This window comes from Ursus americanus, chromosome 19 (genome assembly GCF_024610735.1).
Source record: "Ursus americanus isolate L20-20 chromosome 19, mUrsAme1.1.p, whole genome shotgun sequence".
Lineage (NCBI taxonomy): Eukaryota > Metazoa > Chordata > Mammalia > Carnivora > Ursidae > Ursus > Ursus americanus.
In genome coordinates, this window is record NC_142145.1 from 23,056,288 (window position 1) to 23,278,504 (window position 222,217).

General features: G+C 47.7%; 1 protein-coding gene across 2 annotated transcripts; it reads right to left on the bottom strand.

Moving 5' to 3' along the window:
- Positions 1–3,015: 3,015 nt before the first annotated feature.
- On the bottom strand, positions 3,016–144,913 carry MAPK4 (mitogen-activated protein kinase 4). 2 transcript variants are annotated; one of them, XM_045790115.2, is made up of 6 exons: positions 144,748–144,913; positions 52,833–54,258; positions 15,116–15,260; positions 13,475–13,636; positions 8,336–8,537; positions 3,016–5,672 (listed from the first exon to the last, which is right to left on the bottom strand). In XM_045790115.2, exons 2-6 carry the CDS (start codon positions 53,376–53,378, stop codon positions 4,976–4,978), a joined length of 1,752 nt encoding a protein of 583 aa, XP_045646071.2. In that variant the 5' UTR covers positions 53,379–54,258; positions 144,748–144,913; the 3' UTR covers positions 3,016–4,975. The 2 variants fall into 2 exon arrangements, with proteins under 2 accessions (XP_045646071.2, XP_045646069.2); XM_045790113.2 differs by lacking the exon at positions 144,748–144,913 and adding an exon at positions 66,362–66,579.
- Positions 144,914–222,217: the final 77,304 nt, after the last annotated feature.

The following is a 222,217-nucleotide window of genomic DNA, read 5'->3' on the forward strand; positions in this document are numbered from 1 at the left end:
CTCCTGAGGCCAAGGCCATAGTGTCTGGGTTTGACCTGGGGTGGGGTGCTGGACATGCCGTAACTCACATGAGTCACATGGTGCTACCCAACTGACCTGATCCTTAATAAAATTCCTGGCTGCCAAGGCTGGGGTGAGACCCGCTGGTGGTCACACGTCGTTGCTGGGAGAATTAGCATGTCCCCGTGCAACGTCCTTGGGAGGGGCCTCCTGAGATCTTGCACCTGGTTTCTCCTGGAGTTTGGCTGCCCCCCTTTTCCCTTTGCTGATTTGATCTGTATCCTTTCACTGTAATAAACCATAACTGTTGAGTGCGACAGCTTTTCTGAGCCCTGTGAGCCCTCCTAGTGAATTATTGGAGCTGGAGATGGTCTTGGGGAACCCCCCCCAAACACAGTTACTTGGCTGAGGACTCTGGGGTGGGGAGCAGTGGTGGAGAAGTGACTTCGGGGAATGTTAATGGTGGGAAATTAATAATGAAAGGCCTGGAACTGGGCCATGGAGGGCTCACTAGGGGGACAACTTTGGCAGTCTCTCATTTCCACCTCAGACGTTTTATGTATTTGCCCCATTATCCACCCAAACCATAAAAATCTGCTGGAGCAGGTCTTTCTTCTGCCACTTTACCCCCGTAGTGCCTAGCGCACTGTCTTGCAATGCAGACGGTATCCTGCCCAGGGCCCCTTCAGCAGGTGAGGGGAGTGTACCCATTGCCCAGCTGCTGTGGGTTTTGGGGGCTAAGTGGCTCACAGCCCCTCCTAGGAGAACTGGCTTTGGCTGAATGGGCTCTGTCCCTCCACCCCACCCCAATGGCTGCTATGGGGGCACAAAGGCTGTCCTCTTTTCCTCAAGGAGGGATCAGCTCCCTGATGCAATTCATGCTCCCAGGCTCTCTGTGGCATCAGGCTGACACTGAACCCGGACTACGTGCTTCCCCAACCTTGATCTGCTTCCTGCCCTCCCCTTCTTCTTAGGGTATTCCCTCCATCCACCACTTGCTGAGGAACCCCCATCTCAGGGACTGATTTGAGGGAACCAAGTCGAGACAGTGATGACCCAACCATCATGGCTGTTGGAACCCCACAACCATGTTTGATACCATGCCAACAGCACAAACCAACTCAGCATGGTTCCCAGTGTCCTTGTTTCTGCAAAGGCATTTCTCAGTCATTTAAAACTCTTAGTATTGAGCCCATGAATTCAAGGGGAGAAGATGTAAACCATTTATGGTCCACTTGTTAGCAGCTCTGAGAGGCCGAAGGTGAACCAATTGTTGAAGAGGAGGTTTGCTCTTAGCCACAAGCTTGTCATTCACATGCTTCCTCCTTCCCACAGTGGTGACTTGCACCTTGACCGGCTTCCTTCCCTTCCCCCTCATCTCCCCATCGCTCTAGTGGTGTCTTCTGAACTCATTCTCCCGCCCCCGAATTACTCACACTTGATTTTTTGTCTCAGGATTTGCCTCTGAAGGAAACGAAGCCAGTGCCCCATCCTACTTTTCTTACTGTGCAGATCACGCCCCAAGCTGGGCAAAGGCTACCTGGGAGGGCAGAGCACCATGTCCAACGTCTGTGTGCGGAGAACTGGAGAACCGTCTGGCATGCAAAACTCACAGTTAGTGTCGGAAGTGGTGTGAGTAGAAACATGCCATCGCAGGAGAGAGGATCAGACAGTATGTGACTGAATGGACGTACAGTGGACCCTTGAACACGGGGCTTGGAGGTGCCTACCCCCCCACTGCAGAAAATCTGTATATAACTATTGACTCCCCAAAACTTAATAGCCGACTGTTGGCCAGAAGCCTCACCCATGACATAAAGCTGATTAACACGTATTTCCTATGTTATGTGTATCATATACCACAGTCTTTTTTTTTTTTTAAAGATTTTATTTATTTATTTGATAGAGAGAGAGCCAGCGAGAGAGGGAACACAAGCAGGGGGAGTGGGAGAGGAAGAAGCAGGCTCCCAGCGGAGGAGTCTGATGCGGGGCTCGATCCCAGAATGCTGGGATCACACCCTGAGCCGAAGGCAGACGCTTAACGACTGTGCCACCCAGGCGCCCCCATATACTGCAGTCTTTTAAAGTCAGCTGGAGAAATAATGTTATGAAGAAAATCATAAGAGAAACTGCATTGACAGTATCGCGCTGTCAAAAATCCGTGTCCGAGCAGGCCTGCACAGCTCACACCGGGCTGCTCCATGCGGCTTTTTCTTCTTAGTTTTTCTTTCCTTTCGTGCTGTTTGCTGTTGGGGCTTCTCAAACCCCCCCTCTTCCCACTACCTACCAGCACCTCAAATTGGGCCTCAAAGCCAATAGATTTCCACCAGGACACTGGCCCGGCCCTGGGCACTCTCTTCACTCACCTTTGACCTGCAGAGAGACGAGTGCTCTCCGCTGACATGTTGGGGAGAATCCCACTGCTCCCTTAACGGGGTTGCTCCTCTTGGCTCAAATGCAGCTCACCAGTAGAAAGTTCTTTTAATGCAAGGGCCTCCCCCGGAAGTCCCAATCAACAGAAACAAATCTTAACAACCCTCTCTATTAATAGTCTATTTTATCGTTGTTGAGTAACAGATAAGGTCAGGGCTAATGCCTGACGGGTCTTACAAAGGGGGTGAACTTCGGTGGAGGGGACTCTCAGGCTCCTGTGAAATGTGGCTCAGGCACATTATTTGTGGGTGTTGGTTCCCCAAATCTCATGATGTGGGCACCTCTGTGACTGGGCGAAAGGCTCAGCCTTGCTCAGAAGGAGTGGAGTGAACTCGAGATCTGGTTTGAAATCTATCGTACAGACACTGGGTCTGCCCCAGGTGGTTCTGGAATCACTTCCTGGCTACCAATCTGTAGAGATTCTCCGCTCCCCTCCCCTCCAACAGCAACCCCTCAAAACTGTGGCCTCAGGGATGTAGGGAGAAGCCAGCCAGGCTCCCATCCATCAACCTCCGCAGCTGGCCCAAGACAGGATCAGATAATATGTAAATGAATGAGAGCATATGTAAATGAATACAGGCATCTGTGTTCCAATAAAACTTTATTTGGCCCGTCCTGATCAGGTTTAATAAATCTTTTTAAACATGAGTAGTTATAACAATTCCTCTATAATAACAATTATATATGAACTCCTGGTCAAGGTCAGCAGCTTGTTCCTTTACCAAAAAAGTAAAGCCGCCCTCTGAGGACAAATGGCACATGAGGAGCTACGTGTAGACTTCCTTTCCTTAAAAAAAGAAAAAGGAAAAAAAAAAAAAAAAAAAGAAACCCAAACACTTAATATTTACACATTTTCCATTAAAAATTATGGTCAGTGTGATTAATTGTTTTTAAATATAGGTTTCTAACGTGTTGCAGGTTTCAATGTACAACTCTTTAGTTAGCTGACAGGTTTGAGGTGCTGTCAAGGTCAGGGTGAACCCAGCCCAAGGCCAATGCTGGGGAGTCCTCTGCTTACAGACCGGCTAGACCTCCCATGGGTATCTTTGGGGGTGCTGGGGGGAGTGGAATACCAGTGGCAGGAATGGTAGAGCATTCCAGGGGGTGGACTACGCTTCCGCAGAGGGCTCCCATCACCCCAGGCTCTGTGCTGGGACACCTCCGGTACGCATGCTCCAAACTCACCCTGAAGTTATGAGGGGCATGGCTGCTTGGAAGCCCTTCTTGTGTCCTGGGGTCTCTACGCTGGTGCCTGACCCCTGAGGACTTTTGCTGTTGGCACCCTGCCTTTCCCATCTTCCTACCTTGCTGGATTCCTTGCCCCCAAGGCCACTTGCTTTCCGTGCATTTCTTTAGGGACCGCTCTTTGCCAGGGCTCAATGGGTGATCAAAAAATCAAGGTTAGTATTCATGAAGCATGACAGGTGAAATCTTCTCTCCTAACACATCTGCTCTATGGCGGGCACCTCGCGGCCTGGTTTACTCCAAATGAGCAATGCGTGCCAAGAACATTAGTTCCCGAGGTAGGCTAGGAGAGGAGTTCTGTATGTGTCTGTGGGTGGGCTCCGTGTATGTGGCTGGGTGTTGGGCTGGCGGCGTTACTGGAACTGCTGTCTTCAAACTCACCTGCGTACGACATCCCCTGGGGAACTGGGGCTGTGACCTTACATCCGCTCATGTGTCAGGAAAGTGCATAGGGAGTTCTGGAGGAGGCCTGGAAGGAGTTCTGGAGGAGGCCTGGAAGATGGGTTCTTGTACCCACAGACCCCAGACTGGTCTGATCTGAACCGAGGTTGACAGACCACACAGGGGTGCGGCACATACAGGGGCGTGGAAGGTGGAACTACTGACGAATTTGAGGGACCAGAGAATATCTGGTCGGTCAGTAGGGTAAAACTGGCTCAGTTTCCCATTTTGGAATATAAGAAACATTGCTCTGAATAAAAAGAGTAGGTCACATGGTGATGGGCAGGGAAGAAACATCTTGGACCGAGTTTTCTGATTGGAAAGCCACAGTGACCCCAGTGGAGGAAGACAGTTTAGCGTGGACAGACACTGGCCTAGGAGACTGGGCTTCCTGAGGGTAAGCACATCACTTGGCTTCTCCCGGCCTCACTGTCCCTCCTCTGTCAGCGAGGCTAGTTCCGCCAGATGATTTCAACACTATGCCAGCAAGATTCCTCCGCAGCCAGCCTGGTGGTAGGGCTTGCAGACTGCTGTCTAAGACACTTCACTCCCCCCCCACACCGCCACCTATAAAGCGCAAGGGACCCTTTTCGCTGGGAAAATGATCAACACTCAAACTAGGCTCCTGTTCAAACCTGCTCCCAGAGGTTAAAGGCTAGTTATTAAGGCAGTTTAAGAAATGGACATTCCTCTCCCTCCTCGGATCCTTCCTGTGTTTTGCTAACCCCAAGGCAGCAGAGAGGGGTGGCAGGGGCGGTAGAGGTGCCGGGGAGGCCAGCCCCTTCCTGCCGGGCCCGGCTTTTCCGGGTGGCCTCTGCTGGGTTGGGGGGGGGGTGGCTGGAGCTCCCCCTCTCCCTCACCACCTTTCTTTGGAGAAGGCCTCGGTCTGCACGAGATCGCCGGGGTGCTCGGGGATGCACGCGCCATTGAGGTCCCCCAGTTTATTGTCCGGCAGGTCCTCGGGCTTGGTGCAGAGCTTCAGGGCGCGGGAGATGAACATGTCCAGGTCGAACTGGGGGCTGGCGCCCCCGTCGATGGGGGCCGGGCGGCCGGGCGGAGAGGCAGACAGGCGGCGCTCCGGGCTGTCGGGGGGTGGGCTGGCGCGCTCGGGGCCGCCCTGCGTGCTCTTGACCCACTGTGCGATCTCCAGGAAGAGGCTGGCCGGCTCGTCCTCGCGCGGCCCGGCGTCCGCGGCCACGGCGGTGCTCGGGGGCGCCCCGGCCGCCTGCTTCCAGTGCGACAGGTCCAGGATGAGCTTGGGCTCCGAGTAGTGGTGCGGCTTGCTGTCGCGCCACAGCAGCTTGTCCAGGTAGGAAGGCGAGCCCACCTTGTAGTCGCAGGAGCGCCCGTAGTCGGCCTCGAAGGCGCGCTCCATGGACGAGTGAGAGCGCTCCAGGAAGCGCTCCGAGCTGCTCTGCGAGTCCTTGCGCGGGTCCACCTGCACGTCCTCCGCCAGCGGCGTCGAGCCGGCGCGCGGGTCGCGTTGCACCTCGCTCGTGTCCTGACACCGGTCCGACCTCCACTCCAGGTCCGACGATAGGCTCACGGGGTACCTGCAAGGGTGCACACACACGGAACGGTGGTTGGACCCCCGGATGAGTTGCCTTCCCCGAGGGGGCCAAGCCCCCTCATCCCTGTCTGCCACCCACAGACTGCCTTTCCACTCCTTCCCTGTCCCTCTGGTCCTGTGACCCCCCAGGATGCCGGTGGAGGGACTGATTTTTTTTGGCTTCACCCTCGTATTCTTCTGTACTCATTCAATACCCTACAGACATTCCTTGAGCACCTTACTATGTGCCAGGCACAGCAGTGAACAAAACGACAAACTCCCTGTCCTCACGGAGCCTCCTTTCAAATAGACCCACCAACGCAGTGCTCCCCAAACTCTGACGTGCACACAAACCGCCTGCCGCCCTTGTTACGTTGCAGCTCTGGATCCAGTAGCTCCGAGGTGGGTCTGAGATGCTGTGGTTCTAACAAGCTCCCAGGTGATGCTGCCGCTGCGGGTCCAGGGACCACACTCGGAGCAGCAGAGCCCTAATGAGTGCTCCTCAGCCCTGGCTCGGATTAGAATCCCCCCCGCCCGGATTCCGGAGGTCTGGGCTGGGGCTCTGCGGCACATGGCTGTAACACATCCCCAGGTGATGCGAAGGTACCGCCAGCGCGAAGAACTCTTGCCCTAGTGGCTCTGGTTAAGCTGCCCCGCCCCAGCCCTCTGCATCAACGCAGGGCAGGTGGGGTCTATGGAAAGATTCTAGACACCCTCAGGAGAGGCCAAGGATCCTTGGACTTCTGCTTTCTGTCAACTGCCCTGCAGCCACGGACAGCAAAGTCGGATAGCCAAGAGCAAATGCAGGGCAGGTGTGCAGGCCATCAGCTCAAGCTGGGCCCTCTCCTCCCTGTGCCAGGTGCTCTCCGCAGAACTGTGTGGCGGGAGGCAGCAGCCAACGGCCAGCTGCTCATGGTATAGGATGCCCAGTGCTCACATAGGAACAGCTGACGCTCCAAGGACAGGCAGGTTTGGCTGTGAAAGGGCAGACACACAGTAGCAGTCCACACGATGCGGTCTGCGAGGCACAGGGAGGCCCCTGGACTCCCCGCCACTCTCTCCCAGGGACCCCACGAGGGCAGGAGTCACTCCCAGAGGCGAACACTGCCTCCTCGCACAAGGATCCTTGACATCGCAGAAATTCTAGGAGGAAGAACTTGCGAAGACCCTAATCCCTGGCTGCTACACACCAAAGGCCATACGTTGGTTCTCGGAAGCCTTCACAGAGACCCTGTGGGGTCAGTATGATCACGCTGCCTTACAGATGAGGGCGCTGGTGCTCATCCAAGGTTAAGCCATTTGCCCGAAGCAGGACGGCCTGTGGGAAGGAGTCCGCCATGGACTGCCCATCTCCATCACGCGGGTGTGATGGGAAAGTCAGGAGCAGAATGGAGTCAGGCTTAGAAATGGTCAGAGTGGGTGGGCAGTGGCCAAAGAAACCCTGCGACAGTTTTCCTGGTCCCAGCCCTGCACCACAGCCATGATAAGTACGGGAAGGGCCTCTCCGGGCCTGCGCTCTGTGCCCTCAAGCGCGGTGGAGCGGAGGGGAGGGGCTGCAGGGACCACAGTCAAGGGCGGGAAAGCATGGGGGCGGCAGAAGGAAGAGTCTTCATTAATCTCCATTTGCTGGCAACTCTTGATAACAACAACCGACCACAACAAACCCACAAACCTGTCCAAAAATAGCAACGTTGCCCTGGCCCTCCCTCCGTGCCTCCTTACTCTGAAACCTATCATCTGTCAAATGACTGAAAAGGAGAACTTGCTCATCTGTCACTTATGTAACTAGCTGTCACATTCCCACAACAGCGGGGCTCCCACTTAGGCCCCCTCGGAGTCCTAGCCGCTAAGCCCTTGACTTCTACTTCTAAACTGAGCAGCTCTCGGCTCTCCCTCCCTGGATTAGCAGATGGTGATGCCCAAATGTTTAGTTGCCTGATTTCAACGTCAGAATAGGAAGGGACCCGAGACATCATAACACGCCTATACAGAGATTGTTAAAAAACGTATGTTCTACCCAACACTGAATCAATGGTAGTGACTTCCGGGCACACTGGGTTGGGAAGGATTCAGAGGCCGAGCTGAGTCTGGCAGGCAAACTGTGATTGCTCAGCAGTGTCTGACATAGTGCAGATCCAGGAGGTCCCACATGAGGCAGGCATTAGCTGTGTGGCCAGATGCTAGACTTTACCATCTCTGAGCCGTGGCTTTATCATGTGTCACTGGGCAGTAATAAAATGCCCCCCCCTTAATGGCACTCTTGGGAGGTGCCAACGATGAGGACCATGCAAAAGTGTTATGCAGAAATAAATGTCACATTGTCTCCTTGCTGGGCACTGGCGCAGTCCACTTTTCTAGGATAGATTCCCAGTCTGCTAGGAGTCGCTGAACATTGTATTGAGCCCTGGCTCTAATATGTTCAGGGTGGGGAGGAGAGCGGTGGTGGCTGTGTTGCACAAAGGAAGGCCCCCGACCCACACATGCTCATCTACTGAGAGTGCCTGGGGACAGGAGAGAAAGGCAGGAAGCTAAGTGGGGGAGAGCACCCCGTGGGCTATAGCACTTGGGAGAGAGGGGAAAGGTCATGGAGGATTAGAGGCAAAACAGAAACGGGAGGATGAGAACATGGATTCTAGGCTCCAGGGCTGGAGGCCCCTGGCACCGCACCTGTCCCAGATGGAGAGCTGGCTCTGGTTGGCGGCCATCAGCAGGATGTCATCGATCTCATCTTCAATGCGGAAGGGGTGCTGTGAGGTGGGCTCATCCTCGGGGCACGAGTATGGGCTCATGTAGGGGTGCTGCAGCCCCATCTCTGCTGTTAGGCGATCCATGGGGTTAAAGGTCAGGATCTTCTCTAGAAAGTCGATGGCTACAGGGAGTGAAAGAGGACATGAAGGTCATTCACTGCCCTGCCTAGCAGAGACATTTTTTTGTACTCTCCCATTTGTCAGAAGGTTTTTAGCCGTTCTCCTTTCTCGTGTTCCTCACCACAATCCAGTGACAAAGTCAGAGCAGATACTGCTTTTTTGACTTCACAAATGAACACGCAGAGGCCCAGAGGGGTAAAGTGACTTGCTTGAGCTGCTGTTAGTTCAGAGCAGGTGCGGGGCTAGAAGTCTGCCTCGGGCTGTAGGTGGTCTGTGTGGTGGCCGGCCCTGGAAGCGCCGGCAGGGGAGTGGGGAAGAAGCCCGTACGGGATGTGTGCACGAGCCGGTTCCTCCTGTGGACACCTGGAGCTCGGCCCCACTGGGGCGGGGTCCTCCTCTAGGAAACAGCATGGGACACACATCAGAGGTGGCTCCACTTGTGGGGTCGGCGGGAGCTGAGGTGTCTCTGCACGCACTCCTGTTTGCTGCGGATCGCACACTGCTGGGGCGGACGGAGGAGCGTGTGGCTCCCAGGTGCCGGCGGTAACAAGCCTCTGTGAGACAGTCACCGAGGTGAGGCAGGTGGGACAGGGCCTGACAGCCCAGGACCCCCGCATCCAGCCTTCCTACCACAGGTTGCCCTGGAGGTTTGCCAAACAAGGGCAGAAGGGCTTGATATTAAAATATTTAGCCACCAAGCTGAAGCCCTCCTGGGGACTAAGGTCTAGGTCAAGGGGAAGTCCTAAGCAGCTGGAACCTAGGGACAGAAAGGGACAGTCCGAAGCCTTGTGCCGTGGCTGGTTGCCAACCAGCGTCAAAGCATATCAAAATTTCGGCAGCCAATCGGGCGACGTGGGTGCGCCCTGGCCACACAACAGCTCTGCACACAGGACTGGCGTCCTTTCTCCCGAGCGGGGTAGGGGCAGCCATCTGCCTTGTGGGCTCTGCCCTGGGTTATCTCAGGGCACGGTCTAGACTGGAGGTTCGCATTCTCTCCCAGCACGGCAGGCTCCACTTCAATCACAACGTGGCCGATCGTGTTACTGCCCAGGTGGCAAGGGAGAAAGGCCGCCGAGCTCAAGCGTCTCGGCCAGTGCCGCAACCCTGCCCCTCACACCAGCCCTGGGTCTCTTTGCAGGAAAATTCATCAATGATTCGGGAAACTGATGGATTCAGAAGGTCACTGGGCTCCCGGGAGGATGTGGTGCTGCTCTGTCAGCCGAGACCGAAAGATCAGTAAAGCAGCAGGAACTCTGATCACTGCCAAGAGCTCTGAGGCTCAGGGTCTGGGTCAGGGCTGCAGACCTGAAAGTGCCTCACAGATCGCCAGGGCCGGGAAGATTCGGGCTCCGTGGCGCACAGCCTGCTCTGGCCCCGCCTGGCTCCAGGCCGAGCAAGCCTCTCCCTCTCTGCGCTGCTTCCCTCCCTCGGCCCGACCTATTACTCTGGACCTTCCGACAAGGACAGGAGAGAGCTGAAGCTCTGAACATGGGCAGGCATCATCACCAGTGTCACTATTATTAACAAAAATCTGGCGAACCCTGAAGCTGTCCACCCCACCGACTCCAGTAAAAACAAGTCTCCTCGTTCCTCTTCCTGACAGCTCGTCTCTAGCAGGTGCCCAGACACTTCCGGAAGCCCAAATATTAGCAAATCCCTTCTTGTCTCTAACCTAAATCTGCCCCCTGTCACCTCTACCCCCCGCCCCTGGGGCCTAGCTCTGCCCTCTGCGGGTCCCCCACATCGGCGTGTTCTCTCTTCCCCATGACCGGTCCCCTCAGGTCTCAAGGCAGCAGCCAGGTCCTGTGCAAGGCCCCTCTGCCTTGCACACGCTGGCCTGCATCTCCCAGCCTCCCCCCCATTCAGTGTGGCTGTGTGACTGGGGCCTGGGGAGCGGGGCGGGGGGCAGTGACGTGTGCACCCCACTTCCAGGCTGGCTGCATAAAAGCCTCCTGCAAGAGACTCCATCCTCTCTTCCCCTGGCTTCGGCTGGAAGTGGGTATCCAAGGGGGACCTTGAAAGCTGTGTGTTGAAGATGGCAGACGCTTCTCTGACAGCCTGGTCCTGGGAGAGCCCCAGGCTCCCCGACTCTGTCCGGACTGGAGGTGAGCCGTGCATACACAGCTAGCAGGGTCATCCTGGAGGTTCCAGATCTATCTGCCACAGCACTAGCTTTGTTTTTCCTCAACACAGAAACCACCATACCCTCCCCACCCCCCAGCTCCTCGTCTCTGGGCTCAACCTCCCCACATGTTCTGAAAGCATTTCTAATACAATGAGACTTCCGTATGATCTTGTCACCTTCCTGTGGCCCACTGACTCCAAAGGGACTTCCCAGAGCACCCGGGCTTCTGGAAGGATTCTCAGGGTCATCTCTGGAGATGGAGAGACAGGTGGCAGGGTCCTGAGGTCCCCAACCCTGCTTCACCCAGAGCACTCCTTCTACTTGTTTCCATATTAGGTTTCCTCAGCAGATTTGTCACTTGTGACACATTTACTTCGTAGAGTAAATGGAGCTCAGAACTGATGCCTTGACATTATAGTCTCGGGGCCTGTCTTCCTCGTCCTGCCCTGACGGCTATGTCAGCTGCTGAGGGACACAGTCACCCAGGCTGCCCTTTGAGCCTTTCTGGGGGCTACAGCCAGACAGACACTCTGCGTCTTCCCAGGCCTGTGGGGCCTTGGATGTACAGCAGAGGGAGGGACTGCAGGTCACCAGCCGGCTCTCCTGGGAGAGAAATATGGGTCCCCATATTTCATTTCAGGGACCCCTCATTCTCCGAAAGCCAGAGGTAAGCTGGAGACGTCTTTTCAAGGCCAACTTTTCAAGGCCAGAGGCTGGTGAGAGAATTTTGGTTGGAACTGAGTTTTGGTTGGAATTAAGTTTTGGTTGGAGTTGAGTTTTGGTTGGAGTTGAGTTTTGGTTGGCGTTGAGTTTTGGTTGAGTTGAGTTTTGGTTGGAGTTGAGTTTTGGCTGGAGTTCAATTGGCACGTCAGGAGGGCGGAGCAAGCCTGGCTTTAGTGAACACCTGTTCAGCTACAGGACCGAGTCCAAACTCATCGGCCTCCTAGCCCTTCTCACCTCTCCAGCCTCACCTTCTACCAACAGGACGTGTCCTGCTGATCTGGGTCCTCACCATGTCTCCCCGGCCAGCTTTTCTGTCCCTCTCCGCTCCCTCCCTCTCCCCTAAATACCAGGAGGTCTCACTGGCCCCTTAGGATGTGTTCCTTAGTCTTTGTTCTCACCCCTGGTCGGTGTTCCCCCATCTTCCCAGCAAGAGCACCTCTCATGTCTCTGAAATGCCATCTTGAGCACTGTGGTGGCTTAATACACGTCGGGGGATGCTGCTGACGACAGCGAGGAGCTTTATCTCCTATCAGGACCAACTCTGATTTTGCCGAGACACAGCGCACCACTCTGACTGACAGCCAAGTCGCCAAGGGGCTGCTGTGTGTCTGGTTGCTTGGGTGACACGTCCCTGATCCAGAATTCCTGAGAGGTGAATGCACCTGTTGTCTCGTGGTGGGATTTCTACAGGGCCCTAGGACTCAAATACAGATGGGCTGAGTCTTAATTGGTGGTGAATCAAATGATCCCTCCTCCCCTTTAAGGAAGAGAAAAGTGAGGCAGCTTATGATTGAGTGGGGACCATGGCTAAGGACACTGTTAGAAGACACTGGTGGTCCAAGTTCTTGGTTTCTTGATGGTCTCATTTGTAATAATGGACACAAAGTGGCGTGGAATAAATACCTTTTTCACTGCCTCCTGCAGTGACCTGGGGCCGTGGGACTAAGTTCTGGCCAACAAAACATGAGTGGAGGTGAGGTGTCCAAATTCCGGCTCACGACCTTAAGGGCAAGCGGACCTGCCCTCCTTCCCCACCTTCCTCCAGGTCGTAAGGGCAGTACCCTACGACGGCTGAACAACGAGATGGAAGGGGCCTGGGCCCCTGGACGACTTTGTGCAGCAGGCTCACTGCCTTGGCCCTGGACTGTCTGCTTTGTGATTATTATAGAAGAGAGAAATAAACTTCTTCTTTTTTCTTGAATAAGAAATAAATCTTATTTAAGTCATTAAGAATTTGGGTCTCTCTTACAATTGGCTGAACCTGTATCCTACCTAATATAGGTAGGGTCTCCTAAGGAAGCCTCTGGCAGGTATGAGGCCCAGTGATAATGTTAACATTTTATTGAAAGATTTTATTTATTTATTCATTTGAGAGAGAGACAGAGCATGAGCAGGGAGTGGGGCAGGGGGAAAGGGAGAAGCAGACTCCCCACGGAGCGTGACACGGGGCTCAACCCCAGGACCCTGAGATCACAACCTGAGCCGAAGGCAGGTGCTTCACTGCCTGAGCCACCTGGGTGCCCGTAATGTTAACATTTAAGACGACAGGGCAACTATCCTACGCCCAGGGCTTTACACATTCTATTTTACTTGCCTGTCACAATGTCCCCATGTGACATGTATCACTGTACCCACTTTACAGTTAAGGAAACTGAGGTGCAGAGAGATTAGGAAACTTACTCAAGACCCAACAGCTACTCTCCAGTGCAACTGGGAATTGAGTCTGGGTCTGGGTCTCAAGCTCAAAAAATTCATGTTCTCTGCACCACATCATCAAGGGGAGGAAGGGAGAGGGAGATGGAGGAGGAGAGGGAGGAAGGCAAGTGAGGAGACGAGGAGGAAAAGGAAGCATAACAGGGGCGGACTCTGGCGGACCTCCACGCACTGCCTTGAGGGCTGCCTGACGGCCGAACTCCGGGCCGAACGTCGCTCCGTCTGGAAGTAGCTAGGGCAACTTCTGCCGCAGTGGAGCGGCCTGGCCTCTCTGTCTAGGAACTGTGCTCGGTCCTTCTGGGGGGGACCTCCCGCCCGGCCCCCGGGTGAAGGCAGAGCGCGGCCTCGCGGACGCCGGCCCGCTGCGGGCAGAGGTACCTTCGCCTTTCACTTCGGGGAGCAGCTGGCGCAGCGGCCTCTTCACCTCCCAGCTGCCGCTGACGAACGAAGGCATCACCCGGAGCAGCTCCTCCTTGTCCTCCTCCCGGATCACGGGGATGGTCTCCAGGATGAGCTGCATCTGCTCCAGCTCGTGAGCCCCTGGGGAGCCAAGCACCAGATGGTTAAGTGTGTTGCCCACGTGGCTGGGGTGGTGGAAGCCTCTGGGAGGCCTGGGGGGGGGGCACGGGACGGTGGGAGCGGCATCGGGCTGGGGGCCGGGGGACCTGGGTTCTGGTCTTCACTCTGCCACTGACTTGCTGTGTGACCGTAGGCAGTGTGCTTGCCACCTCTGGGGCTTGGCTTTGTCAAATGTCTCTGCCTCTGGAATGGACCCATCTGATAGACTGAGCCAGCCAGAGCGAATGGGACAGCAACAGCTGGGCCCAAGACTTCCCAAGTCCTCCTCGCCAGACGCCTCTCCGCGTGTTCTTTACCAGGCTGGGAAAGGAAGTGATTTTAAAACCAGGACCGAGCCTCACCTTTTGGTTTCCAATCAGGAGGCTCGTCATGAGCAGGGGGACAATCAGAAATAACCAACCGGCTCTGGAATGCATCCTGTGCTCCTTCGGGCAGAGGGAGCAGGACAGGCTATGCCAGGTCTGCAGAATTAGCATCCTGGGACAGGACGGAGGCAGGCATTTATTTACTCCTTTGCTCCTTCATTCCTTCCCCAGATCGTGACTTACGGAGCACCGTCTCCCTGCCGGGCAGCAGGCTGGACACTCGTGCATAAGATGCTTTAGTCTTTATGAGTCTCAGGAACGCAACTTGTCTTTGCTGCCCGAGCACGGATGCTCTGTCAGCGGTGGCCCTGCTGGTGGCGATCAGGTCTCTCCTCGCTGTCCACCTCGACTTCCAGGCTGTTCTTACTCCCATTGCTTCCATTTTCCCTTTTTGCTTGATAGCCTTTCCACTTACTTCTACCAGTTTAAATCCTTAACCAAGACTTTCTATCTTTGAGAAGTCCCCAGATTCATCTAACTGCTCAGAACGCCCTCCCGTTACCACCAATTCCAATTTGCCAGAAGCTGGTGGCCTATGGTGGGGCTCCTCCGTGTCCCCCAACGACTCCCTGTGCAGCACCAAGCGGACATGAATGCTGGATGCTGCCCCCAGCAGCTCAGGCTCTGTTCTGAAGTGGTCCCTTCAGCCTCCCCTGTGTGGGCTCATGGAGGGTCAGTTCAGGGACTCTGGGAGCCCCTTGTGGGGTCCCTGCTCCAAATGAACACTCCAGACTGACTGCTCACAGTGGCAGGGAGAGAGGAGGAAGGAGCTGAAAATGTAGGATGGATGTTTCCAGCATCAATCTCAAGGTGCTTGAATAGAAGTAGTTACTTGATTTTGAAAGTTCTGCCCTCAAAAGGCTATTTTTAGCCTTTCCAGTATTTTGCCAGAAATGATAAGGGGCCTCCAAGTAGGTCCATAAAGCCCTACAGGTCATTTTAAAGAGAAAGACCAGGATGTTTTGTGATTAGCATGGTTTTTTTTTTTTTGTGGGGCTTTTTTTCTTTCAATCAGTTCTCTCTTTTTATAGACCACCACCAGAGGAGAAGGAAGATGGCATGGTTAGTGTCTTACCAGCGAAGAGCATTCTCCCCGTGAGCATCTCGGCCAGGATGCAGCCGGCGGCCCACATGTCAATGGCTTTGGTGTAGTTGTTCGGAGAGAGCAGTAGACGCGGCGAGCGGTACCACTTAGTTACCAACCCTTCCGACAGATAACCCTGGAAGACAAAACCCCCGGTTCCGATGGTCAGCCACGTGCAGATATACCCTCTCTCCCAAGTGCCTCCTTGTTTCTTTCCACCCGAAGACAGCATTCTGTCCAGGATCCTTCCACTCTGGAGCCTTCCCTGAAGCCCAGGGGTTCTCCTCTGGGGATGGGGAGGCAAGATACCAGTATTTTGGGAGGAAGCCTTTCCCACCCCAACTTGATGTAACTATGCAAAACAAATTCGCCCTCATCTAGTCAGAAGATGGACACACAGGAGCCAAACTCAAGTTCATTACCACCATCAACAGAGGAATGATGAACCTGGAATTCCATTGATCCAGTAGCTGAATCTGAGGAATAGCCATACATTTGAAATTAAGCCAATTACGTTCGTGCTGAGGATTAGAGTTAATGTGGCTACAACGCCAGAGACGCCAAGACCCTGCTGACAACGGGTGAGGCCAGCTTCATAACAGGTACAGGCGAAGGGTGTATGGAAAGAGCCCTAAATGGCAGAGTGGATGCAGCTTTGGTTGGCCCAGAGGATTCTGGGAGCTCCACAGTGTCTTTTGGGGGCAGGATAGATGTCCTAGCTGATTTCAGCCACTGTTCAAGGATTTGAGGTCTGGGACAGAATCCTTCCCTCCAAGATTTGGGGGTGACATAAGTGGTTTTGCACAGAATGGAAAATATAGCCAGGCAATTTGGAAATTGTTCTCTACATAATTTAGGAAGTTGGCCCAACAGTGTCACTTGGGAGGTGTCCATTTGGATGACCTGGAACAGTCTCTCTAAATTGAGAAGGCAGAGCCATTTGGGGGTTAAGGTGAGACAATTCAGACTGAGGGGATCCAGTGGGAGAGTCTAGGGATGGTCTTGATATCTGCTGACCTAACTCTCCATTTAGCATTTGAATTGCCCTTTTTACTGATGTAGGAAGTTATCACAGACCCAGGCTAAAGCAGATGAAAAGTTAAGAAACCCAAAAACTCAGGAGCTTTTGATCGGTTAATCCAGAATCTCTTTATTTGTTCGGCAAAGATTTATTAAGTGTTTCAAACCTTCCGAGAGCCCTACAGGACGACAGCAGTTCCCTCTCCTCTGCGGTACATATTTCTTCAGAATAGGGCCCCACACTGGTAGAGGGAAGGGGGAAAGAGGAAGCGACCACAGCGTACCCATTCCCTGGCATCAATGCTCCCACCCAAATGAACTCCTTAGATTCCCTCCTGTCCCCGTCTCGTCACCTCCCCTGCCCCCAGCCCCCTAGCGATCCTCCTTTTCTGTCCTCTGGTTTTGCTTTGTACAGAATGTCATATACATGGAGTCCTAGCCCCTTTTTGAGTCTAAATTCCTTCACTTAGCACAAAGCAGCTGGACTCATCCGTGTTGCTGAACGTGCAGTAGTTTGTAGGGGTTTAAGTTTGATTCTAAAAGTTACAGATACACCGGGGCGCCTTGCTGCCTCAGCCAGTGGAATATGCAATTCTTGATGTCGGGGTTGTGACTTTGAGCCCCACGTCAGGTGTAGAGATTACTTAAAAAAGAAAATCTTAGGGGCGCCTGGGTGGCTCAGTCAGTTAAGCATCTGACTCTTGATTTTGGCTCAGATCACGATCTCAGGCTCGTAGGATCGAGTCCCTCGTGGGGCTCCAAGCTTAGTGGGGAGTCTGCTTGAGATTCTCTCCCCCCTCTGCCCCACCACCCCCCACTCTCTCTCTCTCTCCTCCTCTCTCTAAATCAGTAAGATCTTTAAAAAAAAAAATCTTAAAAAAATTACAGACACAAGCCAAACTGTAGAAGTTCACTCTGGGTGGGCGGGTCATAAATAAGGAATGGTTTGATTGATTTTCCAGTCAGAGACTGAGCTGGCCAGAGGAAGACAAAAGCAGAGTCAGCCAGAGGGGAGGCAACAGAAGGGGAGTCTTCTCTGGTATGTAAATGAGCTGTCTTTTAGGGGACGGAATTTCCTGTCCTTAACACATGCCTATCTGCAGGTGAGGACTGCAGTGAGGACACAGTGGGGGCGTCCTTCTGGAAAGTAAAATGAAAGATGTTTACATAGGCAAGGCTGCCCCTGGGCCAGATATAAGGGCCAGACCATGAGAGCAGCTGAGGAAGTTCACCCACAGCTCTTCCTTACTTTGGCACGAACACCGAGAAGCTGCTGCTTCCCTATGGTCACTTGTCCCTCAGACCCTTCTGGAAACAGAGGACATACTGATGTGTTTCAGAAGCCACAGGGCAGAGGAGAATTTGGGAAGTTGCAGTGTCTGCTGTCAGGTTCTGGAGCAAGAGGAGCCCTGGGGAAGGGGGTGATGGAAACAGAGGAGGCTCCCTTTCAGGGGTGGAGGGGGGGCAGACATGGGGAAGGAGGTGGTGGCAGGGGTCCTGCCCTCAGCTGAGATGAGCCCTGGGTGTCCAAGCAAGAGAGGTTCTGGAGCCCACAACATGATCCTGGTGATGTGAATTCAAGAAAGGTTCAGTGGAGTGGATGGGGCAAAAGTCAGAACTTTCTAGAATAAAAAGATATATTTTTAAAGAACACCCAGGAGTGGAGACTCAGTTTTATCAGAAGGGCTCACAAATCAGTAAGTACATCGGTTCCACAGGAATCTTTGAATGGCTTTCCTGTCTGAGCCTGCAGGGTGGGGATCGTTTCAGCTCCATTTGGATGTGGAAGAACGTGTCCTCAGTCGTCGGACCTGGTCTCCATGTGACGCACCGTTGTGTGAGTCATAAGGGACCACCGCTCTGAGGAGACAGGAAACCAGCACTTGCACGACTCTCCATGGCCCCCTCTCAGCACAAAAGATGCAAAACCGGAGCTGCCCTTTCCCGAGGGTCCCTTTCCCCCTGCCACCCTGTCCCCTGGTGCTCCTGGTGAGAAGCTGACTTTGGAGGTGCTCCTGGGGAGTGAGGCAGCTGGACAGGATTTCCTGTCTAGACCCTGTCATGGGGGCCTTCGGGCCTTCTTCAGCGACTGCTCCAACAGCCCATTTTGCTTCCTTTTAGGGCCCAGTACAGCCAAGGGGAGGCTCTGATTGTAAAAGCATCATAGGTATTTGGGAAATCATCTAGCAGCTGCTGCCCTCGGAGGAGGGTAATTAGGGACCCCCAACAGATCAGAAGGCAGGCATAATGAATGCTCTGAGCATCCTCTGGGCAGAGGGAGCAGGGACACCGCACTCAGTCCCAGCTGCCTGCCAGGGAGTGCAGAACAGCCTTGCTCAAACTCACTCCAGAAGGGTGGGCACCGATCCGCGCCTCCAGCAGGGGGTGGGCTCCAGCTCCGTCTGCCTCCACCGCCCCCGCCCCAGGCTGATCCCTTGTGTCTGGGAGACAGAAGGCTGCGGGAGAAGGCACGCTCCCATATACCTCACAGGGATAGGGAGAATTTAAATGGGGACACGTTCTCTGGAGAATAAAAGCCCAGTGAATTGTAGCTGAGTGTGTGGTGTGGGGGTGGTGTGTGACAAGGTGCGAAGGCTGGTTTCTCCCCTCATCCTGAATGGCTGCTTAGGGCTGTCCCCCGCTTCCAGGCCAGCACAGGGGGTGACTCTGACAGCCTCACCTTCTCTACCAGAAGTCTCTGGCATGCGCTGTCCCTGTGCGGCGCAAATGCGGATGATGATTAAAACCCTCTCTGTCTTCAAAGAGCATATGATGTAGTTAGAGATGAAGCATTCAATATGATTGTCAGAAGGAGAAGGAAGTGATCTCGGTCAACATTTATGTGGGGCTTGCTCTGTGCTGGGCACTGTGTTAGCATTTTACCTTTTTTTTTTTTTTAATCTATTTATTTATTTGAGAGAAAGAGAGAGAGGGAGGGAGGGGCAGAGGGAGAGTGAGTCTTGCACGGACTCTGCACTCAGCACGGAGCCAGGGCTCGATCTCACGACCCTGCCATCATGACCTGAGCTGAACCAAGAGTCGGACACTTAACAGACGGCACCCCCCAGGCGCCCCTGTGTTAGCATTTTACACACATTCGTTCTGCAATCCTCCCATCAGCCTCTCGATGCAGGTTCTCCACAGAGTAGTCACACCACCTGCCCAAGGTCCCATGACTGGGAAGTGGCCTACGGTATCTGGCTCAGAGCCCACGCTCTAACCTGTACGTGGCCAGACCTCCACCACCACGCACCCCAAACAGAGTCCTGGTGAGCAGCGAGGAGGAGGCCTGCTCAGAACGCAGAGGGGCAGGTTTTGTCTCACAGTGGGTCCGGAGGGCTTCCTGGAGGAGGAGGCCTGTTCAGCAGAGGAGCAGGTTTTGTCTCGCAGTGGGTCGGGAGGGCTTCCTGGAGGAGGAGGCCTGCTCAGCAGAGGAGCAGGTTTTGTCTCACAGTGGGTCAGGAGGGCTTCCTGGAGATGAGGTTTGCGTTGGTCTTGATGGATGGGGACATCTTAGATAGCTCCGTGCTGACAGTGGGCACCACAGTGAGTCAAGGCAGAGGGTGGGAAGACCTAGAATGTGCTCAGGGGACACAGAGACACCTGGGCATGTGGACAGAGGGGCTGAGGAGAATGACCTTCGTTCTGAAAGTTAATGGACCCCTATAACGATGAGAATCAGAAGTGCTGGTGAGAGGTACAGATTGCCCAAAGCTACTGACGTGGAGTCACCATCTGCAGCTTGAATGAGCTCCCCAGGGAGCCTGTGAGCCCCTGCCCAGTTTAAGAACACCAGGAAGAACCAAGGCAGCCATGGAGGGTTGCAGAGTGAGGAAGGAGGGGTAGTGGGTAGGACGGGAGCGTCAGCGGAGGCTGGGAGAGGCTACTCTGTTTTTTCCGTTTGCCCTGGGCAGGTCTGGTCCTCTGGTAGGGCTCCTGCGGATTCTTACTACAGGGCAGGGAGTTTATGGAGCTAGGTGTCGACAGGCTCTGCAGTCCCTCTCCCTCGCAGCCTAGCTGGCCTCCAGATGCTACTCTCTGGAGAGCAAGGGATCACGGGTCTCAGGAAGGCCTTCGGAAGGCCCCTGGGCACCACGCTTCCTTGCAGCACACGTAGGCACCCCTGTCTGATCTAGAAGAAACTAGGTCAAGGGAAAAAGAAATCAGGCTATGGAGAAGTAAAACTGTTAGCCTTAGGGGTCAATGCAGGCTGTTGCACGGAAGCTGTGATTCTTGTAGACGTGCAAGTTCCCAGAAGACCTTCTGGCGGGCGTGCTGTGGAAATCAAAGGGAAGTCACATAAGGGACGGGAAAGACTGGGGACTTTGAGCCTGGAGAACATAAAGGGGGTGGGGGCATGAGAGCTGCCTTTAAGTTTTTATTTATTTATTTGAGAGAGAGAGAGAGAGCACGAGCAGTGGGAGGGGCAGAGAGAGAGGGAGAGAGAGAATCTCAAGCAGACCCCATGCTGAGTGCAGAGCCTGACTCGGGGCTCGATCTCACGACCCTGAGATCATGACCTGAGCCGAAATCAAGAGACAGATGCTCAACTGACTGAGTCACCCAGGCACCCTGACAGCTGCCTTTAGACGTTTGCAAGGCTGTCACATGGACAAGGAGTTAAGCTTGTTCTCTGAGGCTCTGGGGACAGATGCGAGCCAAAGCGTGAGACAGAAATCTATGTAATAGGTTAATAACAGCTAACATTTATTGAGCTCCTCAAACTGCTCTGCTGCATATGGGTTAACTCACTTCATCCTCACAGCAAGTGAGGCAGGGACTCTCATTATAGCCATTTCACAGGGAGGAGTCGGAGGCACAGAGAGGGTAAGCAATCTATCCAGGGTCACACAGGCTGTATGCGGCAAGCTGGGATTCCATCCCAGGCCATGTGCACGGAGCGCTTTCCCTCTGAGTAGGCGGCGCTGCTGCCTTTCACATCAGAAAAGCCTCTAAAGCCATCAGGGCTGTCCGAGGGGGGGACTGGGCTCCTAACAGGCAGAGGCGTCCAGGCACAGCACCAAGGACCCTGCAGAGAGATGCGCCACCCCTGCCCTCCTGGTGGGCGTCACGAGCCCGGCTCCTCAGACTTTGGTGTGCACTCAAATACTCGGGGACTGAGACCAGACACAGACTCAGGTCGTCAGGTGAACAAGTGATGCTGCCGGTCAGGGGGCCGAACCTGGACCCACAGGGCCCTAGCTTATCTTGCCTGTCATGTCCGGCCCGAAGGACTCATGCTCTGCCCTGCTCACAGGCCAGGCAGATTTCCCCCTCCGAGCAGCAGGCTGACCCACAATAGGGGTTAATTCTTCGTGTTACACTCATCAAAAGACAATTCAGAAAAACAACACCCTCCCAGAGGCCCCTCTACGCACAGACGTATGGCCTTCCTCCTCCAGTCTTTTCCCTCCTAAGGTATAATTCCTATTTGTGCCACTATTCCTATCAGGCACGGTAGAAACCTTTTTTAAAAGAAATAACACCACCGCCAAATAGCCTTTCTCACTGCTGACTCCAAACTCATTCTATTAAACTCATTTCCATGAAAATATGCAGCAGGGACTCTCTCAAGCAGAGGAAAGAAACGCACAATCTTAAAAGCCCAGTGCACAGCACAATCCCTGGGAAGTCATCGGGTACATTCTGTTTATGCAGCTACAATCCACATGGCTGAAGAGAGTACAGTTCCATCAGCTGCACCGAGCTGTCCTTAACTTCAAGATGCCCTCAACGCTGATCCGCTACTTCCGCTGGGGCTGCTGCTTCCCCGCTCTGTGCACAGGGAGGGATCCTGGCCAGTGAAATACACAATCTCTTCCTAGGTTTCCATGGAAATCAATCAAAGCCCAGTTAAGTTCATACAGGCCGACAGACTCCATGTGGTTACTTCTCTTTATGTTAAAAAAAAAAAATGATAGAATTGCTTTTTTTTTTTAAAGTAGGCTCCATGCCCAACATGGGGCTTGAACTCAAGACCCTGAGATCAAGGGTCACGTGCTCTACTGACTGAGCCAGCCAGGTGCCTGGATAGAATTGCTTTTTGAACAATAATTTGTTTCCAATTGTGGCAAAATATGCTTAACTTAAAATTCACCATCTTAACCACTTTCAAGACTACAATTTAGTGGCACTGAGTACATTCACATTGTTGTCCAACCCATCACCATCTGTTTCACAAAACTGAGTCTGTCCCCATCAAACAAGTGCCTGGCCCCCAGCCCCACCCTTCTGCTTTCCGTCTCTGTCAATCTGACCACCCGTCCAAGTGCAATCATGTCCTTTTGCAACTGGCTTATTTCACTCAGCACAATGTACTTCCTCTTACTTTTATTTTTTATTTATTGATTTTTTAAAAAGATTTTATTTATTTATTTTAGAGAGAGAGAGAGAGAGAGAGAATGTGAGTGGGGGGAGGAGCAGAGGGGGAGGGAAAGAATGTGAAGCAGACTCCTTGAAAAGCCTGGAGCCTGACGTGGGGCTCCGATCCCACAGCCCCAAGATCACAACCTGAGCTGAAACCAAGAGTTGGATGCTTAACCGACTGAGCCACCCAGGCACCCCCTTCCTCTTACTTTTAAAACAGCAGGAAAGTGGGAGCAATGGGATGGGCTTCTTTTTAAAAAGTGCTTTCTTGAAATGTGGTTGTCTTCTAATAAAAGTAGAGCTGACATCATAGATAAAAGCTTTGGACATTATCCTCACAGGATCCAAACCATGAACTCTGATTTCTACCACAGTTTGAAGACATGACAAAATGTTTTGTGTGGAGATGTACCAGGATCGCCAGCTCTATTCCCCCCATCCTCCCCAGGGATGGGCCGCTGAACTGGTTGGAGAGGTGGATGGAGGGAAGGCTTGTTTGGCGCCTCCAGCCTCAGTTTCCCCATCTGTTTGTGCTCCTGGTCTCCAAGCGTTCCTCTGTGGGGCACTAGAGTCTTAGGATGCCACCCCACAACAGCAACCCTTCAACGAGGGGCCCTGTTGGGCCCAAGTGACTCATTTTTAATGGGCTGTGAGCAAAGACTCCGTTTACGAAGAGGCATTGGCTGCCAGGCCCTAATTAGACATTTGTCTTGCTGACCTTCAGGGAGAAATTGGGTGGCACCCTGGGGCAGCTGCTCTCACACCTGCTACACGTTAGAAGCACCCAGAGAACTTAAGAGAATCCCGATTCTCAGGCCACCTGCCATACCAATTATGTCAGAATCTCCGGGGGGTAGGACCCGAGCATCAGGACTTTTTAGAACTCCCTGGGTGATCCCACTTTATAGCCATACTTGAGAACCAGTGTCCTACAGATGTTAGTTCAACGGCTTTGAAAGGTAAGCAGTATTTTCAAGATTTCCCAATTAGCACAGCTTCTATTTCTAGCTCCACTCAGGAGGAGACGAATCCTTGAATAGTCACAGAGGTCTCCTCCGGACGGCTGACTCGTGGGAAGCAAAACTTTACTGGAAAGCAACCAATCATGACAATGGCTGCCATTTATTGAAACCTGACGATATGCCAGGCACTGTGCCGAGTGCTGCTGTATCGTTAGTGCATTTCATTACCAAAATGACTCTATGAGAAAAGCACAGAGTGGTGAATAACTTGACCAAGGCCAGACTGGCTAAAAATGGGGGGTGCTGAGATTCAGTCCCAGCAGTGAACAAAGCAAAGTCCCTGTCACGACAGAGTGTACTTGTGAGCCGGCAAGACCGCTGAACAAGCGAATGCATGGTATCCCCAGGGGAGATGGTGCAAGAATAAAAAGAAAGCAGGGTAAAGAGACAGAGTGATGGATTGGGTGGTCGTCCGGGAAGGCCTCTGTGATAAGGGGACATTAGTGATCAACGTGGCCACGTGGGGAATGTCAAAGACGTTCATCTCTGAGCCCCAAATTTCCCCTTTCTGTCCCACACCCCCAAATGAGGGCAGCGCTCTCAACTTTCTCCAGCAAACCTTCCTCTGAGATCTCTCATGAACATCCAGGTATAAATAACCGAGAACATCTTTGAGTGGAGGAGGGAACTAACGTCTGTTAAGCACGTATGATGACAAGGGATTCCGTGCCAGCATTAGCTCAGCTGACCTCATGACAACCCTGTAAGATAAATATTTATTTTTTTTCATTTTATAGCCGAGGAAATTACTGCAGCTCCTACCCCCTCTGCCTGGCTCCCTGGGCAAGCCTTTGTGTTCCTGGATCCCTTCATCTCTAAAATCACAACACCGTGGTAGGGGAGGCCCTGAGGGCAGGGACCAGACATTCTATCTCCACCTGCATTGCTCAGGGGAGGTGCTCACTTTAAATGTGGTGAATTCATGGAATGAACGTAAGCTAAAGGAATGACTGATATGCTCATTGCGCAATTTCAGGAAATGACCGCCAGTCAATACATTATTTTGAAGTTGGTTGGCCATGTTCAAATCACAGGGCAAGGGTAGCAGCCACGTTCAAGTCCAGCCCTCTGAAATCTAGGGGCTCCCTCAGATGTGGGCTGTGGCTGTGGATTTCTCTCTGACGTTACCCTGATGCTGCAGCATGGGCTGCGAATCTTGCTGGGGGGCCACGGGGGAGGTCAGACTCAGCGCTTTACTGCAACCCTTCCACCTCCACTCGCTAAAAGTAAGAGGACGCTCCCGCCCCCAGGGCACTCCGGAGGAATGTGCACAATCGTAAGGAACCTGTGCCACCGCCTCCCACCTGGCGAGCACCACCCTGGGCCCTCCGTGCTCTTCCACTTGATTCTCATGACAGTCTCACTAGGGGGCGCTGTCACAGTCCCTGCTCTATGGCAGGGAGCTCAACGACACAGGATCAACATTATGTCCCACAGCAGACAGTTGCATCCCCATTTCTGCCCTGCCCCCCACAGCTGCTCATGCACCGTCCCCTCCCAGAGAATAAGACTTCTCCCCCGTTCAGCCTGCAGAGCATGCCCAGAAGAACCTTCTTGGGCTCTCCTCTCTCAGAAGGCTCTGGTATGCACCACCGCCTTTGTTAAAGAAAACTAAGATGGCATTGAGACTACGAAAAGTGAGAGCTACGTTGTCATGGTCTTGCTTTTTTCTGTGGAAGCTGGGTCAGGTGGATCTTGGAAGGGAGGGGCAGATCTTGGAGCCCTGGGGTGGTTTGATTAAACAGACGGCTATGGGTGGGGACTGACGTTGGGCCCAGGCAGTTCACTTGAAGGGGTTAGAAATCCCTCTCTTGGGGCGCCTGGGTAGCGCAGTGGTTAAGCGTCTGCCTTCGGCTCAGGGCGTGATCCCAGCGTTCTGGGTTCGAGCCCCACATCAGGCTCCTCCACTAAGAGCCTGCTTCTTCCTCTCCCACTCCCCCTGCTTGTGTTCCCTCTCTCGCTGGCCATCTCTCTCTCTCTCTCTCTCTGTCAAATAAATAAATAAATAATCTTTAAAAAAAAAAAAAAGAAAAGAAAAGAAACCCCTCTCTTGGGGGCCTTCGAAGGGCAGGAGCCTGGGAAAGTTGGCATTGGGCAGGGCAGGGCTCCTGCCATGGGAACGCCCCTGACAGGGCCCAGCCTGTATGTAGGAAAGGAAGCAGCCTACAGAACGGGGCCGGGGGAGGGGTGCAGGGGGAGAACAGGGAAGAACGAGCCAGAAAAGCCCTGCTACTTCTGAACTTGGCAACCTCCCTGGCCTGGGGTTGGAGAGTCTCACCTATGGAGTCACTACTTTTGAGTTAAGGCAGCATTTCCCAAAATGGGCTCACATCCCAAAGATGCTGATGGCATGTGAACAAACCCTTGAGGCAGGTGGGCAACAGCCAGGTTTATCTGTAGAGTCTCAGGCTCTCCTAGATGGGGTTCGGATGCACCACCTGGCACAGCTCTTTGTCCGCATAAGCATATTTTCCAGGTGTGTCTTAGGGACCAACCTTTCTCTGGATATGCCTTGGGAAATACTGGGCAAGGTCCTTGTCATACGATTACCTGGGAGAGGAAACACTGACCTGTTAGCCATTGTCTTCTGTTATATTAGCAAGGACTCGAGTCACCGTGGCTCCTGCTGAATGCGCTCTGTGTGGATGGAAATGCACACTGCGCCCCTCACTCATCTCTGGGCCCCTGAGGACAGGGACTGACTGCACCTGCTGTGGCTGGGGTCTGTAGGTGGACGAGGCCGAAGGCACGGGTGACTGCATGTTACAGAAGCAATCAGAACTGTTGGCTGCACTGAATTCACAGAGGCTCTGGCCTCAAGGGTGGGGAAGGGCAGGCCTGCTGGGTGGGTGCCATTGTCCCCTTCCCCCAACCACCAGGGAAGAAGCACAGGACGCAAGGGATGGAGGAGGACTGTGGGGACAGAGACAAGGGAGGCGGAAAGGCCCCAACACCAACACCAGCCCCCCTGGCTCCTCAGTGTTGGTCCTGTCAGGGTCCGAACCCAGCTCTGGGGTCAGTAACCCTGTCTGACCCTAACCTCAAGAAGGGTCATCTCTCCTTGATGGCTGGGCTGCCTGGATCACATTACTAATCAGAGACCACATCCTCTCTCTGCAGAAACACTTCTCTTCCAAAACAACCTGCAGGGCCCCAGTCATGTCCCACTTCTGAAAGGCACGCTGAGGGACCGCTGGGGTCCTGTGCTCCAGGGAATTCTGGTCCCATTTCAGAGGCTTTGTGGACAGGTATTTCTTAAGTTTTTCCAGTGGATCTGGCTCTGTGTGAGGTACTGAGTTGGGGGACTGTCCTCAGGGAGCTTACAAGCCAATTCTGTGCAGTGAGTTTTCTGGTTTGACTACAAAGACCATCATTAAGCCAAGGACACTCAACCCCGGGCGAGAGAGGGAGTGGGGCCTCACTGCGTGAAGAACGAAACAAAGAGGGGGTTGGGGTAGGTTTGGGGGGGGTCTTAAAAATATAAAATTACAAACACAAAATTAAGTATGAGAGTGAATATTTTTGAATTAGAAAACTGCAGCAAATTAAAACCTATAAAAATCTGGCAAATACCATAAACATCACACGATTCACAAAAATAACATTTTTACTAATTAGCCGCTTGGCAAACTGCAGGCAGCAAACACGTGAGCATACCACCTATCTCTGATCATCTCTTCTACGGCAATTTTGTAACATAATTTTTCACAGTCAGAATTTAAAGATAACTCAGTCTTCGAAAGATAACTGAAAAGCTAACTCAGTCTTTACTATGGTTGTTATTTCAGGATCATTGGTATTTTACAAATGCCTCTCATCTCCAGAACTCGCTGGGTAAGGTCATATAAATTTTTAGGATTATTGTCAAGTTTGGGAAAAATAGGGGCACCCGGGTGGCTCAGTCGTTAGGCGTCTGCCTTCGGCTCAGGGCATGATCCCAGAGTCCTGGGATCGAGCCCCACATCAGGCTCCTCCGCTATGAGCCTGCTTCTTCCTCTTCCACTCCCCCTGCTTGTGTTCCCTCTCTCGCTGGCTGTCTCTCTCTCTCTGTCAAATAAATAAATAAATAAATAAATAAAATCTTTTTTAAAAAAAGTTTGGGAAAAATGCTAAGCACTCTTTTGTATATGCGCTGTAAGATGGGGGGGGGGACATTTCTAGTTTTCTCATGCGGTGACTAAACTTTTATTCTTTGAATTGGTGGTACTTACTGACTAGGCTGTCCTTAACCAGGATGTGCTAGGTGTGGCCACATATTACGGGCTGTAGGCGGAATTTGCTTCTTTTGTGTGAGGATACCCCATGACTTGTTTCAGTGGCCACAGAAGGATTCCTGGGAGCTATTCCGACACCAAGACGATTGGCAATAACTGAACTGTATACAGAAGTTAACTGCCAACCATGTGAATATATCCCACTAAAACCAAACTAAATGTACCCCTAGCCCAACCTCCTCTTAGCCAGAGGCCCCAAATGCTGAGCCATGCCAGCACCACCCAACACCAGGGAAGACATGGCAGAAGGCAAGTCAGAATGGAAACAGACCACTTCTTAGCTGATGGCTGCCAAAACAGCTCAGCTTGCAAATATTACAAAAATATATAACCATGTGAACACATGGCGAGAGGCCCTGAGTTGGGCTTCATGAACTCTGTGGTGAATTCGGCTCTCACCAGGAGGACAAAAGCCCAAAGAAGGGGCAGGGGCTGAGGAGGACAGGGAGGCAGGTTGTCAGGACCTTCAAGATAGGAAAGCAGGTACATAGTGTGGGAACCTTCCCTGAGGTCAATCACAGTAGGGCCTGTCTTCTCATAGCCTGAGGCAGGTTGTCGAGAGGACTGGTGACCCCGGAGCGTCTGTGAGGACGGAATGGTTACAGTGTAAGCCAGCGTGGTTCTGAAGGATGTTTCTTTCCTTCCTTACAGAACAAGCTGGTATGATCGTTGGCCACCAGGAAAGGTCTCTGATCTCCTCCCCTTGCCACCTGGCTGCCTTAAATTCCTTTACCAAGAGCCAAAACCCCCGGTTTCACTTTTAGAGGAATAGCTAGAAAAGCAAATTCCTTGCCTCCCCCCAAAAGAGTATGCAGGCATTTTATTCTCCACACTCAGCAATGCATCTAGAAGGTTTTGGGAGAGCTAAAGGAGGTAGGAGAATGCAAGAGCCGTGGACACTTAGAGGAGACGGGGCTCTGAGGAGGGAAGGGGCACAGGGGGTGGGAGTGGGCCCCAAAGATAAAGTGCACCCTCTACACAATTTTCTCGCACCCCACCTGGTGGGTCCTGCAACGCTTGGCAGATGGTTACACAGAAGGGGGGTGATATTTGTGTTACTATTTACGAGAAAGCACTGTGAGTGCACTTGGTTTTCAAAACTGTAATACAAGCACCAGTCGATGTGTGAGGCTAGTTTCTTCATTTTCACAGCTGTATAGTATTCCAGGGCGTTTAGAGAGGGGGTCTGGGAAGAGGCAGTCAGCATCCTTCTGTTAGATTCACTTCTAGCTACTGTTATATAATAAAGAATTTGGCTGGTCTTCATCCCCCGTTGCTGGGAGGAAGCCTTTAAACCCTCTGGAATGTCCTGAGTGTCAGGAGGGCCTTTGTTACTCACTATGGGCTTGGAGAGAGTTTCAGGAAGGGTCTGGCCATGTGATTAGAGGGCTGGGGGAGGGGGCTGGGCGGGCTGCTGGAGCTGGAGAGCGCTCCAGTGGCCAACAACTCAATCAACCATGACCATATAATGAAAGCCCGATAAGAACTCCGGACACTGGAGGTCGAGTGAATGTCCTTGGTTGGTGACCCGCACACCTATGTACTGAGAGTGACCAAAAACACTTCACATTCGGGACCCTCCTGGGCTTTGCCTTCCGGATTTCTTCCTTTGGCTGGTTGTGATTCATATCCTTTATACGAACACTGCAGTCGGAAGCATAGGGCTTTCCTGAGTTCTGTGAATCGTTTAAAGGAGGGGGTATGAGAGCCCTCGAATTTGTAAACAGTTGGTCAGACGTGCCGGTGGCCCGGGGAAGCCCCGAGCTCGTGGCTGATGACTGAAGTGAGGACAGTCCTTTGGGGACAGGCCCTCACCCTGTGAATCATGTTCTAACTCCAGGTCAGAACTGAACTGGAAATAGGGACATGGCAGATGTCATTAGTTAAGATGAAGTCACTGGGATGGACCTCAACCAGTTTGACTCGGTTCCTTATCAAAAGGGGAAATTTGAACACAAGACACCCACGTCGGGAGGAAGCCATACGAAGATGAAGAAGCTTCTACGAGCCAAGAAATGCCGAAGACTGTCAGCAAAGCACTAGCAGCGAGGGGCAGGCATGGAATGGACCCTCCCTCCCCACGCCTAGAGGAACCCACCCTGGCAACACCTCGATCTCAGACGTGTGGCACCCAGAACTGTGGGACGCAGGTTTCTGTTCTGTCAGGCGCTCAGCGTGTGGTGCTTTGTTACGCCAGCCCAAGCGAACTAACACAAAGGCCAACGGAGGTTTAATTCGCTTCCCACAATGATGATTTTATTTTTTTTAAATAGCAAAAGTCAAATTCCTCACAGTCCTTCTGGGTGTCTCTTCTCTGACGCGGGGGCGCACGGAAGCATCCGGGGGGTTTCTTAGTGGGAGGACCTAGCCCTGGTCTCACTGCAGCCTGCACTCACTCCCCTGCCAGACAAAGACGCCTCGCGGGCTGCGTGTCTGTGCTGCGAACATGAGCTTTGGACCTGGGTTCAAGGCCTGGGCCAGCGGCTTACGCGCTGGTGACTTACGGTCATCTTCTTAACCTCACTGAGGAGAGCACTCCCTAAGGGGGCTGTCGGGATGAAACAGAAAACACAGGCGAAGCACCCTGCTCTGAATACTGGCCCGCTGCCCTTCCTTTCTCAGCTCTGTTTTGTTTTTTTGAGAGAGAGCGTGGGGGCTGGGGACAGACAGAGGGAGAGAGAATCTTAAGCAGGCCTCACCCCTGCGCGGAGCCCGACGCGGGGCTCGACCCCACAACCCTGAGCCGCAATCAAAAGTTGGCCACTTAACTGAAGGAGGCACCCAGGTGCCCTCAGCTCTAGTTTGAGAGAGGCGTCGATGGTGCCCCTCTGTTTGTTATGCCCAAACTCCTCAGCCTCATTTCTCGGGTTCTTACCGCTCTGCCCCCGTTCCCAGGCTCCCGGCCTTCCACTCCCTGCTCCCCGGGTCAAGCTCTGCTCTGTGAGATGTCCCCCACCTTTCCCTTGCTGTTGCCCACACTTGCAATGCCTCCTGTCACCTCCTACCCAGATCCTGACAACCAGGAGGCCACCTTCACGCCCACATCCTCTAGATGCACTCTTTGCAAAGGACCTCTAACTTGGAAGGAAAGGAAGACCAGAAGGGGGTAGGGGAGCGAGGGAAAGGAAAGTTTTCGCTGAAAGACCCATCTGTGTTGCTCATCTCACACCGGGTAATCCATGCCACCCTGTCTGCTTTGCCAAGGTGTTAGTCTCTGTTCCGTCTTTCCCGTTCGATCGTCGGCTGCAGGACAGTGCACAGCGCTGTTTGTCAAGCACGTTCAATTCAGACTGGTTTCTCAGAACGACCAGCTGGATCGGAGGCATCATGGCCCTTCGACCACACCCAGCACAGACTTTCCACATGCAGCGTCTGCTGCTGACGGCAGTGGGGGTATGTCAACGACTAACTTCTGGATGCCCCTTTCCCATTCGTTCCCATCTCTCGGTGAGGGCGGGGTGGGTACAGAGGGAGGGAGCAGAACCAGAGGTTGGCAATGAGGCCAGAGCTCCCTGGGCGAGTTGGTGCCCCCTGTATGGTGTCACCGAAGCCCTCTCTGTGCAAGTAACTCTTCTGGGAAGTCCTGTGTCGTGCCTGATTTCCCACCTTCAGAATAAATTATATGGGGTAATATTCTGGGTGTGCAGGGGGCCACTGTAAAAATGCAGAAGGACACCTGTCACTCCATCAGTGAGTATTAAGTGTTCACACCTGGGGAGAGCCATGCAGACAGGAGCCCACTTTAAAGAGGTGACAACAGGGCTCTGCTGGATAGTGAGGACACCATGGGGACAGGGGCTATAAAAGACACCGATGGCCCTGGGTGGCCCAAGGACTCTGTCTGCGTGGGGAGGTGGCTGTGGAGAAGGGAGCCTGAGAAATGCCCATCTAAGTTCAGTGGCTGAGCCCACCTGGGGCAGCCCTCAGGGAACCTGAGTCCTGCAGGACTGGGACGCCCTTGGGGGAAGTCATTCAGGCTAGCTGAGTTTGCCCAAGAGGAGAAGGGTGCCCTATATGCATACAGTCCCATGACTTTCTTTTGATTTTAATCATTTTGGATAGAACAGTCCCCGAATACTAAGGGCACCATTTTCAATAGCTTCAAAGCTCTCTTTTTCTCCCATTCTTTTGTTTTCTTCCAAGCAGCAGGACCTTTCTGATGTTCCCCCATCCAAAATCTCCTGCGGCTAACACCTAGCCCCTCTTGTTGAGTCAGAGGTGGGAGGTCACAGACTTGCTCGTAGGCCTCCCCTGCATCCCTGCGGCAGCCCCCGGGGAAGAACTCCAGGCTCCAAGGCTCCAAAGAACACAGTTTGACAATGTCTGTGTGGGAGAGAGCACTGGAACTTAAGTTGGAAGCCCTAGAGTGAAGCCAGATTTACCACTCATTAGTTACATAAGCCTAGGCCATCTTAGCCACCCTCGGTCTTAGTTTTCCTCATCTGTAAAATGGGAGAAAAAATACAGCCCTAGCTATACTACAGGATTACCATGGGAATCACGATGACCAAATAAGCAAGTGCACAGCAAATGCATGGGAAGTCTACACGCACTGGAAAGGGCCCCCCGACCAAAGTTTCTATCGTCATTCACATCATACGTACAACTGGCTTCTTAAAATAGACTGTGATTGAACACCCTTCTGCAGGGTCAGGATTCTGAACAGCATGATTCTGAGTCCTCACACGCTGTGGTTCTCAGATATCAAAGGCAGGCAGAAACCCCTCTCCAGAGCCTGCTGGCTGTGATTTTCCGTTAATTCAGATGTCTGCCTTTATATTTTGTCTGTTTCCTTACCTGTCAGACCATCAGCTGTCACTTCTCTCTGCTCTAAGGTGCCTGTCTAGTCCGTAGTTTGCTGCCTCGAATGTGCCGGGGATTTGACAACCAGATAATGAAGTGTATCGGAATCGTGTGTGCAGTGAGGGTGCGCTGGCCAAAGGGGGATGGAGACACGCCATGTGCAGGCGAGGCATCGTCTGTTCAGTAGTTTAGAATCTCTTTGGGGGCGCCTGGGTGGCGCAGTTGTTGGGCGTCTGCCTTCGGTTCAGGGCGTGATCCCAGCATTCTGGGATCGAGCCCCACATCGGGCTCCTCTGCTAGGAGCCTGCTTCTTCCTCTCCCACGCCCCCTGCTTGTGTTCCCTCTCTCGCTGGCTGTCTCTGTCAAATAAATAAATAAAATCTTGAAAAAAAATTATAAAAAAAAAAAAAGAATCTCTTTACTTTCCGTCTTGCCTGAGGCTCAGATGATTGAGGCTGCAAAACAGTAGGACTGCTGCTGTCCTTGCTCTGAGTCCAAGATTTATCCTGCCAACGAGGCCTACTCGGTGCTCCCCCACCATGGACACCAGAGGAGACCACCGGCTCAAAGCTGAGTTCATAGAAACAGGTGTCCTGGCCCCCAGTTGTCCTATCCCACGTTCTAGCTGGCTTTGGTCCTTTGTTCTCCTTCCTCCCACATGCCCTGGCTCTGGTCCATCCAGTAAGAAGAGCTCATGTCTACTGCGGACTTCTTCCCTGCCAAGCACTGTGCATTCTTTATTTTATCCAGTACTTGGAACAACGCTGTAAAGTGGGTTCTGTTATTTCCTTCTTGCAGGTAAGAAAATGGCGCTTAGAGGATAAATCACTTGCTCGAGGTCCCACAATTTTTAAGGAATAGGACCAGGGCTTGTAACCTGACAGCTTCTCTGCAGAGTTCTTCTCCTTGGGCATGACACAGAGTGAACTCAAGGCCCTGCTGAATCCTCGACGACCAGATTCTCTCCGACAGAAGCTGCAGCAGCCGGCGCCACAGAGCTCACACGTACCGTGTAGGCCCCGGGGAGCAACGACAGATTTCCTCCAGAGAGTAGAGGGGAGGCCACCCAGGACCAGGTGAGGCCCTGCACCGAGGCTCCAGGTGAGGAGACCTGAGATCTGGGCTACAGGCAGGAAACCGTGAGGCGGTCTGATTTCTGGAGCAGCGGAAGGTTGCTTGAAAAATACCACCTCCACCTGCGGGCTGATGCCTGAAAAATCCCTTTCCCTTTCACGGCAGAGAGTAAAACTTAAAATATAAATGTTACCAGGCTGTATGGCTTTGTGCTACGATTCTACGGAAGTGTACTTGACTGACACGGCTTTCTTTTTCTCCAGATCCCTGGAGGATTCTGAGAGAAGGAAGAAGCACCTAGTAGCGCTCCTGTGGGGACGAGGGAGGACGGGAAAGAGGACGGGGGACAGCGAACTGTGGGCAGACGCTCTAATGAGGGAAAGGATGCAGAGAGGGGAGACCAGGAGATGGTTTGGTAGTGTCAGCAAACACGGCCAGATTTAGCTCTCCGGCAAGCACAAAGTTGGACAGCTTTGGTTGGCTTCCATCAGCAGCTGCATTTAAGAAGAGAATCCACTGTTCAAAATGAGGCAGAACGTTGCAAAGAACATAATGTGGATGGGTTTCGGCGCTATTTAGGAAGCGGGTCGGTGTTCTGGCTAAAGGGGGGTTAAGCGGAAAAGACTTTTTGTTTCAACCCCTGCTGCTGGAAAGATCGCTAAAATGTCCCCATTCAATCTCCTGCCTTGGTACACAGCACCCAGGGAACAGAATTCAATTTTTGATGACTGAACGACTTCATGAGCTTTCAGGTCCTTCTGAGTTTTCATACGTTATGGTGCCAGGCTGCAGACAGAAGTGTAGAGAATGTGGCTTCCTGTCTACGCAACGTTCAGACTAGGAACCAATGTGAAGTGAGAAACCAGAGAGCAAGGGAATTCCTGGCAAGGAATGTTTTTCGTCTTCTGTCATTTGTTGGTTTCTCGAAGTCAAATCTCGACCTTGGTACCACCTCAGGCAGGTCGCTTTTGGGGAGGCCCCTCTGGGGAGCGAGATGAACTGTGTTCTATGTTCTTACATGGACCCGACGTTCTGCATCTCTGAGAACCGAGCTGCTCGAGCTAGCGGACAGGTCCTCCGAACCTGGGATTTTGCGACCTGCAGCATGCCCCATTCCAGGAAATGGAAAGCCATCCAGCACCAACATGCCATCTCCCACCACAGGACTCACCGTGAAGGCCACAGACACGCGTCACTGAAACAACAGAACCCACGGCAAGTGCCATTACTTGGGACCACTCGAGGAGATGACAGTCTTTAAACCAGACTGCTTCTCCCAAACACAGTCTGAGGGTGACCTGCACAGAACTGGCCTTGCTGGGGGTTGCTGAGGGTACAGGGCCAAGACCGGAAGTTCAGGGGTGAACACTGCTCTAATCGCACACATCTGGAACTCGGGGGTCTCTGTGCCTAGATGGACTACAGAAGACGATACTGGGATGGGAGTCCAAGAGTGGCTTGGTAAGTACCCCACGGCTGGTGACCATGGCGCCTCCTGACACGTGCGTGGCGCAGTCCCATCTCTGAGTGGTTTCTTGTCTTTGAACTCTGATTTTCCCCACTGCCATCTGCGGGGGATGCGGGCCCATATCCTCTTTCACTTGGCAGCGAGGAAGCTGAGCCTCACGGGGCGGGCTGACTTGCTCAAGGCCGCACAGATACTGTGCAGGAGGCAGGGCTGGGACCCAGGCCTCGGATACCAGCCCACTGGTCTTTGAAACTGCCTTAACTCGACTCCTGCTCCAGTGCCGCTGGGAGAGAGGAAAAGCAGGCAACCGCTGTGTTTGTTTCCAGATGGGGAAACCAAGGCACAGAGCAGCGATATTTGCGCCTGGTCACCTGGGAGTTAGGAGTGGCACAGAGGCTAGAAATCACATCATCTGAACCTCAGGCCGGCGTTTTGTTCCCAAACAAGCAACGTCTTTAGTCTGGGATTCCTAGTGGGCTGTGGAATTGCCCACCGTGAACGCCCTGAGCAAGGAGGCCCAGCAACAGGATGGCATGAGGGGGCGGAGACAAGAGGAGAGAGAGGAATGGCAGACGAGCAAAGCTGGGGCCAGTGAGTCCTGCTGGGTGCCAAGCCTGCAGAATGAGATGACGCCGGCAGGTCACCTCACACACTCCTTGCCGCTGGCCTTTTGGCCTCAATCCGTACAGGTCTTCCTTGACCCTCCTTCCTAATCCCTGCAACAGCCCCCATCCTTTCCAACTTCATCCCAGTGCCTTCCTGCCAATGGCTTCTCAAGAGCCCGTGTGTGGGTGGGGGGTAGGGGGCAGTTCCCCAGGCCTGCCTTCATCTGAGGTCAGCGGGAGCTCCTCTAATGGGCAGATCCAGTCCACACCATCACGCCAGTGTGATGCCAAGGGTAGAAGGGCTCTCCTCCTCCCCGTCCACTCAAGGGAATGAAGGGAGTAAGCCTCTTCTTAGTTGCAGTAACAGAAGCCACTCAGCGGAGTTGAAGCAAAAAAGATGGGCTCCTCCTCCAAGAGTATTTGATGCAGACAAGGGGTGAGAGCAGAGTCAAGCCTCCTAAGGCCTGGAAATACTGACCAGAGAGCTCTCCAGCAATCGGACAGGCTCGCTCTGTCTCCACTGTCTCTCCACCCCCGACTCCCCATCTTTGCGGGGCACTCTCTGTGTGCAAGTGTAGACCTCACCGGCTCGGCAGTTGTCTGTGCTGCCATCTGCTCTGCTCAGATGACAGCGGCCACCACGCCTGACCCACTTCCTGTTGGACAAGGTGGGAACATGGACGGTGAGGCTGTTGCTGAAGGGCGACGTCCAGAGAGAGAGGAGGGAATCCAGCCACTGCTCCATGGCTGTGCTCCATCTCCACGCAGCCCTGCATCCAGCTGTGCGGCCGGTTTTCCTGCACATCTGGCAGGGAGGGAACTCTCCATCGGGGGCCGAAGGAGTTTTGTGGGCAAACTCTGAGACTGTTAAAAATATCTAGTCTATGGGGGTGCCTGGGTGGCTCAGTCGTTAAGTGTCTGCCTTCGGCTCAGGGCGTGATCCCAGAGTCCTGGGATCGAGCCCCACATCAGGCTCCTCTGTTAGGAGCCTGCTTCTTCCACTCCCACTCCCCCTGCTTGTGTTTCCTCTCTCGCTGGCTGTCTCTCTCTCTGTCAAATAAATAAATAAAATCTTTAAAAAATATATCTAGTCTATGTAAGCTCCCCACTTAAATATAACTCCCTGAAGTCAGGGACCTCGTCTAGAGTACTGAGTTCCAGTCTTGTGTCCTCAGAAGCTAGATCATAGTTGGCATTCAAATATTTGTTGATTGAATAAATATTTTTATTTTAAAACAGCTTTACTGAGGTGTAGTGACACGCAACTGCACATATTTAAAGTGTACAATTTTGATATGTTTTGACATACACATGCAACTGTGAAATCATCACCAAAGTAATGAACGTATGCGGCACTCTAGAAGTTTCCATGCCTCTTTGCCTCTCTCCATCCCTAGGCAAGCACTGAGGTGTTTACTATTACTGTAGATTACTTTACATTTTCTAGAATTCTATATACATGGAATCTGACAGTATCTCATTATTCATTCTGGTTTGGCTTCTTTCACTCGGCATAATTATTTTGAGATCCATCTCATATTGCTGTAAGTGGTTCATTCCCTGTTATTGCTAAGTAGTAATTCCGTTGTATGGACATACCACAGTTGGTTCATCTGAATGTTGATAGACATTTGGGTAACTTCCAATTTTCCCTCTATGAAAAAGAAAGCTGCTATGAACATTTGTACACAAGTCTTTGCATGGATGTATATACTTTCATGTCTTTTGAGTAAATATATTGAAGTGGAAAGTCTGGATCATATGGTAGATGTAAATTTAACTTTTAAAGAAACTGCCAAATCATTTTCCAAAATGGTTGTAACATTGATTTCCAAATATTAAGCCAAACTTGCATTCCTGAGATAAAATGCACTTGGTCAATAGGCATTTTTCTTTGTACATATCATTAAATTCTATGTGCTAAAATTTCGTTTAGACATTTTGCATATATGTTAATGGGAGAGATGTTTTCTTTTCTTGTAATGTTTTTGTCAGGCTTTGCTATTATCACAATGCTTAGAATGAGCATTGGGAAGTAATCCCTTCTCTCCAATTTTTTGAAAGAATTTGTAAAATTGGTTCTATTTCTTCCTTAAATATTTGGTAGAATTCCCCTGTGAAGCTATTTGGGCCTAAAGTTTGTGGAAAGGTTTTTAACTACACATTCATTTTTTAAGTAGAGATAGGGATATTCGGGTTATCTTTTTCTTTAAAAAATTTTTTTGAGATTAATTCATATACCATAAAATTCACTATTTTAAAATGCACCATCCAGTGGTTTTTAGTGTATTGGCAAGGCTGTATGACCATCATTGCTAATTCCAGAACATTTTCATCATCCCAACACAAAACTTCATACCCGCTGGAAGTCATACTCTATTTTTCCCCAACTCCCAGACCCTGGCACCACTAATTTACTTCTGTCTCTATGAATTTGTCTATCTTGTACAGCTCACAGAAACGGAATCATACAACAGGTGGCCTTTTGTGACTGGTTACTTGCACTTAGCATAATCGTTTCAAGATTCACCCACAGTAGAGCCTGCATACCAGCACTTCATTCTGCTTCATGACCCAAAGAGCCAAAACCATCTTGAAAAGAGTATTGGAAGACCCACCTCCTGATTCCCAAACTTGCTACAAAACTTCAGTCATCAGGACAGTATTGTACTGACATAAGGAGAGACATGAATGAAGGTAGACCTCTCTCTCACACCACCTACAGCAATGACTTCAACATGGATCAAAGACCCAAGGTAAGACCTGAAACTATAAAACTTTTAGAAATCATAGGCGTACATCTTCACGACCTTGGATTAAACCCCAACTGCAAAAACAACAAAAGAAAACATAAACTGGGTATCATTAAAATAAAAAAACATGTGCTTCAAAGGACAACTCCAAAAGAGCGAAAGATAACCCACAGAATGACAGAATTTTTTTCTGCAAATTATTTATCTGATAAGGGACTTATACCTAGAATATATAAAGAATTTTTACAATTCTATAGTAAAAAAACAAAACAAAACCCGAACAACCTAACTAAAAATGGGCAAGGGATCTGAACAGACAGCTGCCCAAAGAAGATCTACAAATGGCCAATAAGTGCATGAAAAGATGCTCAACACCATTAGCCACCAGGGAAATGGAAATCAAAACTACAATGACGTACCACTTCATACCCACTGGGACGGCCAGAATAAAAACAAACAAACAAAACAGAAATTGAGAAGTGTTCCTGAGGATTTGGAGAAACTGAACCCTTGTTGCTGGCAAGAATGTAAAATGGTGCCGCCAGTTTGGAAAACATTCTGGTAGTTCCTCAAAGAGTACCGTATGACTCCATAATCCCACTCCTAGGTTTATATGCAAGAGAAATGGAAACCCACGGACCCACAAAAGCTGGTCCATGAACGTTCACAGCAGCATCATGCGTGATAGCTGAAAAGTGGAAACAACCCCAATGTCCATCAGTCAAGGAACAGATACACAAAATGTCGTGTATCCAACACTGGCACGTCATTTGGCAATACACAGAAATGAAGCAGTAAGATCTGCTACCACATGAACGAAGCTTGAAAATACACTAAGCCAATGGACCATATACCACGTGATCCTATTTACATGAAATGCCTGGAATAGGCAAATCCATAAAGAAAGAAAGTAGACTTCTTGGTTGCCTAGGATTGGAGAAGAGGGCGATAGAGACCTTGGGGGGTGATGACTCAGGGGGTTGAGGGTTTTTTGCGGGGTAATGAGGATGTTTTAAAATTGATTCTGGGGGCACTTGGGTGGCTCAGTCGCTTGAGTGTCCAACTCTTGGTTTTAGCTCAGGTCATGATCTCAGGGTCGTGGGATTGAGCCCCACTTAGAGCTCTGAGCTCAGCGTGGAGCCTGCTTAAGTTTCTCTCTCTCCCTCCTCCTCTGTCCCTCCCCCCACTCGTGCATGCTTTCTCTCTCAAATAAATAAATAAAATCTTTTAAAAAGTAAAATTGATTATGGTGATAGATGCACAACTCAGTGAAAAGACTAAAAGCCAGTGAAATGTACATTTCAAATGGGTGAATTGAATAGTATGTTGATTATGTCTCAATAAAGTTAGTTTAAAAACCAATATAAATCACTGTCCTACTGTAAGGAGCTCCCTAGCTGGTAGCCTCTTCCCAAATAGCTGCAGGCTGGGGCAGTGAAGCAGGCCGTGGCTCCATAAGTTTCCAGTGGGGAGGGACGGAAGGAAAGAGTGGTGCAGGAGCGCTGGGGAGGACGGCAGGTGGACATGGGAAGGTGGGAGACTGTGTGGGGCCCTACAGAGAGAAGAAAGGGCCCAGGACACAGGGATTGCAATTTCCTGGCCAGGCCCCCATCTTTGCTTACTGTGGGCCCCAGGGAAGATCACAAAATTGTTCTGTTCTCTAACTTTCTTCATGGGGAAAGCAGACCCCTCTTCTCATCACAGAAAGTACCCGGGAGTCCTTGAGTTCTGGGGCCAAGTCCAGTTGCATTAGCTGCCGTCCAGGTCCCTGGAGGCAGGTCTGGTGCAGGCTCTGCTTCTCATTAGCAGTGGGTTTTAGATGAGCCCGGGGTCCCCTAGTCCTCAGCTATCAAGTGAGGACAATAATTAACCTGACCTGCCTCCCTCCGAGGGTTGGTTATGAGGATCCAGACTTACCACTGGTGGGAAAGAACTCCCAGAGCACATTACTGTGAATTCCAGGAAAAATTTCAGGGTAGATATGATGACATAGATCCCCCAGCTACAGGAGCCATCAGCTGGTCATGCTCTCTCATTAGCATTTGCAAATTGGTCGGGGTCAGGGTTGAGGGCAGCTGGTGACCACAGAACAGAGCTAAGACAGAAGGCCTACAGAGGACCACTAGGGAAATGGGAAATGGGAAAAATTCATCCCCAAGAAGGTCAGTCCCACATTTCACAGCTGCTTAATTGAGCTCGACGCCAGGAGGACACGTGGTTCTGCAGATGGTCATCATTCTGCATAGAAGATAGTGCAATGCAATCTTCATGACCATACCCGAGGGTCCCCCACACTCTGGAAACCTGCTGTCCAGGTCATCTGGGGACACAGGAGAGGCCAGCACGGTCCAGAGAGGTTTATATGCAAGAGAGCAGGCAGCAGGCAGAACTAGGAATGGCTCCTCCCTTCCTGCTGCCTCAGACAACAAGGGGATCTTGTCAGGTGTGTGATGGACAGTAAAGGCAAACAGAACATCATGGAAGAGACGAGAAGGAAGCAAGAATGAGCGTCGGGGCAGCTGAGGGACAAAGGCTTGCCTCTTCCCAAAATAGCCGTGCCAGGATGGGCCTCAGGGTGGGTGCTCTGCATGCCTAGATGTGGAGTTGGTGGCGGACACCTAAATGAGTACCTCTGGGGAGGCCAGGCCCTCCTCTCCAGTCTTTGCAGGGGGAAGGGTGGAAGGGTAGGGGTGACAGGTGCTCAATGCTGGGATCTATTCTGAAGGGCCATCACCAATGTCTATTCTGATTGGTTGGTCCCCAAGCTTACCAATCATTAAGTATTTAGAATATCAACCCCAGTGTATAACCTCGGTACTAGCATCGGTCTTTGGTTAAATTGCAAAAGTGCCAAACACTTAAGCGGTCTGGTCTCCTTTTGGATTAAACACCCTCCTCCAAGCACAGTGCTTCCTCATCAATCCATTCTGACAACTGATTCCAATAAAGGTTTACTGACTTGTTCCCACTCTTTCTTCACTCCTTCAATTTGTATCTTAGTTGAGAAACTAAAGCATGGTCAACTGCCCCAATAGCAGTTATCATTAGTGCTAGAATTTCCAGTGTCTGAGAACACAGAAACCCTCTCCAATCATGATTAATAATCACAGTGAAGAAGAGCTAATATTTACCGAGTGCTTCCCGGATGCCTGACCTAGTGCCATGCACTGCACACACGGCTCTGGGAAGCAGGATGAGGGGACGGGGCCAGCCCGCGGCAGGTTAAGTAAGTCGCTCTGGGTCACCTGGTACCAATCAGGAGGATCGCCCTGCTTCCTAGGGGCATGGTGCACCCAGAAAAGCCTGTCCCATGGTCGGCACGGGGGCAGCAGCCGAAGCAGGGCTGCCATCTGGGAGAGGAGGTAAGACACATGCGACATGTCGGGGTCAGTGTGCGCACACTCCTGGGCCAGATGCTGGCGGGCTTCGCCTTCTCTCTCACGGACAGGGTCATCTGGGCTTACCACTCTTTTGTAATAAACATGTCCTTGGTAAACGGACTCTTGCAACAAACTTCCCCAACCTCCTACCTGAAAAGGTTACTGTGATAAAACCATGCACATTCCTGCTGCACATTTTTGGGAACTACAGAAAAATAAATAGGGGGGTGGCGGAAGTCCCCTTTTTCTTTATCATGTCTAACCCTTATTAAGATTTTGCAGTTTTTAACTTCTAGCCAATTATTGTGTCATTCTATTCTCTGTGTTTCCAATTGTTATGATCACCATCTATACAAATCTGTATCTTGCTTTTTAAACTTAATCATTATGACATCAACATTGTCTATGCTATTGTAAACTCTTCAAAAACACCAATGAACATAGTTGTATCCCATGCTGTGTAATGGATAAGCCAGTTTACTTAACCACGCCCTATCCTCCAATAAGATTTTAAGTTTAGACGTTCACATATGAGGTTCTCTCTACGTTAAAGAGGTGGTGTTTGCCAACATCTGCGTTCTATGTATCTAGGAATTAAAGTGTCGCAGCCGGTCATGCAGTTTGAATTTGGCTTTTTTACTTAAGGATGAGTTTAAAATTGTAATGAGGTGGAAGGAGAGGATTCTGTAGACAATGTCCCTGAATCCCAACAAGGCACTTAGCGAAATCTCTTAGGACATCTTTGCGGACAGCGAAGGAACACAGATCAGATAACTCTACAATTATGTAAACTCACAACTGGTGGGACGACTAAATCCAAAGAATGTTAGCTTAGGGTCAGTGTCACCCTGGAGAGAAGCGTCTAGAGGCCATGAGTCAAAACGTCTCACCTAATCCCTTTACACATTTTAAAATCAGTGATACAGGTGAAGTCCTAGAGGACAGGTTTATCAATTATGACGTTGTGAGGGATAAAATTGTGTGATAGAACAACAATCCAAGAAGGTCTCATCAGGTTGGAATATTTGTCTGAAGCCAACAAGACAAAAATCAACTGTATAAACGTAAAATAGAGAATCCCGGGCTTAACTGAAATTAGCTGGCAATAAGCTCAGTACGAGACAATAGTTGACATGACTGCCGAAAAAAACCACGGGCAGCAGGTACAGTAAATCACTTATGGAGCAGAGATGTCACACTCTCACTGACTCTGCTGGTTAAATCACACAGTATCTGTTCTGGAAGATACATTTTAAGAAAGTGTATGACAAGTAGGAGGAGGTCAATGAAAAGACAGTCAGGGTAGGGTGAGCTCTGACAGCATCATCATCTCAACAGCCAACAAGGCAGTAGCTCAGAGGCTGCAGCGTGGCCTCTGAAGACATCGCTAGGCTCTGGCACCCGACTCTGCCACTTACTAGCTGGTGGCCTTGGACAAGTTACTCTCTGTGCCTCAGTGCCTTCATCTGTAAAATGAGGACAACAGCAGCACCTACCATCATCACCATCATCATCATCATCATTATTATTATTATTAGGCTGTTAGAAGGACTAACTAGGTTAACACCTGTCAAGCACTCAGAACAGTACCTGGGTATGACTGTATGAAAACAAAGGGCTTCTAGGCTGCAGAGATTTAGAGGGGTATGATGGATGACTTGAAATATTTGAAAGTTGCCCTGAGGAAGAGAAATCATGCTTTATTCTGAGAAGCTCTTGAGGACCGTACTCAAGTCAGTGGAAAGGTAGAGGCTTAGCCTCTTCATTAGTCAATAAGCATGTAATGTGCACGGATTCTCGGTCAGATACTGTGCTAGGCACTAGAATACAGAGGTGAATGAAATACATACTCTTTCCTAACGGTCCTAAAGGCCCCAGTGTCTACTGGGGAAGAGGCATGTGAACAGATAATCACCATAGTATGGGAATAACTGCTTTGGGCAACTGGGAGGAAGGTGTGATTAGCTCTCCCGTGGGGAGCTGGGCAAAACTTTGCAGAGGTGGGGCTTTTGAGCTGAGTCTTCAGGGATAGTAGGAGTTCATGTGGGAGCAGAGGGAACAGCGTGTGGGATCAGAGCTGTCACCGAGTATGGGATTATCCAGTGAATGGTGACAAGTCGGTGATGTTATGGCACATGGTGGGTGGGCTGGCAGAAGCTAGAGATGGGGCTCAAAGACGTGTAATACATGTGGAAGGTCACCACGAAAGTCAGGATAATCCTAGCAGTAGGCTCTCCCCCTGCACAGCCTCCTATTTCTATACTACTGTCTTTTCAACAGCAACCACAGCAAAAGCTGATTAAAGAAACTACACTTCAGGTGAAAACTGAAAAGGATTTGATTAATTTTCCAATCATTCTTCTTCCGTGTAAACACAGGAATATCTACCTATAGAGTAAGACAGTATCATGTGCCTGAGACATTTACACCCCGGGAGTACCCAAGTGGAGGGACTGGAGCAGCTGGGATCCTCCTACCGGGACTGAAGATACTGTGTGAAAGGGAGTTCCCCTACCTGCACATTCACTCAGGTATAAAGGGAAGGAGGAGCAGTGCACTATTCCACACTCAGCCCCCAGGCTCTCCACTTGATTCCACCGAATAACGTTCATTAAGCGCCTAAGGTTGTAGAGGTAAGTAAGTCACCAACACTTCCTTCGAGGTGTTTACAATCTAGCACATAGGAGGATCCGCCACACAGAGCATTACATCATTAAATGCGTGATGGAGTTGCTGCACTGGATTTGCCCTCCCATCTTACGCAAGGATAAACCTGGACAAACAGAGAGAGCAGATGTTTTCAGGCACTGGACAACGGGCTGAGAGAAGGAAAGGAAACACATAAGGTGAATTTCATATTCGCCCTGGCACTCTGCCTGGGTAGATTTCCCAACCACAGCACAGGGAGGTGGGGCAGAGCAGACCATGGTCGTCCTACTGATACGGGGAAGTAGAATTTGGAATTTGGGGCTGCTGAAGCATCTAGAGCAAGCAGGGCAAGATACTAGAGAGGAAGTTTCTTCAATAGGGTGGGGGTCCAGAAGTTTGTTGTGGGGGTGGGGCTCGCACAGATCGCTGGGTGAGTGCTGTGTTGCACATACACGGGGTGAGACTGTGGCGTGGGCTGGTAGAGAGCAGCTACTTTGCAACTGAGAGCAGAGCGAGAATATTAGAGGTTGCAGAGACACTGGATCCATAGGAGCTCCAGTATAGCCAGAGGGGAAGCACCAGGTACTTCGGTGAGATAATAGAAAGGGCAGGCCCTGGGAGTAGGACCATGTTCTAGAGTAAGGGTTACTCTAGTCCTGTACTATCAAAGTCTAAAGCCAAGCCTTAACAAAATTAAGGAGAACGATCAGTAACTTAACAGACTGCCAGAACAAAAACCAAAATTGGGTTTTGAACTCATTAAAGGAAGACAATATAATTCAGGCTCCCTTTCAGAGTATCAATTGCAATGTCCACAAATAAGCAAAAATTACCAGAAATGTGGAGAAGAAAGAAAATGTGACCCAAATTCAGAAGAAAAAAAGGGGTCAATATAAAACAATCCAGAGATGTCCCCAGATTTGGAATTGGCAAAGACTTTAAAGCAGCTATTTTAAATATTTCATGGATTTTTAATGGACGAAGATGGGGAATCTCAGCACATAAAGAGAAACTATAAAAAAGGACCCAAATGGAAATTTTGGAATGGAAAAATATATTATCTAAAATGGAAAACTCACCAAACAAGCTTAATGATGAATTAGAGATGGCGGAAGAAAGGATCAGTGAAGATGAAGACAGACCCACAGAATTTATCCATTCTTAAAAAAAAGACAGAAAAAGGATTGTACAATCTTTTGGAGTAATACCAAGCTGAGTAACGTACATGGAATCAGAACCCAGAAAGAAAAGAGAGAAAAAGTGGAACAGAAAAAAAACAAAAACCAAAAAACAACTGTTGAAATGTCCCAAATAAACCTACAGATCTCAGCTCAACGAATCCCAAATAAAATAAGCATCAAGAAAACCACATCTGGTCACATCCCAGAAAATGTCTTGATAGCAGAGGAAAAAAACCCCACATTACCTACAAGGGAAATGATGTGAATGAAGACCTTCTCTTCAGAAATAACAGGGACAGGAAATAAGGCAAAAGTGTTTTTAAGTAATGAATGACAAAAATACCACAGATTAGGAATTTCATATCTAGAGAAAACAAACTTTAAACATGAGAGCAAAATAAAGACACTTTCTAGATAAAGAAAGAACTTGTCAGCAGCAAGCCTGCACTACATGAAACTCTAGCCCCGCTCCAGCATCTCTGGCAGGACGCTACTTCCAGTGGGTGAGCACCAGGTGAGTAAGGAGGCTGGTGTTGAAAATAAGGAGGAAGCTCCTGATCCCTTTACACTTTTCATCAACAGCTCACACACACACCCCCTTTCCCATGGAGAGGCAGCCCGACAGGCACATGAGAAACGGTGAGCTCTGATATGACGAGGAAGGCAGCAAGCTTGGCTGGGACGCACTTGGGCAGCGAGGCCAACAGTGGAATAAGGAAACGCTGTAAACTGGTTGGGAAATAGGCATTGCTCCAAGTCCCTGATTCCCTCACTCATCACCTTGGCCTCATTCCCAGATACTCCTAGATCTTGCTATGATCTGGCAATAAAGGGTCAATTCCTGGCAAGCAGGGCACCTCCAGGACCCTGCCTTAGGCCTCTGGCTGGCTTCCTTTCTGATTGGCGGTATGTGGGCCATGCCAGTTGTTAAGGATTCTTCATACAGCCCCTGGAGCTAAGTGGGGTTGCTTCCCAGGAAGGGAGGCCCAGATGTGATGTTCTGGGAGGGTGCAGGAGAGGACCCCAGGAGGCCAGGGACAGAGTGAAGACCCTGCTCCTCGGGGTGGGCCTGCAGTGGGAAGGGGGAGGGAGGCTGAAAGCCAACGAAATTAGCTTTCCAAGTGGGCCTGAGTATTCGGGACACTTGACTCTCTGGTACAACCTCTGTTCTAATCCCCTAGGTCATGTTTTTCCCTTTAAAAAGGGATATTTCATAGCCTTTTAAATAAATCTTTTCAGCTCCACTGATTTGGAATAACACGCTTAGCAGCTTAAGAACTTCTAGCTGGGCCTTCAGCAAGTTGTCCTTCCACGAGCCCATTTTCTCATGAAACGCTGGCCTCCGGGTCTGGCTGGGCCTCTCCCAGTGCCAGCACCGTGCACCCCGGTCCTACTCTGGGACCCTGGGCAAGCCCTTCCTCACTCCCTCCACCTAGAGACTTGCACCTCATTCCCTGCATCTGCAAAATGGAGATCATTCAAACACAAGCCCACAGAACACCAAACAGCCACTCTTTTGATCAGTGGCAAAGACCCTACTTCAGGTGCAGAAATGAACATTCCTCCTCTGAGGTTCCATTTCAAGGGAATCTGGGCTTTAGGGGGGCTTTCTGTGTCTGCCCAGGCAGAGAGGGGGAGGTTACCTTGGCCCAGACAGACAAGAAGCCATCAGAGGAAGGCAGTGGCCAGGAGAGGAGGAGGTGAGGTTGATGAACAAGATGAAACCAGCATAAACACTGCTGACTGAAGCTCCGTGCAGAGCCTTTGGAAGCTGTCGGGGTGTGTTCAACATCGTGCACCTTTCTGTCCCCTCTGCGACCTTGAACCACAAGCCTTAACGAACTCCGGTAATACGCCGAGCCCTCACTCAACACTCAGTCTCACTGAACTGTGAAGCCAGTGTCTGTCGTTAAATTAAGCGGAGCCAGGCAGTTTACACCAGAATGAAAAGTACCTGTTTTCTAAAATTGTGTTCCTATCACCTGACTATTGTGAAAATCACACCTAAACAGAACCACTGCTCCTTTTGGTGTCGATTCCTGGTTTGTGCAGGCTTCTACCAAAACTGAGTGATGGTGAACAGGCCAGGCAGCTCCCCGTGGGCTGTGATGGAGACCCTAGAAAGTCGTCCTGCCGAAAACAACCTTCCCCATTCCCTGTCATGACATCCCCGCCAATAATGACCCCAGCTGGTTAAAGCAGCTGCTTCAAACATCACCCTGCTGTCTGGGGGTTCTTAGCCTTCTTCATCGTGCTGAAGTTGGAGAACCACGGCCGCAAGCATCAGCAAACCGTCCACAGACAAGCTGTTCCGTGTCTTCAGATCAGTGGTTCCTGAACGTTAACCGGCATCAGACTGACCTGGAGGCCTGTTAAGACCCAGCGTGCTAGGCCCCACCCACCCCGAGTTTCTGATTCGGTAGTTCTGTGATGGAACCAGAGACTCTGCATGTCGAACAAGCCCCCGCGGTGAAGTCGATGCTCTGGCCCGGCACCCGCTTTGAGAACCAATCACTGCACTATCAGTTGCTAGGGCATCGTCATGAGACATGTAGCTCAAACGTGAACGCGTTCTGATGCGGAATGCGGTATGAAGACAGAGGGCTCTGAAACAGAAAGGGGTCAAGGGCCCAAAGACAGGCCAGCCTAATAAACTTAGACTTTCTCAAGTGACCCACCAAAACACAAGAGCCCTTGGCTATCCAAATTCTGCTGGGCCTCTGACTCTTGCTTTCTTTCCTGCGTGTTTTCCACCTGCTGCCCCCCAGAGGAAAGGCGAGTCTGCTGGCAGTGCCCTGGCAGCCCCCGCGAGGATAAGAGGCTCCTCCCTTCAGCCACGGGCAGCCCCTCCAGGAGCAGAGCGTGTTCACACAGCTAAGCTGGCTGTCAGCGTGCCGCAAGCTCTCGGGGACTCCTGACACCATTTAGAATTTACACAGGACTCAGAGAGGTCTTAAACAACCTTTTTTTTTTCCCTCTTTGGAGATCCTCTACTTCCTAATAGGATAAATTCGAAGGAAAACATGCTCTGACCCTTTAGCAGCCTCTTCTTGACACAAACAACAAGGAACTCCTTGGCGGGCTGGCGGAGGAGGTGGCAAAAAGGGATTCATCACAGGAGCAGAGTCCGGGAAGCCACCCTTCGGGTGGGGCCTCATGACTCACCCTCTGGCCCTGTCGGGAGTTGGTTCCGTTCTTCAGTGGAGGGGAAACCAATACCTGAATGTCTGCGCGGTATCATCATGGCATCTACTGGGCAAGTAGTTCTGTTAGTGATTTCGCCCTTCGTACGTCTGAAAGCACTTGACAACTTCCATGTGACTCTAACCAGAATCCTGTGAAGTCAGCAGAATGGGAACAACGACCCTGTTTGACAGAAGCCAACTGAGAAGAGAGGCTCAGAAAAACCAGTGGGTGTGGAGTTGGACCGTGTGTGTTGGCCCCTCATGGTGAGACCTTGAGTGGGTCTCCTCCCCTTCCTAGGCCCTGGTTTTGTCATCTGTGAAATGAAGGGGACAGACAAGGTGATGGTGAGGTCTTCTGACAGATCTCCTACTCAGGAATGAGCTGTGCAAAGGGCCCAACTGGCCTAACGTCATGCAATCAGTGAGGTGAGGAACAGTGACTCAGAGAGACAAGTGCCCCCCATGCTGTTGAGAAAGCCATTAGAGCACCCCCACTGCCACCCACTGCCATCTCCGTGACCGTGTGGCTCACTGGGAACTCTAGTTGCCCTCTGGACCTGGCAAAGACCAAGACCCCTAAGGGAGGGATGGTGGGGGACACCTAGAATGCTCTCTGTGTCTTCGATTCCCAGTGATGCCAGCTGCTCACTGGAGAAGAGAAGGCCATTTCCTTTGGCACCTCCTTCACCAGACGAACTCAGCGGACGCTACCCTATGACTGGCCCCGCGCTAGATGAGGGGATGTGGAAGTGGAGGAGACACACTGTTCACCCAGGAGGAAGTCACAGTGAGGAGAGTGAGACGCGGGTGGGTGGGGCTCAGCCAAGGGGCCAAGCCCCGCCGCCAGTCATGTCACAAAGTCTGTCCCCGGCACTGAGCTCAATCAGCCTGAAAAAAAGGAGTGCTCTTTTATAACCCACACGTAGGTGCTGGCTATGGTCCAGGTGAGCACAATCTTCTTCAAGGTGAGCGCAGGATCCATAAAACTTTAGGAGGGGTCAGGTTTAGAGCAGCTCCTATGTATACATCATCCTCCATGCACAGAGGGGACAGCAGATGCACCCATCTGGCCCCAACCAATCCACCGGCTGGAAGAATTATGTGCTCTCTTCCTGAGAGTCAAACCCTCTAACCACATGTCATCAATGAACCCAACTAGCTTCCTACTTGTAATGTGCTGGTAAATGACTATTCTCCCATCTGTTCAACACAGTCAACAAGATCAGCTGGGCCATGTCTCAGGCACAGTGATCAGACTCCCTGGGGAAGATGAGAAGAACACGACATGCCCTCAAGAACCAAGGGGCTCTCAGCCTAGGGGAGCACAGAAGATGCAGACACGAATACCCATAAGACAGCAGGGAATGGTAGATGCTAGAAGATCCAGGTTATGGGGTGGGGAAGAGCCAACAGGGGAGTTCAGAGGAAGGAAAGACTAATTCCAACTGGGGACCAGCAAGCCTTCCAGAAGGAGATGGCACCTGGAAAGACCATGCAATAGGACGCGAGAACGCCCCAGTTCTACAGCCCCTCATGCCATAGTCGGCCAAATCATCTGAAGACAGCTGGTTCTCTCCATCTTAAAATGGACCATTTGCCCTAAGTGCCTCACAGCTCTATGAGGATTAAATGAAAGCTGATTTAAATGCACATTGGGTAAATAAAAGCCCCAAATATTCGTCATCACTCAGAGAAAAATAAGGAGGTACATGAGGGAGGTCGACATACATGAGGGAGAAGGGGTGTGGGGGACACATACCAAATGCAGGGCTCGTGCGAACACCTACTGGGCTAGCAACTGGCTCCAATGATTTTTTTTAACTTCCCGCTGCTCATTTTATTGAAGAGACTCTAAGAAGAGTAAGTCAGGGCACCTAAATTCTCCTGCATCAGGAACATGAAAGTCCCAACTAGAGCAGCGTCTTCCCATCCCTGAGGAAAAGGAGAACAGCCACTTAGAGTTGGTGGCCAGTGAACCAGGGCCGGGGCCCGGGGTGCTCAGCAGACACTCATGACATAAATGGATGGGCTCCTTACTACTTTCCGATGGGGTTTTACATTCATGCAACATTTTGATCCGTAACCACAAGCCAGTGGGGCAGACGGCATCTACCATCAACCCTGTCAAAGATGGGGAAGCCAAGGCTCCCAGAGGTTAAGTGACTGTCCATGTCCCCAGCTAGCGCTGTCAGAAGGGAGCCTGGACCCCTGCCTCCTCCCTTCCTCACACCATGCACCTTCGAAGAATTGTTATGACAGCCAATCTTCAACCCAACAAATCATCTTTCCTGACTTTAAAGAAGGTCTACTGGGTGCTGTTCAGAGCACTTTCCTTGGAATAGGTCACTTAATCAGACCCTTTCATCAAGGGAGGTCCCATTTTTACTCCCAAATGTACCGGTTTATTCCAATTCAGAAAGTGGTTTTGTGCATCCCAGAAATAAGTGTCATGGATTCTCTGGTCCTTTTACCAAATAAGAATTGATTGGGGTTAAAACCTTCAGTTCGATTGTTTGAAGTCATTGCTTCTTAGAATAAAGTGAAAGTACAAATAGCAAAGGGTATCTGGAAGACGGAGAGGTACATTACTATTTTTTTTTTTTTTTTACCATGGATACTCTTGCCTACAAAGTCAACTGTCAGTCTTGGCAGATGGCCTAGCCGCAGGAGGGGGGACAGGGGGCAAGGTCTTGGTTAAGGAGCACCAAGGGGCTAGAGCCAGCTGGGCTGATCTGGGGTCTGAAATCTGGGCTGGAGCCAAAGTTCCAGCCAGTGAGTGTGGGACAGGGAGCCCTGCTTCCCCCACCCCTGGATGTCATCTCACTGCAGCTGCACCAAACAGGTCAGTGCCTTTCTATGAGTCTGTGACCTTCTGGCTGAGGACAAATAAGGTGGCAAGGGAGAGCAGAGGAACAGGGACTCAGAGAAGAAGCTGAAGCATGTTCAAGGTCAGAGCTACCCTCCCCTTTCATGACCCACCTCGGCCACTTTGGCTGACCTACTTCCTAGGGAATGTTTTCATTCTAATAAAAATTCATGGTTCAAAGGTTTTTGGCAGAAGGCTGGAAATCACACCCACTCCACAGCTCTGTTGAGGGATGCCTGGTGACATGTGCTCAGAGGCTCCCCTAAAGTGGCAGGAACCAGGGGTGGGGGGGGAACAGAACTTCAAAGGATTCCGAGTTCCTGAAGGGAGCTGTGGATTCGTTAAGAAGAGGTCTAGGGCCTTGAGCACGACTGTCAGGATCTCCATCAGTGTGGCTGGGTCAGCTCTGATCTCTGCAGCTGGTAGAGCATTTAGCTCTGACACGTGGGGTCTCAGGACTGTGCACACATCTGTAGCGTTAGTACGACACCGAGAGGCCAGAGCATCATAGGACCTGGGTGAGCTGAGCCATTAGCTAGACAGTCTACACTGAGGATTAGTTTATCAGATTCACTGTTTGCGCCCTCTGTCCACGGACACAGAGTGGGAAGAGGGGGCAAGCTGAACCACAGCATAGGCTGGTGTGCTGGGGAGCCTCACCGGGAGGCCTGAGCAGACAGGAGGGAGAGGTGGCATTAGGTGGATGGCAGAGGTAAGAGGATGCTGGAGGCAACTTCACCACCCACACTATTAAAGCCATAGAGTTTAGAGCTGGAAGGAATCTTCGAGATCACCTACTCCAACCCCATCTTGTGCAGCTAGGACTTCTTGGTCGTGGCCATGGGATGGAGCCAAGCCTAAGAACCAGACCACCGCTCCCACCCCCTGCCTGCCCAACAACTGCTTTTCAGGCCAGTGATCTTTCTGGCACCCTCCAGCTTCCCCCAGGTACGGACCCCAGTGCCCTGACTCCAGTGGAGCTAAGAATACCCTCTTGAATGACCACGAGCATTCCTGAGGGTTCTGTGGACCACCCGTATCAGCCATTCCAGCCAGACATACCTTGTGTGAATAATGCTGGTCCACGATCCTCGCCAACCCGAAATCCCCGATCTTGAGCACGAGGTCCTCTGTGCTGATGAAGATGTTGGCAGGCTTCAGGTCCCTGTGCAGCACATTGGCGGAGTGGATGTACTTGAGCCCTCGGAGCAGCTGGTACATGAAGAGCTTTGCGTGCTCCTCGGTGAGCGTGCCCTGCTCCAGCAGGCGCGCCAGGTCGGTCTCCATGTACTCCTGGACGATGTAGGCCACGCTGAACTTGAGCAGCTCGCCCTGCAGGTCAGTGCCCTGGGGTCCCAGCACCTCATACACCTTCACGATGTTGTCATGGTCCAGACGCCGGATGATCTTGATCTCCCGGAGCGCGTGCTTCATGCTGCGGGCGTCGCTCAGGGCGATCTTCTTCACGGCCACCTTCCGGCAGGCCCTGCTGTCCACGGCCGACAGCACCAGCCCATTGACGCCAAAGCCCAGGGGCTGGAAGTCAACAAAGCGCCCACCAAGGTCATACCCATAGACGCTGGCGATGCAGTCACCCTTCTCAGCCATCGTCGGCTCAGTGGTCAGGGTCCGCCCGGGTGACGGAGGGGCAGTCAACGTTGGCCAAGTCCCGGGTGGCGGCTTCCCCAGCACACTTCATTCTGTCGAGCCCCGGAGCTGAGGGCTCCTTTTTCTCGTGGTGATGTCACTGCCACCAGCTCTCTGGAGGCAGGAGTGGCATATGTCCATGCTTGCTGAGCTGTGGAAGGCGAAGGCTCAGACTGCTTTCTTAACCTGCGTCGGGAGGGCTGTCCACCAACTCCTCTGTACCCTGAACTCTCCTCGAAGCTTAGAATGGCTCATGCTTTTTTCAAAGGCAGCATCTTGGAGAGAAGAACCAGTCTCATTACCTACATGAATGTAAAGTTTTCTACCATAACAGACCTCAAGATGAAAGATGCAGAAACTCTCCTCTTTAAATCTTTTGTTAAAAGATGTTCCTTCCGGGTGAAATGCAGAGCTGCTGCTGAGCTGTGCTTCTTGACTTCTGATGGTCAAGAGCTCGGTTTTGTCACAGCTTCCAGCAGCTTGGTAGCTATTCTGTGTCCTGAGCAGGAAGAAGGGATCCCAGCAGTGGATTCTGGAGGCTTCAGGGGCTTCTTTCTACTTCTGCTGGCTCCCCTTAGATTGTGCAACCCGAGCCAGGCTGGTGAGCATTGGTGAAGAAAGCCGGAGAAACCCAACCACCTTTCCTGAGCTCCAAACCAAGTTACACCTGAGGTCCCAAAGCTGAGGGGCACTCAGCTGCCACGCCAGGATGCTCCAGAGGCTTCAGATGGGGCAGCATCCTCCGTCACCCCCTCCTCCACGCCACCCTGCACAGGACTGTGTGCTGCTGGACTCAGAGAGGCTGCAGGAATGCGGCATCTTTCAGACCATGTCTCCTTTCCTGTCAAAGAAATAACGTTGGGTAAATTTCCACACTCCAGCTTCCAACACCTTCCCACTTGCGTGTCCTCTGTTAAGCAGCCCAAGTGTTATTTGATCTGTCCAGCCAGCTGAAACACTGCTTGCTCAGGGGATTCCAGGCTCTGCACTGCCCAGCCGCCCCTCCTGCTGTGTGCAGCGCTCCCCTGGAAGAGAGAGAAGATGGCTTGATTTGATAAGATCATCAAATGGTGTGCCTTTTATGTAAATGCCTGCTCCCCAAAGGTTCACACACCCAAATTGTGGGTGGGAATGATCCACTCTGACTTTTGAGAAAGTAACTTGTGATGCTCTCTGAACACATACATCAGTACTAGCTGGGACGATTGAGAGTAAAACGTAACTAGTTGCAAACGGTAAGTAAAGGATCGATAATTTGTGTTTCTACTTGGACCCCTTTGCTTCCCTCTTTCGCAAATGTCTTTGGATATTTTGAGAGAATTTGCCATGTGCTGATATTTATTTACATGTGTATCTCTTGCTTTTCACGGAGGAGGCATAAGCACACATACCAAATAAGGAAATTTTATTGCCACCCTATAAAAGGGACTCTCTTCCCAGCAAAGCAGGGCACAGACTTCTTAGCAAGACACCAGGACTGGCATGATAAACTGTATTCTCTTTGGCGGTGGGGACATAGCTCTTCAAAGCAATGGCTCAAATCCTATCCTGACTGCCCCCTGGTGGTTGCTGACTCAAATTACAGGCCTAGGACCTAAGCGGGGAGAAAAAAACCTGCAGAACAATGTAAAATCAGACCTCTGGAGCAAAGGCAACGTCATAGCTTTTATGGGAGTGGCAGGTTTTCTAAGTTTATTAAGTCCACGGACACTCAGAGAACAAACACTGCACCCTGCACAAAGGAGTGAATCTAGCAGGGCTATTTTTTAGTTCTCATGATCCTGTCGGGCCCTCTGTAGGGATGCTTTCATATGTGAACTTTTGCACAACTCTGCAAATGACAAATGAGGTGAAACCACAGTCAACTCAATGTCTGAAATTAAAGGGGCAAATTAGGGGACCTAGATGATCTGAAATAGTAAATAGTAATAGAAATAGTAAATAATCAGATCCCCTCAAAAGACTTATGAAAGAGATTTGCCAAGGGTCTAGAATATAGTAAATGTTCAGCAGATGTTGGCTTCCGATGCCTTTGTTAAAAATTCCCTTGCACTTGAATAAGACATACCTACTATTCTAATGTTTTGTCAAGATCTTCAGCAATTCTACTCTGCATGTTTTTATTGGTCCCAGGAGCAAAATAACCTTGGTCTTACAGAATTTCAGACTGGGAAGCAATCACGGCAAACAAGCTCAGTGCTCCTTACTGGGGATGGTGCTCCCTTCCTCGGCTAATTTGACTAGGAGTCACTACCAGCCTTTAAGAGGCACAGCCCGATTGGCTAACCATCCTGCCAAGCAGTTCCATCAAGGAATAACTGACACCCACCCCCAAATGCCAGCATTTCTGCTGAGAGGGACTGATTCTGGTTCAAGTCCTCGCTTTGCAGATGAGGGCACTGAGGTTCAGAGGACACCAGCTCAGTGATTCTAGCATAGACAGGGTCAATAAACATTTGATGAATTGAGAAATGAATACCATTCACTCTGAGGATTCCTCGCCAATTAGAGACAGTGCCAGGACCACCCTCTGTGCCACCCTCAGTGGCCCATGCTAGTGATGTCCACCTGGATACCTAATTCAAGGGAACCCAAGAGCCACCCCAGTGCCCATTCCAACCTCCTCTGACTCTCGCTGCGCATCAGGTAACAGAAACCAGACTGGAGCTTCTTTCGCTCTCTATCCATATGCCTGGTCCAGTTCCCAAGGGCACAGCAAACAGGCAATTATATATTTTGCTTTATGAGAAGAGAGGCTTAAGCCTTCTTCCCTTGCCAGCTCCCACTGGGTTATAAACAGACAGGACTGAGCACCTAAGCAGGGAGGAGATGACATCACCGGCAAATGAGAGCACCATTTGCTCCAAATCAGCTGCAATGCAGATAATCTGTGAATAATTAAGAGGTGCTTTATTTATTCGTAAAACTCTTTCCTCTTCCTCTCACGTGGGGGAGGGACCAGCACCCCTGTGCGCGCGTGTGCACGTGTACGTGTGCGTGCGTACGCGTACTCGTGCAAGCGTGCCCGTGGTCTTCCCAACGCGCTATCGGCTCCAGCGGTCAGATACCATGTCACTTTGGGAAGACTTGATTCCAGCCACTTGGCCTTCCTCGTGGGCCTCTACGTACACTCTTTCAATTCCTGCCTTCCTTCTTTGCTTGCACCTTCCCGGTTCCTGAAATGTCCTCCTGCCTCCTCCCCACTGGTTGAAATCCCACCCATCACTCAGAATCCAGATGGCATCTCACTTCCATTCCAGAGTTCCCGTTCCCAGAGTGTCCCCGGTGACATTCTCGCTGCTCTAAACGCCTGCAGTGTTCGTGTGTATGCCGTCTTTGACATTTACCATATACGAATCTGGGCTGTTATTTAACATCTTATACATGTCCATCTCCTGGCTAGACTTCAAGCTCCTCAGGTCCCAGCACAAAGCAGCACCTAGACAACGACCGTGGCTCGGAAGTGCCTGAGGAACATTCGTTATGTCGACAAAGTGGTCATGCCCACATTTCCTGCACGGTCAGCCTCCCCTCCCTATGTCTGATGTCTCAACACAACTTGTTCAAGAGGGCTCTTCTCACGATGAGCCCCAACTGCCCAGACACACCTCAACCCTCTCGGTAGCACTTTCTGCTCCAACACTGCCTCTCCTAGAATTCCTGCACTAAGCACGCAGCCCTCGACTGACCGTTTCTCTGTTCCCGTGTCAGTTTACTGTTACTCATCCCTTCTCAGCCCTCTTTACTTTCTCAGTTTCTAGAATTCCTCTATAATTTCCATGGTAAACCGTTTGCCTTTCTCCACAGGTGGACCGATTACAAAACACCTAGTAACTAAGATGTTTTGGATTAGTGGTTCATTGTCTGCCTGACACACCAGGGAGTGTGGGCCCATGGGCCCTGGAGAGGGGCAGACCCAGCATCTGGAGATGTGCCCACCAGTTCAGAGGAGTGATTCTGGCAACTTCTCAGAGCAAAGCACAGCCTTTCTCTGTTCGAAGTTGGTGGCTCGGAGCTGCTCTGATTCAGGTGTGATTTCAAACCAGGGAGTTGGCATTCACCTTGAAGGAAGGAAAGGTCATGGGTTCAGCTGTGCTCGAATGACAATGAGCAAGAAGAACACATGTAACTCCTGCAAGGGTAGCCCGGGCTCCGGTGATTCACGGTGAATGTTGTAATAAAACGCAGGAGTAGAAATATCTACCCCCAGGACTCCTAGCAATGGAGCTTCATCTCCCCACTGATTTCTCATGGACTCTTCTGCAATACTTTATTTGAGGCCAATTAATCATCATCTCACACATCCTGCCTTTTAACATGCAGAGGCAAACCAGAGACGAGATGGCGTGTGCCTTGCTGGGTTTCCTGGGGATCTGGTTTACAAAGAGCCTTTGGAAACTCTAAATTTAGACTCAACTCTGCCTGTTCAGATCCTCCCAAGCCTCATGCTGTCAACTTTCGGCAGGAACAATGGCCCCGATGAGATGCTGATATTTCACAGAGCTTTCTTTTCTCTCCTGAGCACCCAAAAACTTGCAGGAAATCCTTTACGGGTAAGGCTGATGTTTACAGTTGAACAGGCCGCACACTGCAAAATTCTAGGTGGCACCATTCACACTATAGTCAAGTCTGTCTGACTCTAAGGTTCGTGACCCTAATCACTATAGTCCATGTGAATAAAGTCCTCTAGACCAGAGATCAGCAAATTTTTTCTGAAAAGGGCCAGAGGGTAAATATCTAAGGCTTTGCGGGGCATACCATCTCTGTTGCAACTACTCCAATCCCGCCTTGTAGCACAAAAGCAGCCAGAGATAATACCCAAACGAAGGGCACGGCTGCATTTTTTTTTTTAATTTATTTACAAACATAGGTGGGAGACTGAATTTGGTGAGGGGGCTGCAGTCCGTCGGCCCCTGTTCTAGACTGTGCAGGAACATTCTCTGGCTTGTTCCTGAGGTGACACTGAAGTGTGCCGTAACTCAGACCTTTCTGGCTCCCCCTGCACGGTCTCCTCCCTCCTGGACTCAGTCCTTCTGTTGCCCCTCGTGGTGGCCCTACCCCAGGCCTGCCTGCCCTCCCTGGGAGCTACCCTGGGCCGAGTTCAGCTCATTTGCAGTTTTCCTGGCCTCAGGGTCCAAAGGCTACCTTCTGTCTCTGTGATTCTTTGGTACTGTTGACATGCCTCACTCCTCCACACGCCTTCTAACAGAGGTTTTCTGGGGAAGCGGAGAAGGGGACACGATGAAAACAGGGTAGCCGCCCTGGCTGAGGGGTCACCATGGGCCAGGAGCTGTGCCTGAGGATTTCGGTTTGTGTCACACTCCCATGAAGCTCCCAGAGGGAAGTGACTTGCCCAAAGTCACCCCACTAGCAGGTGACGTCTCCAGAGGCTACACATCTCAGCACTGTTAACACATGATCTGAGCCCAAGTGGGTGATTCCCACCACGGACCGCCGAGGCCCCGTGTGACTTCCCAGACCCAAGGAGGAGCAAATCTGGGGACAGGTACACCTGCGGTACCTCTCAAAGGAAAGCAAGAGGCCACCTTGTCAGCCTGTGTTCAGTCCCGGCGTAGAGACCGCGGTTCAGAGCCCACTTTATGGAAATAGAAACTGAGAAACAGAACATTAACATGAGATTAAGAGTTGAGAAAAAAACAGAAAACTGCAAGTTTAAACAACCATCATGCTGCCTTCCAACCAGTCCTTGACCTCTTCTCTAACGTAAGCCTCAGGTAAGCAAGAGAGCCCGGGGCCGCAGACACCGGCCATCCCAGACGTGATCGGAGCTGAGCATTCTCCCAGCTACCTGACACAAGGTCCTGGAGCCGACACGGGCCACCTGCCCAGGAACCACTGCCACTCCCTCCGGATGAACAGCAGCCAGGTCTGGGTCAGCCATTAGGCTGCTGAGCCCGACCACGGATAACCCACAATGTTTCTAAACTAGGGTCCCTCAGCCCCAACGTGACCGACATCGTGAGCCAGGTCATTCTCGGCTGTGGGGCTGACGTACGCACTACAGGACATTCAGTAGCACCCCTAGACTCGACCCACCAGATGTCAGAGCACCCCCGAGTTGTGACAACCCAAATGTCTTCACACATTGAAACGACCACTGTGGGGGAGGCACGCAGTCACTCCTGACTGAGAACCATGGGGCTAAAGCAGCCATTTCAGGCATCGGAGCAGAAGGGTTGTTCTATGGGGCTGTGTGGTGCGCTGTGGCCAAAAGTTTAGCAACCCTGCTCCCTACTCACGAAATGCCAATAGCATTCCTGGTTCCTGAGACAGCCTCACACATTTCCAAAACCCCATAAGGCAAGGGGATATCCCACACCCATCCCTGTTGAGGGCCTTGAGTCCAAGTCGTGGTCACCCAGTCCCCCTTTGGCAGCGGTTGGCCTAGGGGTGGTTATACGATCCAGTTTTGGACAGTAAGACTTAAAGGAAATCGGGCTGCGGGGGAGGGCGCTCAGGAAAAGTCTTCCTTCCCAAGAAGAAACACCACTCCGTCTTTGGACGCAGTTGTGGGAGAACGTGATGTTGGTGATATCCCAGCCTCTTTGAAACCACACAGGGACAAGCCTGGGGACAAAGGCCAGCAGAGGAGAGCTGGCAGATAAGGGGCAGGGCACGACGGACTTGCTGACATTGCCCAGTGGCCAAACCTGGAAATGCCCACCTCCAGCGTTCCTGCCAAGTGAGGTCGCTAAGCTCTGTTGTTGTCTGAGACATCTTTACCATCTTCTTTTCCTTTTACCGGAAGGGGAGATCGTCTGATGGTAACTTGCCAGGTGCGTGGTTGGTTGGGGTGGGAGATAAAGAGGTGCAGAGCACAGGGCTCCTGACCTCAGGGAGTCTGTAGTCCTACTGAGGAAGGGGAACCAGAGCAATACAATTACAGACACGATGAAGAGACGCGGGGGCTAACTTCATGATTCCCACAGCAAGTGCGGGAGTTAGGACGTCGCCGACAGAGGACAGGTCAGTCAGAGAAGGCTCTCGGAGGGTGTGCAAGACAGCTTCTAAGTTGGCTACCAATGACCCCCACCCTCCTGGCTTCAGGTCCTGAGTAATCCCCTCCTCTTAAGAGTGCGCTGGACTTCCTGAGATGTCCATTCTCAGATGAAGTTATAAAGAGACTGTGGCTTCCATATTGAGTGATCACTCAAAGAGAAGCCAGTGGCCGTGTCATGAGGCAGCTCTAGGGGGACCTCAAGTGAGTTGTTGTTGTTTTTTTTAAGATTTTATTTATTTGAGAGAAAGATGGAGAGAACCAGTGGGAGGAGGGGCAGAGGGAGAAGCAGACTCCCTACAGAGCAGGGAGCCTCATGTGGCACTCGTTCCCAGGACCCTGGGATCATGACCTGAGCCGAAGGAAGACGCTTAACCGACTGAGCCACCGAGGCGCCCTCCACGTGAGTTCTTGCAAAGGGATGTTCTGAGGCCCACTGGCCACCACAGGAACAAGCTTGGAAGCAGACCTTCCCTGAGGTGAGCCATGAGAAGACGACAGCCCTGGCCACAGCCTGATGAATTCTCAGAAGAGATCTTATGTCACAGACACCCGGCTAAACTGTGCCCAGCGTCCTGACCACAGAAACTGTGTGACAAGGAGCTAAATTTTAGGGTGTTGTTATACGGCAACAAATCACCGATGCCCCAGGAGAAACCTGGAGATCTGCAGTTCTTAACGTTTCCAAGATGGAGAAGACACAGTCTTGGCCTTTGACTTTGAGAATTCTTGGGCCAGGGGTCCTGGGCCTTACCTGGCTTGGATCTCATCATATTCCAGAGCCCAAGACAGCCTTGGGGAGGGGGGTAACTTCACCTCTCTTTTTTCATGGATATAGCCTCAGGGTCTTGTCCTGTGTCCGACAGACCATAGGGACTCAAGAAATAAATACCAGTTGACACAGGAATGCCTACACACTTGCAGGAAGATTTGTTATGACAAAATATAACCTGAATGGAAAGAGAAATTAAAAATGGGTCCCTGAAGCCCAGTTCAGAACTCTTTTTAATCCCTCCAAGGAGAGGTGGGGGGTAAAGGTGGGGTTCAAGCAGGATGCCCCATGGCCCCAAAAGAGCACAACGGCTAGAAGGCATTTCCTTGCCGAGGAAGGAAGGGCCGGTCCTGAGGCAGTCCGCACTGTGTCATCTCTGATTTTGAGCACAGATGGGTCTCACCCTCGGTGGCAGCAGCAGCAATGCTCCTAGGAGTTAGGAGAAACAACTCTTCCTGGCCTTCCAGGTTTTGAAGTGAAGTCCCACTCCCTCCACCCAGGCAGTGAGGCAGCTGCAGGAGTTCATGCAAAGTGAGCTGCCCGTGCCCTGGAGGCCTCTCCTCTCTGTGGAAGCCCGGGTGCATGGGCAGACAGCCGCTGCAAACGCCGCGGCCCGTGATACCGACTCAGGCTGCATTTCCTACCCCGTGCCTCTCCCGCTCCCAGCACCACCGCCCGCCGAGGGCCTGAGACGTGTCTTTGCACACCAGCCGGCAGGACAGCCTCCCAGCCGAGCCAAATGCATCACTAGAAATATGTGTCAGGCAGGGGAGCAGGCCCCGGTGAGAATCCTCCCCTGGGATGTGCAAAGGTCTGAATGTTCCTGCGAGGCGGTGATGCCACCCACCCTGGCTTGCTTCCCTTATACGGTTTCCTCAAGAACACACGGGTGTGGATGCTGAGTAAGAAACAGGAGGGGAGGGGCGCCTGGGTGGCGCAGTCGTTGGGCGTCTGCCTTCGGCTCAGGGCGTGATCCCGGCATTGCGGGATCGAGTCCCACATCAGGCTCTTCCTCTGTGGGCCTGCTTCTTCCTCTCCCACTCCCCCTGCTTGTGTTCCCTCTCTCGCTGGCTGTCTTTCTCTGTCGAATAAATGAATGGAATCTTTAAAAAAAAAAAAAAAGAAACAGGAGGGGGAACCTGTTCTGTCTTCATATCTCTGAGAGGGAGCAAGAGGAGAGCTACCGAGGGCTGGAAGAGAAAAGTTAGCAAAGGGAACATCAGACCTTGGGGTTGTCACCTCCTCCCCCAGATGCCAAGTGCAGGAGCATAGAGTTGTCTTTGCTCTGCCTTTTCTCTTGAAAATTATTACATAACCAGCCAGGGAGAACAAAGACTTTGCAGGCCTCCCAACGAAACCGACAGAGCATGGAGAGAAATTCTGGCAGCCTCACCGGAGCGCCATGCCCACGTCCGCTCAAAGCTGGGGAGGGGAGCAATGTGGGTCCCCACGTGCGAAGTGTGGGTGCTGGTCACCACGGGGGTGGCACTGGCTGCGGAGGCCGGGAGTCTAACTTGAGGACGGATCACAAGTGTGTGCATGCCACCGTTTAACCCTTCTGGATTTACACGACTCCTACACTTGACCTTCGTGGATTCAAAGGAAAACTTCTTAGTTGTTTCTTTCTTTCTTTTTTTTTTTTTTTAAGGAAAGAAACCTGGGACAGCTGAAGACTTCTTTCAAAATCTAAATCAGGGCAGTTATGACTTCAGTGCCTAAATAAGGTGAGGCCCCACTTGGGGCTTGCTTTGTTCGGACTGTTCTGAAGGGCAGACATCCCAGCCAGGGGCTAAGCTTCTCTAAAGCGGTGTCTGCATCTCTAATTTCTTCCACATTTGCTTCAGCACCCGCCGCACGGTGCCCACAGGCCACTGTGCCTTCTCTGAATTTGGAGATTACTCTCCGTGAGGCAAGATTTAATAAGCCATCGTGGGAAAGCACAAAGCTGCTGGTCCTTGAGGAACTCCCTGTTCAGACCTCACCTTACCTACCCAGCTCTTGGGTCCATACACGGGACTACTTACTCCCTCCTTGCAGGGCAGGGCGGGCCCATGACAGGATGCTGAAAGATCCCTGGTTTGTAGCTAAAGGATTCAGCATGAAGTTATGCTGCTTTTAGATTCAGCATGAAGTTATGCTGCTTTTAGATCAGAAATGGCAAATACGTATCCTATGTATTACTATCAACCCATTTTGCACCTATGACAGATGCTGGCAGTCAGTGATCCCCTCTTTCCCGACGAGCCAGGGAAACCGGCATCCCCGAGAGCCTCTGCCAGTTGCCTGGAGCTGGCTCTCGGAGCAGACACTATGTACATTCACAGCATGCACGGCTCTCTCTGACCTCGTGCTGCCATTGCTTGGCCTTGGTCCCTCTCTTTCCCTGGCTAATTCTGACTCATCCTCTGGGTCTACGTTTAAGTGCCTCTTCATCCAGGAAGGCTTCCCCGATGCTCCTTTCACTCCCCCAGACTAGCTTATCAGGCTGTGTCCCCTTGATCCCTCCTCCCGTCACTTTTCTTCCATTCTATTTCTGCTTTACTTGTCTTCCATGTTTGACTGGAAGCTTCGTGAGGGCAGGGACTCCATCCTCTTCATCACTACAGCCCAGTACCTAACTCCTAACCTACTCAATTACAAATCATAACATCTGGGCAGCATAAAGTCCCACCCTCCAGACCATCGTTTACAAAAGTAAATTTGTAATGCTCACTCCTCCCTCCCCATGAGAGATGCCAACCAGACATGAGAATTTCACAAGTCTTGTCTGATTCAAATCCTGCATTCAGTCCCTTTAAATCTGACAGCTCTTTACTTCTTTCCAAGGCTTGCTTCTCACCCAGGCCCCTGGCCCACTACCCAGCAAATGTACACACATGGCCACCGCCTACTGTTCTCATAGAGGCTAATCATTTACCGGGCTTGTGCTCGGAGGTACAAAGAAATCATTTGTAGAGCAGAAAAAAGTTTCCTCTCCCGGCGACTGCATCTCCCTGTTCACAAGTGGCAGAAGCAGAAGTATTTTGACAGCTCAGGTGACCACACGGGGCTGTCACAGCTGAGGAGGAAAGCCATGGGACCTGAGTTCTAGTCCTGCAGCTGCCTGTGCGCGATCCAGGAGGAGTTTCAAGTCTGTGAAGTGGGAACAACCCACGTGCGAAGAAATATTAGCCCACCAACTATTGCACACGTGTTTTAAGTCTTGGTATTTTGGCTTTTTTGACAGAGGCAGGGAGCGGGAACTTTAGGCTGAATTATTCCTATCTTCTCTTACGACCCAGCACACACGGCGACATCCAGCCCAGAATGGAGCATCTAGCAATGAATCTACAATGAATCACAGAAATGGACTGAATATATCCATTCCCCCCTGTGCCCCCCATCAATCCAGATGCTGAAATCCTAATCCCCAATGTGATGGTAGTAGGAGGTGGGGCCTTCAGGAGGTGATCACGTCATAAGGATGGAGCCCTTATGAATGGTATTAGCGCCCTTATGAAAGAGACCCCAGAGAGCTCTCTTGTCCCTTCCACCATGGGAGGACACAGTGAGAAGTCAGCGGTCCTTATCAGGACCCAATCACGCTGGCACCCTGATCTTGGACTTCCAGCCTCCAGAACCATGGGAAATAAATTTCTGTTATTTACAAGCCACCCAGTCTATGGTAGAATAGCCCGAACAGACTAAGACACTCACCAAGTGCCTCGCCAAGTTCATTATGGCAACGCCATTTGCTCTAACTTACTGCACTCTGTTGCCATGTGTCCAATGCCCTCTCTTCTGCTCTCCTTGTGATTACCTCCTTCCCTGAAAGGTGATTAGAGCCTCAGAGTCAGGACCACATGCCACAGAGACCCCATTGTAGCAACAGGACCTACTGGAGAAGAAACATGTGCTGTTGGGTGCTTGCTTTAGGAGGGACACCAGGGAGTGTCACTGGTCTCTGAGGAACGCTGAATCCCCTGCAAGCCTGTAAGGGATTCCACACACAGATAAGCCTCACGTCTTGACGGTCAGGATCCCATGGGAGGCCATCAAACCCCACTGGGCATGGAAAGGGGAGGTCAGGTAGTGATCAGCCTTCAGATTATCAGCTCCCTGGAGAAGACGACAGAGGGCCCCAGCGCCTGGAGGGGAGAGCAGCATGGACGGAAAAGAAAGCAACAGAGACCGCAGAAGAGGGGGAAGCACGGAGGTGGGCAGCGGACCCATGAACCTGCCCCTCCCCCATCCGGGGCTCTTAAACAAGGCAAAGGACAGGAGCCTTGATGGCGACACCAGGCTTCCCCCCAGCTGGCATATGCACGCTTGGCTGCTTTTCATTTCATCTGGATAAAGGCAGCCATCCTCACCTTGGCGTGTGGATCCGTGCCCGGTCAGTCCTACTGATTACAGTAGGAACCAACGCTCCCTTCCCTGCCAGATAAGAAGACTGAGACCCAGAAAAGGGAAAGGACTCTTCCAAGATCATCAGGATGACCTCGTGAAGGACTGCCCAGCCTCCCTCCATCGAACTGACCTAGCCGGCAAAGAGCTATGCACGACAAGGAATGGCCAACTGGGAAATAGCAGCTCTCCCTCCTCAAATGAAGTAATTACTGTGTATCAGGGAAATAAAAGTCACATATGGACCATGTGGCAGCCGCTACCAGCTCTCCAAACTGGAATCCTCTCCCTTCACTGACAGCAGAGCTGGGAGCCAGGCTGCCCAGAGGGAGGAAGAAGGAGGGGCAGGGGATTGTGAATCGGTCTGTGTCCCCACTGAGGCTGTGCCGGGCCAGTGCCTAGCACGGTGCCCAGCCTCTGTAGCAGCGAGCCAGTGTGTGACGCATAAGGAAAGTTCCAATTTCATTTTAGTCTGAGGATAGCTGGGCCCCCAGGGCCAGGAGTCAGAGACGCTGCTGTCCCTTCAGGTATAACCAAAGCAGTGAATAATCACGGGGATGTGGATGGTTTTATGCTCATATACATCAGTGAGAAACCGAGTACTCAGAACCCTGGTGCTTCAAGGTGTGGGCCCTAGTTGGGGCAACAGGGTTAAAAAGAGGAACTAGGGAGAAAGTGAAGGAGGTCAGGGAGGAGGAATGAGGAGAGAAAGGGGAGGAGTAAAGGGAAGAAAGAGGGACCCCAAGCCCCACTCCCAGAGGCGGTCACCTGCTTTCCTTCTTTGTTGCTCGGCTGCTGTCAGCACTTGGCACATGGAGACAACCTCACTGCCTGGAAGCCTTAGACACACACATCAATAAAGTCCTCAGTGCAGAAAATGCAGGAACCTTGACAACAGCGGCAGCATGACCAACACAACACCGTGCATTAGCTGGACAAATGTCATCCTGGTCGGCAGCCAAGAGCTCCACAGCTCTCCCAGGTACAGGGAGTCCTGGGGCGCGAACTGGATTTTACCTGCACAGTGCAGTCGGCTGGAAACCCAACCAGGGCTGGCACTGCGGCCAACGCAGCGGGAGCGTGTGCTCAGCAATGAGCTGGACAGTGACGCACTCCCGCATTCCTTTGCTGCTCCCTTCCCCGCACACTTCAGATAAACAAACTTCAGGATTTACTGGGTTTTAAAATGAAATAGCACAAACCAGGCTCTGTCTTCTTGTTGTGACCTAGAGCTCGCGTGTGCCAGAAACGAGAGGGCAGTCAACGGGTCTGGGCAGGGGGCTGCCTGGAGAGGGTCACCGCCACCACCAAGCTCATACGTAGACCCCGCCTCCAAGCCACCTGCTAGGCGGAAGGCTACCTGCTAGATACTGCCTTCATCCCAATGTCAAGGGGCCAGGGAAAATTGGGGCTCAATGGAAAGGGAAGGCAGTTGACTAGAGATGCATCACGGGCAGAGCTGCCCTCCAGAACACGAGGGGGAAGGTAAAGGCCGGATAGTAAGAAGAGGTGGCCGAATCCAGGCAACGTGGGCGAGTGGCCTCCTTCAGCACTGGTCCCTCTCTCACTTGGAGTAAGCTCAGTGATGTGATGCTCACCCCAGCTGGTAGGAGGGGACAGAACCCCTACCTTCCAGTGAGAACCTTCTGGATGGGAAGAAGGTTGCTTTTAAAGCAAAGCTTTATTTTACCAATGACAAAATCATTTTCTTTTTCCAAGCAGCAATGTAAATTGGTTTCAGTTCTGAATCTGTTTCAACCACCTAAATTGCAAATTAGAATCCCAAGTATAGGCAGACAGAGGGTCTTGGGACAACTCAAGAGGCCTGGCCTCAGAAGTCTGGAGAGAAATACAAGGCAAGGATTTCAGCAGGATTGAGCCAAGTGCCCCTGCGCGAGTTCTGGTCATCGGGAAAGGAGGTGGAGGGTCTCGGGCCAACGCCTAGCCCCCCACACCCTGCCCTCTGTTTAGTTTTATAAGGCAAGTATATTTCTTTGAAACAAAACAAAAAGCAGAAAAAACACTGACTTTGATAGTGAGCTCTTTGACTCGTGGATCAGTGTGCTCTCTCTCCGACACAACCACAGAAAGGGACTGAGCGCCGGCTTCAACGCTATGCCCACACCGGCTCCGAGGAGCGCAGATCTGCTCTGATCTTTCCTGGGCTGCTGGAGAAGGTAGTTGGGACTGGGAAAACCTCGATGACCTCTCATCCCCTGTGCCTGTGTTCAGGATGCTCTCTCAGCCTGGACGTGCTCTTTGTCTTTCCAGCCACCTCCAACACCTCCAAGGAGGCCACCTCCGGGGGAAGCATGGGGAGGGCCGTGACAGGTGAAGGTGATATGGGAGGGAAGTAGGACCCTGTCTGAGAAATATTACAATCTATCACCTCTCTTCGTCCATACTGCCTGAGTTTAGGTTCTGGATGTCCCTACGCATCCGGATTCTGTGCCCTGCCGCTGCGGTGGCAGGGTGTTGAGTGCCTTCCGCTAGTGCTTCTCTGGGGCGGAGGGCCCTGCAGCACCCCTCACGGAGTCCACTCAGAGTGAACAAAGGGATGAAGTCCCAGCGGCTCCCAGCTGCTCCTCCAGCCACTCCCTGTGCTCCCCCCTACCCATCCCCTTTCTGCTTCCAATATTCTAAAATACATCTGATCGCTTTAGTCCCCTGGTTTAAAATATTTTTTTAACAGCTCTCCACTGCCCAGAGACTAAACCCAAGCACCTCGCACAGTCTCACATCAGACCTCCAACTGTCTTTCCACTTCTGTCCAACTGCTTTCCATAAACCGCACCCCACACTGCAGACTGGGGTGATCATCCCTGAGTCACCCCATCCCAGGCACATGTGGCCCATCTGCTGATGACACTATCGTCACTGTGTTCCCGGAACAACCCTACACGTGCTCAAATGTCACCCTGCCCCGCTCGGAGCGAACTTCCCCATCTCTGAGCTCAAGGAGCACAAGGCATATGCCTCCAGCAGCTGTCCCATGGGGTTCTACCTCTCTGTGAGTCTTCCTTCCCCCTGGACTGGGAATTCCGAGGGCAAGAGCCTAGTGCCTGGGTCCCCTGTATAGCCCTGCCCTATATAGGTCCTGGCCTACAGTAGGTGCTAAGGAAACAGTTGATGAACCAGCGAGGGCAGGGGGAGGGAATGGGGCTAGGGACTTGACGGTGGAAAAAAGAGATGCTTGGCAGAAGTGATCCATAAAGGCGCGTGCCCCTGGAGAGTGTGACCTGCTGGTAGAAACATGGCCAGCTCCCCAGGACACGAGCAGGGTGTTTATGTGGAATGGTACAACCCCCGCAGGCCAGGCTGGGCCTCCCGACTACGGTGGGGCAGCCCTCAGGACTGCGGCAAGGGTGCAGGGACGGTGAGGTCGGGGGAGGCTGAGCAGAGCTGCGGAGGCAGCAAGCAGATTTCCTAGGAGCGCTGGAGAGCGTCCAGCTTAACGGAGAGAAAGTGGGATCAGAGGAGGGATTTTGCTGGCAGAATCCTGGTAAGCGCACATTCCCCTGGGCATCACCCACGGCAGGGCATCATCGACACGGTGGGAACAGCCTAGCTTCAGCAAAAATAAATCCCGAGAGCGACTGCACACCGTTCCCTCGGGCGCTCATCTCTTGCTGTTTTTCCCAAGCTTTCAGATCATCCCTGACAAACTCAGGATGCTAAATACAGGTTGTTTACTGAGACCGGGTACGGGCCACCTCCTCGGGCTCACTTGCCTACCTCCCTTCTCTAACAACAGCCACACCGAAAAGAACGTGCAGCTGAGACATCTCCTTATAAACTGTTTAGCCCGATTCTTCTGGAAGACTCAGCTGCTGTAGACAGCTCTTTTATTGTTTGGTCGCCCCATGGATAGCAATAAAATCAAGATGAAAACTCATCTGCAAAGCAACTTTCCACTGTCCAAAGTATTTGCATGTAGTATTATTTAATATTTAATACTTTCATGTAATATTTACTGAGCCTCGCTGTGTACCAGGCAGTGGGGCTGCAGGGGCCCCATGCAACTCACAGTCCAGGGGCAGAGGGGCAGATGTGACACAAATAATGGCACACACAGCGCCTGTGCGTGATCAGAACTGTGATAAATGTATGAGGGGGAAGTGCAGGATGCCAGGAGCCCGAGGGGACAAGGAGACAATTACTCTGGGGAAATGATGTTTACACAGAGACTTGCAGCAGTATAGAGGCTCCCCAGGAGGTGAAGGGGGGAGATGCAGAGAACGGGTGGTGTCAGAGCCATGAAAAGCCCTGAGAAGTGTGTGATGCTGGAGGAAAAGAGACGGTCGGGGAGGAGGGATCTGCTGGCCCACAGGAGGCATGGGGGGAGATGAGGCCGGGGTGGAAGAGGAGGCTACACAGCGTGATGAGGAGGAAGCAGCCCCTGGTCTGAAGCAGCCTCACGCCCGGGAGGGAGGTCCCCTGCAGGTGCTCTGACACCCCACACACAAACCCACGGCCCACGGTTCCACCTTGTCCATGCTCGGCTGGTCCAAGCTGGGCTGGTGGGCTCAGGCCTCATTGAGGCAGCCCACCCTCCTCCACTCCCTGCTCCCAGGGGGACCTCACTCTGGCCAGCCAGCTCCAGGTGTGCTCCCAGGTGCAGAGGACACAGGTGCAGAGCAGAGCAAGGCACACTGGCCATCAGCAAACAGCCATGGGTAAACGATCCCTGCAGCCCTCTCATCAATTTTTTATGAAGAGCCTCCTGAGATTTGTTGGAACTTCCTGGAACAAGGCAGAGTCTCCCACAGAGGGAGGCTTCAGGGACTGCCTTGCCCTTGGTTGGGGGAATGAGATCTCTGGGAGAAGGAGCTGGGAAGGAGCCGTGGAGCAGAGAACCTCTGGCTTAGGAACAGAACTCTGGGTTCACATCTGACCTCTGCCACCTACAGATGAAGTGACCTTGAGCCTCAGTTTCCTCCCCTGTTAACCAGAATACTAGGCCTCCTATGTTTATCCCACGGGGCTTTTGAGAGAATTAAAACCAACAGCCCTGAAGGTAGTACGGAAGGCAAAAGCAGCGTACGAGGGATTGCTGAAGTAACCATCACAGATGTTAGCCCTTCCTGAGTAACAGCAACACTGACCAACAACCACCCTAACTAATAACAACGCTACGTAATAACAGGTAACAACGTGCTTTACGCCATTTAACTTCACAGGGCAGGAGTGGGACGCATCTTACAAGCCGGGAATGGAACACAGACTGATAGTGGAGGAACCCAGCCAAGCGTACCCAGCTGGAAGTGGCAGACCTGGGCTTCAAACCCCAGCAGTGCGCCTCCAGACTCCACGCTCTGACCATTAGGCCATGCTGCCCGAGTGAACCGAATGCCCAGGACACTTGCTATGAGCTGTCCTGGCAATCAGACTATGGGGCTGGTGTGCCAAGTGACACCGCTCAACTGCCATTAGCTTGCCCTGTGCCCCTTGACGAGGGATTGCCTTGGACCTCCTTCTGCTTCCGTCTGGGACCAGAGACAGCAATCAGATTAATGGGTTTGTTGTAGGAAAACCCACAAAGGAGAACTGGCTGCTGCTGCTCATGTCAGGAATCTCTATGTAGTGTTTAGTCACCACACGAGAGCCAGATCCGGCGTGGATTCTCCCAGGCCCACCCCTCCTCCCACCCCAACACAGCAAAGTCTCTGCCGACCCAAAGCTTATGGCTCTGCCACATTCTGGGGCCATTCTGAATTGGCATCTATCCCTTGTCTTTACTCCCACAGCTTTCAGGGTTCAGCAGAAAGCATCTCACCTTCCAGCTCTGTGGGTTTTTGCCACATCCTACCTTCTGTCATTCATCCCTCCCACTCTTTCCCGGCCACACCCTTCCTGCCCTTCTCTCCCACTGCCCCCAACTTCCCTCAGATGGCTCTCCTCTGCTAATCCACACCCCATCCCTTACCCTCCCCTGCAACTCGGAACAGTATCCCCTCAGAAGGGCCACTTGGGAGTTTAGAAGAGAGGACGGGGGTGCAAGTGGGTGACAAGATGGGGGAACAGCCCGTCTTAGGCAAAGGGTGAAGAAACATCTACCTGAGGTCATTTTTTGTTCTTTTTCTTTCTCTGCAGTGTCCTCTCTGCTTTTCAGACATTCATACTCTTTCCCGTTAGCACCTCCCACCAGGAGATCTGTTTTAGGCCTTGTCTCTAACCATGGAATATGAACTTGGGCCCTGGCTGGGAAAGGTTGGGCATCACTCTATTTGGGGGAACGGTTCCTGGCACCTTAAAAATGACACCATGGAGGTCATTTCTTGGGCTGCTGAGAAAAAGGAGAAGAGATGGTCAAGGGGCCCTACTGAGCAGTGGGGTGAAGGATAATGTAATTAGAGGAGCACCCCACCCCCAAAAGCGCTGCTGTCTGTTCTCCCTGCTCAAACAACTCCCAGGTCTTTTGCTTGCATGACTGAACAAGTCTGGGGCCCTCTGGATACCAGTGACAGATGTCACTTTGTTCCCAGCCACCTAGCTGATCCTAGCTCCTGAGCGGTTCCAATCGGGTGATTACCTTCCCTTCTCCCACCTCATCAATCCCCCCACCAGACCAGCTGACAGCAGCTCTCCTCTTCTCCCTCAACCTCCCCAGGTGGGATTTACAGTGGGAGGGTTACCAAGGCAACCAAACGTGGACATTGTTTTACACTATCATATTCTGCTCTTCCCTCCACCCAAGTGCAAAGTTATCTAAGCAAGGTCTCCTATCCAGTGCACAAATCCCAAAGCTTCTGGCACTCACGTCCTGCCGGTGGTAGCTGCAGAGAGAGAGGGAGGCAACTCAGGTGTTGTCCTAAGATGTGGACCAATCAGGCATGCACCTCCCCTCCCACTTGGAAAGCATTAAAATGATAGTAAGGGGGTCTTTAAATCAACATAAACCGTAACAATGAAGGGAATAGGAAGGGAACAACTGGAAGACGTTTCTGAAAGGTTGGGAATTTGGGAGTCTCAGCCCAGGACGCACAGTGAGGGTGGAGGGCAGGAGCAGGGAGGGGCAGATGAGAAGGAGGCTCCCCAGACCCCTGGAGAGGGCCCAGGTTGTGGTCCACAAGCCAGGTGGGAGGGACCCAAACTGTGGAATTACTTGAAAGTTTGCATATGAAACGGGAGCGTGTCTGTGTGTAGAAAAGTAGGCAGTTCCTGCCTCCCTCCCCTTCCCACCCTTTTCTTTAAACCCTATGTGTCTAAGCCTTCAAATCTTTCCTCAGCCACAAGTTCTGAGAGGACATTGTGGAGGTGTAATAGTGAATAAAGGATGGGACGAGTTAGGACAGGTGTTTGGTTTTGGTTTGGGTTTTGGTTTGTTTTTACAAATTCATAATGTAAATGCTATTCATTAGTTTTCAACTTTTAGAATCAATCTACAAGTAAACATGCCACAAACAAGACAGATGTCCTCAACTTGGACACGTAAAAGAAAAGATTCGGTAGAGAGGTTGTCAGGGAGGTGGAAGGGGAGAAGGAAGGAAGGCAGAAGAAATAGAATTTTCTCATCCTAAACTGAGAGATCCTGCTGAAAGCCAATGGAAAGAGAAAGGACAGGTAATGAATAGAAGCACTTGAAGTTAAAGGATAATAAATATGAGCTCTTTTTAGAAATGATGATTACTATCAAAATCAAATAAAGATGCTGACCACCACTGACCACCACGCTTCTTTGTAATGAGGAAGGTATTAAGGGTTCACCAAAAAAATAAATGTGTAACATAATATCAGATTGTTTAATGCAAGCAGATTTGCCGGCCCTACTTACATTACTCCTCTCTCTTGTTCCTTTTTTCTTAAACAACAGCAGTAAAATGAGCCATACTAGCAACAAGGAACCACAGGAAAAGTGGGTAAAGGGTATTATTTAGAGATACGGAACTAACCAACAATGACAACTAAAAAGAGCAATGTTTGAAAGTTCGGGGTCAGGAATGAGACAGAAGATGACAGCTTTTCAATATAGGTTTCTTTTGAACTTTTTTTTTAAAAAAACCCATGGCTTGTGTTGATTAAAAGTAGAAAGACCAAGAAGCCACCTACTTATTTGCAGGCCCCTGGTCCCAGCTCCAGAGATGCAGGGAAAGACCCCGTCTCAAGTCCTGCTTCTGGGAAGGAAAGAGGGCACCTCTGTGACAGTGGCCTGGGAACCAGCTTTGGAGAGTCTGTGCCCCTTGTCAGTGACTGGGCTTTTCCCTTGCCGCCCACCCCACTGTCATCCTCACCTTCTTCAGGTGCCCTTGACATCTTAACCCACTGATTCTCAAACTCAGTTGCACATTAGAACCCATTTAAAATCCCGATGCCTCAGGAGAATATGGTAAGCCGCAGACTGGAAGAAAATACTTGCAAAAGACACATTGGTGAATGACCTGATTAAAAAATGGCCCAAAGACATTAACAGACACCTCACCAAAGAATGTACACAGATGACAAATAAGCATATGAAAGGATGTTCCACATCATCTGCTGTTAGGGAAACACAAATTAAAACAACCACTATACACTCAATAGAATGGCCAAAATCTGGAACACTGACGACACCAAATGCTGGAGAGGACGTGGAGCAACAGGAACTCCCCTGCATTGCCGGTGGCAATGCGTAACAGTACGGCCACTTGGGAAGACGGTTTGGTAGTTTCTTACAAAACTCAACATATTCCTATCCTGTGATCCAGCAATCCTGCTTCCTGGTATTTATCCCAAGGAGTTGAAAACTGACAGTCACACAAAAACCTGTGCATGGATGTTTACAGCAGCTTATTCAAGCTGCCAAAATCTGGAAGGAACCAAGTCATCCTTCAGTAAGTAAGTGGATAAACTGGTACATCCGCACAGTGGAATATTATTCAGCATAAAAAAAAGAATGAGCCGACACCCCCTTTCCCAAGGCAAAGGGTGGACTGAGACTGACTGATTACCCCTGGCAGTGTTAGTCAAGAGAGCCTACTGGAATTTTGAGTGCTGTATGTTGAATCCATTACAACAATCCATGCTATGTTAGATACCCAGCACCATCTGACTCCTGAAAAAGAAGAAACGGTAATCAAATGACGGCCATCTGTCCTGCCCAGGGACCCCAGCCTTAAAAAGGCATTCTACACAATGCTTCACTGTATTTACATTACAGGGTAAATGTGCTCCTGAAAACAACTTCCCGATAATCCTGACTACTTGGGTTTAGGCAATTTCTTGAAGCTTTTCTTCGCTAAATGTGTTGGGTGTTTTTTTTATAAAATAAAGGAAGGAAGGCGAAATGTGTATACCAGCAAAGTTTTTCTAAACCAAGTCTGGAGTCATTCTTAGTAATTTAATTTAGAATGATGAATTGAGCAATCACCCGAAACTTATTCCCTAAAGTGCCCTGGGGTAGAATTCTTCTGGTGCGTAGGCTAACTTTCCAGTCTTCTCCCAAATACACAATAGTGTGTTTCAGCTGATGGCCAAACAGCAGCCAAACAGCGGGAAAAGTAATTAGTAAACTCATTAATTAGGATACTGCTTACATTTCTTCTATAATGGTTATCATTTACTTATTTTATTATTTTAATCCTCTGCCTTTTACTAAAGTCATTAATGGTCGTTAGCATATACTATTATGTCTGGAGGGTCACGAATATATTTTGTTTTACATGTAAAAATGTTATTTATATAGAATATCAAGTCTGAAGGGTTCTCAGAGGTAGTGTTGCAGAATATCAAATATTAAAATATTAATATTTTAATATATTAATTAGAATATTAAAAACAAATTTAACAGGAAACCAAATACACAGAGTGGAGAACTGCTAGTAATTACGGAACACTTAGAGGACAGACAGACACTGGACTATGCTGTTTAATTTACTCCATTTTTAGTAAAATTCTAACCATTTAATTATAAAGACAATCAGTGAGAACACTGAACTTGATTAATATGTTAATACTTATCCAGTGTATTGCTAAATTTTAATTGTATATTATTGAGAAAATCCAGAGTCCCAGAGAGAAGTTCGGGCAAATGTGTAGCAGCTTTTTTTTAAATAGTTCACACTGACAACCTCAAGTTATTTTTAAGTTTAAAAAAGATGTCAGAATAAACTTTCAGATGAGCTAAAAATAAGATTAACACATTGAGAGTTTCAATATGTTAAAATTTGAGAAACAACCCATTTGAGTGTGGGGCGGGGTGTTTTTGGTTATAATTCTTAAAAGAAATTAAAAATATACTTTAAAGTAAGTTCAAATCAATTGTCTACAGAACAGCAAAGCACTTTTCAGACCCAAGTTAAAAACTACAAATCTATGTGATCTTTTTTACAGATGAGGAAATAAAGGTCCAAAAAAGGTGGGGAGACTTATCCAAATCCCACACAGGGATGTGGTAACAGAGTGAGATTACAACCAATTTCTCCCAATTGCATGTCCCCACCACTTTCTATGTTCCATGTGTCAGAGAGGGGATGCTTTAAGGGTTTTTTTTTACGGAAAGTGGCTCCTCCAGGGTCTTCTGTGAACTCATGACTAGTGAAAAGATGAAGAACAGAGTCTGATTTTGTGTCACAAACTGGACTTCCCACTCAACCAACATTTTTTTTTTCAGGTGGCAGCTCATATCACTCTCCTGAAATTGACAAATAATAATTTGGGGCAACAGCAAAGTTAAAAAAACAACACTGATTTATGAATTTGCAAGTAATTTTCATGTGCTACAGGACATTAGCCTTTTTCTTTTTTAGATACATTCATAGAAGTTTGCTCCATCAGTGTGGACATCGTCCCCTCTTCTCTGGATGTTCAGCTACTAACACATGGGTTATGGAGAGAGAGAAAGAGAGAGAGAGAGAGAGAGAGAGAGAGAGAGAGAAAGCGTGTGTGTGTGTGTGTATTAAGGACAAAGAGGCCAAAGGGTGAGCTGAAAGTAGCCACAATTCCTGCTCCTATGGCCAGGTCATTCATACGACTTTTCTGTAAGCAAAAAGAATGTCCTGAGATCCAGAATTAATGGAGATTGGGGTACAAACTCAAGCTTCCTTAGTGTGACACCCTAGGTGGCAGAGCACGGCCCCTGAATGGCCACACTGCTAGTGTGGACCCCAAGGGGGTAAAAAGGCCATTTCGTAGTACATCTCTGCCGTCAACTTCCTTCACAACATCTCATGGCTACAGGCACTTTGCTAGTCCTAGTGTGGTGCTTTGGGGCACCTGCCTTTTTGCTCTGACACAGGTGCGTGCGTAAAGATCACATACATACGTGGATGAATATAAATAACATTGGGCTGCGCCCACCATCCCCAGGTGAATCCTTTTCCTCTAATATTCATTTCCAGAACAAAAGGTTTGTGACACATGTGAACTGCTTCTATTAGGGAGACGAAAGAATGTGCCGTGGCCATAAATGCCAGACACTGACGCTGTTCAGACCACTGTTGGTTGATATTAGAGATACTGAACATTGATATTAGATAGAGATAATTATTATTAGAGGTAAGGACTATTAACAGAGTGAGCTGTATATAAATAGCATAGATTTCCCAAACTAGACACCCCATTCTGCTGTTGGGAGGTTCCTAAAGGGATATCCTACCAGGTGAGCTAATCAAGGGAAGGAACTCTCAACCCTCCTGATGCCCAAATGGGAAGGACTAATAAGATTATGGTTTATCACCCAATGGGGGAGAAGGTGAGAAGGACATTTAAAGATACTGGAAAACGTGCATGATATAGCCCTATGTGATCAAAGGTTACTAATGATGCCAGGTACGATCCCCTTTTTACCTTAAAATTGTATGGAAAAGATACTGGAAGGGTAGTCTTTCACATTTTGATGGTTATCTGCGAGTGGTAGATTAGAGACATTTTTTTTCCTTTATCATTTTCTCTGTTTTCTGTGACCATAATTTTACAACCAGAAAAAAAATTAATAAAGGAATGGTGGTTTGACATTAAGATTACATTTTTCTCCCCATTTCCCCCCAACCTCCCTTAATAGAACACCAAACTCTCAGAGCCCACTCAAACCAACAACTCTGGAATCGAGTCCTTCGGGGTACAAACTCCACACGGAAAAAGCAGATGACAAATTCCTATCTCAGGCTTTAGCTGATTCGGCTCACGTTTAAAAAACGTCTGCTTTCCAGGTTCACTCTCATTTCCAGTTATCAAGCTTGGCACCAGCCCTTAGGGAATAACTTTCTTCTCTTCAGGGCTACTTCTACCTGCAGGCCAAGGTTGAGCCTTGTTTTCCTCCGTTCCCCGGAGAGCTGAAGTGGCAATGTCACTTCGGGTCTGGGCATCGGGGCACTCCCATCTGCTTTGGGAGGCAGCTGCGCTCCCCCACCCGTCACCACATCTGTGACGCTGCCAGGCTTGCCCGCAGCAGCCCGAGCGGGTCTCCTCCTCTGCACAGGTCCGCAGACAAGCAGTCCTGGCTTTGGCTGCTGGCTCTGCGAGTTACAAGTGAGTTGTTCAGCATCTCGGAGCCTCAGCTGCTTGTCCGAAGAGGAGGGACCTTGAAGCTTCTCTCAGGCTGGTATAAAGTTTGCAGATCGTGCACGTAAGGAGCTTTGCTTAGCGCCTGGCACCTGACGGGCACTCGGTCAGCAGCAGCTGCTCTGACCATTATAGATTCTCGGTTCTTCTTTCCAGGACTTCATCTCTCTCTAAAAAGGCTCCTACTTTCTTTCCACGTCCACGTCACCATGCTAGGGCATCTCCATGAACTCAACAGCACTCAAGTCATGTTTCCACGCTCCTGGCTCCTCTCCGGTAGCTCACCTTTACCTTCTGTGACTTTGGAAAGGTGGGCTCCCAGGAAGGAAGAGGAGGCCAGAAGTAAACACAGGAAGCTTCGGGGGTACAGCAGAAGGGTGCCTGTCCTCGTTGTCTGTATGAGAAGTGCTAATGCGTCAGCTCTTCCACTGCAAGGGGAACAGGATGCTGCCTAACTTGGGGCAGAAGGATAAATTCACATGTGAAAGGCAGGCTAACAGCCTTGTATAAAATATGTCATGCAAGTTTGAAGGATTGTGATTTATCATAATATTTTTCTAAGACTTCAAGGCCTCCAGTGTTCACTCAAGGAACATAAACCATGCCACAAGTGATCTAAAATGAGAGAGAGATTTTTTTTTTTTCCACTCTGGAAATAGCTGCCAAACAGACAGATTCCACTCAGTGCTCACTCGGCTGTTGCCAACAGCATCACATTTCATCATCACCCAGGAATAAAGGGATGGATACGAAGTCAGAACTGTCAGAGAGGGGAAGGACCCTGAATTAACAGAGTGCCTACACCAGGTCAGGCACTTTACAGAACACAATGTCCTCGAAGATCCACGAACTCTCCTGTGATGGGCTGAAATGTGTCTCCTCCCTCCTCATTCATAAGTTCAAGTCCTAACCCTCCAGTGCCTCAGAATGTGACTGTATTTGGAGACAGGGTCTTTAAAGAGGTCATTAAGTCCTTCTGGGTGGGTCCTAACCGGATATGATTTGTGTCCTTTTAAGAACAGGAGGTTAGGACACAGATGTGCACGAGCACAGAGGAAAGATCACATGGGAATGCAGCAAATGGCCATTTGAAGCCCAGGGAGAGGCTTCAAGAGAAACCAACCCTGCTGACATCTTGACCTTGAACTTGTAGCCTCCAGAACAGTGAGGAAATACTTTGTTATGGCATCTCAAGCAAACCGATACATCCTGATGCAGGTCTAATTCCTATGTCACATACAGGAAAACAGGTGTACCAAAGTAGCCTGGCTGGGGCCACACAGCTGGTACGTGACAGTCAGTCCTCAAACTAGATCTGTTTGACTCCAAAGCCCAGTCTCTGTCTTCTCCTCTAGCTGGTGAAGAGTGGGGACTCCGGAGCCAGTGTTCCTGGGTTTGAATCCCAGCTCCGTCACTTCCTGGCTCTGTGGTTTTGAGCGAGTTGCTACACTTCACTTGTGCCTCAGTTTCAACATCTATAAAATGGAGCCACAGAAATCCTTATTTTGTATGCTTGTCGAGCGGATTAAAGAATTTTAAAATGAGCTATAAACATGTGAAATAATAGGAAATACATACACTGGTCTCTGCACCCAGTTCCTGTTAATATTTGGTCTTTGATCCTAATTCCTGATGTAGGACTCTTAAAACCCTCGTAATTTCCTGAGTGACAGGCGCGTCTTTTATTCTAATGAGGCAACTCTTGGTGGGGTCCTGAATGGGAGCTGGTCACCAGCAAAACCAGGCCATGATTAGAGGCTTAGAGCTTTCAACCCCCGCCCCAACCCCCCACCCCCGTTCTCCAGAGAGGGGAAGGGAGCCAGAAGTGGAGTTAATGATGGATCGTGCCTACGTGATGAAGCTTCCATAAAGATCCCCCAAGTATGGGGTTCGGAGCACTTCCACGTTGGTGAACAAGAACACAGCCATGTGTCAGAGGCTGGTGTACGGCCAACTCCACAGGCACAGGTGCTCCTATGTTCAGGACCCTTCCAGACCCCCTTCTAGGTATTTTTTCATTTGGCTGTTCATTCATACCCTTGACTAGCCTTTGTACTAGCAGAAATCTCGTACCGGTTTCCTGAGTTCTGTCAGCTGCTCTTAGAGACTTAACGGGACCCAAGTAGGGAGACATGGGAACTTCTGGCTGACAACCAGCGTTCAGGAGCACAGGTGACAAGCTGGCCTGGACCGGGTGTCTGGAGCGGGGGTGGTCTTGTGCAACCGAGCCCTTAACCTGTGCAATCTGACCCTAGCTCCAGGTGGATGGTGTCAGAATTGAACTGAACTGTAGGACACCCCACTGGTGTTACAGAATCGGTCAGTGTGGAAGAAACCCCTTCCCCCCATCTGGCTTTGGAAGTGTTGACTAACAATAAAGGAAAAACACCGCATTTTTTCCTAGACAATGTAAAATACTTAGCACTGACCCATGGCAAGTGCCCCATAAACGTTAGCTGACATTATTACTATTCCCATTATTTTTACTACCATGATAATTAGTACTGAAAGATCCTTAATAATCTCATCCAAAGTTCTCATTTTATAAAATCAGGAAAGTGAGGCCCAGACATGGGAGTGTGTTAGAAGATCACAAAACCAGGTAATCGGGTTCTTCTCCAATGTTCTGCCCGTTGTTCGGCAGAGGCTCACTGAAACAAATGAGGGGCTGCAAGGTTTAGTTTCTGGTGGCGTTTACAGTGACAGCAGGGCATGCAGTGGAGTAAAGGCAATCGGGAGGCTGCGGTGGGCAAGGGGGCCGTGACCGTCAGCCCCGGGTTCTCATCTGCACACAGACACACTCACACTCGGCACCCAGCCACCTCTGAGCATCGCTGCGAGTGAAAGTGACCCAGGACACTAAGGCATGGGATTTGAAACAAAAAAGAGCAACTCCTGAAAATCCTTATGGGCCCAAGGACAGGACAAAGGATACACCTTAGGTCAAAACCCCCCAAATTAAGGAGGTTACGACACATCCAAAGATTCTCCTAGAAGAGCAATGGATGGATGTGGGTATTAATAGAACTTTAGGAGTTTGCTGAAAAGAGGGCAAAGCAGACATGCCATGCAGAATGCGGTGCGTGACTGTGCTGTTATGAACCATTCTAGGGGGCTCAGGCAGAAGGGGCAGCCCCTGCGGAAGAGAAGAGGGGACAAGAGAAGCCGGCAGTCACACCTGCTCATGGAGCTCCAGGACCAAAGGAGTCTGGGGCTGTTCTGCAAAGGCAGCCAGGCGTTCAGGCCTGGACCAGCCCACGGGGCCCTGTCCACCAGACTGAGGAGGGTGTTCTCCTAACAGCAGCAGTAGTCGCTGGGGGGTTTTAATCAAGAGACCATGAGCTCATGTTCGTATTTGCAGAGAGGACTACGGTGTGGAGAATGGACTGGCGGGGCGAGGCTGTACGTAGGCAGCCGGGCTGGGGAGCTTCAGAAGTAGTCCGGGGGCCTGATCCTGGCACGCTGGATCAGGACGTGCCGCTAAGCAGGGAAACAAACCAGACATGAGAGCTACTTTGTACGTCAAGACATCACACGCCGCGAAGACCTGGAATGTGGGGGAGGGGAGGCGAGGGGATCCCAGGCGAACCCAAGGTTCTGGCTGGGACTGCCCGACAGACAGGGAGGTAGACACTGAGACAGGGATCCCTGGATGAGGGATGGCTCCGGGCTGGGTCTGAGAATCACACTGTCCGAAGCGACGTGAGCTGCACAAAGAGATACGGATAGGAGGCCCTGACGTTTGCGGAGTACTCACCCTGTGCCAAGGGATCTAGGAGGCCCTGGCAAAAAAAAACAAGGAACAAAACAGACTCCCTGCCCTCAAGTGGCTTGTGCTCAGCCTCGGCCGTGCACCGGACTCACCTGGGAGTCTGGCAACCACGGATGCCCGGATCCCATCTGCAGGAGTCGCGGTTAATTGGGTGTTTATGGGCTCCCCTGGGGATTCTAGGGTGCAGTCAGGGCTGAGAACCCTGGAGCTTGCAAGACCCAGGGGGGGCCCGCGTCTAATCCCATAGAAAGGGGAAGCAGCGAGACTCAGGACCTTAGGCCTTAAGGATGTAGAACAGAAAAACTAAAGCATGGGATATAATAGGAATACTATTATCTGGATATTAAATCAAAATATATTCATCCTTAGTAATTCCTGGTTCCTACTTGTCCCCTGGCTCCCTTATTAAGAGCTGAGCCTGGCTGTCTCAGATCATAGAGTTTCTTCCACAATACATAGAAACACACCTCTTACTCCTGTGGGAGAATGAAAAATGGATGACAGATGATCCCTTCTCTAAGAGCTGATGCTCTCAGATACAAGATAAGTCAAACAGAACACAAAGCAAGATGTAATCCATGCTAATAATCAAGGAACAAAATAAACGCCAAGAAATATTAGAGAAGCAAGAAGTATTTCGTGTTTTACTCCTCTTTCCAAGTCAGGACAATGGACCGCTCAGAGTTCTCCCTCCCAGAATTGAACTCATCTTGCCCTTGAACTCAGTCTGAGAGCACACGTTCCACAATTTTCCTGGAAAGAAACAAACCTGACAGCCAGGCTGAAAAAAAGGTGCCTGTGCCAGGCAAACAACACTCCAATGAGTGTGCCAGGTGCATACACCACACCCCGTTCAGGAGCAGCGCCCAGCACAGCTCGGAACATTCCCGCTCATCTCCACCGCAGGCCGGTGGGAAGGGAGGCGCCCGGGATTCTTAAGCCTATTTGGAAAAGAGAGAAATGATGCTTCTGGGAGACACAAAAAGGCGCGTCCGTCCGGGAGTGGCAGGCGTCTGGCAAAAACAAATCCTGAACTTCAACCTTGAATACTGTCTCCCCCCACCCCTGCCCCCAACTCAGACTGTATGTTTACTGCCCAGGGCTCCCCGAGTTCTTCCTAACGCCCTCATGTCATTATAAACATTGCAATGCCCCGCCGTGAATGTGGGGGACTGCGCTCCCCCGTAGGATGGAGAAGTGGCTAACAGACAATTCCAGTGTTGCGATTCTCCAGAAGTGACCATAAATAAAATCAAGTCCACTTGGCATTTCATCACGGGCCGTATCAACTGTCCTGAGGAGACTCGCGAGCAGTACCCAGTGCAGTCCCTGACCTCAAGGACTTTAAAGTTAAGAGTTACAGATGTTAGATTTTATCCCTTAGTCAGTGTGAAGCCACTCAGGGTTTCTGAGGGATAGGATCAAGGAGTCTCAGTGCGATTAATCTGGCAGCATCATGCCCAAGTGTCTTGGCCTGATAAGCCATTAAACAAAGGAAGGCCACTGACAAGAATCAAACCCTCAGAAGCCAACGTTATCAAGCATACTAGAGAGGTACTAGAACATTCTCTGAGCCAGTGTGCGTTATGCTATTTAAGTGACTAGGGTACTTGCTCACTGCTAGAGAAGCAGGACCTCTTCAGACCCATCTGACTGGGCTCAGTCATGGCTGCCTGAGAAGCTGTCCCATCCCAGGCAGGCCGCTGTCTCCAGGCAACAATTCCAGACACATGGAGGTCACTTTTCCCTAAAGATTTCCAGGGAAAGGGATCCCCCAGTGCCCTCGAGGATTTTCTAGACTCGAGAAGGACTTCCTTTGTCCTTCCCACCCCTCCATGTCACAACCTGCCTCTTCCCTCTCCACAGAATAGAGAAGAGCTGAGCTGATTCTTCTCTGCCACAGAGACGCCTGGGACAGGTGAAGAGTGTGCGTTAGACACATCCTCTTCCTTATTGCCCCAGAGACCCAGGTGTAGAACTATGGCCTGTTAATGCTTTTATGAAATTATTCCATCAGTTCAATAGGTAATAATAATAATAATAATAATAATAATAATAATAATAAATCTATGACACCCTGGGTATTGTGCTAAGCACAGTGATACATATAAAAAACCAAACCAGACCCAGTCTCTGTGCTCAGGGAATGATTAAAGTCCAGAAGATGCTTAATATTATTCACAAACATCCACAGCGAGAGACAGAAGATGACAGAATGTGAAAGAATCCCGGAGAAGCGGGTGAGGGAAATACCACAGGCACAGGGGACACCGAAGTGACTCATTCCAAAGGGAAATACCAGGGATGGTAGAGTCTGACAAACCAGAAAAAAAACTTTGCTTCTCCCAAATGAATAGAAGAACACAGGCATCCGTGCTCTGCAGCCCACCAAGGCAGCCTACTACTGGCTCTTGAGATTCCCGACAGTAACTGGGCAGGGACGCCCCCAGCCTTTACTACTCTGGGTCCTACGACAATTGACGGGAAAACACACAGCCGGTGCCAAGAGGAGAAGCAGTCCCAGTTAGCCTCGAGGACATCTAACCCAGGGCCATCTGCAGCCTCACTTTCTTCCCTCAGCAGCACGAAATACTTGGTGGGTTTGACACGGTGGGGTCCTGGCTGACAAGCAAGCCCCTCCAAGCCACACCAGGCCCTACTGGCCTGGAGATAACCAGCAGCACCCGCCCCTCCCCCACCATGATCCCTTCTTCACGAGGCCACCCACAGATGTCCACACCAAAGAGCAACTAACTTACATGGCGCTTTCAAAGTTCACTTTGGGCTTTTACAAACATCTCGAGTCTCACAACATCCCCGAGGGGGTAGGTGCTCTGAGGCCCGTCTTGCTGACACAGGTTGTTGTATTACGATCACCTGCAAGCCCGTTGCATTCAAGCAATTTCTCCAGCCTGGGCTTTAGCGCCTCCTCACTGCCTCCCTCCCCAAGAAGGACACTGTGACAGTCAACGGTTCTTTGCTCCGAGAGGACTTCACTGCCCCTCCAGGGGCCACAGGAGAGTTAAAATGACAACTAAGGGGCATCAGAAGGCAGGGTCTGATGGACCCTCAAATAAAATAGGCAGACACGGATGCAAAATGAGCTCATGGGACAGAGAAAGCACTGGCCTGGCTCAAGCAGGAAGCCACAAAGCACCAGAGGGGTCTGAATGATGTCCAGCACTTAGCAGAAACTCTGCCTTTTTTTTTTTTTTTTTTTTTTGGTAAAGTTGATCCTTAGTATGCATGTAGTTATATTCTCTAAAGTCTCCATGAACACTGAACTAGTGATTACAGAACCACTGCTCCGGGGGAATATACAGGGTTAAGTCACTTTGAGCCGCTGGTCAAAACAACGGAGCAGCCTCACATACATTTGGGTGAATTTCCTCTTCCTTTTTCTGGATGCACCATACCGGTGATTCCTTCACACTGAACTCACAGTCAACAGCATGATGAGGCGTGCCCGAAGGAGGCTTGTCTAACACACGGATTTTCTCTGTCGGGCACATCACAGCCTCCTTATGTTTAGGAATCCCAGACAGCGCTTCGGCTCTACACTCAGGGCCATTTTAAACAGTGAAATCATCAACCAAAAGCACAAAAATGCACAAAAGCGGCATTAAGCAGATCACAGAAAGAATGCTTGTTCACAGTAGGAGAGCCGCAACAAGGAGGCAGAGCGCGGCCTTGCTGGGTCTCAGCTGCGAACACACACATCGGGCAACGTGAATTTTTTGCCATTCTGTTCTGCACATGTCCACAAACAGCCATGAAAGCACCATGAGCATTGACTTTGTGGTTAGAAATAAATACTAGTGGGTGGGTGAATTAGCCAATACAGGATCCGTGAATAATGAGGATCAACTGTCCTTTGTTCCAGAAGGGATGTAAAGAGAGGCACTCGGTCCATGTCTGTGGAATGGAATTGAAGCTGCAAAGACAACCGAGGCTCTCAGGTGGCAGAAACAAATATGGAGGCTGAGGGAATGGGGCAGAGACGCTGATTCTGCGTAAGGGAGTGGCAGGAGGGAGCATGGCCAGCAAGGCAGGTACAGTCGGATGGGGAAGGGCTGTGAATAGTACCCACAATCACTGAAAACCTGGCAGGTGCAGGACCAGAGAAGAGCAGAAATTCAGGACCTTAGAGGATGGGTCAGGAGAGGCTGCTATGGACAGAGGGGCCAGGTCAGGTCAGCACGTACATCCAGGGCACTTCTGGATCCCCAGGGATGGAGATGACAGGCTGGCCTAGAGGGAGCGAGAGGAGGAAAGGGCTCTGTGGTGCAAGAGCTCCAGGTCTCAGTATCCAGACGAAAGGAACACAGCCGGGAGCCAGGCAGGTCTTCCCCAGCCCAGCCCTCTGGTCCCCTCTGTGCACTCCCATAGCTTCCCATCATGCATCACTGTTGACCTGTCTTCGCGAACATTCACTAAAGCCCCTGATGTGTCTGGACACTTGCATGTGCCTGATAAACTGCTTAGTTCTCACGGCAGACATGGGGGCTATTATTACCCAGCTCAGGTAACAGGACAAGGTTACGTGGAGCTCTTAAAACTCTCTGAGCTTTTTGGTTTGATGTGATCCCTCTCGTTGATTTTGGCTTGTGTTGTCCTCACCTGAGGAGACAGATCCAAAAAATAATGCTTAGATCGCTGTCAAAGAACTTACTGCATCTGTTTTCCTCTAGGAGTTTTATGGCTTCAGCTCTTACATTTAGGTCATTAATCCATTTTGAGTTTATTTTTCTGTATGGTGTAAGAAAGTGGTCCAGTTTCATTCTTCTGCATGTGGCTGTCCCATTTTCCCAGCACCATTTGTTGAAGAGACTGTCTTTTCCTCATTGCATATTCCTGCCTCCTTTGTTGGAGATTAATTGACCATGTAGGTGTGGGTTTATTTCTGGACTCTCTACTCTGTTCCACTGCTCTATGTGTCTATTTTTGTGCCAGGACCATACAGTTTTCATTACCACAGCTTCGTAGAGTACCATGTAGATATCTGGGATAGTGATACTTCCAGCTTTGTTCTTCTCAAGATTGCTCTGGCTATTTGGGGTCTTTTGTGGTTCCATAAAGATTTTAGGATCCCTTGTTCCAGTTCTGTGACAAATGTCATTGTTATTTTGATGGGGATTGTATTGAATCTGTAGATTGCACAGCAAAGGAAACCATCGGCAAAACCAAAATGCAACGTACCTAATGGGAGTAGATATTTGCAAATCATACATCCAATTGGGGGTTAATATCCAAAATACAGAAAGAACTTACACAACTTAACATAAAAAAAAAAACAAACAAACAACCTGATTAAAATAATGGCCAGAAGACTGGAACAGACATTTCTCCAGAGAAGACCTACAGATGGCCAACAGGCACATGAAAAGAGGCTCAGCATCGCTCATCAGGGAAATGCAAACCCAAACCACAATGAGACATCACCTCCCACCTGGAAGATTGGCTACGATCAAAAAGACAAAAAATAACAGGTGTTGGCAATGATGTGGAGAAAAGGGAACCCTCGTACCACTGTTGGTGGGATATAAATTGGTGTAGCGACTGTGAGAAACAGTATGGAGGTTCCTTAAAAATGGAATAGAACTATCTTACAGTCCAGCAATTCTAATTCTGGGTATTATCTAAGGGCAACGAAAACACCAACTGGAAGAGAATGAACCCCTATGTTCACTATGGTGTGATTTACAACAGCCAAGATATGGAAGCAACCGAAGTGTCAGATAGATGAATAAAGGCGACTTGCTGTACACACATACACACACGTTCGCAAGAGCGCGCACACACACACACACACCTTGGAATATCATTCAGCCATAAAAAAGAATGAAATTTTGCCACTCATGACAACGTGGATGGACCTAGAAGGTATTATGCTAAGTGAAATGAGTCAGGCAGAGAAAGGCAAATACTGTATGACTCCACTTATACATGGAATCTAAAACACAAAACAAAACAAACAAAGCAAAACAGAAACAGGCTCAGACATACAGGAAACACAGTGCTGGTTACCAGCAAGAAGAGGGCTTGTCGGGGATGAAATAGGGGAAGGGGATTAGATGCACAAACTTCCAGTAAAAAAATAAGTAAGTAGAGGGGATGCAATGTACACACAGGGAATACAGCCAATAATGTTGTAATAACTTCGTGTGGCGACAGATGGTAACTAGACTTACCATGGGGATCATTTTGTAATGTATAAAAATATCAAATCACTATGGTATGCCTGAAACTAATAGGATGTTGTATGTCGATTATACTTCAATTAAAAAAACAAAGTCTCTGAGCTGACGGTCTGACGCCAGAGCCCTCGGCCGTAACCAGGGACCCGGCGGCTCCTGCTTGCTCACGGCTGAATCCCCGCAACCTGGCTTGGCGCTGGGGCATCCGAGTGGCTCCAGAAGATCAGCTGAATCACGTTTGCCTCCAACCTTCCAGGCGAGCGGCGTGTGGTGCACACAGAACCCTGGAGCCCCGGCTCAGCCCTCCCTTCTCCAGTGACTTCAATTGGGGCCAACCTTAAGGGTGTTTGCCCTGCGCAGTCCCCCAGTACCCCGCCCACACTCAGAAGGACCTTGCACTTGGTTTAACACTCTGCTGTGTTGAAATCCTTAATACTTTCCAAGCAAGGGGCCCACATCTCTGCTGCGCACGGGGCCCCTCGAACTCCACAGCCAGTCCCGCTCCTGACTCCCCGATCTCCTCTCCCACAGAGGGCTTTGCTGTGGGCCAGACCTGAGGACCAGAGACAAGTCTGTGCAAGCAGCCACTGCTTTGTTGAAAACTTTCCATCCCAAATTAACATGTACATTTCTATTCTGGTTATGGAGCCAACTAATGCGTGTAACTTAATCACACTGTTGTTTGCTCAATCTGGCTGTAAACCGTGTAAACTTCAGTCTCCCAGGAGGTTCCGCTACCGGGTGGGGAATTAACAACACACGTCAAGCTCGTTACATGACTCTCTCAGGATTCTGCTCCGATTTCTGCTCTCAGAATCTCTAACCCTAAGCACGCTGCATGCCGGCCCTGAGCAATGCCCTCCCTTGAAGGACTGAATGTGAGCACCTACTCTTAAAAAAGTCCCCACGGACCCGAAAGAACAAGGCGGAGTAATGAAAACTCTAATCATGCATTGTTTCCATCCATCCACACTAGTCTGAAGTTCTGAAATCTCTTCTGGTAAAGTGTTTCCAAAAAAGATAAGGGAAATGGATCTTTTTCTCCTCCCCAGTCTCATCTGGATATAAAATGAAATTAAAATCAACAAACAGCTAACTGTGCCTAAGCCTTAGTTTATTAATCAAACAAATGGGTTGAACAATTTATCTACATTTAATAACATGGGCAAACAGAACGGCAGTTGGCTGCTAGCCATGACAACCAAGAGACACAGATACCTAGCACTGACGAGAGGCAGTGCAGGGTCCAAAGGAAGGACATGGGTGGGAGAAGGCGACATTGGAGGGGGTGGGAGAAGGCGACATTGGAGGGGGTAGGAGAAGGCGACACTGGAGGGGTTGCAGGAGACGCTGGTTCTGTTACTGATTAGCTCTTAGAGTTGGGTTTCTATCACTTTACTCTCTGGGCCTTGGTTTCCTCCCCTGAAAAACACTGACATAAAAATAACATGGTGACAGTGAGGGGCACCTGGGTGGCTCAGTCGGTTGGGCAGCTGACTCTTAATTTGGGCTCAGGTCATGGTGTTGGGGTCCTGGGATCAAGCCCCGTGTAGGGCTCCACACCTGGTGTGGTGTCTGCTTGGGGATTCTCTCCCTCTGCCCCTCCGCCACTCACCTCCCCCTCTCAAAATAAATAAATCAATCTTCAAAAAAATATATTTGGTGACAGTGCGGTTAAATAAGACCGTGAATCCAGAAAGCCCTCTGTGAAACCTTTAAGTCTTACTCTATTTTTTTTTAAAGATTTTATTTATTTATTTGAGAGAGAGAGGGAGAGTGAGCATGAGAGAGAGAGAGAGAGAGAGAGAGAGAGAGAGAGCATGCACCAGCGGGAGGAGAGGCAGAGGGAGAGGGAGAAGCAGACTCCCCCACTGAGCAAGGAGGCAGATGCGGGACTCGATCCCAGGACGCCAGGATCATGACCTGACCTGAAGGCAGACACTTAACCAACTGAGCCACTCAGACGCCCCCTCTTTAAGTCTTATTCTAAAACAGAAGATGCTACTGGGCCCAGATGTTGCATGTGCTTAAAGGGCCTTCAGAAGGTCTAGCAGATCCTAAGGAAACTGCCCTGAAAGGATTTCAAGAAACCCCAGCTGGGGGAGGCAAGATCAAATTCGATGGAAAGAATTCGTACTCCCCATGGCCTGCCAGCCCTTGGCCTCCTAACGCAATCAGATGCTGGATTTGGAAACAGCCAACCCGATCGAATTCTTCACACTTCTAATTACTTCATGATTTGTACACACATTTTGGCGGATGCTTCAAGGCTGTTTTATTAATTCACAGATTTTCACTATTTTTGCTTCTCCTTTTCTTGCCAATTAGCTGAGCTAGCTGCCACTTGGCATCTGGGGAGAGCTACAATGGGAACCAGCCCTCCCTGCTCCCCAGCCCCCACACCCGGGAACTTCACCTCAGAGTGAGAGTCAAAAGTCACCACAGGGGACAGATGGGTGGGGGTGGCCTGGTGGGAGCCCCTTCCCCAGGGATGACATGGGGACAACTGTTTCCACAGCTCTGAGAGAACAGCCTGTAGCACCTCTCCCACCGTCTCATGCTGACACCACGCACGCTCCCAGGCCTGTGCTCACACTCAAAATCTAACACCTGAGGGGAAGGCCGCCATCACTAGACTTGTTTCACTAACCTCATGAAGATTCTTCCATTAGTTCCCCCAAGAAACTGGGAAAGAGCGCCCTATGCACCCAGGTCTCTGGTGTGGCCAGTAAATACTATCCAAACTCACGGCCAATGAGAGCCTGCCCTTGTATCAGCCCTGGGCAGGCAGAATGGGGCAAGGGATCTGGTTCAAGTCCTGGCACTCGTGGGCCTCACCTCACCTCCTTGCCAGGTTACCATGAGGAAGAGCGTTGAACACCGTAAGCGCTCAACGCAGGCCATGACAAGCAGATGACTTTGGTCCAAGGACCATGACAAGCAGCCGACTGAGGTGGGAACGCACCCAAGTGGTAGGGTGTTTTGTCCCCATTTTAAAATCAGGAGGATTTCAAGGCTGAGATTTGACATGGAGTAGGAAATATGCCTGAAGCTCTCCTTCCTCCAGAGCCCAGGCTGACTGAAGCTGGTGGTGGGAAGCAGGGAAGGAATGTTCCAGAGGGGAGTGCCTGTGGCTTCCCTGGGCCATTGTTATCCATTGTACCCTCCTCAAATGATTTTTGTCAGCTTCCTGCTTTTAGAATGTACCCCCAGGGAGAGGTCCAAGCAGGATCCAGCTGAGGAAACACAGCAGGAGCTGAAATGGAAGCCACTCGGCCAAGACTAGGGCAGGAGGCGAGAGTGCTGAGCTGGTAATGCTCTCCGCTCCCTCCCTTAGTTACACAGGGCCTAATGAAAACACGCATTTGTCTTGCAGATGGATCTGTGCTGGGGGTAGCCAGGAGGCTGGCTTCCCTATGTGATGAACACCACCACACACTGACTAACACGAGCAAAGAGCCACTTGGGCACAGGGTTGGGAAATGGGACCAAGCCTCCTGGACATGAGGGAGAACTGGGTACAAGAATGACACTGCTGGCCAACACTGTGGCTCTTTTTGAGGATTTCCAGCCACATTCCATGCCAGCCCCTTCACTCTCCCTAAGCATCCCAGGATTCCAGGCACCCAGGCTCAGTCTCCCAAGGTCCCAGAGGCCAGCCATCCCTGGCATTTTCCAGGGCCAGTCTTGGTTCCTCCTGCCCTGCCCCTCTCCAGCACCTTCTCCTGTGCCCCAAGTCAGCTCAGGGAGGCACAAAGCTGGCTGAGTTTCTAGGGCAGCCTGAAATTCAGCTTCTCACACTGGTGTGCTGAAGTGAGCACAAGTCAGCCAGGATATGAGTTTGTTTCCAGATACTTTTCATCCTCCAGGCGCCCCAGAGAGTGAATTAGGATGGAATTCAGTGCCACAGGCTGCGGGAGAAGACACGGCGCTCTGGCCCAGCTGTGTGCTTTGACAAAACTTACAGCTGACTCAACACACTTTAAGCATGCCATTGGGTGCTCTCAAGTGTCATTTTCTGAACACACTGAGTTCTCTTTAGACCCAGAGGCGGCCAAAACTTCCCAGGACGCCGCACCAGAAGAGCATTCCAGACAGGGCAGTCCAGTAAGGACACCTGCATATATTAGAAGGGATGTTTCTTAAGACAATATTAGCATCAATGACACCAACACCAACACCTCTACAAAACTCCTAAAACTCCAAAAAGCTGACTTATAAAAAGCAAGTAAACCAAGGTATAAAAACCTGGATTGAGGCAAAACATGGTGTTTATTCTCTGCTCCACAAAAGGATTCACCACTGTTGTGTTTAAAAAGAAAAGCAACAGGAACAATGGATGTTTTTTAAAAAATTACAAATTCACTCGATAAAAATCAGATAATAAAGGTAAGAAAAACAAAAGAATGACCCTAATGCCCCAGAAAATCCTGGCTAACATCCCTCTAACATTTGCTGTACATTTAGAATAACATTAAAAAAGAAAAAAAAAAAAGGAAATAGAATCAGACGGTATATACCATTTTATAAGCAACACACTATTAAAAAAATTCTGTGAATGGAGAGACTGGTGCATCACTTAATAACTCCAGAACACCATCAATCAGAGTACTAGCATTTCCTCGCGTTGTTTCCTTTAAGTAGTGTACTCTCCTAGAACGTTCAATACAATACTGGCTAGTGATAACTTCATGACCAATCTCTAGGAACGTCAGTAGGAAATCACAATTTGGCTGGTGCTCTTGTATTCTGCTTCCATTTATACAACAGGCTCTAAAGAACCCATCATTCATATATTCATTCATTCTTTCACCATGTGCTGATTACAGGCCTACTATGTTCCCATCACTGTGTAAGCACTGGGGTGTTCCTGCTCCAGTGGAACCTGGACAAGAGTGAGAGAAGACAGACAATGCAGAACAAAACAGAGATTTAAAAAATAAAGAAAAATCAGATTGCAATAAGGGCCGTGAAGGAAATAAAGAGAGACAGGTGACATAACAACTATCTCAGGAGAGAGGATTATTTTAGCCAGAAGGTCTCTCTGAGCTGGGGCCTGAAAGATAAGGAGTCATCCCTGTGAATAGCTGGAGGAAAAGGAATCCAGGCAGAGAAAATAGCACGTGCAAAGGCCCAGAGGCAGGAACAAGTTTGGGACATTCAGGAAAGAGACTAGTGGGGCTGAAGCAAGACAAGGGTGGGGCAAGGCTGAAAGGCAGATCACACAGGGTCTTGTCACTGTGAGGAGTTTTAACTTCATCCTGGTGTACCAGGAAGCCACTAAGTATTTACCTAGGGGAGTGATGTGATCTAATTTGCAAGTTCCCTCTGGCTGGGTCCTGAAATGTGAATGTACTGGAGCGTGGGGGGCGGGGGAGACAAGAGTGAAAACAAGGAGACCAGTAAGGAGGGCATGGAAGTGGTCCAGCTGGGTGATGATGGGGTCTTGGACTTGATTGTTGGGGTGCAGAGAGACACGAGGTTCATTCTGGAAGTGGAACAAAGATCTGCTGATAGATTAGCTGTAAGAGAAGAGGGCAGGGAGCGCTGAAGAAAGATTCCTACTGCTTTTTGACTGGCTGGGGGCTGATGCACCATTTACACAGATGGGAAAGTCTGGGGACAAGCAGATTTGAGAGGAGTCTAAATGAATTTGTAGGAAAGTCTATACGGCTGCACAATGTTTACAATTCTTTTGAGATCCATTCTCTCCCTCGTTCCAAGGAGCCTGGTGCTTCAAGCACGGAGACCCGGCTGGTGCAGGCTCCACCTGGGGATCGGCCCCTTCCAGACCTGAGGCTGCAGGGAACTTACCTCCCTCCATGGAGATTTCCCCCATCCCTGACGAAATAAATAGAATAAATGCCCCTTTCTTAACTCGTACAGCTCTCTTAAAGGCTGAGACGCGATGCCGAAAGAGCTATTTCAGCTCCCGGAAAGAAGGCACGCTATCTATCATTTTCCTTCCTTAGCTGTCTCCTGAATTAACTAAAAGTGTGTATACAGGTGGTACTTATCTTACTCCAAGGGCTCAGTCTCCGAGCAAAAAAAAAATCTTTAGGGGACAGAATCTGAAATGATACCATTTATCGGACCATATGGGTCACTAATTCCTCCCCAAAGATCATTAATTGGCTTGGGAACACTGCCAGTCACTCTCATTACGAATGATGCTCTTACTTTAAAGCGCCAAACCCACACCCTCGACCGTCTATGCCGGCTGCTTCTTAACCAGTCACAAAACGGTCTCTCCCGTCCTGGTGATGATTCTTCGGTGCTGTGGTTCCAGACCTCTTCTGCCTGCGTCACAGCCGCCAGTCAGGGACCCGGTGCCCCCCGAGAGGGCATGCTGTCACTCCAGCGTTTACGAAGACGGCACGCCAGGTCCCCCTGCAGGAGTGAAGGACGACTGCCTCAGCTGCAGGGCGGCTCTGCCAAACCAAGCTCAGGCCATGCTCCCTTCCCCCGCACACCGCATCCGAGGACAAACCGGCATGAGGGTACGAAGGCCTCCAACTCGGGCAGCTCCGAAGGACCACTCGGGCTGCAGAAGTCAGAGGAGGCCAATCACGAGGACGGCCTCACAGCCCGGCTTGTGCTCAGGAGCCCTCCCCAGCAAATGCCCTTGACATTTCTCTCTCACAGCCAGCCTCCCAGGAGCAAGTGCAGGGCACGGGGCGGGCGGGCCCCCAGGGGAGAGGTGCTTGGACCCCGCGCCCTCCCAGGGGCTATGGTCTAGGAAGGGAGACAGACCTGCTGGAGGCACCCTTACTTCTTGGGTGAGGCAAGGCCATCCTCCCCCAAGCCACTCCCAGGCTTCAGGGCCTCCCCCTCCTCCTACTCTTTGGCTCACTTTGGATCTCATTGATTTCATATTCGCGGCCGACATCGTGCCTCTCCTTGTAATAAAGTCCACTTGAGACCACAGTGAACCGTAAGGGCGGTTAATTGGTATTATGCTCATGTCCTGTCTCCCCAGAGAAGCTATAAACACCCCACGGCAGGGACTTCTGTATCTTCCACGCCGAGCACAGTGCAGGACACAAGACAGTAAATGTCGGTTGATGTCACTGGCACACGGAGCGATGGCATGTGCTGAGGTTAAGTGCCAAATGAATGCTACAGAGAGAAAGTCTTGTGGATACTTGGCGAAGGAAGAGATTGAAGAAACTCCAGGGAAATCGTAAGAAAAACTTATAATCACCAACCTACCGGGGACAATGGAGATTTCATTTCTGGGGAAAATTTGGCTCCTGGGAGCATCTCTACCCTGAATTATTAAGAGCTCAATTCTCCAGCTCGTCATCCCGCTTTCCTACCATTTGGGGTCTGAGCTGTGCTGAGGAACAGCTCTGGAGAGAAAGAAGAGTCAAATCTCAAAATCTTTAGCAGTTCTGGCAAAGGGTCTTGGGGGGGGAGGGGCGGGTGTCAGCCAAAACGGATGGCTTCGTGGCAGACTGACGCTCTCTGTGACTTTTCATTTCACGGAGTCGCTTGTCCCCAGACCCGTAACAGCAATCTCTGCCAGAAGGATAAAGTCCCATTTTCCTCCCTGCTATTCAAAGATTCCAGCTCCACAGGTATTTTCTACTCTTACCGTGTCAGCATCGTGTAGCTTTCACACACGTTCTAGAACTTGTTATTTTTGATGTCTGGCTGGGTCTCCTTTCCTTATGGGGATGAGGCCCTGAAGGTCAGGCGTCTTCTGTCTTTGGCTGCATGTCTGAGAAGCAGGTGAGGAAGAGCATACACTTCAGAGCCGGAGGGTCTGAATCTCCAGTTCTATTGCTGCCTACCCAGGAAACTTGGCAAAGCTACTTAGCTTTTCCAAGCCTCGGTTTTCCCATCTGGAAAATGGGGATAAAAGGACCTCCTCGATGTGATTAAATGAGTGAACACGTACAAAGCACTGAACACAGTGCCCAGTAATGCAGCAGATCTTTAATAAAATTAAATACTGCTTTTCCTCTTTAATAGCTTCCAAGGTCCCTGTTTCCTAACATAAAGGCTACTTGGCTCAAACGAAGTAAAAATAAGATGACAGAAGTGTTAGGTTGATAGTTACCTAAACCTATAGATAATCTCTCCAAAGATGGAGGGAAAGTAGACGGATGGTTTGGTAGGCGGCTGGGCTATGGGTGGATTGTTTTTCTTTCTGTAAGTTATGCTAATGTCATTGTGTTCTTTGTCCTGTAATTTTTTTAAATGAGTAAGGGTATACGGTGATCTTCATATCTAACTGTGTAGCCCCACTTCCATCCCTGGGTGAAAACAAACAGAAAGGAAATGTCACTAAGCCAGCATCACCCTCGTGCACGCAGGGCATCAGATTATAGACACGCGCTCCACAGGCAGGCTCCACACCAGAATTTCTAACGAGGCGACCGAAGGATCTGCATCTTATTAAAAGCAAGGTCCTCAGGGGCTTGTGTGCTCCCAAAAGTTTGAGAGACTCTAGAAAGAACTCTGGATTTGGAATCAGAAGATCCAAGTTCTAGTCTTGGCCCTGCTGCTGTCTTTTAGCAGAAGTCCCATGTCCTCTTGGGTCCCATTTTGCTTTTCTGCTATACCTCCAACTGGATGAGTAGTAAGACCCCTTCTGAAAGGAGAAGGGGTCATTCACATTCCCCACTGGAAACCCATGCGAAGGGAGAAAAGCTGGCCGGAGAGCCTAGATTCCTAAGGATAACTAAATAATCTTTGGGACAAATAAATATTCAGCAAGTGATCAGGCCTCAGCAAAAGTGCAATGCAGGACTACTTCTGCCAACCCAAATAAAGCAGTTGCACAGCCTGCATTTCCTTGGGCGACCCAACACTCGGGTTCTGCTTCTCTGGCTCCACTTCGTGGCTGGCAACTTCGCAGCCCAGCCCGGCATCCTCCTCATGCCAGATGCCCTACGGACTGGCCTAAGCCTATGCAGAGAGAAAGGACTGTGGAAGGAAAGAGAGAGAAACATCGATTTGGCTTACGCGCCCAGCTTTGGTCAAAGGATGCAGTGGTTACAAATAATGCCCAAAGGGAGATTTCCATGAGCGTGCGTGTGTTGGCTGTCCCGAGGAAGAAGGAATTACTGAAAAGACACGGGAGAGGAGCAGTCATCTATGATCACTGAGATGTGCTCACCTCCTTGGATGAGTCAAGGATTCCAAGTCCAGTTTAACATAAACCCCTGAGTTTTGATGAGACAATTTATGTGTTGAATAAATATTACGATTCACAGAAAAACCAACCATGGCTGATCATTTCATTTTTTTCTGATGAAGGAGTAACAGATACCGTATTTGCAGACTAACTGGTACATAACGTAGGATCTCATACACCCTGAGCTGCGAATCTCTGGCTGGATGTTAATCCAGGTTTACAGAAATTGGAGTCGATATAAAAAATCCTTCAGATAGATCTTTCTTTTTGCAGGGGGACATCCTAATTAAAATGATACATTTTGCACTTACATGCACCTTCTTGTATAAGAAATGTAATGACTTTAGCTTCCTTGGGGCACAGAAAGCCGTGCTATAGAAAGCAGTTACCGAAACCAGGAGCCTCCGTCTTGGAGGGGTCAAATGTCCAGCACACTTTCTTTTCTTTTCTTTTCTTTTTTCTTTTTTCTTTTCTTCTAGCGGGGGAGAGGCAAAAGGACAGGGAGAGAGAGAATCTTAAACAGGCTCCACACCCAGCATGGAGCCTGGCGTGGGGCTCAATCTCACAACCCTGAGATCATGACCTGAGCCGAAATCAAGAGTCAGACGTTTAACTGACTGAATTACCTACACGCCCCTGCACGCTCACTTTCAGACAGTATTTTGCAGGGCACAATCTTTGTATTTTCTCTCCAGGTTTGGGATTCTTTTTTTTAAATCCTGATCCATCCCTTCAAACACCTGTTCCACATGGGCTCACTCTATTATGATGATGACAGTCTTATAAACCAAGCAAATGCTTTCTCATCAGGCTTGTAAATGGTGTCTAATTGCTCGTGGTCTCTAACACTGCTAAAGATGGAAATAGATTTTACAAGCACCTCGATACATTTTAGAGATAATTCAAAAACACAAGACAAGGGAAATTTAGTAGGGATAAATAAAAGATGCAGCATTTACGCCCGGTGTCATTTTGAGATCTGAAATACAGGAATGGCCACTGGAAAAAGCCTGGGGGTCTTAGAGCACCCCAGATTAACATCTGAATTATTATGGCAAAAATATTTTCAACAGCCATCTTACTACAGAAATATATGAAGAAAACTAACACTCCAGAGCCTGTGTACCTTCCTCCTCTTATTTTTCCCAACGTTACTCAAGCCCTTTTTCAGGGTATTCTGTACAGCTTTAAAAGTGAAATGGGGAAGAAATTGGGGGGGGGGGGAGAACAGTAAGAGCAGGTGCAGAGTATGATAACTAGTTTGGTTTATTTACTTTAATAAGCACACCTTCCTCAAAACCAAAGAAGCCCAGAGAGTGATGACCAGGCAGGACGGCAAGGGCGGGGGAGGGTGCTGAACATGTTAAGGCTGGAGATGTGGGTGGATTTGATCCAGACGGTAAAAAGGGCTGCCAGGAATACACATACACACACCTTACATATATATCAGAAAAGAAAGTTTCAGGCCAAGAGAAGAAAATTTGCAAATAAGTTGGTGCTCTCCTCCAAAGGAAAAGCTGACTTCTAACCAACCAGTGAGCTCCCTGTCATGGGACATGCTGGGGAAGGAGAAGCAATGATCTGTCCAGGATGGTATGAAGACGACTCTGGCACTCGGTGCTGCAATTTCAGGATAATATACACAAGAATAGTTACAGAGCTGGAAAACAAGATGGATGGGGAGTGGGTAAATGGCTTATGGTGGCAAGTCAGAGTAAAGATTTAACAGGAATGTTTTAGAGAGGATTTTAAATCATAAGATGAGCGGGGAGATCAGAAGGCCTGTCACATTTCTTCCATTGGACTCTCGGTGTAACATCGGATGGGTCCACAAGGATAGTTGCGATCAATGACTTCCAAGCCTTTTCTGCTCCAGGACCAGAGAGTTCTGCACTGAAGCTTCATCAGTTCTGCAACAGAGGCTGAAAAGTGGCCCCCTCGTGGGGAGCTACTGAGTCGAACAGACTGGAGTCTGTCAAGGGTTTAACAAACTGGAATAAGCAGGGGTCTAAATTCAAGGGCAGGTTTAATCCCTGGAAAGTCAAGTTTGACAAAAAGTAATATCATGGGGTTTCCCATGGGCTTATCTTTCTCTTTAACTATTTGAAGTGCTTTTAAAACAAAACAAATCAGCATAGGGGGGAAAAAAGAGAGACAAACCAAGAAACAGACTTCACTCTAGAAAACAAACTGAGGGTTACTGGAGGGGAGGTGGGGGGGAAACAGGCGATGGGGATCACGGAGCGCACTTGTGATGAGCACTGGGTGATGTATGGAAGTGCTGAATCACTACATTGTACAGCCGAAGCGAATATAACAGTGTCCGTTAACTAACTGAAACTTACATAAAAGCTTTAAAAAAAAAGAAATCAAAACTGAGAAAATTTAAAAAGTTAAAAAATAAAGTGCTTTTAGATCCTGCCTCTGGTTCCTACCATGTGCCACTTTAAAAAATGGCATCATTTTTCTCCTTAATTTAAAAGATCGGAAGTGTTTTCTCTGTTAAAAACACTATTTCAGTATTGCCTCTGAAATTACAGAACCCTACACGTTACTTATGTTTAAACTGCTTTACCCAAAATGGGCTAATGTTAGTGTGCCTCATTTTGAGAAAATCTGCAAAAATCCAAGTGCAAAGAGAAAAACCCACGGGTAATGATTCACTTTACAAAAGTGTCCTTCATTTTGCACCATAGCTCAGAGACACAAAACCTCAGAGCCCCAAAGCTGAAACCTCAGGGAGGAGGCTGACGATGATGACGATGGTACTGATTATCCCCATTTATTAAACAGGTCCTTTATGCCAGACTCTTACATACAAGCCCTCTCAAATACGTTCGCTCACGTAAGCCACAAGACACGCAGTGCAACAGCACGTTTGTCAGCCATCTGTGGACAATGGGATGTCTGCAGAATTAATGATGGCAATTTCAGGGGGTGACCCTTAAAAAGAGGGGCAATGCCCTGCCTTTCATCCTTTCTCCTTCCTTCTGGCTACATTGCACATACGGCTGGGACCATCCTGACGCAGGCAGATGAGGGTAACATCTGAGGGATAGGGGAGCAACAAGAGAGAGCGAGCCCAGGTTCTCGGCACCGGGGAGCTGCCACACCGTCATGGAGCATCGTGCTTTCAAGGCTGAGTGAGAAGAAAATAAACTTCTATATGGTTTAAACGATTAATATTTGGGGGAGCAACCAACCATGCCCTTGGACTCAGGCAAGAAGAGCATATGCACTGGGCCCCACACTTCAGAAAGTTCTGGGTTTTACAACACACATACAACACACACACACACTCAGGACCACTGACACAGTGCCACCGGTACCTTGAACATCCGTTGGCACAACTAACATCATTCAAGCCCCAGGGACGCATTTCTCCATATCTCTTGCCTTAGTCCTCAAAACAAAAGGCCACCGTGTCCAAATGTTGTGAAAGACTGGGGACTTGGCCACTGCCAGCATCAGGAACAGCTGTGCCTTCCGAGCGCAGGGAGAATCTGAGCTGTGCCAGCACGTGGGTATTAACTCATCAAACCCTTCTGCTCAGACAGCATCAATGCAACCGATTTCTGCAGAAGGAAGAAGTGCTGCTTCCCAGCAGGGCGGAAGAGCTCCTTTTTTTTTTTGCTTCTCTTCATCTTCCAATTCTTGGTTCCAGCAGTACCACTGGATTAGTGTGATATTTACGAGTTGCATATGAAAGTGGAGCAATGCGTGCAATATCAGCCAATATATGTAACTCTTAAGTTTGTACACATCTATGTAGGTCTAAAGTTGACACAGGCGAAATGTGACCCTGATTCTTTATGCTGGCAACCAGATAGACTTTAAAAGCTATAATTACAATGTTTTATGTTTATTCTTTTAAAGATTTTGTTTTAAAGACTGTTTTTTGTTTTTTTAAGTAATCTCTTACCCCAACATGAGGCTCAAACCCACAACCCTGAGATCAAGAGTCGCATGCTCTATCGACTGAGCCAGCCGGGCATCCCTATTTTTATGAAAATATTTAATAAGCTCTTGAACTGAAGTTCAAGAAATCAAGTAACAATTCGGCCACATTTAAATTATTTTAATTTAAAACGTGATTATTTATTACTTATAGTTTGTATTTTTGCTTTTTAATGTTAACAGATTTTTAAATATTTTAGTAAAAATGTTTTGAAAACTTTCTTTTAAAATAATTTGAATTTTTTGATTACTTTAAATTTACATTTTGACGAAAATACATTCAAATTTGACACATATTTTATTTTTTAATCCTTTATATTCTCTTTTTTTAATATTTTATTTATTTATTTGAGAGAGAGAGCACGAGCTGGGGGGGTGAAGGGGGAGCAGAGGGAGAGGAGAGGGAGACGCAGACTCCCCGCTGAGCAGACAGCCCAATGCGGCGCTCTATCCCAGGACGTGGAGATCATGACCTGAGCTGAAGCCAGACCTTAACTGACTGAGCCACCCAGATGCCTCTAATCCTTTAGATTCTTATTGTCCATTGAAAACCAGGTATGATAAACAATATAATTAGTGATTTTTTTAAATGAAGGTAAGAAAATATACTCTATGAAACTATAATAATTTATTAATTGTCTATTTTATTACTCCATTCAAACATTTTCCATCAGAATACCCAAGCATGCAAAATAATAATTAAATTCCATTATCATTAATATTTTGCCAACTTTCAATGATATAAAGACCATGGCTTTACATATATTTTGTTATTATGAAAGTGTATTTGTCAAACAGGAGAACATAGTATATGTGAGACTTCATTCTTTAGACATGTGGTATGTCATCCATTTGCAGTCTTGCCTGAGGTCTAACAAATGTTAGAAAAGGGGTCTTTCTTAGAGCCACTAAACTTACGTCCTAAACAGCATGGTGCCCTTGTTTACTTCTCGGATAAATCAGAGCCCACAACAGTGTGATATAAGATGCTAAATGGCAATCGTTAAAGGAATGCATTCACTATTGCTACATCCTGTGTATGGTAGAGCAGACTCAGAACGTCTGTAGGCCGTGTGTCACTAAGGGACTGTTCTGACACAATCAATGGCTGCAGAAAGTGTGGTTAGTTATCTATTGCTGTGTAACCAATTACCACAAACTTAGCAGCTTAAAGGAACACACATTTATTATCTCTCAATTTCTGTGGGTCGAGAGTCCCGACACAGTTTAGCCGGATCCTGTGTTCAGAGTCTCAAGCTTATAATCAAAGTGTCAGACGGGCTGCATTCTCATCTGCAGGCTTGACTGGGGAAGAATCCAAGCTCATTCAGGTTGTTGGCAAAATTCATTTCCTTGCAGCTGAAGGACTTAGGGCCCAACATCTTACTGGCTATTGGCTGGAAGCCACTCAGGTCCTAGAGGCCACCCACAGTTTCTTGACACATGGCTCTTTCACAATATGACTGTACGCTTTTTCAAGGCCAACTGGTGACCCTATCTCTCCAACCTGCTAAGGCAGAGACTTTTTTAACATAATTATGGGAGTGGCATTCTATCACCTTTGCCATATTCTGTTGGTCAGAAACAAGTTATATGTTCTGCCATGCTCAAGAGGAGGGGATTATAAAGGGATATTATAAAGGGATTATACTCCTTGGGGGGGTCACTTTAGGATATGTCTACTGAAGTGTGTATTCTTATGATCTGGGAAAATGGTGAGATCTTGAAAAAAATTCCCACCTGGGGCAACTGGGTGGCTCAGTCAATTAAGCCTCTCACTCTTGGTTTTAGCTCAGGTCATGATCTCAGGGTCCCGAGACTGAGCCCCATGCTGGGCTCCACACTTGGCAAGGTGTCTGCCTGAGATTCTCTCCCTCTCCCTCCCTGCTCATGCATGCACTCACTCTCTCTCCTTCTCAAATAAATACATAAATAAAATCCTAAAAAAAAAAAAAAAAAAAAAAGCTGTACCTATCTAGAGAAGAAAGGTGATGGACACAATTTTCAGAAATTCATACAGGGTCCTATGTTTACCCTAACTAGAAGATTCCACACCAGGAACTCTGCTAAACCTGTTGTTGTTTGCCCTAGATCTTCTAGGTGTCTACTCAAATCAAGATGGCAACCAGTCATTTTCTGCTCTCTGCCTAGTTAGAAAGTTCTAGGTGTACTACTCATGCTCTTAGAAAAGATATTTCTGGTCATGAATTCAGCAACAGTTTCCTGATTTTCCTGCTAGATCCATGACTGCAAGGTCCTATAAGACATACACAGAAGATGAGCCCAACCCTGTTTTCTTATAGTTTGCAGCCCTGTTGGTAAGAAAAGACAAGAAGAATGTCCAAGAATGAAATTTCATTCTAATGTCATCTCCTCCTTGAGCCCTCCAGTCAAAGCCTCCTCCACCTCTTCCTCCTCCTCTCTCGGAATCCACATACAAACACAGCTTCTTGTACAGAGTTCTACACCCTCCACGCCTTGACTGTCCCCCTAAAACCTGTCTCCCATTACCCTGGAAGATCTCTGAGGGCAGGGTGATTTACTCATATCTACATGTCCAGCACCTGGAACCATCCCTGACATAGAGTCATCTGCCCACATGGATTTGGATGGACAGATGGATTGATGATAACAGATGAGTTGTATGATGGTAAACAGTATAGACTGCACATGTGAAATCCTTGTTCAAGCCATGCCGCTTCTCTGAAGTTATTTCTAATTTTCCCATTAGCAAAAGATGGAATTGTACAATATTCAGCAAAAGAACCAGGCATAATCGAATATTTTTTCTGTGATTCTATTTAATAGGAAGTTCAAAACCAGGCAAAACTAATTCTTAGTCAGAATGGGAGGGTGGAGGAACTGCCTGGGGGGGATGTGAAGAAACCTCTTGCTAGAAATAGTCCCCAGCCTTGTCAGTTCACATAGTGTATACATACGTAAAAAAATCCATCAAGCTGTCCAAGTAAGATCTATGAGCTTTACTCTACATAGCATACTTCAATCTTTAAAAATCTAAACTAAAAAGTGGATGAGGGGACTGTACCCGGGGGCTCTGTATAGGGGTATAGAGCACAGCGCCATTACTTGACTAGGAGTCCTTCATGGGAAAGTGGTGCCAATGGTGTGATCACCTCAAAGGGATCCAGCATGAGTCCTCCTCGGTTGTTTAACCCTGGGTTCCCATGACTTGCTGACGTGGACAGGGGCCGCTGGAGGAATGCTACCATTTCCTCTGGGTCACGTTATCCTTCTCTGTAGACCCTGAAGATTAGGTACTGCTTCATTAAATGATTCCCTACAGCCTTCCCTGAGGCCAGGGAACACTGTCCCAGCTGTCAGAGAGAGATGCACCTGTCCCTGGGGCCACAACTGCAAGGGGACACTCTGGTCCAAGCCTGCATAAGTAGCTTTGTGACACCTTCCGGCAAAAAGTCTGCTCGCTCATTTGCTGGAGGTGTGTGAGGCCACGTCCAGGGCTGCTCCCGAGGGGACTTCTCTGTTGCAAATTTTCTGCAGCCACAAACAGGTAACTGCTGGTTGTGCTCTTGCTATCTCCACATTCATTTAAAAAAACAGGAAGTTGCACACTACTGGGTGCATGATGGGAAGACAATGCCAAGGAGAAGCACAACACTGGATGCCGGACAACGAACATGGCGGAATAAATGGCTTCTCCCAAGCACATGTGTTTGGAGAAACTGTGTCTCCAGGTTAGTACATGGGAGGTTGGTAAGTAACCACTTCCTCTTGAAACCTACTTCCAGCAATGTGGACCTCTCTCTCTTCTCTGAACTCACACTGCACCTGAGCCTACCCACGAAGCTGCTGTCTGCTCATCAGGTTTACCTCACCCCTACAAGACTGTGAGTTCCTTCATAGCCAAGCCATGCTTCATGTGTGTCCTGCTTCCCCAGAGTCCCAGGCTCAGGGCTGGGTACAGTCTGTGCTCACTGAATACTTGGTGACTTACGTATGTGTCAAAATCCAATAATTAAACGATTCAAACATATATAATGAATGCCCCCCAAGTACTGTCCTTGGCCGAGACAAGGAAAAAAGGACACATACGGCCTCAAGATGTTCACTGCTAAAAGGGGAGAGGGGAGGAGATGAACTTGATCAGCTATACCTTTTTCCCATGACAGAAGCGCAGGAGAGAGGTGGAGTCCCATTCAGCCCCCTGCACGCCATGTGTTCCATCTAATCACTTTACAGATCAAGTGTACGTGCTATGAAGCGCTTGTCTCCCAGCTCGGAAACACCTCTCTGTATTCTGTTCAGTGATGCTGGGCTGGAAAACAGCAAAATGCAAGTCACGCTGACCTCTTGACACGTGCCCTGCCAGTTTCCACCAACAGGGGGTTCTAGAGGGAGACTGCAAGCGGGAGGAGGCTGCTCTGGGACACGTCCCCCGGCAATGGCCCTCCACCACACCTGCACCTGGGCAGGGGCCCACTTCTCCGAGGTCAGAGCCTCAGTCTAAGAGGCCTTCCTCCAAGCCCCACGATATCCACACCAGTCCAGTGATGGTCCCACTCCGCAGGTGGCTGCCTCTGCAGTCACCTCTCCTGTTTTGTGCAAGTTCACTTCACCTTTGCAGGCCTCCCACACCTATTTCACCAATTCCCTCCATTAACTCTATTCAAATAACTGATATGGCTCTGCCTTTCTAACCGTGATCCTGGCTGGTACAGAAGGGAGATGACCTGCCCGATTATCTGTTGGTTACTCAATGGCACAACTGGCAAACAGGAACCAGGCTTCATGACCCCAAGTCCTAATTTTCTATCCACTGCATCCACCCTGTCTACAGACCAGTATGATCAGAGACAGTAAGACATAATGATCAAATGGGTTTTAAAGCCAAACGACTCAGATTCAAATTCTGCATCCACCAATTACTAGCTGTGGGACCTACAGCAAGTTACTTCTCTGCGCCTCTAGTTTCCCCATCAGTAAAATACAAGTGGCAACAGAACCCATCATAGGGATGTTGTGATGCGTTAGCACATAGCAAGCACTGAAGAACAGGACTGGCGTGTAGACTAGTACTGGCATCATCACCATCACCATCATCACCATCATCTCCATCATCATCAAGAAGCAGCTTGGCAGAAAGAGTGCAGTCCTCAGTCACAAAGATCTGTGTTTAAATCTTGGTTCTGTCTCTTACTCACTGCATGTCCTCAGCAAGTCACTTTACCCATCTGCCTATCATAAGGCAGATCTCACAGTCTGAGTAAGAATCACGACAGAACATGTGACAAGCTCAATGTTCAGCAAACAAGTACTTAATAAAAGGTTATCTCTGCTGTTACTATTTTTAATCAAGTCTGATGGACCAAAAGTCTCCTTCTAGATCACTGGGACATGCATGCAATGAGTTCAGAACAAAGAGGCCCTGAGCTGTCATTATGGAAAAGGAAGTGAATCTGTGCTTTTAAGCCATCTCGAACTCTCACCACACTCCTAGATGATACACAAGAAGAAACTCCAGCCAGGATGACACAATCACGGGCTCTCAGTTTTAACTCCACACCACTCCCTGACTTGCAACAACATGACCGCGTGAAGTTTTAACTGTAGTTTACATCTTATCTACTTTCAAGAAGGATTTTAAGTTACCTTTAATAGAATGTTATACGATTGAAAACTTAAGGTCAGAAACAGAGATCTGAACCCAGAGGTGAAGGGGGAGGGGGACATGGGTAAAGATAATCTACTCTGATCCTGCGTCAAGATGATTATGATCTCTAAGTATCAAAGAAATCCTGTTTCCCAACAGCCAAGGTAAAAAGGGAAACATAATTGTTTATGTTATTCTCATTTTGATTAGGGGAACATATTATTTTGATGGCAAAAAAACTTTCCATGACACTAAATAAATAAATTTAATTAAGTGAGACTTTACATAGGGAATATTGCATAACACGATGAGGCGTCCCTTCAGTGGTAGCTCTTCAGAAGTTGTAAGAACTCATTTTGGGGCTTCTTACTACTTGATCAAACCGAGTTAGGTGATTGCAACACAAGACTGGTAAATTATCTGTACAAGCTATCAAAGATGATAGTTCTAGCTTGTTCCATGCTTTGCCAGGCCAGGAAGGGGAGTCACACAATTTCTCAAAACAGTCCCAGAATACAGATTATTTTTCCCTTTGAAGAAAGACAAGTACCTGGCTGAGAAGGGAAAGATGACAATGTGCCTTGGAGGTGACGGATGGAAATACACGAACACATGACTGAGGGTGATTCCTAGATCTGCCCATCTCCAGCGTGGTCGTCTGCCCATGTGTGTCTGAGCTGCCAGCCCAATTCATCCTTCTGGCTATTTTTCACCTACCTGCTCCGCTGCTCAGGCCAGGGCTTTTCTCCCTGCTGACAGGGCCACTGTGGGTCATGTCTGAACAGCACATGCAACCAAGAGCAGTGATCAGAGGCACAGGGATAAAAGAAAAAATAACCCCAACAGCTGAACCCGAGGCAGGATACGCAGCAGCTAAGAACCTGGGATTTAGAATTAAAAGACCCAGGCTCAAGCCCCAGTTCCAACATTTAACCATTTGTGAGACCGTGGGCACATTATCTCACATCCAGGGACTTCCCCTTCCTGTTTCTGTAGCAATGGATATTACAACATTACAGGGGCGCCATCTTGTTGCAAGGAGCTCTGGAAACACAGTTGGTAAAGACCTTCATGTAGTGCTTGGCTACACGCTAGATGGTAGCTGTGAGGATGGGGACAAAGAGAATGCCCCCAGTGCGCTTTCCTAGGCAAAGCTGATACAGTAGCATCCAGCAGAGACAGCTTACGCTACAGGAAGAAACATCAGAGTCTCACCGGCTTAATACTGCCAAGTTTATGTCTCCTTCACACTCAGGGTGCCAGGCTGGCAGAGGCTCCGTGATCACTGCACACAGAAGCTAGGGCTTCTGTCCAGAAGGATCACTTCCACTCGCAACGCATTAGTCAGGTGGTCAGCAAACTCCCACCCACAGGCCCGCCGCTTGTTTTTCTAAGTTATATTGAAACATGGCTGCCCCAACTCTTCACAGTCTGTGGCTGCTTCCACCCCGGGACAGCAGAGCTGAACAGTTTTACCAGAGACCGTAAGGCCTATGAGCTGAAAATATCTACTAGTTACTCCTTTAAGAAAAATCTTAACTGACTCCTGCAATGGTCTAAGGGAGTCACGGTCACACCTAACTCTGAGACAGACAGGAAATAATCGCAAATCCTACTGTGCTCCCAGCAGGCAGACAACTGGAAGTCTGTGGGGCACAAGCACTGAAGTCTACGCCATGACTCATACCAGGCTACCAGGAGGGCAGCCTTTGCGAAGGGGCTTTCTCCAGGAGGACGCATGGATTTTAACGGAACGTGATATTGCTGGGCTAACCTCACTCGAGCACTATTTCATTGTGTGACATCCCTGCTCGGGAACCTTGAATGGATCCCTAGAGTAGAAACGATAAAATTTCAACCCCTCTGCTTGACACTCAAGACCCTCACAAAGCTGGCCCCTTTCACCCATCCTAGAAAATATTTCCACATTGTTCTCTGCCAGGATTCCTTTGCTTCTGTCTGTCTAATCTCCCCCCAAAACTAAGAAAAGGCCCACGGTTACATGGTCGGTGGCAAGTGGTACTCTCCCCGTATCTGTCTGCCTCCGGGGCACAGACTCGGCCCTCAACAGCACTCCTAGTGTGCCCACGACACCTGCTACTTCCCCTCTTTCTTTCCTTTTTTTTTTTTTTCCTTGGGTCCTATGAGAAACATAAGCCCTCCTTTCCCGGCGCAGCCCAGAATTCCCTGTGTTTGAGATGCCTTCGGAACACTGGGACTGAGCGTGGTCCGGCTGTACCTCTCCTCCCCTTTGAGATCACAGTCCAAATCCACCCTCTGATCTTTCCTAACACACAAGAAGATCTGGAAGAACTGGGAGAGGCTACGGCGAGGCACAGAAGCCTCCATGCTCCCTGAGAAAGCACAGTGGCAGCCACGTCAGAGGGGAAGAGGAGGAACCGATGGCCAGGGTCTCCCAGGAGAGCAGGCATCCTGCTTCGGATGGCCTGGCCTCTAGAAGGGAGCCTGGGCTTCCAGTCCTTCCTCCTCTCCTCCTCCTGGGAGGAATGGCAGCTCAGCTGCCCCTGAGACACATCCCAAACAAAAACAAGCCTGAACTGAATTTCTAAGAAAATCAGCACTCCAACTGCCCAGTCAGAAGTGACGCCGGAGAAAACCCAGAGTAAGCACATGTGGGCCATGGGAGTAGGAATACAGAGAGCGTCCCTGGCGTGGGAGGAGGGGACGCTCCCGCTGTTGCTCTGGTTGGTTCTGGCACCGACAGCCGAGGGCCCACTCCAGGAGAAGTGTTATGACCTGGCAGTGTTTCATCAAGGCCCCGTCCAAATGGACCCACATCTCTGTCCCCGGCATTCCTCCCTCAGAGCAGTACCTGTATACTCCTGGGAGCCCTCTCTTGGCTCTTTCCTCCACACGAAGGTTAGGCTGGTCCCAGGGGGAAGGAGAAGGTCTCTGGTGCTGACCCAATGGTTAAAGCATGGCTGCTGGGGGCAACACCGATCTGGGTTTCAACTTCGTCTCCTTCTCGAGTTAGCTGTGTGACTTTGGATAAGACACTGAACCTCTCTGAGCCTTGATCTGCTGACTGTATAAAGCACCTACTCTGTCGGGTAGAGAGCATCTGAGCTGAAGTGCGGATGTGTGCGCCGGGCCCCGTACAGAGTCTGACGAATGGTGGCAGCTGTGGCAGTAACACTGGCCGTCATTACCATCCTCCTCTCTAATGGGCAAACACGCTCAGTAACTGAGGCTCTGTCTCTTGCTACAGCACTTGTCACAGACCTTTAAATCCCTAACCTATTCACCAACTTCTGTATCTCTTTGGAAGACGTAAGTCAGAATCCACACTGGGTCATGCCTGAGTCCCTGGCGAGGCAAAGGCCCTGCTCAGACCACCCGCCCTCAGGACCGGCCGCGGCTGCGAAGCCAAGGCCAACTTGCGCACAGTGGCCTGGTGACAATCTTTGCAGCCCAGAGCCAACTGGTCCACAGGCCTTTCCCCGGTACGTCTAAAATGCACCTGCTCCCAAGCTGGCAGAACCAACGGTGGGGAAGGCCTTCTAGGGCAACACAAAAAGCAGATGGTCACAACAGGAGTGAGACATGAACAGCCTTATTTACAGGCGTGGGTCCCTTCCTCGGACCCAGAATCCTGTGCGTCTGTGTGTTCTCGGGTAAATGCATCTGTGAAACTCCAGCGGGAGTCGGGTTCGGGGGCTGCTTCGCTACCAAGTCGGCGAGCCTGCATCGCGTGCATGAGGGGGCATTTCACCGACGTGAATCGCTGTAACCGTGCGAAGGGAAGCCTCCTTTATCCAGATGGTCTGGGTGCGGGGGTGCTCTGTCAACTGCCTTCACAATTAACGGAGGGATGATTTATCACTTTCAGCATCAAAACTTTAACATTTACCACTCTGCTGGAAGTCCGAAAGCTTATCACATCCTTTCCTGCCTCATTAAACAGAGTATGCTAAAAATCATTTCCTCACTTCTCACTCACTCAGGGCCATCCTCATCCGCATCAACCATCACCCTGGGCTTTAGAACAATCACACTATTCATGAAGCACCGAGGTAGGAGATGGTTTCCTTACCCAAATGATCTCAGAATTTAGAAGTGCTTTTGTCAGATTCTTATATTTATACGACTCCTCCTTCACTACCCACCGTCACTTCTTGCCTGACACAAATTCCTTCTAATTTGCCGCTTCTAATCTTCTGTAAGCAGGAAAGCAAATCGTGCTCACTAGAACTCCATGTAAACCAAAAGCAAATGAGCTCCGAGTAAGGGCCAATGGGACTCTCGTCTGAGTAAGCAACTGAACGTCAGCACAAGGTCTTCCGGACGTCCATCTTGGGTGATGGAAGCCTATCACAACCTTCCATGCAGGAGCGAGTTCATCTATTCCTCACAGTGTCAGGGCCTGCCCATTAAGATAAAGCTTTGACAATCAGAGACAGAGGGACAGACGGAGGGAAGAAAGGAGGGAGGAAGGGAGGGAGGGAATAATGAACCTAAGAGTGCTTACAAGATGCTGGGCAGTGTTCTAGGGGCTTTGCCTGTTATAAGCTGGTTTCCCCCACAACACGCCCATAAGGGGGACACTACTATTACACCCATTCTGCAGGTGCAGACTCTGAGGCACAGAAAAGATAAGACTGACCACAGGGGCTGGAAGACTGGGTTCTGGAGGGGTGACAGTATGGCATTTACTGGTACAGGAATGGTTCCTGCAAGAACCCCAAGGATGTGGGGGCAGGGAGGAGCAGGAGGATGAGGAGGACAGGATACTCAGGAAACACCTCTTTGTGGTGGTCACAGGAGAAGACGCACTCAGTTGACTGCCTTAGTCGCTCAGAGGTCTCCTTGGGACAGAGGAGAGTAAGGAAATGAAAGCCCATGGAGCTGGCAGAGCTCTGGGGTGACTGTGGTCAACATCACCTCCTGAGCGCCAGCGGGGATGGGGACGGAGCCTGCTGTCACCGCCTGTGGGGCCATGACCCCTTTGCTGACAGGCCCTATTATCTGCCAGGTTCAACTGTAACTATCAACAGCCTCAGGTTTAGCTGAGGGCCACACAGCCCCTCTCCACAACCCCCCTGCCAGGTAGAACACTATTTAAGCAAGTCCTAGATAAAACTCGGCCAACTGTTTAATATTCATTAGCAAGCCTGCAGACACAGCCGCGTGAGCGGCTCCCGCAGCTCAGGAACGTCCCCATCTGGGCCCTCGGCCAGCACTTTACTTCTCAGGAGGCTGCGGAGATCTTCTGGCCAGGCCTGTTCTGGACCCAAGCAGCAGGAGGCCTCCATGAGGCTGAGCCTTCGGGTCCCCCAAGACACCCAACTTTGCCTGGGCTTGTGGGACCCTTCTACCTCATCGCGCAGGAGGCGCGGCCCAGACAATCTACCCAACAGATCACTGAACTCAAACACCACTCGGGAGACCAAGGAAAAATCGTTGCTCACATACCTTACGCTAATGAAGCCTCAGGTGTTGATTTCAAGGCTACCTGGAATGCCTATGGAATGTTGATTCCTGATTAGGATATTTCAAATGCTAAGCACTTACCCCTAGGGTGTGGACTGAAGTTCAATTGCGTCTACACTTCTTGCTCCAACCTTCATCTGGAAACCTTTTAAAGGAAAGGATCACAGGGACAGTCCCATGCTACAGGCTCAGGGCAAGGTTGGCTGTTCTGATAGAAAGACAGGCAGTGAGGATGTTCAGGCAAGGAACCACCTACCATCCAACACGGAGGCTTGGAGGCAGCAAAGCTCGATCACGTTCCGGAAACTCTAAGTTCTACTCCATGGGTTCCACCGGCTACTGGACAGAGCCTGGGGCTAGGACGGGGGGCAGGGGTGAGCAGCAGTAGTGCAAGTCATAACCCAAAGAAGTTGTCTTTGGTCTTTACACCGGATCATGCGGAACTATAATGTGCTAATACGCTCAGTGACTCTGGGAAGAGCTGCAACATTTCTCACATAACAGTCTACGGCATCATCTGTCTACAGAGCACTTCAAGGGAACTAGAGTCTGAGAAAGATAATTTGAAAAATGCAGTATAAAAAAATAGGGAGGATAAAGCTGCATCACACAAAGCTGGGAAATACTGGCCTGTCGGCGGGAGAGAAAAAAGAAATGTACTTACTGGGTTAAGGTTTAAGGTACCGAATGAATGGGTCTTCTCTGTTGGATGGAGAGAAAATTGGAATGTCCCTGGAGATGGAGAGAACTTTCCTCGTAACCCCTTCACAATGAACACCTGTGGGGGCAGCAAGTAGGGCAAAGAAAGGTGAGCAGAGTGTAGAAAGTGTGTGGTGATCAAGCAAATCATGGGAAAAGGTGAGAAACAAGATGCCGGGGCTTAAAGTCCGACAGGTGTTGGCATGCAGAACTTTGGTAAGAAATAAGACAGTTGTAAGTTGATGCCAGAATGCAGCAAATAGGATCTTTGAGAAACAGTCAGACAAAGGTTGAGGGCAGACTCTGGTGAAAGGTGCATCCTACCGCCAAGACCCAGGCAGGCTAATCCCGCATACAGGGACAGCCTAGGGGACAACTGTCCACAGAGGATGGCCAGGAGAAAGGGAAAAAGAAAGGATGCCCCAGAGGAAGGGTGCAAGGAACGGAAACGAACCTTTGGAGGACAGAGTTTTTCAAGAGAAGCTACAATCCAGACCATTTCATGACCCCAGAACCTATGCTACTGGCATTCTAGAAAAAAAAAAAAACAAAAAAAAAAACAGACGGGGGTGGGTGGGTGCTGGGTGGCTCAGTTGTTAGGGCATCCGACTTTTGATTTCAACTCAGGTCTTGATCTCAGGGTCATGAATTCAAGCCCCCCCTGGATGTGGAGCCTACTTAAAAAAAACACAAAACCCCAAAACAGACCAGTCTACCACACTCCAACTATTTCCCTTTATATCCTTGAGCCATAAAAAATACCAAAGTTTAAAATCACATGTAATGAATATGTTTGTGAAAAAGGAATGAATAGGAATAAAAACCACATATTCTTTAAATTTTTCTAACTGGTATGAAATTATCTTCCCAAAGGGACCTAGTGTTTATTTAATTTTAACCTCTTCTTCCAAAGAGGCCAGAGAGTTCCTTTGGCACTAAAATCCATCAAATAAAAATATTTGACAATTCTGTATCATTCAGGATGCCTTTGGCTGCAAGTAATGAGACACTTATCTGAAAGTGGCTTACACAGTAAGTACATTTATAGTTTCACAAAACTAGCAGCCACAACGTGGCCCGGGCCCAGCCATTCCCCCGAGATTGTCCTGGCTTTGTGCTTCCACTGGAGGGGAATGAATGGCTCTTGCAGCTCCAATCTTCATAGTTACACATGACAATGTCCTAGGTAGAGGAACCACCTCACTTCTCCTTGTAGCTTTTTCTTAAATTGAAGGAAACTTTTATCAGAAGCCCCCAGTGGGCTGTCTCACAGTCTATATGTATATCCTAGGCCAGTCATGAGAGCAAGGAGAACGGATGCCCTTAAACCAATCAGATCCACCCCCTGGAGCTAAAGGTGGGTCAGTTTTTCCTGAGATATGTTGTTGAGAAGGAACACAGGACACCTGAATAAACTGGGAATCGTGGACAGAAGAGAGGCAAAGAGATGTTGAACGGACAACCAGTAACATTTACGACGAATGCCACACGCTGGTCACCATTGGAGACAAAGCTGTAAGTCACAGACTGTTCTCTCAAAACATTTTACAGGGTGGTTGGGGAAAAGCATAAATGCATATAAATGGAAGATAATTATAATACACAAGGCAATGAATGTGAAGTACCGAATACAATGCATTCTACCAGACAAAATCCAAGAGATTCCTCTTAAAACAAACTCTGTTCTACTGGAAATCAAGTCATAGAAGACTGGAGTTTTATGGGAATGCAGATATTACCTAATTACATATCATAATCAGCTTTGTGCTCCTTAGAGAAAAGCGTTCCATTAGACGTTGTAATACAATAAATAGATTAAAATCCAAGGCTCTTTTCACAAACATATTCTTTTAAATGACTTAGGATAATGCTCCACAGGAAAGCAGAAAATACAAAGTAAAATGTTTGCAGAAAGTTACCCATGCTGAGGCTCTGCAGATAAGCTCTTTAAAAACACATTCACAGATACAGACTTCGTCGATAGGCCACTCTCAGCTATATAAATCTCAGCTTACAAGTGAAGTACAGACTGACGGGTTTTTAGAAAAACCGTTCTATTTACAGATCGGTGAAGTGAGAATTAGCGAGATTCTGCTGTAATGTCTAATTAGGATTAATTAGCTAATGTTCTCAAAGCACAGAGCACGGATGAAATTTAGCACAAGGTTGAATTGTGCTGGAGTAGAGAGGCTGAATATTAATTTTGTTCAAAAAGATTCAACCGAAGTATATTTGCAGACACTCTCTGCTTCAGGAGGTGATGCTTAGAGTGTCCTAGACTTAGTGGCGCACTTCCAAAGAAGAGAGAATGGAATGGGTTCAAGAGTACCCGGGGAAACACCTCTTCAACCAAATGATCAAGGTTAACTTCATCAATGTCGTCTGCAGGTGTCACCTACCCCCTGAGATGCTGTGATGCGAAGGGTATTTTAACTGTTGTGGGGTTTTTTCCAAAAACCCATAACCCCAGGCTGATCATGAGAAAAACATCAGGCAAACCCAGACTGGTAGACATGCCACATAGGTACTGAGCAAGCAGCACCTCTCTGGATGGCCAAGGTCATGGACAAACAAGGAAAGACTGAGAAACTGTCACAGACCGGAGAGACTGGGGAGGCATGACAACTAAGTGGGATGCCGTATTCTGCACTGGATCCTGGAACAGAAAGCAGATGTTAACAGAAAAGCCGGTGAAATCCAGAGAAAGTGTGCTGGTTAGTTTAAAAAAAAAAATAGCTTAAAGCATAAATTATGAAGATAAAGGTGTATGGACGTTTTTAAAATAAAAGCTATCCATGAATTGATAACATGATAACATCAAGTTTACTTATGACTGTCAAAACACACAGTAATTATTGATTTTTTTTTGTCTTGTCTTAGAAGTTCTTGAAAAGATTTATTCTTGGTGAGGCTATCGCTCACTGTAGAGAGGAAACCCAGGAATTATTTAATGTGTAAAAAGGCAAAGATTTAGACAAATAGAGATGAACTAGTGAGAAGTGTTGGTTAGTGAATGAAACAGCACACAATTGGTTTGGGATTCTCCTCCTGAGAGAAGAGATGTGATCAAGCTGTGACTTCTGGGGGCAGGCGCTATTTCTAATTCATTGTCACCGTGACAGTGCTTGGCACGCAGTAGGTGTTTAATATTAAAGTCAGTGACTCAGTTTAGAAGATCAAGTTTCAAGGTCTAACATTTCTCAGAGGTTTTAGCCTGGAGGGGAGGGGGGTGATGAATGGGGGGGGGGGTGCCTTGAAGGATGAAGGACTAGGGTGAATTTTCAAACACAGAGGGACTGGAAAAGTTGTTTTATGGTCCCAAACCCCACTCCTGGGTTTTTTCCTTACCAGCCCAGCTTCTTCAAGGAGCTGCAGGGATGGCCTTAAGGCAGTGCTCCCTAATGCCACACCCCTTTTATACATTTTTAGAGCTCTAACGACTTCATTTTCTCATTAACCAATAATCATACAGAAACAGCATTAATCCCAATTTTCAGATGAGGACTTGGCAGCCCAGAGAAGTTAAGTGTGTATACAATGCTGAACCATGGAGAGAGCTGCAGGAAAAACCCAGGTATGCCTTCTCAAAACAAGCGTACGTATTTGGCACCTCCCCCATAGGCAGCGCGACCCTGTCCCGTGGGTGCCTCCCAATCCAACATGCTCTCGTGTCTTCTTTCTGTTCGACTTTAAGGCCAATTTGACATAGACTACTAAAAAAGCAGATCATTAAAAGTTCTAAATAGGACTTATAACTCGCCACCTGGAACTTTCTAGTTAATTAATGCTCCGTGACCGCTCCCTGTGCTCCCTATGCTTTGCTCTAGCAAGACTCCCTGGGACCACTGGTCTAGAAAGATGAGCTGGACGGATTCCTGGTTTCAGTGCAGGTGAGTATTATCCAGGGCTGGCCATTAGGCATGGACATCAGCTTCTAGTGTGTGTATTTGGTAAGATTGGATCCGCCTCCGAAGTGAGTTATCTCCAGCTGGTGCCACCCATTTCTAAGGGACTCTTCCTCTGGGTACATGATATGTACAAAGCCTGGTAAAGGTTAGTAAGAGTCCCAATCTGGTCCAGATGATCTCTTCTCTCTGGATCAAAATATGCGTTTGGTGAGATTGGATGGGAGCTGATTAAAAGGGGGCATGAGAAAAATCTCTGGGGTGACAGAAACATTTTTGTGTGTCTTGACTGAAGCGAGGGTTACATGGGTGGACATGGTCATCAAAACTCATTGACCTAAATACTTCAGATCTGTGTAAATTCTACCTCAATGTTAAAATAATAATAATGACATCTGGGGGCGCCTGGGTGCCTCAGTCGTTAAGCGTCTGCCTTCGGCCCAGGGAGTGATCCCGGAGTCCTGGGATCGAGCCCCACATCGGGCTCCTCCGCTGGGAGCCTGCTTCTTCCTCTCCCACTCCCCCTGCTTGTGTTCCTTCTCTCGCTGGCTGCCTCTCTCTCTCTGTCAGATAAATAAATAAAATCTTTAAAAAAAAAATAATGACATCTGAAACTGAACATGCTAAAATTTACTCTAAACAGTGATGACTGCTTTCGGGCTATTAGCCTCATGATCTGAACATTCCACTCCTATTAACGTGGCTTGAGACCAGACCGAGGTGTGGGGGGTGGGAAGGGTTTCAGCATCATCACACTCGTTGTGGTTTATGGAACTGGTGGCTAATGGTAATTGTCAAACCTCTCTTCCTTTGAGGCAGGAACTGCTACCAAGCAGTGTTTCCCCCATCTGACTATGCCACTGATGTCTATTTTGGTGGATACATGGGACAGAAGCAGGCACCTCAGGGATAACTGATGCTATTTAAGGAACTCTTTGAGCTTTGGTATGTGGAGAGAGACCTGGAAGGCTGGACTTGGAAAGAGACCTGGTGATCATGAGAGACGTTCCCTCACTGTGCCCAGCTGCTCCTTCATAAACAGGTTCTCCCACAGGAGTCCCGCAAGAAATTTCTGCTCTGGTATGATGCTCCTTAGGGGGGTGACCTAGGTTGAGTTATTCTAAGAGGATTAACCAGAGGCAGATCAAGTCAATTGGAGCCGAAGCATCAAGCAGAAGCAGCAAACCAGGGCATAGTGTACGTAGCATGGGAGCTGAGAGCACAGATTTTGGCATCAGATCAGACCAGGACTGAATTCCAGCTCCATCTCTTACTGACGATATGACCTTGGACAAATCATTTGACCTCACTGTGCCTCAGATCAGCTCATCTATAAAATGGGGATGATGGCAGCACCTATCCCATGGAGCTGTTCTAAGAATTAACTTGGTAAATATGTGTAAAGTTCTAGAGGAGTGCTTGGCACTAAGTACTATTTAGTTGTAAGCTATCATTACTATTTACAGCACTACTCTCCTGAAATACCACCTTTGTTGATCTAAGTTCTATTCATTCCTTGGAGGGCTACATATAGACCCACTTAGACAAACAAAGGAAGTATTTCAGAAAGAAGAACGGCTTAGTAGCAATTTACACTTAAAAGGAAGAGAGGCTTGGCAATTCTCATTAGCTACAAATTCCATAAATGGCAAGAGCGTAATGAAGTTCCCACTTAAAAAAAAAAAAGCGAATGCAACTTCAGGCCACATTAGAACTAGAAAGTTTAAATCAGGAATAACAGCTCCAAGGCACTTTATACTGTTCAGAGCAAATCGTAAAATATTCAATTTCAGATATCACTATTATTTTTTAACATTGAGGTGGAATTTACATAGATAGAAGTATTTAATGAATGTAATGAGTTCTGGTGACCATGTCCACATATATAATCATCACCCCAATCAAGATACAGAATGTTCCTGATACCCCTGAAAGTCTCCTCAGGCACCCTTCCAGTCAATTCCCACCCATTCCAGACAGAGGCAACCACTGTCATGATTTCTATCACCACATATTAATTCTGTCAGCTCTTGAACTTCATTGAAAGAGAAGTACTTTAGAAAGTTACTTTATTCTGGCTTTTTTTTTTCCACTCACTATTTTTTGAGATTCTGTCTCATGTATCTGTATTTCCTTTATTTTTATTGCTGAGTATTATTCCATTTTCCAAGATCATCTCACAATTTCTTTACCCATCCTCTGCTGATGGCGCTTGGGTTGATTCCAGATTGGGACCATCATGAACAAAGCTGCTGTGAACATTCTCATGAGTCTTTCTATGGGCATATGTTTTCATTTCTCTTACGTAAGGATCTAACAGTGAACTAGGTGGGCCATGGAGTAGATGTAGGTCTAACTTTATGAGAACTGCCAAACCGGTTCTCCAAGACAGTTCTATCATCTTACACTCCCACCAGCATTGTTCAAACATCCTACGTGTTCCTATATTCTTGCCAACATCTGATATTGCCAGTCTTTCTGATTTTAGCTGTTCTAGCAGTGATGAATAGTATCTCATCGTGGTATTCATTTGCATTTCCCTTACAACAAATGATGTAACCTCCTTACTGGCTACGTGCATATTTTCTTTTGTCAAATATCCATTCAAGTCTTTTGCCCATGTTTACCATTGGGTTGTTGGTCTTTTATTATTGACTTACAGGAGTTCATTACCTATTACATATTAAGTCTTACTTATTTATACGTGTTCCAAGTATTTCCTCCCAGGCTACAGAGTCCCTATTCATATTCTTAATAACATCTCTTCATGAAAAGAAATATCTCATTTTGATGAAGTCCAATAGATTCTGTTTTTCTCTTATCATTAATGTTTTTTAGTGTCCTAATCTCTGACTAATCCACAGTCACAAAGATATTTTCCTATGTTTTCTTTCTTTATTTTTTTTTAAGAGAGAAGGCGGGGGAGAGGGGGAAGAGAGAATTCTAAGCAGGCTCCACACTCAGTGCTGAGCTGGAGGCAGGGCTCAATCCCATGACCCTGAGATCATGACCTGAGCCAAAAACAGGAGTCGGATACTCAACCGACTGAGCCATCCAGGTGTCCCCCTATGTTTTTTCCTTCAAGTCTTCTGTTTAGCTTCCACATTAATTCTATGATCTAACTCATTAAGTTTTATATGTTCAGTGGAGTCAGGGTCAAAGTTCATCTTATTAACAGGTAAATTTTTTTTCCAGCACCACCTGTTAAAAAGCCCTCCTTCTTGAACTGACTTCACGTCACTGTCAAAAATCAATTAATTATAGATGTGTGGGTCTATCTGCAGACTCTATTCTGTCTCATTGAGCTATTTGTCTGTCTTTATGCTGGTATCATACTATCTTTGTTACTATAGCTTTACAGTAAGTCTTGAAATCAGGATGAGTCCTCTAACTTTTTCTTTTTAAATATCATTTTGCCACTTTAGATCCTTTGCATTTTCATATACATTTTGAATTAGCTGGTCGATTTCTTCAAATTAGCCTGCTTCTGTTTTGACTGGGATTGTGTGAATCCTCAGATCAATTTGGGGGGAATGAATATAGTTGCCATTGTAGCTACATAGTTCCAACAACGAATCAGGGCGTTTACAATTAGTCCCACTTCACGAATGGAGGACCCTCTGCTCAGAAAGACCGATAAGTATCTGCTCCAGTGTATACAGCTAATAAGTAAGGAGGCTGAGATCCCAGCACAGGTACGACTGACCTTAAATCTCAGGTGCTCTTTACCAGGCTGTTCAAAATTGGCATGCAACCAGAGGAAGCACCTGGAGCACGGAAATCATGCCATGTGAGAAATAGCTGGAAGAACTAAAGATTGCCAGCCTAGAGAAGAAAAGATAATGAGAAGACATGATGGTTTGTCTGAAAATAATTTAATGAATCATCATGTGAAAGACCCTGGGGTAGTAACTGCAAGGGGCCAACTTTGGTTCAAAAAAACTTAATGACCAGAAATGTCTTAGAGAGGCAGCAAAGCTGGGGGTTAAGTACACAGACTGGGGAGACAGGCTGCCTGGGTTCCAATCCCATCTCTGTCACTTACTAGCTGTGTGGCCTTGGGCATGTCACTTAACCTCTCTGTGTCTCAGTTTCTTCATCTGTAAAGTAGGGATAAAAACCGTCCTGGATCAATGGCCTAGTAATCCCATCAAGGACTCACGCCGTATCAGGTCCACAGCAGGTGCCAAGTAAGGGTCAATCGGTAAAAATATTGAGAAATGGATGGGAGGACCAGCCGGGACATTCTAACTTTCTCAGAGTGTTCCAAAAATGTCTGAATTGCCATCTATTCTGGTAGCTATAGAAAAGATGCTTGCATTACATGAAAAGTTGGACTACACAGTCTCTGGGGTTCCTTTTTTTTTTTTTCAGTTCTAAGATCCAATGACTCTAAGCCAATTTCTTCAAAAGTTACGAAGAGGGGCACCTGGGTGGCTCAGCTGGTGAAGCGTCTGCCTTCGACTCAGGTCATGATCCCAGGGTCCTGGGATCGAGCCCCACGTCAGGTTTCCTGCTCAGAGGGCGTCTGCTTCTCCCTCTGCCCTTCCCCTGCTCGTGCTCTCTCTCTCTCTCTCTTTCTCTAACAAATAAATAAAATCTTTAAAACGAAAGTTACAAAGACAACAACAGGCATGACCACCTTCTTGCCTCCATCAATCAATCCATTCTCTCTTCATTCAATCAGTTAAGTGCCCAACTTGCCTGGAAACAAAAGCCTCTAAGGGATGTAAGGGAATCTAAACCACGCTGTGCCCTCAGTCACACATAGGTGATAGAAAACATAACAGAAAGGAAGAGGAGATGGACACAAGAGGAGGAGTTAGAATTAATCTGCTGGCAACATGAGCTGGTAGCTTCTGCTGGTCTCAGGACCTGTGTCTTTAGTTCGCTTGTTGAGATCTATCGAAGTCCACGGTGAGGGGGAATGGTGTTCTTCCGACTCAGACAGACTGGGTGTTTTCGCCCTCAGTTCCACGTGGGGGACTGTTTCTTCTCCAGTCCCGTCTTCAGAAATTTGTATCTGTTGAAAACTTGTTGCCCCGCAAGTACTCCCTGATCCAAATAAGGAACCAAGCAGTTTCCCAATGGGAGTCATCTGGCTTGTCCTTGAACCCTTTCCCGGGCCTTTCTTCATTGCCAACTCTTGTGGACATCTAGCGTTTTCCCAGCCCCATTTCTTACTCCTGACAGGCAGGGGGCTGCAAGCCTTAAACACACTCTCATTCCTGAGCCCTTTCCCCTTCTCCCATTGCCTTCTAGCCGCTGCCTCCACTTAAAAATGAGCCGCTTAATTAACTTCCTAGGCCATTTTGACAGATTAAAACCGTCCCTTCTCTGGAAGAGGCTGTCGCATTTCTCACGACTCTGGCAGTCAAAGACCATCCTTGTTCCTCTTCATAGAGGAGAGTCCATCTCAGCATTTAACGAGGTGCTCATTATGAGCCCTGTGGCCTTAGAATCAAACCATCTCTCCCAAGTTTGATGACACACTGGAGAAGCTCCTGGAAATGAGGAACGAGGGGCCAGGGGAGGGTCAGATATCAGAAATATCGAGCTCCAAACCACGTGCTGCCATTTACTGGATGTGTCACTTAGAGCAACTCACTTCATCTCTCTGAGCCTCCTTCCTCCTGGTAGGGAAGAACAGTGAGAGCAAGACCTCTAACGTTCACCTGCCCCTTATGCTCTCTCTTCGGATGCATCAAACAGATACTGCAGATAAAATGTTTTGTAAACCGTAAATGCCTGAAACAAACGTAAGGCTGGTTTAATGAGGCTGCCCTTAGCCACGCTCATGGCCACAAACCAGCAACAGTGCACGTTCTGGAGTAACCAAAGTCTGCATTGTCACTGAGGTCAGCATGATACATCTTCATCAATTTCACTGGATCTTAAACATCACTGGGTGCTGAAAGAAATGCCTTGCGTCAACATGACTGTGGCCAGATCCAGGAGCATCCACAACAGGCAGGATGAAAGGGAGGACATAGAATCAAAAGGTTCCCGTTTCTGTGCTATTACTAATTAGTAGGGGGATCTTCTCTGTATCTCTAGTTCCCCAGACTCTCCCACCGAATAGGGCTGCTGTGAGATCAAGTCCTACATGATAAATAATCTACTACGTTATAAATACAGTGGACAATATTATTAGGATGGTTTTACTGATTCATCCATGAAGATGGTTCCACTGAATCCAAAGCCAGCAAAAGTCGGGCCAATTAGGGTACCAATAGAGTTTGAATAAGCATTATCACTTTTACTTTTTTTTAATTCCAGTACAGTTAACATACAGTGTTGTATTAGTCTCAGGTGTAAAAACTATGATTCAACAATTCCATACATTATTCAGCGCTCACCATGGTAAGTGTACTCTCTTACTCCCCTTCACCTGTTTCAGCATTATCACTTTTAAAAAGAAAAACTTAATCAAGGAAAGAGCCCTGATTTTGACCTCTCGTGTCAAGAAAAATAGGTTCATGAGAAGCACAAAATATGCACAGTTTTTATGGTTACTCCCGCACAGAAGTTACTGGCTTGTCAAGGAAGGGAACTGACCCATCTTGAGTGCCCATGATATGCTGAGCTCCATGCTTTGGGGGACCGAACCTACCGTCCAAACCTCAACACTTATGAGAGTAAAGGAGACACGTTAATTATGTGCAGACAACAGAGTGTACTGAACCCACCGTACCAGATGCATTCTCTCCCATCCCCGCACAGCTCAGAGCTCTGAAGAACTTCAAGGACAAGAAAATCGCGAATCCACACTAGAATTTTCCCATATGGTATGACATTATTATTCCATTCCAACGCTCTGTTTACCTTTCAGCTCTAATTTTAGCACAGCAGAAAAGCCCATTAGTTGCTATTGAGCAAGTCTCTTCATTAACTTGTGTGAGGTGCTGTGGGCTGGGTCCACAGGACTGCTGATGGAGCCCCGAACTCTCCCACTTCCTGATCAGCTTTGATCCAAGTGGGCCTCAGGGAAGTACTTCAGCAGCAGATGTGAGAGCTGCCTTTATCTCTCTCCTATGTGCTGTTCAGGGCCCTGAGTGGATGAGCTCAAATCCCCACCCAGGAAGAAAGGGACTACTGGGGTTAGGTAAAAATGTGTTTCCTGGTGGTCCCTCCACTGGCTGCAAATAGCAAGTTTTTCTGCCACTAATTGAAATTCAAGTTAAAAACACCTATCTTTGTATCTTAACTTCATGACCAACGCCATGATTAAGCTACTAACAGATGCTCTAGTCCCCAAATTGCTCCTTCCTCATCACAGCTGGTCATCCCACCCTGGATATTAGGACAAGCATATTACAGGCTGGAAGTGTGGAAGAGAAGGAAAAACACTGAAATGGAGGGCATAATTCTGGCTTTGCTACTGCTTTGCCATTCTGGGACTTCAAATCTCCTTCTTTCTACAAGGGAGTAATCTTACTCAGTGTTATCTTAATGGAGTTGCCATGAAAATGATATGTAATAATCCATACGGAAACACTTTGAGAAGAACAAAAAGTTCTACAAATACACTGGCAATGCAAATTTGCAGGTGAGAGGACAAACACACAGAACAACAGAAGCAGCAGTTGTGAATTCTCTGTTAATTGCAATCTGAGGTCCTATATCCAATGCTTTCAATGCAATTAGGAGCCAAGAAAAGCTTGCTCAGGAAGAATGGGCTCGGATGAATGGACTGGAACAAAAAGAGAGGATCATTTCCCAGCTACGAGCAGTTGGAGAAGCACACTGACCATGTTATTTGGATTTCAATGGTGATTTGGGTCCAAAAGGCTCTGGATGCACCATTACGATATTTAGAATGCATAGTTTTCTACCATCTAATAGTCTACCTTTATGATCATTTCTCCAAATTTTTCCTCTATCCATACATGTCTTTCTGAATTGAGTTTGGGTTAGATGCATCAAGTAACTTTTAGGACCAAGGCCATGATTCTTGAGACCATGGGTAGTCCCAGAGAGAAGCCCAATGGGGGCCTGGACTGGCCACCAGCCAGAGGACCCATGTTCTCGGGCTGCTCCTCAACCGTATTTCCATGTTGGGCTGAACTTGCCATTCCTGAACACCTCATGTACACTTGGTGCATTTAACAGATAGTCTTCTTCGTATCTAGGGATGGTACATAGCAGTAAAGATGTTTGTTTCTCTTAGCAAGTGGACACATGAATGTTACTATGGTTGACAGACTCCTAATCAGGCCACCAACCACTTCTCCCAACATCGTATGTACATGGTACCCACCCATCAGGAGGTGGAGTCTCTTTCTCCTCCCTCTGAGTCTGGACTCACCTACCAGCTGATGTACTTTGACCAACAGAAGGTAGTGGAAATGATGTTTATTCTAGGACTTTGAACCCGGGTCCTAGGAAAACTGGCAACTTCTGCTTATTCCTTCTATGTAGAAGTCTGGCTACCCTGAAACCACCATGCTGTGAGGAAGCCCGAGCCAGACCAAGAAAGAGATGACACGGAGGAGCATGGAGGCACGAGACATGCGAGTGAAGCCTTCTCGGACCTTCTGGTCCAGTCCAACACAGTCAGCAGCTGAGAGCAGCCAAATGAGTCGTCCATGTGATGCCACATGGAGCAAAAGAATCACCCAGCCAAGCATTGCTCAAATTACATAATTTTGAGAAATAAGTCATTGTTGTGTTAAAACGCCAGGTTTTGGGTTGGTTATACAGCAACAAATAAATGAAACAGCAATGTCTCTCCATTCTACCACAAAAATAGCGCTTAGAAACACTGACGTAAATGACATCATCAGCTATCTAGACAGAAAATTCCAAACCCTTCTATGTAGCAAATAGCTCAAATCTTTTATTCAGCAGCAGTCTTGAGAAGTTAAATAGTCTTTCATGTGCTCCTACTTCCCACTTGGCTTGATAAACACTCTTGGAAGTTTTCTACCATGCCTTCCTGCAGGGGCTACACCTAATAGGATGCCGGAAGGCTCTGATGGTAGAGACTTGAGAAGCCTGAGCTCCACCTCTCACTCTTGACCTTTGGAATTACTCCAAACTTTGGACAAGGTATTCACTCTCTGCTGCCTGTTTCCCATCTATGACATGGAGGTAATGACACCGTTCATGGGGTGCCTTGGGTGGCACAGTCGGTTAAGCAGTTAAGCATCCGACTCTTGGTTTAGGCTCAGGTCGTCATCTCACGGTCGTGAGATCGAACCCCGCGTCAGGCTCCGTGCTCAATGTGGCATCTGCTTGAGTTTCTCTCTCCTTCTCCCTCTGCCCCTACCCCTTGCATTCTCTCTCTCTCGCTCTCAAATAAATAAATAAATCTTTAAAAAAGGGGGGGGGCGCCTGGGTGGTTCAGTCTGTTGAGCGTCTGCCTTCCGCTCGGGTCATGATCCCGGGATCATCTGGGATCGAGCCCCATGTCAGCTCCCTGCTCAGAGGGGGGCCTGCTTCTCCCTCTCCCTCTGCTGTTCCCCCTGCTTGTGCTCTCTACCAAATAAATAAATTAAACTAAATTAAAAAAGAATGAAAGAAATCTTCAAAAAAAATAACAACTCTATTTACTCTACAGACTTCTTGTAGTAACCAAATGAGGTAGAGTATGTTACATGAGCTTTAAAAGTATGATGCAATTTTTCTACCAGCTGACATTTCATAACTTTATTTTTTCAGATAGAAATTTTTACAGTAAACATCATGAAAAAGAGAAAGAGAAGGCACAGTCCCCCTCACATGACCTAAGAACAGACTTCCAAGATGGTACCCAATGTATGGCAACCTTTAATCAGGGTCAAACAGCAGATGGGATCCGGATAAAAGCAGCTCTGCCATCCAGAGTTTGAAGAAAGTCCCCTTGGACATCTGGCCAAACATTTTTAGCAACTCAGTAGCAAGAGAGTCCCAGTTGGGCATGTCATTAGCAAAATGTTTGGGACAGCACACAGTGAGGCATTCAGATTGTGTCTCTTTGGACAGCATTTCTCTTCCCCTGACCAGCAACGAGGGCAAACATGGACAGTGGGTCACACCCACTCCTTTCTGCTCTTACCCGCCCTTCTAATCTGAGGCAGGCTGCCAGCTCCCCATCCTGCAGTCTGTTCTCCTATCTACCGCGCTGGTCTGAAGCGGCAAAAGCCACCTTGACACGGGTGACCTATAAATCTTGACATCATTACCTCAAAGCACAGACTGCTCACTGACACCGGTCATCAATTTAGACCCCTGTCTTCCCCAACAGCAGCCCACTCAAGGCCTCTGGGGGAGCCTCTAATTCAGCCAATGGTGAGACCCCACAGCCTGAGAGAAAAGGGCACAACAAGGGAGACAGAGCCTACAAAAATCTCCGTTAGTCTCTCTGGTGGATTGATTTCCTCAAGAGCCACTTGTTGGAGATGTATCAATTACAGTGTGATGAAGAGCCCTAGGAGAGGAAACCACAAATCAAATTTTCATTACCAGATGAAGTGAGAAGTACCGCAAGTGAAATCCGTCAGTGTTGATTCTTCGCTAAGATGGGCCGGGACAGACGAGAACTTGCTCCAACCAACACCTTCTGCACTTGTCCCCGCTGAACAATTAGCTCACTGTGGCCGTCTTCTGCATGCACGACTTCATTCTGCAGACACAATCCATTCACCACCACAGTGGGCAAGGAGGGGGTCGGACCTGCTTCAGAAACCCCCATGCCTCCATCATGCCCAGCATGGGCGCCATTTTTAGGGTACGATGAATTTAGGAGACTTGCCTGAGTAAGCCCCCAAACTGAAAGGCTGGGAGGTTGGGGGGCCGGCCTCTGACTCAGGTTTATATTCTGTGCTCAAGCTAGGTGCAGGAGAAGGATGCGTGACTCCCAGGTAGAGCCAAGAAAGAAAAACTCAGAGTTCCCCAAAAGATACACAACCTCAGAGTACCTCATCCAGGCTACGTAGCTGGGACTGCCCCACTCCCACCCACACAGGCCCTTCATGGCTCTCCTGTTTCAAGGTTGCCCTTGACATTTATTTTTTTTTCCCCTGTGGTATTTTTTTTTATGTTCGGTTAGCCACTGTATACTACGTCACTAGCTTTTGATGTGGTGTTCAATGACTCATTAGTTGCATGTAACACCCAGTGCTCATCACAACACGTGTCCTCCTTGGTACCCACTACCCTGTGACCCCATCCCCCCACCCGCCCGTGACATTTATATTAACTTACTTTTCCTTGAGAAACAATCTGAGTAGGGGAAACAAAGAGTGATTGCTGGCTTCCACATACAAGCACACACAGGAGATGTTCAAAGAGCCACTGAAGGCACCTATTGGAAATGGCTCTGAAAAGTTGGAAATACTGAGCAGAGGCAGAGGGTGACCCAAAGACAAGATGACATAAAGGCCACGCCCCTGTGGCCTCATCAATTCCCAGGGGGACTCCCGAGACAGCCTCCTGTGTCTCCTGCAGACGCACGCTCCTGCCAGGCCATCTCCCAACTTGTAGGCAAATCTGATCATGTTACTCACCTGCGTGAAACCCGCCAGGGACTGCCTTGCTTTCAGATCAGCCCGGACTCCTCCATGCGGAGGACCGGCACCACGATCTGGCCTCTGCCTGCTTCTCCAGACTCCACTCTCACCCCATCAGTTACCCTAAACCACGTGTGCTCCCCACGCCAGCCTCACTCCTGTTCTCTTTCATCTCTGCCCGCACTGCTCCTGGAACAGTGCCCCACGCTCCTCACCTGGCAAACCCCTACTCATCATCTGAGGATCCACCTGCTCCCAGAAGCCACCTCTGAGCCCCACTGCCTCCCCCCCTGTGCTGTCCATGGAAGCCCCAGGCGGGGAGGCCATTTTAACTCCTGATCTTGTGACCTGCAGCCATCCCACGTCCTTTCCCTAAACAACACCCGGGGCCATCTGTGTCCTTCCTTCCAAGGGCAGTCCCCGGACAATCGGCACCACCCCAGAAGGTGTCAGACACACAAATCCTTGGGCCCCACCCCAGTCCTACGCAGCCAGAGAATCCGGGCGTTGCCCCAGCAATCTGCAGCTTAATACTTCTCTAAGGGATTCCAACACACACTCCAGTTCCAAAACCAGTGCCCCGCGCCTCCCCAAGACCACTGAAGAGACCCAGTTCAGATTCCGCTCCGTAAGCAGCAACGGTGAACGCTCTTCCTGGCAAGTTCCCCTTCTCCAGGATGGTGGAGCCTCTCCACAGCTGAAAGCAGCTGCATTCACTGGGGCCAGATGCGGAAATACTTCCCCTCCCTGCACCCCTTGGACTAAACAAGAATTACCTAGGGAACAAAGGAAACCAGGCAACTCCTGGCGCTCTGGGCTTCAGGGAGCTCTCGCTAACCCTGAGCAGTGGGCGGGCTCCCGCGGAGGCTCGCGGCAGGGACAGAGTTCACCCCAGGCTAAACCCCCGGCAGGAGCACCTTGCTCTCACACAAGCCAGTTTCTGGTGGTTTTCCTCCAAAGCACAGTGTTGGACTCATCAGGAATCTGACAGGCAGATAAAATGGAACGGGGCAATTAGGAAGACCCTGGCTGTTCGGTTGCGGCTGCAAGTTCCACTGGAAGCCACAACAAAGGCTACAGTCGTGAGCTGAATGTATTAGGCTCTGCTGCCCACTCCACCCCAAACCACTGCAGAACACATTCAAGCCCACAGCAATTTTGTCCAACCAGAAATGGACTTTTTAGCACGGACGTCTCTTATAAACCCTTCCATCTAGCTTTCATTTCATACTTTATTTTTACTGAACACCTGCTATGCACAGGGTTAGCCAGGTCTCATTCACCCATGGATTGCAACCCTGGCTGCATATGAGAATCACACGAGGAGCTCAGAAAAAATTCTCATGTCTAGCCCAGAGCCCAGACCAATTAAACCAGAATCTCTGGAGTCAGACCCAGGCATCAGGATTTTTAAAATTCCCCAGGTGATTCCAATGTGCAACCAATTTGGGGAACCATGGTTTTAAATACTGATGTCTGGATCCCACCCCAAACCACATAAATCAGTTTTTAGGGCTGGAGCCCGGGCATGCGTGTGTAACACACATATGGGAACAGAATTTTTAGGGACATCCATTATCACGACATCCTTTACAACCCTGCCTACAGAAGCTAGTGCCTCCTAGGACTGTATGAATCTCACAGGGGGTGGCACGAAGTACATGATTCATAAAAATGGCATTCTCACTAGTGAATCCTACCTTCAGGGCTCCCATAGTCCTCGAACTTTGATGGGGCATCCCCACTCAGCAGGGAGCCTGCTTCTCCCTCTCCCTCTGCCCCTCCCCCTGCTTGTGCTCTCTCTCTCTCTCTCTCTCTGTCAATTAAAAATAAATAAAATAAAAATAAATTCCTCGTTTCACAACTTTGATGCTATGTGCCTTGATCAGGCCAACAAGGGAGGGTGATTTTTACTCTATGACGAGTGAATGTGGTTGGGATACTTGTCATCTAAAGGACTCCTATTGTAAATCCTTTTGTGGAAATGCTGATGTCCATATAGCAAGTCTGCTTTAGAAGAGGTAAGCCTGCAAAATCACTCACTACAACTTGGAAAAGTAAGCTCAACACCTCCTCTTCGTTTTCAGATTACCTCTGCACAGTTGCTGTTTTAATTTAGTGTGACCTATTTTGGGTTTTTTTTGCTAGCATTGACCATTCATCTACATGCCTGATGACCAAGAGAATTATTCTCTGTAATTACTTTTGCATCAGGAGGAGGGCTGGGCTGGAAGTGCAGAGAAGTGGGCTCTGGGTCCCCTGTCCCCTCGAATTCCGTGTGATCCAGAACAAGTTACCCGATCTTTAGGTTCTTCACTCAGGAAACAAGACAGTCAGTCTTGCAAGGATGGTTTTCTTCCAGTTCAAACATCACATGCTGCTCATTTGCTTGTGGACAATGACATTAGCCTGGTGAAAATGGCTAAGCTTATTACTTTGTTTTCCTAAAAATGGGTAATTATTTGGGAGAAAGTACCCTGAGTAACCAACTCCATAAAACAAAGATTAAGTAACTAATAAACACACCATAATGTCCTAGATGCCATAAGCCTACAGAAAGCAGAGAGATGGCCTATGCTGATAATATTAATGAGGAAAACAAGTATACATCTAACCATGATTTCAGAGAAGGACACAGATGTTATGGCATGAAAACAGAGAGGCGGCAGCTTGGAGCACTTAGGAAAGAATGTCCAGAAGCAATAGTAAAGTTCTTTCTATTGAAGTTTCTAGTAAAGTTAGGATTAAAGGAACAATGAATGTGGCTTCTAGTTCTGAACTTCCCAGGTACTGATGATGTGGCCTAAGACTAACCACCCATCTTCCCCAAGCTCAAGGCTTCCCCTCGGTCAAGTGAGAATCTTATAATACGGACGCAATGTACTGGACAGGCCACTGGGAGGCTCAAAGAAGACACCAATGTTACAAAAGCTGGGGAGGATCTACTTGAGCATGTGTCCCTATCGATTTTGATCTGGTGATCCATAAAAACCAGAATTTCCACTGGGAAAGGCATCTGGAGATAAAATTCAGAGCTGATGGGATCTCCTACAGCGGCTTCTTTCCTTTCTCTCACCTTCTTAATTTTCCCCTTATTTACTTATGAAATAAAAATATGTGCTTATATTTTAAATAGCATAAAAAGGTATAAGATAAAAATAAAAAATCCTTTCCCTCACCCCCTCAATCCCCAGTTGCTTCTTACTTTTCCACTCCTAACAATGGCTTCTGTGTCCTTCCAGAAAAAAGCCTGCAAGGAGTTCATAATCATAACCGTGTATGTACATGTTCCTGTATCTGCCCCCCCCTACAGCTGGACACCCTCTTTTCTAGGTATCTATTACTGGAGAAGAAAGATCTTATTTCAAGTAATCTCAGTTTAAGGCAATATAGTTTTAGATTACTGAAATCTGACATTGCTTTTAGCGGTGATCATTAAATAATAATGCTATTATGATTTCTTACCAATAGGAAAGGGGGGAACAGAACAAGGTTATTTAATATGTTATGGAAGCCAATTCCTGGATTCAGGGGTGTAGCGCAAAGCGCTGCATTGTTTGTTGGTTAAACAGGAGAAAAGTCAGCCGTTAAAGGAGCGATAAACCTTTGGTTCTGTGGACCTGCTTCTGAATAAACTGAATAGACAAGTCGAGGGATTTTTTTACCTCCTCTTGTTCCATAAATGCATTTCAGGTCCACTTTCAAAGACGGCTCACAAAAAAGGGGGGGCGGGGGGGTTCAGGATTAACAAATTCACTGAATAACTTTTGAAGAATGAAGGCATACACAATAATTTAAAAACAAGACTTGAAGCTTTTAACTCGAGTAGCTTAATAAACTAAAAGCATTTTCACAATGGACATGCACTGCCTGTCGTCCTTCACCCAATAAAATTAATAAGGCCCTAAGTCTTTTTATTTGTCTTTAATCGCCATTCAGCTCAAGAATATGGTAAAGTACATGGGGCGCCTGGGTGGCACAGCGGTTAAGCGTCTGCCTTCGGCTCAGGGCGTGATCCCGGCGTTATGGGATCGAGCCCCACATCAGGCTCCTCTGCTAGGAGCCTGCTTCTTCCTCTCCCACTCCCCCTGCTTGTGTTCCCTCTCTCGCTGGCTGTCTCTATCTCTGTCGAATAAACAAATAAAATCTTTAAAAAAAAAAAAAGAATATGGTAAAGTACAGAAAAAATGAAGAGTTATTTCGACCATGACATGCGCAGGACTATTTACCAAACATACCCTCACTCATCCTGTTCAGTAGTATCCTTCTCCTTACTCTGTGTGTCCTAAGTTTGTCATTTTGATGGCATACATTTCACTGGCTTTATTAAACAGCAGATGGGTGGCTTGTTCAAGCCCTCTTCAGGGTCCTACACGATGGGCATTAAAACTCTATAATAATTGGTCAAGACATTCTTCCTTTTCTCTCCTCTAATCTGGAAAGCTCAAAGCAGTCCAGTATAGTTACTCTATTGTTATATATTTCTCACCTCCTCTTCTAAAGTGGTTTACTCCAATTATCTTCCAGATTCTCCTCTTACAAATAAAATCACTTCAGATTTCTGAATCTCTTTGTCCCTTTTTTTCCTGTTGAAAGTCCTATAACGCTTTCTTGTTTGGAGTCCTCTAAAAAGTTCTGAATATTTGGTAAAAAGTGCCACTGTCACCGCATAGAGAAGGCGATGCTCTGGTCTCTATGACAAGTACGGAGCTTTGCTCGGCTAACTTTGTCTGAACTCCCTGTGGTTCTCACACATGTCACTGAAATTGTAGCATATTATCTCTTATTAGCAGACGAAATGGTCTCAAAATGGCTGGAAAAAACTCAAATTCCAATTAATGGGGAATTTGACCATAGAAATATAGAACTGGCCTTGGCGGTACTGACTGTACCTCTTTAGAAAAAACGTTAAGAGCCTATGTTACTGATAAATAAAGGAAACGTGGACTTGTCCCTGAAGTGAATCACGCTGCAGGAATTAATTTACTTCATTTCAGGCTGAAGAGATTTCAGACATCATGGTTCATAAATTCTTATGGCTGGTGGGGCTTTCTAGTAATTCTGCCTCTAAAAATAATCATGGAAGGGTTCGTTTTCTGGGAGAATAGAAAATTTGCTTCTTCAGAATTAATTAAATCATTTATCCTTTCTTCCAAAGGCCTCAGTCACAGTCTAGAACAACCTGGGAGTGGAACAACGGCTTCGTTCCTTTAAGGACAGTTATTAAAGCCCAATTGGAGGATTTCTATTTCTAGCTAAGAGTGGACTGAGTTATATATAATCTTTCCTCTGTGTGAAATGTTGTAAGAGTAAAATAAAAATAAGCTGCATAAATCATCACGGAATACCAAACACAGCTCCACAGTATAAGGTGGTCTCCAAAAAGTTGGTGGGGATACCCTCCCACAAAACAAGCCCTTTCCAGTGAGGCAGATCCCTACTGGGCACACCTTCCTCACTTTACCCAACATCTACACACCCGAACAGTGGAAGCAGACTGTGGTTTCCTGGGCTCATAGCAATTTTCTGAGAGGACAGCTCTGAGGTTCCCAGGGAGAACAGTACCCCAAACTAAACATTAGAGCCTCCCTTAAAAAAAGGCAATGGATGCTAAGTGGAGAGGGGCTTCCCGCTATGCTGTGCCTCTATGCCCAGCTTTTTCAAACCCAGAAACTATTTTTTTTTTTCATTGTAAAATTCTCTGGCTTCAGGAAGGTTGGGGAAAAACATCTATGAGAGTTGGAGCAAAGTAGGGGGAAAATACATTTGGCTAGTGATCCTGAGAACACATGGATAAGCATGTGACTCCCAAAAGCCAGGAAGGATTCCATAAGCTTCTTTGGAAACATTAGATTCAACAAGAGTCCCAAGGACAGGCCACCCTGACTCCTGAGCCTGGACACATAGTTCACTCTATAAAGACTAGACTTGGCCGTGGGTGAAACAGTCTGCTTTCCACCTACAAATGCTGGGGACGTCGAATGGAAGTCGAATGGAAGAAATCTAACCTAGCTAAAATACAATCTACTCATTTTCCTTCTTAACAGTTGCTGGAATAGAAGCATCTTCCTCCCGTATCATGTCCCTCGGTCCTAAATTCGCATCTTTCTGCAGGCTGGTGTGGACGAGAAGGAAGACACCAGATGGAGACGGATGATGGATGGGACTCCAGACGCCACTCCTGCAACTGCTTTCTCTGCCAGTTCACCTGCCTTATTAGGAAAAGCCTGAGGGATTAGTCTCTTCTGTGTAGGGAAATATATCGACATTTAGCTGGGTGCGGTTTGCAGGAATGTATTCATCCCGACCTCGGCTTTCCAACTGTGACCAGGATAACATATTGGGAGTGGTGAAGAAAGTTCCCTGGTCACGGGCAGAGAGAGGGGAGTGGTGTCTTGTACTACTCTCCTGTCAGTCTCTAAGGTGGATCAGACTCACTTCTGCCTCCACCAGCAGTGGTGAACTGGGTCATTTGACCCAAACTTCCCAATGAACACAACAAAGAAACCTAGATGAAGTATTTTTTTTGCAAATTCTTCCTAGAAGCACATTAGAGCTAACAAGATGAGGAGGGACTTCAGACTTCTGTGGGCCTGTGTATTAGGGGCTACTATTACCCAGTCAGATGGACTGTGAATCCAAGAAAGGAAGCTAGGAGGCCAAGCAGCACTTCTGGCAGCCTCACAGTCAGGGGGCCAGGGCATCCCTAGGGTATAGGCCTGGTAAACCTCTTCACACTTATGGCTGAGACCCTAGGAGTAAGAGAAAACAAAAAATAAAAAAAATAAACTGGTCTGACTTCATGTCATGTGGGTGGCCTAAAAAATCTCATGTCCCCAAACTGATCCAGGATTGCTGATACCCCAAAAACCCCGAAGAAGCTATTTAAAATCCTAATAAAACTCCTGTCATTTTTATCAGCATCCCTCAAAGCCTCAAATTCTTGCATCTCATCAATCTTAAATATCACTAATTATATGATTGCACTACTATTTTAGGTACCAGTGAAAAAGAAAAAGAAAAAAATGTTAGATACCTACTATTTTAGGTACCAACTATAAATGCAAGACTCTGTCAACTGTAAACCACATCTGAATTTTAGAGATTAAAGCCTGTGTGTTGGGGGGAAATACATCTTATAATTGGTGAGATGATATTTATGCAAATATTTTTTCAAAACAATATCTAGCACACATTCAAAGATAATCAGGCACATAGGGAGATATAACATAAATATGAACCAGCATGATAATCAGAAGAAACAGACGCATAAGTATTCCAGATGGAAAAATTACAACACACAGAATGTGAAATGACTATACTTACTATGCTCATGGAGATACAAATTGGGCTTAAACATTTCAAAACAAGAATAGGACCCATATAAAAGTAACATTAAAGATCTGAAAAAGATCTAGAAATTTTAGAATTGAAATTCAGTAACAAAAATTAAGAATGCAACAGATGGATTTATCTGCAGATCAGATACAGCTGAAGAGACACAGTGTGATTTAGAAGACAGGTCAGAAGAACTATCAGAATGTAGCTAGGAGATATAAAAAGGATGGAAAATATGGAAAAGAGGGTAAGAGATAAAGAAGATATAGTAAGGAAATTTAAGATAGTAGGATGACCTTACAACACAAAGTTCTCCCAGAAACAGGCAAGGGAATTCAGAGGAAGTTGCTAATAATCCTAAACTCAGCTCCTTCAAAGACCAACTACACCACCGAGGCAGGTCACCTTAGTGAAAATCCAGAGATAGTGCAACCCTGGTTAAAAGTTGCAATGTTGATTTATAAGAAATATGTATTTGGCCATTCAGATGAGCAAAACCTGTTTCTCATATATATTTGGTCTTCATCCATGTCCACAGTACCTGGCTCACAGCTCCCCAAACCTAGGAAATTTCCAGATCAAGAAGAACAATGGGAACATCTTTTGTCATACTATTTAGTCTCTGTCCTCAGTTCCTGAAATCACTTCAGAGCCAAGAAGGTGAAACAGGTATCTTGTTATTCATAAAAAGTCCCACTCCTTACCACAACTGGCTTTATGTTAATCAGGTGACTCTTGGAAAGTACCTAAAGCTAGGGGCTGGTTGCCAGGAGAACTAACCATGAATACAGGGATGGAACTTTCAGTCCTACTCCCTGGACTTCGAGGAGGAGAGAGGAACCAGAGGTTCAATCAGTCACCAATGGCCAATGATTTAATCAATAATGCCTATATAACACAACCTCCATAAAAATTCAAAAGGAAGGGGGTCAGAGAGCTCCTGTGTGGGGAACCTGAATGCTTCCGCATACTACTGTGCCTGGCCCCAAACTCCATGTGGACAGAAACTCCTTTGTTTGGGACCTCACCCTATGTATCTCTTCATCTGGCTGTTGATTCATACTCTTTAATATCCTTTGTAATAAACCAGTAATCGAATGAGTCAACAGGTCTCCTGAGTTCTGAACCACTTTAGCAAATTAACTGAACCCAAGGGGTGGGTAGTGGGAACCTCTGATTTACAGCCAGTCAGTCAGAAGCAGAGATGACAAGCGGGGCCTGCGACTGGCTTCTGAGGTGGAGGGTAGTCTTGTGAGACTGAGCCCTTAACCTGGGCAATCTGATGCTCTCCAGGCAGACAGAGTCAGAACGGAGTTGAACCGTAGCACAGACAGCGGATGTCCAAGATTTGCCTGAACATGTGGGGAGAACAACCCTATGCGTTGGAATTGGTGATCAAAACTCTTCTAAAAGAATAGGTGACTATGGTTATTTTATCTTTCTGTGCCTCACTCTCCTCGTATAGGTACGGACATAGCAAAACAGTTCCCACATCACAAGCTGCTGGAAGGGTTGAGAATTAACACCTGTGAAGTGCTAAGTAAGTGCTCACTGTATGCTGGTCGATACCAAGGGGATCAAGCTCCCTGTCCACCTAACCTTGTTTCAGGAACCGAACAGGCAGCTCCACCACTATGAACAGAAAGAATTTAACCTAAAACACAGCACTTGATGTGCTGGAACTGTGGAACATCAGGCTTGGACAGAATTCTTCACAGAATATCCAGGAGATCAGAAGTTTATTGTCTTTCCTTTTAAAAAATGGATTTTATATGTGCAGATCAGTTTTTTAAACCACTAACCCCAAACAGAAAAAAAAGATAACAGAAGATACAAGCAGGTAACAATCCTATAGAGAAATGTTTAGCCATACTGGTAACCAAAATGCATATGAAAGCAACAGTACCATATTTTTTACTTACCAAATTCATAATATTTTATAAATAAAATACCCTAGGGGCACCTGGATGGCACAGTCAGTTAAGCATTGACTCTTGGCTTCAGCTGGGTTCTGGTCTCAGGATCGAGCCCCAAGTGGGGTGCTACACTGAGCATGGAGGTCTGCTTGGGACTCTCTCTGTCCCTACACCTCCCCCCATGCTTGCACTCTCTCACTCTCTCTCAAAATAAATGAATAAATCTTTAAAAATAAAATAAAATACCCTATGCTATCAGTGATGTGATAAAATCATTTCCATTTGTTTCCACTACCAATTGAGTAATTTCACTACCTGGAAATGTATACCAAGAAAACAATCAAAATTATAGAAAAAGTATGAACAAAAGTTGTTCATTGCAACGATATGGCAGTGAGAAACTGGAATTAGACAATGTTCACTAACAACAAAATATTATAAATTAACAGGCTTCCTGAGTACTGAATTGTGTAGCCATTAAAAGTTTTTGTACAAAGAGTCTGTAAAAACATAGAAATTGTTATAGTATTGACTGAAAAAAGATATGAATTACAACTATATGTACAGTATGATCTCAACTGTGTTTAAAAATTGAGCTGAGAAGGGGCGCCTGGGTGGCACAGGGGTTAAGCGTCTGCCTTCGGCTCAGGGCGTGATCCCGGCGTTATGGGATCGAGCCCCACATCAGGCTCTTCCGCTATGAGCCTACTTCTTCCTCTCCCACTCCTCCTGCTTGTGTTCCCTCTCGCTGGCTGTCTCTATCTCTGTCGGATAAATAAATAAAATCTTTAAAAAAAAAAAAGAATTATCCAAAAAAAATTGAGCTGAGAAAAAAAACCACTAGAACATAGTAAAATATGATTGGATCAAAGGACCATAGTAAAATATGATTGGTAGGATTTTTAAATTTTTCTTGCTACTTCCCATAATGCACACATAGTACTTCTCTAAAACAGGGAAATAAATGTTTTCATTCTAATTATTTACTGTAAAGACAATATCAAAGAGCATTGAAGGAAGGTTTATTTTTAAAATTTTATTGAGATATAATTGACATATGACATATTAATTTCAGGGTACAATGTAATGATTCAGTATTTGTATATATTGTCAAATGATCACCACAATAAGTCTAGTTAACGTCCATCACCACACATAGTTATGATTTTTTTTCTTGTGATGAGAACTTTTAAGATCTACTCCCTTAACAACTTTCAAATATACAATCCAGTGTTATTAATTAGTCACAATTCTCTATGTAGGAAGTTTGTAAAATAATCTCATTCCACCTGTTTCAGTTTTTTCCCAGTTTTTTTCAATACTACCCATATGCACACACAGCTGTGGCATAGGTGTAATCAGTGTGAATTAATGATTAGTTCTACCAGGATCAGATGACCTAGAAACTCTTCTCCTGCCTGGACCTCCCTCCACTAACATGATCTAGCAACCAGGAAGTCAGAACAATATTCCAGCGACAATGCATGCCAAAAGGGATGGGACAAACTCCTGACCCCCAGCCCAGCACTGGCACTAACCTCTTGTGTAACCCCGGCAAGCCACCTAACTTCTCTCAGCCTCAGTTTCCCCATTTATAAAATGGGCCAAGGAGAGCTACTCAGTGATCCCAAAAATCCCTTGTAGGTTTAATCTCTCTGCTTGCGTGTAGATTTGACCCAAAATCTCCAAACAGATCTTGACTCTTGAAAAACTCTATAAAAATCAAATCCATTTAAACACAAATGGAAAACTAGCTATTTTTTTAAAATCCCTTCTACAATAAATCTTCTTGTAGAGAGTCTTTTTATTTTTGTTAAATCTAGACATTGACACATTGACAATTCAGTTTCACATACAGTCAGGCACATCTAAATACTAAAGCAATAACCAGAGTACTTTCTCTTCCACATTGAAGGTAGGTTGATTCAGATTAAGGAAAAAGACTGAATGAATGAAAAGTCTGAAATATAGAGGGTTTTGTTTTTGGGTTTTTTTGGGGGGGGTTTTTTGTTTGTTTTTTTTTTGTTTTTTTGTTTTACTATCTTAAGTTTTCAAATACTTCAACTATTTGCCTACCCCTGCCCCCAGAAGGCATTTCCTATCTAGCCTGTGGCAATGCAAGGAAAAGTCTCATTCCGGTCTTGGGTATTCCAAAATAGATGTCTGAATCAATGAAATCTTACTGTAAACTTTCCACATTCCATTATAATATGCTGAAAAAGAGTTTCGTTCACTTTCTGAATCAATAACTTGGGCACCGGGCCAAGCTCCCTTACAATGTGTGTTAAGGTACTTCTATCCACTAGGGGAACTCACATAGCCTCCTTGCTAAACTTGAACTAACCTTGCCTCAAGTTCCATCCTACAAACATGCGGCTGATGCTGATACTGACCGGGAGCTGTTGAAGCTATGGAAGTTTCTTTCTGAGGACAGATGGTAACAGAAGTACAAGCTGGGGCGCCTGGGTGGCGCAGTTGTTAAACATCTGCCTTCGGCTCAGGACGTGATCCTGGAGTCCTGGGATCGAGCCCCACATCGGGCTCCTCCGCTGGGAGCCTGCTTCTTCCTCTCCCACTCCCCCTGCCTGTGTTCCCTCTCTCGCTGGCTGTCTCTCTGTGTCAAATAAATAAATAAAATCTTAAACAAAAACAAAAACAAACAAACAAAAAAAGAAGTACAAGCCACCCTACATTTAACAATTCTAGTTTGATCCATGCTCTCTAGGTAAGTCAAATCTTCGAGAAGCTTCTCTTAGCTCTTGCCAGTCATGGGTAGAAGAAAGTCTACTTCCCTATTCCTGCAGCCACAGCTGTCCTGTCACTCCCCAACTCCTTCCCAGAGGCAGCTTTACTTGACGCTAATGAAACTGAAACCCTTCTTGCAGGATCCTTCCAACGCCCTAGTGATGTTTTCAACTGGTCATTTTGTCTTTTGCTTGAAGAGGACCCCTCAAATTCCATAAGCATCCTGTCCCACCAGAACTAGATCCTCATCCCACTTCCCTCCCCACTGCTGCCCACCGGCCACTGCCCACTTAGCGGCGAGGATGACCTTGTGGGCAATGGTGACTGCCAATGATGGTTCTGCTGCCCACACGTCCGGTATGTTAATCAGCCACATGCTAGGAGAAGAATTTGAGACTTTTTTTTCTTCTTTCTTTTTTTTGCCTCAAAGGATTGACTTAACATCACGAGCAGATTAGACTATGTGGGATGACAAAGGATGTTTTGCTGATTTATGAAATTATTCACATGGAAAGTTCCACAAAGTTAATTTCACATTTACTAAGTCGCCGTTATTGAAAAGAACCAAGTTACGTTAAATAAGGCCTCTCAGAAAAGTGGGAAGTTACAGAGAATGGTACATATTCACCCATACCCCTTAAAACAGTGGTTCTCAATCAGGGGTGATTTTGTGCCCCAGGGCACATCTGGCAACAACTGGAGATATTTTTGACTGTCACAGCTTGGGGTGGGAGAGCATGCTACTGGCATCTGGACTGGGTAGAGGCCGGGGATAGTGATGAACGCTCCACAACACACAGGACAGTCCTCCGTGACAAGGTATTATTCAGCCCACAACATCAGTAGCACTCAGGCTGAGAATCCCCGCCTTATAATAACGAGCATGTGTAGACAGGTAAAGAAGTAAGTATTCTGTTTGGCAAACGATTAACCTTTAAACACCAGAGCAAGTGAAGGGTCAGGCTGACAGGTAGCTCAGGCAGAGCTGCTATCTGACTCGTCACCACACTGCGGTAAAAAGCATGGAAGGCTCTAGACTTTCACGGAGCACACAGGATTGCCAGGACCCTTGCCAAGGGTGGCTCAACGAGGAAGTGGTGGCAGAATTTCAGGAGCACCAGGAAGGGCACTTTGCCTCCCCGATTACCTCCAATACCCCACTTGTCTGTGTTTGAAATCCTCTCATGGTGGACAAAACCTTCCATTCCGTAATGAGGCTTCAAGTGCAAAGACCCCCAGAAAAGGGAACAGGGGCCTACATTCATATTCAAGAGAAAGTGACTGATGACCGATTGTTTTTCCCCTGAGTTTTCATACAGTGAAAGGTTCTGAGCATCTCAAAGTGGTGCACGCAGAGGAAGAGAGGTCAGGCCCCGATGAGGGGGGGAAAGGGTGAAGAGATGGGCAATACAGCGTTAGGAGAGAAATGTCATCTACAGACCATGCCCAAGCCTGCAGGGAGGCAGGGATGCAGAGAGAAAAAAAGAAGTCACATTCTTAGCCTTGAAGATTACAATCAAGTTCAGCTCAGGTGAAAAAACTCCAGGAATGCTGGAAAGAATATGGCAGGGATGCAACGTGGTCCCTGCAGCAAACAGCAGACAAAGGTCCTCACCAGCCCTGGGATCACGGTGAAGCCCAAACTGTGCCGGGCAAAGCCCCCCTGCCACTGCACCCCTGACAGCCTAGCAAAGTCATGGGCATAGTGAAACACTCAGGCAGCAATTCTTTGAACGCGTGGAAACTATTCTAGAGGAAGAGCTATCAAATTCCTGGTTTGTTTTCCTTCACACCTTTGCTTACACAATTTTTCTCAATTTGGGAGGAAGCCTTGGTTTGAAGTCTTCTCTGCCCATGGGAGTCCTATGCCATCTCACAAGGCCAGTTTATGTTAATTCTGTACATTCCTGATTTCAGCCTCTGTGGGTGTCTCCTCTGCTCTTAAGTATAGGGTCTCCAAGTCCTTCACCTCACGTTTACCCTATCTCCTGAGTCTTTTATAATGGGCCTAATTCCAGGAAGGATTTGAGGGGGGCCTTCAAGTTCATAACAAAAAATAAGACAATGTCATTTAAAAAGAATGTAAGAGGGAAGCAAGCTGGGGATAATTTGAGAAGAAAAAGATCACTGTACCAAGAAGCTGGGATAAAGCAGTTACCAGGAATTACTGGAGGCCAAGGTAAAAAGATATAAAACACACGGGACATAGAGAAGGCTCTCACTGAGAAGAGGAAAGCCACAATTCCATGAGTGCAGGATTTTCTTGGCCAAATTCTCGGAGGAATATGCTCCTGGCTTTTCAAGTCTGCTCTGCAAACAGTCATTTTTCGTGCTGATCTGTGAGATCCTTCAGGGCAAAATACATCATAGATTATATTTCCCTGATAACAGCCTATATTAAACATAAGTGCTCAAATATTTGCTAATAGACTAATGACCCACAGGTTGCTTGCCAATCTGGATATTCCAGTGTCTCAGGATCCCAAAATGATCAGAGTAAATAAGAGTCATTGAATCTCTTAGCAGGAAGGACCACTTGATTCTTCTACTGAGACTCTAGCCCCCAAATGATGGGATTTTAAAAATAGGGTCACCTCACCTGCTGTCACCAGTTTGAAACTAGGGGCTGGAGGTCCATGCAGGCCCTATTTCGTGCCCCACCCCACCCCCTTCATGGTTTAGTTGATTGTCCTTTTGCCTGTCTTTCTGTCCACACCACAGATTCTCATATCCCCTGTAGTGTCAGGGCTTTGCCCTATTAACCTTTCATTCACGGCAGTAACTAGCATGGTGCTTTGCACAAAGGAACTCTTTTTTTTTTCTTTGCAGTGTAAGGAAAGTGAATTGGAAAGGGGTCCCAGAGTAGGCCTTTTCATTATTCTGCCCTGCTCCCTTCTGACCTCTCCAGCTACAGTATAGAACACCAGCGCTTCCTACACCGCGTGACAAGCAGTTCAGAAAGGTTAAAATGCATGTTACTAAAGGAACTGAAGACTCAAGGGTCCAAAGACACATTCTCTCCCCCTTGTTTCCACATACCCCCCAAAAGTAGGCTGGGCAATCCTTCAGAAACACAAGCGCGCACACACGATAACAAAAAACCTTTGCACACAGAAGGTGCTCAGTAAATACCTATTAAAATAAGGTCACAGCACGACTACTTTGAATACAGGAAGCACTCAAAAAATATCTACTAAATTGAAAAGTTTGTAACACATCTACTTAGTACGTAGTAGATGCTCAATAAATATCTTAAATTAGGACTATCGCAGGACTTGTCTTGCACATAGTAGGCCCCCTGTAAATCGAGTAGTAGTAGACGCCCGCTCAGAGAACCCGGGCAGAGGCGACATCAGTCAAATCCCAGGCAGAGATCCATGAATGGAAATGCGCGTCTCGAGGTAGCGCTTTCGAGAGAGCCGGAGAGGCGCGTGACAGTGCGCGGCCGCGGCGCACAGCGCGCTTTTTCCGGAGCAGCGGACTCACCGCCCGCACCCCGGCACTGATTAGCGATCGGGACCCGTTCTCCACCCAGGCGCGGGAAACGGCCGCCGCCTCCAAATATCACTTCGGGGCTGCACCTGGAGCTCCCGCAACGGCCACCTCCCGGGGGCATCCGCCCACTCTGGCTTCTCCTCGGATTCTGGAGAGTTGCGGGCAGAACAAAAGCAAACGCCAGCTAGGCTTCCGATTGCTTTTCCGATGGAGAGCAGCCCGGGAAGAGGCTGGGGAAGGCGGCCCGGGACTGGGCTGCGGGGTCAAACCCGATCCGCTGCGCCCTCCCCAGCAGATTCAGGCTCGGGATTGCAGAGCCGGGGAAAGCAGCGGGGCTCCCTCCCTCCCTCCCCGCCCTCCCCGGCGCCCCAAGCCCCCGCCCTGGGGCCGCGGCGGCGGGGGCGCTATATTAACCCCTGAAGGTAGCGCGAAGGAGGCTGGAGAAAAAGATGCTAGGGGACTGGGGCAGACCCCACAACCGAGATCCGAATTTGAACTCGCAGTGCGAACAGCCCCTCGGCGCCCCCAAATGCGCCGAACTGCACGCGGGGGTGGGGTCCCCTCAACGGCGCCGGGTCCCTAAAGCCTCCTCCCCTACACACCCCCCGGGGATGCCCAGGGGCAACCTTCCCATCCGAACCACAGTTCCAGTGACAGCCCCACGCGCGGTTGACCCAGGAAGGGGTCCTAAGGGGCGGCCGCGTCGGTCTCGCGGGAGACTCCCCCCGCTCGGAAACTCGCTAGTTTGGTATTTGCTTGGTTTTCCGTTTGGGTTGTTGTTGTTTTTTTGTTTGTTTGTTTTTTAAGGTGAGGCGGGGGTGCAGAGATAGCGGGGAAGTAGCATTTCTTCCTTTCGCCCGGCTTCTCTGGAGCCCGCTGAACTCCGAGAGAGGCAGGCAGCAGGAGAAGAAAGAAAGCGGAGGGGGAGCCACTTACCCAAAGCAGAGCCCGAAAGCGCGGCGGCCCGGGCGCGAGCGGCGCCTTTGTCTGCGGTCGCGGCGCCGGCGCGCTTGGCCAGGCCGGTCCCAGCCCCGGCGCGCTGCGAGCTCCCGCGGCCGCCCGGACAGGCCGGCTTGCCGCTCCAGCTCCCGCTCCCGCTCCGGCTCCGGGTCCGCTCTGGCCCCCGCCCGCACCGCCCCGCGTTCGCCGCCGCCGCGGCTCCGCCCCGAGCCGGGCCCCGCCCCCGGGCCGCTGGGCCCCCACCTGCTGCAGCGGCGGGCGCCGGGGAGCCCGGCCAGTACCGCCAGAGGCGGCCGCCTCCCCCGCGCGCCCGGCTCCCGCCTCCCCAGCCGCCCGGCCGGGCGCGCGCGGGGCAGACGGCTCTTCTCCCACGCAGACCCCGCGGAGGCAACCTCACCTGAGAGGCCGGCGCCGGCGTTTTCCGAGTGGAGCCGCAGTCCCGGGGTAGCCCGGCCTTCCTGCCTGGGCGCTCGTTCTCAGGAGTCCTCCATCACCTTAGAAGCCCGTCCTCACTTTTGCCCGGGGGAGGGGACCCGTCGGGCTCTGCCCGGGAGGGAGGGGGCAGCGGGAAGCGTGGTCCTCCCGAAACCGGGCCTCCCAGCCGGGTCAGTCCCGCGTCGCTGCAGCGGCCCGGTGGGGGCGGGGGGGTTGTGCGAGGGGAGAAGGAGCGGGCGGCGATGGGGTGGCCGGTTTGGAGCCGTGCGGTCGCCCGCCGTCGCCCGGCAAAGGGAGACCCGGATGGGCAGGAGAAGGACCCTCGCGGAGAGTCGAGGGGGCGCAGGGTGCCCGTGCACAGGTCCAGAGCCTGCCCTGGATTCAGAGCGGGCCACCAGGGCTGTGAACCTGTGCTCACTTGCAGGGCCTGGGTAAAAGTAAGAGAAGGGAACCATACTTTGGAAACCAGGGAAGAGGAAAGGAGAAGCCACCAGACCCATACATAACACTGGTAATAACTGGTGTTTAGGTGGCGCCTTCCAGCAAATCCAAAGTGGTCCGTACCAATTAGGTGCGTCACTTAATGCATTCGCCCCATTGGAATGGCTGAGAAGCCACTTTTCTAGGCAGAGAAAAATATGATAACCTAAATAGTGTATAACGAGGTCACTAGCGGCTTTAGCTGCCCACGAGCCCTCCCTTCTGCCAACTGCCAAAGCATTCTGAGCAAGAATCTTACTTTGACACTAAATAGGGTCCGCCGTATCCTATGGTTATTTCTGCTTCACCCCCCCCCCATTTCTGCCTCCAGGTCCTAGGGCTGTTCCAGGTGTGTTATAGGCGCCCAATAACTGTTGAAAGCATTAATGTGTGAGTCATGTCACTGTGCTAATTGTAACGTGGGCAAAACGAGGATTTTAAATTGTGGGATCATATCGGAAAATGCATCAAGTGGGTAGAACAGTGATGGCCATATGAAGGGTAATAAATGTTAGCTCTGATTATTATGTAGAGAGAAATGCTATTAATTATAGGTATGCAAGTAATAGGTTAAGGTTACATACTGAATTCAAGACAAAGAGGGCAGTTATCTGGACTTTCATTAACCTAAAAGAACAGGTAAGAATAAGGAGAGAGTGTGTAACAAGTAAATGTGTGTGCATCTCTGGTAACTTTCCTGTGTACCCTTCCCAAAGAGAACATTTTAACATTTGCTTCTTTAATTTTCATCACAAATAGGTATTATCAATTCAGTGGGTATGCATAAATATGAAATACTCTGTTACTTTATTCATTTTTTTAACATCTTTTTCCAGGAAGGAAGAATAAGAAGCCCCAAGGATTCTCCTTTTGTCCAAAAAAGCCAGAAAGGCAAACGTCCCACCACAACATTAAGCCCACTAGGCTGAGAGTCTGGTAGGTCTGAATAAAGAGACTGACTCAGGACAACACCAAGAAAGCTCCTAGTCTCCCTCCTGGGTGTTTTAGATCAGTGTCTTGGGTCTGTGAAACTGCTCTTGGGAGCAATGTGCTTGTCCACGTGAGATAATTTATCTCTTCCATTTGGCAACTGGGAAAATGTAATTTTCTCCGTGTGATGAGCATGAGTGAATGGCTCATGCATAGTGAATGGCTGTCCTCCAAATTGTGGGACGAGGGTGTAAAATATGCATTTTAATATCGGAGTCCATTACCGCACAATGCCAGCGGAATGAATAGGAACTGGGATATTTTATCTAGACACCCTCCGTCACATCAGTATCACATGGGGTTCTTCTCCTGTGGATGCTGTTATTAGGAAACAGTTTATTCCTTATTTTTAGCCCCACAGAAGACTCCCAAAGAAACAGCTGGCCTAGATGGGGTAAGTAGAAAATAACCACACAGAACCCAGGGGGTGGGAAGGTCACCAGGTTGCTTTAGGACATCTTTTCTTCGGGGGAAAAATATACCAGCATTTCCCCCACTGGCTTTGAGTAGATACCCATAAGCTGTAACTGGGTGGCTCGGCCAGGGGTGCCGATGTCTGCAGTGGTCCTGGAGGACACAGGGGCGGGGAGTTGCTGCATTGAGCAGGAAAATGCCATGCCGCCTAACTTTGGGTATTTGGATATGATGTTTTTGAAATATTGTTTCTATAGATGGAATACTGTGTCTTTCCCCCATGCATTTGTTGAAACCTAATCCCCCGTGTGTTGGTATTTGGGGTGGGGCCTTGGGGAAGTGGTGAAGTCAGAAGGGTGGAGCCCTCAGGAATGGGATTTCTGCCTTGGTAAAGGAGACCCCACAGAACTCCCCTCACTCCTTCTGTCCTGTGAGGACACAGTGAGAAGACAGGAATCTGTGAGCCCGGAAGTGGGCCCTCACCAGATACCAAATCTGCCTGCACCTTGATCTCGGACTTCCCAGCCTCCAGAACTGGGAGAGGTTAAGTTTTGCTGTTTATAAGCCACCCAGTCTCTGGTATTCTGTTATAGCCGCTGGAATGGACGAAGACAACAGAGTAACCGTTCTCGGGAAGGCCTAGTAGCTAAAAGGAGGTAACAAATAACTGTTTTTCTCCAGAGAACTACCAACAGGACTTTTTTATTGTGATATAGTAAGAAATATATTTGCTCTTGGCTCCTGGTTCCTGGCACAGAACTCATCAAACCCTCGGAATTTCCTGAGTGATTGGAATGTCTTTTGTCATTCATAACGCTACCCTTTTGAGTTTATTCTAATGAGATGACTTAGGGTGGGCCCCACCTATAGCCTCGGGATGAAGCTGGTCACCGGGAAAACCAAGTGGTTAGAGGTTTGGAACTTTCAGCCCCACCTACCAACCCTGGACAGATGAAACTCTGTTCCTGAACAGCAAGATTCGATGAGCTGCCGGGTTGGTGAACACATCGCTTTGCTGGGAGGATGGTGAACTCCAGTTCCATGAGGACAGAAGCTCCTACGTTGGGATCTTCTGGCTCTAGCTCTGTGTCTCTCTTCCTCTGACTGTTCATCTGTGACCTTTATAGTATTTTTATAATATCTTTTAAGATTATTTATTTGAGAGAGAGAGCACACGTGCGCATGAAAGTAGGGGAGGGAGGGGAAGAGGGAGAGAAGCAGATTCCCCGCTGAGCACGGAGCCTGACGCGCAGTCTGGTGCGGGGCTGGATCTCATGACGCTGAGATCATGACCTGAGCCTAAGTCAGGAGTTGGCCGCTTCACCGACTGACCTGCCCGGGCACCTCTATAATATCTTTTTAATAAACTGATAAGCATAAGTGTTTCTTTGAGTTCTGTGAGCCACTCTAGCAAATTAATGGAACCCAGGGCAGGGGTTGTGGAAATCTGAAGTGGGCAGGAGGGTACAGTTTTGTGCGAATAAGCCGTTAACCTGAGGAACCTGATACTATCTCTATATGTAGTGTTGGAATTGAATTGAATTGTAGGAAAACCAGTCAGCGTCCGCTGAGAATTGAATTGCTTGGTGGCATTGGGAAAAACACGTAGTGGATTTGCGAATTGTTCATACCTGTTTCCCAGTTTGGTTTTGTCTTCCAGAAGTAGATCTATTTATGATTATTATAGTTATGCCTGATTTATACCCTGTCAATTACAGAAAGGGACATGAGGCCCTTCGAAATATTAAAAAACATGTGAAGCTATAAAGCACTCTTCCAAGTTTTGGTACATCAGTCTTGGTTTACGGTTATTACGAGTAGTTTATTAAATACGATGGCTGCTGTCCAATTCTGGCCAACATGAGGAGAGCCCCCACACATTATTGGCAGATGGGGTTGATAATAATAGACTTCCACGTAGCTTTTACAGAGTTGCTTTCCCCTGACTATAAAGGAACCTGGCGGACAAAAAAATAAAAAATAATGTTTTAATTAAGATGTGCACACAGCCTGTGATGGATGGAGTTGGCGCCAGAACCACTTAGAAAATTCAGTTGAGAAGGGTCAGAGTTTTGATTATGCTTTCTTGAGTCGTCAAGAGGGAAGAGCTGCCAAAAAGACCGTGCAGTGACAGTGCAGTATGATAAAAGAGCCGTGAACTGAGAGTTCGTCCTGCCACTAAGCTGTGTAACGCTGGACAAGGCTTTGCCCTCTCTCGGTGGTACTTTTCTCATCTGTACAATGAGAGGACTCACCTACCATATCAGATACTTCTCGTGCACCACCTCGGATCCCTGCGGGTCTCTCCTTATTTTTGGCTGGCCACCTAAGAGGCTGTCTGTGCTCAGGGACCTGGGATCGCTCCTTACCTCCTTGCCTCTGGGCTGTGTGATGCTGCCAGACGCAGTGGGCACCCTGGCATGAAACGGGCAGGGGAGTTAAGGCCCACTGGGGGAAGTTCTCAGCAATGGGTTCCAGGAGCCAGCAGATAAACTCTTTTCACCCTCTCCAGAGTGCAACAGCTCATGTGGCCACTCAGAAGAGGATCCAACAAGATCGGGCAATCCGTGGTGCTGGATCGTGAAAGTGCTTGCTTCTTTTCTCTCTCCTTCCCTGCCCTGCTCCCTTTCTCTTCTCACTTCTGCTCATTGGGCTGGACTGCACTCCTATTTGGTGGGGTGGGGTGGGGAGGACTGTACTTCTTAATAAATAGTGACATAGAAGCTTTTGTCTTGGGATCTGCTTTGGGAATCCCAGGCTGACACCAAGATATACTCTGTTTCTCAGTGTCCTAAAGATTCCCACAGGGGCTTAGCCCCCACTCCCACTTTCTCAGGGAAGGAAGAGGCGGACCACAAGGCAAGGTGGGTTGTTCTGTGTAAAGTTCATTTAAAACAAAAAAATTCTGACGTGAAAACACAATTGAAAGCTCTTAGACCATTTAGTATTGGGACAAATTTGGGAGAGGTCATTACAGATGGGAAAGTGGGTTTCGGTTGGAGGGTTCTGAATGCATTTATAGGGAGAACTGCTGTCTGAAGAATCTAAGGAGGAAAACCGGGGGGAGGCTGGACCCTGGGCTGGAGAGACAAGATTTGAACTCATCATCACAATGTGGGTAGGAGGAGAGTCTGTGTGGTTAAGGTTCCCGGGGAAGCAAGTCCAGTGAGCAGAGGGTCTAGGAGAGAGCCTAAAATCACCAGCTCCAGCAACTCTCTCTCCTGCCCTTGCAAAGCCCTTCTCCACATCTTGCTCTCCCCCTTTGTCCTACTAAAACAACACTGATTTGTTCGGATGGGGGTTTGAGATATCTTGATCTCAGGAGGTTAACACCTTCTCAGGCCTTCAGAGGGTAATCATGACTGACTTGGAAGGCCAATATGTAACCCAGTTCTGACTAATGAAACATAACAGGAAGTCTGCTAAAGAGAGCTCCCTTCCTGAATTAAAAGATTGCAAGGAGGCAGAGGTTACCTTGTTCTTCCTGCCTTGAATGTAGGTGTGATGCCTGGTGCCATAGCAGCCACATTGCGATATTGAAGCAACAAGCATGAGAGGAAGGCTAAGAGACTCTCAAGGATGCTGGCCCTAGTATCCGTGAGCTACTAAGCCAATTTTAGCAGCTAGACATTATCCTCTTGTGTGCAAGAAAAATAAGTCCTTATTTATTTCAGTCACTGTCAATAGGGTATTCTGTTACTTGGAGCCAAAATCATTCCTGAGCCCAGGAAGATGTGATAACGAACCAACAAGAGAACCAAGAAGGAAGAAGATTCAGAAGTCATGGAAATAGAATTTTGAGGAGGGGGAGTGGCTGACGGTACAAATGCTGCAGAGGAGTCAAAAGAAAGATGACACTGAAAAACGTGAATGGAATTTTTCAGTAGGAGGTCATTGGTGAGTTCAACGAAAGCCATTCCAGACTTACTGATGGGCCAGAAGCCAGATGTCAGTGGGCTTGAGGAGAGGAGGCATTGAATATAGACAGTTCTTTCAAAAACTTTTGCCTGCATATGTATCAAGAGCCTTCAAATGTTGCTGAGCTCTAACCTACATTCTTTACTTGTAGAGATCTATCCAAAGGAAATAATTAGAGATACTGACAAAGATTTAGGCCCAAGGGCAATAATTCCAGCCTTATCTATAGTAGAGAAATGTTGGCAACAACACAAATACCAAATAATAAGGAAGTTGTTAAATAAATGATGGCATGTCTTCATGATGGAATATGGCTCCAGCCAATATATAGGAGGTTTTGAAAGAATTTTTTTTAATGGCAGGGAATAATGTTCATAATGGATCAATTAAAAAAACAGGCTATAAAAAATAAGGTTATAAATTTATTATATACATTATTTATACACAAAGAAAAAGGAAGGAAAGAAATCCACGCAAATATCCAAAGTTAGGGGTGCCTGGGTGGCTTAGTTGGTTAAGTGCCTTCAGCTCAGGTCGTGATCCCAGGGTCGTGGGGCTCCCTGCCCCTCCCCACACACCCCCTTGTGCTCCCTCTCCCTCTCCCTCTCAAATAAATAAATCTTTTTTAAAAAATCCAGGGGCGCCTGGGTGGCACAGCGGTTAAGCATCTGCCTTCGGCTCAGGGCGTGATCCCGGCGTTGTGGGATCGAGCCCCACATCAGGCTCTTCCGCTATGAGCCTGCTTCTTCCTCTCCCACTCCCCCTGCTTGTGTTCCCTCTCTCACTGGCTGTCTCTATCTCTGTCAAATAAATAAATAAAATCTTTAAAAAAAATAAAAATAAAAATAAAAAATCCAAAGTTATAGGAAAACTTCTTAAATTTCTATTTTTCTTTATGTTTCAAAATTAGCATTTATTATTTTTATAATCAGAAAACTTTATTTTTTAAAAACTAAGAAATTTTCTATGTTTTCATGTTTTCTTCTTAGATCAGGCTGCCAGGAACCTCGGAAGCAAATCCAGTGTTCACTCACAAGTATATTATTCTCCTTTCTTTGCATATTTGTTTTATCCCTTCTGGGGCCCCAGGTCCCCTGTCTACAAAGATAGGAAGAGGCATCTGAATAATTTAGCCCAGCAGGAAGGGTTAAGTCCTACCAATGTGGCCCAAAGCCCCTTTGGCCAAGAGACACGGGTAAGAGCCAGCAGATAGCCCTCATGGCAAGACTCAAATCGGAGACCTTTATGTGCACTGGAAACAATATACAGCAGATGGACAGTTAATGCCCATCTACTCAAACCACATTATATGATACCAGATTGACAAGAGGAGAGGCAAGGTCCTCTCCTTAATGGTACTCAGGTGGCTCCTCTTGTTACAGCTACGACAGCAGCATGCCAGCCAGCCGTGGAGGAGCCTGGTCTCCCAAGAACAGAAAGGTAGGAGGCAGCACTGCAGATGTACCAGGGAGAGGCTGCCTAACCCACGTGCATGTGGTCCTGTTCCCTGCCCACCTTCCCACCTGCCCCCCACAGGTCCAGGCTCTAATGCCTCAGGTTAGGTTATTTAGACCTTATGATGCCCTCGAGACTCATGACCAGTGACAAAAGTTCTTTTCCTCTGGATAGATTTCATTCTAGAACAACGTCTGGCTCTCCTTAAGAACAAATGAGGAACACACTTATTAGGCTGTCAGCCACCCTATATTTAAATCTTAATCTACAGGCACACATGGAGTGTGTCATGATATTCCAGGCAGGGTGGGGTAGGAGCCCAGCGCCGCAGCCTCCCTGCTTCCTCCCTGCTTCCTCCCTCGGCAGACCTTTCCACGTGCAGGTCGCAGGGTAGTTATGAGGGTCAAATGGAATTATCAATACGCAAGCACTTTGTAAACAATGGGAAACCATATGCATGTAAGTCACTGTTAATTATTATTACTCTATGGGGAAGCTAAAGCCTAAAATGGATATTGTGTCCTATTTCACTTTTCTTTTTTTTTTTTAAAGATTTTATTTATTTATTCGACAGAGATAGAGACAGTCAGTGAGAGAGAGAACACAAGCAGGGGGAGTGCAAGAGGAAGAAGCAGGCTCATAGCAGAGGAGCCTGATATGGGGCTCGATCCCATAACGCCGGGATCACGCCCTGAGCCGAAGGCAGACGCCTAACCGCTGTGCCACCCAGGCGCCCCCTATTTCACTTTTCTTGACTTCAAGCCACTGAGAAAATCCTCAAGCAAAGAACTGATCTATAACCTAAATACTGCTTTCAATTTATTTCAGCAAATGGCTTGCCCCGAGATTACCACTTAGAATGGAAATCTCTTATTTGGTCCCTGAAAATCTCTGCTATAGGTCAAAAGAAAGAATAAGAGATAGTGTCTGTACAAAGGAAAGAGAGAGAGCAAATGGGAACATTCAGAGGGAATATCTCTTGCCATAGTTAAGCTGAGGCCCTCAAAATGTGTGTTGAAATAACTCCTTAAATTCCTGTACTGTCTCAGTAATATCATGAACTTTAGGGCTGGTAGGGGCAGCAAGCCCTCAGCTAAGAAGGGCAGGCATGTGGGAGAGAAGGCAGCTCCACTCAGCAGCTGGATATCAGCACCTCTGGGAGGAGAAGCCAGGGAGAGCAAGCCTGGACCTGGAACTCGAAGGCAGCTGCTGTGGGCGGGAACAGCCCCACCGTCCCAGCAGGGCCACTTGTGGTGAAAGAGCAAAGGGGCCCCAAGTGCTGGTTGGACCTGAATGCATCGGGGATGTTCCAAAGCCCTGTGGGTGAGCAACCAGTGCATAAAAGCCTTGTTTGGCGTCAAAATTAATACGTGACAGTGACCTCTGTGTTCGCTACAGTAGTCATCAAGTCTTAAGAGGAGCAAGACTTAGTTGCTCATTTGCTCAGATGCTGTTAACTGGACCTTTCTAGGTACATAGTAAATTCTAGCCTCAGGAGTGAGAGTAATAAAGTGACCTACCGTTCGCAGTTTTCACGCTGAAGAGGGGAGAAGCTAAATTGTTTGACAGCAGAACGATGAGGTCACAAGGCAGTAGGAGACAAGCAATAGGTGAGGTCCCAATAAAGTGCTGGAAGTTGAAAGAGGGGGTGATGCCTTGGAGCTAGAGGTCAGGGGAAGCTTTCATTCAGGATGGGAAGCTGATCTCGATTCATTCAGGATGTGAAGCTGATCTCGAACTTAAAGGATGCGCAGAATTGAGCAGTCCGCAGAGAAACGTTCCAGATTGAGGGAGAGAGGCAACAGTGGGGTAAGCAACAGCAGCAAAGGCAAGGAGGCAGGAATGAATACAGGATGTGGAGGCAGCAAAAGCGTTAGCCCTTCTCTGGTGAAGGCTTTGGTAGGGCAACAGTGGAAATCGAGGTTCGGGAAATAACTTGGGTCTTGATTGCCTCCTGGAAAGGGTTTTGCAATGCAGCTGAGGCTGAGGCTGTGTGTTCCCACAGGTGGAGCGGGCAGAGCGTGGGGCACTGTCGCTCTCTCTGGGCCACAGCATCAACTCTGCAAGCTGCAGGTGCGAAGCCGCTGCTGGGGCAGCCCCGGGAGCAGCAGGCGTGTGTGTGCAGCCCAGAGCAGCAGAAATGGCAAATGCCACACGAACAGAACAACGGTAGGCTGGAACCTGGGGAAGGGAAGGGACTGATAAGACAACGGAACAGTGCTTTCCTGCAGGAGTTGGGTTGAGGAGCGCTGAAATAAGCGATGTGAGAAAATTCTCTTTCTTAACAGACTCCGTACTTGCAAATGCAGCAGACTGGAAACACAATTACAGGTTGAAAGGAAGTGAGGGCAAATTGTTGCCTTCCTTTTCCTGGAAATCCTGTTGTGCGGCCTCCAGTGGTTAGGAAATGGGCAGTGCCAGTGCCAGAGAGATGTTGATTTAAGTGCCATTAACGCTTTTTTTTTTTTCAGAGATAGTTTAATATGCTTATGCTTGGTGTAGGTCCTTGGTCTTCTGTTTACCGCTTAAATCTGGTCTCCTTTGGACAATCACAGGGCTGTTTTATGGTCCTGGGCCAAAGGAGATTTCAAGCTGGTTCTGTTTAGTCCTTCCCAAATACAGGTGCAAACACAGGCATCTTCCCCTTGCACACCACCCCCTCTCTTTCTTGGCAACTGGCTGAAAAGGAGGGAGGTGAGTGCAATCAGGACGGAGCACAGTCTCAGGGCTCAAAGAGGCAGAGAGTACCCCTCCCCCACCTCGCGACCGGTGGGAGAGGGTGTGTGCTGGCTGCTGCCGAAGCCGAAGCCGGGCATCCTTGTGGGGTGGCAGTAGGCAGGTGCCTCCCCCAGCTCCGGCAGGACCGGAGACCCCCCTCAAGAGGCCGTGGCTGTGGGCTCAGTTTCCACGTGCCTCCTGAGCGGTTGATGCCAAGACAGCATTCCTCACCTATCACAGTGAAAAATACCCCAATGTTTGACAAACCCTTGTTGTTGGCAAGGCTACAGGAAAAGTCACTCCCATATTGCTGCGGGAGCACCAGGTGGTCCAAGCTGTAGAAGAAGGGAAGGCAATATCTGCCAAGATTGCACATGCATAGACACTTCGCCCTGGTAATTCCACTTCTAGGAGTTTATCTAAAGCACGTCCTCTACATGTAAGGAACAATGGTTGTCAGAGGGGCTCATGGTAGCCTGCTTTGTGATAGTAAAAGATTGGAAATCACCCACGATTACTCAGAAGGCCCTAGCTAAACGGACTGTGATCCGTCTTCCCAATGGGGAAGCATAAAACTTTAAAAAAGGAAATGAGAGGAAGTTCTAGAAACTAATATGGAAATCTTTTCAAGATGTGTTTATTAAATCAGAAAAGAACGAGGTGCACAGCAGGGTAGAGCGTCTCCATTTCCAAGAATAATCTTATAGATACAGTAACTCCCCGTTTTAGTATCAGAGACACAACTAGAAACAAAGACATTTTTCAATCCATACACATGATTGTGTAGATGGAGAATACAAAAGCATCTATGAAAGCTACAAGAAACACTAGGAGTTAATTTAGCAAGGTTGCGGAAGACAAGATTCATAGGAAAACTCAGTTATATTTCCATATAGTAGCAGCAAACAGTTGGAGGGAAAAAATGGCTAAAAACCTACCATTTACAATATCATAAGAACATAAAATAGGGATAAGCTTAACAAAAGATGTCTGTGCCTTTACACTAAAAATCACAAAATACTGCCAAATAAATGGAGAGAGATACCATCTTAAATGACTGGAGGACTCAAGATGGTTAAGATGCCAATTCTCCTTGCTACGTATCCCAGTGTATCACTGTGACGTGAGTGGACAGGTTTGTCTTCATTTTACCTACCTGAGCCTTTCTCCCTACGGCTTGGCTGTGAATTTATGAGACACAGGGGGACAAATCTGAGGGACAGCCTCCTGGAAGACCCAGAATCACCTCTCCCCTTCCATAGCCGGGACATTGTTACTAAGCCAGTTGTCTGCCCGAACTTCACCCCCAGAGAGAGCTCTCTCCCAGGTGACACGTCCATCTCTCAGGCAAAATTTGAGGAAGACCTCCATGGAGTCCACGCCAGAAATGTGTAAAGATAATCTTGACCTGAGTGAACATACCTTTAATGCCAGCCTTTTATTGCTTATGACTGCAGTATATGATTTTGTTCAAGAAGTTTCAAGTTTCTCAAAAGCAGTTAAGTGCATTCTGAGTGGGTCTTCCACCCCCTAGTACAGCACTGTCCAATGGAATTTTCTGCATTGATAGCTATGCTGCCTGATAGAGCAGCCACGAGCCATAAAGCAATTGAACACTTGAGATGTGGCTAGTGTGACTGAAAAACTAAATTTTATTTTAGTTTAGTTTAGTTTTAAGGAGGCTCCATGTCCAACGTAAGGCTTAAACTCACGACCCTGAGATTAAGAGTCGCATGGTCTATCAACTGAGCCAGCCAGCCGCCCTTGAGAAACTAAATTTAAATTGTATTTCATTTTAACTGTCCAAAATTTAAATTTAAAAAGCCACATGTAGCTAGTATCTCCCCTATTAAACAGTGCTAGTCTAGTCCTTAGAAATGCTGAAGAATTCCCTACAAGTCCTAATGCTAATCACCTTCCAGCAACCTATCTCGACTTCCCCTGCACGAATTCTAGAACTGTTGAAGGATACGAAATGCCATCTCATCAGCAAAGTTAAATGTATCTCATGGGCGCAGATGTACTTTGCTCTTTCTTTTGTCCCCTAAATAGTGCCTAGCAGAGGTAGCCCCTTAGTACTTCACAGTTATTATTTATTACAGTAGATAACGTGAAGGAGAAGGGAGAGGAAATTCACAGTCAAAGTAGATCTACTCCACCCTCATCCCCTAGTCACGCGACAGGGACACCACCAGGCCTGAAGAGGCTAACGACACTATTTAGCTTCTCTGGCTTTGCATTTCTTATCAACTGTCACAAACACTCCAAGCCTGTAATCCTTTCAGGCAAAGACGGGGTTAAGATGTTGCAAAATGGCGGGGGTAGGAACCCCAAGAGACCATCCCTCTACAAAAGCAGTGAATAAGCTGGCAAAAGCTGTCAAAATCAATTTTATTGGAACTCTGGAAGCTAGTCAAAGATTTACAGCAACCAGACGAATGCTTAATCAAGAAAAAGGAGACTGATTCTCCGGAGGAAACCTTTGTGGCTTTTAGCTTCTCCTGGCCCCATGCCCGCCTCCCTGGATGGGCAGCAGTCTTGAAAATGGAGCCCACATCGTCAGCGTGGGTTCCTGGTGCCGGAGGAAACGGAGCAGACCTTGATCTCAAAGAATTGTGGTTGTTTGATCCAACCTGTCTGGGGCCTTCCTGAAGAACCCACACAGGGGCTTGCTTTCGTCTTGCCTTTCCCCAAGTGGAGCGGCAGTGACCTGAGGGGCCTTTGTCAGAAACCATGGAGGCACACGACAGACATATCGAAAAGCTTGAGAGGAAAGGATGGGAGTGAGATGCTTTAGGAATAAGGGCTTTGAAGAGCTCCCACATATTCCTAGAAATCTAGAAGACCATGCCCATGCCCAGGGTAGGGTATATGCTCAGAAAAGACCTTAGAAGACTCTTCGCTTTCACCTCTGGCTGACCTTCAGGCTCTGCACGAGCAGGAAGTAAAGGCTAAGGCAGAGTTGGAAACCCCAGCTGAGTGCTGAAGGCGTAGGCCAACACACAACACACACACACCACACACCACACACACCACACACCACACACACCACACACACACACACCACACACCACACACACACACCACACGCACAGACACACACACGCACACACACGTGCGCACACACACGCACACACACGTGCGCACACACACCATCTGCAAAGACATGGGCATTATTCTGTGTTTGGTTCCAGGCATTTCAGGAAATCTTAGTCTGATCACTAGCTATTAGTCAAACAGAGCCTTCAGCGGCCACACATGACAAAGAATCTCTATTTTTAAAACACAGTTCAGAACAGTTGCTAAACAAACAGTAACCACAAGCATCAAAAACAAACCCCCAGGAGGGAGGAGAATCTGATTTCCAGAGTTAGCACATTATAACATTCAAATGTCTTGTTTTCCACAAAAATTCCAAAGCAAACAAATAAACGTGGGGGAAGAGGAAATAGGGAGTGACTGCTTAATGGGTACAGGGTTTCTTTTAGGGATGATGGAATGTTCTGGAATTAGAAAGTGGTGATGGTGGCACAACCTTGAGTCTACACTGGAAACCACTGTATTGTACACGCTGAAATAATGAATTTTATCTCAAAGACAAAGACTCATTACAAAATGGATTTTTAAGTGGCACACGGGGGCTTTGCTTTGATATAGTTTGATGAACTCATTTGCCAACCTTCCCAGAAATTCCTCTTTTGCTCTTCGACACACACCTCAGGAATTCCAGGTCTGCCAGGATCACTGTATAAGCTGGTCTGTCAGTGGAGGGCTATTTTCAGGTGGCGTTCGCCATGGGTCCTGACAGTCATGGGTTCAGGTTGTCACATGAAGTGCGTGGTTGTTTCCACAACCTCCCAAATGCGGTATTTCCAAAACACACCCCTGGTTTCTTGTCCCCCTCCATCATCCTGCATCTGCAAAGGGAATCTCCTCATGCCATTTGGGACCGCTCCCTTACACCTTATCCAGTGAATCCCTGTGTCCGGAGTGTTAACCTCCTACCTGACTTTCAAGTCTACCTACGTCTCCTCATCACCGCTGCTGCAACCCCCGTTCCTGGTCTGTAGTGTTAACAACAGACTCCAGCTGGTCTCTCCCCATGCTCTCTTGACCCCTTTCCGTCTATTTGCCACACTCTACATTTGCATTTTTAGAATGCAAATCTAGGGGCGCCTGGGTTGTTTTGTCAACTGAGCGTCCTACTCTTGGTTTGTGCTCAGGTCATGTTCTTGGGGTCATGGGATTGGGCCCTAACTTAGGCTCCACACTCTGCAGGGAGTCTGCTTGTCCCTCTCCCTCTGCCCCTCCCTTGCTCTCTCTCTCTCTCTCAAATGAATAAATAAAATCTTTATTTTTTTTCAAAGATTTTTAAAATTTATTTATTTGGCAGAGAGAGAGACAGCTGGAGAGGGAACCCAAACAGGGGGAGTGGGAGAGGGAGAAGCAGACTCTGCGCTGAGCAGGGAGCCCGACACGGGGCCTGGAGCCGAAGGCAGACGCTTAACGACTGAGCCATCCAGGGGTCCCTAAATAAAGTCTTTAACAATAAAAATAAAATTAAAATAAACTGAAAATCTAATTATTTCACTCCCCCATTTAAAGACTTTAGTTGGCTTCACAGTTATTTCTTAGAATAAAATCCATAAACATTGAAATGTCTGCAAGGCCCTGTATAATCTGACCCCTGCCCAACTCTCCAGCCTCCCCACTGAGTCACTACACTCCCAACATGGAAATGACATTTTCTATTTCTATTTCAGGGCAGTCATATACATGCTCATCTTTCTAGAACATTCTGTGACCTCTCCTTTCTGCACTTACTTGGTCCTAGTACTTTTCAGAGCTTAGATGAAAGGTCACTTCCTTGGGGGGTGCCTGGATGGCTCAGTCAGTTGAACATCTCACTCTTGATTTCAGCTCAGGTCATGATCTCAAGGTCCTGGGTTTGAGCCCAGTGTCAGGCTCTGCATTCAGTGGGGAGTCCGCTTGGATTCTCTCTTTCCCTCACCTTCTGCCCCTCCCCCCACTCTCTAAAATAAATAAATAAAATCTTGGAAGGAAGGAAGGAAGGAAGGAAGGAAGGAAGGAAGGAAGGAAGGAAGGAAGGAAGAGAGAGAGGAGAAAGAAAGAAAGAAAGAAAGAAAGAAAGAAAGAAAGAAAGAAAGAAAGAAAGAAAGAAAGAAAGAAAGAAAAAGAAAGGGAAAGGTCACTTCCTAAAGGAAGTCTTCCTGGCCCTCCCAGCCTCAGGTAAATTCCCGGGTGTAGACTAAGGGCCAGGGCTCCTCTTTTACGGTACATATTACTCTTATAACTTCTAGGATCCATTACTCAATGTCTGACTCCCCCACCAGTGTGAGACCCATGAGGGAAGGTACCATCTTGTTCAAGGCTGTAGCTCCAGTACCAATCACAGTGCCACGTGTATGGAAGAAAGTTGATACATATTTGTAAACTTAATATTATGGAATGCAATCAGGTGTCGCGGACAGCACCTTACTAATCAGTTGGCACTTTAATGAGAAGGAGTTGACAACCTGCCAGAGAAAGAATGTGGCCCGCCGTGATGCTGGCTAATACACTCCTTACCATAGGGGCAGGGTGGGATGGTGCACCCATCACCAAGGGGCCCTGTTCTGAACCAGTCAGGCGTATCCACTCCTCATTTCAGTGTCTTATGACAACATGCAGCATTCCCAGGACTGTGGGATTTAGGGAGTGAGTTATCCAATCTGTTCAACTTGACCGCCCAGACTGTTCAATCAATTCAGGGTCTTTTCTCCAGACTTTCAGGTGCCCCAAATGGCCACCCCCTTGCAAGGGGCAGAGAAACATCTGGTCCTGGAGTCCTGTTTCTCTCTTAGCTCCTTTCCTATAGCCTCTGAGCTATTTTTAATTCCTTTGTTCCTCCCACAGTCCCCGTCCAACCCATTCACCAGTGTCAGCTGTCGCTCACTTCATCCAATCTCACTGCTGGGTGAGAGAGGGGACGAGGGGAAGGGAGAGGTGATAGACTCTCATAATGTTCTAACCTCAGGGAGAGGTACGGGTATAGGACCACATCTTTCATCTTGCCCATGGTAACCCCCTGCCAACTGACTTCCTGGACATTATAATGCTAAAGAGACTGTCTGTTTCCTACCCTGCCTCTCATGCTATTACCAAAAACCCTTCGGTTATTTTAGCTTCAGTGTGTGTCAGGCAGAATCCCCAAAAGTGGGATAGAAAACCTGCAGAGACATGACACCAGGAGGAGTGGCACCGGTGGGGAGAAGTGGGAGCTGAGACAGGAGACCGAGGGACAGCTGAAGACAGCCTTCCTCGGGCTCGCAGGGTTTGTGAGAGTCTGACAGAATTCTGTATTTCTTGCAGAAAATAGGCAACAGGCGGAACAGTGCAGAATTATTTCCATAAACTGTCTGAAACTATAAATGATGTGCTGGCAGTGACATGGAGCAAATGGACTCTGAGCTCCTTCCTCATGGGCTTTGGTTTTCTCTACCAAGGGGAACAAGCCTTGGGCTGCAAAGGGCAGAACAAACATGGGTGAGGCCAGGCGGTCAGAGTTGAGTGAAGAACGAGTCTGAAAAAGAGATGAGCTGGTCCGCGTGCCTTGAGCCTCCCAGCCGAGGTAAGCTTCATTGAGGGAGAAGGAAAGGGCCCCTAAGTAAAACGGATCAGCCCAGATCATAACTTCTGAGGACCTCGGAGAAGGACAGACATCCCAGAAGACTAGAAAGAGCCTGAGTTTGATGTCAATTCAGATGATGAAAGTCATGGCTTGTGGGCATTGAGTGTAAAGGAAGAGGTGATCATGGGACCCGCATGGAAACCCTAGCCTCATTTCCTTCCTCAGTAGGGGTTCTGGGCTGGAAAACAGGATTACACGCCAGGTGGTGCATCTGGGTTTCTACAAAGTATTGGACACTATGGACACCTAAGGGCATCCATTCAAAAACATCTGTAGCGTCACCACCTGGAGACAGGGTTCTGGAGACATCCCTCATGGCTCCTGCTTCAGCCTGCTCTTGTCCCCAAACTGTCACTATTAAAATTTAGTTGTCCTTGTGACAAGACAGTATTGTGTATATTTCCCAAAGGACAAAATTTAATAAAACTGAACAGTGATAAATATGAGGTCCTGTACTTTCGTCTGAAAAATCAGCGGCACACTTCTAACACAAGAAAGATGTGGTTTAACTGGAGTGGCACTTTAAACCTCTTAAGAGCTAATAATTCGCCTCATTCTGAAAGGATCCTCGTAGCAAGTGCGACTGTTGGATGATGAACTCAATGTTGCATGACCTCTTCTCCCTCTTTGATGTGAGTCTATTCATTTTATCATCAGATATCAGGGATCTACGACCTGACCTCAGCTCACATGCAGGCTAAATGTTTCCCCGCAGGGCTTTAACGTGAGCTGATGCCCTTTCCCAAGGACAGGGCAGGAGTATCTCCATCTTCCGTGTTTGTCTTCCAGTGGCTGGATCAAAGTTAAACAGCCAAGAATTCATGCCCAAGGGAAAAATGGAGAGAGGTCCCATCTAAAGAAGCCCATTGTATCCACAACATTCCCTAGAGTTTAAAGCACTTTTCACCCATCTCACTTGATCCTATGAGATAAGCCAAGCAGGTGTCTCCAGTTCACTGGTGGGGGATCAAGGAACCTGAAAGAGGCAAGGGCTCCCTAGCTTCTCAGTGTCACCAGAAGCCAAGTTTCAACTTCCAAGTTCAGCCTGCTGTACATGAGACTATACTGCGTGTATGTGCACCTAAACTCAATAGTTTATAACCAAATTGTCTTACGAAGGAGTGTTCCCTGTGTCTATGTGTAATTCAACAACTCTTAATATTTAACAACTGTTAACTATTTAAAAGGGTCTATTATGTGTAAATCACTGCTCCCATTGCAGGGGGATGGGTGAGCTGTGCGGAGGGGGGGCGGTCGTTGAAAAGTAGAAGTAGAAGTAGTGTCAGCTTCCAAGGCCCTCCCCTAAGTCAGGACCTCTGACCCTAACTGTGAAGGAGTGATCTGGGAGGGAAAACAGAATCTGCCAGCATATGGCAGAATCGGGGTTGGACAAAGATCCCGACTCTAACCAATCTACTCTGGTTGAATTCATTACAGATGCAGAGGGAAGTGCCTGGAGGATCTGTTGTTTTAAATGGATCGCTAATATTGGCGTTTCAGATTCCTGTGACAAGGAAAGGAAGAACTCTCTGGTTTCAGGGGCCCTTTCTTGGGTGTCCTTCAATTCCGAATATGTCAACAGACCCTCTGTATCGGCCTGGTCTTCCAGGCTGACTGAGAGGCAGACCCTTCTGGTCCTCCTCCCTCTGCTTCCTGAGTTAGCTTGGCGTTTGGTGCAAATCCTTGGCTCCTTCCTCCCCCAACACTGTCCTGATTTGTGATCTTTTCTTATTCCTATCCCTGACCAAGCCTAATTCTGGTCTTCTTGATGGGTACTAATGTGCCAAGTTTGCAATATAAAACTTCAAACTTGCTCACCATTGTTCTAGATCATTGGTCCTCCAAGTGTAGGCCCAGCCCAGCGATGGCATTGCCATCAGGGAATGTGCCAGAAGGGCGAGTTCTCAGGCCCCATCCCAGAGCTACTAAGTCAGACATTCTGGGGTTGGAGCTCAGAAATCTGTGGTTAACAAGTCCTCCTAGTGATTCTAATGCATGTTCAAATTTGAGACCCACTGGCTTGGAGAATTGGGACATTAAGCAAAGTGATGGTCTTTTCTTTGCCCATTTCCTGCCCCTTCCTTCAAAATCCAGGTCACACACTGTCTCCTCTTGCCACTTGTCCTGACTGCTTTGTCTGGCCTCAGCCTCCTTGCACCACTTACTGGATTTGATCCTGCTTTATATTGCCTTTTCTCCTTTATCTGTGCGTTTGTCTGTCTTAGCTGTTATGGCCAAACCTACCTGGCTGGGCACTGGGCCTCCAGTGTAAAAACCCAGTGTCCACCCAGCCCCCAGAACATCTAGTAGGAAAATCCATCATGCACGCATGCGCGCGCGCACACACACACACACACACACACACACACACACGGCTCTCTTTTCCTGTAACCTCATCTGGTCACAATGCATGCTGGGCTTTCCTGTAGCCAGAGACATAGTATCTGCCCCAAGACCGTTCTTGTCCTACTGCAGAGTCTTCTGGAAGTCCTTGCTCTGCTCCTCCTCTGACTCGTCCACATTTCTCCCAAGGAGATGCTTGTCGTTCTCCTGCATATCATAGCCTTCGCAGGAAGCCCTTCTTCCTTTTCCACTTAAGGTACAGATTATTTGGGAACCTGCTAGAAGCCTCTTCTCAGTGTGTATCACCTGACCGCCCCTGACCACATTCCCCAACCATGTGTTCTAATGACTTCTCCATTGCCGTCCCTTTCTTGTCTAGCTCACACGACAGTAGTGTTTTATTCTCCTTCCTGCCTCTGCCAGAATTCAGGATACGTATCCTGAGCAGATACACAACCCATTCTCAGAAACTGATCCTTCCTTTTCCATCAGTTCATGGCCTTCTGAGAGCACTTCCTTGATACACTGCCCTCCTTGATGGATTTCACTGGGCTGTCTCTTTCTGACCACCCCAGTAAGCCATTGGTAACCATGAAGATGTGTAATCAGCTATGGTTACTCTATCCAGTTTCCCTTTGTAATCTCTCGCCAGTCAGATACGGCATCCATAGACTTCGGGTACTTAAGAAATAATGCTGCCTGATTTACTTGTAGAAAGTACCTATTCTGGACAAAACACTATTGTAAGAATCTTGCATATAATATTTTGATGCTATTTAATAACAGTAAGTAAATAAATCTTACCAATGTAGGATTTTTAAGGGGTGCCTGTTTTATCTGTTTTATCCATTCTAGGCACAGAACTGTGACCATAATAGGGTTCTTCAAGTCCAGACAGCTACAAACAACACTCCTGGCTGGTTTCTTGAACTTGAGGCCTGACATCAAAAGGACTGAGCATCATACTCTTGGAAGAGCAAACATTTATGGATAGACTGATACATAGATTTTGATACAGCTACATCAAGGTGACTGTGTAGGGAACCATGAGTTCTATATGACCCTCCAGCTCTTTCTCCCAAGGAGCTTTTGATAAGCCTTGATCAGCGTAGCCAAGACCATGTCCTGTTGGGTCCAGTCTGGGGCTCTCCACCATGTCTGACACTATGTGTGTCCACTCAACTGCTCCATTGAGATGCTTACTTCATGCTTTAGGCTGAGTCCTCAGTAGTAAGTTTCTCACCAAAACATGTGAGTAAACGTCTCTTTAAGCTCAGCCTTCCCAAGTGGTTTCTACAAGAACTGTTCCCACCAATCCCTTCTGGGAGAAGCTGACTGCCCATAATAAAGGGGTGTCTCTCTGATTGTCTAATATGGATAATTTGTGTCCCTGCGTTCTTTACTAGCTGCTACCTCTCTGTAGGGCCAGCATTTTTCTGTATGTGGCAGCAATAGAATGAGTGTTTTAAATTTCTCTTGGGGAGAAGAATACTTTTCTGGGTTGGAGAGGGATCTAAAACCTGATCCCTAATTACTCAATTCTGCAATGGTTTCTGTGAAACACTGTTAAATATCCTTAGGGGTAGCAACAGGGCAACATTGTTTAGTTACTACTTGCCCGGTATTATAAGGATCCTATTGGATTCCTCACTAGGAAGAACTACTGATTCTATTACTTGGATGGAGAACTAAAGATGTTATGTGATTTGTCCAAGACGACCCAGCTCACGTGAGGCCGAGCAGCGTCCAAGTTCATGCTCCTTCCATTCTGACACACTTGCTCCAAGCCTTGGTTATGGGGGAGCATCACTCTGCTCTTCCACCAACTGAACCCGACCTCTGCTGTTATTCTTCGACACTCAGCTCCACCTGGGCTGTCTTTACCTGGACCTCATACACCTGAGTGTTCCTTCCACATCTATGGTATTCTCAGAGCTGACTTACTCATTGGGAGAGCTGGAGTCACCTAGAGGTTAAATGTGCAGAGGGTGGAACCAAGCTCCGTAGGTTCAAACCCAAGCTCTACTCTCTACTGGCAGTGCGACCAAGCCATATGACCAAGGACAAGCCTTCCTTGTGTTTTGATTTCCTCATTTGTGAAATGATGACCATAACTGATCGCCTACCTCCCAGGCTTCTGAACTATAAATGCTTCACACAGGTAAAGCACTTAGAAGAGTGCCCGTCACAAAGCAAACCTACGTACATTTGCTATTATTTTTACTCCTCATCTTCATCGTCTCTCCCTTTGCCCTCCCACCCTCTGTGCCTTCTCTTCTGTTCCGTTTCCTCCTTCCTGTGCTCTCTCGTTCACCTGCTCTGTCCCCAGTATCTTCAGCCCATCTTGGAAGGACTTGATTCTGATGCTCTTCATTAACTGTGAGCCCAAGAATCAACTCTTTTCTCTTGCCTCTTTTTTTTTCTGTATTAAAATTCTCTTGGCTACACGACGGTGGTCTGGTGTGGACCGCAGATGGGGTGGGAAGACAGAAGATCTTGGTTCAGGTCTGGGCTCTGCCACTTAGAGCTGCTGGATCTTGGGTAAGATATTTAATTTCCCCAGCCTCTTCCCCCAGGAAGAGGTGAAAGTGTCTCATTACCATGTTGCTTAGCTTCTCTGCTCCAAGGCAGTTCGTTCTTGCAGGTCAGTGTGACCAACGATTAATAGTGACTTTCTGAATAGCGTGCCTTGGCCCAGCCCCTCCCTGAGAATGGATGTGCCGGCTCCAGGAAGGCTCTGAGACATGGCAGCGAGAAAGTCTAGGGGCCTGGCATTTCACTGCTGTAATCCGCAATGCTGCTTCTCATTATGGTTTCATTTATTAGGAGTATATTACAGTTCTTTATTTCTGATCTCCACCGGGCTCCCTGCAGGGAGTCACAGGCACGGTATTTGAGAGGTGGAAAGGAAACCAGAACCCCGTATTAAATGGCCTGCCACACAGGTATCCCTGAAGGAGTTCATTCTGACTTCCAGCTGAAATTTGAAATCTGCTTTTACTGAACTTTCCATGGAGGTAAGGTGCCATTCCTGTTACCTGGGCGGGCTGCCGGGCTGCAGTTACGTTTAGGGAACCCATTTACCTTTGTTTTTATTTCCCAGCTTGATGGGACCACTTGCCTCTGCCTTCAGGCAGGCTGGAATGGGCTCCTGGGGATGCATAAGCTTCCAGCGGGGCTCCTCTCTGCCTCAGCTGCTGGCTTTCCCCTCTTTGTTCTTTATTTATTGCTCTGGATACTTTACAATCAAGCTTCATCCCTGGAATGACACCATGGCCGCCTGAGTTTCCCAGAAAACACTGTTCTTTCTATGGGAATGCGTCTATCAGACCCTCTGTTTGGAGATGTAATTTGATTTTTTATAGCGTTTTCTAGTGATTTTAAAATTGAGCTGTGCCATTTGGTGCAAAGACAAGTCATCACTGCGTATGCGCGTTACTACCTGCGGAGCAGGAGGTGGGATGCGGCCACACGGACGGACGTGCGTGCTCGGCCCGGGAGCTCAGGGCCGCAGCGGGGCCAGCTGAAGGAGGACGGACATTAGAAGGGGAGGCTTGAAAACTTTCATTTGGTGGCTTCCTTCAGTAGCCAAGAGAGGTGTGACAATGTGGTCATTGTTCCGGGGGCAGTACAGGAGGCCATGGTGAGGGGCGGGGGAGGAGGAATGGGGAGCAGGGAAATTGGATTGGAGCCTCCAGCTCTGGTGAGTAGAAATAGGGCGCCGAGTTCCCACAAAAGGGATTGAACAAAGGCCTCAAAACTTCACATCTTGGCCTTAATCATCTCAACAAGACCTCTCATTCAGTGGCAATTAGTCACGTCATTGGATAGCTAAGTTTGGAGGAAAAAAATAAAAGGTATGAAATAGTCACAGAACATTTTGACGGCAGTGCATTTTTAAATTGTTCACATGATTTCCCATTCCTGAAACTAATTATTGTTCCTTATTCCCTCTTTCCTTTCCTAGCTAAATTTGTCTCATAATCATGTCATTCATCGCTGTAACCCAATGTCACTGTTCTCGGCACAGCAAACTTATTTAGACTGCTTTTGCCCCTAAAAACAATGTCTTTAATAATGTACAGGAAAAGCTTTTATATGATTAAAAGATATTATTATCCAACACAAGGGATTTTTTTTTTCTAGTTTAATCTGGGAACTCCTGTGGAAGAGAAAAGATGGCGTCAACTAAACCAGAAGCTCTCCAGTGTGGCTCCTGGACCAGCAGCCTCCCCTGGAAACTTGTTGGAAATGCAAAGTCCGGGGCTCCACCCCAGACCTCCAGCATCAGAAACACTGGAGTGGAGGAGGGGTGTGGGGGTACAGCCAGAATCTGTGAAACCTTCCCGGTGATTCTGATGCACCTTGGAGTCTGAGAACCACTGTTCTAAAAGACCCTCCGAGTCGGCTCTGTTGCATTAAGTTGTTTTGGCAGCTTAGAAGCCCTCAATGGGATGCTGTAGCCTGAGAGACACCTGCGGGGGGGACCAACCGAACTTGAGACTATCTCCTTAGCATTTCATTCTGAAGATTCACACGTTGGATTTTTCTGCCTCCTGTCATAAGGGAAGGGGCCCCAGTTACCTTCGTTCTGAAGGCTCTCTTCCGTTGGCTCCAGCAGGGGGCAGCCATCATCTCCCCTTGGTCTACTCAAACCAGCACAGTGTATGTTCAGATTATTATAGTTTTGTTGGGCTTTCTTTGTAAAGACCTTATTTTTTTAGAGCAGTTTTAGGTTCACGGCAAAATTGAGAGCAAGATAGAGAAAATTTCCCCACAGAGCCCCTATCCTACACATGCATAGGCTCCCCCACTACGAACATCCCTGCCCCCCCAGAGTAGTACATTTGTTACAACTGATAAACCCACCTTGGCTCATCATAATCACCCAAAGCCCATAGCTTACCTTAGGGTCCACTCTTCCTGTGGGTTTGGGCAAATGTATAATGACATGTATCCAGCACTGTCAGGGAGCCCCCTTGTTCAACTGTAGATCCCAACAGTTAAAACCAAAAATAGACAGGACCACTTAACTTACGCTCTAACCAAAATCCATTGTTCTTATTTTTTATCACACTTTCTGCAGGCATTGACAATGATTGGAACATTCCAGCCGCCAGACTAGAAAAGCCCTGATAGCCACCGAATGCCTAGAAGACCACATCCCACCTACCCCCTTCCCTGCCCACGATTACACGCTAAACACACACTGAGCCTCACCTATGACCAAGTGCTCTCTGCTTGCTTTCTTGCACGGAACCCCCCGAACCTCTCCTTCTCCAACTCCAGGCGTCCATCTTGCCAGCAGAGAGGTCGGATGTTAAGGCTTGAGCCTGCTACCTCCACCAGCTGCCGCCACCCAAAATGAATGTCTCCCTTTCTCTTTTCCAAACTCTCCTGTCTTGAGTTCTTGGCTTCTCTTGCCATGAGTTTATCCGAGTTTGTTGGGCAATAGTGTTGCCCAACCAGCCAGGAGCTGTGCTCTGCATTTGTCCAGCCCCCCGGGGCCCGTGGGACCCAACAGGGTGCCAGGGCTGACCTGTTCCTTTCCTGATTAGCACGTGTGATAGATCGGTACCACCGTGATCATCTCATAAAGAGCATTTTCACTGCCCTAATTGCTTTGCATTTTTACTGTGTCAAAATAGTGATTTTATTCCATCCTACCATAAGAGGATCGCCCCGGTTACCTAAGTCTGAAAACCATGTGCGTCGTGGAGCGCTGGAGGTTCTTCTGTCCTGCTCTCTGGAACAAGAATTCAACCAGAGTGATGGCAGCAGAGAGCGCGGCAATAGTGGCGAGAACCAGCAGGAGAGCGGGAAGACACTGCTGGGTCAGGTGTTTCTCTCACTCCGCTGAAACACTACAGCCCGGAGGCTATTTAATGAGGTTGGCTCTCTCCAAAGATCTGTTTCTTGGCTTACAGAGAAGTCCTCTGTAACGTCAAGAGCCTCAGGGCAGTAACCGCTAAAGTTCTCCGTGCAGTTTGCTCAGAGGAGAGAAACTGGAAGTTACTTGGGTTGCTGCCCCGTTTGAATGTTTGAAGGAAAACTGACAACTAGAAAGGCTCAAAGGGGTTCCCAATGTTGTGTTTGTTTGGACTGTTGCCAGGTCACCCACTGAGAAATAAAGAACATTCGGAGTTCAGTAATTCTTTTCTCAGATACAGTGCTAAATCAAATAGTCCTTCACAAAAGAAGTGCATTTCTTTATCTTTTTTTTTTAAGTTTATTTATTTATTTTTTTAGTAATCTCTACACCCAGCGTGGGGCCTGAACCCACAACCTAGAGATCAAGAGTCACATGCTCTTCGAACGGTCCAGCCAGGTGCCCCGGCATTTCTTTATCTTTATTATCTAGGTATCATCAGTCCAATTATTCAGCTTCACTGGCATCAGGCTGTACTCTGAATAAGATCGTTGATATAAATTATCTCTTTTCATCTTCCCAATGGTCTCATCAGGTGAGCAGTGAAGTTGCCAGTCCTATGTCGCAGATAAGGAGACTGAGGGCTCAAGGGAAGCGGCAGAGCTGAAACCCAAACCTGGAGCGTCACACTCCTGGACTGGTGGGCCCCACATCGCTGATATGGCCAAACCCAAAGCACGCTTGAGTCTCTTGATGCCAGTGGTAATGGTTAGAAGCACTGCACTTGGGTAGCCTTTGCCTTAAACACAGCCTTCCCCAAGAAATAAGTCAAAATAGTAACGAATCGGAGAAGTTCAACAAAAATGCTTGAGATTGAGCCACTGTCCTATGAAGATAGACTGGAAGGATTATAACTACTTAGGCTCCAAGGGCACAGATTGAAGGGGACCGATGAAGGGAACTTAGCTTTCAATATTAGAAACCAGAGATGACCTCCTTGAAGTTCAGGCAATGTCACTTTAGGACAAGCGCTGACAACAGGGTCATGTGATTCAATAGCAGCTCAGGTAGCCCTGCGTCTTAAGAGGTAGAGAAGGCTTTCTCAAACACCTCCTCCACGCGTCGAAAGAAAAGAGAGAGAGAGTGGAAGGAAGGAAAGAAGGAAGGAAGGGAGAAAGTCTAAGTTCTCACTTCAAATTTTTGCAAATTCCCAGACGCCTGTGTTTTCATGGTCACTTCCGGCTCTAGTTCCTGCCTTCTGATGAATTACTTGAGTTTATGAACTTCACACTATTCCATCCTGGATCCGCCTGATAGGGAACTTAACCTGTTTCTTTGTTTTCCTTCACCTTCCTCCTGCAAAGAAAACGACAAGATACAAACACAGTCTGATCATAAAGGCCTTTGTTCATATAGCACTGTCGGGGGAAAGCAACGGTATTTACATGGCAGAAACACAAACGATTTTAAATTGTGTATTAGAGCTCCCTCTTCCTAATGGTCATTTGGGCCACAGTGCAACCAGATGTTTCTCTAGGCAGACTCCTTACATACTAGTCCTTGTACCAACTAGCTGTTCAGGCAAAACCAACCTGCTCTCATCCTTCTGCACCCTTCAATCTTGGATCCATCTGAAAATTATTTAACTGTAAGGCATGAAGTAGGGATCTAATTTTGAATCATCATTGGTTAAATAATCCATCTTTTTTTCTATGATATGAAATGGCACCTAATATTACTATGATTATTTTCATGGTATGAAGACATTTCAGGACTCAAAAAGTTTACCACCCACAGACCCTCCCTGAAAGAACTACCAAAGATTGTTCTCTGTTATGAAGGAAAGGGAGCCCAGAAAGAAGTAAAGGGATGGAAGAAACAATGATACACAGACAAAAAGTAAAATATATAATAAGTATCACTTATGAAAATACTATTTAAAAAAATAATTGTCTAAAATCCTAGCTGATTTTTATAGCCTGTGTCTGAGCACTGTGACTCCTAGATACGCAGGCAAGAGAAACTCAAGCATATTTGCACAAAGACACATATACAAGAAGCTTCATAGCAGTAATGTTAGTTTTTAAAAGCTAAACACACCAAAGTAACCTTTATATTTGAACAATGGATTGCTCAAGAGTAATGAAGGTGAACTATAGCGTGGATTAATCTTAAAAACAATTTTGAGCAACAGAATCCAGACCTTAAAAAGTATATACTATTTTACCCCTAAAGTTCAAAAACGGGCAGAAATTAATTTTGTTCAGACATATAAACGAAGTGCTAGGAATTGATTACTATAAAAGCTTGGATGGTGGCTGCTTCTGGGGAGAGAAAGGAAGTTGTGATTGGAAAAGCATAAAACAAATGTAAAACATAACGCATCATTCTACTGCAATGTGTAGAATAATAGAAAATGTATATATTGGTCTCTGCCCCTAGCTCCTGCACAGATCTTCTAAACTTCTTATAATTTCCTAAGTGCTAAGAGCACCAGGAGCATTTTTTGTTCCTGACACAGAATTCCTAAATCCCTTGGAATTTTCTGAGTGGTATCAAACCCAAGGAGGGAATCTTGGGAACCTTGATGGATAGCCAGTGGTAGAGAGGTCCAGGTGACAACCTGGGACTTGTGATCGGCATCTGAAAGGTGGGGCAGTCTTGCGGGACTGAGCCCTAACCTGTAGGATCTGACGTTGTGTTATCTCCAAGTGAATAGTATCAGAATTGATTTAAATCGTAGGACACCCAGGTAGTGTTGGAGAATTGCTTGATGTGCGCAAACCCGCATATCTGGTGTCAGAAGTGCAGTGAAGCGTGGTAGTCGTGTGAGGATAAAGGAGAGACGCAGGGGAGGTTTTCCTTTTCACCTCACCATCCAAGCCCACAAACAGAGCATTGTCAGTACCCTGGAAGCCCCTACATCCTCCTTCCTAACTGAAAGAGCGAGGAGAAAGAATTCCAAATATACCGTAGTTCCCAAAATATGAATGAGTTAAACTCATTTATTAAAATATATATCAATTGAGAGAATATTGACATCTTTATAATACTTGAGTCTTCCCATGCACAATTTACCTTTTCCCTTTGATCAAGTTCCTTTATGATCTCAAGTAGAGTTTTAAACTCTCCTTCCTTCGCTCATGTCATTCTCATGGGGTTCTTCCTCCTGTATTTGATTTTTGTTTGTTTGGTGTTTTTAAAAAATGTCTAAGTAGAATCATTGCCATTTCTTTCTTTTTTTTTTCTTAAGATTTTATTTATTTATTTGAGAGGGAGAGACAGCCAGTGAGAGAGGGAACACAAGCAGGGGGAGTGGGAGAGGAAGAAGCAGGCTCATAGTGGAGGATCCTGATGTGGGGCTCGATCCCATAATGCTGGGATCACGCCCTGAGCCGAAGGCAGACGCTTAACGAGTGCGCCACCCAGGGGCCCCCACTGCCATTTATTTCTGTTAATTTTAAGCTGCTTCATTCACATCTCTATCCTCACACAAATCATTGATATAAAATGGCGGTCAGGACAAAACTTTAGTTCTGTAATATGCTGCAAGATGTTCCCTTCCAAAATGACACATGACTTAAATCAAAAAGTATTTGACAATAGTTGTCTAAATAAACATCTGTACCTTTATCTAACCATACTGTAATATGAACCCTATTTCTCCATTTTGTCTTCAAGAATAACATGTAAAAAACTTAAGTGCCTTTTTAAATTCCAAATAAAGTATAACTGCCACATTCCCTCGTTTAGTTAATAAAGCAAATCCAAGAAAAAAGATCTGCCATCAGATTGACCTGACTTACTCTTTTTTTTTTTTTTTTTTTACAGATTTTATTTATTTATTTGAGAGAGAGAGGGTATAAGTGTGGGGGGGGGGGGTCAGAGGAAGAAGCAGACTCCCCACTGAGCACAGAGTCTCATGCAGGGCTCGATCCCAGGACTCTGGGATCATGACCTGAGTCAAAGGCAGACGCTTAACTGACTGAACCACCCAGGCGCCCCAGACCTGACTTATTCTTAATGAAGTTGTGCTGGCTCCTCGTAGACATCACTTTCTTTTCTAAGTACGGTCCTTGTGAACCATCCATTTAACAATCCCTTCTGGAATTTACTGGAGATCCACATCGAGATTACTCCTCTATAATTTCCATAATCAACTCTCTGCGGTGGATTGGGTTACTACTACTAATTCTTCACTCACCTGGATTACAATAATCCATGCTTAGGAGTGCCTGGGTGGCTCAGTCGTTAAGCGTCTGCCTTCGGCTCAGGGCGTGATCCTGGAGTCCTGGGATTGAGCCCCACATCAGGCTCCTCTGCTGGGAGCCTGCTTCTTCCTCTCCCACTCCCCCTACTTGTGTTTCCTCTCTCGCTGGCTGTCTCTCTCTGTTAAATAAATAAAATCTTAAATAAATTAATTAATTAAAAAAAAATCCATGCTTGTCTTTTGCTGTGTGATGTTGCCCGATTCCCACCAGCGCTGGCAGTGGGAAGATTCTACTCCTGGTGTTATTGATGTTGGGCGTGGCCATGTTTAGAGGAAGACAAGCAGAAGGGACAGTGGACTGTGCAGGTCCTGGCCCTAAGAGGCATTAATTGCCCATTCACTCCTTAGGTGCTCCTGCCACTCACCATGAAAATCCCCTATCCCAGGAGCTGCTGGTCCAAAGAGAATGAAAGACACATGGAGCTGACTTGAACCAGACCCACAGCCTGAAGCAGAGCTGCCCCAGCTGACCTGCACATCTGGGGATGACAAAAATAAATGTTGTTGCAAGCCACTGAGATTTTGAGGTTACTTGCTGTGCCACAAAAACTAAAATGCTCTCCTCTTTGAAAACTGGACGACACTAGTCCATCTGCAGCCTTTTGGCATTTCCAGTGTTTTCTCTGAACTCTTAAAAATTACAAATAGGAGGGACGCCTGGGTGGCTCAGTCAGTTAAGTCTGCCTTCGGCTCAGGTCACAGTCTCAGGATCCTGGGATCAAGCCCTGCATCTGGCTCCCTGCTCAGCAGGGAGCTTGCTTCTCCCTCTCTCCCTGCTGCTCCCACTCCCCCAGCTTGTTCTCTCTCTCTCTCTCAAATAAATAAGTAAATCTTTTTTTAAAAAATTATAAATAGTATCTACAATGGAATATTATTCATCCTTAAAAAATGAAATTCTTTTTGATAATAGCCATCCTAACGATAGCTCCTTGTGGTTTTGATCGGCATTTCCCTGATGACTAGTGATATCAAGCATCTTTTCATGTGTCTGTTTGCCATTTGAACACAGGGGGACTCTCTGAGGTGATGGAAATATTCTATATCTTGATTTATGGTGGCAGTTTCCGAACTGTGGCTATTTGTCAAACCCATTGAACTGTATACCTCAAAAGAGTGAATGTTACTATATACAAATTGTACCTCAATCAATCTGAATTTAAAAAAAAAAAAGGCAATTCTGACATACACGACAACGTAGATGAACCTTGAAGGCATTATGTTAAGTAAAATGAGTCAAAGACAAAAGGACAAGTATTATATGATTCTACTCACACGAGATACATGGAATAGTCAAATTCATAGAGACAGAAAGCAGAATGGTGGTTGCCAGAGGCTGGGGGAGAGCAGGGTATGGGGACTTGTTGTTTTAAGGGGTGTTTTCCCACTATTCTCCCACGAATTCATACTAGGAAGTTCAAGATGCTTCATACTTTTGTGGCTTTTCTTATTTCTCCTGATTTCACCACCCCACCACTGCCAGTTGTTTCTATAAGCAAGAGAGACCATTTAGAAAGCCTGAGTCGCTAGTTCCAGGCTGTTTGGACAGCAGTGGTCAAAACCTACTGTGTATGTGCCAGAAAATACTAACAGTCCCCGAGAATCCTCAACTCATGTCATTAGAGAGACTTGGCATCATAGACTTTTTAAATTTTGAATTGGGTTCACTGATCTCGTAGATGAGGACGAAATCCTCGCTTTGGAAGATTGTTCTGAGTTTGCAAGCTCTTCTGGGGATTCATTTTGCGTGTTGGTCACTCATGGGGAAGGGGGTGGATTGAACATTTTATAATTAACCTCCCACAAGAACAACTTGTTCTTTAAATTCAGAAGCCAAGAAATTTTGAATAGAATCAGTTGAGAGGGACTGGGTTGTTTTGTTTTTTTTTTTTTTAATTCAAGTGGAGCAATTCTTAGTCAGTCAGAACCAAAATCCTGTCTAACTTTATTTGTATCACACTCGTTGGCACAAATCGCCTGGTGATGAAAATAAAAGAGCCTGTGTAAAGGTCTGGGAATAAAAACAACAGACATAAGAGAAAGAGAAGAGTGAAAGGAGACAGCAAGGGGAAAGAGGACGAGAAATGGAGGAGGAAGGGAAGAGGGAGAGGGAGAGAATACGGTTAGAGAACGTTTCATAGGAAGTTATCTTCATAAAGGCGGATTTAACCCTTATTTTAGTAGTGAGGTCTCTGAGACACAGAGAACCTAACTGCATCACCCAAATACTTAATGACAAAGCCCGTAGCCGTGGCCTCCCCACCCCTATTCAGGTTCTTTTCCTTCCATCCTCCCCCCTCCCTCCTGGCAGGGTCATTCATTAATTTTGTTAACATTCATTAATTTTTTAATTGGGTTGATTCATTGTGAGAATAGAAGCAAATGCCTCCTTGAAAAGTTCAAGGAAGGTTTGGATTTGTTTTGAAGACTGGGCAAAAACCCAGGAAATTTGCAGTCAAGCATCTGACTGTCATGGTTATTTGTCCAAACATAGTTATTTGCTTACCTGAACACTGAACTTTGAGTTTTCTTCTGGTTGGAACCTGGTCCCCTACCAGAACCTCTGTGCCCGGCACAGAAACTCCTTCAAGGCATATTCCAAAACTCCATCCAGTCACTCTGGAAACTGGTTCCTGTCTCAGCCATCCTGCCATGATCCATCCCCCACCTGGACCCCAAGGTTATGCTGGGATTTCCAGAAGGGAAAAGAGTGAAGCTGGCAGGGGCTTCCATCGTAATCCTGTAATCTTGCACTAAGGTATATGTGGGTCAACATACCACACAGACACAGGCACATAAAACAATTTGCTCAAGGATTTTAGCCTTCTTCACCCATACCTACCTCTTGCATCAGTAAAAATACGGCTGGCGACGGGGGCAGGGGGGAGTGCCATTCTAACTCAAAAAGTTTGGAGATCCCTGCCTTGAAGTAAAGGTCCATTACCTAGAATGACGGTGAGAGGATTTTCTGAGTGTCTCCGACATTCTATGACAGGTATTCAAAATCTGGTTGTAGCTATCAAACTGGTGGGGCAGTGATGCCCCCAACATCCTATTGCACCAGTTGATACGTTTGGAGGGTGGTTAGTCTGTGGAGAAGAAGCTGGAAGTATAAGTCTAAGGGGGGGAATGATTAGAGAAGGGAAGACCTTGAAGCTGTTCTCATGAGGGACAGCATGGAGTTTGGACCACAAGCATTGTTGCTGAAGGGCTAGGAGCCAGAGCCAGGGAAGATCTGGGTTGGGATTTCCAGCTGGGATGCAGTGTGCCTCTTGCCATGCATGGACAGAGAGGGAAGAGAACACAGACAGCAGTGTTGGCATCTGAAGGACTTTTCTGCCCTTTGCCCAGGAAGCAAGCAGCCTCAGGCAGAGGGGAGGCGTTGCTCTTAGACCCAGCTGACCCAGTAGCAGCTGCAGTAGTGAGACACTGCCCTCAAGTGGTGTGTGGGCCGGAGAGCTCAATGAGGAGGCACCAGCCAACCTGGTCTGGGACCTACCCGAGACCAGAATTAATAGGGGGACTTTAGAAATCCTGCAGTCATGTGGCTGGCAACTGTGAGCTAGTAAAGCCACGTGTTAATGTTAGCATGGTGTGTTCATATGGTGGGGAAGCCTGGAAAGAGGCCATCCTTGTAGTTCTCCTCCTACGCCCACACTCTATCTCTTCCCCAGCATCCCCGGATTCCAGTATCACAGACCAAGCAGATCATTTCCCCATAGGGTTCCTGCTCCCAGCAATTTTACCAGCTGTACCCCACTTACAGTTGTGCAAGTGTGTATAACACAACTGTAGGGAATCATTCACCTCACAGAACATCACCGAGTTGTACCATTATTGTGAATATTTTGTGACTAATGGCTGTGAACTGACTTGAGGCTCAGGAGTGTTTTTCTAATTTGCACAACGTTGCCATGTTAGCTGGTAGAGGGCTTCCCCAGAGTTCCTTTAAGCAGGCCTCTGCTCCAGGTGTGGTAGCCCAGAAGATAGCAAGATGGATGGCCCCAGAAGGGACCCGTCACCAGGATTGAAGTTAAAATGGAAGGACTATTAGATTTCTTGACATTTTAAAAAAGCAGTCTGGACTGGGGGAGGTGTGGGGGGGGGAAATGAGTGGATTCTTAGCTGGTGGCCTTCCAATCATTAGATGATCTGTAAAGACAAACATACTCTTACCGGATATTAATTCCAGACTGACCACTCTTGAGGGCAGAGGCGGTGTTCTATCCATCTCTGTTTGTGCAGTCCCACCATAATGCCATCACCCAGATGTGTGTTGAGTTGAATTTGGTTGAATTCCTCTTTCAGTAAGGCTTATCACTAAGCGCATCAACAGCAGACAAATTAGGGTCTTTACTACATCCAACTAGAACATGGTTCCAGTTTATAGCCCAAGGAGTTTGACTCTTTCATCTGTGTCACAGCTTGAGGGATTGGAAGACCGTGTAGGATAGAGGAACATGATAGGAAGAAAAATTAACGTTTGTTGAGCACCTGCTCTGAATGTTCTGGTTTCATTATCTCTGTTGAGGATTTGGGGGTAGGGTTTCTAGTCTATCCTCCACTTCCCTTCCTCCCTGAGGGTTATAAGCAAACAAATCTACTCACCGGAGACAATAATCAAATGGTAAACAAAGAAACACTTTAGAAATAGCGGCCTTCCTTCTACCCCAGTACTGAGTGGGAGGCTGAAGAACTGAACTTAAGGAGAAGCCTCTGGGTCTTCCTGTCCTGAATCTAGTATGGTCAGTTCCTGGGAGCAGATCCAACCTGATTTGCAACTCGGTTTCCAGTAGAGAAGCGAGAGCACAGAGAGATTGTGTGGGGTAGGGTCCTTTCTAGGCCTTGTAACTCATGCAGACAGGAAATAAAAAGAAAGAAATGGCTAGTCCATCCAAAAGACCCAGGCCCTCCTTCTGAAATGAACTTATCATAATAATTATGTACTGTTGTGCAACAAATTATTCTGACTTAATGGCTTAAGACAACAACAATTTGTTATCTCACAGCTTCCGTAAGTCAGAATCTGGGCATATCTTGGCTAGATCCTCTGGCTCAGGTTGTCTCACATGGCTACAATTCAGTGTCTTATGTGCTGTTGGATAGAGGGTCTTCATTTCTTGCTGGCTTGTTCGTGAGAGGCTGCTGTGAATTCTTGACACATGGGTCCCTTCGTAGGGGAGCACATAACATAGCAGCTTGTTTCATCAAAGTAAACAGGAAGAGCCGAGTAGAGTGTGTGCAAACAAGATGCGAGTCACAGTTTTTAAAATTCTAATCTCAGCAGTTATATTGTCTCAAGTTTGCCATATTCTATTCATTATTAGAAAAACATCTAGGAAATAGGAAATTTAAAAATATGTGGAAAAATAGCACACTCATAAATAAACAATGGGGAAAGAAGCAATCAAAAGGAAAATCAAAAAATAGTTTGAGATGATTGAAAATAAAGACACAACATAGCAAAACTTAGGGGTTGCAGCTAAAGCCATGTTTAGAGGAAAATTTATAGCTCTGAAATGCCCATATTAAGGAAGGAGAAAGATCTCAAATCAATAATGTAAGCTTTCACCTTAACATACTGGAAAAAAAAGACCTAAAGCCAGCATAAGACTGAAATTATAAAAATTAGAAAGTAAATTAATGAAATAGGAAATAGAAAAACAAATAAAATCAATGAAACCAAAAGCAGGTTCTTTGGGGAAAAAATAATAAAATTAACAAATCCTTAGCTAGACTGACCAAGGAAGAAAAAGAGAAAACTCAAATTACTAGAATTACAAATGAAAGAGGGAACATTGCTACTAACCTTACAGAAGTAAGATCGGTTACAAGGGAAATGTATGCAAAATGTATAAAATTATATGCAAAAAATGAGATAACTGGAACAAAATGGGCAAATTCCTAAAAAGACACAACTCAAGATGAAATAGACAATCTGAATAGACTTATAACAAGAGAAGAGATTATATATATATAAATTTATAATATATATAAATATATATAAATATATATTATAATATATAATATATATATAATATAAATAATATATATATATAAATATATATATATTTAAACTACCCACAAAGAAAAGCAGGAATAGATGACTTCTGTGATGAATTTTCCATTTAAAGAATTAATACCAATTCTTCACCAACTCTTCCAAAAAGTAGAAGAAGAGAGGTTGCATCACAACTCATTCTATGAGGCTAGTATAATTCTGATAGCAAAACAAGACCAAGATACTACAAGACAACTGCAGATCAATAGCTGTTATGAATACTCATGCAAAAATCATCAACAAACTACTAACATGGGGCGCCTGGGTGGCTCAGTGGGTTAAGCGTCTGCCTTCAGCTCAGGTCATGATCCCAGGTTCCTGGGATCAAGCCCCACCTCTGGCTCCCTGCTCGGTGGAAAGTCTGCTTCTCCCTCTCTCTCTGTCCCTCCCCCCACCCATTCTCTCTCTCACTTTCTCACTCTCCAGCGTGCTCTCTCTCAAATAAATAAATAAAATCTTTTTTAAAAAATCATCAACAAAATACTAACAAACCAAATCTGGAAATACATGAAAAGAAGTATAAACGGTTTCAAAGTGCAATTTATCCCAGGAATGTAAGGGTGGTGCAACACAAAAAAAGCAAAGCAATCAATGTATGTACGTATTAATAGAATGAAGGGGGGAAAATCACATGATCATCTCAACTGATGCAATCAAAGCATGTGACAAAGTCCAACACCATTCCATGACAAAAACATTCAACAAATTAAGAATAGGAAGGAATTTCCTCAACTTGATAAAGGACATCTATGAAAAACCCACAGCTAGTATCATACTTAATGATGAAAGCCTGGATACTTTCCTTCTAAGATCAATGACAAGGCAAGATGCCCACTTTCACCACATCTATTCAACATAGCACTTGAGGATCTAGCCAGGGCAATGAGGCAGGAACCCCCCCCCCCACCTCTTTTAATCTCATTGAGTCACAAGATCACCTCTAACTACAGAAAGCCTAGGAAAGTACCTGGGAAGAGGTACAGGATTAGCATGTCTATTTTAGACCAATCATGAGTCATCCCAAGGGGCTGGAAAAGGGATCTACTTTCTTCAGTTCACCATGCAATTGGGTAAATCAGGGATCTGTCAGCAGGAAAAAGGTAGGTGGGAGAGGTGTTGGGTGGGCAAACAGCCATGTTCGCCAGGCTGTCTGTGCCTGGAGAGATAACACATAGTCCCACATGACTCAATGCAGACCTTCCTTTCATGTGGTTATAGGCCCTCCCCTCTGCTTGGGTAGGACAGAACAAGATAAACAGCCCAACCCTGAGCAGCTCCACCACTGACCACTACCAGTTTCCAAAAGGGAAGCTACTTGGAACTGGGCAAGAGTTCCATGGTCATCCCTCTGCTGATATGTATCCTCCCCTTTCATATCCACTCTTCCACATCCACATTCTGCACTGACCTGTAAGTAGAGGTCTTTCCAAACACAAACATGGGAGGGTAATAATATTACCCCAGACCCTACTTGAAACCTTTTGATGTCTGGCCTTTGTTTTAGGACAAATATCAAGATCTTTGACATAGACAACAAAGCCTTACGTTACCAACCTCTGCCTACTTCTCCAGCCCCATTACACAGTTCCTCAGGGAAGGCTTCCTCCAAGAGTAGGTCAGGTCTTCTAAGTTCACCCAGTGAACTTTTTCTTTACCTCATTTACTGCAGCATGCAGTTTTACAATTACTTTCATGATTGTTTGGTTAATGTCTAATTCACCTACTGTGTGTAAGTATCATAAGGGCAGGAACTCTCTGTTTTGGTTCCTATGTGTAGCAAAGATTGGTAATGACCTCTCAATACCTAGCTTCCACTTTTTGATTAGTAAAAGAATCCTAGGTTTACTGGGGGCAGGAATGCACCCAGCTAAATTATTGTATGTTCCAGCTTCCCTTGCAGCTAGATGTGACCATGTGACTAAGTTTTGGCCAATTAGATTTAAGCAGAATATAGGGTGGTAGTTCTGGGATGTCTCCCAGAAAAGGGAGAGCATGAGCCCCTCTCTCTGCCTCCTTTCTGCTTGCTGGAATTTGAACATTAGGGCTGGAGCTGGAACAGCTATCTTAGATCCTGAGTTGCCAAGGACAGTAGAATAGTTAGAAGAAGCCTGGGTTCCTGATGACTCTGGAGCTGCCATATGAGCCCTGGAGTGCTTACCTCTGGATTTCTTTTCATGTGTGAGAGAATTAAACTTGTATTTATTTAAGCCACTACTTTAGTTTTTTTCTTTCTGTCACATGCAGCCAAATTTGATTATAATGCAATATTGAATCATCTGCCTTACACATTGTAGAATCTCAGTGAACATTCGTAGAAGAAAGGGAGGAAGGAAGGGAGGGAGGAAAGAAGGAGAGAGGGAGGGAGGGAAGAAGGGTGGAAGGGAAGGGAAGGGAAGGGAAAAAACCTATGAGCGTTCAGAAGACAGAAAAATTGATTCCGACTAAAGTAATCTGGAACATTCTTGAATTGGATCTGGTGATTTGTTTTGTTGCTCCCATAACTCACTGCATAGATCTCTTTGATGGCTCTGCCACTCTGTGTTGTTGTTGTTGTATTATATAAGTAATGCATGTTCATTGTACAAAGAATGGTTTTTGAACATATGGAGGGGTAGAGAGTTGACAGTAAAAATCTCCCTCCTTGCCTACTTCCCCAAAGCCAAGACTCCAGAAATAACCAGTTATCCTGTGTGCTTCCAGAAATGTTCTCTGCATATGTAAGGATATGTGTCTTCTATCTCTATATGTATAAATAGCTCTTGTTACTCAGACGGGATTGGGTGTCGCTCAGGCCTGCGCTTGTTTCTCTTCACCCTGTGTCTTTGGCCACCTCCAGGCTGCTGACAGTGGTGTGCTTTGGCGTTTATCACGCCCCAGCCAGCAAGCCTCATTAAAAGTGAATTCTGTTCTTGCTCATCTTTGAAGTTCTGAAACGTACAACAGGTGCTTAATGAAAGTGTGGCCGAGTGGATGCTGGGAAGTTGTTGAACCGGACCTTGAAGTTGGTGTGGGGCAAGGGGCACAGTGGAATTTTCCTCACCGACAAGCTGTTATTCTTTCAAAGACAGCCTCGTGGTCACTGGACATATCATTTCTATGCCCCTGAATCTCCTCAGGACTTTTCGACCAGCCCTAAGCAGCTATGCTCCGAATGGGATCATGGGGAGTGTTAAAGGAGCTAAGCCCTCACCTGGGGCTTGTGGTGCTGCCCAAGGCCGCGAAGGAAAAAAAAAAGAAGAGATCCCGGCTGTTAAACTAAACGGAGGTGCTGGCTTTCTGCCTCCTGCAAAGCTATCCCTGGGTTCTCATTAGAAAGCAGCTCCAGAGAAGGAGGAAGGGGAAGGCCCCTTCCAGGCCCGTCTGAGGAAACCGGCTGAGTTTGAGTTGTTTGTTTGTGTTTTTGTTTTGTTTATTTGTTTACAGTGAAAAAGAGCACTAAAAAGAGATTCATGGAAGGTCTCAGACCCTTGATCTATGGACACTTGCACTGAGAAATTTTGCGTCTGGAAATCAAACTGGGACATCATAAAAGCAAAGACAGCTACGTTTAGTCCCCTTTCCCAAAATTCTGTATCATTTTTAGGTTTTGCCCACTTTTCATTTTCATTTATTGGTTAAAACCCAATTTTAACAAATCTGGTGAGACATCAGGTTTGCTTCATGAAATTCAAGTAGGTTGGAACAGGGATCTGCTAGGAGCTTGTCCAGTGGGAGTGTTGCTAACAACCTCACTGGGCCTCAGACATCTTACCCTCCCCTCCTCAGCTCCCCGGAACCCCTGCCTCCCCAGCTCTGAAATCAACCCTGCTCTTCGGGAGACCTGCAAGCAGCCCTGCCCTAGGATGTCCTCCAGTTTTTTTCCCCAAATCTAGTAGCTCCCCTCTGAGAGAGGCCATTGGAGATTGTTAAGTGTTTGCTGAGCGCCTTAGGGAAAAGTGCGTTTCCAGGAAAAGCAAAGCCGTATATTATCTAGACTCTAGAAGACACCCCCGGGGTTATTTGATTCTATGGAAAAGATTTGACTTCTTGAAAAATTGTAGATAACTGATAGCAATGCGAAATAATTCCTGTCTATGGATATGTAAATTCTGCTCTGTCTGATAGAGGTTCAACTGCCATTCAGTTGAACCCACCATTTTATTGCAAACAGTAACCAAACCGGCCCTTCGTCCAGGAGGAAAATCTCCTCAGGGCTGCTTGCCACAAACACATCCTGAGAAATGACCTCACATTTTGACATGCCCAGAAAGACGGGTAGGAGTACAGAGACCCATGGAGAACTCTCTCGCCCAATAAGGACACATGGTTTGGTGAAAAAAGCAGGCCACAGAGCTGCATGTATGGTAAATCCCATTTTTATAAAACTGTATACAATCTTGTAAAGTTGTATTTATGAAATTTTATAAAAATATAATTGTATAAAATTGTGTGTGTATATACACGTACACACACAATTTTATACGTTACATAACATGTATGTTATATGCCTAAAAAGATGTTTACCAAGAAGTTAACTCTGAGTGGAGAGGATCAACTGATTTTTTAACTTTTATCTGAGTGCCTTCTGTGTTGTTTAAATTAATTTCAATGAGAAGGTATAATTTTCACAAGGACCATAGTTATTCTTTTTTTTAAGATTTTATTTGTTTGTTTGTTTGTTTGTTTGTTTGTTTGTTTGAGAGAGGGAGAGATCGCATGAGCAGGGTGGAGGGGCAGAGGGAGAGGGAGGACCCTGGGATCATGACTTGAACCAAAGGCAGACACTTAACTGACTGAGCCACACAGGCACCCCAAACCATCGTTATTCTTAAAAATACTGGGTGGGATCACAGTTCAGAGTGAATTGCAAGACTAACTCACACTCAGGAACCTAGGTTGATAAATCCAGAAGCAAACCGGCCAAAAGAGATTGGACATTTCTCAGAAATGTGGGAATGAGAAGTGACCAGGAAGCTGGGAGCTGATACACATTTGCTGGCTGTTATGCCAAAGACAAGGGAACAGCCAAAGCCATGGTCAGATTCATCTCGACATTTGGGAAGTCTGACTCCATGGTGAAAATCCAGGAATAACCAGGTCCATGTGGACAATGATTCTGACATCATCCTAGCAGATCCTGTCCCTTTGAAATGACAAATCCAAATTAAGCAGAGACAGAAGGAAAAAACCAGGATTTCCCCCCATTAAGTCAGTATCTTTCTATATCCCTGGGCTAAGTGAAGTCACTTTTCAAATATAGCACCACCCCATTACAATACAGCTTGTTAGGATATGCAGTGAGTTAAAACAGGAGCCAGAAATATAATGGCAAAAGCATTATGCTTCTGGACAAATTTAGGAGTTTCACTGTAATATCTGATGCCTTTAAAATGATATCAGGTTGACTAGCAAAAAAGAATCTGACTGAACCTTAAAAATTGTGATTGCTAATGAGTGAGTTCACCTGCTTTGAAATGTCAGGTTAAGTCAGAGTGGCATTATCTTTTGGGAGTCCTGGCTTTTAGGGTATTAAAGCTGTTTTTACTAGTTGTTTCTTAGTGTGGCAGTTAATATAGAGTTACCAGAAGGCTTGGTCCCAGCCTTTTCCCGGAAAAGTGATTGCTAATAACTCCGAGCCGGGGCGCAAATGGAACCATTTGTGGAATGAACGGGGGGAGAAGGGGCAGGCTGGAGCTGGAGTCCTCTGCCCATGATGCTTCCCAGTTACCAGTTTTAGAAAAAAAGAAACTGAAGCTAGAGTTGTCAGAATGCGCTGTTTGCAGAGAGCTGGAAGGTAATCCAGCAGACAAGGGAACAGAGGAAGGGGAGTCCCACACCGGGAGGAGAATCAGAAGTGAGTGCAGACTCCAGCAGCGAAGATACAGGTGCAGGTGCAAAGCACCTTCAGCTGTCCGCCAGCTGGAGAAGCAGCACTCTCCGACAGGGAGCAGGCCAGCTCTGGGCTCTGGCCAGCGGCTGCAGGCAGTGCTGGCTCCAGGACCTCCTGACCTTGTGCAGCAGCTCAAGGTCAAGAGAGGGATTGGCCCAGATGAGGTCGTGAAACCCCTTTCAGCTCTCAATCTGCCCGATGCTTGTTTGGTCCATGAATGGTACCCAGGAGCATCCTCAGGCCAGGGGCTGTGGAGCAGGGCAGACTTCTGGCAGCCACTGCTCCTGAACGAGAACAGATATGACATATCCAGTGCCCTCGGGAAATTACCCAGAGCTATCGGCCCTGCTGCCATTTCTGCCCTGCTGCTTCCTTAGAGGAAGGCTAGTAATTTCATGTCAGGATTAACTGAGAAATGCAAAATGTCCGATGAAAATCAAAGAAGTCTTCATTTACCATCTTCATAGTTGGTTTTTGTTTTTATCATGACAGCAGTATGTATACATTTATTCTATTATTTTGTTCTTGGAGGCATTTGACAGATGTCTTCTTTACATGGAAATCTCATCTCAGACAAAAACCCACCCAGGAACACGAGAACCTTCCACAGAGTAAACCCTCCCCATCTATTTTGCGGAATGAGCAGATGAAACACCCAGTGTGTAGCGGTCAGAACTGGCCTGTTCTCCCTTTAATGGAGGAATCCAGAAGGATTCTAAATCCTTGGACCATCCTTCTTCTGTAAGAAGGATACCCTGCCCCACAAACAGTCCTTACTGGAAACTACAACCTTCTGTTTCAAAAGAAGGGAAAGGACACATTTCAATGCTTTTATGTGTTTTAGATTAACTAAAGACATCCTTCTGTCTGGCAAGACATCTTGAAGTGGCCCTCGTTTCTTAGACCCGCGGGACCTCTGGGCATTGTCTGTAGGCAGGAAGGAAAGCACTGAAACTGCTCTGCATCGTGAGAGAAAGGACATTACTGGAAGGAGGGATTGGGAGCCATAAGCTATATTCATGAAAATTAAGTTTCTCTCTCCTGGGACGCCTGGGTGGCTCAGTTGGTTAAGCAGCTGCCTTTGGCTCAAGTCATGATCCCGGGGTCCTGGGATCAAGTCCTAAATCGGGATCCCTGCTCAGAGGGGAGTCTACTTCTCCCTCTTTGGCCCCTCCCTCCTGCTCATGCGCACACGCTCCCCCCGCAAAAAAAAAAAAAAAAAAAAGAAAAAAGAAAAGGAAGTTTCTCTCTCCTAAAGTGCCTTAATACTATACGGTCTCTAATAATTATTGCTTGTTCACTGGAAGAGTGTGTGTGTGTGTGTGTGTGTGTGTGTGTGTGTGTGTGTGTGTGTGAGTGCAGGTGTGCGCACGTGTGTGCATGTATGCACATGCATTTTTCTTACTGCCTTAAACCAGGTTTTGCATATTATTTAACCTCTGACGTGTTTATGCCTTGTCTCCTCAGCTAGACTGTAGGAACTCTGAAAGAAGGAACAGAGTCAAATCTCTGCACTTCTGTGGTCAGGTGGGCAGAAACAAAGAACATCTGGCGAATTAAAGTCAATTCACCAAACACGAGCCCCGTTTTGCCTGCTCTGTTCTGATTAGAGTTCGTAGTCTGACTGATTCGAGCAACAGGCGTCCTCGCCAAGCAAGCGGAACTTAGAAAGAACCCTGGTGGTGACTTGTCCCATAGATCGCGGATTTGTGGCCGTCGGGGGGAACCCAGGAGGCAGAAGAGAAAGTGGTTCTCGGCCTCACTCACACTCACTATGGGCTTGACAGAGTTGATCATTCTTTCTTTTCTTAATTTTCTGATTAAAATGAGATGAAAGAGGCAAATTTTTTCTCAATTTTCTTTCCTTTCTCTTCACATGTTCCCACTGGCTGGGATTGCCAGTGAATGTGACAGGCACCTCATGAGCACAGGCGGAGGAAGCTCTGCCCTTGCAGTGAGAACTGCACTGGACAAGGGTCTGGAGACCTGCATTGGGATCCCAGCCTCGCTTACCAGCTGTGTGGACCTTGGGGAAGTCAACACATAATCCCAGAGGATCTCTGAATGTGGACTCCTAGACCAGAGGTTGGCAAAGTACAGCCCACGGGCCAAATCCAGCCCTCCCCTGGTTTTATAAATAAGCTTTATTGGAACATGGCCACACCCATTCATTTACATATTATTTCAGCTACAGAGGCAGAGTTGAATAGTTGCTACGGAGACCCTGTGGCCTGAAAGGCAAGAAATATGTACTATTTGGCCTTTTTCAGATGTATCAAAAAAGGGTGTACCCTGTTCTAGACTCGAGCACTGACTCCTGTTAGCCTTGGAATTCCAGCCCCCACATACAATTTTCTTATCCGCAAAGCCTAGGGTGCTCAGACTAATCATCAGAGGCTTTTGAACTAGAATGCCACAGAAGAGCACCATCTCCCCACGGAGAGCTGACGAGCTTCCTTCTCCAGGAACCCTGGGCACCTCGCAGAGCAGCGAGTGGGCACCTGCCTGCGGTGCTGAATGGGCCTCATTTATTCCCGAAGCTTCAGCAGAGTGGACGAGGGAGCCGCCCACGGCAGCCCCGCCAGCACTGACGTCGTCTCTTCGGCTGTCCTGCGTCTCCTCCTGTTTTATTTCTCTGGATTTGAGGAAATCAACCGATGTGACAATGTGGCAGCTGGGCAGCAAGTGTGCGAGGCTCCCTCTTGCATTTATGGGAATAAGACAGTTTGTCTCTGGGGCCCTAAAGAGTTGGAAAAGATTTCTTCAGTAGCTCGTGCTGTGTTACTAAGAAGAAGGAGAGGCCTTGGGACATTTCCGCCTTCAGTCCTTTCATTTTATAGACGAGGCACCAGAGCCCAGGGGAGCTCCTGGCTCAGAGTCACACATTGGGTTAAGAGCAGAGCCAGATTAGAATCCAGACATTTCGCTTTCTGGGCCCGTGCTCCTTCCCCTCACTCACACCGTCAGCAACTACTTGTGACACGTCCCCCATACACTAGGAACGGCGGTGGCTGTTTGTAGGGTCATGACAAGACAGCCCTGAGAGCATGGGCCTTTTGGTTTCAGATCAGCCAGATCTTAGATGAATAATACATATATAAATTACATAGTAATAAACTTGGGATAAGTGCTATGAAGAGAGTAAGGCACAACGATAGAGAATAACAGAAAATCTACTTGCTGCATTTTGTTGATTTCAGACATGCGCTTTTTTATTTTTATTTTTATTTTTTTAAGTTTTTATTTATTTATTTGTCAGAGAGAGAGAGAAAGCACCAGCAGGGAGAGGGGCAGAGGGAGAAGTAGGCTCCCCACTGAGCAAAGAGCCTGATGTAGGAGTCGATCCAGGATGCTGAGATCATGACCTGAGCTGAAGGCAAACGCTTAACGAACTGAGCCACCCAGTCATACCTAGACATACATTTTTTTAAAGATTTATTTACTTATTTTACAGAGAGAGAGAGAAAGCACAAGTGGGAAGGTCAGAGGGAGAAGGAGAAAGAATCCCAAGCAGACTCCGTACTGAGCACAGAGCCCGACGAGGGTCTCCATCTCACGACCCCAAGATCACCACCCACATGGAAACCAAGAGGTTGCTCAACCGACTGTGCCACCCAAGCATCTCAGACATGCATTTTTTTTTTTAACATTTCAATATTTCTGAAATCAAGATGCAGCTTATCAGAGATGAGGCCTTGGGTAATAACGAGCGACATTTTAACTTTCTGAGTGGTAGTTACAATAATGGTATGTCTTAGAGTTGATGGTATCTTAGTTTCAATGACATAGAGTGAATAAGGGAGTCAAAGAAGACCTTTGTTCATTTAAGCCAAGTCCCGAAGGCTGAGAAAGGGCCAGCTCTGCCGAGAACAAGGGAAAGAACATTCCAGACAATGGGATTAGCATGTGCAAGATCCCAAAGGCAGAAAGAAGTGAGCGGCCCTTGAGGAACTGAACGAAGTCCAGTGAAGCAGGAGTGGGGATGTTCCAGGAAGGCCCAGATGGGTACAGCAGGTCATTTAGAGGTTTGGGGGCCGTGTTCAGGTGGATTTCAACAAGAGAGTGTCACACACACAGGTTTGTTTTTCTAACAGCTTTGCCTTTCCAGAAGGGAAAGGTAAAATCCAGGTTGTTTGTTTATGGGGCAAGCTTGGAATCAGGAAGCCTGGGTAGGGGGCAGTTTTAGCAGTATAGGCAGGAGAAGGCCACGGCTTCCATCAGGATGGGGCAAGAGAGGTGGAGAAGGGGCTGATTTGCAGGATGCTTGGAAGGTGCCCCAGACAGGACCTCTCTTATCATCTGGCCGCAGGCTGTGGAGGTGAGTGCAGTGGGGGAGGGAAGAAGGTGGAGAGCACAAGACTTTCACGGGACTTGCTCTGGTAGGTGGGCCTAGCTTTCCTTCCTTTCTCCGGTTACCCACCAGGACACTTTGTACTCTCCTTGAGTCTCTTCCAAGCCCAGCACCATGGAGCCTTTTTGGGGGGAGGAGAGGGATCCCCAATGAAAAGGTGGGATTGCCTCTTTCCACTTCTCAGCATGCCCTCCTCGGCCCATCTCTCCTTCTGCCCATATTTGCCTGGTTAACCGCTAGATACAAAGGACTGTGGGGTCATAGAATTGTTCATACTGTGACCCACCACAGGCTCTCGGCAGGGTTCTCTTTTGCTGCAAAATGCTCCTGCCCAGACTAGTCAGTGGCAAATCCTTAGGGACCCTGGAGTTCACAAACAGGCAGGCCCAGTCCACTGGGCAGTTGTCAGGAATGATAAGGGGATGATGTGTCTTTGCTCAGACGCCCAATCATCAGTCCACAGTAGGAAGCTGGGCTCCCTGCTCCTGCTGCCACAGCCCTTCACCGTTCTCCACTTCTCTAAGCCCACATGCATCAGCTGCTGTGAAGCCATCCAGAAGCCTCGCGGAGCATGCACCAGCCTCCCCCACCTGGAAGTGGCTCCTCTGTCTGCTGCCTCCCCAGGGATTTTGGGGCTCTGTGGGTGTAGATGAATTTGAGTTCAGATAATGACAGGGAACCGCGTGAATGTTCTCGGTGACTGGTTCCTGCTGCTCGCCCACTCCTGCCTGCCTCCTGCAGCCTCAGCCACTACCAGGATGCGGCACCAAAGCCCGTGGGCCCAGGCGGCCGGCAGGGCGCCACCTCCTCCTGCCTGCTCATTCCGCAGCACCTGGCTTTGCCTCCCCATCATCTGGCACTTGTGGAACCAGGGCCAGGGACTGGGTGCTGAACCGGGGGTGGAGCCCTGTTTGCTGTTCCCCAAAATATCTGCTCCTGTGTTTTGAATTCCTCTGGCATTTGGCATCCTCTTCTTGCTCATTTAGCATTTAGCTTATGATGCCTGGAGTGTTAGGTTCACTTCGCAGCACCATATCCTATCTGTCCAACTAGCTCGTAAGCTCCTGGGGAAGCAAGCCCCTGTCTCCCGGGTTATCCTTCTCCCACAGAGTGCCGTATCCAGTGCTGTGAGAAGAGCGGCATGAACAGTATGTGAGAAGACACCTATTGGCTGACCAAAGGCTTGGTTGGGTCTCAAAAGATTTCAAAATTCCTGGAAGACAAACTATCTTCACAATTCATAGCTTGGAATTGTTGCGCCTTGGGTGGACTTGGTCTCAAGAGACATCCAAATTGAAAAGAGAAGAGAGAAGCTAGGAGTAGGTGGGTCCAAGGCCAGATGAGGCCCCAGGCATGCCAGCAAGGCAAACTGGAAGACCATGGGGAAGTGGAAATCCTCCTGGGGAGTATGGACATTCAGGGGGCAGAGTCCTCTAGCAAATGGTGACAGATGGCTTTCGTCTTGACAGCCAATACTAATCCTTGAGTGGCTGCCTAGAGTCCTTTGTCAGAAAGGGCTCACTGGCACTGATTGCACATGGACCCAGGAGAGGGGAGAGAGAGCGTGACTTAGCCATTCTCCTCTGGACAGTGTTGGAAGTTTGGAGTTGGGTGGATGGCAGAATTCGTGGGTCCAGGAGCTCTTTCTGTGAGGAGCAGAAACATGTCCAGAAATGAAGATGAGGAAGGATGATCTGGCCTTCGTGCCAGAGTGAACTGGCCTAGTCCAGCAGCAGGTCACTGGGACAGCTCAGGACAGATGTCCTTTGGGACCCCTGGAGGAAATAATATAAAATAGAGACAGAAGTGTGCATAATCATGGGTACAAGGGGAAAGGAGATGTGCCCAGGGAAAGGCTGGGGCTCTCTGGGTTCATCTCACATGCCCAGATACTAAACTCTCAGCAACTAGACCAATTCTAGACCCCACTCATTAGTGGAGTTAAGCATTTTAATATAATGGCAGCCAGTTCAGTTTTGCATGTGAGGCTGGGCCTCAGGAGGGAGCAGTGCTGCCAGGGACAGGAATTAACAAGCATTGAGACCCCATTTGCATCTTTAACCTAGATAAGTACAACCTAGATAAGTACAACCCCCAGGTTGATTCCTCTCCAATTCATCATTTCTAATGATGCCAGAATGTTCTGTCTAAAGCACACATGTCTTCCTGGTAGCCTCTTGTTAAGATTCTTCCATGAATCTTCACCATCTACAGAATAAAATCTAAGCTCCCTAGAGTGGCATGGTGGGACCTCCAACATACACACCCTCTACCTCTCCAGCCCGGTAAGAGTGTCCCTGTTTACCTGGGAGCCCTGGGCCATGTTGAGCAGTCTTTGCAAACAATGTGATGTATGGTTGGGGGGCTTTGGTGTGCACAGCATCAGTTCGTCCTCTGGAGGGGCTGGAGACTAAAGTCAGTCATGCAGGTAGCCAGCCATGTCTATGTGACTAAGCCCCAATAAAAATAACTCTGGATACCAAGATTCAGGTGAGGTTTGCTGGTTGGCAATGCCTCATGCATATCGTCACATATTGTTGCTGAGAGAAATTGGTGCTGTCTGCTATTCCCTGAGGAGTCAGGGGAAACATCTGGAAGCCGTACTTGGTGTCTCCTGGACCCTGCCCTGTGTGCTTCTCCCCTTGGCTGATTTTAATCTGAGTCCTTCTGCTATGACAAATAGAACAGTGAGTATAATGACTTCGCAGAGTTCTATGAGTCCTAGAAAATTATTGAAACTAAAGGTGGTCCTGGGGACCCCCTAACCTGCAGCTGGTATCAGAATAGTGCGTGCACTTGGGAGCACTTGAATTTGCAGTGTTGCACTCTAATATTAAACACTGTAGCAAGGAAGATCCTTATTCATACGTGTTTAGATCGTGGTATGTTTCTTTAGGGTCAATTCCTAGAAGTTAGTTGCCGAGTCAGTGTTGTCAAACATTTTCAATTATAATAGATAACACTCCAGTGGCCCTGTGACCCCAAATAGTCTACCCAATTGACACTTCCTCCTGTGGGTTGAGAAAGTCTCTTTTCTCATATTATCGATCTTGTCCCCCCCCCCCAATCTAACAGGTGGTTGTTGTTTTTTAAAGGTAAACAACAGCTATTGTTTTTATTGTGTTTTAAAGTTGTGGGTGAAGTTGAATATTTTTTCATTGATTGTTGATTCTTCCTTTCCCTGCTTTTCTACTGCATTTCCACTTTTAGCTTGTAAAAGCTCTATGTATAGCAGCGATCTTAACCTTTCGTATTTGACCTGAAATGTTTTAATTCAGAAATCATACTTTCCTTTGGAGCATTGTTCCTTCCAAATGTCAAAGGGCTGTTTCTGCATGGGGGAAAATTACTAACACATTTCCTCAAAGGTAAAACTGCATTTCTTTTAAGTCTTGAAGCTCAAACCTATGTTGCGTAATAGATTTTAAATACACTGACAAGAAAAGTCAACCATTCTGCTTGAGTTTAGGGATAAATAATTTCATGCCAAAAGATAACTTAAAAACTGAATTATTACAATAAAAATGAGGTCAAACCAAAGAGCCCAATTTAAAGCTTTACTGTGGCTCCATCTAAATTCATCACGCCAAACTCACAGTAAGTTGTCTTTTATAAAGGGACACTGTTTGAATCCTGTTATCAGTCATAGAGTTAGACAATCCCCAATGTCTCTTGAGGCCAGTACCAGCCTTAGACCTGGGCAGGTGGTGCCCCAGCCCCAGGGCTGTGCTTACAAAGGCACACAAAATTGTGTGCCTCGGGACGCTTGGATGGCTCAGTCGGTTGGGTGTCTGCCTTCAGCTCAGGTCATGATCCCAGGGGTCCTGGAATCAAGTCCCACATCGGGCTCCCTGCTCGGTGGGGAGTCTGCTTCTGCCTCTGCTGCTCCCCCTGCTTGTGCTCTCTCTCTCTCTGACAAATAAATGAATAAAATCTTAAAACAAAACCAAAACTGTGTGCCTCAGTCACTCAACCTATAATCATTTAAAGGACATAGCTTTATACATTGTGGGGGGGGGGGGGGTTCTGACACCACTTCTTTTTTTTTTTTCTGACACCACTTCTGACACCAAATGTGGGTGGTGTCCAACACCAACAACCAATCCTCCAATTCTCCAAGATCAACCGGAGGTCCTACAATTCCTCTCAATTCTGACACTGACTATCCCGGGTTAGTGCAGGCCCTGCAGGTGAGGCCCCCCTTCCACAAGACTGCCTCTACCTCAGACGTTAATTATGAGTCCCAGGGGCCACCTGCCCTGCTGGCTGACAGCCTATTAATTCTGGGGTTCCCACAACCCCTTCCTCAGTTTCTATAATTAACCAGAATGACTCATAGATCTTAGAAAAAGACTTTCCTTACTATTATGGGTTTATTTTAATGGACACAACTCAGAAGCTGTCACATGGGAGAGAAGCGTAGTGCAAAGGATGGAGGGTTGGTGTGTGCCGAGCTTCCATGACCCCTCCAGGCACACCCCCCTCCCAGCATTTTGATGTGTTCACCAACCCAGAAGCTACTTGAACCCTGCTGCTTAGGGATATTTATGGAGGTTCCATTACATAGGTATAGTTGATTAAATCATTGACACTGATGATTGGTCATGTGGGCTACCATTTGAAACCCTGTCCTAGGCTCCACAAAAGTTAGGAGCAGACCTGCCTGAGGCCCTGGGTCTCAGCCCTCTGGCCAGGTTAAGGGGAGGGAGAGTTTGTGTCTATGGGTCTTTCCCATGCCTTCCAAGGATGGGGCTTGAATCTCTAAAATAAAACCCCGAGGAGAAAGCATCAGCAGCGGCCAAAGTAGCTTCAGAGTCAGACAGTCTGATTTCTGTCCTAGCTTTGCCACTCGCACACTGTGTGAGCTTGGGCAAATTATTTCACCTCTCTGAGTTTCAAGTACTGTACTCTAGGCCCTCAACCATGAGGGAATGCAAGGAGAAGTCTGGGACTCCAAAGAGGGTTTCCTCCCTGATCTCAGACTTCCAGCCTCCAGGGCCATAAGAAGAACTTCCAACTGGAGCCCAAACAGACTAAGATACTAGCCACGCTTAGGGGATGCAGAGATGGACCCTCCATGATGCTGCTGCTGCTGCTGCTGCTGATATTAATAATAATAGAGCTTGAAATTTGAAAAGCATTTGGTGGAAATTCTAACCATGACTCCCGTTCTCAATCATGTTACCGCTATTGTAACACAATATATTACAATGTATTGTAATTATCTGTCTTGAAGACGGAGCTTAATGTTGGGGATACAAAAGAATCTGGAGCATTTTCTCCAACAAATCTTCTTGACTGAACTCTCTTCTACCCTCAGTAGATGCACGTTATTTATGTTTCCTATTGCTGCATGGTAAGAAAGAGTAGGCAACTGGTTTGTTTGCATTCTATCTGTTTTGAGTTCTCACTCCCATCTTCCTGGATGAGTGAACATTTCTTTTACTGATATATGAGTCCACATAAGCTCTTTCCAGCTTAATTTCTGACATATTTAACAGATGGGGGAATAATCTCCACCACAAAAGTAATCAGCCTTTAGGGGAAAGATGACTGTGGGTCTTGTATAATTTATTAATGGGAAAAAAACACATCAATTTTACATTTCATTCAGTTGTACAGTCTATTTGACACCAGCCAGTTTGGTCAGTTTACAAGAGCAGAACTGCCTTCTAAAAAAAAAAAGTGAATGTGGGATGACATTTGTGAGACTGGAATGGACCTTGGCCTTCCAGCTTGCCCAACTCTGTCTTGACAAAGGGGGAAACTGAGACCCAGAGGTGTGACGTGAACTGCCCAGCAGAGCAGAGCCAGTCTGACGCCATGGCCTCCAGCCCAGTGTGTCCTGCAGAGGGAGGAAGGGCACTCGCAATCCAGAGGTCCTGGCTTGGAGGCCCCAGCAGGTCTGACAGAACATGGAAACCTGAGGTGTCCTCTAGTGATGAGAACATCTACCTTCCTAGGTTGACATCTCTCAAGAATGCTGCATAGAGAAGACTCTGGGAGGAAAAAAAAAGGGGGCCATTATTTCCTATGATGGGAGATCATTTTATTATACAGAAATGTTCAAAGCACAAAAAAGCTCCAGAAATATAATGAGCATATTGAATATTCTCCACATTTGAAAAATCTCTCCTTTCAAGACTGGAAATAGAAAGAAACAGAGATGGGAAGAACCAATGCTGTTTTATACAAGGTTTCTTAAAATTACGGAAGTGAGGGGAGGGCCCGGATGGAGGCTGGTAGGGCCGAACTATGTCACTAACTTACTGTGTAGGATGTGGGCAAGTCATATCGCCTCCCTAGACTTCAGTTTCTTTTCTTGTAAAATAATGGTTTTAAATGAAATCATGTCTAAGGACTCCTACAAGCGTGGAAATTTCCATGCAAAGTTATTTCAACCACCTGCAAATCCTCACCAGCTTCTTCCAACCTTACAATCGCCTTGTTGATAATGATCACTTGAGAGGGTGCAGTGAGTGTTTTTCCATTTTAATTAAAATCCTAGCCTGCCTGAAAATTATTTCTATCAAGCCAGGGACCCAGAGGCCCGTGCAAATTCACATGGATTGGCACTGTCAACATTTTCCATCAAATCATATTTTATTTTTCATCTTGGAGGCAAATATTTTTCAGTGTGTTATTTCTGAGTTGTTTTTTAATGCTTGACGTACCTCTCAGTGTATAAAATGGGTGGCTTACTCTCTTTTCCAGACCATGTTAGATAAAAACAGGTGGGCCAAAGAATAATACTTCCAGCACTCTGCCGGATGCCACCAACCAAGCCACCATATGGTCTTTTGCCCTGAGTGTGGCCTTTTAGGCAGAGACATTCTGTTTGGAACGAACAGATCCTGGATGTCAAATCTCAGTGTACCGACACTTGTATTTTCCTGACTGCTTTCCTGTTTTAGTTAGAAACTATAATTTACACCTTCAATCTACATTCCAGGAAACCTACCCAATTGCAAGACAGTAGGCTTAACTCAGGAAGGTCGTGCTGATGTTGGTGACAATGACATAACATTTACCAAGGGCTTATGACATGCCAGGCACTGTGCTAAGTATCACTGTGGCGTATTAAGAAATATATGTGGGGGCGCCTGGGTGGCACAGCGGTTAAGCGTCTGCCTTCGGCTCAGGGCGTGATCCCGGTGTTATGGGATCGAGCCCCACATCAGGCTCCTCTGCTATGAGCCTGCTTCTTCCTCTCCCACTCCCCCTGCTTGTGTTCCCTCTCTCGCTGGCTGTCTCTATCTCTGTCAAATAAATAAATAAAATCTTTAAAAAAAAAAAAAGAAATATATGTGGGCTTTATCCTCAGTTCCTGGCATAGAGCTCCTAAAGCTCTAGAATTTTCTGAAGGATATTAGTGTTATTTATCATTTGTCATGAGCCCCTTTCATTGCACCTAAGCTTATGCTAAGGAGATAACTTAGGGTGAGGCCCCTAAGTGCCTCCAGATGAGGCTGGTCACCAGAAAGACTCAGTGATTGGAGACTGGGAGCTTTCAGCCCCTCCCATCGAGCTCTGAGAAATGGAGGGGGGGCGGCGGGGAGGAAGTGGTTGGAGAGTGAGCTCCATAAAAACTATCGAATAAGAAGATTCGGAGAGCTTCCAGGTTGGTGAACACATCAAGGTGCTGGAAAGATGGTGCCTCCAGAGAGGGCAAGGGAGCCCCACACCCCTTCCCCATACCTGGCCCATGTTGTCTTCCATTTGGCTGTTCATGAGTTGTGTCCTTTATAATAAACCAGGAAGCATTAGTAATTTATTTGATAGCAGGTGATCTAACTTGAGGTTGGGGTGCTGGGGTTTGGTCAGAAGGACAGGGACCTAGAACTTACAACTGGTGTGTGAGGCAGAGACAGTCACCTGGGACCAAACTTCTAAATCTGTGGTGGTTAGTGTCAGAATTGAATTCAATGGTTTTGCACCCAGTTATGTCCCGGATAATCGGTTGTTTGTGTTGGAGAACTTGTATTTTCCCATAGTGTATCCTCACGACAACCTCATGAGATCAATACTAGTATGATGCTCATTGTACAGGTGTGGACCATGATGCTCCAAGAGGTTACGTCACTTCGTCAAGGTCACACTGTACGTGGAGTAGGCAGGATTCAAACTCCAGCCATCTGAGCTCAGATTTATCTGATACCTTAAAGAATGGAAAGAGCCAAGACGCCCTTCCACAGATGACTGGATTAAGAAGATGTGGTCCATATATACGATGGAATATTACTCAGCTATCAGAAAGAATGATTACCCAACATTTGCAGCAACATGGATGGGACTGGAGGAGATTATGCTCAGTGAAATAAGTCAAGCAGAGAAAGACAATTATCATATGGTTTTACTCATTTATGGAACATAAGAAATAGGAAGACCGGTAGGAGAAGGAAGGGAAGAAGAAAGGGGGGTAAACAGAGGGGGGAATGAACCATGAGAGACTATGGACTCTGGGAAACAAACTGAGGGCTTCAGAGGGGAGGGGGTGGGGGCCTGGGATAGGCCGGTGATGGGTAGTAAGGAGGACAAGTATTGCATGGAGCACTGGGTGTTATATGCAAATAATGAATCATGGAACTTTACATCCACAACTAAGGATGTACTGTGTGGTGACTAACATAACATAATAAATTATTTAAAAAAAAACCAAAGAATGGAGAGAGAATCAAATGACCCCCATGCCTGCAAGGGACTTGGCAGAGCCGCAGCCCGGGAACAAAGACGAAGTTGTTGTCAGTTGACCTGCGCTCGCTTATCCAACAAGCATTTATGAAAAATCTGCCATGTGCTTCGGTGTGTGAGGCACCGTGAGAGCCTACGGTGACTGGCGCGGAGTCCCTACACTGGAGGAGTTTGCCGGATAATAGCAAGAACAACAAAACGTGCCCAAATTATCACAAAGGAGCCACAGAACGTGGTTCATGCCATGGAAGGAGACGGGATTCAGGGCAGGCCAAGCACTTTAAGCATGTCAAGCTGGAGTGATCAACAAAAAATTGTAGGCTCTGTAACTTTTCTTCTCCAGTTCATCTGAAAAACTGACACCATCCCGCCTCCACGTATCATTTCTTTGTTTTTGTCTGTATGTGTATTAATGAAAATGCACTTAAAAAGTCAAATGTCTATTGTCTATTGGGGAGTGAACCAGCTGTTTTATGCATTGTCCATTAGGATAGAGCCTAGGAAGTTCTACGCCCAAAGAGGGGTAGAAGGTTCTGCCTCTGGGGTGCATAGCCACCATAGTTCTTAGCCCAGATGATCTGAAGTGACAGCATCTCCTCCTCCCGGTGATAAAGGAGGCAGCTTACCGAGGCTCATCTTCGCAGGTCTGACTCCTGAGCACAGACATTAAGTTAGTTTAATGCTAAGCCGCGAGGTTCTTTCCAGGGCGGGCCTGGCGTAGAATGCCACTTGTCTCGCTTAGTCCAAATTTTAATTTTATGGAAAGGGGTCACTGGAAACTCAATAAAGGAGACTCTGAAGGAGGAGTCAGGAATCCTGGGCTCTGGACCCAGCTCCAGGACCAACCTGCTTCATCTTGGGCAAAAGCCTTCCTATCCAGGAGCCTCAGCTTTCTCATCTGTAAAATGTGGCAACTGGTCTAAATTAGTGTTTTCCGAAGGGAGTACTGTGGACTTTTTCGTTGGGATAATTCTTCTTGGGTCGCATGGCTCACATCTGGAGGATGTTCATTGCTTCTGCGCCCCTGGGTTTTAACTGCCAATTAGAGCGCCCCCCCACCCCCAGTTACATAGGCCCCAGGGCCTTTCAGCCCTATGATTCTAATTGGTAAATGTTGGGATAGAGGGTTATCTCCGGGCTGCTTCCTGCAAGTATTTGAGGTCTGCTGCCTCACAAGGGATTGCCAGAGTCTTACCAATAAACAACTACTCAGTTGTCAGGTGCGCCGGAAACGTCTAGGTTTTAACGTGGCTGTTTTGTTCCGTCTGAATCCTATAGTTACGTGGAGCACTGCACTGAACGCATTTAGGCCCCAGTAAAAGGTTATCGTTGACAACCAGCTCTTTATGTGGATTGGACAGGACATCCGCTCATGAGATAATGAACTTGCTACTTCTTCACCTTCCCTAACAGGTTTGCTATTTCAGAACGTACCCCTGCTTAGCTCTCAAGTAAAGCTCGGATACTAAGACTTTCTGGCTCATTACTGGAGCGCCGGGGGGGCTCAGTTGGTTGAGCGCCTGACTCTCTGTTTCAGCTTAGGTCATGAGTGAGATCGAGCCCCCTGACCACCCCCTCCCCCCACCTGGGGTTCCCTGCTCAGCAAGGAGTCTGCTTGAAGACTTTCTTCCTCTGCTCCTCCTCCCACTCTCACTCACTCTATCTCTCAAATAAATAAATAAATAAATAAATCTAAAAAAGAGAGACTTTGGTTTATTACTATAAATTAAGAAGAACCCAGAAATGGCCAGAGTATCTTCCTCATGGCCCAGGAGGCCAGTGTTTCCCTGTATTCCAATCGGTCACTACGGCGCTGGGCTGGACAGCTAGCCATCTCCTTGTGGGCCTTTCTCCACCACCAGCAGCCGCAGAACTGGGGCTGCAAGCTGCACCACTTTGCTGTTAATTGAAGTGAAGTGGCATACTGTGTTCAAGCGACTGGAAGGCCTGTGTGTGTTTATGAAGCATGAATAAGTTATGACTTTCTGTCTAAGAATCTCCTTTGAAAGCAGCTGCTCGGGGCTCCCGGCCGGGTCCTCGGCTTTGTGGCGGCTCCCGGGCCACGGCTTTGCTTAGTCAACACCTGAGACGGGCCGCTAATTGTTCTGTCGTTTGAAATCTCTTCTTTTAGTACAGTCTTCAGAAAGCATCCTGTAAGACGAAATGCTTGCCACATTTGGCTCTGCGGCTGGAATTAACCGGCGTCGATGGGGGCCTCATCCAGCAGGCAGGGAGCAGGGAGCTCAGATTGGCTTCGAATTGGTGTCTTGGGTCACCTCTGCTCAGGCCTGCAGCCCCGGGGGGCTCCTCTCCCGCAGCGGTAGCTGAGATGAGCCAACTCAGAGAAATGCCTGGAACAGGCGCCGGGACTTCCAATGCTCTCCAGGCTGAGGGGCCAGGCACAAATACACTACCTGAGCTGGTGATATTACTGCTAAGCTGAAATATTAAATACTCTGCCCTGTGGAGCATCGGGCTTAAAGCGCGCCTCCCCGGAGAATGTCCACGGTGCAGCAAATGGAAGCCGTTTTCATTTCTCATTACCTTGCAACGTCATTACGTTCTGTTCTTGGTTTCTTCAGGAAGTTTCCCATCTCACCTTTCTTCCCCCATTGTTGGCTAACGCCTCAATCGAGATCCTCATTGTTGCACATTCCGATTACTAGCGTAAGCTCTGGGATAGAAACACAATAAAGTGCGCAGGAAGTGTTCCTCTTTCCGTAGATCAAACACCTTACGAGCTCCCATAGAGCGGTTAATTTGCCGATAATTGCTGTAGACCAAGTGGAAAGTTCTGGTTGTCTAGGATTAGTTGAACAGTCTCTGGGGAAAAGATAGAGGAGGGATCCCCAACCCTAACCCCCATCCTCCACCTGCAATAAGTGTTCCTAGCTGGAGAGTATCTGTCAGCATCCTGACTTCGGGGGTCCGGGGGGAAGCAGCAGATGGAATCAGAAAGACAGCCTCAACCCCCAGAATCTGAGGCAGGCCCTGCCTCCAGTCAGCCTCCCTCGGCTGCCTCTGCAAATACCCCAGCGCACTTGGTCATAGCTCTCTATATGGGAGCCATTCTTACTCAGTATTTAGAAATCAATGCACATTAAGCTGCTCCAAAGGCTGATCTTAAAGGACTTAGGTAAAAACCTTCCTAAAATGCCACGTGGGACTTGTCTGTGTATTGACAGTTCACATTCTGCCCCCGACACTGAAGTCAGACTCAGTCCATATTTCATAGAAACACACTTGTAATTAAAACATGGGATCTAATTCCAGAATTTCTTTTCTCAATCTTTTGCTGTAGAACAGGAGTCAGCAAACTACAACCCCATAGGCCCATCACCTGTTTTGGTAAATAAAGTATTATTGGAGCACAGCCACACCCACTCATTTACATTTTCCCTAAGGCTCCTTTTGCTACTATGGCAGAGTTGGGTCATTGGGACAAAGCCCTTAGGGCCTCCAAAGCTTAAAATATTTACTGTCAGGCTCCTGCCATCCCCTGTCGTACCAGGAGACCACGAATAAAAACCTAAATGCTCCTTCTCTAGCCAGGGCCACAGTCCTAGAACATGGGCTTTGCCTTCGGACCAACTTAAATCCTGGGTCTGTGGCTTTATCGGCTGTGGAATCTGGCATGAGTGAGCAGCGCTGTCCTTCTCTGCCCAGATTCCAGCCATAAGTAACATATATCCCAGCTCAAACAGGCTACAAGAGTTATAGAAGATGTCATCGCACATAAAAGGAAGTATGGAAGTAAAACAGCCCCCCGGGGTTAGTGGAGTCAAAGACTGGGCGATGTCTCAGAGCCCCAGGTGCCCGGCATCTCTCTGGGGGGCTCTCAGTGATATCTGCGTGCTCCAGCTGACGTCAGGATTGCTGCAGTAGTGCCACGCATCCGCCGAGACTGAGATTTCTGGAAGAAAAGAAACCATCTTTCCCTTTGGTTTTCTCTTGCAAACAAGAACACACCCACCTAAAGCCCAGTAGCTGGTGTGCCCTCATCTCTCATTGGCAGCTATCAGGTCACGTGGCAGTGGCGAAGGGTTGCTGAATTACAGCATTCTTTTAATTCACAGCCTCATTCACTCTTATGTAAAAATTTGGGCATCAGTCTGGAAACAGTGGATCTGGGTGGAACAGGATATTATAGGAAGATCTGAATGTCTCAGAAACATCTGAACCCAGCAGAAGGAGCCTTTCCTTTCCCTTCTGATGAGGTTACTCCTGCCTTGCCTGAGGACCCCTAAAGATGATTGTTGAGGTGGGTAGCTTGCCAGGTGAGCCCATTCTCCTCAGGGTTTAGCTCAACCATCCTTATTTCTTTCTAGGCTTTTGACTAGATTCCACTCTCCAGTATCAGCATAGCCTGAGATGTAATTACAAAGACAAACCCAGGAGGAGAAGTACACACCAAAAGATATGCAAGATATTGCCAATGCTTACTTTAAAAAACTCACAGAATATGGGTCTAGACCAAGGAAAGAGAAACTTAATTTTAGATCAGGCCAAACTGATTACTATTTGTGTGTACCAGAAACTCTGAATTCAGTATTCCAGGTTGAGCATCTGGAAGTGATTTTAGTTGTGCTTTCAATTAGTTGACTGATACCTGGGCTCAGGGGTGGCCTAACTGTAAGGTGTTGAGATGCCAGAAATTTGCTGGCATAACTGTAGCTTAGTGCTTCTCAGGCTTAAATGTGCATGTGAATAGCATGGAGGTCTTGTTAAAATTCTAATTCAGTAAGGTCTGGGATCGAGTCCAAGATTCTGAATTTCTAACAAGATCCCAGGTAGGTGATGCCAGTATTCCTGGTCTTCATACACTTTGAATAGTAATGAGAGAGAGAAATGATCCAATGCCTTGGGGGATATAGGAATGTTGAAGTGGATTTATCATGGGCAATCCCACTCATCCGTTTTCTCTGTGCCTTAAGAGAACCCAGAATACACCCTCTTAACCAAGCTCTTGGGAATTACACTGGTGGAGTATTGCCATCACCTTCAAAAGTAATGATAGGGCCTATTCTTTACAAGTCGAGGATGCTGGGGGAAGAACCTAAAATGGAAATGAGTTTCCTGATTTTCACGACCATATTGGAATTCCAGGGTAGATAAAATCTAGAAACAGTATTTAAGTCTGAGAGGTAAAGTGGAGGTAGTTGCTGAATAGGATATGGGACCAAAATAATAGAGTAGCCTCACTCATGGGGATCTTTGGCAATGCTCATTGATGATGAGCAACTTAGCACTTGGCCAGACTACTTAGTTCCTTATTGGTCACTATAACAAACAAACAAAATCTAAGTCTAATGCACGGAGACCTGGACCACGACAATAGTTACGGCTCCTGTCTTAAGTCAAGTTCTTTGGAAGCAGACCCCGAAATGAAGATTTCTCTCTAAGTTATTCACTAAGAAAGTGCTCCCAGGAGAAACTGGTAAGGAAAGAGGAAGGAAGCATGATAGGCAAGGGAAATAAGCCAAGCAAGGTGCCTGATCCCAGGGAAATCTAGGATTTAAATTATCTCAGAGTTGGGATGTCTGGGTGGCTTAGTCGGTTCATCGTCTGTCTCCAGGTCAGGTCATGATCCCAGGGTCCCGGGATTGAGTCCCACATTGGGCTCCTTGCTCAACGGGGAGCCTGCTTCTCCCTCTGCCTCTGCCCCTTCCCCCGCTTGTGCTCTCTCTCTGTCAAAATAAATAAAGTCTTTAAAAATAAATAAATACTTTCAGAGTTTGTCCCAGCTCCAGGCAAGGAAGCAGGACTTTCACAGTCTTGCTCCAATCAGTCATTGACTGGAAGCCCAATGAGGGAGGGAGTCATAAGCTCCCAGGCACTCCAGCTCTCTGTGCATGTGGCTAGAGTGGTTCCAATAGCTAAAGAGCAGGTGTCTGAAGACCATTGCAGGTATGGGACATGAGAAACACAAGAACCCAGAAACCAGGGGAGGGGTGCAGAAAAATTGTAAAAGAGATCCAAGGGGATATGGGTGGACACACAATGTCTGCTGTAGTACCTCATCCCAAACTTAGTTAATTCATAGACTTAGGATGCCCTGAATGAAGCAGTATTGCAAGGAAAAGATTTCATAGACCAACCAAAGTACCCACTTTGTTCTCTTTCGTCTTGTCCAAAGGAAACTCTAGCTACTTACTAGGGCAAATGGACATTGGGGAATGGTAATTATCCATTTCTTGGGGATTATCAGACACAGGTTCTGAACTAATGCTATTTCTAGGGTCCCAAAGGACTACAGTGGGTCCTCAATCACAGAGGGAACTTGTGATGGTCAAGTGATGAGTGAACTTTGCCCTGGGTCCATCTCCTGGTCGCTCTAGTGACCCTACCACTGATCAAGGTTATTTCCCCATTCCTGAGGGTAGAGTTGAAGTAAATAGATGCTAGAGCAGGTGGAAGTTCCCCATGGGCTTCCTGATCTGAGGAAGAGGGGCTCTGATGGCAGAAAGAAGTGAGAGGAAGACTTGGAGTTCTCTCCTCCTCCCCAAACTGTAAACCAAGACCAATACTGCATCCCTGGAAGAACCGAAGATCTTCTGAAAGATGGAGAGGTAGTTATTCCTATTGTATCACCTTCTTAGCCACATGTTTGGTCAACGTAAAAGCTAAGTTTTGGGAAAATGATGCCGGGTTCTTCGAGTGATATGGCATTTGGGGCTAGTGTTCCAAAAGCTGTTTCTATCAAAACAAATCACCACAGTCTCCACAACCCAGTATGTAGCTCTGGATCTGGTGGTTTGTAAAAATCTATCCTAAGAAAGAAAGAAAGGAATACAGAAAGAAAATGCTAGAAGGAAATTGTTTATCTTGTGAGGGGCTGCAGTATACTTTCACAGTTTTATAGAATGGCCCACATTTTGGATTGTTTGTTTTCTTGTGGCTGTGTTGCTCTGATCCATTTATATGCTGCTGCTTTGGGGGGGCCCACACTGAGCGAAGCCCCATCAGCCAGTCCAGGCTGCCACATAACAGCTCTGCCATTTGGTCCTCTGGCCAAGGAGATCTAAGTGACCACGGCAGATCAGCAAGCTTGAAGGAGCCTACGGCAAGCCCAAGGGGACATTTTCAGCCACAGTCCTGAAGGGTTTTGAAATAAAATCATGCCTTCTTTAGAGGTAACTATTCTCCTTTTGAGCTACAGTTCCTGGATTGCTAACAGACACTGGTAAATACTGAGTGCCTGGTTGCCATGTGACATAGAATGTGAGTTTCTGCTCACTAACTGGGTGTTTTCTGAGATACCAAGTGTTAAGGACAGATGTGCCCACCAGCACTCCATTGGCAAGAAAGAACAATAGATGGTAAGTCAGCCTCTGTGATGACCTTCAGTGATTCCACCTCTGGTATTCATGCCTGGTGTAGTCCTCTCCCACACTGCATCAAGGTTGGCCTGTGGGGCCAATGGAATACAGCAGAAGTGATGACATGTAACTTCTGAAGCTAGGTTATCAAAAACATTGTGGTGTGTGCCTCGTTTTCTCTCTCACATCGATTGCTTTAGAACAAGCTACCTGTCACGTAATGAAGACACTCAAGCAGCCTCTGGAGAGGCTCACATGACAAGCAACAGAGGCCTCCTGCCAAAAGCAAGGGAGGAACTGAGACCTCTTGCCCTCGGCCATGTGAGGAGCCATGATGGAAGTGGGTCCTCCAGCCCCAGTGAAGCCTTCAGATGACTGCAGTCCCAGTAGGCACCTTGATTACAGCTTTGCAAGTAACCCTGAGCCAGAACCACTCACCTGAGCTGCTCCCACATTTCCTGACCCTCAAAAACTATGTGAGATAAGAAATGTTTGTTGCTTTAAGCTACGTTTTGGCGTCGATTGTTACGCGACAGGAACTAACACACACCACGGTGTATTAGAACAGGTCTTCAATCACACGTCATTGTGGCGAGGAAGATCCCATTCCCGTGGGCCTACACCTGTCACAGCGACACCCCTCCCTCAACTGATGTTAGGTAGGGACCAGTGGAACGACATAATGGGCTTTAAGGTCAATGCAGGAGGGAATTCCTGGTAACAGGCAGCGCTTGAAGCTATGTATCTCATTGTCTACTTGGCCTTCCAAGCCTGCCGCGTAGCGAGGGCACAGACGTGTCCATGAGGCTCTGCCCTTTAGAGCAAGCACCAGGGCAGCTATTACTCAGCAACTCATGACAGAGAAGCAGAAATCCGTCCTCACGCAGGTGGCGGCAACAGGAGGAGCTGTGTCCAGTTTCCAGCAGGTACGACAATGGCCAGTGCCCGGGAGTGATGGTGCCAGTGAGACCAGCGTAAGGGGTTTCCTTATGGAACAAGCTCCACGGAATCATTTTGGACATTGTTACTGGACTTGCTTGTATAACACTCTGGGATGTTCTGTAAACTACTCGATCTTTTAATAAGCTCCTTTTCAGCAAAAATTGGCCAGAATTGGTCTCTTTCCTTTTCATTTAAGAACCGTGTGGAATAGATTGGCTATTATTTCCTCGCATCACTCCAATTGTTGTCACAGGACCTTCTGAACAGGCTTTCTTCCACCTGCCTAGAACGTGCCTTATTCTCACTTCATTCAGTGATTTCCTATTCCTTCTTAGGATCTCAGCTAAATCGTACTTCTTAAGGAAGCCTTCTCTGGTTCGCCATCAAAAATTCGCAGCCAGCCATTTACCTCTCCTTCCCGTTATTTATCCCCTTTACATGGCTATTTGACTAATGTGCATATTCCCTTTAGCATATAAACTCCCAGAGAGTAAAGCCCATATCTGTTGGGTCCACATGTTATTGCCCAGGACAAGTCTTGTACCTGGAGCATAATAAGTGCACAGTAAGCATATGTTGCATGACTAAATGAAAGAAAGAAATAGAAATCGTTTCTCCAACTGGTCAAGGGATTTCCACGAGGAATAAATGAGCATATCGGTAAAGCAGACATCAGAATTCGCGGCATAGAGAAGTAGATAGGCAGATGTGTTCGCTGCACTCTTCCTGGCTTTTCTTTTCTTTTCTTTCTTTCTTTCTTTCTTTTTTTTTTTAAGATTTTTAAAATTTATTTGACAGAGAAAGACTGCCAACGAGAGAGGGAACACAAGCAGGGGGAGCGGGAGAGGAAGAAGCAGGTTCCCCGCGGAGGAGCCTGATGCGGGGCTGGATCCTAGGACTCCAGGATCGCGCCCTGAGCCGAAGGCAGGTGCTTAACGACTGAGACACCCAGGCGCCCCCTTCCTGGCTTTTCTGCGTCCATTCCTTCCACTCATCTCCAATCCCTTCTCGGTCTCCAGCTACATTCTCTAAATAGGTCAAGGATATTTGAGGGCCTGCCTCCGGACACAGGTGCGAGCCCATACCGAAGCAACGAAGTCGCGAACACTTCAGTTACTCCGAACCCTCTGTCGTTAGCACTAAAACACTCAATTGGAAAAGACTTTTCAATTTTGCTCTACCTGCAGAAAGAATCCGAATTGCTCTCAAAGTCCTGGCTTGTTACAGCTCTCACCCTCCTTGATACCTCCGCATACATTACATGCCGGTACCGCTGTCTAAGCTCAGAAGTGCCTTTTTGTTCTTCGGTTCATTCATACGGCGTAGGCTTGGGCGCACACTTTTCCGTCCCCCTCACTGATAAATGGATTCTGTTTCACTGCTTGTTCTTAGCTTCAAGTACCAATTAGACGCTGCTTTGGGGTGGCTGATAGAAGCAGGTGTGACTATATATATACCGTTACGTGAGGACTTACAAGGGCGGCGGCTCCGTGCAACACGCGCGAGCACACGTAGGGTGAACTCGCAGATTGGCGCGGCCGCTCCGCCCACACACAGCTTCGCAGGGATGTTGCCATGGCATCTCTTCGACAACGACAGAGACTCCCTGTCTGCGTGCTATTGTTCTTCAAGAGATTCTCCTGCACCTGCAAGTGCCGCTTACGTGCCAGGCCCCCGAACAAAGCCCTTAACTACTTCATGATTCACTTTGGCCCTAACGGAACACAAAGCCACCAGTTAGAGAGTAGAGCTCCTCCTAGGCCTCTTCCCATTCGGAGGATTCTGATGGCTGAGTTTCGTTCATTCACTTAATCTGGTTCGTTCAAACATGGCGAAAAGCTTTTTTGATGATCTGCTCATTTCTAGTCCTCCATTCAGTTTCATTTTGAAGGCGAGGACGAGGCAGAAAGTCTAAGTTACCTTTGCAAGAAGGCAGCTCAGTCCAAATTGCATTTTATGTAACTCACCCTAATTAGACTGCAAAAGCACTCGGCAAGGAATCCAGCTGTTTTGCCAAGCGAACCTTCTGAAGTCTTCTCTCCTTGGCCTGCTGAAATTAGAGCTATCACCCATTTTTCTGTCACAAAAACCAGACATGTCACATTCTGTAAATTATTCTTCCTACCCGCGTAGGAGGAAAATATAATAAAAGGAAGTCGTTTATGAAGTAAAGAACAATCTAGCAGCCCTGAGAATAACAGTCAGACTAATCCTAATTCAGTTTCTTTATTCTGGAAAATCAGTGAACAACATCAGGACCCCACCCCACACTCTTACGGGTCCAGGGAGCTCTTGGCAATAGATTGAGGGCCTGCCCCAATGATGGCATCATAAAATTGTTGGCTATCAGCCTGTCTGAGATGATATACTGAAGTTTTATGAGGTGTGTGGGTTTTTTTCTTTTTATATGCAGTTCATCTGTGAGATTTATTTGCTGCTGTCGGCCAAACCAGGACCTTCCTGAACTGAGACCTGAAAACAGCAATTTAATCAGCCTTGCTTCCAGGAACACAACACACTTTTCTTTCTTGAGGGGACAAGAATTTATTTTCCTTAAAACAGGAGAGTGAATTTACTTTGAATTGGTAAACGTGAGTGCTAGTCACAGTTGCACCCACGGTCTAGTTGGGGGCTTGAGCCGAATGACTTTTCCCCTCAGAGTTGGCAAAGTCAGAGTTGGCTTAGATAGCCTTCAAGTACTGGAGAATGGAGGTCCGTTCAGGTCAAACCTGATAAACCTAACCTGTCCTAGTAAAATAGGCACGGATCAGATGCCTGAATGCCCTATGCCCGCAGCACGTCAACAAATAGTGAGTGAAGAGCTGTTTTGTGCTCAGCACCCACATGAGTGGCTTGGTTCAGCTTGATTTCTTGGTCACCCCCAGAAAAGGGCTCTGAAGACTCCAGTTTTGTCCGTGGCACTTACTACTGTTAATCCCTGCAGGCCTGGCCTCTCTAGGAAGTCTTAGGAAGGAGTGGCTCTTGGTCCAGTGTATACTTTACAGACGCGACTCTCTGGGTTCCAGTGCCTCTCCTTTGGCTCTTGCTTCTAGTTGAGCTCAAATGCACGAAAACCTAACTGCCTGAGGTTAGCGGGCCTTAGAGCACATTCAGTGGGGACATTAAAAAAATGTTTAACAACTGGTAAAGCCCACACTGTCATCAGTCAGAATGAATACTGAGCATCTTGATGGTCTGACCACGGTAAACAGCTGAGTGTCAGCCCTGAGTTCATGCTAACCTTGCATGATGCCACACAATGTCACAGGGCCTTTGCACATGCTGTTCACCCTGTCTGGAATGATTTTTCTCCCCTCTTCACCAAACTGTTGCCCACTGACTCACTCTTATGAGATGAATCCGGTCAACCCATGCAAGAAAGTGCCCCCAGAAACATTCATTTCCTATGCAGACCCAATTGTCCTTGGTCTGGCTTTTCTGGCAGCAGGACTGATTAAACACTAGCAGTAGACATGGCATGGTAACATTTATATTTGTAGTTCTCTATGTGGGCTGGGAATGAGAGTAGTTTAGCAGAAATCCCCACAGTAATTCCTTGGTTCCCTCACCTCCGCCCTCACCAAAAGAAAGTTATTAGTTTGGCTAGGCGTGATCTCTCATGTCCATGAATTATACGCATAGATCAACAGATGCTACTGAGTTCAGGTATGCTTCATGTAATAACACTGATATGCTTTTCAAAGTGGTTTGTAAGATAAGTGTTTCTAACAGCAATTACAATTTCCCGTTGGTTTTCATTAGAATTTCAAAGTTAATGTTGCCACTGAGAAAACACTTGTCTCAAAAAGCAATTGGGAATACCATTCAGCAATTATAAGCCCACAGAATATATGATTCCATTTAGATGATGTCATGGAAAAGACAAAACCTCAGGGACAGAAATCGATCAAAGGCGTGTCGGGACTGGGGATTGCTTGCAAAGGGGCAGGAGGAAAATTTTTGGGGTGGTAGGAATGTTTTATAACTCCATTATGGTGGAGGTTACAGGGCTGTATGTGTTCATTAAAAGTCAAAGAAACAGACACCTTAATTTACTAAGGTATTAAATTTATACCTCAGTAAACCTGACTTACAAAAATAGTGCAATTAGAAGTGAAATAACTCCAAAACTTAGCGCATAAGAATATTTCGTGATTTTCTAGAGAGAGCGATAGCTGGTAGTGATGTGATTGCCCTTTTTTAATGGCACAAGTGTCCCTAAGTTTAAGAAGCAAGACAGCTTATGTGACAGCCCCTGCCGGGACAGTGGCTGGGAAAGGGTAGGGGTCTGGGAATGAGGGGCTTCCCCCCAAGACCAAGTCAAAGGCTGCACTGCCTTGTGGTCAGGCCAAATGAGCAGGACAGAGATGTGGGACTAAATTCGGAGTTGAAGGGTGGTAAGCAAAGTAGTGGGCCCACCTGGACGGAAGCACAGAGAAATCCAGATGCCAAGCTGGAAATAGGGCAGAGCAAAAAGCACTGGGGGATAAACTGAGTGGTCAGGATGGAAGTGTGGCTCTAAAGTCACAGAAACCAGGGAATCCAGTTGCGCGAAACAAATCCGAGCCCTGGTTACTCTCTACTTCATTAGATTCGTGCGAGCACAGCCGAGAACGAAGGCAGGATCTTCTTCATTCACTGCTGTATTTTTGTCACTTAGAATAGTCACTGGCATATGTTAGCAGCTCAATATATATTTCTTAATGGAATGAATCATCCATGCCACACGGTGGGTAATAAGTACAGAGTTAAAACCAGGGGTTTTGGAGTTAGCAAGAGTGAGTTCAAATCCCAGCCTTATGACCTTGGGTACGTGGTGTAACTTCTCTGTGTCTCTGTTTTTGATGTATCCAATGGGGCTAAGCCATCGTGGGATTGTCCTGGGGACTGAGCTGGCAACCTGTACGTAAAGCTCTTCGTACAAGTGCCCAGCTGGCAGCAAGCACCAATAAAGGTCATAAGTGATCAGTTAGTGCAGTCCCAGTCTAGCCCACAGACATGGGTATAGCCCACACAAAATTGTATTTTTAAATAGTTCATGACCTATGCTTCTAAATCAGTAAGTTTTATATAAATGTCTGGATCTGGGGCTTCCCTTTAACAATTGAGCCTGCCTTCCCCCAGGACAACCATGAACTAGAACTCACTCCCTTTAGATGGGTCAAGTGTTGTCTGCCTTTCGTGCTGTCCCAGCCCACGTTCTTGTGACCCCATCTGCCTGGATGCCGTGGACATGTGTGTTTGCACACCAGCGATAAATGGGAGTGGTATGGCTCATGTTGTTACGATTGTGCTTAATATGCAGCCGCTATTCCATTTTCGGTGGCTCGTCTTTAATTTTTGTGGCCACTAGAGGGCAATACAGATACAATTTATTTGTTATTTTTTTAAAAAAGAGTTTATTTCTTTATTTATCAGAAAGAGAGAGAGAGCACACACAAGCAGGGGGAGCAGCAGGCAGAGGGAGAAGCAGGCTCCCCGCTGAGCAAGGATCCTGATGCGGGGCTCGATCCCAGGACCCTGGGATCATAACCTGAGTCAAAGGCAGACGCTTAACCTACTGAGCCACCCAGGCATCTGGATATAATTTTTAAAAAAATAACCATTAATATTTTTTAAAGCATTACATATTAAAAAATTACACATATTTTTAAATATATGAATCATTTATATAACTACCTGTTATATGTTCACATACACACATACACAGAGAGAAAGTTTTTTAGTGAGGACAATGATGCTACATGACAGGCCATTTTTATTGTGACCATCATCGGCTGTAAAGAAGAGACCAGACACCAACCGGACACGTGAGGAACTCAGGCTCCCCACCTACATGGTTAATATGGAGGAAAAACACAAAGAGATGGCTTCTTTCCTGTGGTTCCAACCTCCGAGAGTGGTGAATTCCGGCCTTTACTCCCACCCCACAGCAGGGTGGGCCAGCATAAAGGTTGAGAGCGGAGACTATGGGAGTGTCCTGCCCAAGTTCAAATCCCCGCTGTCCGATATTTGGCTGGTTACTTAGCCTTTCAGGTCAGTGCCTTCGCATCGGTGAAATGAGGACCACATGAACTAATATATCCAGGGCCAGCTTTGTGGATGGGTGTGTGATCTCACATACGCCCTTCCCTCTCTTCAGAAAGGCCTCATGCTTGGGATTGAATGTCCCCACCTCATCACCATCTTGAAATTCTTAATAATGTCATCTTTGAGTTTGTGTTTTGTAAGTGAAGGCTGATGGGACAATGCATCATGTGCCCGGGACTTGGAGCCTCAGCCCACACATGGTCCTGCCTCCCACTGCGACCCAAGGACGGACCCCCTGCCACCTGCTCCCCGTCCCCTGGCTCCCCCTGCGGCAATGGCGACAGTGAGACAGCAGGGATGTGTCCCGTACGAACACAAATACAGCAGCCCAGTCTTCAGGGTGAGGGAGGCAGCCTTCATGCTGAGCTCTGGACTGCACACAGAGGAGACTCAATGTGACTGGAGGAGAGCGAGCAAGAAGTCCCGAAAATCAGGCCAGGGAGGAAAGCGGGGTGGGTGAGGGGATCGATCTGTTCTAGGCCAGCTATTACTGCCCCAAAAGTACCATTAACTCTGGCAAGAAAAACTGGACGTAGATGGAATGACGAAAGGTTTAGCACTTCCCTCAAGACTAAGCTCCTAGAGGATCAAACAAGCTGCGCAAGAAACTATCTTTGCTCAAACTACCAATGATCTCAAGGTAGCATGTACCGTATCGGTTCTTGGGAAAATGGAGATTTAAGAGAAATTCAAAATCAGATCAACATTAAGAAGGTAATAATATTTCAGCTGTTCTTCATTGTCAGTTCAAAGAATTCATAAACTCTTCGGTCTCTACCGAGAGTCCTCTAGCATCTATAAACGCACAATATCATTGGGAGTATTAGGATAAGGAAAGCAGTAATGAGCTTATATAGCTTAAAATGTTCTAAATAACTAACCTGAACTGGGAAGAAATCTACCTCCCCCTGAAATTACATGAGGTATTAGTTTTCTACCAAATTCAATTACAAGTTATTAAAGCAATTCCCTGTAATTACCCTCTTCTGTTTTGTGATGGTAAACATTCTAAGAAAACATTAGGATTTTAATTCTATAGTTAAATCTAATATCCATGACTTTTCATCTTATTTCTCAAAGTTCTACAGCACCTTGGTAAATGAATATCAATAAACGATAAAGCTGTGAAAATATAAATTGAAAGCCTTACCTAGATTTATAAAAAAATAAATTATCGTGCTTCTTCCCACTCAGGCTACCTTCACAACCCAGTTTTGCTCAAAATCTCTCTTTTAAGAAGTTAGAGCAGATTCATATTTACCCCTCCAATGACGTTACTGTTAACCTTGAGTTCTATATGTTCTCTTAAGCAGGAAAGAAAAGGGTGGGTATAGGATAAACTTGGAGGTTGGTCATAACCCTGGATTCTCCCTGGGCGTGTGTTATACGTGGGGATCTAGAAACTGTCACTTCTGCTTGAATTCCCTCTTCTCCTAATCACCCTCAGGCCTTGGTCTACATACCACTTCCTCCGGGAAGCCCTCCTTGATCCCTATGCATTTGGTCAGGTGCTTCTGGGTGTCCCCACAATATCCTGTACACATGATCAAAGCATTCATCATGCTACCACTGAGCCCTAGCCCCTAACACACCTGAGTCAAAGTAGGTGCTCAATAAATATTTGTCAAGTGGATAAGCAGATCCGTCTTGTCTATCAGAGTGGAAAATAGAGGGGGGACCGCTGTTTCTGCCACAGGCTTCCCCAGAAGCATAATGGCTGCCAGGGGAACAAGGGAGCACGTCTTGGGAGACTAAGGGTTCAGATCACAGGCAGTCAGGAGAGGCCGAAAATAGGGTTGGGTTTAGGAACAGATACAGGATGTGCCAAAGGATAGAGAAAACAAGATGATTCCCAGACAGCCAAATGAGGAGGTCCAATCAAATTAGGAAAAGAAATTAGTAGCTAAAAAACTGGGCCAGTGTCTCTCCATCCTTATAAATGATCCACGTGATCCCTTACAGCAGGCGATAGACATTTCACCGTCTAAAATTATAGCCACCTAGAGGCAGTCCTATCAACATACCACGAGATTTAACCCTTTTTAAGATCAACCCTTATACCTCATCAGAGTTCTTGGGGCCCCGTCTCTTCGTGTTGCCTACAAATACTTTAAAAACAAGAAGATCGTTCTAACCATCGTGTCTCTGCCCCAGGGGCATACACAAGCAGAAGAATCACATCTGGCACATGAATTCCCAGCCGGCGGGGATAGAATACTGCCATTTACTGATCTCACGAGGGGGCCCTGGGCTCCAGAACCAGGAAATATGGCGGCTAACGTGGCATGGAGCCTCTTCTGACTCAGAGCCAGTCCAGCAGGCGTAAAGAGCAAATGCCCTTCTCACTCCTCCTCCAAGACAGAAGTCAGTGCAAACTCACAAAGGGCAGAGGTGTTTGTGAATCCATATCTCCAAGTCCAACCCCATCCAGGAGAACCCCAGAATAGGAGAGAACCACCCACCTCCGTGGCCAGCCCACACGGAACAGCAGAGGCTTGGGTGTTTCAATTTAGGGAAACCAATGATGGTATGACTTCTCATGGTATCTAACTTGGAAAGGATTTCCAGAAGTGAATCATTATTTCTAGCTTATTAATACCAACAGCTGCTTCTGCTAACACAAAGGACCAGAGAAGAAGAGAGATCTAGCAGAGGGACTTTTCTCAATTATTAGCTTCCATATTGAACGTATTAACGGAAGCACAATTCCCTCACTAGTCTCTCAAGCTCTGGAAGCAGGCCAGAGTGAAGTCTGGGTCTAGAGGTGTCCTGCTTCAAGAAAATCCTAAACCCCAAAATACAGATGTATAACACAGAAAACTAGTTCTCATTACCCTCTACTCTCAGAGGGAAGCTATCAGTGGGCCTGCAGAACATACAGCAGACATGTGACCCTTTGGATTACTAGCAATCAGGGAGATAAGGGGTACTATCTACATTCTAAAAGTCTACTTTGGGGTGCCTGGCTGGCTCAGTCATAGAGCATGGGACTCTTAATCTTGGGGTTGTGAGTCTGAGCCCCATGTTGGGCATAGAGATTACTTTAAAAAAGTAAATAAAAGCCTACCTTGCTCTTCTCCTCAGAAAGATCCAGAGAGAGCTTCCTAGGTTTGGGTTCCAGTAATGGAGTAGGAGAATGGACTGACTCTCCCACAGATAGCAACTGTAAACTCTATTCAAAATCTTTTAAAACCTGGCTATTTGAAAAGTCTGGAAAATGGCCCAAAGCAGGCAGGACTAGAGAGAACATTCCCCTCAAAAAAGAGGGAATTGCACTGGGTAAGATCCGCATTCAGACAGGTGTTTCCGTAGGGCATTCCCTAGCCGTGTGCAGGTAAACTAAAATCCAGGTAGAGAGCTGTGGTCTTACTGGGCTGCGGTATCAGACAGAGGACTTGGGGCGTGCTGGAGCGGAGCGGGTGAGATCCTGGAAATGAAGAAGAAAGCCCAGAGGGAGAAGCTGCACATCTATTTACTCTATTTATGCACTCGGCTTACAGACTTGCTGCACCCTGGGGGTGGGGGGGAAGCGGGCTCCAAGAAGCCCCGTGGAGAGCAACCTCTGGGCGGAGGACCCAGCCAAGGAAAGCCATCAGCGGCTGCCCACAAAAGGGGAGATGAAGTGTGGACATCAACTCCTGCTAGGTCGGCGGGGGCGGGGGGAGGGCAGGGGAGTTGGGGTTGTTCATCAAACATCGTTAGCTTTCCATCAAACAGCATACGTTGCCTCTGTCCCAAGCCTGATAAGCGGGAAACACACACAGAAGTGGGAATACCAGAAGGAAAAGAAAGAAAGGAGGGTGAAGTGGTAACATTCACAGATTTTCCTTCCCAAGCAGGGAAAACCCGTTTCTTCCCTACTGGGTGTTTCTCTTCCCTGTGCGTCTTCTTCACCTTTACCGAGAGTGCTTCCCTTCTGACGTTCCCGGTCGTCGAATGTGTGAAGGTTTTTCCCCACACCAAGCAATTCTCTCTGACACCAGGGTGTCCTGCAATTTCACTAAATTCTGGTACTGTCTACACAGAGATGGCATCAGATTCCACAGGTTAAGGGCTCAGTCCTACAAGACTGCCCTCCCTAGACAACACACACACACACACACACACCTGCAAGCTCAGGTTGTCACCTCAAAATCATAATAGCAACTATGGATTGGGGGATCATAGCTTATGGACAAATGAATGAAACGAACGACAGCGATGTTAGGAGACAGGAGGCAAAAATTGGGAATATTCTTTTATAAGGTACCTGCACCGCCTGTGAACAGCTCTCGTGTTATTTGAAAGTGGACTTCCATTCATTGTAAATGTATATTACAAATTCTAGTGCAACCACGAAAACTGTTTTTAAAAGAATATAATTTGTACGCTAAGAGAGGAGAGAAAATAGAATCATATAAAATGCTCAGTTAAAACCAGAGAAAGAGAGGATTAGAAACTCAGAAGTGAAAGCAAATGCAGCAAACAGAAAATGGTAACAAATAGGATAGATGTTAATCCAAACACATCAACAACCACCTTAAATGTGGTTAATTAGCTAATTAGCTAAAAATGCCAGTTCAAAGGCAGAGTCGGCAGGCTTAAAAAAAAATATCCAATTATCGTTTGTTTATAAAAAACCCGCTTCAATACAAAGACAGATTAAAAGTAAAGGGATTAAGATCTACTATGCTAACACGAATCAGAACAGACCTAGAGGAGCTGTATTCATTTCAGACGAAGACAACTTCAGAACAAGAAAAATGATCAGGGAAACAGAGAGGCGTGAAGGATAAGGAGGTCAATTCTCCAAGAAGACATAAACAATCTTTATTGTGTATGTGCCTAACAGAGCATCAAAATACACGAGGCAGAAACTGATGGGCCCGTAAGGAGAAACAGATGACACCAGGGTGGTATTTGGAGACTTGACCACCTCTCTACCAGTAATCGGCATATGCAGCAGCAGAAGAGCAGGAAGGACGTAGCTGAGCTAAACAGTGCCCCGGATCAACAGGATTTAATTGACACTTTCAGAATACTTCGCCAACAACGGCAGATTACACATTCTTCTCAAACTCACTTGGGATATTCACCGAGAGAGACCACAACCGAGGCCATAAATCACACCTTAGTAAAATATAAAATAGAAGTCACACCACATATGCTCTCAAGCCAACGTGGAATTACATTCTAAAATCAATAACAGAAAGGTAGCTGGAAAATCCCAAAATATTTGGAGATTAAACAACACACTTCTAAACAACACAGCGGTGAAAAAAAAAATTGCGGAGTCTCAAGAGAAATGTTTAAACATTTTGAAGGGAGGAAAGTGAAAATATAACTTATCAAAATTTGTGGCATGCAATGAAAGCTGTGCTTTGAGGCTTATAAATGGTGCAGCTACTCTGGGATGCAATTTGACAGGTTAAAAAAAACAAGTAAATAGGGGCGCCTAGGTGGCTCAGTGGGTTAAGCGTCTGCCTTCGGCTCAGGTCATGATCCCAGGGTGCTGGGATCGAGCCCTGCATCGGGCTCCTTGCTCAGCAGGGAGCCTGCTTCCCCCTCTGCCTGCCGCTCCCCCAGCTTGTGCTCTCTCTGTCTCTGGAAAATAAATAAATAAAATCTTAAAAGAAACAAACAAATATGCAACTTCCATGGGATCCAGCAATTGCAGTTCTGGGAATGGCACTCCCAAATAAATGAAGATTTATGTTCACACACAAAACTGTTCTTGCATCGGGCAGCTTGATTCATGATAGCCTCCACCGAGAAACTCTGCAGATATGCTTAAGCAGGTGGAATGATTCAAGTAAGGATGGTTCATCCACATCACCCAGACCGTGGAAAACTACTCAACAGTAAAAAGGAGCGAACTGTTGATATGAACAACCACCTGGATGAATTTCCAGAGAATTATACTACGTGGGGAAAAAAGCCAATCTCAAAAGGTTTAATACTGTATCATTCTTTCATATAACATTCTTGAGATGACAAAATTATAGAGATGTCAAACAGATGAGGGATTGTCAGGGCTAAAGAGGGGGTGGTGCTGGGAGGGAAGCAGGTGTGGCCCCAAAGGGCAGTGTGAGGGATCTTTGCGGTGGTGGAAATATTTGTATTTGGCTGTACCAAAGTCAATATCCTGGTTGTGATCTTGTGCGATAGCTGTGCAAGATGTTACCACTGAGGCCAAGAGTGAAGGGTAAAAGGTCTCTCTCTGTGATTTCTTACAGCTGTATGTGAACCTATAGTTATCTCAAAATGAAAAGTCTAACTAAGAAAAGAAATGATAGGGGTGTAGGTTACACAGGTATATGCACTGGTCAATACTCGTTGATCTGTATTCTTAAGATCTGTGCATTATACTGTTTGTACATTTAATTGCAATTTTTAAAATGATGTAACCTCCCAGCCGCCTCATTTATGGCTTTTCAATACACCAGGCAGAAGCATGTTCATAAAAAAGAATCTGAGATACGAAGTTCTAATCTTACCATAATTTCTCATAAATACTTTGTGTGTGTGTTCCTTAGAGACTAATCTTTTGTAAAAAATTTTAATTCCACTGTAGTTAACATACAGTGTTATAGTTTTAGGCATACGATATAGTGATTCAACACTTCCATACATCACCCCGTGCTCATCACAACAAGAGTGCTCCTTAATCCCCATCCCTATCTCACCCTTCCCTCCACCTGCCTCCCCTCCAGTAACCCTCTGTTTGTTCTCTTTACTTAAGAATCTATTTTTTTTGGCCTTAGGGACTTAGCTTGAGTCAGTCTAATTTCAACAGGGTTCGACTGACATTATATTAAATTATTTCTACTCTCTGATTATATATATAGTCTTGGCTCCAGTTTGAGTAATAGTGTTTGAAACTTATCTAGGATTCCTTAATATATTAAGTAGCCCTTTTTTTTTTTTTTGGCCACCTGTATTAATAGATACATTTTGGAACAATGGCAATGGTTTCTTAGGAGACGGGTGGTTTCATAAAAGAAATATTTAATATTATGAAACAAAACTGCAGGCTATAACACATAGTTCTATTCAACGCTCCGCCATAATTTCATTTATGATTACGCATAACATTTCTAAAGTGTGAAATCTTAAAACTATTATTTGACAAACAGAATAAATTAGAAAACAAGATTTGGGCTGAAAAAAATGTATAAAGGTGTTTAGTCAGTGAAAACTTCTTATTACTCAACTAGTAACTTAGAACTTCATTATTTCTTAAAGCTTAATACAGGTTCTTTGCTTAAAAGATGAGATTTCCATGTTAAGTATCAGCAAATACTTTTTATAATTTTTTATAATCCAGTCAGACAGAATATCCCTTAACTTCAAATGAACGTATTTCCCAGAAGTAACTGAGGATATTAGATTCATGGCTGTTAAAACTAGAAGGTCCGGAGAGAAATTTTCGCTCAACCACGTCACTATATTCAGGAAGAAACGGAGGCCTGAGAAGGTGAAATCCCTTGCCCAGGACACAAGCCGTTGCGGTGAATGTGCCCTCACGAGTATTTCTTTAGCGCCCTCTGCTGTCGAGCCCTGTTAGATCGGCGGGGGGTGGGGGCAGCAGGAAATAAAAGAGGAAAAAATATTCTTTTTTTTTTTTTCTAAGATTTTATTTATTTATTTGACAGAGACAGTCAGCGAGAGAGGGAACACAAGCAGGGGGAGTGGGAGAGGAAGAAGCAGGCTCCCAGCAGAGCAGGGAGCCCAATGCGGGGTTCAATCCCAGGACCCTGGTATCGCGCTCTGAGCCGAAGGCAGACGCTTAACAACTGAGCCACCCAGGCGCCCCAGGAGTTAATATTCTAGCAGGGGGAGAAAGACAAATAAATTGCTCACATACACAGACCGTCAGAGGCACATGCGTGCTATGAAGGAGAATAGCGCAGGGCAGGGGAAGGCTGCAGAAGGAGCTGTAATTTTAGATACAGTGTGGTCTGAGAAGGCCTCGATGAGCAAATAACATCAGAGCAGATTAAAGGAGGGAAGGAGGGGGTTCCTAGGGGTGAAGGATGAGGAGCTTTCAGGGCAGAGGCAACAGTCAGTGCGGAGGCCTGAGGCAGACTCCTGCTTGGCCTGTTCCAGAATCAGCATGGAGGTAGGAGTTGGGAATAGAGGTGAGAAATAGAGGAGCAGGAGGAGGGATGCATGAAGAGCCTTCCAGGCCTTTGTAAGGACTCAGCTTTTACACTCTAAGAAATGGGGAGCTACTGAAGGTTTTTGAGCGGGAGAGTGACCTATTCTAACATCGGTTCATTGGACAATAGACAGGAGGGAAGCAAGAACAAACACAGAGACCACTTAGGAAGCTCTGAATTAATCCAGAGGAGAGACGATGCTGTTTGGGACCAGGATAGTTGATATGGAGCTTGGGAGAAGGGGGTCAAAGTTTTGAAGGTAGGACCAAAAGGTAGTAAATGGCAGAGGGAGCACTAGAACCCAGGTTTCTGATGCTCTACTTCTCGATGCACCATGTTGCGGAATTGCTTTTTAAACTTGAAGAAAGTATTCCCAAGAAATAATTGGATTTCTGAGTCATG

What these genes read in the sequence shown, in the direction of transcription:
- MAPK4 (XM_045790115.2), bottom strand. Translation starts at nt 53,378, where the DNA reads ATGGCTGAGAAGGGTGACTGCATCGCCAGCGTCTATGGGTATGACCTT. An exon ending in GGGGAGAATGCTCTTCGCTG is followed by an intron (nt 13,637 to 15,115) that starts GTAAGACACTAA and finishes TTGGCTCCCCAG; the next exon opens with GGGCTCACGAGCTGGAGCAG. An exon ending in CAGCTCTCCATCTGGGACAG is followed by an intron (nt 5,673 to 8,335) that starts GTGCGGTGCCAG and finishes GCACCCTTGCAG; the next exon opens with GTACCCCGTGAGCCTATCGT.